Source organism: Typopeltis vanoorti, chromosome 1 (genome assembly GCF_054136105.1).
Source record: "Typopeltis vanoorti isolate ZY-2024b chromosome 1, IOZ_Tvanoo_1.0, whole genome shotgun sequence".
NCBI classification, from domain to species: Eukaryota; Metazoa; Arthropoda; class Arachnida; order Uropygi; family Thelyphonidae; genus Typopeltis; species Typopeltis vanoorti.
Window position 1 is genome coordinate 155,632,274 of NC_143549.1, and position 288,358 is coordinate 155,920,631.

General features: G+C 34.8%; 1 protein-coding gene and 1 long non-coding RNA gene across 3 annotated transcripts; one reads left to right on the forward strand and one right to left on the reverse strand.

Moving 5' to 3' along the window:
* Positions 1 to 38,393: 38,393 nt before the first annotated feature.
* LOC150110567 (max dimerization protein 1-like) lies at positions 38,394 to 182,481 on the reverse strand. Of its 2 annotated transcripts, XM_090399771.1 has the most exons (7): positions 182,197 to 182,481; positions 181,922 to 182,009; positions 145,349 to 145,393; positions 114,872 to 114,901; positions 72,570 to 72,684; positions 69,174 to 69,357; positions 38,394 to 42,354 (listed from the first exon to the last, which is right to left on the reverse strand). In XM_090399771.1, exons 1-7 carry the CDS (start codon positions 182,249 to 182,251, stop codon positions 42,218 to 42,220), a joined length of 654 nt encoding a protein of 217 aa, XP_090255897.1. In that variant the 5' UTR covers positions 182,252 to 182,481; the 3' UTR covers positions 38,394 to 42,217. The 2 variants fall into 2 exon arrangements, with proteins under 2 accessions (XP_090255897.1, XP_090255906.1); XM_090399780.1 differs by lacking the exon at positions 145,349 to 145,393 and having other exon boundaries at positions 182,197 to 182,453.
* Positions 182,482 to 182,621: 140 nt separating this feature from the next.
* LOC150110568 (uncharacterized) lies at positions 182,622 to 240,937 on the forward strand. Its single transcript, XR_016548966.1, has 3 exons — positions 182,622 to 182,657; positions 193,554 to 193,722; positions 240,681 to 240,937. It is a non-coding gene; the product is annotated as an uncharacterized LOC150110568 (long non-coding RNA).
* Positions 240,938 to 288,358: the final 47,421 nt, after the last annotated feature.

Here is a 288,358-nt window from a genome sequence, read left to right on the forward strand (position 1 = left end):
CAGTATCGTCACGTAGTGAGCAACTGGAAGAAAAAGAAACTGACCAATTCCTTTGCGAAAGAAAGACGATGAAAAAAAAAAGGGGAGGGTTAATGTAGAACGTCTTTATAATCTCAAACTTCCGGAATCTTAAGAACAAGTATCCAAGTTCCTCCAAACTATGCAGTGTCATTCGTTGAGTTGTTGTTGTGCAGCTAGAATAACCCCGGAACATGCGTGCTTCGATTGGAAACCACCTGCGTTCTATTCTCGCCATGTTCAAGCGAATGATCTATATTATGGGCTTTTTCAGCTAAGAGTGAGTCAGCTGATCTCATGTAAAGGTGGCAGGGTTTTTCCTTCCTCCTGAAACTTCGATTTTTCCTCTCCCAAACAGGCAAACTGGCCACAATCAATCAACAGACACAAAATACGGTGTAGTGGAGACAGTGGATTGTCTAGTGTTGTGTTATTAGGGAAGAATGGCCTCTCATGATTACTCATAAAGATAATCATGTTTTCTGTTTGGAAATCATGAAGATTTCCAAACAGAAAACTCCTCCAGAGAACACACGCAATTAACATTCACTCGTATTACAGCCTCATTACTTAAGCGTAATCTTAATCAACCACTGTATGTAAGCACAATCTGGATTTTTTAGTGTTCTTAATCAGAATGGTTGCGGTTGTGCAGAATAATGCAAAGAAAAGCTTTTAGCCACACGGAATCTGTTGATTTTGTGTGTGTGTTTCAAGAGCAAACATCCCGCTAATGTCATACGGGACCAGCTAACCACATTTAGCTGAAAAGCTAATAACTATTCTTCGCGAACCTGCAGGATTTGAACTCAATTGTTGTCAGCCAGAGCGCATGCGTTATTCTTGGCATTGCTTTGTGGTTGCTCTTGTTGTTTTGGAATTACTGCAGAATTGCGAGCTTTTTTGCTATCTGTTTTGTGAGATTAAACACTCCAGTTTCGGGGAGGAAACTGGAATTTTAATATTTCAGTTTGTTGGAATCTTAAAATCAGATAAAGTAATTTAAGTGCAAGGAAGATTTTTTATTTATTTATTATTATTTTTTTAAAGCGTCTAAGAGTAGTCCACATCAGGACAAATATGGCATCAACATTTGAAAGTTCCAATCAAAAAAAAAAAAAAAAAAAACTGACCATAAACTTATTATCTGAATTACTCAAAGCAGGAATCCACAAACTTTTTTTTTGGGGGGGGGGATCTGAGTTTATCATCGATTCCACAGCATCATAAAAACATTCTTCAGTTATATAAATGCAGTCACTTTTTTTACTGTGCATCAGAAGTGCCATATTTTAAAAGAAAATTTTATACAAATGAGTTTACGTTTGAAATTTACAGATCGATTTAATTTGGGTCATGTAAATTAATAACCAATATCTACATTAATATATTTTGAAATCAAAACATTAGATCAATAATTAGTTCTGCTCAATATTTTCTAAATTTGCTTTGTACTGAAATTTTCTCCAATATTATTCGGCTCATCTGTATTCCCGTCCTTCACCCAGATCCTGTGTGTGTGTGTGTGTGTGAGAGAGAGAGCCTCAAGGTTACAGCTTATGTTGTGGTGATAGTGGCGATGTATGTTTAATCTAGATTGAATCTTGGATCAGTAATAATAATGGTAATGAATGAAGTAATAACGAGAATGAACATCATGCCAACCAGAACTCAAACTAATCGATCTTATTCTTTATTCGGAGAGATAGAGATGAAGAACGTACGTTTCGTTTGCTTCCAGTACCAATAAATTGACCTTATTTACTTTTAATTTAGTTTATTTGAATATAAAATCATCTTCTAATGAAATCTGATCGCTGAGTGCAACGGAAAGACTTAATAGAAAAAGAGGATAATAAAGATCGGTAAGTATGGATGCTTCCTGATCTGATCTACAGAGTTGACAGTTAGTTTGAGCCATAAGAAATGTTTTGCCATCACTAACAACTCTAAAAACTAGCACGAATGGGGGGAGGGGATAAAACGAGTTGTGGGCATGAATACTAAAAATGGGGAAGTATACCTGGAAATGTCAAGGTTTAAAGAAAGTTAAGAGAGAGAGAGAGGCTTTGGAAGGGTGTGGTTAATATTTTGAAATAAAAAAAAAGAAGAAAAAAAAACTAGATGTTGATTAGTCTCTCTCTCTCTCTGACCTGACAAGGAATGAAGTAGAAAACAGATGTATTTCGATCCTTGCAAAACGAATTCTTAAGGTACAGTTCCTTCAGAAGGATGAAGGATTAGATGGGATAAATGGCAGAGTGGAGATGGCATTTGGTGACGGAGGAAATCAACATGTGGCATTTATTAAGAAAGAATAATTTGCCTTTTATTAGTGTGCATTCGAGAAGTTTCATAAAATGCACTAATAAAAGGCAAATATATGAACATCTGGGCAGCGCTCGTGTCTTTTAAGTAGTGCAAGCTAAAGTAACTCCGATGCCGAGGAGTGTTTCCTTATAAGCTGTCTGGTCAAAATTTTCCAAGTTCCTACATACATTCGGCTTGGAAATAATTGTTGGATCTTTAATATCCACTATTTCTGTGTAATTTAGTTGGAATGAAGACGTGTGGTTCTTCTTTTATTGTTGTTAATTAATGTTAATCAGACTAGTAAAGATACATCGTTTTCAAAAAAAAAAAAAAAAAAACATTGTGACCTTAGTCATTTTAAAGAACTTGTATAGCTGTTGAAAAACCTTTTGGATAATCTGTGATGTCGAAAAACTGTTATTTGTAAAACTTTTGTACATCATACAGCAGCTGCAGAAATATTTCTAGGAACATTTCCGAAGAGCTCACAGTAGTAGGAAGCTGGAATTTTAATCTTGACCATTTTCCTTCCATTGTTAACACTAGAGCAGTGGCTGATGTACCCCATTCGCGAATCTGCAGGTATTGACAATTCCGAAACGTTGAGATAACGCACTGCATTGTCCCGACAATGCACAGTGAATACCGTACTTCTACAGGTTTGAACTCAACTGCTGCTGTGCTTGAACATTGCGTACAGCGTGAGTTGCTTCATTCTCGTGGACTGTTCTGGCCGATGTTAAGAGTGTTGTTATTATGTGCAGCAAGTGAACTAAGCCTTGTCGGATGCATTTTCGGATATCTGCAGCGTTGATCCCATGTTTTTCTGGGTTCACTTTTTGGAATGTAAGAGATATCCTAGTCTTATGAGAGGGAGGAAACTACTAGCACGAAACCTCGAAGTGCTGAGGTGAGGTTAACAGGGTATTCGACCCAAGTTTCGAGGAGTCCAATGAAATCATTTGTGGGATCAACGAACTTATTTCTCAATTTTTGTATAACCCAGTTTTCTTTAATCTTTCTATTAGCTTTGGAATCAAGCTCAAAAACTCCTTACCGGTGACAATACTAGATGCTACTGATATTTCTGGTATTTTGCACACATTTGTTCTACCCATTTTGAAACTCGGGTTTTTCGTCCCTCCCTCCCTCCCTCCCAGAACAGGCAAACCGGTCCTGTAAACACACGCATCTACAGAAATAAGACACACCGGGAGACGTAGGGCTAACCACCTTATAATCGAGTTACGGTTGCGAAGTCCAAGAATACTCGGAAAGGTCATGGGAGAATCACTGATAGGATATATATATATATATATATATATATTGATCCCATACACGAGAAGTGGAAGAACCTATAAGCACATCAGCGCCGTGTAGAGTGCAGATGAGGATTGACAAAGAGGTTTATTGACATTTTTCTTGAAGAGTTGCAGGTTGTAGTTGTTTGCTAATATTTATGGTGAAGGCTGGTCCAGAGGATAGAGGAGGAATGAAAGAGGCAGAAAAGAAGCAGGTTCGGTGTGTTTCCAGTTACGCCAGAAAGGGATGCTGGGTAGCTGTTGCTCTTGTTTTAACAAAAATTGGAGGAATGACGGTAGCAAGTGCAAAGGAGTAATAACCATTGGAGCACCTATAGAACAGAGAGTGCTGAAAATACGCGGAAAAAATGAATGAACTATAAATACTCATACATAATGTGCAATTTAAATGAAATCAAAACGCAAACATAGAATTATTATTTGCAAAATATTAACCATTTGTTAACTCAACAACAAAAGGCTAAAATACACACATTAAATTAAGATTAGTTGAAATAATTAAAAAATAAGTAAATAATATTTTTTTTACCTTTTACTTCGAAAACAGCCTTTGATTTCGAAACATTCCTCTGTCAATGATTGAAATGCACGTTGCTTTGTCCTCCGGCAGCTTTTAATGTCCATCGCTGACGATAATTAAATCGTTCGTGCTCAAAAGGAAATGACATTCAAACGTGGAAAACATTTTCCTAACGGAGAGAGAGAGATTTGATTAAAATGTAAATGACTTGATTACGCTGCAAATGTTTTTGGTTTCTTCCACTTGGAAAGAAACTTTTTTTTTTTTTTTTTTGTTACTGCTTATAACCGTAGTTTCATTTCGCTCGTTATCCGTAATTACCAAATAGCTAAGTTGTACCTATATTTAGAACCCCATAGTCTCCGAGATGAGCTCACTTTACTACTACTACTAGGGACATTAAATTAAATTGATTATCCAGGCAACAGTTAAGCTCGCTGCTCTGCATTGCTTAATTCTAAAAAGCGAAATCATTTGCGATTTCTTTGAAGTCGATTTACTTTGCCTTCCTTAATTGCATCCGGGCAACCTCCAACTATGAATATTCTAATTATGACACAAAAGTGTTTGGAATATTTGGGAACGTCATACATACATACAGTACACAGTAAAATATAATTTCTGCTTACTGTGTGTATGTGTGTGTGTGTGTGTGTGTGTGTGTGTGTGTGTGTGTGTGTGCGTGCGTGTTAGGCCTTACGTTGAATATTGCATCGTTTCGGTTGGCAATATCAACAAAGCTAATTGTTAAGACGAATTTAAATATCACTCCGAAGAGATACTAAATAATTATTTACAGGATTGCTAAGCTGCGCGTGTGTATCGTAAATCCTTTGCGAATTGTAAAAATTCAAATCGTTAGAAGAATTTAGGAAAATAGGAGTTCCCGGATTATGTAACCTCTCAGACCAATGACAGAATTAAATGTATGAGATATTTACGACTATTTATGGATGGACTTGACATAAAAGAATAGATGGTCATTAAGAAAGTGCTACTAAAAACGTTTTTCTTTAATAAGCAACTGCTAATACTGATAATGTTTCCAATTCCAAGACCAAACTCACCCCCCCCTCCCCGAAAGATTTAAAATCGTTTCCATAGAGGATTGCAACAAATGTGCTTTCTTTACCATTTCATATAATGATCAATGTAACAGTAAACCACTTTAGAGCAAAAAAAAAAAAAAACAAGCCTTAATGCTTCCTCAAGTTTGATTCCGCAGGATTAATAATCTTAATATGTAGAACAAATCCTGGATACTTCTAATAATTTCGCCTAATGCTTATTTAAAAAGTATTTTCTTTGAAATTTCTTGCACAAACAAATCAAAAGAAGTCATTTTTATAAAACTTTTCTAAAAGAACAAAGAAATTAACAATTAAAACAAAGGATGTGAATAATCCAAAGATCAAGCTCCCTCCCTCTCTCTCTCACACACACACAAAGGAAATGAAAGAATTTATCTTAATCGGCTTAGCATAATTATAAGCAGTCGTCCTTAAAAATAACCAGACTAAGAATTTAGTAGAATTCAATCAATCGTCTCAAACAATTAAATATGAGGACTTTCAGTTTATATTATTGAAGTTGGGTTGTTGCTATGAAACACACGTGACGGTTAAGAATTCACAGAACCGGGAATTGACATGTACTTTGTTTTGCCGTGTCTAGCAGCAGTTAATGTTTATATTTTTGAATCGAATGAGACTGAGTATTATACATCAAGTAGAGTTTATTCAACTATTGATGCATGTGACAGCTGTCGCTCAGACGAAAGACTTTTAAAATATTTTATTTATTACCGAATAATAAGAAACCGTCTTTTCTCTGAAGAGAGATAAAAAGTTAGACATAGTAATGCAATGTTAGTGAAGCCTCAATCCAAGTAATACTGAAAGGCAATGTGATTAAGATCGTGGACTGAAAATTTTGCCTATGAAATATCAAGTATCAACAATAACAGTCTTGATACACTTCAGTATCAAGACTGTTATTGTTGTTGATGTTTAAATTTACGATACAATCAACTAAGTCTTTATGAGGTCAGTGTTTTTTGTCTTTTAACTGCCTACTCAGTTTGTCTATTTTGCTAGATAAAAAACCCGCGTTACCGAGAAGAAAAAAAATGCCTGTCGCATGTACAACTTTCGTATGAGATAGACTAATTCACCTTTAGTTGCTAAGTCCATCCTGTAACGGTTTTTGTCCCGTCCTAAACCAGATTAGAAACCAAAGTTTTATTATAGGAAGGGCATCATCTATACAATGCTGTATCCATAACTTCACCCTTCCTTATATCGAAAATCGTATGTACTACAAACCAAAAATTACTTGATTTCAACATCGTCATCTAGTTTATCTGCAAGCTTTATCTTCCTCAATCAGTACTTGGGTATGATTCTCATCGATCAAACCAAAGATCTGTTTTTTTTCTTCTCTTTTTTTTCGTTTTTTCCCCCCTGTAATCTTTTATCTATGGAGATTTGCGAGCTGTCAGTGATCACATTGTTAGCTACAAAAAAGTGAGATACTATAGATGTATTTGTGCGTTTTCTCTCGTAGGTAGAGCGATACCTGGCGTTAATAATAGAGCTAATTATTACCCGGAATGATGCTTAGTTAAACGCGAAAGCACAATGTTTGAATAGGTGGTAGCTACCACTACTAATCTCTTCACACATGAGAAGTTGTTTCGAACAGAAAGAATCCTCTTTAATCTTGACAGACTGCAGTCAATTCACCTTCGATATGTGTGTGTGCCATTGTTTTGTCTGCCAATGACCCCAACTATCGGCCACTCGCCCGCCACACACACTGGAAGGAAATGAAGAGGAGAGTATATTATCTGCAACACAAAATTTATCCATGGGTGACGCCCAAACCTCGCAGTTAGCATCGTTTCGCTCTACATATTCTAACCTGCATGGCTACCGATGACTCATGCACATACACACTCTCAGAAAAAAAAAAAAAAAAAGAACAGAGTACCCACGTTTTAACCTTCTCAGTGCTCACAGGGATGATGTCACTCGGAGTAATCTTCCTTGTATCCTCAGATGACAGCTTGTAATGCATCAGTGAGGCCAGCCGACCGCATTGCCATCTGAAATTAGCTTAGCACCCCACTAAACACGTCAAGTGACCCTTTAAAAGCCCTACAAATCGAATAGAAATGCTAAGCATGGCTGGTCGGATCTGTTCCCCCCCCCACCACCCACCCTATACCCCTTCCATGTTGCTTCCTTTGGTATTAGGAAACAGGATTCCGTAACTACAAAAGACGTATGTGTGTGTGTGTTCATATTAAGGGAAATCTTCCGGTTGGTAATGATATTAGAGGATTGATAACTAACAGAATAATAATGGAAATAATGGGAGACACTCAGGATTCCAAGACCAAGTATATTCAGTCTTTACTTCCAGAACAGTAATCCTTAATAGCTACTGATTATCCGTTGTTTCGATATATGCAGATTAACACTTTTTTTTAGATTATAAAGAACTTGTCATTTGGCAATTTCTTTACATATTTAGAAGTACCAGGACGACAATTGAATTACTGCTCTGTGTATGAAATGCTGATGTCCCTCTTCTGCTTGCCCCATAAAGTAACGCCAGTTCTCTCTCGAAATGACATTCTCTGTGCGTGGGGGGGAGAAGATTCATACATTTCCAATTGGAATTCCCTTGGATAAATTTTATCTAACGGATGAAGGCCTATTCAGCTGAGTAGTTGTTGCTAAATATGCAGATCCCTCTACCCAGTGAATGTTGTTCAGAACAATATTTCATCTATTTCAATTAGGTTCTTCTTAATTATCATTAAATCAATTCATACTTATACTAATATGGATCACGAATTTCGTCTATAAAATTATTTCGAATAGACGAAATTCTTTTTTCGACCATTTCTTTGGAAAAATCTATACAATTTTTTCTTTTTATTGTAAGATTTCTAACAAAAGCAATCTGGATATTTTCAAAAGGAATCCTCATCATCACTATTAAGTTGATTTTTCTAATTACAATGATTCCATTTATAATACATTCAAGTAATATGTGGGAGAATAATTTCGTCGTGCGGTGTGAGACTACAGCTCTGTTTATGTGGCTTGAAAAAGTTTCCATGTTTGCTTTTTAGACCAGAGTTTCTGGACTATGTAAAATAAAAATAAAAATAAATCACTAAAATTAGAGTTCTTAGTCCAACCACAGCTAATTTACTAAAATTTTACAATTTTTCATGGGTGGAAGTCGCAAAAAAAATCGTGTAACATGTGAGGTTGCTCTTTTTATGTCTTCCAGTTTATCAGTTCAATTTTAATGTTTAAAGAATATATTTAAAAAAAAATAGCTGCAACTGAAAAAAATATTTCCAGTAGCTCCTTTAACACCCCTCCTCTCAATTAGTACTTCGGTTCAGGAACAAATCACATCATGTTTTCCTGAGAACAAATGATGCATCAAGCTCAGTGACCCGTTGATCAACCATTTAAGCGTATTAACAAAGTCTCTCGAGCTGATCCCAGACTTAAGGGAGTAATTTATGTCACACTTTGTCTTCAGTCTAAGGGCATCTTCTATTTAATATATATATATATATATATATGACCTTTTAGTATTTTTGTTTCAATGTCAACTGTAGTCTAATGTGATTTCGCAGAGGATATCCTTGGGATATCCTCTGTGAAATCACTTTTTTTTTTCATATAAATATGAAAAAATGTCAGCTATATTTAGCATACCTTAAATGCAGCAAATGTAGTTCTGGATAATCCGTCTCATCGCTGTTTTATACTTTTCTGCAACTCCAAACAAGTATGGGGAAGAATGTAAGCTAAAAATACTCTATTCATTACCGAGAGATAAAAACTGAATAAATGCATTTATTTTTTGATTAGCAGTCATAAACCAGTACACTTAAAATATAATGAAAAATGATAAGTAAATCTGAAATAATCAACATTCTGAATTGATACATGACCACTAGGTGGCAGTAACTAACCTATTAAATTCAAGAATTTCCTCATTGGAATCATATCATATATATCTTAAATATTTGTAAATGTGTGTTGAGCGTCTTTATATAGATCACATGTACAAGGCGCAGGTGTTGGCGGCTATCCAGTATCGTCATGCGTGGGTGATTGGACAAAGTTACGAACGTAGAGCTGTTGAATTTCAGAGAAGAAATCGTACAATTATACAACAAAAGCAGTCATACTTAATAGACAAGAAAAGGATGAGGTGGTTGATAATTAAATACAAACGATTTCAAAACAGCATCTATATTTATCGTAAGAATAACATATTAGTACGTTACTGTTTGTTAGTCTTTTTTTTTTTTTTTAACTTTTAAAGAGGTGATACTTAAAGTTGAAATATTTACAAAAAAAATACTCGTGCACTGTAAAATCTTTATTTAAGAAAATACAAAATACAGAAATAGAAAAAGAGAAAAAAAAAAACTAGTTTTCAGAAAAGCAATAAAACTAAACTATGTTCTATTCAGTAGAATCTACTGAATTCGCGTATCGCTTAGGCATCACTCAAGAACCCTGAGAGGGGTGGGGGTTAGCGCACTCCTGCCTAAAAAAACGCTGTGATTCGTGATCTGGTGGAATGTCAGCAAATAGGTAAACATGTTTACTGAAGTTTGTAGCTAAATGACACTATACACGAACCACAATAAGTCGTATTTTATTTTTTACCTCCGCAGTTAATTTTGTTACGGACTTCATTTCTTTCATAAAATAAAGATTGAACTAAAATTAATGGCAAATATCATGAATGTACACTTGCAAAGAATTTGACGTTAAAAAAAATCTCGAAAATTAACCAGGAATTTTTTTTTAAAAAAAAGCGGATAAAAACAACCCAAGAACCTGATAACGCTTGATAATCAGATAAAAGTTGCTTCACAAACTTTTTTAATTCGTAGAACAAAGTAATCATCACTAATTTTAGCACAATGAGATAATGTCTATGACGTTTAATTATCTCTAAGGGCTACTGGGAGATATGGTGTAATTTTGCTATTTTATTATTATTATTATTACTATTTAATTAAATATTATTTAATATTTAAAACCATTTCAATTTAAATTTAATTATTATTATTTAATATTTAAAACCAATACGGTTTTCAGAAAACAAAAAACACCATCACTTTATTAGAAGACATCGCCGACACAATAACAAAGCTCTCGACAAAAACAAGTACGCCGTCCTTATACTGCTGGACCTAACCAAAGCATTTGATACACTTGAACATGACATACCACTCACCAAACTATACTCAACAGGTATAAGAGGAACACTGCATACATGATTCAAGAACTACCTCTCAAACAGAACACAAGTAACAAAAATAGGTACATGTCACAGTGAGGGTATACAAATAAAAGACGGTGTTCCTCAAGGTGCCATATTATCACCCACTCTACATATACATTAACGATGTTCATAACATATCCGTAAGAAGTCAAATATTTCAGTACGCAGATGACACAGCACACAGACATCAACACGGCTCTCTGCAAAGCACAACAAGACCTAAAAGAAATCACAACATACTTCCACCAAAACGAAATTTTAATCAACGGCACCAAAACGCAGATGTTGACAATACACAACCCAAGAATCATACGCCTCGCATCACTATCGATACACTGTCACACATACCGCTGCATTAACAACAAAAATACCTGCCCATGTTCCGAAATCAAACCTGTAACACACGCAAAATACCTCGGTCTCTACATAGATTCCCACCTTAAATGGACAAAACATATAGAATACCTACCTACACACCAAACTCCAGATCATCGCAGCAAAAAAATTGACTAAACGAAAACGAAATTTAAGTTTATTTGAATCGTTTTATTAATTTTGGCAATTCCCCCATCATTTTTATGTGACTTATTTTTATTTATTTATTTTATGTTTTGCCTTTTATAAACTCAAGGAGCTATACAAACACTTTCAAGCAGATGTATATAAACACCCAACTCACTGTGGGACCAGAGCCCACAACCTGTTGGTTAGAGTGGGCTACCACTTACGAAAGGCTGTAAATCCTATATTCTAGTACATTAGGACCGTAGCTGGACTTAAGGATATTTTTACTTATTTATTAAGTTACATAATCCGGATATCGTACTCTTGAGACGAATCATGACATTCTCAAGCCACTTTGCTCATGAAGAAAGAAGGAGGGGAAGATGTGCATCCAGAAATAAAATTTATCACCACCTAAAGATATCCATGCCAATAGCAGAGATCGAACCCCAGCCTGTTGGTAGGAGAGCAGGGTACATTCATCATCGGTGATGCACTATATGATCAAAATGCGAGACAGAGAATTCGAAAGAAGATCATTTGTGAAATGTGGTCCATACTACGAATTTCTCTTCGTCAGTTTGCATTGTCGGAGATATATGAAATTAAAATGTGGCCTTTTATCTTTGCATAATCACAAGAAACGATGTAGAGAACAGAGGATTAGCTGCGGACTAATAAACAGAAGAGCTATAATTTGTAAAACAGGTTGTGTAAATTCTCATCTGCACAGCTCTCTCTTTCTCTTTTCTTCCTGTGAACTTAGTGCAAGAGTTGCTATAGTGGAAACTGCAAAGTAGAGAATCATACAGGGAGAAATGATAAGTATAGAGTTGACCATTTGTCCTCTTTCTTTTCCCATTCTCAAGAAAACCGTAACTCGAATCGAATTGCGCTACAATAATCAGGACGAATCCCAATTGCAATTAATGAGCCATATAAGAGAGAAAGAGAAAAAAAACTGTGCTGAAAGCAAATCTGTTACATTGGAAGCGACTTTAAAATATTTGCAGGCAAGTTCAGTTCCTATTTTGTTTTTATTTTTATATCTGACCCACATACGAAACGTTGCAAGACAATAGAGCTGAGTGTGGATAAAAGAGTAAGAAATTTATTTAAGTTATTATTATTATTTTTGAAATAGATGAAGATTATATTGTTTGGGAAAGACACAAGGAGGGAAGCTGTTCCAAAGACTACAGGAATGAAAGAAGAAGAGGAATAGGAAAAGTTTTGGAGGCGGGTGGCAAATGGATGTTGATCCTCAACTGCTCTTGTTGTCCCGATATTAGAAGAAAGTGGAGGAATGATTCTGGCCAATTCAGCAGAGTATTAACAATGAAAATACTTGTACAAGAGGGAAGGGGTCATCATTTAATTGGATTGCTGTTTTCTGAAAAGAATCAAGCAATGCTAGGGGGATTTGGGGTGCACCAGTTCAAATATGTGAGCAGTATTCCGTTTGAGCAGTTTGGGATTTGAATAATGTTCGCAGTAGTATTTAGTATCAATTTTTGGAATTATTAATTTCACTAATATTCTTTTTTTTTAATCACAAATACATTTGTTTCTTTATGTGTGAATGTCTAGAGAAGATGAGGACGATACTCAAATATCTTTCTCTCTTTTTTTTAAACCATTTTCCCTCTTGTAAATACATCGCATCATCACATGATTCAACAATTCATAGTCTTTCTAACCAAACATTGATTTAAAAAAAAAAAAATCGGTGGTTGAATCATTTAATTTTAAATTGTTCACTGATTGATAAACCGCATTGTTCAAATGCATTAACACTATTGATAAACGTTAAAATAGCTAAGGAACAGCTATTGTAAATAAGATAAACAAAGCTCTTTATACTTCTTAATTTTAAAATTTTCATTATCTTAATATTTGAATTATTGTGCGGGTTAAAATGGTCTCACTAGTTCAGAAATCACACGAAGTATCGAATTCACTGAAGCGACAGTGAAAAAGGAAATATGCAACGTTAAACATCCATCTAAATCGAGTACTGACGCTGGTAAGACGCTAACCCCCTTCTTCGTTTCCTTGCTTCTCCACCTCTTCTTCCTTCCTTGCTCAGTTTATCGTGCTGCGAGATCTGGAGGGCTGGAAAGGTCTGCTTTAAGATAAGTATCCGAGGGCTACAAGCCAGATATGAGCCCACTGACCTGGCCCTAAAAACTACTGCGAGGAAAATGGGCCAGTTGGGATTACTTTCTTCAACCTCGAGATGTTACCTAGGAAACGAGTATAGTGACCTGCACTTCCCTTTACCCCCTTTTCTTTGTTTGCTCGCCCTTTAATTCAGAGAACAAGGGTTCGCGCTCGCGCGCACGCACACACACATACACGACAATAAAACAACCTTTTGTATTAGCAGCTGTGTATTGTTCTTTTCTCCCACAACACAAGTTAATGTTCCTTTTGGTAACACATGAATAGACATCTTGCTGAAGGCGTCTCTTCTTACAGCACGAACTAGCGGAGGAGTACTTTTTTGCTTCTTGAAAACGGGAAGAAAGCAAGATTCATTACTGAGAGGGTCACCAAGCAAATAAACCCAGTGTGCAGTTGGTATAGCCTTAAACCTACGCATTTTACTTAAAAGTACCAAACGGCTAAGTGAATGGCACTTAAAAAAAAACAAAATCGAATACAGTTCTATGGAACACTTCAGGTGCACGTGCGGTTCAACAAGCACTTGGAAGAAAGAGAAGAATCGGGTACTCCCGTTAAAACTATACTGACAACTAAGCTTTCCCGTCTATAAACTATTGGAGGAAATGTCAGTGCCAAACTTACATTTTCTCCAATAGTGATGAAATATAAATAACTTCGAGAAGCAAAAACAACAATAATAACAAAAAAAAAAAAAAAGGACAAAATAATGCAGAGGGATTACAAAATTTGATTGACACATTATCTGATCCAAGAAACACACTTTTTATATTTTAGATGTAAGGATTACTTCTAAATAACTATTAAAGCCATAAACGTATATTCACTAAACACTATTTGCACTTCCTGAGGTGCCTGTTGGACACTTTTAGTGAACCTGTCGATCTTAATGTTCTTTACTCTGTTCAGCAACAAGATTTGTCAACTGACAATTACCTCAATTCTTTCTACATGGGAGTTCAATTTCTGTAAACGTCGATAATTCTATCCCTTTCTTCTAACTTATTTAACGTTCGAATTCAGTTTTAGAAGAAGGAATCCATATATCTTCTGATGGGGGCGTTGCTACGCGTCGTTCTAGTTTTGCAAGCGCGTTTAGACCTAAATACTACTCTTCCTTCATAGAAATGCTGTACTATATGACTGATGTAGATAATACCACTGCCACCATCTACACTTCACACGCGCTCTCAGCTTTTTCAGGGATTCAGAGTGACACTACAGCGAAGTGCAACGTTGATCCTCTTATCTTTGCATAGCAAAAGGGAAAAAAATAAAATCTCACTATGAGGGGAGTCCCTTCTCGTGATTTAAATCGAGTGAAGATTCTAGTTTCCGGGACTGCAGGAATCTTTCCTTAGATTCCAACAGTCCCAGAAACTAGAACAGTTCACTGAGGTCATAATCCATGTGAAACCAGAAGATAACAATAGAATTTAAAAAACTAGTTCTGACCCGGTCACTAAACTACTTGAAGTAAAATAAATATCAAGGGGACAATGTACTAAAAGTGATTGGATATATGTTACTAACGGAGGATATCTTAAGTTATTCATCCAATGAGATTGCATTTTTATAAAATTCCTTTTCGTTAACAAATTTAGTTATTAAACAGGTTTCTAAAGGATATTTTAGGAATTTAACAATCTGCTGAATATTCTTACAGATGGTATTTCAGCTCATGTTTCATTTGCCGATTAAAAGCGACACAAGATAAAAGAATAGATTCTTTTGCTTTCTCATCTGATTTTTTTTAACTACTCCCTCCCTCCTCTTTTCACCAAGTTTTTTTTTTTTTAATGTTTCTCTCACAAGTTAATACTGTTCATTTATTTAAACAAGCTCAACGCCCAATTCTATACGGATAACATAACACAAAATATTTATGGATGTACGCGTGCGAACACACACACACAAACATTTAATATTAAACAAAGAACTACGCCATTAACTGACTGGTTAGTGTATACGCTTTCCAACCACCAGTCTACAAGCTCGAATCCCGCTGCGGACATAGATAAAAGAAGAATTTCTTCGCCCGGTGTGAGCACCCATCTGTTTTTTTTTTTTTTGTTTTTTTTTTTGAAGCCTGAAGTGGCTTGGAAAAAATTTCCGTATTTTAGCTCATATTCGGTATGATTGTACTAAAGGTTTATAAATAAACCATTCGTGGGTGGGAGCCACATCGGGAAAAAAAAAAGGAAAACAAAATGATAATCATAAGTATTAAGAAATTGAAACAATAAAAATATCCTTAGTTATTTTTAATTTCTAATGTTCTGGCTGACACTTTTATTTTTGTTTTATAAATAAACTGCGAAAGCATAGCTAATGTCTGTACTGTTAATTTTCTGTTGTTTTGCTTTGAGTAAAGAATACATAATTGTTTATATCACTCCCACGCATGAGGGACAAATTATGAAGGCTTTCCAACGAAAAATAAATTAACTAGTCTGATACAAAGATGTCAGGGACTTTTACCCATGTATTCATCAACATAGAAGACAGGAATAACCATACTATTGTTAACTAACAATAATTTTAGAGGAAGTCAAATTACTGGTGTTCCTCTAAACCCATGTTAAATAGGTTTTAGGCAACAGGAGATTTGTTGCCTTGTGCAGTGAGGGCCTGCTAACAGTAGGCCAGAAGCGGCTTAGAAAAGTACCATGTTTGGGTTTTAAAGAAAGATCATTTAACCGTTATCTCACTCAGGGTGAGATAAGGGTTATATGAACAAAGAAAGAAGATAGGACAATCATGGATGCAATTAAAAATTCTTCCGACTTCCTTGAACTTCAGTTGGATATCATAACTACAAAATGATAAATTGTTACGTTGCAAACATACATTATTTATTTATGTGAATATAAAAAAGCAACATGGAACTGCTTTACGATTACCAATAACTTCCTTTAAAAGCTTACTCAATATATATATATATATATATATATTTTTTTTTTTTTTTTTTTTTGTATGTGGCCTAGTTTAGATCACGAATATCAAATTCAAATAGGTCACGGAGTGCATTCTGCCTTAAAAATGTCCTGAGTGAAAAAAAAAAAAATTCCCCTGATATGAATGGCATTATCTGTCAATTATAGCATTTGACAAATAAAACCGTATGCTTTGTGGGCAGCACAAAACTGAATGAGGCTTATGAGCAAATTTGAAACCCTTGCTTCTAATCACAGATCAAGTACTACTTTCGGTAGGGCACTATGATCTTTGTAACACGTGTGAGTTAATTCTTCGTACGTTATTTATTCTGCTGTGTATACCATGTTTATCCCATCGTAGAAATCTAAGAAACTTCAGGTGGTGGTGTTTTCTGGAGTGGTTTTAAACAACAACAACAACAACAAAAAAAAAGTATGGAGATGAGAGTTGTGGAAAAAAAACAACAACAACTTAGAATTAGAAGTTAAAAATTGTTTTCATAGAATCTAAAATTTTACTCCTGCTTGTAATTATCAATTATATTAAGAAATTAACATCATTCAAACTCTTATAATTGTTTCTCAAAATGTTTGCCTTCTAACTGTACCAGGTTGTGCTTCTTGGAATAGGTCATTTTGAAACGAGTGATTAAGGCCTTCTATAGCAGCGCTTCCCAAACTGTGGGCCGCGGCCCCCTTGGGGGCTGTGAAATAATGAAAACAAATTTAAAATGTTTTAAGACTAAGTAGATTTTTTTTATCTTAAAAGAAACGTGTTTAATTTTTATTATTTATTATTTCTTTTTTGTCATTTTTTATATTTTAACGGGAAAAAATCACATTGGTGTGGGTTCACAAATTTTGCTTCCTGCTTATTTCGGCGCTTAATGAATATTAGTAAATATATGCTTATTCATATAAGTTTCATTTCAAAGCAGAAATCTAAGAATTGCAGTTTCAAATATTTCACCTGATATCGACTTCTTATGTAGCAGTAATGAAACACATCCATCACATTGAATTGTTATTAAACTTTTTTTTATGTTTTTAATTCTTTCCTTATTACTAATCGTTTTACGTTTCATGTGCTTGTACTGCAAAATAACAATATATCTACCTATATAAAAATCTGAGATAATGTGCCATGTCAAATGTGTATGTAAGATACTAAAAATATAATATTTGCATTTGATTTTTTGCAATATTCGCTGTGTATGTTTTGTACTGAATATAAATAAAATAAATAATATAATAATATATGTCTATATTAAGATTTTTTTTCGAGGGGGCCGTGAAATATTTTAATTTTTCCAAAGGGGCCCTGGCATCCAGAAGTTTGGGAAGCACTGTTCTATAGCATCAGTTTTATGCAGACAGTGGTGTTCCCCAATAGAAACGTGTCTATTAGGGATAATAGTGTTGGGAAACCGCGGAAGGTATTCCTGAACCGTAACTCCCGCGTTGCCATCACAAAAGCCGTAAATGAAGTGGATGTTGACGCACTCCTCGTGTATAAACTCAGTTGGCATGTGTTCGATCAAAGCACTCACTTAACTATGGTCAACCCAATGATAAATAACGAACACTATTTATCAGTTCTGAAAATGTGTGAGAGAATAAGACCACGCTTCGTGCAAAGTCAAGCAACGTTACAAATATGGAGCCAAATGGTAAATGGGCTCCATCCCCCACCCCACATATACAGCTTTATTCTGGGAAACATGAATTCATGTTTGAGAAATTTTTTATAATTTTAGATTCTTTTAAATTTAAATTATACAAATTCATATTTACTTTAGACATAGACTACACCCATTTCAAATTCTCCGCAACGCACACATTATCGGAAAACCCATAGCCTAAATGTGCATGTGATACCACAGCCCACAATCACAGACAGCTTTCCAAAGCAAGAGTGCAAAGTAAGACTTATACAGAGATTTCTCCGAAAAAAAAAAATATATTCTCAGTCATATGATGAAAAACGTTACACATATTCTTAAATATCCAAACCGTAACACTGAGAAAACGATTAAAAAAAGAAGTAATGACAAGTTTTAGTAGCTTTCTGAAGAAGAAGAAGAATGGATTAAGACTCAGATTGAATCATCAACATTCTCCAAAATTTCTCTTAGTGTGACCTAAGGTTTACAAAGAGAAGGACTCGCATAATATGGAATCCTTTGTTAAGTTTTAATGTGAATCTCACCTAAGAAAGGTGGTAAATTTACAGTACATAATTTCGAAATAATCTAGAGATCAAACAAATATAATTTTTTCAAAGACACTTCAGGCTTCTTATAAGCAGAACGGTGGCCTCACACCGTGCAATGTAATTCATCTAACTATTCCAAGCGTGTTCGTTCGTTTAAAAAGGGAAAATTTTTGAATTAGCTATCAGATTTAAGCTACCTCAAAAGGCTAGAAATTGCTTGTTTGCCTTAATTTGAATCCATGATTTACGCATATAATTACGAAAAGTTGAAGATAAACTTTGAGTTTCCAGGTAAGCCAAGATTGTTTCTTTGAAAAGTCAACCCAAAAGAATTTTTAGAGAATTATACGATGAACAAAAATATACTGCACATACAAAGCAGGTTGATCATCATCGAGACCAAGATATCCCGAAAAGGGTATAATAATGTGACTTATTCAAAGCTTCAGAAGACAATAAAACTACTTTTTCAGAATAACTGGAAAACCTGATCTTTAGCACATGCAAACAAAGACTACGATAATCATATAGCGTGGTTATGGTATCTATAAGATATAAATAACAGTTTTTTTTTCCTGAAGAATTTTCAATACTTGCATTGTGTTTAAAATGCAAATACATTATTCTTAAAAAATAGGAATGGAAATGAAACTTAATTTTTGAAATCGAAACCATGAAGTATTTGGTATGAATGATATTAACTATTTCACTATGAGGAAGGTTGATTTTCATTTGTAAATTGTAATATTGGTTTTCCATTTCAACATTCGCTTTGTTTATGTGAACAAATTGATGTTGGAATCGGGCTTGAATATTTTCTCCCAAGCAAAACAAGATGCAAAAAGTTCCATGAGGACACTTTCGCCACACAGGAAGCTGGACACAGTGTACCATGCAGTTAGGTTTTGAGTCAGTTATTTAGTCATAAGACCACTAAGCCTAATAATGAAAAGTAGATGCTAATTAACAACGGTATTGGGGGGGAAGGTCTACGTTAGTTTGAACCTTCTTAGAAGGTTCAATATTTGTTATTTTTTATCGTATAAACTTTTTTTTTGTATTGCTGTCATATCCAGCATTTAATGATCTTGAACAAAACTCTTTACTCATCATCGTGATGGAACAAAGCAGAAAAATGCGATACAAATGCTTTCATCTTCTGATGTAAGAAATATTAAAGTGATATCACAACATAAACTCCATTATGAACACAAAACTATCAAAAAAAAAAACGAGCTACCAAGCAGGAAATAAAATGCAAACATAAGCAAGAAAAAAGAAATAAAGAAAAGCACAGATTTCACTCTTTTTCCGATATTTAGATCTTTGCAATCACTTCTTCGTGAGTCATCACTCGAAACCAAGCCATTATCCTGGACGACGGGTGACATATTTATGCATAGTGAAAATGACAACGATTCAGGCTGTTCTAAAACAGTGAACCGCCAACGAACGTACTTAGCGATATCAGCATCACTCCTCATACAGGCATTTATTATTTCTAGAGGCAATTGACGGATGCATCTATCGCGGATATGTTAGCCATGCGACTCCGACACTTACCACCATTACGTAATTGCGATGCTGAGGAGAGAACCCTAAGCTATAATTAACTGTTGTCGTAGATTCGGACGACAACCGTAATGCACTGTTTCAAGGTTCCTTGCCAGCAATAATAACAACTGACTGTCTTTGGCTGCGAGCAAAATAGGACATGACAGTAAAGAAAATGAAGGGTTTCACAGTTCCATTGCAAATTCCTACCAATTATCCTATCTGTCACTTTGGGCAGTAAATATGCGGAGAATTTTCGAAGAAAATGGCTACTTTCCGCCATTATTCTTTTCTTGCATCTCCTCCTCCTCCTGTCCCATGGAAGAGGAAAATGAGGAAAAAGGAAAAGAATATGCCAAAGTTCAAATAAGTCTGAGTGATCAATACTCTGAGGTTCAAATTAGTGCTAATTTTAGTCCAGATTACGTACTTGCATATAACAAGCCCAACAGATGCTCAACGTGGTATGTTATCAACCTCAAATAAAGTTTTAACGTTAGCAGTACGTTTCCATAAATGACGTCACCTCGTGAGTAGGCCATGAAGTTTTCAATGCAATAAGAACTTTTAGCAATTTTTAATAGAAGGAAGCGAACATGAAGTATCCTATCAAACGTGTCCACCTTTAATAACAATAATAATAAATAATAATTAAGTAAGCTGTTATGATTCTTTCTTTAATAAAACCGACCTCCCTTACATAATTTTTAGACTAAAAATGACATTGAACTTCTTTAATCTGCTGACAACAAAAGAATTACTCGAAACTCCATTCTTTACCTTCATAATTAAGCATTTCAAACATGATTTAAACGTTAACTTGCACAGGTTTCGCTTATAACAAGCCATTTCATCAAGTCATCACCGCCTAGGAGATATAACTTAATGAATATGGACGAAATGCAATGCACTTACTGGAGGCATTACTCAGTTCCCAAACTGACCACTAATTACAAGTGCGGTAACAATTGGTGCATCAGGAATACATTTGGTTTTATATGACAAACTTTATTTTTCTCTTAATAACGCGTCATTCTGAAATTCTGTTTTTCAGATTGTACAAAAATTGAGCGTAAATATTAAACCCTAATATTCTTTCATACTTAGAAATAAAATCCCAAGTTCCTTGGATTTATTACTATACTCAAAGTATGAGTTTTATAGACGACTCGCAATCATTTTTCTTGAGAGCATTTCATTTCGACAGTAGTTTTAATTAGAACGATCATTGAACTGCATTACAATAACTGTTTCTTTTATAGATGAAGAGTGAAAAGAAAAGGGTCTCACCCTTTCTTTCAGATCAGACATCGCTGTTCATTAACAGGAATGAAGAATATTTTTTTTGGAGAAAAGCATTTCCAAAACTATTGATTTCTCGTGATTTGAATCTCGGAATTCATCATCGATGGCTTATCGATGATGAATTCAGAATTCGATACTATTAATTTCCTATGGTATTTATTGGAAATTTTGTGTACCGTTTGCTGAGGCTTCCCGACCGCTAGTGTAGTAAAAGTAAAGGTGTGTACCCACCTGCATTAAGCAATACACACGCACACAACAACAACAACGTTAGCCTATGAGGGCGATTACGTATCTCCAACTGATATCAAATCACACGTTAGCAAACTCCATGTGAAGAAACTAAAACTTGAACCCTGCTCATTGGGCACCAATTATTATTCTACTAGCTAAAATAATATTAGCTCTCTCAGAAATAGTATTTTAGAATGTAACATACTCTGGAACACCGATGAAATTGTTCATAATCATTTAATGAACGGCACAGATTAACAAGTAGCAACTTCATAAACTTACTAGATTTGTGGCATTCCTGCAGTGTGACAAAATGTTGTTGTTTTTTATTTTTTATGCAACTCTCATCCACTTGCGTGGATGAGAGTTGTAAATATATAGTAACTCGTGTGCAGCTAAGGATTTTTTTCGTTCATTTCTTATTGTTTTATTAACTTTGTATTTTTTATTTTTTCACACAATCCAGACTGCTCTAGAGACCAAAAATGGAACTTTTTGAAGTCACTTGAAGCCTCCAATAAAGCATACCAGTGGTCTCACACTAGACGATTAAATTTAATTTCATCGTCTACTAATTTCAACCATATTAATCATGTATTGAAAAATTTCTCCCATATTAGTCCTATAAAACCCCCTAAGCAACTCATGTCTCTATCATATTCCCCTTATCCGACAATCAACTAGCATCTGTAACCCACAAATCTTCAATCTTTACTCATATAGCGCATCCCACAGATTGCTGTCATTTTATTCAATCTCCCCTGGATCCATTCTACCTCTATCACATCTTCAGGAAATCCCGGTAACCAGATTTATGCACAGGTCCAGATTAAAGGCTTATGAAGAGGTACACTAACTTGCTTAACTCTGCATATAAAGATGATCTTCAGTAAACCTATGAGCTGCTTTAGCCACTTCTGCAATAATGAAATTGATGAATCCAAATCCCCGACGTCATCAATTTCCTGGAATACAGTTCCACCAATGCGGTACACAGATAGTTATCTTTTCACTCCAACAGGCATAACTAAACTGCAATCCGCTCTCCTTTGCCCATGCTACAAGCCTATTAAAATCATCTTTGTTGACTATTGCTCTACGCAATTTTGCATCATAGGCAAATAATTGAATATTTCCTTCCAGATCATTAATGTACAAATTACACAGTACTGGCCCCAGTACAGAGCTCCACACCATTAGTCAGGCCTTCTATTAAACACTTAAACTGCTGTTTGGTATCTCTCCATAAGACATGCTCTTATCCACCCTGATTTGACGCAGTTTATGTATCAGAATTTCATGCAGTATCCTGTCATGAGATCTTCCAAAGTCCAGCAGTATTATTGTGTAGCCATTATCTTATATTAGAGAGAGGAAAAAATTCTTTAAAAGGTGATTTATTGACATTGTATTTGCTTTAATGAATTCAATATTTAGCACAAATTATTTTACTTTCTTGCCTGCTCTATTTCTTAATCCATATAGCTAAAGTGGAACATAACTTATTTTTCTCTTAATTGATTAGTATCCAAGAAATAAAAAGTAATAAAACACCTTGGAATTATATAATCATAAAAGTGTAAGGGGAAAAGAAAGAAAAACTTACCCACAGAACAGTAAACGCCTCTTCAGCATGCTTCGACTTGTTTTATGTTACATGGCCTGAGACTGTTGGAAATGGTCACATTGGGATCTTCTTCCTACATGTCTTTAACAAGACTGGGAGCCATTGGAAAGTACTAAAGAGCAACCTTCATCTACAAATATGGAAGTTTCAAGGTTTGAGGACTTGTGACAGTCTTCCATTATCGACCAATACAAGTAAAGCACAAAAGAAACCCGAATATCAAAAATCGTATTATTTTTTGTAATGTCTATTCTTCTCATTTCGAAGATGGAAAATAATAGAGAATGGCCATTTTTTTATCTATAACATTTGTGTTTCTCATAGGAGTTTTTTTAATACACAGATATAGTATGTCCGATTTCGATAGAATCGCGCCGTTTTTGAGATGATGTCCAGTTAGTTTGTGGTTATCTCCAAGAAAGTATTCAATGCATTAAAAATGATGTTCTCAATGTACCTCGATCGCCAAAAGATGGTATTGCTTTTTTTTTTTCCGATTATTTATCGCACGAGCTTGTTGAATTTCTCATTTGGGTCCCAGTATTTGATCTCACTGTCTAGTCACAAAGTTATCTGAAAATATTGTCTTGGTCTCAAGAACTCTGCCTCCCCACCCTATTTTACTCTTTCCTAATATAAGCGTTACGAACATCTACGTGTATTAAAAATCTATAAATTATACCATAAGGAAATTTATGTAATATTAGTTATTCGGGATAACATTTTAAAACAATTCTGTTTACACCGGCGACTCAAATTTGTAGACTTTATATTCATTTTTATTTTGATAATACAATACAATTACAACTGAAATTATTCGGAAAATATCTGCAATATTAGTAGTATACAGGATATTACATACCAATTTATATTAGCCAGATTCAAAGTCTAGGAATCTGGAATATATACTTTGTATTCTAGATGACCGTTTATTAACTCCTTTGATGTTTGCCGGTCACCAATTCAGTCGATTTTTAATAAGCAGGTAAATAGTTTTCTTTCTTTATTTTTTTTCCTGAAAGAAACAGTATGGATTTATAACGTAGTAAATAAATAAATAAAAACTACCGTAGAACACGAGTTAGAAGTAGGAACATGAGAGAGAGAGAGAGAGTGGCAGTTAATTCCATGTCATTTCTACCTATTCTTGCTAGCAACATACTTTCAAGAGATAACGAAAGTGATGTTTTGCTCTAACCAATTCCCCCCCCCCCCCTAAAAAAAAGTTAGGTCTAATTTTTGGGAATTAATTATTTTCAGTTGGGACTTAAAAAGGGCATAGCTGTTTTATTGCATTATGTTCTATGTCTAGAGACATAGAACATTAATCCTCTAATTAATTTTTAAACTATTACAATTTATTATTTCAAATGTATTTCAACTATCTTTTAGGACAGAATCTTTGTTGTTCTCGAGATATTCTACTAATTACATTTTTAAAGCTAATCCACGCTTTTTTTTCTAGATTTTAGTCATTGCTCCTTCAAACTGTTCTCCTGCAATTATTTTCTGATAGCTGTATTTTTACAAGGAGAAATTCAACATTGCCATGAGTCTCTTTATGAGCGTATTGCCAATTTGTAGCAGAACCTTTCAAGATTCTTTACGACAAGTCAGCTAACAACCTCCATTGGCTTCGGTGGTACACTCCCGCTCGTATCACTAGTAGAATAAAATAACCAAAGATATTGCTGCGATGTAATAGTAAATAGTAAACTGCACCCCCCCCCCCTCGCAAAAATATAATAAAATAAAAAGGACAGAAATTCATTCTCATAACTTCTCTACCAACATAAGATCAGACTGCTAAGTCATTTACATAAAGTTCCGAACAGCACGAAACTATTACATGCGATTTAGCAGTCGATATTTTTTTTCCTCTTTTTTTTTTTTCCAGTTTAGTCAAAGTCCGAAAAATATATGCTGAATTTAATCATCTGCATATAGTAAAGAACCAAGTTTTATATAATATCTAAGAATTTGATATGAAGTTTAATGTCACATTCATAATGTGATCCATATAGACGATGAATAACAGTGACTACAGCTTGCCTTTGTCTTCATTTGATTTTACATCAATCCACCGTAGTCATATACATTCTTGAATTCTAATTGCTGACTTAATAGGCTATATTGCTCTGTATAAGGCTCATTTATGCTATATTAGGATAGGGGATGGGATTCAATATACGACCTATTGACTGGAGAATGGATGCGCTGTGAACTTAATTAACCAGACTGGTATTGTAGGTAGTGAAATTCCTTTGTGATTAGCAAACTCAGTGTCATTTTCTTATGTCGATAGAGTATTTCTGTAATTCCCGTTCTAACATCACCTCTCTTTCTTTCTTCCAATAATGGTGATAGTTCAATTTTGATGAGTCTGAGATTATTCACCCGTTTCCTGGACGCGAGTTCCCCAATTGGTGTGAATACCGTCATATTTTAAGCAGAGCTAAGACAATATAAAAATACAACTTTTGTCGGCAAAGACGCAATTTGTCAGCTCATGATCAATAATTCAATATTTGAGTGGGCACTCACTGACAGGGTGTACTACAAGAAGGTAAGGACTGTATATTGGATCAGAAGTATTCGTTAGCTTCTCAACCTTCCTTTCAGGTTATGTGAAAGTTTCTTTCCAGAAACCTGTCTTTCATCTTTCAACGATTTTAATCAAAAATTACTCAAATGAAAAGTGAAACAGAAAGTAATGTCCAGCCTGCAAATCGTAGTATTGTTCCTGTCACTTATATACTCATTCTGTGCAGGATTTTTATTTTATTTTCAATGTCGTTCATAAGTGTAATTAACGTAAATATGCTAGGTACTTTCATAGCACATGATTCTCAACTTTTTCAGTACAAAATAATAACTACAGCAACGAAATAAAACATTGGGTTAATAAATTACGTAGCATGTGGCGACAACTCCCATTCCATAATGCGACAACTATTGGTGTGTTAGATTCTATTCGCTGACTAGAGGAACGTTTTCTAGGCCTTTTCTAACCGGTTCTCGAGTTCGTCGATGTTTGCAAAAAAAAAAAAAAAAAAAAAAACCCTCTGGTTTTGAATTGACAATTCAGAAATATCGTTCGATGAACTCGCACCACTTTAGACATTAATACCACTTAGGATTTAGGAATACGAGTTGGCGATGGTTGTCTGCTGTACTTTCTCCCTGACGTCTTCAGAATCATCAGAAATGCCATCTCAACTGTCGATGACGACTAATGTTGGGAACTACTTACGGTTTCCGATAGTTAGTTAGTTAGGGATCCATAAGTTAGTTAAAGAGAGTTCTGACTACTCCATTTGGTGAATAAAAGGCATTAAAGCATTTATTATTTTTTAAACAATTTTATTCGATTACATACCTACAATATTTTGTGAATAATCTGTATGCAGCAAGGCAAATAGCGCTGCCATTTTTCCAGTTCAATGACAAACCTTTTCAAATTCCACATGCCGTTTGGTTTGGTTTTTTGTACTTATATGACACGGAATCTAAAAAACTGTATCCTGGGTGAGAGAACAGCTATATTTCCATTTCCTAGTTTTTGTCATGCGTCCAAACTGATTTACAGAGTGAACTAGACATTTTTCTTCCGGTAACAATTTGTTTCAGGAAATCGATAGAGAAAAATCGTATATAGAGCTGGTTCTATTACCAGTTTGTGTTTATTAATTCAGCTGCTGTTGCGACTGGTAAAGATGATAACACAATTTCAATTAGAGTATCGAGATCAGATGGCAGTCTACGATCAGCTTTGATGTAGTGCCCTGGAATCAATTTTGAGAAACCATCCTGAATGAGATTGGTCTTTCGGAGTTCTTTTGCCAGTCTTTAAGTATTTCAAATAGTCAAATGCAGTTTTCTTTCAAGCGTTTTTACTTTTAACTTAGTGATTTTGGGCTACCTTTTGTACATGCACAAGTATTTCACAAATAAAATTAGCACGCAAATTATTTTGATACACATAATAAAAATAAAAATACAATAAAGTAAATCCGGTTTTACATTTCTATGCTCAAAGGAAGCACGTAAATCTCTTAATACAACTTCTGGAAACTGATAGTCAGCTGTTCTCTACGCATCATCTTCATCAGTAGAGGCCTCAACTAGAATCTGCAATTTATTTACCTTTATTTACTTTATTCAGAGGCAGTGGTGCTTGTGCACCAACCAGATCCGATAATCTCATGCGATGGTAAGACATGGGATCCCACTCTTTTCGATCTAAGCTATGCTCTGGCTCAAAATTTCGTAACCACACTGTGGCATTATTTTTTTCCCCTCAATTTAAAGATATTGATAACATTTGATAACACTGTTACCTTTTTTTTTTTTTTTAAATCGAGTTCCCTGAGCTTAGAAGTCATCTTCTGGGGAGTCACAACTTTAGCTGCTTCCCCCTTCTTAAACTCCATTGATAAGATTAAAGAAATGGCGAGTTTTTTTGTTTTTTTTTTGTTGCTGTTATTCTAATAAGAATTGCCCATCTATCCATCAAAGTGACACATGGTACCAGCCATCCTCCCCAATATTCTGCATCTTTTTGACCAACTAACCTTCCAGATATACCGTGGATGTTAATTCTCCTCTTGGCAACTCATACCATAGGATGAGCGATGTTCTTTCCTATTGAGCATCATTCTTATAGCTAGTCTGTCCTTTGATACTAGTGGTGCCAACTGAGGTTGTAACTTCTGCGATATCTCCAATATCCCAGCAAAGTTTCGGTTACTTAGTAACTTAAACGTTGGGCCCCACTATTTTTTTATTATAAATGAATAAAAAATAGCAAATTCTTAATTCACCCACGGTACTATAAGCTTACGACCTTTCGTTGGTTATCTCGAACGAAAAAAAAAAATCACACACACACACACACACAGAATAGTGTTGATTCCTATCAAGCTATTAAGGCACATTCAAATCATGACAGGAATCAGATTATACTGTGTAGTATCTGCCTTTAGAAGCTATTCAACTTCATAGTGACCTGAATTATATAGTTGCATATGCTTCAAAAAATAAATAAAATAAAAAAGGCAATATTAGGTTTACAAAGGAATTCATTTCACTTTTGGTACCTATTATAATAAATCCAATTTTATGGTGGTCAAGTGAGCCAGGAATGGAGCTCTCTATTTCACCTTCATATGTGATTACGTAATATGCTACAGGAGTCCTCCTGATCTGGGGATTTGAAAATACGGCAACCTTATTCATACTAGAAAATACATGACAAACATAATTACCGGATAATGTTTCTAAAAATGCTTGGTCAGCCAGCCAACAGATACAATACGCTCATAATCACTTCCCCTATTTGTAACTGCTAGAGCTCGGAGCACTGAAATATCATCTAAAATCCTGTTAAACTGGATGTTTCTTAAATAAAATATCCTTGATATGCGAGAATATATATATATATATATATATATATGATAAAAACATTTTCTGTTTACCAAAGCTGATACGCAAGGCAGAAATCAGAACTCGGTGTTACTTAAATCATTAAGAACCAAATGTAAAAATATCTGTAGTAAAAGTTCTCACACTTAACTGTTCAGTTATGAGAAATGAATAAAAACAATGATCAAGTGACAAATGAGCGGTAAAAAAAATCAAAATATGTCCTTATTCTGTCTACTGATGCATTTAATGTTTTATATATTTATACAATTTTGCATACCAATGGACTTAAGTCCTTGATGAATATTTTGAGAGATAGTTAAAGAAAGTAGTTTTGCAACAGGATCTAGTCACCTCTCTTAAATAAAAATTTAAAAAGAATTTTTAAATTAAAAAAAGGTTTTAAGAGCCGAAACTCAATCTCAGCAGAACAGAAAATAGCACTTATAAAGTCAGCAAGCGTATAAAAGTAATTAAACAAAAGTCATGGGAAGACTGCAAAGAATATCGAAGATAAATATTAAAGTGGCAAAATGTTTTGAAGGTTGCGAAAAGTTTAGAAGTGGAAGAAAGAGTACTGTGGAGTACAGCATATTAATGGAAACCTAATCGACAGAAGAACTAATGAACCATGTTACCATAATTGGCTGAGGCAAAGATGAAAACAGGCGTGATTATGATAAATAATAAATACAATGTTATATTCAGTCAATAGTGATCAGGGAAAGGAAGGAGTAGCTATAACATTAAACATAAAGATACAATTTGATTGGCAAGCAATTTTATTAGATCAAGTTATTAGCGAAGATGCTGATTCTTGTTCGCGATTACAAAAACAGAATAGGAAATGAATCCCAGACATACAAATGGTTTGAGAAAAGAGGCAAAGCTAATAAGCTTATCCGCTCTCTAGCCAAAAGGGTTGCGGGTTCGAATCCCGACGTGCGCATGGATGTTTGCGATTGTCTGTGAAAATACTAGTGGTGATGGGCAGTAGGTGGTGTTGGTGCAGTTGCAGTTCGTTGTAGTTGGTGGATTAAGCGAGTGGTGGAGACGGAGAGTTGTAGAGTAAGTGCCCTCCCTCGATGAGTCTTTGGACTCCCTGGAAGTGTCATGTAATAATAATAATAATGATAAGTAGCTATTAGATTTCTGTTCTAGATACGACTAGAACAGAAATATCATCACTAACACCAATGTCCAACAAAATCGTGCACAAATTGACACAGAGAGAAGAAATAAGAAAAGTGTTATTCACTATTGTTATTAATGATAGGCATATCTTCACACTGGTACAGGATATGAGTATAGAGAATTTCCAAAATGAGTAATTATTATTTAGTTTTTAGTTGGATAAAATTTTTTCAGTATGAACATCATACTGAAAAAAACTAAGTTTTAAAAAAAAATCAAAGTCAATCGGCTTTCAGAGATGAACTGTGCACTCAAATATTCAATTGTCAGAGGAAAAAAAATGAAGGAGTTTGAAAACAAGAACCAAACCTCGGAGTCTTGGTGGCAACATCTAAAGAACATATTGATTCACAAAGAGAGGCATGCAGTGGTCTGCAAGGATAGAAAAATCTGAGTTTCATGGCAGACTCAAGCAATTAAAAGGCAGTTTTGGAGAGAGAAAATAGAAAGAAAGCTTATTGAAAGTTTCTAGAAAGCAGCAAAAATGTGTTTTGAGATAATACAAAGAAAAATGTATGAAAGTTAGCTGTGCGTAAAAGTAAACAAAAATCATGGAAAGATTGCAAAGAATACACAGTAGAAGATAAATATCACAAAGGTAGAAAAACGATTGCAGGAAAAGAAATTAGATTAGAAATGGAGGAAAGAGTACTGAGAAAAGGCTTAGAGACAAAATTTATAAAAATAAAGATACATTGGACCATCATCATCATAATTATCATATTACTTATATGTACCCTCAAGGTGTGTAACTGATAGTACTACATGAAAAGTTTACGTAATTGGGAACTTCCTATTGCTAACTCTCCTCCAAATTAGTCTTCTCTGTCAGGACTCCAATATTGTAAAATATATTTTGGTCTTCTAAGATATTGATATTCATATCTTCACAATCATAACGTCATTATTGCATCACACACCTATTTTGCTCACCTTTTCTTTACCATTCTGTTTAAGTGACCATACTACTTGAGATTAGTTCGGTTCACACATTCCTGAATGCTACCCACATCATGGTTTAATATGGTTCTGCCACTGATATTATCTGCCAACTCTAATTTTTCACAAAACTCACACATTTATGATCTTCAATCTTGGATCAACTTTTTTTTTTTTCTAACCCAGCTGTCAGATCAAAAACTTTACATTATTGTTAACTTCTTATTGTCAATTTCTAACCCAGGTCTTAGATTCATAATCTTCTTAGCTTAAAATTGGTTTGAACACTGCTTGTATACAACTAATTTAGTGTACTGAATAACTTCTCTCTTATTCCATATAAATTTATTCAGCTAAATCTCTTCCATGCCAGTTTTGCTATCAGTAGTCTATTTCCACATATAATTTGTCCTCTTCACTAAAACTTGTGCCTAAAGTTTTGAAATGTTTTAGATGCTGAATAAGTTTCCTTTCCAGAATGCAGTTAAAGTTTTCAACTGCATCCTGTCATTTTTTCAGTCTTTTATTGCTGATTTTCATGTCTAATTTGCAGCAGTAGTATTCAATTTAGTTAAGAATCTTTAAGACTTGTACTAGATTGATTTATTTTTATGTTGCTCCCACCCACAAAAGATTATTTGTAAGCCTACAGTACATTTCATACAGTGGTGGGCTAAGAATTTTAGAAAGTCCAGAAACCAAACATGAAACTTTTTAAGCCACTTCAGACCTCCAATAAGCATAAAATACAGAGTTGAGATTCACATAACTACTTTTGATATCATGTCAAATACCATTTTCCTTCATAATATAATCTATACAGATGATGAATAGCAAGAGAGTTAGTGTGTAAAATTGTCTCACAACATGATTTTTACATCAAAGCATCTCCTCCAATTCTAAATGCTAACTTACAACTCAAATACAGATCACATATTGCTTGACACAATGTCCTATTTACAACATATAATAGTAGCATTTTGAACAGCTTTTCTCAGAGTGCACCGTAACACTTTTTCCAGACCTACAAAACTTAAATACAGATCCAATATAATTCTATGATTTATCAACTGTTTGTCTTAACCACCCCTATTTGGTATGAAATTAGACCAAATGTTCTTTTCCAATGTTCCCTTTTGCAATTTTTCATGGCTCTTCTCAAGTATTCTTGCAGAAATCTTATCTAGAAGACTTGGTAGGAGGAATCCTCTATAATTCTCACATTTGGTTTTATTTCCTTTTTTATGGATGTGTACCAGGCAAGCTCTACTTCAATCATATTGAATTCAACCATATGAATTATGCAGTGCATCACACTGTAAAATTTTTAAAACTTGTAAAACTTTTATACCTCTTGCTGCCTTTTCACATTTCTGGTTTTTGATGGTTTCTCTATCTCAGTATTGGTAAATCCAGAATCTTTCTTCTTGAACATTTTCTACCAATGTTCCATATACTCAAAACATCTAGAATACCTCAGTCTTTGGTTTTTATGTCACGTTTATCATCTTTGATTCATTTTACAGTACTCTTTCCTCCATTTATAAGCTTTTTTCAATAGCCTCAGAACAGTTTGAAATATTTGTAGCATATGTCTTCTATATTCTTAGCAGTCTTTTGATAACTTTTGTTTAGCCATTTTTTATACTGCTTTGCTTTCTTATATTTTTCCTGTATTCTCTCAGAATACATGCTAACATTGCTAGCAATGTTCACTGCTTTTAAAAAAAAAAATTTTTATGGGGTGCTTAAGGGTCAGGGGGTGCTTAAGGGTCAAAGCTGTATAACTGAGAGGAGACCTCCACATAGCCTCTAAAGGAATGCGGAGAACCGACCAGGGCTTCTGACCTAATGTCCAATTCTCACCTTCTCGTGGTGCACCCTGTTGGGTATCTACTTTGATACTGAATGAACGAGGATGGGCTGGCAATTTGGGATTTAGCCGACCAAATTGTATTCTTATTGGTTAAACCAAAATAAAAAATGATGGTACAACATGACAAAATTTCATGCCGGCTGGGGCGTCGCCCGGTTAAACAAGGCCCCCGTTGTTTTCGCCAGGGAACCAGGGCGAACAGCGAAAAGTCAGCTACTGGAACAAATCTGAAAACAAACCCCAACTCAACATCACCAGAGTTAAAGATCGGTACTATCAACGTAAGAAGCCTGAATGGCAAAGAAATGGAGCTAGCTGAGGAATTAGATAAGTACCAGATCGACATAATAGGGGTGACTGAAACAAAAAAGACCAAAACTGGTGAGATCTTTCTGAGCAATAAATACAAAATGTTATATTCAGGCAATAACAATCAAGGAAAAGGAGTAGCCATAGTATTCAACACAAAATACGAGGCTAATCTTCTTGAATGGCAGTCAGTCTCAAGTAGAGTAATGTGGGCAAATATGAGAATTGGGAACTGGACAATGAGACTTATTTGTGCCTATGGTCCCACAGAAGGTTCTACTAAGGTAGAAGTGGAGGAATTTTTTGAGGCTTTAGAAAAAGCAACTGACACAATGAAAAATGAAAAGTTGGTCCTTGTTGGGGATCTAAATAGTAGAGTAGGAAATGATTGTGAGACATACAAAAATATTTTGGGAAAATTTGGAGAAAAGAGCAAAGCTAATAATAATGGCAAATATCTGTTGGATTTCTGCTCAGGACATGGACTGGTTATTACTAACACCATGTTCCAACATAAAAATGTGCACAAATTCACATGGAGAGAAGAGGCTAGGAATAAGAAAAGTCTCATTGACTATGTTATTGTTGATAGTGATGTTTTCTCCCTGGTGCAGGACACCAGAGTGTACAGAGGATTTGAAATTGGAAGTGATCACTATTTAGTCTTGAGCAGAATAAAATTGAATTTCATATTGAAAAGAATAACATGTAAGAAAGTTTTAAAGCGAATAAAAGTTGAGCAGCTCTCAGATGTAAACTGTAGACTAAAATACAGAAATATTATTGAAAAGAAAATGAAAGAGTTTGAGAACAGGAATCAAACCTTGGAGATTCAGTGGCAAACTCTGAAGGAAACATTGATTGATTCTGCCAGAGAGGCATGTGGTGAGGTTGTGTGCAAAGATAAAAAAATCAGAACTCCCTGGTGGACACAGGAAGTTAAAGAGGCAGTGAAGGAAAAGAAGAAAGCATATCAAAAGTTCCTGGCAAATAAGTCAGCTTTTACTCTTACAGAATACAGAGACAAATGTAAGAAAACTAAACAGTGTGTAAAACTAGCTAAACAAAAGTCATGGGAGGACTTTGGCAAGAATATAGAAAATAAATATCAAGAAGGTGGCAAAATATTCTGGAGGTTGTTGAAGAAGCTTAGGAATGGAGGAAAGAGTGCTGTAAAAGGAATTAGAGATGATAAAGGTGAAATGAAAACAGGAGAAAAAGATATCCTTGAAGTATGGAGTAATTACTTTGAAAAACTGCTAAATGAAACAAGCAGTGATTACAGCACAGTGATAAAAAACACTGACCAGGCATGCAGTCAGGAATACATATCCATACTTGAAGTAGAAAAAGCCATCAAAGGCTTGAAATGTGGAAAGGCAGCAGGAGTAGATGATATTCGACCAGAAATGCTGAAGTATGGTGGTATAAGAGTCTTACAGTGGCTGCACTGCATAGTTCAGAAAGCCTGGACAGAGGGACAAATTCCCGATGATTGGAGTAGAGCTCTCATAGTACCCATATATAAAAAGGGAAATAAAACTGAATGTGAGAATTACAGAGGTATTTCCCTACTGAGTGTTCCTGGCAAGATCTATGCAAGTATACTTGAGAAACGGTTGAGAAGAATTGTGGAAGAAAAGCTTGGTGAAGAACAAGCTGGATTCAGGCCAAATAGAGGCTGTCAGGATCAGATCTTCACTTTACGACAAATAGTCGAGAAAGCATGGGAATATAACAAAGATCTGTATTTAAGTTTTGTCGATTTGGAAAAGGCATATGACAAGGTGCCAAGAGAGAAGCTATTCAATACGCTGCAGTTATATGGTGTCAATGGGGCATTATATCAAGCAATACTTAGTCTTTATTTGAGTTGTGAGTCAGCAGTTAGAATTGAAGGAAGTACAGGAAGATGGTTTAATGTTAAATCTGGTGTGAGACAAGGATGTACATTATCCCCTCTGTTATTCATTATCTATATGGATCACATTATGAAGGAATGTGGTATTAAACCTGATATCAAAATTGGAGATGTTAATGTCAGCTCTTTGCTTTATGCGGATGATGTTATACTTCTAAATAAATCCGCTACAAGTCTGCAAGATTCTCTGACTAAATTGAATAGCTGTTGTAATAGATATGGTATGAAGGTCAGCAATAAAAAGACAAAGACAATGAAAATAGGCAGAATCATTGAAAATGTCAACTGTGTTGTGAATGGAGAACCTGTGGAACAAGTAAAACATTTCAGCTACTTAGGCACAATTTTTACTGAAGATGGTAAACTAAATATAGAAGTAGACAACAGAATCAGCAAAGCTGGTATCGTGGGAAGTCAATTGAATAAATTCATATGGAATAAGAAAGAAATTAGTCAGAACACTAAATTAGCTGTATACAAGACTGTGTTCAAACCAATTTTAACTTATGGATCTGAGAGCTGGGTCAGAAGTAAAACACTTGACCAAAGACTAGAGACCGCAGATATGAAAGTCCTGAGAAAGATTAGAGGCGTGAACAGATGGCATCAATGGCAATATCATATTAAAAATGAGGCTATTAGAAAAGAACTTGACATTGTCAGCATCCAGGAATGCGTTAGCAGAGCTAATCTCAGATGGTATGGTCACTTGAATAGAATGGGAGAGGAAAGATTAGCAAAACAAGTGTTCTCTGCCAGGTTGGCAGGAAAACGACCCAGAGGAAGACCAAGATATAGGTGGATTGATACGGTACAAAGTGCCTTAGACGATAGAAATATAAGATCTGATAATGTTGGAGTCTTGACAAGTAACAGACTGATTTGGAGGAAAATTGTAGATAGGAAGTTAGTAATGATGTAATTTTTTCATGTAGTACTGTCATATCCTGTACACCCCTTGAGGGTACATGACAGGAATTTGATGATGATGATGATGATGAATTTTTATGACTGCCTCTAACTTTCTGAGTCCACCATGAAGATTGAATTTTTCTATCCTCTCAGATAATGCCTTTGGTTGAATCGATGCTTTTGTTCAGTCAGCCACAGAATCTCCAAGTTTTGGTTCTTGCTTTCAAACTCTTTCATATTTTTTTGAATAATATTTGTATATTTGATCTATAGTTCACCTCTAAGAGTCACTCAACTGATTCTTTTGAAACTTTCGTCCACATTCTTTTTTTTCCTTCACTGTAATACATATTTATCCTACACAAAACTAAATGGTGATCATTTCATATATTTCTGAAAACTAATGTGAATATATCACTCTTTCAACAATACCGCTAGGTTATTGCTGATACTCTAGATGCCTGGAGTAATTGAAAGATTGTTAAATGAAACCACTCAGTGAGAGAACAGCAACAGAAATATTCATGAGGAAGGTATTCAGGAGTACATATCAATACTTGTGGTAGAAAAGCCATCAGAAATGTGGAAACACAGCTGGAGTAAGATGATATTTCAACAGAACTATAAGAGTTGTACAGCAGCCACACTCATAATTAAGGCCTAATCAAAATGGTGAATCCCAGATTATTGGAGTAGGCTAAATTAGCTAATTTTCCAACTATAAACATGGAAATAACACTGAATGCAAGAATTACAGAGAAATTTCCTTACTGAGAGTTCCAGGTAAGATTTATTAAGCATATTTGAGAAAAGGCTAAGAAAACTGTGGAAAGGAAATCTGGAGAAGAACAAGATGATTATGTCAATACAAACCTCGTTTGTATTGACATAATCAGATTTTGATTTTAAGATGGTTGGGAAATCATGGTATTTTCTGATGAGAAAAAGCATATTCCATGAGAAAAGCTTTTCAAAATGCTACAGTTATATGGAGTAAATGGAATGTTATACAGAGCAGTAAATAGTCTAATAGATTAATAAATAGTCTAATTTAAGTTTCATAAGCAGCTGAATTTGCAGGTACAGGGATGGGCTTGATGTAAGACAAGGATGTAAAACAATCAAGAATACACTATTTCCACTACTAGTCATCATTTATATGGATTACATTATTCAGCTGCCATTACTCAGATCACATTATCACACTGATTCAGTCAAAATGGCATAAAACCTAATATCAAAATTGGATATTTAATCTCAGATCTTTACTTTATGCATATGATTTCATACTTTTAAATAAATCCAAGCCTGCAAGATTTTTTGACTGGATTGGATTACTGCTCTAACAAATTTGGTATGAAAATCAGTAATATAAAGACAAAAATCAATAGCAATATTCAAGTGGAAAATAGGAAGGAATACGAATCACTTGCATTCTCAATGGAAAACCCATAGAAGTAGTCAGACATTTAGGCAAAATTTTTAGTGAAAAAGGCAAATTAAATATGAAATAGACAACAGAATAAGCAAAGCTGTTAATGTGGTGAGCCAATTATATAAAATGCTATGGAATGAGAGAGAGAGAGAGAGAGAGAGAGAGAGAGAAATAAGCTAAAACTGAACAGTGGTATGTATACAGTGTTGAAACCATTGTAACTTAGAGATCTAATAGTTGGCTTAGAAATAAAAACACTTGATCAAAACCTAGGGGCAATATATATGAAAGTTTTGGAGTAACATATGGCAGAAACATATTAAAAATGAAGATAACAGAAAAGAAGTTATCACTGTTAGCATTAAAGAATGTTTGAACTCAGCTGATCTAAGGTTGATACTGGACATTTAAACAGAATGAAAGAGCAGAAATATTAGCAATATTCGTAATATGATGCAAAGATTGTAAGAAAAAAGACCCAGAGGAAAACCAAGTTCTAGGTGATTTGATTAGAAGTGCCCTAGAAGAATGAAATGTAAGATCTGACAAATAGATGTTATGTGGGAGATGAATTAATCACCTAATGTGAAACCATAGTTCTGTTTAATGGAAGTTCAACGTGGCTTGACAAAGTTCCATGTTCAGTCTTTAGAGCAAGGTTTCTGGAATATGTAAAATATAAATAAAAAATACTTAAAAAATTAATAAAAATAGAAAACTCCTTAACCTACCTGCAGTACTAATGTGCTATAGGTTTACAACCTTTCGTGGGTGGAAGAAAGAAAAATTAATTTGTAGGAAAATTGCTGATAGGTAATTAGCTAATAGATGTCAACTTAATCTTGTACATGTCTTGAGGATACACATCAGGAATTTTATGATGATGATTATATTTTTAAGAGATTATTTAATCTCTCCAACATGCCTTTTACATGGAATAATTGTAAAAGGCATGTTAAAGCTAACTTACCTGCTGCACTTGTAAATTGTGCCATCATTTAGCATATCTTTCTTCTATATGATGCAATGCTTTCTCTACTGTAAAGAATTTTTTTTTCTTGCCATACCATGATGATGTCAATCACATGCAGATGAACACAGATGCAATAATTACTTTTTAGTGTCCTTTTTTTTTTTGAGATCAATTCTAGAAGCATTAACTTTTCACTAATAATTTTATTTTTCTAATCTAAATGTCCGAATTTTATAATAAGGGTAGCCACCATTTCAAATTTTATATATATCTTAGTGATGACTGTTTTTATGTTTTTATGTATTTCAAAGGGAAATTATACACTTGACACAATTTATTACAGGAAATAGGTTTTATTTTAGGAAAATGAACAAAAACAATATTCAGTACATGGAATATGTACAGAAGTTGTGAAAGACCTCTACATGAAGGGCCACATGTCATGTCATTTCGAAGTATCAAAAGATACAAATCCAGGAGCCATTTTTTTAACCTTACAATATACACACTCAATGAAATGCAGCCTTTGCATACAACATCAACACGGTTCTTCAGATTAAAGTCACCTGAGTGACTTGGAGATTCCCTTTTTCAATTTATCTGGGAATCTATATTTCATTATCTAGGCTCTATTTAGTTTGCAGAACCTTTTCATAACCAGCAAGTTTCAAAAATACATTATATCCTTTTTTATAATGCCCTTCTCTATATAACTACACACAAAACATTTCTGTTTTATTTAATCTTGTGCCCAAGCATATTTACAAAGGGACAAGGTGCTTGCTGGAGGTGGCAGTGAATGAAATACCATGCCTTTAAGGCAAGAGCCAGTCTCTCCATTAGCAACCAATCATTTCTGAATATCTACCTTAAGAATATTTCAAATATATTTGGCCAACATTAATGAATCTTATACTAATATCACTAAGTGTTTTTTTTTTGTTCTTTGTAATGATTCGGCAAATTATATAATTAAATGAAGAGAAAATAATCCCTCCTTAGTTCCATGTATTAAAGCAAAGAACAAAGATGCTTAATTAGGAGCAGAGCAATGCAGTATTGCAGAAATATATTGTGCTTAAAAGTGAACTTTTTGAAATGGACTCCATGAGACCTTTAACGACTTGAAGTCATACATGAAGTCAAGAACATTCAATAGTTACGAAAGAACTCTTTGCTCTGTCCCAAGATAATAAGCATTAATCAAAAATAGTTTATCTTCAGCTATCATATACACATTATTTCACCAAATTCTTTACCACTATATGATCACTGTTTAGAGAGGAAAAAATGATTAAAAGCTACATTCTAACTTTTAAAAGTTTTTTTTTTAAAAATCTAATGGTACACTTATTTTTTTTTAATAATTACAAGTTATTGCAAACTGGGAAATATCTGCAAATATTTTGGTTAAATTAAAAATATTTCATTTAAAATGTAGTTTATTCACCATCATTCATAGTTGTCAGGATGAATTACGGTATTATCAGTCCTGATATTATTTCAAAGTACCACAATGAACTTTGGCAGTAATGGAAATTATAATTCTAATGACTAATTCTAAACATAAACATCTGGTCCTCAAAAATAGAAGGAAAAGGTTTTGTGCCAAATCATATCAAATATGTGAAGTAATAACAATATACTTTTTCTTTGACTATGCTAAATATTTTTAATTAAATCACCAGTAATAATTTCAATAAAGTTATATTGAAAAAGCTACGTTAAGCTTTTTTTTTATAGTACACAAGATGATTATTCTAAAAATTAAACTAAGGTTTTGCTTTATATATCTTAACACTTCTTTTAATGTGAAAACCAATATGCATTCATACTGGTTTTGCATGCACAAATGTACAGTATTTAATATCAACAAATTATTTTTCTATTTTCTTAGATTTGTACTGGGTGCAAATTACAACTTAAGTATATGAATTTTTTTTTTTTTTAAACTGACACTAAAAACTTCATGTTACACATAAAGTATCCAAAAATAAAGAATTTAACATAACAAAGATAACAACACCAGAACCAGAACAGAAACAAAAGAAAGATACTTCACACAGTTCTTTTACAGATAATTCTCTATATAAAAATTAAATAATCTGAAAACAGAAAAAAGAAATAACATATGAAAGCAATATCAACTACTAACAGGTACTGATTGTCATTTAGATTTGTTTTACAATTTTATAATCATATATCACAAATAAATATTTTGGTTCCTAAACAAAGTTTGTGCAAGTAAAATCATCATTTGAATGAATAAACAAAAAGAAAAAAAAAATCACTGATACTGATTTAAGGTAAACTATTTATAAGGGATGGCAAATCCCCATTATTCAAAAATATTATCAAGATTTTGCTCAAAGTTTTAGTTCACTGAGGCTACCAATGAGTGGGATCTCATTCTAAACTCAATAGCAGCCTATAGGTATTTTGGAAAAAGTGGATATGTTAAGATGCATTAAATATCATATAAAAAAAAAATCAAAATGTTGCATCGGCTTTAAGGTTTTCACATGCAATAGGTTTTCTGACTAGGGATTTTTAGATTTCAGAAAATAACTTTAAGTCAATTTTTTTTTTTTTTTTTTTATGTATCACAAAAATTTAACATTTATGGCACTGAGCAATTCTCAATTTGATAATGGGATGCCTGGTTTTATGGTTCTCTTCTGACTAGAAAGTAGAAGCAATTATTTAAAAATTTCTTTTGAAGAGTGCCACTTTTTTTGGTATAAATATTACTGAAATAATACTAACAGTAAACTGTTTAGACGGAAGCACTATCAATACAAAATTACAGTATACAACTCTTTTGAAAGAAGGGTATGCAAGCTGAGGTAAATTTTAATAGAAGCTAAAACACAGTTATACACATTTTTTTTTTCACTGAAAGCTATGCTGGTAAAATAAATCCACAACTACTATGAAAAACTACTGATACAATTAAATTAATTTTAAGTTAGCTAAAAATAAATGCACAAAACAGCTCAGATTATTATACAACAGAAAATCTCACTTATCTAACTGGAGATCCATTCCAGAATACTTAATGTTACTGGAATTTTCAAAGGGTTACTTAACGGCATCATCTACACAACTACTAACATTAAGTATAAATGATAAACTCAAAAAATATATTTTTTTTTTAATAAATTAGTAATCAAAATATTTCAGACTTTTATATATATTCTGATTTGGCAGAAAACCTTTTTCAGGATTTGTGAACAACAGTAATCAAATGAGAGCAATCACCATACGGCAAAAAAGAGATACTGTACAATTAAAAACACCGGAATTCAACTGTTTTGTAAATGTTCCTAACATAAAACTTTAAGGCATGTTCAATATTAAATATTTTTAATTATATAGCACGTTTCTTTTATACAATATAAAGTGGGTAGTCTTTCTTCAGGTGGGCATTAATGGAGTATTATTTTAAAATATTTAGCCAAAGTGGCCTATAATGACAGAAAAAAGAAATAAAATATACAAGAAGTTCTCTGTAAAATTTTACAACCCAAATAAATATTTTCTCCATCACATATAGTAAAACTGGCTCTTTTGACAAAGAATGGACCACCCATCCAAAGATAAAATTAGCCAGCAAATAATTACTTTTACAAAGTCACAGACTTTAAAATATAAATTATGCATTTCTCTTGGATTTAGTTTTATGTTTACAAGGATACATCTCTGTTTCGCCAATACTACATACATACATACATATGTACACAGCAAAATTGCTGTAAATTTTTGGAATCTACCTGTGACTTTCATCCATTCCACTATAAATATATGTAATATATCATCTTCAACATTTTCCACTGACCTGATAGCTTTTACAATCTTGTAGAGTGGAGGGATATATACTAAAACAGAGCAGTTTTGATAACTGGAATGAGCAAATTCCTTCCTTCAAATTCCTGTAGGTATCAATGAATCACCATAGGAAATGTGCTACCAGTTCACTGTAAAGATCCAATATCCAGGAGGGTGTGTCCACCATCAGTATCTCACATAATGATTTTTTTTCTTCCTTTTTTTTTGGGCCACTATACTTGCACTGGTGACAATTGGCAAAAATCTGCAGTAACTGGCAAGGAGACTGATGACAGTGTCCACTTTTATAACCTCACAGTTAACCAATGTTAGATGGAGCTTTCTTCAGTAAGAGAAAGTCGTTTGGTACTAATAGAAACCCCACCATCACTATTCAAACTTTGTATGCTGCTATGGTCATCGGTATCACTCTGATTGCTATTATAGCCCATAATGTCAACTTCATCTGTTAAAAATATTAAGAAAATTATTAATTGTGTATAATTTAATTTATTCAAATAGCATAATTATTTAATTACTCAAAGTTATGATATTATTAAGAAATATATAACAATGTTTATATACTTTTGTTATTATGTTTAAAAGACTTCAAAAGTATTTTGTTTAGAAAAGTAAAAGTCCAAGTTTCATAAATATAAGGTTTAAAATTTTGAAAAATTAGGAGTAACGTAACATATTAGTCAATATTAGTTATATATAATATATAACTAACGAATATAATAACTTAATGTTAGTTCATTATTGAATTGCCAATGATATTACCTCATTCTAGCTACACAAAAAACTTGATATTTTTGTTTTGTTGACCATAAAGTTATTTTTTAGAAAAAAAAAAGTTCTAAATTATTCAGGCTGACAATTTTTAGAATTAACAGTCTTTCTATAACAAATAACTAGACACAGCTTGCACTATTAAAGGAAGGTCAATACATGTTGTAGCAACTATACACAAAATTATTTTTGTGTATAGTTGCTACAATATGGAACTTCCATATTTGCATAATTTGAAAATTGAAACTTGTATAGCTCTAAAAGAGAAATATTATTCACAGTTTGGTGGGAAATTAAAGTATAAAAAAATAATAATAATCATTCTTCCATTTTCAATGGCATTTAAGAGCGATTCTAAGAAATAGCCAATTTACAATGAAGTGTTATCACAGAAACACTGATGAGCACGTAAGTGCTCTTTATACAGTTTTAGTTACCGCACCTACTGGTAATATGCAAGTAACAAACCAACCCAGGGTCACCTCGTCAGTTTGATGATACTCTGGCAGTTTGGCGCCAGCTTTTGCCGGGCAACGACTGTCCATGAACTCGACCTCGTGATATGTACAATGCGTGCGTGCAGAGCGAGCTCGTATGCATTATTCGTACATTAAAGGGAAGTCGCACTACCTTCCCTTTTCTTCCAATACAATTCCACACTCTGATCATAATTCGGATACTAATATCTTTTAAATACGCCTATTAATATGACGGATAGAATATTCGCATTTACTCTATTAAAAAAGACTACGCGAAAATAAAGTAGCAATTACGAATAATGTCCAGTATTTATTCTCATGATTTTTTTCCCCTTTACGAAGAAAGAAAAAAGGAAAAGGTTTCAAAAAAATGTTAATCATTCAAAATAAAGGGAAAACTATTATCGTTCAAAACGAAAGATATGAACAATTATCTCTTTATCATTGCGGCCCTACTAATGTTTCTCTGCGAAGTCCTACTCTTTCGCTGCTAGGCGAATCCATGTACAGAATATGCACGTTGATTTCAGATGATCGCTAAACGGCCAAACTCTAACGATGTTTATTTAGATGCTTCATGTTCTCCCTAGACAAATCAAAATAAAGAAAAAAAGAAGTATAACTAGTGTGCCAATGCCTGAAATTATCGATTTCAATGGGTCGCCTAAGGCGCTGCGGCAAGTCAGTCAAATTGACACCAGCGAAGCTATTTATTAGAACGTTATTACCTAAGTTCAAAAAATGACGATAATCTATAAAGCATCCTTATACTATGTGAAAAGGTGCAAAATGTGTATATCGGATTCGTTTTGGCCGACAGTACGAAAGTTATTCTTACCAGACAGATTTCATTGAAATCTCGTATTTGGAATCCTCCGAAAAATTTGCGGAGCGCTTTGGTTGCATGGCATATCAAACTACGACACGCTTTGCCTGTTTGTTCCCAGGAAACAAGCAGGCAAAACGTATCAAAATTATATATTGCAGAAACTTTTTTTTATGGCTGGATGAAATTTAATAAAATTTGAAATTCATTTTGTCCACTTTGTGTCACGCAATTTGTGAAACGTGCCTAAAATAGTTATGTACTGAAATTGCATAAAAATAATTTTAATATCAACAGACAAATATTTAATTTTTAGAGAAATCAATTTAGGTTTTCTTTATTTCGTATCTGCAGTTTTAACGTCATACGGCCATGCTGTACAGAATGACTTGATTTCTAACACACAGAGGCGTGGTGGTAAATTTTTAACAACCGGCTGGCTAAACAAAATACTAAACAAATAAAAAAAAAATTCTAGAAACACGAAATCTTTGCGTTTTTATTTTATTATTATTATTATTTATTTATTTTTTTTTTTGAAAAATAACATTCGTGTAAAATAATACTAGCAGAGATAATCCCATCCCTACCAGGCTGCCGCACCGCAACTGGATTTTCCGTGTCACAATATCCAAATGTCATTCGCCATTGTCGATTAAAGTGCATGCAGCTCTATAGCCATTGTCGGTTTAACAACTGGCTCGCAAAAATTTTGAAAATTTAACAATCGGCACGCACGAGGACCAATATTGTACCGGTTTCAGTACACCAATGGTTCTATCGTGTGGTGACATTGTGGGCATGTCCCAGTTCATATCTAAATGAATTAAGAATATTCTATGTTGAACTCCCTATTAGTCATTCAAATTACTCAATTTCGTTTTAGTTCGTTTTCAAATACATTTTGGGTTAAATGTATTATTGCATTTATGTACCCAGCAGAATTAATTTTGAATTTCTCGACAAAACATTTTAATATCAACTGCGACCAGCTTTACTGCATACATAAAATACTTATTTTCTTATGACATATGCTAACAATTGTCATTGTAATGAAAATGATACATAGGAATAGCAGCTATGAGCCTGGAATTTTACTAGAGTTATTTACATATAACTATTGCAAAGACTGCAAAAGCCAGATAACTAGAAAGAGGCCTCCATATAGCTCGTAAGGAGCGCAGGGAACTATTTGGGCTTATGACCAGATGTCTGATTTACCTTCGCGAGGTGCGTCCTGGTAATCTGAGACATAGCTGACCACACCCTATTCTGTATTTCAATACACGAAACCAAAAACATGCACTATGATGGTAATATCATTGAAAATGATGTCGGCGTGGTATCTTCCGGTTCGAGGACCTGGATGAACAGTGAAAATAGCAGAGGCATTACAAAATACTGTGTTGTCATAACAACGTCATCTTTCTAAATAATAACTATAAGGCGATGTATCCGAACAATATGGATCAGGAGACAAGAGTGAGCAACTGTAGCATTTAATCAAACACGAAGATAAATAACTTTTGGGAAGCAGTCTAAGATTACAAGAGTAATGGAAACAATTTTCCAAATGGGAAATTGTTTTTTTTTTTTAATTTTTTTTTTTAGTTAATTTTATCCGAAGAAAAAAAAAAAAAAAAAGTTGGACACCTACAACACATTTAATATACCATGGCCAAGGGTTGGATAATCTTTTGCCTTCAGTGCTCTAATTACCGGATAGTGATCTCACACTGGAAAGGAAATCGCACAATTTTATGACTTTTACAAACATTCATATGACAGTTGGGTTCGAATGGCCGAGGGGATAGCGAAATGCTAAATCTACTCTCCATCAGAACGGCAGTATAAGAAAGATGTTTACGTTCTAATCCAAGTTTTGGATATCTGAAAAGACGGGGGAAATTTTGGGGTCATTTGAAAGCACAACGGATGTAACTCATTTTTGCTGCAGACATACAGCAGAATCTGAAATAAATCCCATATATATATATATTTTTTTTTTTGGGGGGGGGGGATGAAAAATTGTGGTTTGGTTGGAATTACGGCCGAAGCAATTGGCTATGGAGGCGGTGAATTATCTGTACGCGACCGACACTCATTTTCAGCTTAAAGCCGCTAATAAATGTTCTCTGCATCCTCAACGAGATTTGAATTCAGGTATTTTTGACAAATGAAGGCCAAATATCGCGCCTTCTTCGACACTGCACTACACGTGTTAAAAATTTGGATAAAAACGACCAGAGCTAACAGCAGTGGAAAATAGACATTTGGTTATTGTTTTGGAAAGTCATTACTAACACTATAACGCACCAAAGACGTGCACAAGTTAATGTGAAGAGAATACACACATCTTGTCATCTGATTACGTTATTTGATAGTGGCATTTTCAGTGCTGGGGATAAGAGATAATGGAGACTGAAAACAGGAAATCATTAAGAATATCTCTGGGTAGATTAACTAATAGCCAGGAGTAAATGAATACTAAGGCAAAGAAACAAGGACGATAAAGATTATATGAGGAAGGGGAGAAGAAATATATGGATATTCTGGATGTCTAGGGAAAAAAAAAAATAAGAAAAAAAAATTCTGAAAAGCCAGTGCCAAAAAGGGTGGCGAAAATGATTCAGACAGTATGAAATGCCAGCAAACCTGAAATGTGACAGCTAGCTACATATGATAGTCAACTTTGACTTAACACAAAAATGCTTTATCAGAAGATCCAATCCCCGGGTGATTGAAACAGTGCCAGAAAAAAGGGAAACGACAAGATTGCGAGAATAATATGGGAATATTCCTATTGGATGTACGAAGCATGAAAGCTAACCTGAAAAGAAGCAGATTTTTACTTTTAAAACAAACTGAAAAACCATGAGAATATATTAACGACATCTCTTAGTTCTGTATAATCACCTGAAAAGGAACATGATAAAGTGCCAACGGAAAAACTATTCTAAACACTAAAATTATATAGTGCAAATGAAAGACAAGACAAAGTGAAAACCGAAACTGCTGCATTCTCTGAAGTAAATAATTCACGTAACATATTTCACCTTTTTGTTGTTGTTGATCTAAAAATGACAAATTAAATACAGAAATACTAAAATAATAATAATAATAATAATAATAATAATAAAAAGGACAAGTATGATTGCGAGCTAGTTAAATATTTAACTAGCTCGTTAAATATTTAATTAAATCACATTTGTTAATTAAATATAACAAATGAGAAACTAGTCTATGCTGAAATCAATTTTAATATATGGAGTGGACAGTGGGAGTCAGAAAACAAAAGTTGATTAAAGGCCATATACAAACTGAGATATTAGAACATTATTAGTATTCAAGAATGACAAAGTTGAATTAATTTAAGTTATAATCGCTTAAATAGAACGGAGAATAAAATATTAGTAAAACAAGGATAAGAAGCAAAAATGACAGATAAAATATGAAATAAAATATCCCAAGGAAGCTCAATCCGGATAGACTGATGCAAATTGAGAGTTCTGCGAAGACGAATGTAAGAATCAACCATACTGGAGACAAGAAAAGTAAGAGACCCATTTGTCCATACATATTTCGAATAGTAAATACTAATGAATGACACAATACTCCAATACAGTAAACTGTACTCAAATGAATAAAAATTTCGAATAAATAAATCATAAAACAAATATTTCTTCATACAAAATATATAAAATTTTAGTTGGATATTTATAATATAATAATAGTTTTAGTGAATAAAATGCAGACGATGTAATTAATGAAGAAAGGAATTCATTTGCAGCAATAAGTAAGCATATCGTGTACAGATTGGGCTGGAACAATTTTAACAAAAAAGAACGCTTACTGTTTCCCAGCAAATTGATTCACTCGTTTCCAATCCCAATTAAGTCAACTTACTGTACTTCCAAAATTCTGAAAATGTCGATTGACAAGAGTATTTCTTAATTAAGATTAAGGATATGGAGCTCAAAATAGTTAGTTACTATACCTTTACATATATAGGTACGCTTACATGAAGTGATAACGTCGATTTATAAAAAAAATCACCACGACCATGCAAGACAGACTATCAGATGCTCGCAACAGGTCGCTGACCTCCCATACTAAGTGGCACACTTCGCCTTCCAGGCGACGGCCATTCAATACCAAGGGCGACGACTTCGTCTATTCAACAATGACCAAAAACAACAAAGAATGCAAACGCCTTCTATTTCTAATTAACATGGCAGTTTTATAGCAACCAGGGTCAGTCATCCACTCGGTGACAAATAGAACGTACTGTGTATATACAAATGAAAAATTATCTGATTTTTCATCTATAACACAACTATTAATACATCAAAAGTTGTGTAGTCGCTTTTTTCCGTCGCGTTTGTTACAAGCAAACATGATGAAACATTTGCGGAAACTAACCTAAGCAATATATAAAAGTGAAAACGGTACAGCGCTGCTGGGGAAATCAAAGCACAATCCTATCCCACCTCCTCCCCACAAAAACTAAAATGCACTGAGTATATTCATCCGATGGATCGTACATTTTATAAGCGAATTTTTCAAGTCTTCAGATGTACTTTTCAATATTTTATTTTTAAGCGGTGCATTTTTTCAGATACTTTTTTATGCTACAGAAATTAAGACCTCCATATCAATTCAAAACACAGAATGCGTAGTAAAAATATAAAACAAACTATAAATTGAAATTCCACTATTGCATGTATGGTTCTATATATAACTTTTAGATGGTAGATGATTTTCCTCGTACGATGCGAGACCACCACTCTGATTACTGGAGACCACAAGTGGCTCGAACAATGTTCTGAGACAGAGTTCTGGATCAGCCAATTATCCCATCTACGGTACTAATATACCAACAACTTTTCTTGGATGGGATTCACATAAAAAATTGATTTAATAAAGACAGCAAGAAGAAATGTCTTGCATAATTTTTCTTTCCTTCCTATTCTAAAGTGTTGTCTCTATTGAAAACATTCAATTTCTAGAAGTTAGTTTTACATTGTTGGCGCAATGACGCCCGTTCACTTCTGATCACCTGTCAAGATAAGAAGGAAACAAAGTAGCAAACGATTCACTATATAAGTCAGCAATTTTTCTTAAGCATAACAGTTCTGAAAAATGCTTTCATTTCGGCAAATAACTGCTGCTAGAATTAATTTATTCCATTTAAAAATAAATTTACAAACTGAAAACTATACGCAACACACACAAGCAAATTGTTTTTAATTTTTGCAGTACCAAGGTTCTCCACCCTGAAATCAGTCAGAATACACAAAATTCATAATTCAGAGTCGAATAAGCTTCATCCCTTCTGCAGTAATCAGTGGCAAATTAAAAATAATAATAATAAACTCAAGGAAACGAAATGACCAATGCTCGGCTTTTACAGGCTTAGGGAAGGACATATATTAGAACTTAAACACGTGAAAACTTACTGCACATTTCTAGTTCTCCTTCGAAATTACTTTTTCATGGCATATGAACTGATAATAAGAGAGAATGAAACAACCAACTGGGGGAAGAGAGACATCTTCAGTAGAATGTTACTCTTCATCTTATAATTATTGAATATAGCGGACATTTCGAAAGACTGATTTATTTTTATGACAATTGCAACTACGAAAGTTTCAGCGTATTTAGTCTAAACATCAAACTCCAAGACAATTTTTATAGGATTACGAGTGGGTTGGTATGTGACGCAACAGCAAATGGGAGAGTAAAAATAATAAATGAATGAATGCTTAAGAAGACAAAAACATTTATGTGCCTGCTGCACGTAAATGTGCATACTACCACTCTTTCCTAGAAGTACTATTACTTGTTCATAATGTATTTTTAATAATTATTTTAAATTGTTTTTATCTACAATTTTTACAACTCTTCCTTTAATCTCTAAATAGCGTAATCGTATACTTCAGATGAGACCGAGATACGAGCTAGTATGCACATGCCATGTGACTCATTCTTATGCTTCATGTTTTGAATGTAATTATCGTAGAAAGTTTTTTACCTTGGGTATAATATATGTTTAAGACACCAAGTTATTTTAAATATAAACCTGGTTTTTTTTACTCCATTTCCCAAGTAAGCAAACAGACAAGTCAGCCAAGTTTGCGCCTGCAAGTGTTGCAAGTCTAGCTGACCCTGCACGTAGTGCAAGTCCAAAGAAACTCGTGGTAAAGGTAGAATAAGCTCTGATCACTATTCTTAATATTTACCCTTAATGCAAAGCACATCTCCTGGAGGAGATGTATGATGCTATGTATTAAAGGCAAGGGGCCACTACCCAGACCGGTTTCGACCTTTATTGAGGTCTCATCAGTGGGAGCCAGGCTAAGAAATACTAAGTTTTAAGTAATACAGAGCTTATAAATATTTTATCAACACAAGTTACCATAAGGTGCTTAGACCTTATTAAATAAAAATCTCAGGATGAGAGATAGATGTAGAAAAATTTTTACCTTGGGTATAATATATGTTTAAGATACCAAGTTATTTTAAATATAAACCTGGTTTTTTTTACTCTATTTCCCAAGTAATAAAAAAGACAAGCCAGTCAAGTTTGCACCTGCAAGTGTAGCAAGTCCAGCTGACCCTGAATGGCTCCCACTGATGAGACCTGAATAAAGGTCGAAACCGGTCTGGGTAGTGGCCCCTTGCCTTTAATACATAGCATCATACATCTCCTCCAGGAGATGTGCTTTGCATTACGGGTAAATATTAAGAATAGTGATCAGAGCTTATTCTACCTTTACCACGAGTAGCCTTGGACTTGCACTACGTGCAGGGTCAGCTAGACTTGCAACACTTGCAGGCGCAAACTTGACTGACTTGTCTGTTTGCTTACTTGGGAAATGGAGTAAAAAAAAACAGGTTTATATTTAAAATAACTTGATATCTTAAACAATGTAGTTATCGGTCTATCTCCTGACGATACCCACGTAAAGCTGGATGAAATATATTGGAATTTTTGAATAAAATTCTATTTTTTTTTTACATGTGTAAGCCGTTCAAGTTTTTAAATAAGAATAGCATTTTGATAACTCAAGTGATAAAATAATACATTGAGGGTTATATGGAAATAAGTTGAAATTAAACCCCCCGAAAATGTAAAAATTCGGTGGATCCAAAAAATAAAATTGGCTGCCATATTTAATATGATGCCAGGAAAAATTTAATGTATATTTTATCCCCTCCTCCCCTCTATCTAAAGGACAGGATAACCAAATAATTCGTTAAAAGTGATGACTTCTGGAATAAATCTATCATGAAATGTCCGGGTTAAATACGCGAAACTTTGGCTATAAAATTTCCAGAAACACTAAGTTCTATTTTTGCAATGTTAATAAGTACATATAATAGTATCCGTTCTGCGATAATTTGATACAGGGTGTTTCAAAAAGAATGACCCGATTTCAAATAATTATATTTAATAATGAAAATGTGGTACAGTTACAAAATAAATTACCAAGTATGAAGTGAGGCCTAAAATTCCACTCACCACAATTACAAATGCTCAATGTGCCCTCCACCTGCTGCACGGACATCAAGCCGATAGCTGAATTCATCGGGACATTCTTTTTGAAACACCTTGTATTATCAAAGTGAACTTTCTTTGTGTTCAGCAAAGTTTAGCTAGCGACGAAACTGAACAATAAGTTTGCTTCTCATTACTTCCTCCTCAATTTTTAGCGAGGTTACCAAATAATATCGATGACAGGGGAGCAAGGTTGTTTCACCGATGTCTTTTATCATGTTAATTATAAAAATCTATTCTTACATATAAAAGCTTTTTATATAAAACTCATGTATAATGAGTGCATATAAATATCATTTGAATAAATTAATATATAACAAGTGAATTATATCTTGTGAAGTTTTAAATATCTGAGGACGAGAGAGAGAGAAAAAAGATCGTACTAGAATATTTGCTTTCTTATAAGCAATTCTAATGTAAATAGGACACTTGAAAATTAGGCCAAATGGCATTCAATTTATACTAATTAGCACTGTCTTTATAGCAATCCCAATAACAATGGTCATAGAATTTGCTTATGAAATATAAAGAGCCCCGAAAACTATCCGTGGTTGTTAAGAGCTCACGAATGTAATCCATTTTGGTTAGCAGCCGTTATAGAATGAGTCGGAATTACTACATAGCCAAGTCTGGATAACTAATGCTTCTTAATATACGTATTAATCAGATCTAGTTATCACATTTCAGTGATTACAAATTCAAGCAATTTAGTTTATTGTATAATATGAAGTGATTACGCGAACAAATTAACTTTTCTTAGGCATCAACAAGTATGGGAAAAAATTATTTATTACTGTTTTACACTCAAATAAATAAACAACGTATGCCTTGCAACTTAAAAAAAAAAAAAATAAGAAGAAGAAGCTGATGGTACGCTTCCCAGAATCCAATCTTCGGGATGTTATCTAAGTATCGTACTACTTAAACGAACTCTGCTCAAGAACTCACATATTTGCTGTTTTACATTCTTGTACGATCTTGGAAACTTTTAAATGGCAAGCATTGTTCTGCTATTTGGCTATTAACAATAATGGATATTTATTAACCTTCTCTTTTCATGATCTGTGATAATAAGTGAACCCGTTTCACATTTACTTCTTATCTGAAATTTACACACTGATCGAGAGTTCACTTACGAAAAATCCAACTTTTAAAAACGTGATTGGTACTGAAACGAGGGCTTCCGACTGTCTCTGGCGAGAATGAATGAACAGTTTGAAAAAATTGTCTGGTCAGAGAAACTCTCAATCAAAAGCACTAATAAAAGGTTCCTGGGAGAGCATGGACATTCAAAGTGCAATAGGCAATTCTCAAAAGCTTTCAGTCACTTTCAAAATATAAGTTTCAACGAAACAAATTAACTTATTTTCTTGTTAACTCTTTGTTACTTGGCTATAAAGCAATAATGGATATTTATAATCCTTTCAATCTAATTAAATTTGCAAGTCAGTTAACGCTTTCTCAAAATCCACTGAAATTTCATTTATTGCTATTCTGAACTATACATTTTTATTCAAAAATTTTCATAATACTTCGATATTTCATTTATCAGAGTAACAATCGTTTCAGACTTGAGTCTTTTTTTTCCCCCTCCCAGAAAAATATCAGATCGTTACAACTGGCTCACCATTATATAAACTGGGCTTCTCTTTCATTCCATGTATTTACTTCTTACTCAAATAACCGCTTTTACTATTGTTATTATTATTATTTTTTAAATCCCAGATTTTCAATACAGCTTGGAATACTGCATCCTTGTTTAGGTTTCGCTTAAATGAAATTAAGGCAGATGCAACTAAGGCTGTAAAGCCGCTATGCCTGTTAACTGCGTGTTTTCTTCGGCCGTTATTTCATGAGATGAAAAAAAAAAAAAACAGTTTCCAGGAGGAAAAACCAAGCCATCACTAAATGAAACTAGTTAACTCACATTCAAATTAAAAATAAGTGGCTTTTTCAACGAGAAGCAAAAATGTCAAGTCGGTCTTAGGAACGAATTAAGAAGACTTCCATAGTTAAGAAGACTGCAAACCTATTTAATCCTTATATTTAAAAATCTTAATAAAAATTTTAAGAGTGTTGGTTGACTAGAATTATGGCTGAAGCAAAAGAGAAAAAAAAGGATATGAGGTCAGTGTTTTACATTCATGAACTGTGTGTGTGTGTGTGTGTCCTGGTGGTTTGCGGGAAAACTCTGCTACTTTCAGGGATTCGAATCTAGGTCTTTTCAACCAATGAGCATCGTCGATATCGAGTTTAACACAGTTCAACAGAGAAAGAGTAGCTTGATTAATAATCTCTCTCTTCTGGCTTATCCACTTCTTATATGTCATACACCCGCTCATTTTTTGCATACTCTATCTCATGTGCAGATACTTCTAATACTGATCTGTAAAAATTTTCCACTTTCGCCTGTTCAGATGAGTTGACACTTAGCTGTATTTACTTTAATACCAAAACGAAGCTCAGTCACTATCGACATGCTCTTTCGTTGGAATACCGGAGTTCGAATTCGCCTAGATCACGGTCTCTCTCTCTCTCTTTTCGCCCAAACCGAAAGGTAGACGGTCTCATAGGATGGTGGAAAAGTTTTTAAGTGGGAGAAGATTTTTCTGGCAACCCGTCTAGAAGAATGCATACAATTTACAGTTATAAAATACTGGTCTTATAATCTTGAATGCTTCGGCCGAAATCTCAAAATAATAAGAACACGCTTCAATACCTTTAAAAAACACCAACAATAAATCAATATCCTTTTACATTTTTCACCCAAAAGCGAGTCAGACGGTATCGCTGGGAGGAGGTAGGTTTTTTCCTCTTTGAAACGAAACTCAGGGTTTCATACAGCAAAACAAGCAACAGTTGGAAAAACACCTACGATTTACAGACATAATACACTGAACCCACAATCTTAGTTACTGCGGTTGGTAACAACAAACCAACCGGTGCACAAATAAACTCAGCTGAAGAAGCTATTCTCCTTACTATACATGACGTGTGACCAAAATAGTAAGACAAATGTTATAACTGAAGAAATTTTATTAATTTAAATACAAATATAAATCAATCTCCTTTATTTGTCACACTTATCCCAACATTCGAGCTACTTTTTGAAACAGTTCTGGAAGTCATCTTTCTTTAGTTTTTTAGGCGCATTTGTAGTGGCCGCTTCAATTTCTTGTATTGGTGCAAACCACTTTCCGTTCATCATCGATATACGGTCAGATACAATTTTTTTTTTTGACCGACAAGAACTGTCGAATAAGAAGAGATGTATGTCATGGAGCCAGGGCCGAATTTAGACTTGCTGAGGCCCTAAGCTATACAAAACCCAGAGGCCCCCTACTGTTTTAAATTACATCAGCTGGTCTTTTTGTTTTTTTTATTTGAGGCCCCGGCAGATTGCGAGGCCCTAAGCTGTAGTTTTTTTAGCTTATACGTAAATCCGGCACTGCATGGAGCATTGACGCAATGCACAATGAAACTATTCGCCTTCTTAATCCTTATATTTTCACCTTGAGACTTTCCAAAGTGATCATCTCTCTCTCTCTGGACAAGGAATAACTCATACTAAAGAGAGAGAGAGACCACAAATATTTTTTGAATATGCGATTTCAACAAATTTGAAAAGAAATGCATCCTCAGTGCCAACTAATGTAATATTGCTGGAAAGACCTGGTTTTTCAAACACCGTCTAGGACGCAAAAGAACTTTTTGCAAGGCATTTTATCAACCGAAGGTGAGTTAACCGATATAAGAATTTGCCATGGTTTTTCAACTGAAAAACAGAACAGCCAAAAGACAACTGAACATAATACCTTGTAACTTTAGTTGCTTCGGTGCAGTTCCAAACGAAACAGTTTAATTATTGAACAGTTCAAATGACTTGAAATTCTATTGGAAAACGAACTGTCATACTCTGAAACTATTTTTTTTTCTTATTTTAAAGTAAAAACACATTGTGTTTAACAGATTTTTAAGTCAACACGTTTTTGTTTATAACGTGCTTTAATTTTTCTCAATCGAATTGCGTACGTGTATTATTACCGCTTCTGAACAAGGACACAAGAAACTATTCAACAGTTTTTCACTGATGGCTATCAAAATTTATAAGTTTACTATTTTTCACAGCTTCTATATTCGCTTATCTCACTCATATACTTCAGATTATGCATTCCAAATCAGAATGTGAAAGTATATTAGTAGAGATTTTCTTTTAATACACTACCACTGAAGCTATTAGGCCATTACGCAGAGCATTAACAACCATGCAAAACTTCGTGTGGGAATTAGTGTCCAGATAAAACACCAACGTTTGTGATTTTGGAGTAAATTTTACGTTGACCAACAACTACTACGTTAGTGATATTGTGTACATGGATAATTAAAATCTCACGAGTGTTTTTAAAAATCTTAAGCATCATGTATACCAAAATAAAAATTCAAATATTCTGAAATAATTTATCCTATCATAATCAAATGTGTAAATAAGCAATTAAAACATGATTACAGAATCCGAAATTTTTTGGCGCAAAATATTTCGATAAGGTATCTATTTTGAAAGTAAAAAAGGGGCTGGGAAGGAGGAAGCGAATCACTATTATTATACCCTACACGCATGTGAATAAACTGTGTTAAAAATTATTATTATTATTTTATTTATTAATTGTTATTTGTTAAGAATTACTGTTGGCGAAGATTAATTTTGCAAATTCCAAAATTTTTGGCTAAATATATGCTTCCGTGCACATTAAAAAATGTCGAAACCATACATCTCCATTCTGTGTGCAAGTAAAAATAGCCGTCAAAACAATTAATACTTTCAGAATTTCTTTATATCTTATGCTGAACGTAGCGTGGTTGTCAAAATTTACACTGACTGCAGAACACGAAAATCGAAGTGCCGACAAATCTCCACGTGTATCACTGTTTTTCAAGGTCGTGTGGCATGGCCCACAGCCAAGGGTTTATGTTTAGAATTGGTGATGTAGAAAGACAATCTTATAGCCAGAATGCAAAATATACTCAATTGGTATGGAACTGGATCACACGAAGAACTATTTACTCTATTGTTTCTTTCATAACAAGTGAGATTCTTTTAGAATTTCCAATACTTTGGCAGAATTTGGCAGAGCGAAAGACATTATTAATATGCAGAAAGTAAGCAGGTTCAAAACATTAAGTGACGCACGTTTTTTCTCTCCCCCCGCTCCTAATTGAGAAGTTCTGTGGATATTTTGTGTTCACAGAATTTTGGGGACATTTAATTGGTAGCAAATGAATAATTTGCGTATCAAAGGATAACCAAATCTGTTGTATCCAAGTAAACATACTCTTGTTTACTCAGTAGAAAGTTAACATAATTCGTATACTGTACTTTTTGTTTTCAATACTTCCGTCGAGCAACCAAGGCCAACGACAGGTGGAATTATACCAATGAGCAGAATGTATTAGCAGCCGTATTTGTTTTGCGGGTTAAAATATTCGAATTTTCGTGAGGATGATATATTTTAGACATATCTTACAGTACTTACATGAGTTATTCGTATCTTGAGCTTCTGAATATGAGAGGTGAGTATATGGGTAAAAACCCCTACTGTCATTTAGTATTTAGTAGAAGTTAATGAAATTGGGGAGTAACAAATGTGGAAATTCTAAGGTGCAGCAAAGTAGCAACAAAAGAAATACAATTTCAATAAAAAAAATATACATATAAAAAAAAGTACAGTATACAAATTATGTTAACTTTCTACTGAGTAAGCAATAGTATGTTTACTTGGATACAACAGATTTGGTTATCCTTTGATACGCAAATTATTCATTTGCTACCAAATGAATAATTTGGTAGCAAATTATTGGGGGGGGGGGGAGCTGTATAACCACAACTTTCAAATTTTTTTAAAATTCAAATTCTGTGTGAAATATAGGCGTTCCTTATTATTAAAATACGTGGCTCTCGAAAAATTAGTCATTAAGGGAATCTACTTTCTTTTCATAAGATAATGCAATACAGTCATCCCTCGACTTACGTCGGGGTTCTGTTCCATCCAGAAGGACGTAAGTCGGTTCGAAAGAAAGTCGATACATTAAATCAACAGAGTTATAGGGGTTAGGGACTTACAGTAATAAGTATACTGCCATTTTAATTTTTAAACCTTATTATAAAACTGTACTATGCGTTACTGCCACTATAAAACAGGAGAATAATCACCCAAATCTTTCTCCACAATCACATCTTTATTACCTTTCCTGTGTGAAGGACCAGGCTGCGGCTCTTCTGGTGTAACCTTTGTTTTATTGATGAAAATGCCTGATGTGCTTTGCTTATTCCTCTTCTTCTTTTCATCATAAATTTGTTTATAGCAAACGAACGCATCGTGTACTTTCCTTTCTACCAATAAGTAGCGTTCAACATTGGGATCCATGTCTTCAGAAATTTTGAGAGCATCGCTAACTGCAAAGAACATTTCTGCAAGACCATTCACTGTAAATTGTTCAACTACTTCTTGTTTCTCTTTTTCCTCTTCTGAAACCAGTTCGACCAATTCTTCGTTGGTACTCTTCAGGGGCACTTTCTATGAGCTGAACTATGTCGTCATTATTCACTTCGATATTCAGATTGTTTGATAGGCCCACTATTTCTTCACTCAATTTACAAAGTTCTTCATTTTTCAAAACTTCCAAAATCGTGCACAAACCTTTTCAATGTCTTTTTCCACAAGCCACTTACACATGATGCACTTCTCCCACAGCAATATTTTTAATAGCATGATAAATATTGAATGCTTTCCAGAATTGCACGAGAGTCTGGTCGTTTCCTTCAGTGGCAGAAATGGCTTGTGAAAAAGTTTTCCGTAGATAATAAGCCTTAAACACTTCAAGAACTCCCTGATCCATCGGTTGGATCAATGAAGTAGTGTTTGGAGGGAAAAACATGACCTTGAACTTGGTGAAGATCACCGATATAAGGCGGATGACCTGGACCATTATCTAGAATTAATAAAATTTTAAATTCTACATTTTCTTTCCCACAACAACTTTCCATTTTACTCGCATTACAGTTGATTGAGGCATCCACGACTTCATATTGCTCCGATAATGAACTTGAAGAGTATGTTTCCTAATGTTTTTGATGGCTCGTGGATTCTCACTGTGCATATCACAACTGGTTTCTGTTTATATCCAGCCACATTGCCCTCCTAACAGAATCGTAATAAGGTCTTTAAGAGCTTTCAAATCAGGCATAGATTTTAGCTCTTTTTTTTGGGGGGGGGGGTGAATTGTCCGCTCGGGCATTTTTTTTTTTTTTTCTTCCCAAAACAAGGTGGTCTCATTCATATTAAATATTTTCTGTAGCAAATAATTTTCCTCCGTAATAATTTTATCCAATTTCTCCACAAACTCCTTGGCAGCGTTCTCCTCGGAACTTTTGGATTCACCATATATTTTCACATGCAGTGCAAAACGCTGCTTGAATCTCATGAACCAACCGGAAGAAGCGTTGAATTTGTAGTCGTAATCGGGCCCTGCTTTCTCCTTCAACATGTTGAAGAGACCTAGTGCCTTAGCGATTATAGTCATAGTGCTAAGAGGTATGCGCTTTGGGTTCAGGTCCTCTATCCATGATGCAAGTAGCTTTTCCAATCACCGATAGGACCTTGTCGTTGCTTCGTCACTATCGTTAAAGTTGCAACTTAGTTTCAAGATCAGTTGCCCGCCTCTTTTTCTGCGATTCTTTACTAGGTTTCTTAATTGGGCGTGTAGGGGCCATGTTGTACAAAATATCGCGAAATATTTAATGATAAATACACAAATAACCTATTTTTTAAACACAAAATCAACAGAGGAAGTGTTGATGACACGTGCCGACTGCCGAGGGAGGTTGCCGCTGAATGCGCTGTTGCCACTGCATTGTTGCTAAACAGAAATCTTTTTCTTGACGCTCGCTTGCGTCTTGTTCGAAAGTATAGTCGAAAATGTTATTTATTCCCTTAAGGGATCACGGACGTAAGTCGAGGGATGACTGCATTTGTAGCATCATTAGAAAACTTATTCAGGTTTTTTGAGGGGGGGTCTAACGATAGCACTGAAAAAAGAATACAAAGGTGAAGCAGAGAAACATATTCTTTCGGAAATAAAAGAAATTTTTGACAAACCGTTTGACCAAAATATTCTCTATGGAGGACCTCAGGATCATGAATACCACATCCACTACCAAAAATTCTCTAAATATGTTTTTTTTTTTCTCTCAGCAAGAAAATCCTTTCAAAACCTTTCCATTTTCCTCCAATAACATTTGTATATTTTGACTGTGTTTGAAACTTGTTCAGCATGTCTACATTCACCACAATGTCAGGTAGTGAATACATATAGTATTATAATTCAACGGGCACTTCCTTGGAGTCCGAAGACCAATATCCACACAATCTATCATACCTCTCTGTGAACTCATTAACAAAGCACTCACAACAACTGACACTTGAAATCCATTCCATTCATTCACCACTCTCCAAGTGAAAAATCTAGCATTTACACTTATACTAACCACACCTATATTCATGTTGATGAGTAAAGGCGCTAGATGAGTTTCTTGTTCTATAAAAATTTCGACTATACTTCCACATCAATGTATGTCGTAACCATATTCTCTCTTCTGCTATTCACAAGCTTTGCAAATTGCATTTTCTCAATCCATCTTCATATCCTACATTCTAAAGACCAGTTTACCATCTTCTTTAGACCTTTTCTAATATCTGCTTACCACAAAATCTAAATGGCAAAATTTGTACATAATAATCCACACGAAGGCCTTATCAAGGTTTTATATAATGGAATTCCCAACCTCCTAACTTCAAGTCCTTATCCACCACCACTACCAGTTCTCTTTGCTCCTTAAGAATTTCCCTGCCAAGTTTATACTTTGCATCCCATTGTTGACTACCAAATTTCCAAACCTTTCACTTTGCAACAAAGAACTGACAGTTCTACTCGCTTGATCGCTCATACTATTCACAACCTCCTGTAAAGGTCAAGACATCTGCCTGGCTGTTCATTGTTCTTCCCAATTTTGCATCACCATCAAGTTGCATATCCAGTTAAACCCACCCGAATATCATTAATATACAAGTTAAACAACAACAGACACAAAACAGATCCCTGTGGTACACAATTAGTGACTTTTTTTCTCTTGCGATACCCACCCATCCATACACAACTCATTGATACCATCTTAGAACTGATCACCTATCCATCTGACTAATCTAGTATCAAATCCCATTTCTTCCAATCAAGATATCAACTTATTGTGTATCCATCAAAAAATCCCCATTTCCCACAAAAACAGAAGGGACATTGTTTAATTTGGCAGCCTGACATGACATTTGATCATGCTGAACCAACATATTTGTCTGTTTTAAGCACAGAGAATATAATTTAGTCAGTAAATTCAAAAATTTTCAGTCCATCCTGATTTGTTCAGTATTCAGGTGGATACCTAGTAATGAGGTACATAACAGAAAGGTGTGGACACACACATTAAAACCAAAGTCTTGGTGAGTAGTTCTCCACATTCTTTGCAGGTCATGTAGAAGGCCTTTCATTTATCTAGTTTTGACCCTTAAGCTACTCTTAACATGATTAATTTGTCCTTTAATATAGGCAAAGAAGAATCCTTGGTAGACTGTTATTCATAATCAATCCCAAACATAAGAGTTCACAAAATGTATAACATGACAGTGCTGTGTATGGAATCAAGAAGAAAGAAATAATCTGTTAGTTTTTCTTGAAGAGCATGAAGTTGTATTCATTGGGAAAAACCAATTTGAGGATAGTTGTTCCAAAGAAGAAAGGTAGAAGGAGTGAAAGAAGTTGGTGTGATAAGTTTAGAGCTAAACAGCATATGGAGTTGACCAGTACAGTGTGATCATAGGCAGGGAAGATATGATCGCAGTCAGTTTGGTGGTGCAGTGCCCATTGAAATACTTATTTCTATGTTTCTGAATTATTAAAAATTATGAATACTCTGTTTATGTATTATAAGAAAAGGAATAATTCAGAAACATATTTAGAGTGGTGAACCACCCTAAATGTGAGAAAATAATTTGAAGATCAGCTGAATTTGGAATTTAAAGTGATAAGAGTTGTGCAAATAACTCCTAACAGGATAGGCCAGATGTAAAAGTCAATCCAAGAAGTGGAATTGATCTTGACTGACAGGGAGTAAAGTAAGAAAGATGTTACTTTACTCCCTGTTATCAAAAGTAAGAGGGAGTAAAGTAAGTCTTTCTTCTGAGAAATAAGGCATGACTGGAGTTTTTGATAGCATTGAGATTCACTATATTATATTCACCCCACTTGAAAAGAGTAAAGAGATCAACATTTAAGGCAATGAATGGAAAAATCTAGAAGCTTGAAATTTGAGCACTACAAGGTTTTTTTTGAACAACAAAGAGGAATAGAATATACCTGTTATCAACAAAATTGGGTAGGAGTTGAGGTTAGTGAGAGGTCATTAACATATACAAGGAAGAGCATGGACAAAAGCCTTTAAAAACCCCAGTAATGACAAAGAAATCTGATGGATGGAAATCATTAAACATGATAAGCAACAAACAACTAGAGAATAAATTGGTAACCCAATTACAACAGGTCAATAGTTTACTCTTTATTGGAATTGATAAAACCATTTGTTCCATTCCATTATGCCAGATTTGATCAGATAGTTGGGAAACATCAAGATTGCCATGAGTTTCTCCAAACTTTTCCATGGCTTGTGTCCAAAACTGAATAAGTCTGGATAAGAGATCTGCTTGGAGCAAGAGTGGCAGAATTCATATCTATGGTGGGAATCACAAATTGGTAGTCCTCCAGGTACTAAAGAATTTGGATATTAATGACCATCTCCGTTACTTTCAAGAGAAATTAAGGTCAGGAACAATGGAATGATATGTTGATGGTTGACTTTAATCTCCCTTTTTATGGACAGGTTGGGATTGTTTCCATGATGTTAGGCAGATATTAGCATGACGGCATGTGAAGTAATAGGATGAATGTTACTTCTGGAATACAAGATTTTAGTCCAAATGTTGAAAATAATTTTAAACGTATAGTATAAGAGATCATTATAACTCATATATTATAACCAATTAAGGTATTGATTTACAAATTGGTTCATTCAATTAGGTATTAAAATATCAACATGTACATTATTATAACTGGTAAGGGAGCCCTCTCGATGCGGTCCCTGGACTCTCAGTGTCTGTTTTGAGCTAATTACTTTTCTAGTAACCAGTATGGCTACGGCCCTTGGTTACACATATTTGCATTAACTAACTTACATTACTCTAAACCAGTTACTTATCATAACTATGAAACCATTTGAAATAGATTATATTCTACTTGCATATATGAGAAAACGTTTTATTAACCATAATAAAATAATAGCCAAAATAAGTGTTAGTACCAACAGAATATGATAGTAATACTTTAAGTTTATTTTGTAACATTGTACTGTGCATTAAATTATATTGTGAAATATTGTCATAATTATACAATTTGAATAGTATAATATGTATTGAATAGTATAATTATGTATAATTTGTATAGGTGATGTGAATAACAAAAACTGTTAAACTGTTAAATATTACCTGGCCTAGGAGACCTAGCATGTCGATTATTTGGGAATATTTCTAATGTCTCTTTGACAAAAGACTGGAGGAAATAAGCAGTCAGCCATTCATGGTAAAGTAGAAGGATATGATATAAATTTGTTGCCTAAAGAACAGCTGGAGAAGACTAATGCCAAGAGGTCAGCTTTAAGTGATATTACCATGGCACCATCTGGATGTCAAAGATGAGAGTACATGAAATGAGACAGAAGTTACACCCAGCAGTGATAGTGAGCAGTCAGAAGATAACTTCTTTCATTCGAAACTCATAAAACCTGTTTTCAATTTTGTGATGATTTGCTGACAGATGTGAACAAGTGTACAGGCTAAGTACAAAGCTGAGGTTTCTAACTTGGGCCATTCAACAAGTGAATTTTTATCTTGGACTGCATTGCACTAGCACACTTGCTGGAGAGCTAGGGCTTGGACAATAGTTGAGGATTTTGTGTGAAGTGAAGATATTCAATTTCAGCAAGGATAAGTTATTTAGTTGGAGCAGGTGTTTGGATTAAGAAGTGGGAAATTGTAATCAGACAATGTAAAAAAAAAAGACACACCAATCACTAGTTAACAAAGGGTCCAGAGTGTGTTTGAGAGAATGATTAAGATTTTCTGGTATTCTGGTTGGCAGGCAAACAATTTGTGTTAAATCATTACTAAAGAGCAAATAATTTGATTTTCCTTCCAGTTTGATCTTTAGTAATGATCAAAGCTGAGTCATGGATTGCATTATGACCTGCGAAGTCTCTAAAAAAAGCCAATCAATCTTCACAGATAAACATTCAATAATGTCACCAGGGTGATCAGAAAAAGACCACTTAGGGGTGTTTTCTCCTTGCTAAATTTTAATAACATTTCAAATATTGAATTTCTATAAAATTACCAGCCAGCATTTAGAAATAATGTGAACATGGTTGGATGGCCAAAACAAGCTACTGGTACTTACACATTTTGCAAAACACTGCACCTAAGAATAACAGCAGTCAAAAGCAAGTTCTGTTTTGGACCATTCAGCTAATGAAACTGAATTTAGTTTCATTAGCTGAATGTAAAGCTTTTTTTAAAAAAAATTAGCATTTATCCCTTTAAATAATCAATAACAGAGAATCCTTACAACCAGATTTTAGCATCATCTCTCACAGAAGCTTTTGCAATGGACAAAAATGGTCCCCTTGTTTTCCATAATGTGACTGAGGTAAAATGCCTTACTGGTTCTTTATATGCACAATAACAAGCTGGCTAGTTGTGCAGTTCAAAGCACTGAGACAGACAAAATGAAAATTGCTCACACTCATTACACAATATAAATATGTCTTGTTGATTTTATTACTGCACAAAAAAGTATTTAAATTATCTGAATATTACAGTTTTAACTTAAAACATGCTTGAAAATTTGTATAAAAAAAAAGTCTAGAAAGTGTTACTCTGTTGGCTTTAAATGTATTTATTTTTTTACATAAGCAATTTTATGCACTTTTTATTTACATTGAAATAAGCTTATTTAAGCTTGTGAATTGTACCTTTAAAGGTTGTAAACCGTCCATACATTAATAGCGTGAGTGGGCTAAAGATTAGATAATCAGAAAACCCTGTGCTAGACCAAACCTGGAGCTCTTCCAAGCTGCTTCAATTTGCAAGTAAACAGTGCAGTGATCTCAGACTAGGCAATAAAATTCATCCACTAAAGAAATTCTTGAACATTCAAGTCCATTATGGGATTCAAAGCCGCAACTTGTTGGCTGGAGAATAGACACAATATCCACTTGGCAAACTAGGCTGGAAAACTACTCCTTAACATGTAAAAAACTAAATAAATTAGCTTTATACTAAACTCCTAGTTTCTCAAATTGTGTCATCATCATAAAATGTTGCGTTATTTTTTAAATCCAGATTTTAACAAGATCTAGAAAACTAATTACAGATAGCTCATCCCTTTTTTTGTTTGTGCATACTATGCAAACTTACAATCAGGTTTATCACTTAAATGGTTACTCATATATTTTGATCAAAATGATTTTTATGTTTTAACAAATCAGAAATGATCATCTGCAATAGTTTGTCACCTCACATTTTATTATTTTTTTTCATTATAACAACCACCCAAAAAATATGGTATCCTATAGCATATTAATGCTGGGCAGTTCAAAGATTAGATAAGTTGGGAGCCTACCTCGGATACAAAATCCAACAAGGATAGGAAGAAGTGCTACAGAGGGCTATGAAAATCATCTGAAATCTAAAGACTTGCACAACTATCCACACTGCAGTGGAATTCAAATCCTCAGTCTATGGGGCAATCCCTTGCTTGGTCACCAAGACTAGCGATATTATTTTGTGCAATATCATCATACTGGAAGAATATTCCATGATGAATTTAAGGAAATGCATTTTTTATTTTATTTTATTTTTACATTATGCTATACAAACTATGAATTCATGTTTTGTCATTTAACTCAACAAATTAGAACTAATTTAATAATATAGCATATCATCCTCGAATCTAAACAAGTATTTCAAAATTTATTTGTAAAAACAAAAATTATCCACAGAAAGAGAGAAGGAATAGAGAAATAGGTGAAGATTTGATAGTACCAGAACAAACGTAAAATGTATAAATTATATTTCATCTTCTCTTTAACATTTTAGGCACAGTGATCTGTTGCAGCCAGGTAACTTGGCTTCTCATAACCATAATCATTATCATGACTGGACAGTTCATATTATCTACGAGCGTGGTCTGAAAAGTTCTTGGCTAACAATGAAAAAACAAATTTATAATTTCAAAATTATTTTTATTTTTCAACATAATCTCCCTTAAGACTAATACATTTATTCCGGCAATGCTACAGCGCCATTATCGCATCCCTGCAGTGGTTCTCAGTAAGATCTACAAAACACCCCTCTACAGCTGCAATCACCTGTGATTCGAAGAAAAACACTGACCAGTGAGGAAGAGTTTTAATTTTGGGAAGAGATAGAAGTCAGAGGAAGCCAAATCTGGGGTGAATGTTCCAACAATTCATAGTGCAGATCCCTTAATTTTTCCCATTACCAAAATGCCTTTGTGGGCAGGTGCATTGTCCTGATGAAAGATGATTTTTTTCTTTTGCAAACCGGGTCATTTCCACGAATTTTTTCATCTAGTCTGGTTAAAAGATCGGAATAATATTCCCCGGTTATTGTTTTACCCTTTTCAAGATAATTATAAACAAAATGCCTTTAGCATCCCAAAACACTGATGCCATGACCTTTCCTGCTGATGGAACCGACTTTGTCTTGTTTGGTGCTGAACAACCAGCTTCTATCCACTGTTTTGACTGCTATTTGGATTCTGGTGTGTAAGGGTGAATCCAAGTCTCATCTATAGTAATAAATCAAAGCACAAAATCAGTTTTATTCTTGTTATAAAACGCTCCAAGCACTGTTAAGAGATTTTCATGCGAGTGCATTTTTGATCTCCTGTGAGCAAGCGCGACACCCCATCTTGCACAAAGTTTTTTCATTTGCAATTCTTCATGCAAAATATATCCTACACATTCTTTTGAAATGCCTATAGTCTCAGCAGTTTCACACACTTTGACTCCCCGGACATCCAATATAATATCACGCACTTGATCAATGATTTCTGGTGTTGTTACACTTTTTGGACGTCCTTCACATGGATCATCTTCAAGGCTGGTACGGCCACATTTAAACTCAGCAGCCATTTCTTAATTGCTGAAAATGAAGGAGAAGAGTGCTCATAAACTTTTATGAATTTCAAATGAATTTCTTTAGTGTTAAACCTTCTTTCAGAAAGAATTTTATAACCACACGATACTCAATTTTATCCATTTCAAGCGATACAGGCGACACTTTTGCTTCAGACAGCTGTATAAAACAAACTACTTGATAGAATGACTTGCAATTTCACATGAATGCTTATGACAGATGTACCAACTTAGAAAAAAAAATCTTTCCGATAATGTTTCCATCTGTGGTTGAGGCCAAGAACTTTTCAGACCACCCTCGTATATGGTCTGCTAAGCCTATCAGTCACATATGTTCTATAACTCGTTTCTGTCTTGCAAATGAAAAACCAAATTTCCAGAACAAAAAAAAAACAAAAAAACCTCTGTTTGATATTGGTTAGCTTTTATAAAGGCTCCTCATATTACAAATGGAATCGAACTCAGCTGTTTTCAACTAAAGGATATAATCACTATTAATAAAGCTATGTTTTGAAATTTGAGCAATACTACAACAGTGACAACATAAGTATCCGTAATAAAAATGCTAACAAAATAGGATATATAGCATGATCTCATTACTACTTCTACTGCAAATCCATTCTTTTAACTTGTAATTATCAGGCCAATGCTTATCTATGGATATGTTAGTTAATTATTTCAGTCACTCACTAGCCAGGTTATTAGTGACATTTCTACATATTAAATCTGTAATATTCATATAACGAAATCAGGTTAATTGAGAACACGAATGTAAAGTACATAATGGTAAAAAGTAAATAATCAATGATTAGTGAATTTATAATAAAACATCTTGTATGTAAAATGAAGTACTGAGAAAGGAGAAGATTGACCGTAATTCAGAAGTGGCACTTCATTATATCCTATTTTGTTAGCATTTTTATTACAGTATTTATGTTGTCACAAATTTCAAAACAAAAATTGCGTTCTCAATATTTAAAACGATATTTGTTAAGTGGACACTTGGAATCAAACCCTGTTTTTGTAGCAGATACATTATAATTTGTGTGCATGTGTGTATTTAGGTGAAGTTAGTAAAACAAGCCTTGGATGAATAAATCGTTGGAAACCAGCCTTGGACGAATAATTAGTCAAAACATTAGTTGAGAAATGAAACTTGCAGCAATGCATGTGACATATCTGCTGTCTTTCTCCTTTGAAAACCCTCCCAACTCCATTCTGGCCAGATAATTGTTTTAATTTTAAGGGACCTTAATTAATCTAGAAACAATATTCTTAATTTGGTTGATTATCTATTGAGGAAACTAATTACCTGCAACCTTCCTTTCATGCTGAAATTTTTGAAGGACTTTAAGCTAAATTAACATTTTGAAAATTATTAACAGATAACAATATACTCATGCTTATTAAATGAATATGCATTCTATACTAATAAAAAGTATGCAAACTATATAAGAAACAATGATATTCCAAAATAGATTAAAATTAGTTGAAAATGCTTCTGTACATATGTTAACATGATATGCTGAAAACCCTGCCACAGAACACAATTTTTTTTTGTTCGTAATGCCATTTCAGGCTCTCCAAACATGCTGCACACTAGTTGAAGAAAATAGTTTGCCACCAAAAGACTCACAAGTATCCATATCAGTGGAATTTGTGTCCACAGCTTCTGATGACAAAGAAAACACTACTGATTAAATTTCATATTTAGCGCAGTAAAATTCCAGAAAGTTACATGACTAAAATGTAATTGCAACAATGCTAGCCTTATATTGGCAAACATATTCTTCTCTTAAAACAAGGAAAATGATTCATTAAGAAGAATTCTACCTAGTTTTTAAAAGAACCAGGTCAGTGAAAGCCTTATTCAAAAGACACTAATAAATTGTGAACATACAGACTCATGAGCAAAGTGAGGCTTGCTCATGAGACTGGTTGCTTACTTTGCTATAAAATGAACCACAACTTTCATTTAGTACTTTTATGTATTTTGATTTGATTTATTTCTATTTATTATGTTGGATATTTTTTTTCATTTAATAGATTTTTATTTTTCCAACAGAGTAACAAATGCCACCCCACAAAAAAAAAAAAAAATTTTTTAAAAATCAATTTAGATTTTTATTTCTATGAAAATCAGTCACTCTGATAAACAAAAACAGAGAACTCAGTGCATCATGTACATTAACATAAAGTGGCACCTACATCGAAAGACTAAAATCCAATACACACCCAATCCAAAATCTCTTACCTGTTTCGGAGGTGGATGAGGTAAACGATGCAGAAGTTAGCGAACTACATTCACTAACACTCCGTCTTTTATACAGGTGATCAACTCTAACTCCAAGCTGATCCAATTTTCTTCGTAGATACCTCTGTTCCCGTAACAGCTGGTCTTTTTGAAACTGTTGTTTCCTTTCTTTTTCTTCGAGACTCTGAAAGAAAAAAGTAAACAAAAATGGAAATGTTGCTTCAACTACTATTAACTAGTCCCCCCCCCGTTGTTGTTTTTATTTCTTAAAGTAAAATGAAACAAACTGGCAAGCTGGAATATGTTAATTAAGACAGCTGCTACACAAAGTTTATCCAAGGATTCACAAACTTTTTTCTGGAAGAGGATATTAATGTAACAAATGTTGCACTAATATCCTCTTCCACTACACCTCTAAATCAAAAAATTAGAATGATCAAAGAAAATGTGTTTGAATGATTTGCAATTCTAATTTATTGCACAGAAGGTAATTATTACCAGATATGAATTAGCATTATCTAAATCTACATACATTGTAGATTATATAACCATGTCAACACATAAAAATTTAATATAAATTATAAGAAAACTGTTATTTGAAAACATGCACAAAATTAGAATAATTTTTAACATGGTTCAAAATATTAGAATAATGTGAAAATAAATTCTTAATAATAACAGTCAAAGGGAAACAACATGATAATTAGTATTTTTTTGCATCTCCCTTAGCTTTTATGATGATTTGTAAACAGTTGGTTCATATTATTTACTAGTGGGTCACAGTCTTTTTTTTTTTTTTATCAAAACATGCCCATATCAAAACATGCCCTTATTTCTGCAGACTAGAAATAAGTCAATTTTTCAGTTTTTCTTCACAATATTCTTCATTAATCTCCACTCATCTCTTGATGTAGTTATTACCTTTCAACTGCTATTGCAGCAATTATTTTGAAAACTCCAGTTATTAGAATACTGTCTCAATATTCTATTCACGCTTGCTTGAGAACATTTCAATTCCTTAGCAATAAACTGTTGAGTTTGGCCTTCTTTGTGTAGAGACATCATATGAAACTTCTTAGCCTCTGATGTGTCACTCGTTCGACCCATGTTTAGCAAATGATTAATCGAAATCCCACAAACAATTCCTCACATACGAGTAAGTTCTGCAGCTACTGAATTATATGCTATTTCTATGCTCTCTTCAAAACCAATCAGAAAAATTTGGGATATTCTAATATTCCAATGAAGCAGCAGAGTGTTACTTCCCATTTCAATCTGTGTTTGTCATCCAAGGCATAGTCTAATGGGCACCTGACTCTGTGCATAGTCATAATTACAGATGTAGTTTTTATACTCTTCCAAGCAGATGCTGGATGATATTCCAATCTGCATATAGTAGGCCAACTTGCAGAAACAAGGGACTCTTGTTTCTGCAAGTTGGTCTACTATAGGTTCTGGAACGCCAGGAAATGAGAAAAGGAGGCATTGACTCTTAGGAAAATGAATAGGCAGCCAGTTTCAAGTGGACTTGAAGACAGTAAGAGAATGTATGTTTTCAAATAAATTCTGGCTATTTTTATTCCAACATACCATGGACCTAGGGAACAGTGATCACTTTGCCATAAAGTGTATATAGCAGGTCAAGGATTGGTGGATTAGATATTCTGTTAAAAATGTAGCCATTAGATACAAAGATGTGGCATGCATGGTGAAGTATGGCTATGGTAGATGCTCAACTGAAACAAAATTTAATGGCTTTATTAGACTTTTAATAATAGCAATATTTCTGAGGGGAGGGATAGATGAGAAAGTGTGTGAATATATGTCCACATGAACATATTTTCTGTATACTGTAAAAGATAATCATTCAGAAGACATGTTATTAAGGTGTCTAGAGAGCCTAGACTATCAGCAATATGTTGTCCATAGTAAAATAGATCCTAGATATTGACTGTTGAGGTGAAGGCCATGAGGTCAAACTGAGAATGCATCATCAATATATCTTAGCCAGGTAGCCAGAATGGTATTATTAAAACGAGCTAATAAAGCCATTAATCTCCATTTCAGCATGCCATCTTTCACAGCACTGAATATCTGATGTCTACAAATTCAAAAGAATTAACAAAATACTTAACCTTTCCCCCAATCCTCGACTTTCTACACTCCGATTATAGTAATATGATCACTATTCATTCTGCCTTTAGGTATATCAGAAAAAACATCCAGAATTATGAAAAAATACAATCTCTGCGCTTCCTTCATTCAAGCTCAACTTGAACCTGGCTACACTTATCCATTCATCCAAAGAGTAGCCAACTCCTTTTTCTGCTAGTTATTTATTGGTGTGTACAAGGTCCTTCTCTGCAAGCTAGCCTACTATGGGCAGTGAGATCTAGCAGCCATATATCTTGGACACCACACACAGAATCAAATACTCTCAAAAACTGATTTAAATAAATGGATTTGTTAAACTTCCTAAGATATGTGAAAAAATAATTCTAAGGAATTCCGAGTTATAACCTAGACTTCCCACTACCCACAGAGGACTAGCTATGATTCCAGACTTTACTTTGTGTGTTTGTTAGAATTTATATTATAATCATAAAGCTAATTTGGAGAAGTCAGGCCTTCTCCAAAGGTCATTTGGTCTCAGAATGGTTATCTGGCAACTACAGGTTTTCCTTTTAGGACAGTAATTGTTTGCAGTTAAAATTTGAATTTTTTCTACTCCTCTAGCTGTATGCTTGAGGATTACAAATTACTTGGATAAATCCTTTATCCAAGTAATTTGTGCTCTGACAATGCTAGATAGAAAACCAGTGAAATATTAGTGCATGCAATAAGTTAATTATATTTATTTTTATTTTGGTGTTTATACAGTGAAGCACTTATGAATTTTGAAGACAATAGTGGCAAAAACAATAAAGACAGAATAGAAATATGAATATTAGAAACTAATTTATTGCAACTAGAAAGAAGTGAATTTTGAATGGATGAAAAAAGTTGAAGAAATGGTTGCAAACTTCTGCTTGAAGTGGGTTGAGCAAGTTAAAAGAGTGAATTCAGAAAGAATACCAAGAACATGAAATGAGAACTGAGTGAGAGAGAGAGAGAAAGACCAAGACTACAAAAAGAGGTGAACACCCTAGACAAGAGAAGATTTAAAAAAGTAACTTGAGCTGGAATATGTTAATTATAAAAAGAATCTGATCTAGCTGACCTGACAGTTCCTTGAAAAACAATTAATAATGACGAATTCTATTATATTTTCAATTACTTTAATAATTCAATTATAAGTTGTTCCAAGTTAATGTCTGCTGAACTAAACAGAGAAGATCAGACAGTTCAAGTCATAATTTAAAAAAAAAAATTATATATATATAAATTAACTATTACCTTTATGAAACCTTTGGCTTTTGTAAGTAGACCCAATGTTGTATGTCGACTGGACTCAGGACCTAATGGTACCATTTCCTTTAACTTCTCCAGACAGTTCCGTAAATGAGCTCGCCTATATAAAATTAATGATGTGCAGAGTCATAAAATATTAAAAAATGTTTAATACACTTTCAACAATAAAGTAGATGGGAACAGATGCATAAATATTACTCCCACATACAATAATACAGTGCCTTATGATGCTTCACTTTATGACAATTTGCTCATACAATGCATTTTAATTATGACCAGTAATAACTATGCTGCCATGCATCAACTGATGAAGAATATTCATGAACTTTTATTTATGCCATCATTGTTTACTCCACCTCTGAATGTTTTGGTAAATTATAAACAGTTTATGACTATTATTTTATTTTATTAGTGTTAATAATGGCAGACAAAATTCAGATTAGGATGTTGTTGCTCCAGCGAAAAGAAGGTATAAACCTATTACTTTAGATACTAAGATTCAAACTGTTAAATTTAATGATGATGATATATCAAACTCAGATGCTGCAGGCCAAGATCAACTCACAGCACTGGTATTACAGTTATTAAAAACAAAGATAAAGTTTCAATTGAAGTGAAAAATGCTACACTTAAAGATACATAAATTAAAGATGCCAAGAAATTATATTCTTGGATTAATCCTTTATCCAAGTGTAAGGAAGTAAAGTTTGCACTTTAAGTAATTTCAGGACTGGACAACTAGTATATAGAAGCTAATGACCTCACATCACTTACCTTAGTATCCCATGATGCAAAGCACATATCCCTATGGCATGTATTATGCTATGCATTATGGGAAGGGTCATTACCCAGACCGGTTTTGACCTTTATTAAGGTATCATCAGTGGGAGCCAGACCCAGAAGTGATACCAAGGTTGAAGTAATACAGAAGTCATATTTTCATATAAGAGTAGCCAAAAGATGTCACACTTTATTATTAAAATACTCTGGATTAGAGATAGATATTGGAAGTTTTTCCACTTGATTATACTATAAATTAAAGATGCCAAGAAATTATATTCTTGATTTAATCCTTTATTCAAGTGTAACTTTACACTTGGATAGAGTATTAAACATTTCACTTGATCTTACTTTTGTTAATATCAAGGTTCTCAAACAGGAAACAATTTCTATTCTTGCAATAAGCATTACCTTAAGCTTCTCTAATCTTTGACACTCCTTTTGTTTTGGCACCTACAACAGTCTCTTTCCACCTCACATCGCACATCTCCCACTGTAACTTGGATGAAGTGTAAAGGATAAAGTATAAAAGATTCCACACTTCCACAGAGTGGGACTCACTGAGATAAGCTGCTCTACAATATGTGATCCGCTGTCACACTCAGGGCTGTACTTACACTTTCCCCAAGATGGGCAAGGCCTTAAGTGCTTGATGCTCTAGGGCCAATCCCTCATTGTTTGGGACCTTTAAATTGACCTAATTTTAGAGCCTTGTGCACCTGTGATGATATGTATGGCCCTGGTCAAACTACACAATTCAGTCTGCACTTGAATCATCTGCTATCCATTAAATAGTATTTTTGTTCTGTTAATTGTGCATGCTGATATAGCTGTTTTATGGGATCAAAAACCTGAGCTTCTGGGAAGCAAAAAAAAACCTCTCCTTATGATGAGAATTGATCTTGGGAGGTCTTTTACTATCGAAAATGTGTCCTGTAGTACTCCAAATGTACTATGGAGGCATTTTTTACTTTAGTCTTTATTATCTTCTCTCTGTTACTTTACAGACTGTTAGTCTTTATTATATTCTGTGAGTTTTAGCATCATTTCCTGATAGGTATCTGCAAGGGTTCTAGAAAATATTATAAGTATTCAAAGACAATTAAGTTTGCAATATTATTACTATCTTCTTATCAAAAATTTGCTCACAAATGTATTTCTTATTTGCAAAGTATCCAGTACCATCAGCTTTTACAATATGGCTTTTAAAAGCACTAGATGATGTTGTATCAACTCATCTAGTTCTTAGCCTTCTTCTGGATCTCTTTCCAACCATTCGTATGTAATCAACTTTTTTATTCAATTTTCCTCACATTCTGTTAAAGGAGATCAAGTTGCTTTTTTTTTTGCTACTCCAAGCAAAATTTTTACACTCATTTTGTTGATCTTTGCATTTTTTTACCTCAAAATTAAAAAAAAAATAAAAAAATAAAGAAATCAAAATCAAAAATTTTATTTCATGGAATAGAAACTTCTTATTTCCATAGTAGTCATTTTTATTTTAATATAATTACTAAAGCCAAAATCGCATTTACATCCACAGTGAGAGACTGCTTGAAGAAAGAACATTCTAAGCTTAATTCTAGTCATTGCCTAGAGGAACTTTTTCTAAGACTTTCTTTGACTAGTTCCCAAGTTAGTCAATCTCTAGCATAGACAAAGTAGGTCCTCCCCAAACTTGGGTTTTTAACCCCACACCCCAAGAAAAAATCAACCTAAGAACTCACTATTTCAGATATACAGTTTTAGAGATCACAGTTGTTAGCTATTTAAAATCACTGATAGTCTTTGGCCATCTATCCGTGAATGGTTAAGGGCAGAGGTTCTCGCCCCAGCAATTTCCGAAAGTAAGTTAGGACTAAATGGTTTTGACCATGCTGATGGGAAATAAAAGATGTTATTTGTAGATTTTTTTTTATTTTATTAAAAGGTGCTGAGTTATGGATCTAGCAAGGGTACTAAAAACCTAGCCACATCTGTTTGTACAGGCAGCATTAATAAATTTCTACTAAATCAGGAACATAGCTGTTCCTGATGTTGTTTACAATCATCAAAAATCTTATTTCAACAAGATTAAAATGACGAGGAGGGAGAAATCACATCACTAACTATTTCTGATTACATTTGGAATGCCAGAAAATTTCTACACAGTTGGAAAAAAAAAAAAAAAAAAACGGAAGGAGAAGAATGTAAATGGCCAAAGACACTGTACAGGCATCACTTAACCATTCTGGGCAATTTATTCCTGAACTCTTTTGCCTGCATCATCTTAAAAAGCGCACAATATCACATAAAAACCTCTCATAGGTTAAAAAGTGAACCAAGTACCGAGAAGGCAGGAAGTTAGTTACATTTTAGAAGCTTCGCATCTTTTATGTTGCTCCCAACCACAAAAGGCTATTTACAAACCTACAGTACATTTTGTAAATGAATGAACTAGGGATTTTTTTTCTATTTTTTTTATACTATTTATCATACCATCAACAATAAATAAATCAGTAATTATTAAAAAATAATGTCAGCAAATAGTAGCTGATAAGGTGCAGTCAATCTGCCTTCTCAGTACTTGGCGCTTTTTTTTTACTGACTCTATAAATAAAACGTTTCTACTGTATAAATCTAAGCTTCTTTATGCAAGAGGGTATTCTCAGCTATTACAGGATACATTTATATTTTTTCATCTCATATGCTGCTTCCATGGGTTTTCAACAAGGATTAAGATTACAAGTTATAAAAAATGTTCTTACAATGGCTATACATTTATATATATTTATTTTTTTTGTAAAATGTAAAAAAAAAAATTTCAATGTAGGCTTCAAAATTTAATGAAATTTGACCGAAGCTAATAAAATAACCAAGCAATGGCAGATGTAATTATCTACATAACTCATTATGTCAAAGTACATGAATTTATGGATAGAAACCTTTCTGAAACAGTTATATTATGAAATCACCAGATCTTTCACAGAGTTAAAGATCATGTTGCATATCTAGTGAAAACGATACTTCAGAGACAATACAATAAATACTATGTGAATTTCTTTGTCAACTGTAATAGGATGCTAACCAAAATTGATTGGGTAGTTTTTACCCACAGTTAAAATTCAAACAGTTCATTACTGTCATCAATACTTACTTACAGGTCTTGACAGTTCACAACTGGCTAAGTGTCCTTGGTTTTCCAAACATTGAATCAGTACATGTTGGAAGTTTATCACTTGGTTAGACTATAAATTATATATTTAGTTTAATCCTTTATCCAAGTGTAAGCAAACAAAGTTTGCACCTGAAGTAACTTCAGGACTGGGGAAACTCATGGCAAAGGTGGACTGATTTTTGGAAAGAGGGTGTACTATCATGTTTATATTAAAATGAGCTGTATTAACTGTTCAGAGAATGTTTCGTAAACCATGCCCACAAATCTGTTTTATACACTTACAACAAATTGGAACTATATATAATTAGAAGAAACACACGTATAAACCACAGTGAAAATTATTTAATTGTAAATATTTCATCCTAAGTATCTTAGGACATCATCAGTACAGTATTTAAACAAAAATTAGGAATAACATACAGTTAGGGCGCATGATTACAATAGAATCTCATGAAAACGTGCATAACGTGCTAAAGTAGTACAAAAAAAAAAAAAAAAAAAACCGTTAATTATTTAACACAGTTTTGTATGATAATTTCCCATACTTTAGGAATAGTAAGAACATCGTTGCAGTTTAGGTTTGGTCTGTGTAGTAGGGCTTCAGAACTTTCTTTGTATAAACGTTCATGTTTAAATAAAGATCTATGTAAAAGTTCAGCCTTTTCCCAATGGATCCTATGGTTTGGATTTTCAATTCCATGTTGAGAGAGGCCAGATTTCTGCGGTTTAAGAAGACGAACGTGGTCTTGATGTTCCGAGATGCATTTCTGAACAGACCTACCTGTCTGTCCAAAGTAAGATAATTTGCACGAGCATGGAATCTCATAAACACCAGGTAACATCAAGGTAACATGAGAATTTGTCCTTAGGAGAAGGTAATAAGTTGTAAATTTGGTTGATAGGTTTGTATACAAGTAGTGGCAAAATTGTATTTCTTCATAATTTTAGAAAGAAGTTCTGAGATGCCTTTAACGTAAGGTATGGGAATCCTATGCACTTCTTCCTGTCTGGTTTGATGTATGCAGAAGTCACTGATGATTTTTTGAGTTGTTTTGGGATTATATCCATTTAGGATGGCTGTATTTTTGATAACTTCTAATTCCTGGTTTAAAGATTCTTCGGAGGAGCAGAATTTGTGTGCTCTGGAAACTAGTGATTTAATAATGCCAGATTTCTGAGATGGATGATGAGCAGAAGAATTGTGAATGTAGCGACCTGAGAATGTAGGCTTGCGAAAGACAGAAGTGGCGATGGAACCGTCTTCTTTTCTTTTGATGTGTAAATCCAAAAACTGTACTGATGATGTCCTAAGATACTTAGGATGAAATATTTACAATTAAATAATTTTCACTGTGGTTTATACGTGTGTTTCTTCTAATTATGAACGCACCACAGGTTTCGTTATTTAAAAAAAAAAAAAATGGAACTATATATAATTTTCAGGGAGTTTTAAATAAATGCTTATGATCATACTGTCTACCCTCTCCAATGTTCTTTCAAAATTTATGATCATACTGTGTACCCTCTCCAATGTTCTTTCAATGTAATGTTCTTTCGAAAATTATTAGATCTTCCCATTCTGACGCCCGTACAAACTAGTCCAAAAATAGTGATAAATCCGTATCATATCTATGGCAGAGCAGTGTCTTTTCTAGTAACATACCAGAGAACTATGAAGCCACTCCTTGTGACACTTTTATGTCAGCTGGATCATCCATCAAAAATGGTGAGGAAGGTTATAATAGTTTTCAGTGTGCTTAAAGAGGAGAACAAAAGTGCTCCTACTACTCGGGTATTTGGACATATACAAATATCACAGCATTATCTATGTGGTTGTAATAAGATCAATGAATACACAACAAAAATTAGTGTTTATCTTTTTTGTCTGATTCCTTACGATGTGATCTGGAAAGTATTTGCAAAGTAACTGTTTTGGAAATGTGTTTGATTTTTTATATATCTATACATTTCCAAAGTTATAAGAAAACGTATTCTGTTTATTTATAAAACTAGGGAGTTTGCTAGGAACTGCCAATCCTAAATCCCAACCACACAATACATTTTTTCTCCATTTTATCCGAAGTGATGATTTTGATTCGTATATACGAAATTTTCGGCTTGTGTCCAGCGTCCGTTATTTCCATTGAACTAATTTTCTACTACTATTATTTGGTCAAGTTTCATCTATAATTCCTCGTTTTCTTCCAGTGCAGCAACAGTTGCATAATCACAATTCAACTTCAGATTCACCAGATTCACAGAATCTTAAGGTGATCAAAGGCAAAATACTCAAGCCAATCAATCTATCCATACTATTCCGTTAAAAACATGACCATATACATTTAACTGATTACGAAATACAATAACATTTCGTAATCAGTTAATTTTAAATTCAATGCAGTGTAAAAAGTTATGCATATTCATTATGAGTCAGGCTGTTTTAGAGTTACATAATAAGGATTCAAAATTTCAAACTGGGAGTATTCATCCATTTTATCGTTTATAGGAAAGCTTCTGACAGTTAATAAAAGTGATAAGAGCGACAGACATATCTGAACATCTAATTATCTTAATCAGAGAACTGTAAAGCAATCAAGAAACTTCCATCAAAAATCTTTGGTGCAACGAGTGTTCGAGAAAGGAGGGAAGTAGGAGTGTATATTATCTCTCTTATCTTCTTTTTTAATATTTACAGTGAATATGTTTTGAGAATGGCTGATTAAGATAATGCACCAGCAAGAACTGAAACTGGAAGTAGTAAAATCATTTGAGATGTGCAGATGATGTATTACTCACAGCAGAACTTAAAAATTTGGTGCGACTGATTCTGTTATTTATTGACCGAAGAAGGAAAGCAAAAGAAGCATAATTTAAATATTAGTAAACAAAAAGTGATGGCTAGTAGCAATTTTAATGAATTTATAATCAAGCGAGATAAAATAGAGATGAAAGTTATGATTTACCGGGATCCAGAATAAGAAATGATGGCCAATGGAGATGATATTAAATTAAGAATGACAACAGGGAAAAACAAAACAACAACAAAAAATCCTATGCTATGATGATAGTAATGACACAAAAATGAGAAATGTTAAAGTAATGATCTTTGCAGTGATGATACGGATGGAACGCCCGATCATTAAAAAGAAAGGAAGAATGCGAATTGATTAGTAAAATGATTAACAAGGTTTTAAAATCGCATAAAGACAGAATGCTCATTGGTGGCAACGAATGTTAAACAGAAGTTAATGTATTCTGTAAGATATGAGAGTATACAGGGTGTTCGGGATAAATTTGACATATTTATAATTAATTATATTTTTCCGTAAGTTACATGTATTAACACACACTTCTCTTCATTTAAAAGTTTGGACCCTTCTTCATTCATATACAAGATGTCAGAAAGGATGGATAGCTGGAACCCACCTGAATCATGGAAGAGAATAACTTGTATCATGATGATTCGTGCCCGCCATCAAAATAAGGATATTACGACTGCTGCCCAATGCTCCCTGAATACAGTAAAAACAATCAGGCATGAACTAGAGACTTGCAATGGTGACTACGAGGATGTAGCAAGAAGAAAGATCCCTAGCAGACGATCTGATTGCGTTCGTACAGCAGAATTCCTCGCAAATCTGCAGGAACAGGTGTTGAAGAACCCTGACATTGGAATTCGGGCTTTGTTCGTGGAGTTGCTAACTGTAGTCAAGCCCTGGATAACAAGGGTAGCCAATGGTAGGCCGTATGTATGGCAGCAGGATTCGGCCCCTTGCCACACCTCTGGGAAAAGTCAAAAATGGTTATCTGAAAATTTCTACGACTTCACCAGTACAAATGTTTGGCCTCCAAACTCCCCAGACCTTAACCCCATGGATTATTTTGTATGGGGCGCAGTTGAAAAAGACACCAATCGCACTTCCAGTAATACAAAAGCCCAGTTAATGGATAAAATTAAAACAGTTTTTGCGGCCCTTCCCAGGGAGACTGTAGCATCAGCTTGTTCGAGGTTCCGAAGCAGAATTGAAGCTGTGATCGATGCTAATGGTGGTTATTTTGAGTAAATCTTGTTGATAGTATTGTAATTAACTCTGCCTGTAATGTTTTTTTGTCAATTCATTAAATTTAATAGATACAAAGAAGATTTTCTTTTTCCTTACGAAACTGTCAAATTTATCCCGAACACCCTGTATATAACAACTGGAAAAACAACTATGTTAAGGAAGGTAGAGGGCATGCATATAGCAACAGTAGACATATTTTGCTTCAAAAAATTGGGCCGATTGAAACCAAAACTGAAATGGTTCAACAGATTTTAAGTAGATCCTAAATACACTCTCCTTCGATGAGTCTTAGGACTCCCTGGAGGTGTCACATAATAATAATAATAATATCAAAATTTCATTATATTCCATTCAGCCAGTGAGGAATAATTAATGTTAATTCGAATCATTCGGCCAACAAAAATGCACAGATTGAAACTGAATCAAATGGACATCGTCTCGTCTATATATCTTAAATTGCATCCATCCAGAGCAACGTTACCATACTGCACAATTCGATTCCCCTCCCAAATGTGAATCTGCCAATGGTTCGACAGAAACAAAAATTGGAGTCTGTTTCAATCAGAAAGGATATATATATATATATATATATACACACACACACACACACACACACACACACACACACACACACACACACACATGTATATATATATGTGTGTGTGTGTGTGTGTGTGTGTATATGTATATATATATATATACATGTATATATATATATATATATACATACATACATATATTCATACAGTGATACCCTGAAGTTACGTGGTAGGTGGGACCAACAAAAAGCACGTAAGTGGAATTCTTGTAACTTGGGGTATAATTTTGAATGTAATTTATATATACAAACATACAAAATATTAGTTAATTGGGACCAAAGGTTTACAAAAACACCTATATTTTTTAAGAAATATAAATATAATTGTAGCTTTTCGTACATAAAAAAAAAAGAAAGTTATTTCGATGTCGATGGTTTCATAAAATCTAATAGATTCGTCTGACAGCATAATGTCTTTTTCTTGTCAACCAAAATTTCTTCATAGCAAGCCAATGATTTTTTTATTCCTTGCCGTGGCTACAATTCGTTCCTCGTTAGAATCTATGTCCTCCAAAATCTGTAAACCTTTCTTAATTAAGCTGAGACCTGTTAATTTTGCAATTGTCATGTGCTTTTCTGGTAGAACTGGATCTGAGGTTTCAGTCTCTTCAGTAGCGCTTTGCTCATGCATTTCTATGAGCTCGTCGATTGTAAGCTCCTTGTTATGCGAGTCTAACAGCTCGCTGACATCTTCACTGTCGACTTCTAAATCTAATTGCCTGGCAAGGTTGACAACTTCTTCTATTGCCTCAGCAACTTGATCAGTTTCTGGCAACATTTCCATTTTGCATTTAAAAAAAGGATGGACAAAATTTTTTCCAGACACCATTCAAGGTTTTTTGGGAAATTTCACCCCAAGAATCTCCGATAATCCTTATAGCATCTAAAACATAAAACTGTTTCCAAAACTCTTTAACAGACAGTTACTCATTTTGCCTCATAGCTTCATTCAGACGTGCAAACGAATGGCGTGTGTAGTACGCTTTGAATGTTTTGATAATTCCTTGGTCCATCGGTTGAAGTAAGCTGGTTGTATTTGGAGGCAAGAAAACAACTTTTACACATGGATCAAAATCAATTAAAGTTGCAGGAGGGTGACCAGGTGCATTATCAATAATGAGCATAACTTTAAACAGAATTTTTTTAAACTGGCAATAACGTTCAACTTCAGGTATGAAGTGGTGACCAAACCAGTCTTCAAAAATAGAAGCTGTCACCCAAGCTTTAGAATTTGACTTCCAAATCACTGGCAAGCCAGCTTTAGATTTTTTTTTTTTCAGAGCTCTTGGATTTTCAGAGCGATAAATTAAGAGAGGTTTTAACTTGCAATCACCAGCTGCATTTCCACCAAGCATTACTGTCAACCGGTCTTTGGAAGCCTTAAAGCCAGGAAACGTTTCTTCTTCACATGCGATGAAAGTTCTCTTAGGCATCTTTTTCCAGAACAAGCCGGTCTCGTCTACATTAATATTGTTTGACTGATATAGCTACCTTCCTCGATAGCCTTAAGTGTCTCAGGAAAAGCAGATGAAGCCTCTTTATCAGCGCTTGCTGCCTCTCCACTCTCTGCGATGCTGTGCCAGTTACAGTGATTTTTAAATCGGTTGAACCAACCATTACTGGCCACGAAATTTTCTTCTTTGGCCGCTTCTCCAGCTTCTACTTTTAGCCTCTCAAAAATCAGCTTGGCTTGGCTACATATTGTCGTTTGATCAACTGGACAATTTTTTACTCTCACTTGATTATCACACCATAATTTAAACATCGTTTCCATCTCACTAATAATCCCATGACGTTTATGAATCATGCTTGAATTCAATGATTGGGCATTTTTCACAGCAGCGAGAATTCTTTCTTTATCTTTCATGATTGTTCTTACTGTGGATTCCTGTAGATCGAACTTCTTTGATATCTCATACATTTTTTATTCCGCCTTCAAAATCCTTAATAATGTTGAGTTTTGTTTCCAAAGTCAATGTTTTTCTTTTCTTGCTAGCTGTAGAAGAATCGGATTTGCTTCTTTTGGACGACATTATTGTTTTTTGTGATAAAATTTTTTATCAAGAACATAACATTAAACAGTCACAAGGTTTGTAGACTAAAAGTCGTGTATGAATGGAGACCGCGCGAAACACGTCAGTGTTTGTTCACAGCATGTGCGACAATGGCGAATGCGGCCGGCGCAGGAAAGATACGACTAGTGATGAGGCATGAAGCGGGTTGGGAATACGTACAAATAAGAAACCGCGTAACTCCGGATTCGCGTAAGTCAGGGTATGACTGTATGTATGTATATATATATATATTTTTTTTTTAAATAAAGAATCTAAATAACAAACCTAAGTAAAATGAGTTCCATTCTTAGTTCAAAAATAGCTTGTAAACGGAAGGACAAAATTTATTTTGTGAGGTGCAACTTCGCACAATGAACAAAAGCTAATTTTATCTGAAATGCATCTAACAAAACCAGCCACCCTTGACCTACTGTACTTAGAGAGCGCAGCAAAGACATTAGCATGCCAGCTTAAATATTCCGGCTCTATCATTTTTGCCTTGTGTGTCCTACTATGACCTTGAGAATGCCTCGGTAACTACAGTAAAATATTGGCAATAAAGTATTCTTATTTTACTTGCTGCATTAAGTCATTAAACGGTCAAAGTAATATGCATACCCAACAACACAAGTCAAAATACTCGTTTAAATGGAATCTGCTATTTCTGTTTTATAAACCAAGTTATTTTCAATCAGTCTTTTCAGTGATAATGACCTGGTTAGCTGAGTGGATCTACTTACTCTAGAGCTAACAGACTGTGGATTCGAATTCCGCAATGGCGTAGATCTTTGTAAATGTACGTAAGTGGTAGATGAATTTCACTGCTCGGTCTGCTTATTTAAGCCGTGAAGTAACTTGAAAAACGTGTCACGTTTGCAACTATAGAGCACAGTGTCAGAATTACCAACCATTAACCCTATTCACGGTACTAATGTACGATAAGTTTACAGGATGGGATTCAAACCCCCCCCCACACACACCCGGAATAATGGTATCTGAATTTAAATGCACAGATCAACGTAGCAGAACCATACGCTTCGGCTGCATCATTCTTATTCAGCATTCAAAACTTACCAAAAATAGATTTCAAAAATTTACATTAAAAATATGATTAGAACATATTGATTTGATTGATATGATTAGAACAAATGAACGCATTCATTTCTTTTAATCATATCAATCAAATGTTGATATATACTTAGATCATATCAATCATATCAAATCAATCAATCGACCGATCAAAATTTGTTCTACAAATTTCGAAATGAGTAATTTAAACGATGGAAGGATTTTTATCACAGTAACTACAATCAAAGACTGGATATGACTTACGTTTGTTTAAGATATGCTGCAGCTGTTGTTTGGAATTATGGAAGAAGCACCTATGTTAAGAGTCAGTACATGGTCTGTAGATAGCACGTTCTCCTGGATAGTTTGCGTGTTTTGCAGGATGGAAAACACTTTATAAAAGTTATTCACATCCTAGACGAGATTCGAATCCTGGTCTTTCCAAACGAAAGGCATAATCGATACCAACTCACCGATTTCTACGAATTATGATTTAACATTAACATGATATTAAACTATTGCAGTGAGTAATATTAACTTGTGTGTCATTAATGTCATTTGAACTTTCTATTTTCTAAATCTGCTTTCAAGCACTCTCTCTCTTTAAACTCTACACAAGACAGGTCACACCAGTACCATTTGTGAGCAAGATAAAAAGAAGGAAGGAATCTGTTTACATTTCTTGAAAAGATGGGGTTGCAGTCATTAGTTAAAACAGTAGAAGGTTGTTCCAAATAACAGAGGTACATGGAACGAAGACAAATGAGAAGTTGGTTGGACAAGTTTGGAAGTGAACTGAGGTAAGCGGAGGAATAGTAATGGCGAGTTCGGCGGAGCAACACCCATGGAAATATCTTTAAACAAAGACGATGAAGAAACCAAAAGGTAGGAGAAAGTGACTGGATGATCTCTCTTTCTAAAAGAGATCAGGTATTAAGCGGACTGCCTTCTGTATATATATATATAAAGAGAATTTTAAGGAAGTTTTGGGTAAACCACCCCCAAATGCGAAAGAACATTATAAATCTTAAATACTCCCGGACTTTAGAATGTGCGAGTTTAGTGAGGGATGTTTAAAATAAAACTTTATTATTATTATTTTCAACAACAACAAAAAAAGTTTTTGGAAGCTATCGATGTCATTTTTTTGTGTCTGAATATGCTAGATGTGAAAGTCAATCCAAGAAGAGAAAATTTATCTCGGCTGAAATTAGAATACTGTCAATATATATATATATATATATATATATACACACACACATACACACACACTATTTAATATACTACCTAAAGACATTTACAAAAAAAAAAGCTGACCATATTGTACATGTATCCAAATATTACAACTTTAAACAAGGAGCCTTGCTGTATTTCCTTTATTTTCATCCCTATTTCTCGACGTATGTTCGAAGTCCATGATGCTCTATAATTTCAAGTCTGACTTCCTCGAAAGCTAGTGAACTAAACGAAGCTATGAAGCATTCTACAGTCTAGACTTGGTTCCATCGGGCTTCTGGTTATTTTCTAAATTAAAGGTATTAAAATCAAAGTATTCATTTTGAAAGTGAAGAAGTCAAAAGGTTTTTGGCTTCTTCACTTTCAAAATGAAAAGTCAAAGAAGTCAAAACGTTTTTCCATAAGTTCCAAAACTTCTGGAAAAACTTGTTACTCGGTGGAGAAAATGGACTGAAAAGAAAGATTTGCTATCCTTTAATTCCTGTTTGTTTGTTTATGAAGATACTACATCATCTACCATTTACTACATATCTATGAATTGCGTATATTCTTTGGCCAATTTGCCCGTTCTGCAACATGAACCTGCGTCCCCCCCCCATCCCCATACGAGAAAGGCTAACTCACCTTCAAATGAAAACGCCCATGACCAGAGGAAGCGTCGTTTCTTTTCTTCATGACGAAAATCGAACTCATGTCACCCGCTCCACACCCCCAATCAAAGGACGAATTATCTCGGATTTTTTTTACCCCCTAACTTGTGCTACGAGGCACTACAGAGTGGCTGCAATGCAAGCACTAAAATAATTCATTTATTTTCTTGGAGAATATAGGAAAGGAATAAAACCATTCTTCTGAACTTCTATAATACACCGTCCCTCTTTTAACGTTATCACTAACTGACAGTGGTGAATGCTTACGAATCACTTCTTGATTATTTTTCAACAGTCAGATATTTAGCGATCACATTCACCACCGCGTGGTATGAATGGGTATGTTCGAATATACTGGGGAAAAAAAAAGATCTCCCCTTAAATCTTTAGAATTTAAAAATTTTCAATTAATCTTAAATAATCAGTTGTTTATAATATAAACAAATATAATTCTAAATAAATATGTATATATTTACAATAAAAATGGCAAAATTATATAACTTCAAATCCCGAGTAACTATTCAGCAAGCAAAACAATCTCTAAATAGGAAAACAAATACTCGCGCTTTTTTTTTTTTTTTTGCAAGCACGATGCATCCCAATTATATGATAAACATTTAACAGTTCCGATGCATTTTTTCAATGCATATTTGCCAAAGTATGTTATTACAAAAATTCTCTCTCTATGGAAATATATATATATATAAGTAGGCCAAACACGAAGTTCCGCTGGGAAGAGCAATGATAAAAATAACAATTTAGTAACTAAAATCTAGGATACCCATTAAACCATATATATAATAAGAGGTCGTGTAGAAATTCTCAATCTATTTTAAGGTTCTCGTACAAGTGGCTGACAGTCGTATTCAAATATACTTTACTATCAAACCTCAACTCTCTATCTCTAGAAATATTTTAAATCTAGTGTTTTTCCCCGCAAAGTTATCTAAGATAAAAAAACAAACATTAAAAAAATAGAAAAAAAAAAGGTACAAAATACAGGCCACGTCCATTATCAGCGCAAGCGCATTGGAAGCAACACGTGCGGTGAAACGAGCTGTGTCAATAACCCTAAAAAACCACGTGATGTTGACAAACGCATAGAGCAGAGCATGCAATAATCACGCTGCGCGGAAATACGACGGCGACTGTTAGTTTCACGTGTATGCTTTGAAAACACTTTTCTGAAAGCATGAGGATTTCCAAAATCCTAGGAAATGGCTCTTCTTCGTGTGCCTGTTTTTATTAGAATATCACTGCAACAATTCAGTTACAAATCCAAAGTTTTATATATTTAGAAAAACTCAGATTCAGATAAATATAAATGAACAAATGATCATTTTATCGATGGTTAACATCAGCAATTACTTTACAGAAGATTTTTATTTATAATTATTTACATAAGCCTCGCTAAGTTTAGCTTATATATGTTTCTGTATATCGAAACGTTTTTGTTGCTTAAAACAAAGAGCAAATTATTTTTGGGATGCACTCTAAAAACATTAACAAAACTAATATTTTTGTCCATATATTAATCACGAAAAAATACCTCCTGGAGTCAGAGACGCAACATTTTTTTAGGTTTTTAAATCTCAAACCCTCTGTATAACAGACTATTTTCTCTCTATAACAAAGTCCCATTTAATGAGCGCATTATGTTTGAGGACTTTAGAGAGGCCTTTCAGAAACGGTGAATTATGTATGCCAAACTAAGGTACCGATCCCCGCCTACACACACAAATTCGCACAGACTATGCCTCACTTTACAGAAAATGATACTTGCTTGCCAGCTCTCTCTCTGTTCTCTAGAGTATTTTTGGCTTTATTAAAAAAAAAAAACTAGAAGCGCTATAAAATTGCTGTAAAAAACAGAAAATAATACAGACGAAAGAAAAATCAGTGAAGGCGATTTTAATCGTGAAGCCCAGGGATAAGTTTTACTAGACACACATTCTATTACTGAATAACCAAAGCAAGCGGTCATATGGAGCTGGCAGTATGTTATATACCTATTCGATAAAAATGAGGCATTACTATTACAATAGTATCTCTCTCTAGCAGGAGTCGCCGTGAATATTTCTTTGGGATTAATTTAATTTTTTTGGTTAAGAATAACACAATATGCAATTAAGCTTTTGCGTGTATTAATGATTATTTTGCCATTCTTTTCTTAATTTTATTATTTTTATAAGACAATACCAGGATGTTTGCTTACACGTGTCAGCTCTGCACTTTAAAACAGAATGGCATGCTTTGCTGCTGCTTTTCTCTCTCTCTCTCTGTGTGTGTGTGTATGGTACGCGCGCGTGTTATTCTCACTAATCATAGACCTGTTTACATTATTATTTTTCTTTTAATTTCTTTCCCCGTTATTTTAAACTAAGTTACTTTACATTAAGCGTCTTATCCTATATGAACAACGACACTTTACCATATCCAAAACTCTAAATTTTAAAAGTAGTTCAACGTCCACATAAAGTTCTGAAAAATCTGAAAATAAAAAGGCACAACATGAATGTATAATGTTTGTTTATACTAAAATTACCAAGCAAAAAAATTCAGCCAATCTTTCTTTTACCCGTGTTAAGCAGATGCCCTTCAAACCAGTCTAAGAAAATAATGATCTGTTCAGTGGCGGCCGGTGAAAATTTTAAGTGGGAGTGCTGCATATATATATATATATATATATATATATATATATATATATATATACACACACACACACACACACACAAAAAAAAATCCTTTTCCTCCCTAATCAGTAACGAATTTATTAATAAATAAATGTACATATTAAAAATTGATTTATTAAAAATATTTCATCCTCACCACGAACAAGCACCAATAATAAGTTTCGTATCAATAGCAATGAAAAGCCCAAAAGAATATCGGCGTTAGATCGCAGTGTATTTGTTTCGTGTAACGATAATTGAAAAAATATAATTCTTTTCATATTTTCAACAGTGACATTCGTCATAATTCAGCCTTGTATCGTATCCATAATAAATAAATAATTATATGTTTTTTTAACAAAATAAAATAAGATTTACAAAAAATTAGTTCACCATGCACACTCACCAATAATGAACGTTTCATATTTCACAGAAATACGGCGCGTAAGCATACTAAAGATACACTGCCGTTTGAGCAGTGTGGGAATGACGTAACGTACAATGACAAGCGCAAACGAATATCGGCGTTAGATCGCAGTGCATTTGTTTCGTAATCTAAAGCGTTAATAGAACAATTCCAATTATTAACTATTCAATCAATGTTGAAATATACGCTGTAATAACCTTTAAATGTTGTATTGCATTTATATAATGTTGTAAGCATTGCTATTATTTATAAACACAAACAAAATTTAATTTTTTCATTTTTCCCTTGGGGATGCTGCAGTGTCATAGTGCTTATGTACGGGTCGCCACTGGATCTGTTAGTCAATGGTTTGTTTGGCTGTAACGGCAAAGCATCTCATGCTATGTAAGCCAAGTCTATTGTTAAATGTTTATGTGGTCAGTTCGCCTATTTTTGGAAGGAAAAGCACAAGTCGCAAGGTGAAAAGACTCTGTTACCTCACACAGATCGACCAACTAGCTTTCAGTTAAAAAGCTCTCCTAAAGATTCGACGCAATCCAAACGGGAGTCGAAACTGCAGAGCCAAAAGATAAGCAGCTCCACGAACAAATGAATATACAGGAAAAACTTCAGTTAACGCGATTAATTAATCCAATTAATGCGCGATAAGTGAAGTCGCATATCAATTGCTTAACTTTTTATTTAATGTCTAAATATTTGATTGAGTTACTTTTTTTCTTTTTTTTTTTTTCTTTTATAAAAAAAGTAAAGATGTTTGAATCGTGCTCGACTTTTTCATTTTGTCATGCAATCTGCGATAGCTGGCGATCGCTTTATCAAGATTTCGGCGGACTTCGAAGCTTCGTTCCATATCAGGATTAGTATCAAACAAAATTTCCTTAGCATGCTCAATGTGATTGAAAATTAGCTCAAGTTCTTTTTAGCTCAAGTTAGCTTCTTAGTCGTAATATTCTCTTCTTGTTCGCGCTCCTTATCTTCTTCATATGCACGCTGTTCTTCTGGTTGAAGAGCTCATTCTCGCTTAACTGTTCTGAATGGGAATCGAGCGAGTTTCTCACATCTTCATTATCCAGTTCATTAAATCCAAGTTTTTTTTTTTTTTTAATTTCAATTGTGCTGATTTCTTCAATAATGTTAGATCTCGGATTTTGCGCAGGATAAACTAACTAGGTTTGAGTTTAAAGTCGCCTTCTGCATTGTCTCCTAATAAAAGCGTGAGGCGATTTTCAGATACTTTGTATCCTGGTTGAGATGCTTCAGTTTTAGCTAGGAAAGATTTTGTTGGCATACGTTTCCAAAAGAGACGAATTTCGACATTGAATATTTGCTGATCGTCATAATCACCCTCCTGAATTATCCTTAGCAATTCTTTATCACAGAATCTTTATCAGCACTAACAGATTCCCCAGTCATTCTTACGTTATGCAGTCCAACTCGATTTTTAAAACGGTCAAACCATCCTAAACTCGCTGCAAAAGTTTTCACATTCCTCTTGAAATTTTTTTTTTTTCAATGATGTAAAAATATTGAGAGCTTTTGCCTGAATATTCCCTGTACTAAGAGGTATTCTTTTTTGGTTATAATCCTCAATCCAGAGTGATAGAAGACGCTCCATCTCGGTCATTAAATGGCTTCTATTTCGGGTGATCTGCATGCTTAGAGAAGTAATAGCAACTTTTCCTTGTTCTTTGCTCTTATTTAATATAGTCCAAACTGTAGACTCGCTGTATTCCAGGTCTCGCACAATCATTGTATTACTACCACTTTCATGTCTATTAATGACTTTCAGCTTTTCCGCTCGCTGCAGATTTGCGACAAAAAATTTCGAAGAACGTAAAAAAAAATCGCGTTAACTGATTAATCATTCGCTTAATGCGGGAAATAGTATTATTTCACATATCGAATTCGCTCTAAGCGAGGTTTTCCTGTACAGAAAAAACTCAATCCTTCATTATTTCATAAGAACGTGAAAGAAAAATTAAAACCTTGAACATGAAATGAAATTACTGACAGAACACATTAAAAAATTGTGAATCTCTTTTCTGATCGATACCGAAAATGTCTTAAGTCTACACCATGCTACTCAAAATTATGGATGAAAAAATTTTACTTCCAGAAGTAGTAGTATCCTTATTAGCGACCTTGTTAATTATGAAAGATCAAATTTGAAGAAAATTTCACCTCAAGAAATTCATGTTCCTCCTTCCAGAAAATGATGTATTTTGGAATCAGACATCAACTTTCAAGACCAAGGATTTCATTCTACTTTCAGGATTCAAGGGCACATTTAAGAGAAATTTCGTTCAAGTTGTGAGAACCTAAAAAGTGTTGCCTAAATATCCTAAACAGAGAAAAGTCACTTCAAGACACAACAAATGCTTCTACAAGTTATTTGAGGCATTTACTCTGGAGCAAATGTTTCAAGATGAAATTAAAGTAGTTTGAACAGACAAAAATTGAAAACGTGAGAAAAGATTTAATGTCACAGTGATAAATGAAATAACCGTGGTTTAATGAAGTGAATTCGCACAGCTGCTACAATATACTGCATAAATAAACGAAAAAAATTCTCTTCAACCACTACTCGAGATACAGATTTTACGAAGTTTTGCAATATCCTCCTATTTTTCCACGAGGGGAAGAAGAATACTTGATTAGAATTGGCAAATTCTGATCGCGAATTGGCACTTCTAGAGTCGCAAATGTCGATTTGTAAAGATATAATTTTTTTCCCCTAAAAAACACGTAATTTAACATCTTAAGAATATAATTGTTTCTATTGAAACAGTTACTATCTTTGATATTCACCATATAAAAATTACACCTCTCTTTCAAATATTAATAAAAAAGAAAATATTTTATTGCATGTAGAAAATACATTTTATACTAGAAACTATTTGTGGTGAATGTGATAAAAATGGTAGGATACGTAGTTAATTAAATCAATCGCTTAAACCCTTGTTCTTCAACCTGTGATCCACGAACCGGTGCCGGTCCGCCAAAAATTTCTTCGTCTCTCAGAAACAACGGCTCCAGCCAAGTATATCAAATTTTCTAACCTCTAAGCAGCAGCAGATATCGCACTAGCTAAAAATTGTAATTATATAACATTGGATTTAATAAATAAAATACTATCTACATTGGTTTATGTTTCTGTCTTATAATTCTGCCGGTCCGCGAAATATTTCTCCTATTTTCCCCGGTCCTCAGGTGTAAAAAGGTCGAAGAACGCTGCCTTAAACTAATGGAAAATAATCAAATGATTTTTGAGACTTCATCAGCAATAATTGCATCTCTGAGATCAACTACTCTAATCCCAAATATCATGGCAGACTGATTACTTTACCATCAATGTTCGGAGTTGGTCCTAAATATATGCATGACTATCTCAAGATATCCGAAATTATGGCGGACTCCCCCCTCCTTTCCTCTGTAGTAGGAATTATGGTAGATCTACTCCGAAATTATGGTTCAGTGACCTAATAGATACAATACTAAAATACTAAATGCTAAAAATTAAAATAATTTATATCTAGGTGAGACTCATGACAGACTTCCAAATCATGGCGATTGTAGTCGCCATGATTTGCAAGCAACGATATTAAAGTAAAACTTAAATCCATAAACGTTATATCACCGAAGGTCAAATAGCAGAAAAGGTATATAGGCTTGCAGAAACATTTCGATCAACAGTACGGTCAAATTCATATATCTCGAGCTTCCAAGATACAAAATTGGTTGATGTCATGAAGAAGAATATGATATATGGCGTGGAGCGTCAGACCCGTATTCTTGCATGAAATTAAAAAAAAAATTAGAGTGGATACAATCCATTACTATTAAGCATTCCAGCATACAGATGAATGCCGTGTTGAATCAATTCCGAAATACTGCTGGATTTACAAAACTATGGTTCGGTCAAATCTATCAAGTACGTCTGCAAATATGGGAACAAACATTTTTTTTTTTTGGATTACAAACTGAGTAACAAAGAGCTGATGAAATTACAGGCAAATATTTCAACAGCAAAGAATCCATTTAAAATTTAAATTAAAAGCGAATTTAAACATTTTAGATATAAGGACATATTCTACTTTAGTTCATTCGGGCATGCATGGAAAATAGTTTTTCTACTGAGCAAAACGGCAGAACAAAATCACCAAGAACTACGTTTGCTGCGTTGATTTTCATTTGCCAAGAAGGAAAGACATTTTGCTTTATGTTCCCAAATATTATACTTGGAGCAAATAAACGAAAATATTTAATAGCAAAAAAAAAAAAAAAGTGATATAACTGTTCAAAAAATCGAGAGATGTGAAATCAATTAATGCTCTGTGTCCTGCATATACACTGTATGAAACTGTTTTGCACAACTGTAAATATTATTTCATAAGTATTTTGCTTCATACTTACTATGCAAATCTGACGATTTAAAATCAGTTTATAACGAAATCTGTGCATGGCCTCTGACAGAAAATGTCAGATGATAACTGTAGGAATGAAATTATGAAAGTTGAGGAAACAGAAGTTTTACACTGGGCAGCAAAAATTAGAGTTGCCTATAACAGAAAGTTATGCAAACTTGAACAATAATTACATAAGAAATGTTTTTCTTGAAGCATCTGGGTGTAGGAAAAATATCAATTTATTGTTAAGTAAGAAAATTTTACTTGCAGGAAGTAGTAGTGCTCGTGTTACTCTAAAACTGCTACTTGACTCGTATTGATATAGAAGTATTAGCGAAAAGAACAAGAAAAGCAAAACTTTCAGTGCAAAGTAATTCTACGGAATGGTACACAGAGATTTATAAAATACAGGGTGGCCATAAAATAACTTTCCCTCTTTTTAGGCATCTGTAGCTAAAACCAACAAACGGAATGAGACCAAAGTTTATATTGAGACTTTTGAAGACATGGGGAGATGAATTCCACGATAAAAAGATTTAGTACCAAAAGTCGTCGATAGGGTAAATTTTGGCGATGGCGGAGCCGAAAACAAGTGGATAATTACATTAAAGACAAAATGGAATAATAACATTTCGACGGTGTAAGCGATAGCCGCGTCACTCATTCCAGCTGGATATGTGCCGCGTTACAATGATAATAATAATAATTAAACTAAAACAACTTGCGAGAGACACAAAAATTAATGTAGTGATTGAACTCACAGGAAATAATGTTTTATTCATCAGAATCAGAGTCCCCTGGACCACATTACACGATTTTCAATGTGCTGTCCTTTCTTGTGTACAACAAATTGCATCCGGTCTGCGACATGCTCTACAGCTGAGCGTAAGGAATCGGATTGAATGTTCATAATAGCCCGTTTTATGTTCTCTTTCAAGACATGCAAGTTGGGAACGCCACCAACATACACAACGGATTTCAAATGCCCCCACAGCCAAAAGTTACATGGAGTGATGTCTGGAATCGAGGCGGCCATGCCGTCGGAAAAAACCGACTGATAACCCACTCATTACTGAAATGCTGGCGTAAAAGGCGCTGCACTGAACGTTCAATGTGTGGCTGTGCTCCATCCTGCATAAAAATTATGGAGTCCAAACATTGTCTTTGCTGCAATGCAGGAATGACAAAATTTTCCAGCATTCGTCGATAAATCTCAAATACGCTCAAAAAAGATGGTCCTATTATGAAATCGGCTGTGAAGCAACACCACACGGTTACTTTTGGAGAATGCAGTGGTACTTGCTGGATCAATTGGTGATGTTCAGATGCCCAAATTCTGCAGTTGTGAGTGTTGATCGACCCATTCAGATAAAAATGAGCCTCATCACCCCACAATATTCTCCAAGGCCAGTCATTGTCGACCTCCATTCGGGCAAGAAACGTTAGCGCGAAGGTGCTTATCATAATCTGCGGTAGTTAGTGCTTGCACACGACTGAACTTATACGGACAGAAGTGAAACATTTTCCGTAAGATTTTCCAGACTGTACCTAAGCCATATCAAGTTTGCGAGCTATGGCACGATCGCTTGGACCAGTATTGGTCCTTGTGTCGTCGAACACCGCAGTAGCAATGTCTATTACTGTCTCTTCTTGCACTACTTTCCGTCCTCTGCTAGGTCTAACTCCTAGTGATCCAGTTTCTTCAAACTTCTTAATCATAGCTCTCAGTGCTACAGCTGACATAGGATCTGTACGCTATGAAGCCTTCTAAATTCCCGAAGGGCCGCTACGACAATATACCGTTTAAGGTAAAACAACTTATAAAATACAGGGTGCTTAATATACAAGTAAAGCACGCTGAGGCAAGGTAGGACGCATAATGAGCACAATTCGTCAATCAGTCATTCGAATAACTGCCTGAACGTTCCCAATCCCTTTTTAAGTGGAATTTGTGGAGCTGCTGTTACGTACGCACAGTAAAATTTGCATAATCCTTTTTACCTGCATTTACTGCAAATATTTGACTGCTTTCGCTCCGCCAGCTCCAAAATTTCCCCTATCGGCGACTTTTGGTACTTAATTTTTTTTGCGGAATTCATCTCCCCATGCCTTCGAAAGTCTCAATATAAAATGTGGTCTCATTCTGTGTATTAGTTTTAGCTACAGATACTTCCAAAGAGTGAAAGTTAATTTATGGCTACCCTGTACATTCTCTGAAAGAACTCGATCGAACTTGCAGAGGCATTCGCATCCATAACAGTTGGAGTAATTAGTTATTTTAGCGGGTGAAATGTCGAGATAAGTTTTCATCAGACACTGTGAGTTATTTCTGGAGGCACAGTGGCAAAGCTACTGTGTCTAATTAGGGCTTCTCTTATTAGGATAGATACAACACAAGTGATTGGCGGCATGAAGACCATACTCTGACAATAAACAGAAATGCTCTATATTGACCTATTTTATTAGGAAATGAAAGGAGTTTCCGAAATGCTGCAATCCTGCGGGGAAAAAAAAAAAAAAAAAAAAAGATCGATTCCTTTACCGTTAGTTGGTATGTAAGCAAACGTTTTCATCCAAATTAATTTATTGTAATTCTCCTGAAGAAGTTTACTACACAGTATGCGAAACACATTAATCAAGATTTTTCAGCTAATACATAAATTTTTGCTGTTAATGGTGGTGGTGGTGTGTGTGTGTGTGTGTGTGTGTAGGGGGGGAATGATCTTCATACAAAAATCACTTGAATTAAAGCTATTTTGATATCATTTCCACTCTGGGACAAGACGAAGACATTAAACTTCAGCTAATATACGAGTTTATTTACAAAGCAATGTTAATGGCTACTATTTCAATCCAGCTGTTCATTATAGCAGAAGCAAAACTGGTGGCATTTACTCTTGCAAATGATTTTTGCAATGCTACCAGAAACAACAACATTGAAACTGTCAGCATGGGTGTTTCCAAAGATACTTCAACACTAAAGAAGGATACGTGAGTGTGCAATGCTAACTCCAAAAAATGAGTGTGCCAACAAAATAAATATTAAACCACAAGAGATGTTTCAGAAGAACCAGTAATTACAAGTCAACTGAAATTATTGTTGACTTAAATGAAGTTGTGATATATACAATTTGAGTTGCCTAGTAACCAATGCTCTCATGTTGCTATTCCAGTAAACACCAAGAAAAGCCTTTGTGATGTTCTTCTTCCTGAAAATCCTTGGATTTTCTGAATGATTGGATTTTCTTAAAATCAAGCTTGATTTTAAGGTCTCCAGAGGCATTCCCACAACAGAGCAGAATGAATTAAATTAATGAATTAAAAAAAAAAGGGGTAATAAAAATGCCATACATATTATTGACCTATCCGTTCATGACATTTCTAAAGGATTGCATCACCCGAAATTAACTACTGGCCACATAATATCATCCGATGAAAATATCCCCTCAAACAAGAAACACATGAGACGACCTGGGAAGTTAAAATCAAGGGACACGGAAACGACATCTCATTAGCCATAGCGAAGTGGCCAATTTAAAGAACTACAAAGGTTCACGTTAGTAATATACATACAAGAGTTGCACATTTTCGGATTTTGAAGAAATGCAGTTGCATATAAGCCAAACATTAACTATGACAATCAACAGCGCAGATCGTATTGTTGTCAAGACATCAAACACTGGTCCATAGTGTGTGCGAGATTGCAATATGAAACAACGAGTCGCACTATACCCTATTTGCATCGAATGTGAGTACAGCGGATGCCTAACGTCCGAGTACATTATTATAATAGTAAAGTTTGGTGGAAGAAATTATATATCAGTGGCGTAACGTGCTCATTTAGGTTGGGTGTGCTGTCGTATAGCTTATGCAATTATATATTTCCTGATGATACAAAAATTCAAGTCAATTTGGCTGTATGATTATATTTTTATTGATGTATGAAAATTTTAAGAGCGCATTAGCGCTCATCTTGATTACATTACATCACACCAAAGATGGTAAACTCCGAAATATTTTAGGCTGTCATGTTTCGGTTTAGGTGTACCGAGTAAGGAATGGAATTTGGATAGAAGAGTGAAAGTAAGGATTTTAAATTTGAGAATTTTAGCTAAGTTTGGTGAAATGGAGCTGATATACGATAGAGATAACGCCTTTTACACCAATACTATCTTCAGTATGGTGAGTAGATGAATTAAATAGACGCTTACTAACATTTTGTTTAGGATAATCGCTTTTCTGAAAAGTTGTAAGAAGAAACTGTAGTTCATTGGTGATCTTTTCTTCACTGAGGAAAGAGGGAGCACGTTTACGTAATGTAGAAATGATACCAAACTTTTGGGGTGGACAATGATGAGATTGCGCATGAAAGTATCTATTGGTGTATGTTGAATTGGATTTAAACGGTATTGAATCGAACACAGATTGATAAGAAAATAACTATTTATTAACTTAAAAGCTAATATTTCGCTGGTATTATAGTCCAGCATCTTCAGAGCACACAAACAAAGTTTGTTACAAATGCGAGACAACCACAATTCGGTGTAACAGTGGGGTAAAGTAATTGCAGCGTGCAACACAAGACTAAAGTAATAATACGGCGCCATCTAAGTTAAACAGTAATCCAAAGTTTCGAAGAAAGAAAAAAAAAAGTAGTCCACGTAGTAGTCCTTAAAAGTTGTGAAAAATAGCAGTCCAAAGTTTTCAAAAAAAAAAAAAAAATCAAATAAAAATAAATAAAATTAAAATTAATAAATTTTAATTTGGTCTTAGGATGACAATCTCCCAAATCTTTGGTAGACTTATACAGCCATACTTGTTAAGGTTTGGAGTATGTTTTAAGACTTCTGTGCAGTACTTTTTTTTTTTTTTTCAATTGATCCTGTGTGCCAGGATATCCAAAGCATGGTCTGCCAGACCCGACTTGCCACAGCGAAAGTGCCGGATATATTTTTTGTGTTCACTGAGGCAAGTGTCCACAGTTCTTCCTGTCTGTCCGTAGTAGGCTCGGTGACAAGAACAGGGTACTTCATAGACTCCTGGGTGTGATAAAGGAGTGAATCTGTCCTTAGGTGGACTATATTTTTTTTTCAAAACTTTGGATTACTGTTTAACTTAGATGGCGCTGTATTAGGACTTTAGCCTTGTGTTGCACGCTGCAATTACTTATACTAACCCCACTGTTACACCGAATTGTGGTGGTCTCGCATTTGTAATAAACTTTGTTTGTGTGCTCTGAAGATGCTGGATATGATACCAGCGAAATATTAACTTTTAAGTTAATAAATAGTTATTTTCTTATCAATCTATGTTTGATTCAATACCGTTTAAATCCAATTCAACATGTGTGACGAATATATAAGCCTATCCACGCGTACTCGTATGTGTTTTTTCTGTAAATAGATTTTCAGTTTTTCTGACAAGAGGGAACTGGAGAGAATCATTAATTTCCAATTCCGTGGTAAATTATATTTTGTTGCGATGGTTCAAGAAATCCTTTAAGGAATATGATCCATGGCTCCAAATTAGTAATACATCATCAATATTCCTTTTCCTCCTTTATCCAAACTCAGTTCCTTACTCGGTACCTAAACTGAAACATGACAGCCTTAAGTATCCTGCAGTTTACCATTTTTGGTGTAACTGTAGTGTGCCCTATTTTGGTAAGACGGAGAAATCCATTGAGCTTCGTATGGAATAGCAAGTAAGTGACCAAGTATAACTGAACTAGCGCGCTAACTAATCACGATCTTAATTCCGCTGACCTCGATGAAGATTCTATTACTCATCCAGTGATTTGGAACAAATCAGAAAACATTTGTAAATGCTATGATGAGCTTGAGAGAAGAATTCCTACAAGAGTGAAATCAACAGAAATTGTTCCTCAATTCGGTCTACTATCCAACTTTCGCGTACAGGAGATCATACCCATGGGAAGGTGCCCAATAATACTATGCATCCAAACCACCTTAAAATGTCATTAATGTATAGCTGTTGTTCTCTTGTAATAATGTATATTTTTTTTGTATTTGTCTTTTTTGTGCCATGCATCCGATGAAATCTTCTAAGACGAAACTAGTCATGTGTTCAAATAATTTGTTTTTTTTTTCTAATTTGGCATCTCTCGGCTTCTAGTCATTACACCCCCCCCACCACCACCACACAGTTGATATGGTGAGTAAACAGGATGCACTATTTCATGCTGCATATGTTACTGCGGCGTGATTCAAAAAGCATTATCGGAATTGTGTATAGAACCCAGATTTAAAAAAAAAAAAAAAAAACGGGATGATATTTTCATCATTTGGCATGAAATCATGGAAAACCAACAGGTGTTTTTAGAGAGAATAAACTCACTGCACAACAAAAATTAAATTTACTCTAGAAGTTGAAAAAAAAAAAAAAAACAGACAACTCCCCTTCCTAGACATATTACTGGTGAAAAGGCAGGAGAATAATTTTAAACTTTCCATATACAGAAAACCTACAGATACTGAACGTTATTTACATAGATCACAAAAACATAGCGGCATTCATGTGTTACGGAACAGAGCCAAAAAGTTTATTTCAGACAAAGAAGAGGTACAAACAGAACTTTCTCAAATTGTTATAACACGATCGCAGAATGGTTTTCCTACAAACATCATCAACAAATTCCTTTATAAAGACAATCTCCAACAACAAGGAACAGTCGCCCAGTACGCTTCAACAGTAGTCATCCCTTATGTTGATTCAGTCTCTTCAAGATTAGCGAGAATGTTAAAATCTCACAACATCAGAGTGGTGTTTAAGCCAACTACTACCATCAGACAGTATTAAGATCTCCTAAAGACAGTGTACCATTTTTCAAATATCCAGGTGTTTATAGAATTCCATGTACGCGCGGTCTTTCATATATTGGGCAAACTTTAAGAAGTCTGGAAATAAAACAGAAGGAGCATGTTGGGGATGTCAATCACAACAGGACAGTCTCCTCAGGCTTAGCACATCACTTTTCTACTTCCCACCATGATTGATTGGGGAAATAGTTCTATGTCGTATTTAGATGATGATTACGGTTACAGAATTTTCAAGGAAGCGGCAGTGGTATTAAGAACGGGTAACAACCTCAACAGAAATAAGAGTGCCATACTGAAAGATATATGGAAAAAATTAATCAACTCACTCAGTTTAACGGAACTACAATACGCGAAAAATCATGTTATGCATATGCATACAACACGTATCCATGATACTGACTGAAGCTTCTCAACACATGTTCAAACTTGACTGCCTAACAGTTAGCAACGTTTCTGTATTCTCTCATATTTTTTTGTATGTACCGTTCAAGCCTTGACAAAGCTAGACAGTCGCTAGTGAAACTAGTAGGCGGGATTATACTAATATATGTATTAATTAAAGAACCTATGGTCTTGGTCTCATAACCACAAAAAGTCTCGTTTTTTTAAGCATTTTATGAACAAATATGTATAATTTAATTGAAACTTTAGATGGTATGTTTTTTTTATATATATATAGAGAAATATATATATATATATATAATTTTGAATATGGAAAATGCGTGGGTGTGTTATTATAGTTTGTTGCTGGCGGGGTGGGGAACATGGTTTTTAATTTCGAAAATAGAATGGCGCCAGATAAGGTAAAGTCTTGTGAATATGGCAGGCGTTCTGGGACTGTGATTATTATTATTTATCTTTTATACCATATTTATTTATTGAAATATTATTCTTTTGCTGTTCAGGATTTTTAGGAATCATATTTGCATAAGTTTTCTTTCTTCATTTGCAAATTTCAATTTCTGATATTTAATTTTAACTTTTAAGAGCAACTCGTGTAAGTATCTTACGTCATCATCGCAATGTGAACAGAAAAATCGCGTGTTATCATTACCATTTCTGTCTAGTTTTGTAAAATACCAGGCATTTCATCCAACATCGCAGACTTATTAGGATCAATTATTAGGATGTTCAACTTAAGCAAGGTTGAACATCCTAATAATTTCTGGACCTTTCTTTTTTTTGAGTTTCACTAAAAACCTGATACTGATTCTCCATTCCAGATCTGTCACTCATTTTTATGACAGTGCCTGAAGAAAACTAGTGCTTCCCCACACGCTATCAAAACATTTTTACTACTGAACATAATTTGCAGCACGCACCCACTCGACCATGTGTTGTCACGTGATCTGCAATAAAACAGATTTATTTGATTCTCGGACCTCGTAAATCGGCACGGAATATCAAGCCGAATTCTTATAAACCGCCATAACGGAAACGTAAAATGAAGAACCTGATTGGTTATAAGATTTAGCTTTCTATTACTGCAGTTCTTCTAGTTTGCTTCCGAAGGAAGATAATACAGTTGGTTTGTGTACAGGCACCCTTAAAATGTCTGACGTATGAAAAAACACGTCATTCTCATATTGGTTCGTCCTCTCCCTTATATCCACGCTTTTTTCGTGTATGCAAATACATGTATTAAGAAAAAAAGTGGAAAGATATTTGCGGCCTTTGTATGCTACAGGTTTCTATCCAATAACGCATTTTCAGTAATTCAAAGAAACAGTTCAAAATATGAGTAAAACTTTCCTTTCTGCTTATTCATTAATAACCATCTGAATTTCTATTAAATTTTAAATGACAGACCGTAATGGACGAACCGAGTAAAAACGCTTTCTGCCGCAAAGTATCAGAAAATTGAAAACAAAATTCATTTTACAGTTACTCCGATAATACAGTAAATGTGATTTTTTTTTTTTTCCTTTCGCAGATTGCTATGAAGCTGAATAACAATTTCTTTACTGCCTTCGAACTTGACACCCTATCAGACGTATAAATGAATTTATTAGAGACTGCGTAAAATGAAGAAAATAAAGAAATTGCGGTATTTGCAAGCAAGCGCACACACGCTTTAAAACTATTAAATCCGTAAGAGATCGGCTAACTGTTTTCTTTTAAAATACAGTTTCTAATTTCATTATGCGCCTAAATTCCAGATTAATATCGATATCCAGAAATACCTACTTCGTGGTTTACTTTTTTGTTTGGAATGAAATTAAAAATTATAAGAGTTCGTGATACATGTTCTTTCATAAATCAGTACCCCCCCCCCTTCCCTCAAAACAGTAAATAACTAAATAAAATAACTAATCAAAATCTCCGGAGAGTTGAAGGAGGATAACTTAGCTTATTCACATAATGATGGATCCAAGACGGAGATGGCAAATTATCCTGTGTCTCAGGATTGGTGGCTTAAAGTTTTAAAAACGTTAAGGACAGAATTCAGTGCACAGGTTAGAAAGATCTTGGTAAAATGATTTCATTACCCTTATACGTCAATATTCTTTTCCCCACAATTCCAGCTTATTCAAATCATTCTGCATTTTTGATTATCAACAAATATCTGTATGTTTCATATCAAATTCTTCCCGGTGTCATTAATGTAAATACTGAATAACCATGGACCATACACTACTTTTTGATCTCAGTCAGCCATCCTCTTATCCAAACTAATAATTTAAAATCCAATCTCATATTTCGACTTATGGAAGTCATGCTGTATCCTATCAAAAGCTTGAGCGAAGTCCAAAAGTATCACGGTGTATCCATTTCCCTCGTCTAACTCAACTGTAACATTATCATAAAATGTGAGCAAGTTGCTCAAAAATTGCCCACAGAAATGGTATAGATTAATTGTCTAACAACCCATTTCTGTAGGCGATATCTTACCAACTTTTCAAAATCTTCACTACCCCCTCTCCCCCGGAAGATACTGATAGGTCAACAGTTACACCTCTATCTTTGCACTACCATAGTGCAATGAGATTACAATACATTCTTTCCACTCCTCCCTGTACTGAGATTTAAATGATATAGATATGTGAAAGGCACAGCCAGCTCACAGCTGAGCAATCTTTTAGCAATCGCGCTGATATCCCATCAGTCTCTATTGACGAATTTCTTATTGAGTTAATGAAACGGCTCTAGTACCTACTACTCATAGAACTGAATTTCTTAATCCAGTGTAGAGGTAGCATTCACCAGGTTAATACCTTTTAGTAAAATGGGCACTCATTAGTTGAATAGCCTCTTCAGCATCTGCCAACCGCATACTTTATACATTCAAAAGTATTATTCTTCCCCATTCATTTATTTTACTTCAATATAAGAAAGAATTCTTTTGGGCTGTTTTTGCCTGCAGAGTCAGTTTCTTTTCATACTCCTACTTAGCTTTCCGTACAATAAGTTGCAACTCTTCTGGCCTTCGCCTTATAATTTTCAAAATTGACACTAACAGACGGTATTCCTTCCACGCCATCTTCTTCAGAATCTCTTAATAAAACGGAGCGTCCATTTCACTCCCGTCTGAACAAATAATTCTATTTCACTCTCATATGTTCGAAGAATAAAGAAATGCTTATTCTTTGAATTTGGCTAAGTACACATTCTGATATCGCATCATCGAAGTATTATTTAATACTTCCCATGCACTGTCAATATCCCTCTCATCTAGCAACCAATACTATGCGATCGAAGCTAGCATTCTCATTAGCTGCTTTGTACTTGTTCGGCATATAACTTTTTCTACAAGGAATATCCATGCACTTAGCCAGGTCAGTACACAGCACGACCACTGTCTCCAACAGGACGCAGAATAGTCATCTTTTATTGACACCTCCTCCGACATTATAATCAAGTGTATTAATCTTTGAATTCGAGTTTCTTCTGTTACATGATGTTTAAGGAAGTTGTCTTGCAACAGCTCAATAAATTCGGCTTCATTCTCCTCATGATATTTCACTGCTACCCACTCAATGTTCACATGATTCAAGTCCCCCATAATGACACACGTTTTTCACCAATCATCTTTATCTGGTAATGCATTTCTTCCACTAACAGCCGATCTACTGTCTGTCGCAACACCACACTATCTATTTGATCTCGTTAAACTCTACCTCACACATTATGGCTTCAAACCTCAATGCTACATGAACAACTTTTACCAGTATTGCAGTTATAGGTCTTAACTCGAAGTGGATTCTAGTCATTCAATATTATTAGCAGCATACCTGCACCTCCTCTCCTATTCAGTCTATCCTCCCTAAAAATACTGTACCCTTTACAACTTAGTGACTACTTAAATAAAGTAGTTGTAGGAACTTTCCGGCAACATCTGTAAATGAAATGATAGAGGATTCAATGTACAGGATTCCAATTTATTCCATTTTTCTTAGTGAAGTTTGTATCAATATAGATCAGTGCATTTAATTGTATAATGTATGCCACTATGTGTAACATGGTGGCTGTTACAACTTGCAATGTCACATGATACATAGGCAGTAATTACACTTTTCACAAGGCATGAGGCGCTAGTCTCAGGGACTCCTCCTCATTGTTTGAGGCCCTTAAATTGGCCCTAAATTTTAGGGCCCCCAGCTAGAGCCTCGTGCACCTGAGAGAAGCACTTTCATGTTCTTGTTTATTTTTTTCACTTGACATTAAATTTTCACTACAGACCCTTTCGGTGATAGTTAAAACTATCATTGAAAGTAAACTGACATCCAATTTTGACAAAGAGAAACTGGTCCAATATAGATAAGCATCCATGGGAAAAAAAAAAGGTCAACATAAATTAACATTTCATCATTTATTATTAAATTATCACACAGTCTGGTTTTCTGCAGTCCAACTATCTAAAACTGTAAGGTCATTTCCCTTTTCTAGTACCAGTGACAATGCCATAAAAAAGTGTCAAATTATCTCCTGTATGCAATGACTTAATAAAGATCATTTTACCTACCAGATGGCCTTGGCCACCAAGGCACTCTTTGATCTTTTTCTAATTGCATATGTCAGCAATTCTCTAGGTAACCCCAACCATAATTTTGTGCAAGTTTCTCTTCCCTATTGAAAGCCCTTTCCTCAGCCTCATATCCTTTGCACCACAGTAGTAACAAATGGAAAAACTTCAGCATTTTGCATTATTTTCCATGGTCAGACTACTGTTTCCACTTCCCTTATCTAAACATTCTCAGAGAGAGAGAATGTTAGTGAAATAATTTTTGCTAGAATGAAGGTCATCTCTTATTACATTCAAGACTTTGTTATCCAACAAGCGCACAAGGTGCACTTGTGTGGTGATAAGTTGGCGTTTCGCTGGAAGGTTTGTGTAAAAAAGCCTCCTGTTTCAGATCAGTTTTTTTGGAATATTTAATTGTAAATAAGTGTGTGTTTATGAGTAAGAGTTGCTGTAAATGTGAAGTAGCAAAAGTAGAGTATGAGCAGCAGCTAGCTAATGAAGCCAAAAAGAATTCCTAGGGGGTTCTATCAATATGTAGCCAGCAAAAAAAAAAAAGAAGAAAAGAAAAAGGATTATGGAAGCATGACTTTGATTGGAGAAAATGGTATAAGAACAACTGCTGCAGATGATATAGTTGAGATGTTTAATGAACAGTTCATAAAGGTCTTTAATTCTTATGAATGTGACATCATGGGAGAGATTGAGGGCAGTTGATGGTGGGGAGGAGAGACTGACTGTAAGTGAGCAAGAGGAATATGTGGAATTGAGTAAACTTGATGTTAATAAGGCTGTTGGGACTTTATAATATATCATCATGCATTTTGAAGGAATGAGCCAGTCATTTATGTCAATGCTAACTCTGTCTTGACAAATATATCAAGGCAGAGTTGACATCTGCCTTGATATATTTGTTTAATATGAATCTTATACTGGGTCAAATTCCAAAGAAGTGGAAGGAGGCAAGATTGTGCCACTTCATAAAGGAGGTGACAGAATTCAAGCATCAAACTATAGGCCTATCTGTGTGACAGTTGTTATGGTACAGTGTTGGAGAGGCTGGTTAAAACCAGGATCCAGAATTAGGTTGACAACAATTGTATTATTTTTGATGGATAGCATGGATTTGAGAAAGGGAGGTCACATTTTAGTAATCTACTTACTTATTACAATAAGCTGACGGCTTCATTGGACAAAGCAGATGGATGCAGAGTATACTTAAATTTTGTAAAAGCTTTTGATAGATTACAGCATAAGATCATAGTCAAACTAGAACGGATGGGGTTGGATATTAGGCTAGTGCATTGGATTAGAGATTAGCTGATAGGCATCAGCAAGTTGTGCAAGGGGAGCAATATATCTAATAAGAGAAAAGTCACTAGTGGTGTATGCCTCAGGGGTCTGTTTTAGGGCCATTACTGTTTAATTGGTATGTGAATGATATTGGGGAAGATTTGAATGGGGATATTCCATTGTTTGCAAATGATGCACAGTTGGGATGAACTATAAGGAGTAGAGCAGATGTTGTGGCCTTACAAGAAGATTTGAATAGTTTGAGTGAATGGGCACAGGAATAGGGATGACAGTTCCATGTTGTAAAATGTAAGGGTTTAAAATTTGGGAAATAAAGATGGGATGTAGAATTTACACTTGGTGGGAATATATTGCTGAAGGTGGAGGAAATAGATCTTGGGGTGATGGCAGATATGTTTCTAAATTTAGAGGACACATTGTCAAAATTGTGAGGAGAAAACAACGAATTCTGAGAATGATGCGGAGGATGCTGACTTGTAGAAGGAAGGAAGGACATTTTTGTTCCATTGTATAAGGCTCTAATTAGGCCACACATGGACTATTGTGCATAGATTTGGTCACCTGGTTTTCAAAAAGATGAAGAGATGTTGGAAAGTGTCCAGAGGCAACTGACTAAGGTAGTTTCTGATCTCTGGAATGTTGAATATGAGGAAAGGTTGAGAACATGAAATTTACAGAATCTAGGGGATAGGAGGAAGAGAGATGATATGCTAGAGACAAATGAGTTGGTAAGGTGTTATTATAGATCGATGTTAAGAGGTTTTTCATAAAATGGTGTGAGATCAGGAGAGAACAAGAGGTCGTCCCTCAAAGCTGTATAAGGAGGGTCCGAACAAGAGTGCGAGAAGCAGGTTTTTCGCATGCGGAATTATGAATGATTGGAATGCATTGCCTGAAAATGTGGTGTCTACAGAAAAGGATCTCATCTAGGAGGTCCCTTTGTTATAATATAAAACTATTTAAAAGACGCAGACTCTGACCAAGATCCTGTATATTCACTTTTTATTAGTGAATTAATTTGGTTTCACCGGCCTGACAACTGTTTTGAATTGTTAGTTCTCATTAGAGACTAGCCAAAAACCTTCTCTTCAATACCATGGCAGTCCCATCTTTTGGGTCCACCATGATTAATATATCCAAACTGTACTTTGAAAGAGCAAATTGTAGACCACTTACCTCCTGAAAAAAAAGCTTCATTCTGATCTCTTTCTAAGAGATCAGAAACTGTCCTGCTGATTTTGTATGTAGATGCACCTACTATCAGTTAGAGCAAACTCAGACTCTTAGTATCAGAGTTCTTCTCAAAAACAGATACTTAGGAAATCACCCACCACTTCCAAAAATAATGCACTGCATGCTTCCTTTAATGTTTTGCTAGAAAGGCATCAGAATTCTGAATGACAGATTCTTATAAAGTGTTTAGCTGATAACATCCCACACTATACTCAAAATATATGCTCCCAAGTTAACACCCATTATATATCATCTTCTACCCTTTCATTATATAGCTAGCATATTCTCCAATGAATAAAAGCAAGCTTATATTTAGTCAATTACAAAAAAAAAAATAGTGAAATAAGATTTTGCACTTAACTATTAACCCATTTCCCTCATTAATTTTTCTCTAAAATAATAGAGACACTGAAATTTGTGCAGTCACTACATATTTCCAAGATATCTGAAAGTGCTGAACAGACACCTGTGGCCTACCTTCTGAAATTTGATGGTCCATTTTCTCTCAGATCATATATTATTATTATTATTATTATTATTATTATTATTATTAAACAAGACCTCATGGAGTCAAAGACTCATCTAGGAGGTCCTTTTATCTCACACACATCTCATCATACCGGGTCTTAAACACATTCAAACTCCTTGCAGACACCACACTCTCAGGCAAGGCATTCCAATCATTCACAACTCTGCACGAAAAAAATCTGCCTCTCACTACCCTACTCACACCCTCTTTATACAGTTTCCAGGCATGACCTCTGGTTTTCCCCTGATCTCCCACTATTCTCTGTAGAACTTCTCCAACATTGATCCTATAACAACCCCTTACCAACTTGTAGGTCTCTATCATATCTCCCCTCTTCCTTCTCTCCACTAGACTCTGCAAATTGCATCTTTTCAATCTTTCCTCATACTCGACATTCCAGAGGTCAGAAACTACCTTAGTCAGTCGCCTTTGGACCCTTTCCAACATCTCTTCATCCTTCTGAAAACCAGGTGACCAAATCTGGGCACAATAGTCCATGTGTGGCCTAATCAAAGCCTTATACAATGGAACAAGAATCTCCCTACTTCTACACGTCAGTGTCCTCCTCATCATTCCCAGAAGTCTTTGTGTTGTCTTCACAATTTTGGCGATGTGTCCCCTAAATTTTAGATCCTTATCCACTATCACTCCCAGATCTCTTATTTCCATAATATAGATGGCTTTCTCTCCTCAGCTTTTCCTATAATGCAGAAGTGCCCTGGGATTTCCCTCAGCTACCCTCTTATACAGGGTGTTCGGGATAAATTTGACAGTTTCGTAAGGAAAAAGAAAATCTTCTTTGTATCTATTAAATTTAATGAATTGACAAAAAAACATTACAGGCAGAGTTAATTACAATACTATCAACAAGATTTACTCAAAATAACCACCATTAGCATCGATCACAGCTTCAATTCTGCTTCGGAACCTCGAACAAGCTGATGCTACAGTCTCCCTGGGAAGGGCCGCAAAAACTGTTTTAATTTTATCCATTAACTGGGCTTTTGTATTACTGGAAGTGCGATTGGTGTCTTTTTCAACTGCGCCCCATACAAAATAATCCATGGGGTTAAGGTCTGGGGAGTTTGGAGGCCAAACATTTGGACTGGTGAAGTCGTAGAAATTTTCAGACAACCATTTTTGACTTTTCCCAGAGGTGTGGCAAGGGGCCGAATCCTGCTGCCATACATACGGCCTACCATTGGCTACCCTTGTTATCCAGGGCTTGACTACAGTTAGCAACTCCACGAACAAAGCCCGAATTCCAATGCCAGGGTTCTTCAACACCTGTTCCTGCAGATTTGCGAGGAATTCTGCTGTACGAACGCAATCAGATCGTCTGCTAGGGATCTTTCTTCTTGCTACATCCTCGTAGTCACCATTGCAAGTCTCTAGTTCATGCCTGATTGTTTTTACTGTATTCAGGGAGCATTGGGCAGCAGTCGTAATATCCTTATTTTGATGGCGGGCACGAATCATCATGATACAAGTTATTCTCTTCCATGATTCAGGTGGGTTCCAGCTATCCATCCTTTCTGACATCTTGTATATGAATGAAGAAGGGTCCAAACTTTTAAATGAAGAGAAGTGTGTGTTAATACATGTAACTTACGGAAAAATATAATTAATTATAAATATGTCAAATTTATCCCGAACACCCTGTATATAAACAATCTTCTTTCACTGATAATCTTACCTATAGAAGTATTAACAATGAGAACAGTCCCCAATTCTCCTTCACTAATGCTTGCTTTCACAGACCCCATTTAAGGTGTTTATGGAAGCCTTGAATGTTTGTCTGACCTTCAATGGATTTAAGACTATCTAGTCAATTTTAATTTTACTAGAATGTAGTCCTGTCTACTAGCTTGCCAAAAAAGATTTCAGTGCACCCTCATATTTGATATCAGCACTCTAGACAAAATCTGATTTTTCTTCACTTATCTTTAGTGTTCTGATCATTTTGTGGCACAAACATATTATATCAACAATCCCCCCACCAAAAAAAAAAAACTTTGCGTCATTTTTCTGCTCAAGATGTTAGCTACATCTCATGTATATAGCTACTAGTGAACTGATCGTTTTGTGGCACAAACATATTATATCAACAGTCTGAAAAAAAAAAAAAACCTTTGTGTCATTTTTATGCTCAAGATGTTAGCTACATCTCATGTATATAGCTACTAGTGAACCTAAATATCATTCTAATTTCTTAAGGTGGTGCACCAGAAACCTAATAATCTCTGACTAGAAAAGATTCAGATATTTGATGATCCCTCTCTTATGGACTTGCTCCAACCACTATTTCACAAACAATTTATTCTTGCCTTGTAACTACTTGATACACACTTTCATGAATACTTTGACCAGACCAATATCCACCATCACCTCACCTTCCACTAAGTTGATAAGATGTCGAGTGACAGCTAATCAAAATTATTCACAGATCAACTATAAAAATTCTACATAACCATCTCCTCCTCTTTGATTTAATCTACCTCATTCTCTAGAACAACCCATTTTGCCTAGTGGTCCCCCAAAGGACTGAAACTTCCAGCTATTCTGAAAGGAAAAACAGGTTCCATAACCTTCACACAGCAATAATGTAACATGAATGAATGCAGGTGATGTAAAAAATCATATTTCAAAACAAATTTCCAGTTAATCAAAGGTTATATATATATATATATATATATAAAAATGTACAGAAAACCTACGCATACCAATAGATATCTGCATAATCTTTCTCATCATTTTCCACCACAAAAACTTGGAATTATATCTACCTTAGGACACAGAGCACGTTCTCTCTTAAATGATCAAGATGAACTACAAAAAGAAATGAATCACCTCACTCTTATTTTTAAACAAACTGGATACTCTGAAAAAACAATTAAGAAACTTCTTCTGAACCCTCCTAAGCAGTGCACAACAGAGACTATTAATTTTAAAGGTAGCATCTCTATTCCATACATTAGCACAGTCTCTAAGAAAATAGCTAAAGTCCTTAAAAAATATAATATCAGGACCTTCTTCACCACACTTCCAAAAATCCGCTCTCTAATCAGCCATCCAAAACCTACTCATCACAACCTTAAGTACCCTGGAGTATATAAATTGTGGTGTGATTGCAATATCCCATACTTTGGTCAAACTAACAAATCTATTGAACAACGCATAGAAGAGCATAAGAGAGACATCTCATACAAAAGATCTCATGCAACTGCGTTATCCAGTCATGTTCTGTTTTCAAATAATCCTAATGATGACCAACAAAGCCACTCTGTATGCTGGAATAGATCAGAAAATATTTTTCGCTGTGAAGATGAGTTTGAAAGAAAAATCGTAGAATCAAGGGAAATCCTACTGAACCCGGTCCACTTAAATAATAATTTAAGTTATAACATCCCAGATAGCCATGCTGCAGTTATTCAATATTGGCGTTCACGTGAACTTGCACGCACAATTGCAACAAACAATGGCACGCCAGTTGGAACAACTTGAAAAATACAACGTTTTTATGTATCGATTATGTGAAGCAATTTGTACCTGTAATTTCCAGTTTGTTTAAATAATTCAATGTTTATTAGTATTCCTTTCCTTTATAAATACCTGAAGAAGGCTGCTATATGCCGAAACTAGTAGTATTTATCATTAAAATCTTTATATGTTATCTCGGTCTTGGAGTCATTAAATCTATTTTTTGAAATGTATAACAACCGAGTAAAAACTAATCGCCACATATATATATATATATATATATATATATATATATATATAAAGAATAAGAACAACATCTTTGAAACATGTTTTTATGAAGAATAATCAAATTAACCATCTAACGGTTTAATGATAAAAAAATTTTTGGAAAACATGTAAATAGAATGCATCAAGAAAGTTATACATATTTATCTGTTGATAATACATGTTACTAGCTTAATGCATATCATGGTGAAAAAGGTAAATGCAAATACTTGGGAAAGTTCCAATGAACTTTCCAAGTCTGAATAACAATGACTGGATGTCCATCACAAAGTTTTGGTGAACAGATCTGAACTAGTGTACTAAGTAGCATGTTTTTTTCTCTCTCTCTCTCTCTCATGTCATCTTTATTTAACTGTTTTGTGTGTAGAAACAGCTTCCAAAACAGTCATACCAAGGCAATTTGAATGATTTCAATTATCTGATGCTGAGTTGATCACAAGAGCAAAATCTTAGAAGGTACTTATAACGATAATTTCCACTGTTAATTATTCAACTTTCACTGATGCAAATGACAATTTTATATCATATCCAGCAGTTTATAAAAGTTTATAGCATAATGCTATAAAAAAATAAACTTTTCACTTTTTACGAGTTTCTTGTTAACATGCTTTCTTCAAGATGAACAACTTCTTCAGTTTTGTAAATTGGTACTCATTCTCTGATTTTTCTTGTAAAATGAAGAAAGAAAAACTCTTTTCAAACTACTTAAATAACTTGTAGAAAAATTTTTTATCTCGGTTTGTTTCATTCCTTTACCCAAGTGTGAGAAAACAAAGTTCTCATGTGAAGTATCTTGTAACTAGGTTACTTGCATATTAAGGCAGATAACTCACATCAAATTGTCCTAAAATCCCAGAATGCACTTCTTTATAGACATGTATATCATTATGCATTATGGAAAGTCATCTAAACATCTACTACCATATACAAGCAAGCCAGTCATTAAGATACTTCACATACAAACTTTGCTTGCTCATGATAAAGTAAATGATTAAAACCAGAATTTGTCTATTATAATTTACTTTGTAATCAAGCAAAAACCTTTCTACAACTATCTCTAAGCTATTTTAAAAATATGGTGATATACCATTTTGCTAGTTATATATGGAAAATTTGACTTCTGTATTGATTTGGAAAGAGACAATAGCAAGATCTCAATAAAGGTTAAAACCATTCCAAAAGGAAGTGTACTATGCATGGAATACTAGGCCAATTTGATATGAAGTCATCTGCCTCCATACAAGCAGTATAGTCATACAAACTTTCTTAAGAATCATAACAAGAATTTGTCTACTATTAGGTTTTTATTTCATTTTATTTCTTATGATACTAAATCCCATCTTTAGGTTCAACTGGCTAACTAGTCAGTTAAACTTTCTCATATACTTATTCAGTACAATCCTATTTCCATATATATATATATTCTGTTTATCACTTCATGTAGTCATTGGCTGTTTGTGGATGAGAGATAAGTTTCTAGGAGGAAAAACTTTATCATTTATACAGCTAAAAATCAGCTCTTATAAATGTTCACTTTGGATAATATTCAAACTTAAATCTTTGCAATCCAAGAATTTATTGCCTGTTCCATAAAATACAATCGAACAAATTCGTTCTTTACTATTTGTGAATGCATCATTAATTATTAGCACATTCTCCATGGAGTCAGCAGATTTATCATCAACTCATTGTCAAATGAATGAACTGACAACATATTTATCATACTTAATCTTAAAATCTTTAAAACTTCCTGCATTAACAACATATTTCCAGTAATGTGTTTCCATTCACCCACAATTCTCTGTGTAAAAAAATCTACTCCTTACAATCCTCTTCACACATTCTTACACAACTTCTAAGGAATGGCCTCTGATTCTTCTCCTATCAAAATAAATGATGCAAATTCAAATATCTTAGTTCAAATGTCAAAACTACTGCAAGTAACTGCAAATCATTCTCCAGTGAGAGATCCCTAACCCACTTATTGTAAGCCTAAAGTGACTTGAAAAAGTTCTACATTTGGTTTCTAGACCAGGGTTTTTGTTGTAGAGTACAACAAAAATTAATAACAGCAAATAATTCCTGCCCACCCATGGCATTAGCATACTCTAGGTTTACAAAATTTTTTGTGGATGGAGTTACATGGGGAAAAAAATAATAATAATAAAAATTAATATATAACGTTGACACAATTTCAATGTCAGCAGAAACAGTTGATAGCTGTAAAGCATGTTTCTGCCTAGTTCAAAGCTATTACTATTCTTAATCCAGATCCAAATGAGTAACTATGAAATTTTTTGCAATAATTCATATTCAGTATAAAGTGACAATTCTTATTATCAGCAGCATATTTACTAAAGAATCATACTAAAAGAAAGTAACAGATGTTTGAGAAACTTAAAGTTTCATTTACTTGCTATAAATAGTGGCACTCTTTGTTACTATTATAACTATTGCGCTGATAAACTAAGTAAAAATACTTTCTCTTATGTAAAAACAGTTTTCCCAAAAAAATATACAGGAAATGCTGCTTACCTATTCTTCTCCAGTTCATTGTGTGTTGTTCTAAGGAAAAGAGGAAAAAAAAAGTTAAATATTGAAATAATAGTTTAATAAAGATAATTGCAATATAAAATCAGTGGAAATACTGTAACATGGTCCACAGAATACCCACAAATATATGCTATTATTAGCATATAGTCATCCTATATGCTAATAATAGCATATATTATTAAATAAAATTTAATTGCATTAAATCTATTTATGTGCTACACTACACCCTCAATATTATACTGAACTTCAACACATGCCTATGTGTGCGTGCACGCACACACTATAAAAATAACCACAGCAATGCAAAAGAAATTTTTGTGATTGCTTATAGGAAGAATTTGAATATATTTTTAACCAACTGCCACTATGAACATATATCTATTATGAAATCTTAATTTGATAACAAATTAAGTTTAATGATTAGTTATCAAAGCAAGAGGAGAGGAGATGGGTAGTACCCATTTTAATTACCCACTAGAAGAGGTGCATGACAATCCTTATGGAATGTCATGCTGGCTCAGTTGTTGCCCAGACAAAACAAGGACCATGCCATCTGTTGCAAACACAAGGAGAGATGAAAAATGTGCCACTGGTGACAGTGAATTTTCAAAGAATATAGAAATATTTAAACATGAATTTCAGCTGGGAAACAGATTTATGATTAGAATGTGAAATGTTAGAACCTTAAATGAAAGTGGCCAGTTCAAGATACTGCAACAAGAACTAGCACACTATGAATGGTCCATCACTAATATATGTGAGACAACATGGCCAGAATCTGAAGAATTAACAGCACAGGAAGGAAATCTCTTTCTTTTCTCAGGTACTCCAAAAGGAGGGCAACAAGGGGTTGGTTTCTTGATCCAAAAAGAATATTAAGCACTGTGTCCTAGACTTTTAACCTGTGAATAGACTTGAGTAGTAAGATTAAAGGATAAGCCGTTAAATATATCTATTATATGAGTATATGCACCAACAATCTTGTATGATGATCAGGCAGTGGATCCCTTATCACCAAATCAATAACCTAATCCATGAAATACTCAAGAAAAAGAATTTCTATTAGTACATGGGGACTGGAATGCAAAAAACTGGAACAGACATAGGAATTTTCTCCACATTTTTTTTTTTTTTTGGGGGGGGGGGCTAGGATAAAAAAAATGACAGGAGTATGAAATTGATAGAATTTGCTTCAGAAAATGATCTCACCATAACTAACACTATTTTCCAACATAAAAGGTCATGAAAATAGACCTGAATCTCCCCAGATGAAGAACTTGGAACCTAATTAATTATATACTTATAAAAACTACATAAAAAACCTGTATGAACTCAGCAAGAACTAGATCCTTCTCAGGTGCAGACATTGGAAGTCACCACAGTTAAGTCATAGCGATATTTTTGTTGAAATTTTGTGTAAGGTTCTGAAATTTGGTGGGCAAAAACAGGATGCAAAGTATACACTTAGATAAGAGACCTTGGAGCGGTGGTGGACAAAGATCTGAAGTTCAGAGGTCCCACTGCAGAAGTTGTGAGGACAATGTATCAGATTATGGTAATGATGTGGAGGAGCTTAACTTGTAGAAATAAAGAGGCTCTAGTTCCATTGTAATAAGCCCTTGATCAGGCCTTGTATAGGTTATTGTGCATAAATTTTGTCCTCTGCTTTTCATGGAAAGGGTACAGAGAAGACTGACTAAAGTCATAACTGGTTTATGCAATGGGAGATGAGGCCAGATTGAGGGAATGCAGTTTGCAAAGCCTTGTGAATAGGTGGAAGAGAGGGAATATGATTGAGACATTTAAGATGGTAAAAGGTTGTTACCAGGTTAATGTGGAAGAATTTTTTTGTAGAATGGGGAAAGGGTATAGAACAAGGAGGCAGGTTCTTTGCATGGAGAGTGCTTGATCAATGGAATACCTGACAGTGTGGTGAATGCAGATACATTGAATGAGTTTAAAGCATGGTTTGATGAGATTTGTGTGTAACAGTGTTTGCCTTGTATGATGAGTCTTTAGACTCCATGGAGGTCTGGTATTAATAATAATAATTTGGAATGATCACTGCAAGGAAAATAAGAAGACCAAAGTTTACAAAACTTGAATCCAATGCCACTAAAGAACTGTTTAAAGCAAATATTGCTTCTTTCCCCCAAATCCCTCACTGACAGTCTTGATCCTGATGTTTCTTGCCAACGGTTTTCATGGGCAATCACTGAAGCAGCTGAAAACATTTTAGGAAGAGAATGCAGCATCAATAAACCTTGTTTTACCCAAGAAATATCTGTGATCGATGGAGGAGATTACAACCAATTCAGAACATTATAAATAACAATGAAAGGTATAATTATCTGAATAGGTGATTAAAAAGGAGATAAATTTACAAAAAAGTGGTTTCTTCCAGAAAGCCTTTTAATCATAAGAGCTGGATAACGGGGAATGAGAATGGAATAAATATATTTATTCCATTCTCATCCTCCTGAAAAGACTGGTTGAAAAGACCACAGATTCGAATCCCATCTATGATGTGAGGAACCTATATCAGGTCTTTTCAGTCAAATGGTGAGTTATCCTGTCTCATACTGAGGTAGAGGGCTTTTTTCCCATAAACTTGGACTTTTTGTCTCTCAGAACAGGCAAACTGGCTCCATGAACACAGATCTACAGACATAAAATTGGTAGTGTCTCTGCTACTAATGGTCACAAAAAGTTAAGCAAGTTGGAAGGGAACCAATCGTTTGATGCTGTTGGAACACTCTCCCTCAATGAGTCTTTAGACTCCCTGGAAGTGTCACATAATAATAATAATAAAATGCTTGCCCCTAGGGGGGGATGCAGCAGAGGAATGGCAAGTTGGCTGCATCAAACTGGCTAAGTCCCTAATTAGGAGATTCAACCCATAATGTTTGTTAATAATGCTAATAACATTAATAATGTTTGTCTTTGGGCTTGGTTGCTTCCTGGAGAGTAAAGAGGTTCTGCTGCGTGGTGGGTTTTTGTCTCTCACTGAGTAGAACTGCTGCTGAGTTTCCTGTCCTGGAGTGATGAGTTGGTAGTGAACCTTTAGGTTCATTCATTAAGATTTAGGGTGATCTTGTAAATTGCTCAGAGTTTTTGGAGAGGTACCCCACACTTTAACAGTACCTCAGTAAAGATCAAAACCAGTCTGGGTAGTGACCCTTCCCATAATGTCTGAAAGTATTATACATGTCTGAAAGGATGTGTGCTATAACCTATGGGATACTAAGGCAATTGATATGAAGTCATTAGTCTATACAAGTAGCCTAGCTGTGAAGATACTTCACACACAAAATTTGTTTGTTTACACTTGGACAAAGGATTAAACAAGAATATAATTTCTTAGCTCTTGACAAGTTTAATTTGATCAGAGAGGAATCAGTTGATGTGTTTCTTTTTAGAATTGTATTTGTTGCAGAAAATAGTTGAGGAAGTTGGTTTAGTGAGCTTGGAGTTGAAACAGTATATGGATGATGACCAGCAGCTGCCTATGTTTGTAGATGAACAGAGGTAAGTGGAGGAATAATGGTTGTCATTTCATTGGAGTAGAATCCATACAAATACCTGCAAAAAACATATCATGCAGAAAGAGTTCTATGGGAAAGCAGTTGGAGGGAATTAGTGTGAGAAAAATGAGAGGTTATCTATTAAGTGAATAGCTCCTCTCTTCTGCATATAATTTAACATTAAAATAAATAACTTTTATTATTAAAAGACCAGAAGATAAATGATAAAATATACAAAGAGCCAACAAGTTGGCTCTTTGTATATTTTATCATTTATCTTCTGGTCTTTTAATAATAAAAGTTATTTATTTTAATACATCAGACCAAATATGTACAATTTAAGTTTATAATTTAACATTCTAAGGGAGGTTTTTGATGCACCACCCAGATGTAAGAACAATATTTTAAGCTAGAAAATATTTCTATTTAAGGTTGAATAGATTGTGATTTATAAAGAGTCACAAGTTGAACAGGGAAGAAAGTGAGGTTTAAAACAAAAAGTTTTTTTTTTTTTTTTTTTTTTCTTAAGGCTGAAGAGGCTATGGATGAAGTATTTATACTAGTATAGGCTAGATGTGAAAGTCAACAAAAGGAGAGGAGTGATCTTGGCTGGTAAGCAGAATGTTATGGAAACTGAGGCAATCTTTCTTCTCAGGAATAAGGCAGGCTTGTTTTGATAGCATTATTCACCAATTAAGCACTATTACACTAAATTATCTTCACTCACTTGGGAATGGCTAGGAGATCAGTGTTTAAGGCATTGGCCATAGAATATCTTGATGCCTGAGTCATCTGATCATTACAAGGTTATGTAACCGATGAAGAGGAATGGAATGTACCATCATTTCATAGCTTTGTTGATATGCTGTGAACAGGATTACAAGTTAGTAAGAGATTATTTATATGCAGGAAGAGGAAGAATATAGGTAAAAGCACAGAAAAGATACTTCTGCACTAATAGAAAAGTCAGACTAGAGGAAACCATCTTACAATTTCCCTCTTATCCTTTACTAGCTTCCTCTCTGGTGGTTCAATGCAGCCTGGTAAGAAAGCTGTAATGCTAGGCTCAACTAAATGCCTTTCAAATATCAAGAGTGACCATATGATGTTCACAAAATCTTTTCATAGCCTGTTTCTTCCAAAGGCATGTAAGGTTAATAAGAATATTGATCTTACCTACTAAATTAAATGATGGTTCGCTCTCTGGATCACATAGAAACTGGCTGCTGATGACCTTCTCCACCACTTTTGAGAACACTGAAATTAGGACAATGGGACAATAGCCTGATGGCTGGCTTATCTCCCTTTTTAGGAAGAGACTGGATAAGAGCTTCCTTCCAAAAATGCCAGATGAGTATGAGAATTTGTAGGGTGATATAGGATAAGTGTCAGTTCTGGAGAACAAGCTTCTAGTACAACTGCAAGGATAACATCTGGGCTACGGGACTTTAGTATCAAGGCTATTTGAGTATTTTTTTGTGATATCCTTATGATGAAAGATTGCAGAGATACACTGTGAATGGTTTGTGGAATAGTGGGAGGAGATTCACCTCGAATGTTCATAATAAGAGTTGAAGGAGAAGACTGATGCCAAGAGCACTGCCTTATTTTTTTTTTTTTTTTTTTAACAGTTACCACTGTTCTACCAGAATGAGAGAAAGAGACAGACACAGGACAGAAGTTTTCACGAACAGCCTTAGAAAGGGCCCAGAATGCTCAACTATTTGAGTAGGATACAAAATTTCCAACTAATATATACATATGACCACCAAATTTGCTCTCAAATCATTTATTAGGACTTATCATCTTCATGGAGTCCTAAAATTCAACTGTGGAAGGCTCTCAGTCACCATTATTCACACACTATCTATCATATATCTCTCATTACTCATTCACTGAAATATACAACTACCACTGTTAACCTATTAACCAACCTAACAGATAAGCTTAGGTGTTGATGGTTATTCATGACTTATTTTTTCACGGTATTAACAACACCACACAATTTTATCAAAGAGATGTTTTATTAACTTATATTTTGATGATTTTCAACTCAGTATCATCAGAGCACAACACACTTGTACACGCAACAGTGAGTGAGTGAAACAATATAATTGCAAAGGACAAAAGGTCTAAAGTCCTATTTTTGGCACCCTCTAATGGAAAAAAAAAAAAAAAACAGCTATGCAGGAGTTTCTTTTAGGATAAGTCTGCCAAATTTTTGGCAAATTAATGCAACCATATTTGTTAAGGTTGGGAGAATTCTTCAAAGCCATTGCTGACTCAAAAAATAATCTTTCAGATCTATAATGACTTCTAAATAGCACATTCATTTTCCTCCATCTAATCCTGTGTGAAGGAGTGTCCAAAGCATGGAGTATCTTTCATGTTCTTCCTGTTTGCCCATAATAGGCCAAGTCACAGTCACAAGGAACTTCATACACTCCTGGGTGTGATAAAGGGTGAAGTTTATCCTTAGGCAAGCAGATCAGAGTTGCCAGCTTGACATGAAGTTTGAAAGTGGTGCGAAGGCCATATTTCATCAATACTTTGGCTATCTTTTCTGATGTACCTCTGATATAGGTAATAGAAATGGTTATGTTGTATTCTTGTGTATTAGGAGAGTGCAGAGTAATGGGCCTATGTAGTATTTTATATATTTTGTAGGGATTATAGTCGTTGGCTAAGAACGTATGGCGCAGATATTGGAGCTCTGACCACAGACCCCTTCTTAGGGTGGTTAATCAAAATTAACCACCATAATCTTAACAATAATGGTGGCATAAAAATCCCAAGAATTTGGACAGCACACATTCAGCCCACTTAGTTTCCAGCAAACCCTAACTTTAGGACTAAGCAATTTTTAAGCTTTTATTGTCCGCTATCCATACCAGTTGGTTGTAATTTATATGTATACTTATATAAGTATTTTTTATTTATTATTTATTCATTTTTTTCTTTTTTGTAAATATATTGTTAAATTTGTGATCCTTGTAAACTTCATAAGAGAATTTACTTGATCACCATTTAACAAGTAGAAACCTTAATAAGACAATCATGCTTGCATCAAGGTATAAATGAAATGAATATATTGAAAAGAATAATTGTTAACTAGTATAAGAACATTGATTGTATAACATTAGAAAAATAAGATAATTAATTTACATTATTTAGTTATAAAAGTTTTGCATGTAAAAGGCTTGCTTGTTATACACTTGAAACAAGAGATTGTAAGTTATGCTAATTCTTAGAAAAATTGGGTGAGCTGATAGAGTTTGATAAAGCTCACTCATAGGATTAACTAGAATCAAAGTAAAGCCCAGGGTCACGGTTCCCGATTTAGACATTGCTGCAGATGAGTCGCGTGCACCCCCACCAAAGGTAGAAGTTTCAGCAGGGAGACGCCACCCTAACAGGTTACGATAAACGTATCCTAATGTCGGGGGGGGGGGGGTTTAGTTGCACGAGGTGCTGGTAGGGTCATAATATAAAAGGGTTAGGAATCCCCCACAAGGTCTTTTGCCAGTTTTCATTTGGAGATTACCTTATAAGTTTCCTGAGTCAGGATCCCCCCCCCCCATAAAGTGAGCTAGGACTTTAGCTCACTTAATAGTATAGAGAAAGAGGAAACTAGTTTATCAGTGTTACTGAATGAGCGATAGTGTATATTGATACTAGTATATGTAATTTACCCTTAACTGAGAAATGTCAAAAGAACTGAATGTGGCGTTTGTTGTAGCAACAGAATTGCTAAGCCCACATAACTCTTGTAAATCAATGTGTGTAATCCAATTGTGTCTAATTGAATTATTGAATTATTATCTTATTAATATTGTATCATCTTAGTATTGAATTGTAGTTTTTAGAATTTAATGTACTGTATTGTGTTTATGAGTTTAATAAACTTTTGCTTATCAAATATTCAGTTGTCTGTAATTGCCGTTCAATGCACCGCTTGTAATAATGTACGAAACTAGGCATGGGGGGGAGGGAGAAAAAGTTAAGTTACGAGAGATTATTTCACTTCTAGACTTATTTAGGAATTGCTTCTCATTTTAAATTTCTTTATCAACTAAATGTCCTAAATGGCGCAGCTTAAAAAAATAAATGTTTTAGGATACTAAGAGGGGCAAGAGCTTAGATTTCTAGTATGGAAGTGATGATACGTGGAGAAAAGGGATAAAATATATAAAGGAAAGTAAAGTATAAGGAAAATATATATTTAAACAAGAATGGGACACAACAATATTGCTCTCCAGCTTAATTTAATTTTATAACCTACTAGATAACAATAATAATAATAGGACTCTTGATGTAGTGAGGTTTTCCCCCACCAGAGGTCAGGCTAATAGTTGTAATGGTTGGTCAGTAACTTTAGCATGCCATGTAGATTGTAGTGCAGCTTGTTTCCTTATATATATATGTGTGTGTGTGTGTGTGTGTGTGTATTCCAGATGATGACCTTAATGTGAAGGTCGAAACGTCGAGTGTTTATTTTGATTTATATTAAAATTTTACTCTAACACGGTAGTAGAATTAGTAGCAATTTGAACTTAAATTTATGATTTTTAACATATAGTTTCAGAGAGTGTGTGTGTGTTCACTTGTTCTATGTTTATCTTTCTATTTGCATAAACACAACCCATACGAAATGTATGTCCTCCATCACATGCTTTAGATCAGGGTTTCCCAAATTGTGTTCTGCGAAAGTGAATAAGTGTTCAGTGATGTCAGCATATACCAAGCTGTGTATTTTAAAACATGGAAGTAATTCGGGATAGAAAATAACACTGTTTATGACTGGTCATAAAAATTGCCTGCAAGCCGATTACAACAATGGGTGCCATATCCTCTGTTCTCAAAACTGAACGAAATAACATCTGTGTTGCAAATGTCAGTGACCAAGCTGCATAATTTTAAACATGGAAATATTTATGAATTATCATTAATTTTCACACATCGAAATCTTTTAACATTCAGAAAAGGAATACTGCTATTTATGACCGGTCATAAAAATTGCCTGCAAGCCAATTACAACAATGGGATGAAAAACCTGAGTTTCCAGGAAAAAAAACCCTGCTACCTCCATATGAGATCAGCTAACTCGCCTTTAATTGAAAAAGTCCATCCTTACTTCTAGATGTCAGTGTTCTCCACATCATTGTCATAATACAATATGCTGGCCTCTCAATTTTAGTGAAACATCCCCGAGATTTCAGGTCCCTATTCACCAACATCCCCAAAATATCTTTCGAGCATACCACTAGTGACTTTCTTCTTCTGGTATATTGCTCTCCCCCCCCCCCTCAAATATACAGCTTGCTAGTACCTATTAGAGAGCCAAGCTCCAATTCACTGCACTAATCTACTATTCAACCCTATCTGCTCAAATTTACTTACCAGCTTGTCATAGGGCGATTTATCAAAGGCTTTAGCAAAACCTAAATATATCACTATATATGCATTCTCCTCCTTGTCCAATGCACTACGAGGTGTGGCTATTAAATGAAGAGACAAGGTGCACTGTGAATCGTGTACTAGTAGCAGTGGGATGCACTTGCACCGTGAATGACCTTGAAGGTTTTAGAAGCAGTTGAGATAAGCATTGTTTGCTGCCACTCGTAGTTAGTCTGTAGGCAGTTATAAAAGAAACACGTGTGCAGTCGCTTTGCCAGAATAATGTCAAACGTTAAACTCGAGCAGCGCATTAATCTCAAATTCCTTTGAAATTGAAGAAATCGTTAACCAAGTGTTCAAAACTGTTTAAGGAGGTGTACGGTGATAATGTAATGTCATGTGTGCAAATGTTTGAATGGCACAAACACTTTGTGTTTGTAGTTGGGCAGTAGATAACATTGGTGTAGATGCAGTTCATTGTAGTTGGTGGAGATAGAGTTGTAGAGAGGGTGTCCTCCCTCGATGAGGCTTTGGGCTCCCTGGAGGTGTCATGTAATAATAATAATTAACAGCAATCACTTTCTGAAACTTAGAGATAGGCATACAGTCTGTTCAATTAAGATTAGGATGGCAGCATAGGACTCCACATGATTCAAAAAATAGATATCAAATTTGAATGTACTGTAGTGTAGCATCTTAGTATGGTTCCAGTGTAGAGTCGATGGCATGAGAAGCAAGGCCTGAACCTTTAGACTGCAAAAATCTTATATAATCTCTAAGTTCTTCGATTCATTTTCTTTATTTTGAATACTTCTGGCATTTGTAAACACACACACATGCTAGCTTATTTCTGGTACTATAACAAATCGCAACAATTTATATAAACAAATAATTTTAATATTCCTGAATTAAAATCAATTAAAATTTTATTTTAATATTAAATATTTACAATTTTTTGTTTTATATCATAATTATTATAAAACGACACTAGAATGAACTTTACTGATGCAGATAATCATCATTATTTCATGATTAAGTTTGCATTATGACTAGCTTCCTAATTAAGTTTTCCAAACCAGTCTATTATTTTTCAGGTTTCCAATACAGTTGTATCTACCATCTAATACACTTTTAACTTCATTAATCCACCTAGATTATGGTCATCCATGGGTGTTTTTTTTCTTTTCTTGCCATCCTTGCACCAAACACAAATTTCACTAGCCTTTTCCTTTCCATTCTCTTTTAGTGACCACAACATCTCAGACTAGCTCTGCTCCTACATTACTGAATACTAAAGAAGTCAAAATTCTCTTCTAATATCTTCAATTTTTAATATGATTCTGTCATTGATGCAATTCATCCACTCCTATTTTTTGTTTGAATTTTTCTCAAAACTGGTTTGAAGATTGTTGCATTTTGATTAATTTCTTTTATTCCAAGTAAATTTATTGAACTGGCTTCCTACCATACCCAAGTGTATATTATTTATTGTCAAATTTAATTTGCATCTTCACTAAAAACTGTACCTAAATAGCTGAAGATAATCCTTTTATAGGTTCTCCATTATGAGCCTCCATTAGTCAGTATAGACGAAGCCCTTTGGTCAGAAAGACCCGAGTTCAATTCCTGTTACTGATGTGAGGAACTTTTATCTGGTCTTTTTCGACTAAAGGTGAATTAACTGGTCTCATAAAAAGATGGAGCCCCCCCTCCCCCCAGTAACTCGGATTTTTCATCCCTCAAAACAGGTAAACTGGTCCTGTGAACACACATGGCTAGTCATAAAATATACTATGGCAAGCAAGGCAACGGGGAAGCCACTTTGCTCATAATCACCTTCCTAGTATGGTAACATATGGCTGAGGGAATAGGATAGGATAGATAGGTTCTCCACTGAGAATGCAAACGATGTTTTCTGTGTTCCATATTTTCATAGTTTGGTATGAAAATCCACAAAAACTCGTTTAAGAAGTTATTTCGTTTTATTAAAGGTCTCGATGAATGTATTTAGGAATATAGTATCTGCATAAAGCAAAGAACTGAGTTGAATGATTCCACTTTTGATATCAGATTTAATGTCACTTTCTTTCATAATGTAATCAATTGATGATATAGATAACGAGGATTAACAATGGAAAGAGAGCATAAATCTTTGTCTTAACACCTAATTTTACATCAACTATCTCCTCTTGTACCTCCCCAATTCTAACAACACTTATTTTACAACTTAAGTATAGGCTGTATGCTGCTCTGTGTAATGTTCCATTTATATAAATACCATATAAAAGTAATGTTCCATTTATATAAATACCATATAAATGGAGGGTTCTGAGCATCTTTTCTCTTCATTGCTAAAAAATCTTTAAATTAGATTTCACAAAATAATGATCATCACTCTTCCTTTTACGATATTCAGGTATGGTTCCACGTTAATATATCTTCCACAATAAATTCTAATTAGTAAATTTTAAATTGTTAGATTTAACCTTACAGATTGCTGACATTGGGGCAGCTCCATTCAAAGTACATGTTGCCATTCAAATATTCAAATGGCAAAGATTTTTTCTAGATCAGTTTACTTTTTGCTGTATTAAATCTGTGTAAACTTGTATTAAACTGACCAACTGAGTAATATTCATAATTAGGATTAATGATGTATAAGTTAATTTAATCCTTTAGAGATTATGTATATATGTGGCTTTCATAGATGAATGCTAACATTTGAGTGGCTGGTTTATCAGCTGGCAGATACTAAAGTAGGTGCGTACAGTTCGACTGGCCAATGGCATGGTGACTTTAAGGTGACAAGAGATATGCAAGAATCATGGAAATGTAATTCTGCTGGTGCGTTTGCACATAACGATATCTAGAGTGTGATATTATGGTAGATATATCTCATTTTCTTTTGCTATGTTCTTCTCTTCTATAGCACATATGTAGTTACACCCAAGTCAAGTCACATTTTTTATGATGCAATCATTCTGAATTATCCTCATTTTCTTTGCAAGCCATTATATAAAGAATTTATCCATCGTATCCAATTAATCCATTTCAGTATGTTCTTCTTAATTTGGCACAATGCAAAACTGATGACAACCACATGCTCAAAGGAATGCAGCTGTGCATAAGTATGCTTTCCAGAAAAGCAGGTTTGAAAGCAATGTGAATAAACAAAAATTTATACGGTGTGACAATTAAATTCTCTAAAGGGCCTCATACTATTGTGTGAGGACAAGTAGGCAGAACCATGTCATGATACACATTTGGACATGACTGTGCTATTGCCATGATTTGTATCAAAACAATTAAGCCAGTAATTATATATTTGGTTTAATCCTTTATCCAAGTGTAAGCAAACGAGGTTTGTGCCTGAAGTATTTTCAGGACTGGAGCAACTCGTGGCAAAGGTGGTATAACTTCTCATCACTTTCCTTAGTATTCCATAATGCAAAGCACATCTCCTTGCAGATATGTATAATGCCATGCATTAAGGGAAGGGTCACTACCCAGACCAGTTTCGACCTTTACTGAGATCTCATCAGTGGGAGCCAGACCCAGAGGTGGTGATACTAAGTTCTTAAAAGAACCGGGAGATGGACTGAGTTCTTGACTCTTTATCCCGTCATCTGAATGAAGAAAATCTGTGTGGATGGGGTGTTATTGAGCTAAAAGCTCTAGTCATGGCTGGGTAACGGCAATAGCCGAGCCTCAGTTAAAACTTCATTGGCTACAGCATTGCCATTCGTTAGCCTTGAAGTCCTAAAAAGGACTCTTTTCTCCTCTCTCGTGATGCTAAGGTGGAAGTAATGGAGAAGTCATATTTTCATATATCAGTTGCCAAAAGGTGTCATACCTTATTATTAAAATTCTCTAGATTAGATATAAGTTGATGGAAGTTTTTTCACTTGGCCAATTCTTTGCATTATGGAATACTACGGAAAGTGATGAGAAGTTCTACCACCTTTGCCACGAGTTGCCCAGGTCCTGAAAATACTTCAGGCACAAACTTTGTTTACTTACACTTGGATAAAGGATTAAACAAAATATATAATTGGTAGCACAGCCAAGTGAAAAAACTTCCATCAATTAAGCCAGTAGTTGACAAGCTGCAGTCAAGTTTGCATGTACGTGTTTGTTGCTTTTGGTGGAAAAACAGCATATTAACATCAAGTTTTAGGCAAAGTGCAAGTGAAGTTCAAGGCATGTTACAAGTGGTTTATGGTGGTGAGGCTATGAAAAGGACCAGTGTATTTGAGTAGCATAAGAAGTTTAACATCCAAATGGCCACACAGATAAAATACATCAAAAATTTAAGCTTCATATCCATGTTATTATCATTATTACAGGCAACTCCAAGGAGTCCTTAGACTCATCTAGGGAGGCCCCTAAGCATCATGTCAAAAACTATTCAACATTTGCGCAGTATTATCTATCATACTTTGCTTTGAACTCATTCACAGTCGTGGCACCCACAACAAACTCTGGCAACCTATTCCACTCATTCACTACTCTCCAAGCAAAAAAAATCCTAGTTCTAACACCCTTGCTAACTACACTCTTACTCAATTTCCATGAATGGCCCCTAGTTCTCCCACCAACACACCAGTTATGAAAACTTCCTCTGAATTAATCTTGTAAAAACCGCTCAATAATTTATATGGCTCAATCATATCACCTCTTTTCTTACAAGAACAAATTTTCAACTTGTTCTTGTAAGGTTCATTCCATAGACCTGCAAAGGGCTACCATCTTGGTCACTTTCCTCTGGATCCTCTCCTCATCACCAAGAAACCCTGGCACCCAGATCTGCACACAGTAGTCAAGATGGGGTCTTATCAGGCTCAATAAAGAGGAACAATAACCTACTTGTTAAAGTATTCTTCAGTAACCAAGTGATCTGATGAACTGCTTTGGCCACTTTTGCTATGTGTTCCCTAAACTTTAACTCCCTATCTACTAACACTCCCAAGTCTCTGGCTTTTTCAATTTCCTGGCAAGTGCATAACTTTACACTTTGCCACATTAAACTGACATCCATTTTCCTTTGCCCAGTCTGTTGATCTATCCAAATCATCCTGCAAAATTTTGACATCATCTGTATTAACTATTGCTCTACCCAACTTTGCACCATTGGCAAATAACTGAACAGTTCCGCTCATATCCTTTCCTATATCATTAATGAACAAATTAAATAGCAGTGGTCCAATAATTGAGCCCTATGGCAGACCACTAGTCACAGGCCTTCTTTTGGACTCTACTCCTGAATAAACTACTGATATCTCTCCATCAATCTCACCAACCCTATATCCATTCCCATTTGCTACAGTTTACTAATTAGTATCCAATTCAGCTGTCACCGTATTATAAAATAGAGAAAGTTGTTGAGGTATGACCTATCCTTCACAAAAACCATGCTGTCCCCCATTCCTGTATTTTGCTTTAGACCAACTTCTATGATACTTTAAGATATGCTGATCGGTTAGTAATTTGCTACATCAGTCTTGGAGCCTCCTTTATGCAATGGAACTATTTTCCCCTCTTTCCACCCATCAGGACTAAAGCTGATACTTAGATTAAACAATATGGTCAAAAAGCATTGATAATTCCCTCACTGCTTCACGTAAAACTCGAGCTGGTATACCATCCAATCTCACAGCTGCATTCACATTAAGATTCTGTAATATGCTATGCACCTCCATTTTGTTTACCTCACATCCTGTATAAGCCTTTGCAATATCACCATCTGGATGATATACTCTTGCGAAGTGTTCACTTAGTAATTCTATTATTTTGATTGATTCAGTTACCTCCCTACCATTCGAGATGCGCTAGCATCAAAACGTCATCATAGTAATTTCAATGGACACTGCATCCATGTAATTGCAATGAAACATATGCAATGAAAGACCATCTTCAGCAAGACTGAGAAAAGTATGAGAGTCACTACTGTAATAAAAAAAATTCTGAGCAGGTCATTATGTGCAGGGGAGAGAGAGAGAGAAAGAAGGCAGGTGATAAAACAGATCCCCGAAGGTTCCAAAAGTTGTTCCTTTCCTGCTTTTAAGAATTCTGCATGTATTTGATCAATGCCAGGTGCTTTCCTAGTTTTGCGTTTTTCTATGTTGTGTGCTATTATTTCTTTGGTAAAGATATTTGTTTCCTCTTCCATTTCAGTGGCTGGAATCGTAATATTCTGGGAGCTGTTTTTATTATATAAATCTTTGAAGTATTCTTCCCATCTGGCCATTCTCTTTGTTTTACTTTCAATTAGTTGTCCCCTCTTTGTTTTTGATCATTATAATTTCTGTTGTCCGTGTCTTACTAATTTGGTCTATTTGTTTATATAATCCATGAAGGTTATTTTCTTTAGATAGCTTTTCTACCATTTTGCATTTTTCTTCTAACCAGTTATTCTCGTCTATTTTAACTAGTTCTCTAATTTCTCTGGTTAATCTATTATATTCATTTCTGTTATAATTTTGTTTTAGTTTCATGCTTTTCCTTTCATCGCTTAACCTTTTTTTTTACTTCATTCGAGATCCAATCCTTTTTACTTTCTCTTTTTGTGTAACATATTGTTTTTTCTGCCGAATTTAATATTATTTCCTTTAATTTGCACCAATGTTCTTCGATGTTTATATTCTGTTTTGGTAGTTTAGTTCCTTCAGGTTTTTATCTAGTTCTAGTTGATATTTTCTTAGAATATTGTTGTCTTGTAGTTTTTTTTATATTCAGTCTCCTTTTGACTCTAAAAGTGCTTCCAGATTTTAACTTTATTCTTAGGTTTGCTAATACTAGCTTATGGTCTGATCCACAATCTGCAGTTTAATATACTTGATTTCCATCTTTGGTTTACAATAATATAATCTATTACATTCTTGGTTTCTCTGTCTGGTGCTATCCATGTCTATTTTCTTTGGGGTTTTGGATGTTTAAAGAGAGTGTTGGTTATTGTTAGTCTATTATTTGAGCAGAAGTTTAGCAGTCTTTCGCCACGTTCATTGCTTTCCCCATACCAGAACTTTCTGATTACTCTTGGCCAGGTATCCCAGTCTTTGCCTACTTTTGCGTTTAAGACCCCCCCCCATTACAATTAGGAGATCGCGACTTTATGTCTGCTGTACTGCTTTTTTGCAAATCTATATAGAACTCTTCAATGTCTTCTTCCGATGATATCGAAGTTGGTGAGTATACTTGAATAATAGTTAGTGATCCGATTGATGTTTTAAATCTTGCTTTAATTTTCCTAAGTGAGATAGGATTGTAGGACAATAGAGAGTCTGAGCCTTTGGTTTTAATATAAGTGCTACTCCTTCTTGGTGTTTGTTGTCCTCCCAGCCTGAAGTTAAGATTTTGTACTGTCCACGGTAGAATTCTCCTTTTCTAGTCCATCTGGTTTCGCAGAGTCCAATCACTTCCAATCGGTAGTTGTCTAATTCATGCAGTAGTATTTCCAATGCACCTTCCTGGTGAAGAGTTCTTACATTCCATATTCCTTTGCTTGTTATGTTTTTCCTGTCTATTAGGTGATGTCTTGTTACAATAGCATATTTTTCACCTTCACTATCTTGGTTCCCTAATAGTGGGCACGACCCTTGTTTGACCGGCGACGGTCGAGCCAGCATGTATCTTTAGGTTGGTTAGAGTTCATTCGGTTTCAATGGTTAAGTTTTCGTCGTGTCAACCACCACTCTTTGACCTAAATTCAGCTGCTTTTTTTAGTAGATAGTGGAAACTACAGTTTGAGAGGAAAGAGTCACCTCCTCGCCCTCGAGTTGCTCTAATAGCACTGGGGGGGAGTAAGAAGTAAGAGAGAGTAGAGGAAAAGAAGAGTAGAAGACCAGTCTCCAGATATGATATACCAAGTGTATATTGTATGAAGTAAGATCAGGTCTAGCTTGGGTATCTCGGGTTTACCATGCCTGTACTCACCAATGTGAGCCCCTGAGAGTAAGATGAGATGGCAGGAGTCATATAGTCATAATTAGCAAGTTGTGTGTTAGTGTCTGGCTTTACTGATCTGGAAGTTATCATTATCTCAATACAACAAATTACGAAGTTATTATTTTCCTGACTTCCATGCAGTCATAAAATTCATTGTAGAAAGTCAACAGTAGACAACATAAAGTCTATTGTGCCACTCAAACTCATCCCCCATTTGCTCTTTAACCATCATCTCAGGCAATGTGTTCCATGCTCTTATCATACAAAAAAAAGTTTAAAATTTATCTTCTTCTTACCATTTCCAGGGATGGCCCCTTGTCCTTGTTCCCTCCCTCTTGTTCTACTATATAAAAATCTCATCAGTGTCAACATGATAATACCTTTTAAGAGCTTAAATGTCTCAGCATCTTTAGTTTATAACACTGTTGACACAATCTTATTCAATGTCATAAAAAAACCTTTACTACTAAAAAATTAGCATATCATAGAAATGCCATTCTGCTGGTGCATTTGCACACAACAATATCTAGAGTGTGATATTATGGTAGATATATCTCATTTTCTTTTGCTATGTTCTTCTCTTATGTAGTTACACCCAAGTCAAGTCACATTTTTTACGATGCAATCATTCTGAATTATCCTTATTTTCTTTGCAAGCCATTATATGAAGAATTTATCCATCGTATCCAGAGTACATAACGGCTCTCTCTCATATATATATGTGTGTGTGTGTGTGTGTGTGTGTGAGTGAGTGTGATTATCAGCTATGTTGACTCTGGGTTGTCCTGTGTCTCTGTGTTGTTTTGAGGATGGCATTATAGTTGTTTATTGATAGTTTTTGAAGAGGGGCCATTATTTGCGAAGGTTCTTTTGAGATGTTGTGGTTCATTTTTTAGCTCCTCCTCATCTGACAATACAGACCTGACATGATGAGCCAGAGTGGAGATGATACCTAACTTCCATGCTGGATAGTGGTGTGAGGACGCATGCAGGTATCCATCCGTGTGCGTCAATTTTCTGAAGATCGAGAATTTTAAGGAATCAGACATCTTAGTAAGTTTGATGTCTAAAAACAGCAGCGATCCATTTTTTTCAATTTCGATGGTAAACTATACCGCCATCCTCAAAACAACACAGACACACAGGACAACCCAAGGGTTATATCTCTTTACCGTACATCAGCTCGCTCTCCCAGAAACTAAGAAGAATTTTGAAAAAAATGTAATATAAAAATATTCTTTTCCACTCTTCCTAAACTCAGATCAATTCTAGCCAACCAAAACAGGGTCACAACCATCTTCAGTTTCCAGGTGTATATAAAATCATATATGACTGTGGGAAGCCATATTATGGCCAAAATGAGAAACCCATCCTCCTGCGTCTCAAAGAACATCAGAGACATCGCTTATAGTAGAACCAGAGCAAGCGTCCTCTCAAGCCATGTCTTGTTCTCAGTGAACACAAATAATGAAGACTGCCAACACGAAATAGACTGGAATACAACATCAATATTATTATTGATGTTGTATTCATCAATAATAATATTGATGTTATTATCATAGATAATAACATCAATCATAGACCAAAGAAATTATCATAGACTCTGCTCACATAAACAGTAACCTTAGTTATAGTTAGGCAGACTCGCACAGCTCTGCTATCAGATACTGGCACGCTCGTGGTCACATGCTTACATATGCCTAACAATAGAACTTTAGCCCAGACTGTAGCTTCAGTTCAAACTTAATTCCGGTTCATAGTCTGTTATTGTAGTGGAACAATGTTTCTTTACGGTGTTTTTTATGTTTGCTTTTAATGTTTTCATGCCTGAAGAAGTCGGCATTCCGACGAAACATGTTATATGTTAAATTAAATTAACTTGTTTTTTCTAATTCTTGGAATTCAATCAGTAAATAATATGAACACATATATAACAACACACAGTGGGTGATCGGTTAACGAACAGTTCAGACTGTGAAACAATGAACACTTTTGTGAAAGATTTTTATGTTTGGACAACAAACACCTCACAGAAGCAATGCTGTGTGTAAGAACTGTATTTTACTGCCATCTATGAACGAGACTTTGACAGATGTATGCATAACCTTTTTGAGTGCTAGTTGATTTCTGTTCTCTGAATTTTTGTAAGTGCTTTTCTGAACTTTTTATTATAAAAAAAAAAAAACCCTGATAATATTATGGGGCCTGAAAAGAGTGGAATGTCAAGAACTGTGCTCACCATAGAAATCAAGCAAGAGATAATAGCCAAGGTAGAGAGTGGGCAGAAGATGTCTGATGTTGCTAGGCAGTATGGCTTGAACAAGTCTAAAGTAGGCACAATCTTAGCTAAGAAAGATATAATCAAGAAGATTCAAGCAGCTAAAGGAGTAACGAAAATCACATCTGAGAAACAAAGATGTGCTATCCATGAAAAAATGGAGAGATTGCTTTTAGTTTGGATAAAAGAAAGGGAAATGAAAAGAGATGTAACTAGTATGACTATCATTCAAGAGAAGGCTAGAGAAATTTTTGAAGAACTGAAGAAACAAACTCCACATTTGTCACATGAGAATATAGAATTCAAGGCTACCACTGGATGGTTTGCAAAGTTTAGAAGGAGATCTGGCATTAAACGTGGTAATGCATGGTGAGTCTGCTAGTGCAGATAAAGAAGAAGCTGAGAAGTTCTGTCTCAAATTTCAAGAATTCATTAAAAAAGAAGGATACTGTCCACAACAAATTTTCAATTGTGATGGAACTGGTTTATTTTGGAAGCACATGCCGAACCGTACCTACATCACGAAAGATGAGAAAAATATTCCTGGGCATAAACCCATGAAAGACCGATCGACGTTACTTTTGGGAGTAACGCTCGTGGTGATATTAAGCTCAAACCGCTTCTTGTCTATCACTCTGAGAACCCTAGAGCATTCAACGAAAATTCCATAATTAAAGAAAGATTGCCAGTGATGTGGAGATTGAATGAAAGGGCATGGGTCATGCAGGTTCTTTTCAAAGAATGACTGTTTAAAGTTTGTGCCCCAATCATCAAGGATTACCTTCAGACCAATGAATTGCCATTGAAAGCACTGTTGCTATTGGACAATGCACCAGGACACCCAAAAGACCTTGAAGATAATTTGCTGGAAGACTTTTCCCTGGCTGACAGTTCAGTTTCTGCCTCCAAATACCACTTCGTTGATTCAGCCAATCGAGTAGGAAGTTATTGCGGGTTTCAAGAAATTGTACACTCGTGTGCTGTTTTGAAGCATGCCAGTTCTCCTCAAGGATGACATTAAAAATGTTTTGGAAAGAAAAATTTTATATTCTTGAAGCTATCCGGCTCATTCAAGGTCAGAAGTCACTCAATGAAGTTGAATTCTGCTTGGTGAAAGCTGTGTCCATCCTACATTCAGGGAGACAGAGATGATGTCCCTAAAATTATGGATGAAATTGTGACAACTGCTAGAGATCTGGAATTGGAGGCGAATGAAGTTGACACTGAAGAGCTCATAATGGAACATGAAAATGATCTGACAACAGAACTCTTGAATGAAGAACACCAAGAAACTCAGCAAGATGTGTTTTCTTCTGAAAAAGAGGAAGATGAAAGAGGACCAAAGCCGACATCTGCTATTAAAGATCTTTTGAAGAGGTGGGAGGATGTTAGAACAACGGTCTTAGAATGGTACCCAAACCAGGTTGAGGTCAATAGGCTTGGGGATCTCTACAACTACAATGCTATTAATCACTTCCGAAAAATCATGAAGAAGAGAGAAAAGCAACTGACATTGGACAGATTCTTTAATGCCCCACAAACGGAGGAAAAAAATGACTGATGAAAATGTAAGACTGTGTATGTATGTATTATTGTTATTATAAATAAACATAGTAAAAAATTATATAATTTTTTGTTTAATTTTTTTTTGGGTCTCCAGAATGAATTAATCAAATTCTCATAAAAATCTATGGTAAATCGATGATCGGTTAACGAACATCGTCTTTGAATGGATTATGTTTGTTAACCGATCATCCTCTGTATATATATATATATATATACACACTGAAATGATGAGATAGCAACTGGAAGTAAAGAAAATGAGTTTCTTGAGTTTTTGATGGGTAACTACCTCAGACAGTATGTAACAGAGGGCACTCAAGGATTGAGGGTCTTGGATCTGGTTATCTCATCAGAGGATGTAATTATAAATGAGGTGTCAAATCACCCACCAATTGGTGAGAGTGACCTTGAGGTCATTACCTGAGTGGTTGCCAGCAGTGTGAAGACCTCTGCGAGAAAAGAGTATATGTGGAACTACAATGGGGAGTGTGATTATGAAGAGCTAAGGAGACAGCTTGGGGGGGGGGGTGTAGCATGGAATGAGGAGTTAGCTGGAAAAGAGAATGCAGTTTGGGGCATTTTCAAAATCTATCTAGTAGATGCAAAGTCTAAATGTATTCCAAGAGTGAGAAGGTTAAATAAGGTAGGTGTGAAATGGATGAATAAAGAGATTATTGCATGCAATACAGAGAAAAAAGGGCATTATGGAGGTACCATGAGCCAAAAAGAATCCTAAGGAGTTTTTTCGATATGTAGCCAGTAAAAGAAAGAATGATTATGGAAGGATGACATTGATTGGAGAAATGGTATAAACGCAGATGTTGCAGAAGGTGTGGTGGAGATACTTAATGAGCAGTTCATAAAGGTCTTTCAATCTTGTGAAAGTGACTTCATGGAGAGATTGAGAGCAGCTGATGGTGGGGAGGAGAGACTGACTGTAAGTGTGCAAAAGGTGTATGGGGAGTTGAACAAACTAGATGTTAATAAGGCTGTGGGACTTGATACTATATCACCATATTCTGAAGGAATGTGCCAGGGAGTTGATGCCGGCCTTGACATATTTTTTTAATACAAGTCTTGCACTGAATCAAGTTCCTAAGGAGTGGAAGGAGGCAAGTTTGTGCCACTTCATAAAGGAGGTGATAGAACTCAAGCATCAAACTATAGGCCTATCTATGTGTCAGGTGTTGTGGTTAAGTTGTTGGAGAAGCTTGTGAGAACTAGGATCCAAAATTGGGTTGACAACGATGGTATTATCTTTGATGGACAGCATGGATTTTCTAAAGAGAGGTCATGTTTTAGTAACTTACTTGACTGCTTCCTTGGACAGAGGAGAAGGATACACAGTAATATACTTAGATTTTGCAAAGGCTTTTGATAGATTACTGCATGATAAGTTAATAGTCAAACTAGTGTGGATGATTGTGGATATTAGATTAATGCAGTGGATTGGAGACTGGCTGTCTGATAGGTATCAACAAGTTGTGTATGTGAAGCGATATCCAGGAAAAGGAAAGTCACTAGTGTAGTACCTCGGGGGTCTGTTTTAGGGCCATTATTGTTTAACTTGTATATTAATGATATTGGTGAAGATCTGGATGGAGATATTCAGTGGTTTGCAGATGATGCAAAGTTGGGACGAACCATGAAGAGTAGAGAAGATGTTGTGGCTTTACAAGAAGACTTGAATAAATTGAGTGATTGGGCACGGGAACGGGGATATGAGTTCAATGTTGCAAAATGTAAGGTTTTAAAAATTTGGAAAACAAAGATGGGATGCAGAATTTATGTTTGGTGAGGATATATTGTCAGAGGTGGAGGAAATAAGAGATCTGGGTATGATAGTGGATAAGGATCTGAAATTTAGGGGACACATAGCCAAAATTGTGAAGACAACACAAGGCTTCTGGGAATGATACAGAGGACACTGACATGTAGAAGTAGGGAGATTCTTGTAACATTGTATAAGGCTTTGATTAGGCCACACATGGACTATTGTGCCCAGATTTGGTCACCTGGTTTTCAGAAGGATGAAGAGATGTTGGAAAGGGTCCAGAGACGACTGACTAAGGTAGTTTCTAAACTGTGGAATGTCAAGTATGAGGAAAGATTGAGAAAATGCAATTTGCAGAATCTGGTGGACAGGAGGAAGAGGGGAGATATGATAGAGACCTACAAGTTAGTAAGGGATTGTTATAGGATCAATGCTGGAGAGGTTCTACAGAAAATGTGGGAAATCAGTGGAGAACCAGAGGTCATCCCTGGAAACTGTATAAAGAGGGTGTGAGTAGTGGAGTGAGAAGCAGGTTTTTTTCATGCAGAGTTGTGAATAATTGGAATGCCTTGCCTGAGAATGTGGTGTCTGCAGAGAATTTGAGTGTGTTTAAAGCACAGTATGATGAGCTGTATGATAAAAGGACCTCCCAGATGGTCTTTGACTCCATGGGGTCTTGGGTAATAATAATAACGGATGTTCCAACTATGGGTATGGTGAATTAAGGGAGATATTGGACTACCATTCAGCAATTCAGAAGTCCTTAACAAAATAAGTGAAGCAGCTAAATAATGTATAAGATATAAACCAGTGACTATAATTCATTATAGTGGATAGTTTTGATAGAGTGAATTTCTTTTAGAACTGCTTTGCTCCTGTGGAAGTCTTGTTGGGAGTTTTTCAGTAGTTTATAGTGAGAATTAACAGTATCAGCTAACTACCATTCCCTTCTGTTAACTAGCAAAGTTGTCTCTTATAAGACTTTCTTTGCAACTAGTTTCAGACATTTGTGGTTAACTCACTACCAGGCAGAATGCATATATACATCCAGCAAAACCAGGATATGATGTGTACTATCTGTTAAAAGAACATGGATAAGAAGTGCAAGACAGCTGTCATATCTATTACAAGGTATGATAATCCTTCATACTGAGGAGAACACTTAACCAGATTAATTTGTGTTCATTGCTACTTCTCAGTTACCTATAGTAAGAAATGCAGTTCTTTGCTGTATGCTGGATAATTGAAATCTTAGTTATATTAGAGAGACTAAACACCTACAAATTTTCTTTTCTACTTCTTTTATTATATAATTATAGTTTTTAATGCCAGGACAAAACAAGAGATCCTTTCATGGTTTCTTCATTTAAATATTGTATCACCCTCGAAAAGAAATGCTAATTTTTTGTCAAAAACCAAAATCAATTTTTTTGTGCTGTGTCGAATTGCTTAGTTGACAATATATATATATTTCATTTGTTCTTAGAGAACTTGATTCAAGATAGTTATTTTGGCAAACAATTATTTCATAACCCCACCTGCTTTTATCACAGAGATTATTTTGAAATTTGCCTATTATAAGACTGTTTTGTAAATAAGAATACAGTTTGCTGATAGGTGAAACTTTGTTCTTTTAAATTTTCATAGCAGTGTGTGTTACAGATAAAAAATTTTCAAAAAGCACTGATAATATTTTTTTATTACAAAATAATAATTTAAAAAATGTTGTCATGGAATATTCAAAGAAAAAAAATAAGAAGATTCTATATAAAAAGAAGTGCTGAAAAATTATTTTAGCTGTTCAGCTTCCTTTCTTCCTTTTTAAAAAAACAAAAAACAAATAAATAATAATAATTATTATCATTCAGGCCTCCATGGAGTCAAAAGACTGATTGTGGGAGGTCCCTCCTAGGAAACACAAAGTCATACCACTCCTTAAACTCACTGACCATTCTTGCTCTCACCACTCTATCAAGCAATCCATTCCATGGTTCAACCACCCTCCATGCAAAGAAACCACTCCTCACCCTCTTGCTCAGAGTTTCCTTTCGTAACTTCCAGGGTCCTTATTCACTATCACTCCCAGATCTCTTATTTCCTCCAATATATGTTCCACCAAATGTAGTCTTCTTGACATTTGGTGATGTAAGCCCACAATATTTGCTCATAATAATCCTTCCTAATATTAGTAATTGTAATATTAGTAATAGATTAATAATAATAATCCATAATAATCCTTCATGCTTCATATCTAACTTTCATGACATAAAGATAAGACTGTTTAAGTATGGATAATAACAGCTAATCTATTTGTATAAATTAAGCTGTTTGCTTTTCCATAAACAACTGAATACTCTGACTCTGAAAGAAAATAAGGTAGTGGCTGGAATAATCAAACTGCAAAGAAATAACATCGATGGATGGAGATATATATATATATATATATATATATATATATATATATGGTAATTTAATTTAATTTCTTGACAGGGAAAATTAAGTTATTTTTTTCAGATACTGAAATGTAAAATATACACAGTGAAAAGTATGAAATATGAAAATAGAAAAATGTAGATATTTATAATTCAGTTATTGTGAGCAGTATGAATGGTGGGGTGGAAAGGGGTGATAGGAATACTTCAAAAATAGACATAAAATTTAAATCAATTATGTATAGGACATCTCTCAGATAATTTCACCATATATTTAACAATGGTTAAGAAACAAAATTATTAGTGAAATAAGCACACTAAAAAACAACAACAATAATCTGTTGTTTTGTTTATCAATTGCAAGTTCATTTGAAATACCACCTGAATATAACTTTGTGATATTTTAAAAATTAACCTCAAAATAAGAATCTAATGCAATTTAACATAATTTCTTGTTCATAAAAGCAGAAGAGTTGTTCACAAACAACAACAGCATATCTATATCTGTAAGCATAATGACATCACATGCATATTTCCATATACTGGAATAGTGCAATTTCTTGGAATTAGAATATAACTTCTTGGCATTTTTAATTTAATTTATAACCTACTGAAAAAAAATCTTTCTACTAATTTGTAATTCAATTCGAGGAGCAAAGAGAGGTGGTGAAGGCAATTGGGAATCTTCAAAATGAGCATAACTTCTGAACCAGTCTGTATAGGATATCTTTCATTTATTTTCCCCACATCTACAGTGGTTAAGATCTGGATATTATATGAATGAGCACCCTACAAATGACCTGTTGCAATTTTAAGCTAAAGCAAAGAATTCCTATTGAAATATCATCGGACATAATTTTTTTTTATATTAAAAAAAAAGTCTCAATTGAAAAACAAGTGACACTTTTAACTTCATTTACTGTTCATAAACACAGAAAAACTTGATTCTAAAACTGCAGCATGATGATCCATATAATAGTATTTTGCAAGGAGAGAAAACAAAAGTTCATATTTATTTCAATAAATGTTAACATAATAATTTTCAATGCAAGCATTTGAAAATTGCAGGAAAATAATTTCTGCTATATTATCAGGGAAATAAAAGAACAAATTATCTTGTTCCATTGCACTGATCTGAAGAATAAAAGATGGCAAATTTACTACTACTAAATAAATTCATTGCAAAGGCTGATCTGTGGTCATTTCAGGATTGATCATTTTTACCTGTGAAATTCATTTTTATCTTTGGAAACAGACACAGTAAATAAATTATGCAGCAAAAAGTTTAAATATTGAAGGACAATGAAGGAAATTCCAAGTAAAACATATACTTTAAGTCAAGTGACACAAAGGTCACTCTCCTATATATAATCACTATTAAGGGATTAATGGCAGAGGAGGGTAATTACATGATAAAAGGTACAATGATGTTTTGATCCATGAAAAATCCTAAGGCGGACTCATTCCATTTTGGCTGGTTGGGAGGTTAAACCTTAACTTATTCTTATTTCTGTAAACAGGTGCAGTTCTTTAGCTTTTTTCATATTTTATTATTTTTATTCTTTGAGGTTGCTAAATGGAATTTGCTTTATTAAACTTTAGTCTACCTAATTTTCTGTCTGCTTTATATCAATGGATTATTACTTTATTACTATGCTCAAGAACAATTGATAAAAATTTCTGAATATGTCATAGGCTGCAACAGTACCAACAATAAAGGTGTTCAAAGTCAGCAAATGGCACACCTGTACTAAAAACCTAACCTTATTAATCGAGAAGCCAACAGAGGATTACAAGAAATGCACAGGACAGCAATCAGCACTGCAAAGAAGCACGCACGCAAGCACACACACACACACACACACACAAAGTTAGTCCTTTCTAGGACATGGTATAAAAATACAAACTGAGTCTCACTCCTGTAAGCAAAAACAAATGGCTAAAAGTTCTACATGCATGGGATATCTACACTAGACACCTAAATGAGAAAGATCACCTTCTTTTACCATTAAGCCTAGATGCTTTTAGTGTTGTTGCTTTCCATACCATCCTACCACCACCATTTTCTCCTCTTTCCCTTCAGTAACTAGTAATCTACTTTCTGTGCTTATCTGTTACCTTGCATTATTTCCATATGATTTTTCCATTCTTCTTTTGGTAAAATTCCTCTTTAGAAAGCTTTGATATGACTACATATGGTCACATGGGTTTCTTGGGGATGAGGAACTGGTAGAGAGAATCCAGAGGCAAGAGACCAAAACAATGAGTAGTCTGAGGAATGCTTCCTATGAGGATAGATTAGGATTTGTACAAGTTGGTTGATAGGCAAAAAAAAAAAAGATATGTTAGAAATAGTGACATTACTTAAAATATTTTATAGTACTGATGCACAGGAAATGTTTCAGCACTTGGCTAGAGTGGGCAGAACAAGAGGTCATCCCTGGAAGTTGGGTAAGAGTCTGGTTAGCAAGGGTGTGAGAACTATTTTTTTTTTTGCTTGGAGAGAAGTGAATGAATGGAATGGGGGTGCCTGAATCAGTTGCAAGTGCTTTGCCTGTTAATGGTTTCAAGAAGAAGTTTCAAGATATTGTGCTGATAGTTTAGGTCTCCCACGATGAGTGTTAGGACTCCATGGAGATGCCCATGCAATAACAATAATAAAATACAGCCAGTAAATGATCCGATAATTTACTGACTGTATTTTACAATTTTCTCTGATCTGTGAATTACAGCTTTCCAAGTCAATGGCTATTGTAACAAATTAAACTGTGGCACTTTTTATTATTTGAATATTTACTTTTAATTCTCTAGGTATTTTCATGAGTGCTATCCTTTAAACATACAAGCTGCTGGTCAAAATCTATTCACTGTCCGGTTTGAACACCTATTGAATCAATTTCTCATCCTCCTCCTTCTTTCCATCTACTTCCATTATTCAGAATGGTCTCCTACACACCATTTTCCCCAACAATTATGATTTCCAGCTGTTAAATTTCATAGCAGGTTGCTTCGTTCTTTCTTCTTAATTGCTTGCCCTAATATGGTACTGACATGATATAAGTCTTGTCTCTCGTACTGGGAATGGGAGTGATATATATATATAAAAATATAGTTCATCATGGGCAACAACACTATAGGCTGGTATGATTAGAAGGTAGTATTTTCATGGAAAATGTTGGGTTATAATCAGGGCTGGATTTATGCTGCTATGGCCCTAAGCTATAACTTTTAAGAGATACTCTCAACTGAGTAAATTTTAGGTTATATATATATCTAAAGGCAGAATCATTTTGTAACATAAGGCCCTAAGTTGTAGCTTATCTAGCTTACGCATAAATCCAGGCCTGATCCTAAATATTAGTCGAGCAACTCTAAATACCACAGCTACTTGGACACTGATATATAAGAGGTGAATCCCTTCATTCTCAATTTATTTAGTAATGGGTTAGTTTCACAAGTTAATATGCCATGTCACAAGGCACAGATTATTCCAGACAGTTCAACAAGCATGAAGGTTCACTTAATCCTAGAATACTACAAAGGACAAAAGAGCATCTTTTCACTGTTTTTTTTTAATGGTAATTCCACCATGAAATATTGGTAATCTGGTCTACAATTTGCAGCATAATATCAAGTTATTACTTGATATTATGACCGGACTACTAAAGCTACATGCTGCATTACAACCTTAGTGCAGTGGGTTTGTCCTCCCATTTCATTGTAATTTTGTCTGAATTAAACCTCATTAAGTAATCAAGAAAGAACTACTGACCTTTCTTTCTCTTGCATATATTATTATTATGTGACACCTCCAAGGATTCCAAAGACTCATCGAGGGAGGGCACCTACTCTACAATTCTCTGCATGCTATATATGCTAGTATTCCATTGAACACTGTTTGCCTTTATATTTTAGAATATCTTTGGTAACCCTTATCTACCCAGATTTTCTCTTCTGTTCCTTCAATTATTAGATATCATACTCTTTTCACTTGGCCTGTACATACTGGTAGAAATCGCTACTTTTAATAATTCCATAGCATATTCCTTCCATGACTGTCATTTATAGATGTTATGAAGGTAAATATAGATGTTAGAAAGTTAATATCCATATATAAATACAGATGTTAATTTCATAACATCTATATTTACTACATGATTTAATCCCTCCCCATCCCATTTGAAAAACAGCCTAAAAAATCTTCGTGCTCCACAAATATAACTATGTATTTAATCAAGCACATTAAAACATCTGCATTTTACTGAACCAAGCTAGAAAAATGATACTTTTTTTCTTTAAATTAATGAATTTATGTAGGCATGAAATTGCATAAGCATTACATGGCACACTGAAAAATAACACTACTGTTATTCACAATAGTGTTATTTTTTATATCAGTATTCACATACTGATATAAAACTATTTAGGAAACACAATTTGCTTGTTTTTATATAGTGAAACTTAGCATTCATCAGTAGTACTAACAATAAACAAAGAGTAAGTTAACTTTGGTGAGCATCCTATAACTTCTTACTTCTACTGAGAGCATTTTTATATGCTTTCTACATTTTCAGTATTACTGGACGTTCATATTTTTAAACTGAGAACAAAAATTTATTTTTAAAAATACTAATTTTTAGCTAGTAATTACTTACTAGCTAAAGAAAGAAAAGAAACTTGCACATGCAAAATACCAATAAATAAAGAGCTACTCAGGATAAGGTCATTAGTTTGTTAGTACTTCTTTAAAAAAAAAAGTGCTCTAAAATAAAATTTTTTACCCAATTGAAAAAGAAGCTCACTGTACAAACAAAATGACAGCCTATTTAAAAAAAAAAAAAAGTGGAATTCTTGATGTTCAATGAGAGAGAGAGAAAGCACATCAACAATTGGCAACATTTCTTGAAATAATTAATGTTTCTTTAAAAGAAATTAGAAATGTCTTGGTGTGAAACAATGGGTGCAGACTAAATGCTAATCAATGAGAAAATATAATTCAAATTGTGTAATACATAAACTTTAATGCAAACAATGATTCCTTAAAAAATGGATTTGTTATATTAGTCATCGTATATTAACAAAATTTTCTCTGTACATACACCATGTGCATAAACTGTAAGTAGTGTACATGGATGTTAGTTTTACCATAAGAAAATTAACAAAGGAGTAAATTCCAGATATCCATACTGCAAAAAAAGTTATAAATATCGATAGAAAGAACACAGAAGATTAACCTTTGCTTATGGGAGACACTGTTTGGAACCAAGGAAAACAATTTAAAATACCATACAAACAGAGAAGACATGAGTGTACATCCTGAATTTTAATGTAAACTTTTCACACATTCTCACTTTTTAAAATGCAGAGGGCTAATAGCAAACCAATGCATTTTTCTTATCAAACAAATCAACTATAATTCTCTACTGGAATATCAATAAAGCTTAAATACAAAGACAGTGGATTTAAAGAGGGTTTCTAAGAGAATTACTATAAACTTTTAAAAATTCTATGCTAAATTATATTTTTTTTTTTTTACTTATCTATTACATCAAATTCACAGGCATGGCTCTTGCTTTTACATGTGGCAGTTTACTAGATGAAAGAAAAAAAAATACCATAAAGGTGAGCTGTATTTCTGTGCCTGGAAACATCTCTGAATATTTCACAAAAAAAAGACAATATAAGAAAATATGTATGACAAACAAGAAATAAACTTCAGCTATACTAAAAATGGCATTATCTCAAAGAGGGGGGGGGGAAATAATATTCTGCATTACTTTTCTTAACTGCATTTTAAAAGCCAATAGCCTAGTTTTTCTTATCAGGGCACCTGATTATATACCATGTTATCAAGTTCAGAACATTCCAAGCCTAAGAAATTATTCTAGAAATTAAAAAAAATAATAATAATAGATTAAACTGAACTGCCTCTAATGAAAGAAACTGAATGTGCATTATAATGCAAAGAATAAACTAGAAATGTTCACCGAAAAATATATGGAAAACATTTTTATATCCTAATATGATTATAAATACTTATCCATTAATACTGAATTTAACATTAAAACCAAATCTACTTATGCTGGCTTAGTGACAGAAACTTATTCCTGAAGGATTATTTTAAGAGGATTTAACACTATACCTTGTTATATCATTATTATACAAACATCTCCATGATTCCCTAAGATCCAAAACAAGGGATTCATATTATTATGCACACACACAGTGCCTAAACTCATTCACTGACAAACACAATAACAACCATTTCTGGTAGCAGTCCATCCATCCATCTGCTACTCTACAAACAAAAAAGCTAGTTATATTCTTGCTCAACTTCCAGGAGTGACTTCTTGTTCTGAGTACTAATCTAAGTATTCCAAAAATTTCTTTTGCATCTATCCAATAAAACTCCCCGAACCTATGTCCATCACATTTTCTCTTTCCTGCCTATCAAACCAAATTTGTAATCAACAAACTTCAATATATATATATATATATTCTCATCAAGAGCATTCCACAGCACTGTCACTATTTCCTCTCTACCATTTCTGTATCAAAGAAACTGAGGCATCCATTTACAGCAGAGGCCAGATGTGACTGTGTACTCCACTGCACTCTATCGAGGTGCCCGTATAATAATCTTCTTCTTTTTATGTATTAAACCTAGTGGCCTGTTACAGAGCTGTTCTTAGCCCTTCCAAATCGTACCCATCCCAAGGATAAGGTGGTTAGCCCTATGCCTCCTGATGTGCCCTATGTCTGTAGATATGCGTGTGTTCAAGGGGGCCAGTTTCGCTGTTCTGGGTATGAAAAAATCTCCTACCTCTGTATGAGACTGGCTAACTCAACCTTTCATCGAAAGTGACCAGATAAAGGTTCCTCACGTCACTGACAGGAATCGAACCCAGATCTTTCCGACCAAAGGGCTTCGTCTATACTGAGCTATGTAGGCTTGTAATAATAATAATAGAAGCAATGACTTCCTTATCCCTCAACTGTTCAGTGTATTTTTCAACACTGTGACCCTCTGTGCTAGTGTTCCCACTTTTGCAATTTCATGCATTTCAACTTCTTGTTCACTATCTCTTCCAAATCTCTAGTCCCATCAATTTCTTGCTTTGTGCAGTCCAATAATAAAAAATATAATATTTATCACTCAAAGTACATACATAATAATAATTATTATTATTTAGGCCTCCAAGGAGTCAAAAGACTCTTCGCAGGAGGTCCTTCCTAGGAAACACAGTCTATCAAGACTCGTTGCGGGAGGTCCCTCCTAGGAAACACAAAGTCTATCATACCACTCCTTAAACTGATTGACCGTTCTTGCTCTCACCACTCTAGCAGGCAATGCATTCCACATTTCAACCACCCTCCATGCAAAGAAACTACTCCTCATAACTTCCTTTCATAACTTCCAGGGATGGCAGCCTTGTCATCCAAGTGAAAGAACTTCCCAGTGTCAATCCTGTAACTGCCTCTCAACAGTTTAAAAATCTCGATCATATCACCTCTCCTTCTTCTATCCATCAAATTCTGCAGTCCACATTCCCACAGCCGATCCTCATAACTAACATTGTACAGTCCTGAAATCATCTTTGTTATCTGCTTCTGCACCCTTTCCACAGTTAATTTATCCCCTTCAAATCCTGAGGACCAAATATGAGAACAATAGTCTAAGTGTGGTCTGATGAGGGTCTTATATAACAGAATGATAACTCTTAATTCTGCATGTCAGCATCCTTCTCACTATTGCAGCAATCCTCTGTGTTACCTCACCACCTTCTCAACAATATGTGCCCTGAATTTCAGTTTTCTATCAATCATCAACTCCAGGTCTCTTGTCTCCCCCTACTTTCTCCAGTATATCTCCTCCAATAGAGTATGCAGCGTCCCAAACCTCAAGACCTTACATTTTGCTGCATTAAACCAACACTGCCATTCATTTGCCCATTTGTCTAGCTTATTCAAATCCTCTTGCAGGGCTACCACATCTGCACAATTACTAACAACCCTTCTCAGCTTCATATCATCTGCAAACAACTGAATATCCCCCTGCAATCCACTAACAATGTCACTGATATAAAGGTTAAACACAGTCCCAGTACTGAGCCCTGTGGAACCCCAAGAAAATGGCAGTATATGCCTTTCCCTCATCCACTGCTCTTGTAACTTTATTATAAAAGGCTAGCATATTACTAAAACAAGAGCAACCCTTCACAAATCCATGTTGACCCTCACAGATAACATTGCCCTCATCTACCCAATGCCGTATACAGTCCCTAACTAATTTCTCCAAGATCTTAACAACTGCTGATGACACACAAACTGGCCTATATTCTTACAATGTCACAGTAAACTGGTAATCATTGTCGATGACACTATTCAAATCATCCTACAGGAACTTCTCAAGTGTATTTACTATTCCCTCCTCCAGTTTATGATCATCAGCAAGAATGCTCCTACTCAACTCATCCTTAACATCATTAATGTACAAATTAAACAGCAGAGTTCCAAGTGTAGACAGAGCCTTATAACAGAACATATATCACATACCTTCTTGATTCTGTATACACTACTCTTTCCAGTATTGACTATCGTTTCATCCATCAGTAGCTATGTATTCATCCCTATTTTCTCCAATTTATGGAAGACTTCCTGATGGTATCAAATGGCTTTGTGATGTCCAGTAGCTTAATGGTATAGTAGCTAATCTGTCTATCCAAAACACTGCAGTCATCCTCCTGAAGAATAATATTATACTTATAGGTATAATACTGTTCCTCTCACATTCTTGCCATAACCAACATTCTGACACAAAGTACCATTCCTAAGAAACTAACTGGCCTATAATTTGCAACTTCTGACTTAAGAGCCTTCTTTTGTGTAGTATGGCTATATTCTGACTTCTTTCTGTTAAAGGCAAGATTTAAACAACCTCGTTTAGAGGACCTGCCAATTCTCTTGCACTTTTGTAATCCATTGGTCAATAATCTATCTAAACCTAGTGCAGTGTTGGAATGCAGATTGTCATATTCTGAGTAACTCCATCTAATTATTCTTATCTCACATTGGCACATTAGTCATTGCATTATCTTTATCCAGATGGTATATGCTCACAAAGTGATACTCATTCAACTACTTCTGATGCCGACATCATCATATCATCTGAATTCATTAAACTCAGCTTTTCATAATTATTCTTCTATTTTCTGTATGGCAAGAGAATGCTTTAGCTGAGCCAGTGAAAGGAAATCCCTATTTCCTCTTATAATCAGATTCGTATTCCATTACCATGCTGGTCACTTGCCTTGCATCTGCTTTGTACTGTTCATGAGCCTGCTCAGCACATATTTCCTTCACAACATTCTTTTTTTTACCCCCCAGATCTTCCTATCTGATTTATCCTCCTGGTACTGCATATAAAATCTCATATACTACTCTCACCAAACATTCATTAACTGTTTCACCATATCTCATATATTACTCTCCCCAAACATTCATTAACTGTTTTAGCAATATATATTGCTAATCCTTCCCCAGAAGATTCTTATGCCATACATCTCCAAGCCACATCCTAAGTTTATTATATAAACCTGCTCTGCAGTTTTATATAAACCCCCTTAACAGATAACTTCACAGGCTTAGCTACCTCTCATATTAAACATGCATAACCACATTTCCCAAAGGTGTATATTTTGATTTTTTGGACATATCCTCTGATGCTGAACCAGAATTTTAAATCCTGGGTCTCCTCTATCATATGCTGCTTCAGATGATCTCCCACATACTTGCATAAATACCATTTCCTTCCTGGCATATTCCTTACATTCTATTCCTTTAACTATATATTCCTCCATCAATTAATTCTCATAAATGCTTATAATGATTGGCTAAGTCAGGTTAACCACTACCCTCCACTATTCCTGATGCTCTTGGCATATATTACACTTAAATTTCTGTTCCTCCTTGGCCCATGAGAAACTACAATCTGCATTCTTTGCTCATTCTCATAATCACCTCACCAGCCTACACATGCAATGTGCAGAGGTGCGTGCGTGCATGCATTCACACACACACACACACACACGTTTCCACCATAACAACTCTGTTTCTCATGCCCAACATTTTCTCACTGACCATCCTTTCTTCAGACACCTACCTTCAAATCCTTATAACTTATGACTCATTTGTTCCATTCTTGTCATATTTTCAATCATTAATACCCATCAGAACAAAACTCTTTCACAATCCTTCTTTACATTCTAATAGCATCATCTGCATCTTTAATCTTCATATGAAAAACACGATTTGATTACATTCATACTCTTATCAAGCACATTTTTGATCACAGAATCATCATACAATACTATCTCCTTTCTCTTCTCCTCATACTCTAATCTTCATCCTGCTTCTTTATATGTATTGCAGGTTCTAAACATTCAATTGAATGAAAGGGTCAGTTTGTGTGTGTGTATGTGTGTTTATAATTAAATAATTATTTAATTATAAAATTATTTATAATTTTGGCTTTCAGAAAGTTTACTAATTTCATGTGTTGTCATTTAGCATCATGTCAATAATTAATCCAAGCTTGCTGTTCCTCTGTTGTATTTCTTAGGTGATATCATAAATTCATCGTGTTTGTTAGCACACTGATACAACATGGCAGTGAAAGACAAATCATTACATAGGTCTCTGCGGAAGACAAAGTAAATGGCATGTTGCCATGAATGTAGTATGTATGTATGGGAAGATGTCATGGATATTTATGTAAAGAGGCTGAATAAGAGAAAAGAACGAATGTAGGTATGTACGAAATGAGATATTCTGATGGACCATGAGGCTTGCTTAAATATGAGTAGGGAATATGGCACGGCAGATGCGATGTTCCGATAGTGTGTGGAAGTGATAGCCAGGTAAAAAGTTCAACTGACAAAGTGGACGATAATGGCATTAAAAAACAGAGTGAAATTAACAATAAATTTGGCAGTAATGATATTGAAAAACAGAGTGCAGTTAATGATAAAGTTCGAGCGGGATTGACGGCAAACAAGTGTGTGTGTGTTGCGTGACTGGCAATAAAATAGCGAGTGAATGATAGCGAAAAAGGGATGCAAGATTTGAAGGCTGAGTTGGTGAAGATGAGGCAAGAGATGTGGAATGAAATGAAGATATGTATGAAAGAGTGAAGAACATAAAAACAAATGATTGGTAGAAAAAAGACCTGGGAGTGGCATATGGCAATTCAATTATTAGGGGTGTGGTAAACAAGAAGCTGCATAAGGTTTGTTTTTAGAGAGGTAAAATGAATAGAGTAACTGAGGAGTTGGATATGAGGAGTAAGCAAGCAAAGGAGTTGGTAGTGGTAGTAGAGACAAATGACTTGACTGAGAACAAGGAGATTGTTGAGAAGAATAAAAGATAATAGTGTGATTAGAAAGGTGATCAACATGTTTCCCAGGTATGACAGTGATGAGATGAGGTAGAGAACAATAATTATAAATGACATGTTAGCAGAAATGTGTGAAGAAAGAGGAGTGCAGTTTGTTAATATGTGGAATGAGATTGAAGGAAGAATTGATATGAGTGATGGACCGCATTTCAATGGTTTTTGTGTGAGTCATTTGGAGAAACTGCTTCTAGAAGGGAGAGTAATGAGTGCAGAGAATGAATCTGAGCAAGTAACAAGCAGTGTGAAAGAGTAGGAGAGTAAGGAAGGAGAGATTGAAGTGGTGCTTAGGAATGAAGAAGTGGGTACCATGTGTGTAGAGAATGAGAATAAATACAAATGTACAAGACAAACAGGGAAATGAGGGAGACTCAGAGCAGAAAAGGGAGTATAGCATGAGAAAGGTTGTTGCTCAAGAGGATGTGAATGCATGTGTTGACAGAAAGGGAAAGGGATGACCTGGGAAGCAGGGAAAACAGTTGGATTTTGAGAAAGTTCTGGGATGAGCAAGGAGGAAAGAGAAATGGCTCAAGGAAAATATGGAGAAGTCACATCTAATAAGTGCTATCAGTGAAACTTGTTATATATCCAGAAATGAGGTGTTATGTTTGTATATGAATGCTATAAGTAACAGAAACATGGGAAATGAAATGAGTGCACTGATTGCATTCATTCACCCAAAAATTATTAAAATAAGTGAGACATGGTTGGATGAGAATGACATCCTGACAAGAATAGAAATGGAACAGTATGATGTATTTCATGAAGATATAAAGGGTAAAAAGGGAAGTGGAGTGCTACTGATGATAGAAAAAGAGATATCCACAAAAGGTATAGATGCAAAGGGGAAATAGTGGTAGAGGTTTTGAGGCAGTATGGTGTGAGATAGAGGTGAATAGAATGAAATACTTCATTGGATGTTGCTATAGACCTGGTAACGTGGAGGGTAGTGACCAAGAAACATATAAGCAAATTAGCCAAGCAAATGGGAAAAGGGTGATCATTATGGGCGATTTTAATTATGACAATATAGATTGAGATGACGAGATAACAATCGAAAGTAAAGAAAATAAGTTTGAGTTTTTGAGGGACAACTACCTCAGGCAGTATGTAACAGAGGACACACGAGGATTGAGAGTCTTGGATTTGATCATCTTATCAGAGGATGTCATTATAAATGAGGTGTCAAATCTCCTTCCAGTTGGTGAGAGTAATAACCATGAAGTGATTACCTGGGTGGTTGCCAAATATGTGAGGACTCCTGATCTTCTCATAATCACCAACTACAAGGTTGGTGATTATGAGAAGATCAGGAGACAGCTTGAAGCTGTAGCATGGAATGAGAAGTTTGAGTGGAAAGGAGATCACTGCTGCTTGGGTGATATTCAAAAACTATCTAGTAGAAGCAATGTCTAAATGTTTTCAAACGGCTAAAATGAATAAATGAAGAGATTGAGCATGTTATCTAATGCAGCCAAAAAAATTCCTAGGGAAATGTCAAATTAAACTAGCAAGTTACTACAATTTTATGAATAAGAAAGTATTATAAACTTACCAAGCTACTGCTGTAATTAATAGCATGACTGTTCAAGCCTTCTCCTTGTGTGTTAAACATGCAAATTAAAATTGTTCAAGGATATCAGCAGTCATGTTGTTTCAACAATCTTGTAGCCAATTAGTCTGGATACATGTATAATATTGGTTTTAAGCCTCTAATTACTTGTTAATCTAATCATCACATTTTACATTTTTCTTAGGTCATAATTAAGCAGTAAACTGACCATATTGATGAAATATATCAAATAATATGTTTCATATCCATGTTACTGAAATATTATCCAAATGTCACCTTAAGTTCCTTTACACATATGTATTGATATATTTATCCAAAGGATAGCCCAGAATTAGATGGATGGACAAAATAAAAGAGGACCTGAAATCACAACAAGCGACACCAAACTGGACAGAATTGTTCGGACTCTCCCGGGACAGACAGAAGTGGAAAGAATTCATTCGGCCTCATCATCATCCGCATAGATGATGGAAGAGAGGAGAAGAAGAAGAATTTATTGATGTATAAATGTGTCATGGTCAGTATGGTGGCGGTTAATATAAAAAGTCTCAACAGAAAAGAAAACACCCTAATAAATTTATAACCATTTCTTGTGCTGAACCATGTGAGTAATAACTTCTAAATTCATTAAGACTGTCAACTCTGATGAGGTCATCAAAGTGAAATGTTAAGTGTAATAAATAATAATAATTCATTTATTACAGGCTCTTAAAGCTAATGACCTACCTAGATTGTTTTTGCAAGTATAATTTTAGGATGAAGTGGTTAGTGTTTATGCCTAAATACATATTCTTGTGTGTAAAGTGTGCATGTTCTCCTGCTAGTTTGCAGAATGAAAAACCCATCTACCTCTGTATCAGACTTGTTAATTCACCTTGACTGAAAAACTCTGATAAAAGTTCTTCACATCCTAGAGGGACTTAGATCCCATCCCAGGTTTCTCTGGCCAAAGGGCTGTGTTGAAACACAGCGCTATGGATACCCTTGTTAAGTGTAACATAATATTATGTTAGTTCTCAATCTGTGTAGATACAAAAATGACTTCTATTCCACACTTATCCACAATCAAAGAAAGAAAGAAAGAGAGAGAGAGAGAGAGCACCATCATAATGAAGAATTTCAACTATGGAATATACCATACCATAGCGATAGAGAATTTTGAATTTCATAAATGCTGGAAGATTATGACAACAAATGAGACATACATTTTGTCCTGCATTAACATAAGTTGCCATAAAGTCTTGAGCTGAAAAGTAATTATGAGGATTATAATACGCTGCACGAGTGGCCAGCAGGATGTAGCAATTTCTACTTTTATGTGCAAGATTGAATAAAAACAATGTGTGCTCATTCTCTTTTTTTAATGTTCCTGTTCTGCGAAATACGAGTTCGAAATGGAGGAAGAATATGAATCACGTTGGATATGAGACCTGATGTTCACATGAAATATCTGATTTGGAAAAATATGGATGGTAGGTACTTCCTCACTTCCCACAAGTCCTAACATGAGCTCTCTAGACTTCAGTCTATCCAAGTTAAAAGAACCAGTCAATTAGAAATGTCACACTATGATTGACAAGGTTTCTGCTGAAGTGACCAACTTATCAAAGGTTTGTTGACATAATTATAAGATATATTCAAATGCTGAGCAGCAGTGATAAGGCAGAAATGAAGATCATATTGAGGCATGTAAATGCATTCTGTTAAACATATGTTTAGTTTAAGAATCTGAATACAGTGTGCAGAACTTGTGAAATGATCCTTGTAGACATCATAGATCCTCGTGAAAGGTGAGACCCTCACCTTTCACGAGGATCTATGGGGGTCTGAAGGGAAAAGGGGGGTCAGGTTTTCAGAAAAACACATTCCTCTCTTCCATCTCTCACTAACCAACACATGCCACTGTCATGTCATAGGTCATGGGACCTCTTGTGTGGGGGCTGATTTATACATAAATATATATATATCTCATTTCTATAAAACTTTTATAGGATTGATGCAAAATAATGTATGTTCCTATATCTATAATACATATAATAGGAAATAAGATAACAGGGAATAGTTCTACCAACTTCTCCTTAAATCTAACCTCATAGGTTAGGTTACTCTATCCACTTTTGCATCATTAGCAAACAGCTGAATATTTCTCTTCAAATCATTCCTCTATAATTAAATGTACAAATTAAATAGTAGCAGTTCAAGTACAGAGCACTGTGGCACACTGCTAGTCACCTGCCTTCTGGATTCTATTCCTCCATATACTATTTTCTATTACCTGTTCATCATTCACTGTCATATTTGCATCTCCAGTTCAAACCATCCCTTAGCTTCAATTTGTGTAGCATCATGTCAAATGCCTTGCAAAGTCTATAAGTATTAGTGTATAGCCAATCCTTTTATCCAACTCAACTTATAAAAAGCAAATTACTAAGGCATGGCCTAGGGCTTCACAAAGCCCTACTGCCCACCACCAGGATATCAGACTCCTATCTATCCCATTCCTGAATTTTACCTTCAACCAACTTCTCCATTACCTGAGGAGTAGTATTACCACTCCTCAGATTATTAATCAGTCTATAAAAAATTGGTGGAGTTTATGTAAATCAAGAATAGAATACAATCTATAATTAAATACCAAGAATTCTCTTGAAAATAATGGAGATCATCAACAGACAACTTCTTCACTACTTGGAATCCCAACAGTTAATAAATACCAGTATAAATTCAGTCACTTTATGATCCACATCAGATCTAGCTGATGTTACCTACCTTTGGATACAAGCCACAAAGAAATCTGGAGATACTTGTGTGGTCACTCTTGATATTTCCAGGGCATTTGATCATATTTGAATAGACCTATTTACTAAACTAATATCGTAGGTTCACTCTCTTCCATCCTTTGCAGTTGGAATGTTGGTGCTTTAGCTGTTTAATATCTGTTATAGCAGATTGTTTCCTCTGTTCAGATTTCCCTACCAAGCAGAGTACACCCTACAGTTGCCTAGTATCTCTTACAGTGCACATAAATGAGCTTCTCTTACTAACCTCAAATTCAGTCTACAGTTTAGCTGATAACAATATATTCTATTCCTCTTTCTCACTTGAGAAACTTTATAATCATCAGTCATTCCAAGCTTCAGGATAATCCATAACCAATGTCTTAAACAGTGATCTTGATCTCCCTTGTTACCAGAGAAGGCAAAAACAATCTTGTCCTCATGCTACTGTAATGCCAAAAGTCCTTGCAACAAAAATTTCACATCAGTGCCTTTTATCTTTGGCAAGACCGATCTTCAGGCAACAATTTTTTCATCTTGGGCTAACTTACACATCTAGCCATTCCTGGTATTAACACATCATATGTGTTAATACCCCCCACACACACACACCAAGCCAAAAAATAAAACCATTTCTCACCTGTACAACTTAACACTATATGAATCTGTCCAGCATGAAAATACAGTTCTCACATTTGGGATGGTGCACCAAAAAACCTCCCTAAGAAAGCTGGATGGTAACTAAAAGAAGAAGACAATTCTGTTGATTAATGATCCACTCCAATTAAGGATTGTTCTCTCAATCATCAGAACTGTTTCTTGTCACTTATATCACCAGTAATCAATAAAGTTTTACAGGTTTAAAAGAAAGGTCAATATTCCAAATAACAGAGGCAGAGAGAATAAAAGATTAGAAACCATTTCTCACCTGTACAACTGTTAACACTATATGAATCTATCCAGCTTTAAAATACAGTTCTCACATTTGGGATGGTGTACCAATCTTTCTTACTGTTTTTCTCAAGGCCTATGACCCCAAATAGTTCAAAAGAGACAAATCCATAATTTCCTCCTCAACCACTTACCATACATAAAGCAATGATATATGATATACAGGTTTTATAACTTTGTGTGTGTGATATGATGATCAGATTCACCATTTACTGACATATGTCATCAAGAAGTGTATATACTATGATACATAATTTAGTTTATGTACTAGCTTCCCATCAACAATTTTCACACTGAGTTATTATTTGTCAGGTCTCCAATGTGGACAGATCTAATATTTTGTCTTTATAAGGGACTACTTAATTTCTCCAATCCATCTATTGGCTTTCATATAGGACAAACACCTGTTTTGCTGACTTTACCCCTCCCATCTGTTTGAGATAACTGTACCACTTCAGATTACCTCTGCTGACACAACTGTAATGTCCAGGTCCTTTTTATAATAAGATTCTGACACTGGGAGCCTGTGTAGCTCAGTGGATGTGGCGTTTGCACACCACCGCACTTGGCCGCACGAAGGAAGACTTCATTTCGAGTCTAGTCGGCGACTAGAGGAAATTTTTCTAAGCCTTTTTTCGACCGGTTCCCGAGTTAGTCGATCTCTAGCACAGGCAAGCAGGTTTTTCCTCCCGGAAACTCGGGTTTTTCGTCCTGTAAACTCAAGAAAATCGACCGTAGAACCCACATTATTTCAGACATTAAATATATTGTGTTAGGGTTAGGGACCACGAGATGGCGGCACATTTGAGCCGTCTCTCTTCACTGCGTACCGCTTAATTAGTGATAGCTTTGGGCCATCTGTCTCTGATTGGGTACCAGTGGAGATTGAACTGCCCACTCAGTCTCCAAAAGTTAGATAGGGCTAAATGGCCTCGCCTACTCCCGTATACGGGAATAAAAAGGCGTTAGCTGATTTTTTTTTTTTTTTTTTTCCGATTCTGACACTGATGCCATCATTCACTCCCTTAAGAAGTTTCCAAATCCGTACCATTATTAAGGTCTTGTGATGCACCGTGCATTCTACATGTTGTTTAAAATTTCACTAAGTGAAAGTGCCTCCTGGAGGCCATAGACTCATAGCAGGGGAATCCACTTAAAAAAAATAATAATCATTCAACAATTATCAATATCTGCACAATATCTATCATATTTTGCCTTGAGATCATTCACTGATAAAGCACACATAGCTGACTAGCAATCTAATCCACTCATTCACTACTCTCCAAGTAAAAAATCTAGTCCTTTACTAACCACTCAATATTTCCATGGATGACCTTTAGTTTTTCTCACATTATTCACATACCAAAATATTTCATCTACATCAATCCTATAACTCCCCCCTCCCAAGCAACTTATATGTCTCTATCATACCTCCCCCATTTGCCAATCAAAGAGCTTCTGTAACCCACCAATCATCAATATCTCTTCATATGGAACATACCACAGTCCTGCCACAACCTTAGTTATTCCCCTCTGAATCTGCTCCATCTCATCCACATCTCCAAGAAACCCAGGTAACCAGATCTGTGCAATAATCCAGATGCATTCTTATTTCTGCATGTCAATGCGTTCTTCATTAACCAAGTAATCCTATGAACTGTTTTAGCCACGTCTGCAATATGCCCTCTGAATTTCAACTTCCTATCCACCAAAATCCCCAGCTTCAAGTTTGTGGAGTACAGCTCATCAATATTGCACACAGATGGTAATCTTTTCACTCCAAAGTGCATAACTTTACACTTTGCCACATTAAACTGGCATTCATTCTTCTTCTTTGCCCATACTGCCAGTCTATTTAAATCATCCTGTAGGATATCAATATCATCATCCTTATTGACTACTGCTCTACCTAATTTTGCATCATCTGCAAAACAACTTATCATTTTCTATATCATTAATAAATAAATTAAATAGTAGTGGCCCAAGTATAGAGCCCTGTGGCATGCCACTAGTCTCTAGCCATCTACAGGACTGTGCACCTATATAGACTACTATCTAATATTTCTCCATCAACCAATCTCTTATCCACATCACCAGCTTCATGTGCATAGCCATATGATGCAATTTATGAATCAGGATTCCATGTGGTATCCTATCAAATACCTCTGCAAAGTCCAACAGTATGACCATGCAGCCAATCTTTATCCAACTCAACTGTCACCCTATTTTAGAAAGTATGTTATTGAAGTACCCTTCACAAAGTCATGCTGCCTCCTATATACAATACACATTCCTGAATTTTGTCAAACCAATTTCTCCAATACTTTGACCACCACTCCTGAAATGCTAATTGGTCTATAATAAGACATCGGTCTTGAAACTATCTTAATGCAATAGAACTGTTTTTACCTCCTTTCCTTGCTTTGAGACTCTACCTGAGCTGAGACTCAGATTAAGCAATGCAGCCAAAGTGACTACCAATTCCCTAGTGCATTCTCGTAATACACAAGCTGATATACTGTCCAAACCCATAGCTGTATTGACATCCAGATTCTGTAACGTCCTATGTATCTCGACTTCCTCTATCCTTAATCCCTGTCATATCTATCACTGTAATATCATCACCTTGATGATACACTCCTGCAAAACGATTACTCAGTAATTCATCTGCTTCTGTCATTTCGCTACCATCTGCATTCTTTAAACCATTCTACTCTGGTCATTCTTTCTTTTGGTTGCCACATATTAAAAGAACTCTGTCAGATTACTATTGGCTTCATATGGCCAATCTCCTCTCATACTCCAATTTTGCCTTTTTTTGCCATACAGTCACATTTCTGGCCTGTGCTTTATACTGCTCATGGGCTTGCCAGTCAATTATACAAGTCTCTTCTGCATGCCTTTCTTTCTCCAAAATCTGCTTAATGAGCTTTCTTAATTCTTGGTATACAGTTAGCTATTTGATCCTTCAAACATTCCTTTACCAACTTTCCCATGCACTACTAACATCTTTTCCCTTCTGTCACTTTCCCATAGGTGCTCTGTTTCTGCATTGTGCCTTTATGAAATTTTCTAAGTTTCTCATAGTTCCTAGCTTGGTAATTCCACATAAAACCTATCTTTACTGAAAATTCCACATGCTGTGGGTCACTAGCACTACAGCAAACTGATAGGGACAACAAAAATAGTTTGTTATAGTGAATAGTTTGCTATAGAGAATTTCCTTTCTGAGCAGCAATGTTCACAAAAGTAAGTATAGAAAAGGCACAATGCAGAAACAGAGCACCTATGGGAAAGTGACAGAAGGGAGTCTTTGAGGGTGCATCCAAAACTCTTAGGAATGTTTTGGGTGCACCACCCCAAATGTAGAAACAATATTTCAAGGCCGGCCAGATCTAAGACTTCATTCACTTTTAACACCTCACCACTACTTACTCCTCTAAGAATAAAGCCTGCTGTACAAGGATGAAACACTAATAAAGTGATAATTAACCAGCTCAACTATAGAAAGTTTTTTTACTTGGTTATAATTTAAATTAATGCCAAGAAATTATGTTCTGGTTTAAATCTTTATCCAAGTATAAGCAAACAAAGTTTGCACATGAAATATCTTCATGATTGGGCTACTTGTATACAGAGGATAATAAGACTTCACATTAACTGTAGTATCCCATAAAGTATCCCCCCCCCCTCTCAAACATGTATAATGCTATGCATTATACATGCACTTCTTTCTTTATAAATCTTCAGGTCACTCTCACCAAATGGAGGCAAGTATGACATCTCAGTTAATCATATCCTCTAATGCTATGACCAAATCCAAAATTCTAGCTAGATCTTCACATTCCCTCAACCACATGCTACCTAAGACAGCTGTCCCTCAAGAAATCCAAAAATTCAGTTTCTTCCCCCACCTTAGTAATACTGCATGCTATCTCCTCTGTCCAATTTGTATTGCTATAGTTGAAGTCCCTCATAACAATCACTTGCTTAGCTTTCCAAAGCTAATTTGTGTAAGTCTCATTCCCTGGTCTATAGCAGCATCCCACTAAATATTTTGTCTTATAAACATCTATCTCATACCATATACTCTCAAAGCCATCAAATTTCAAGTAGTGGAAATAGTGTTATTTCCACTACTTGGTTTGTCCATCCTGAGAGGACATGATTCACCTATCGTGAATAACACTCCACCAATATGTACCTTCCCTATAGTGATGAAAAATGCTATATCCTTCAATTTCTATTCCTGTTAGAACATTCTCTTTGGTTAACCAAGTTTCACTGATACCAACAATTTCTGCCAAGAGTGAGTCAATCAATGCCACAAACTCGTTTCCTTTATTCTTAACACGTTCGATGTCAACTACGAGTATACTCGTAGTTCGTATGTGAGCTTCACAAGCCAACTACGAGTATACTCTTATGTCGATTTACCGACCTCCTATGCCAAACACGAGTTATCCCTTTGTATAATTACCTTAATTTAAACCCTTGGATTCTGAATAAAGCAGAGAGCATGTCTGGGGGCTTGGTAGAAGAGAAATAATTTCAACTAAAATATAGTATATTGTGTATATGCCTCAGATGCCAACAACGAGTATACTTGTAGTTCGTATATGAGCTTCACAAGCCAACTACGAGTATTCTTGTATGTCGATTACCAACCTCGTATGCCAAGCACGAGTTAATCCGTAGTATAACATCGTAATTTGTAAATCAATTTTAAACTCGGCTTTCCTCAATATTTTGTAAAGCATATAAATTGGTTTGTTCTACTAAAATTGTGAGAAAATCTTCAGAAAAGAAAAGTTCAACTAACTTCAACTTTTGATACTGAAATTTCCAGTGTCAATTTTAAAACCTGCAGTTTCAACAAAGTCAAATTGTGGGGGCTCTTCTTCTGAATTTTCCCAATAAGTTGATGTTGATGTATTTGGCTGGTTGCTAACTTCATCTTCAAAAGTTTCTTCATCATCGGAGTCACCGCTAGAGTCGTCTGTAGGATCATCTTCGGAATCGGAACCAAATATTTCATGAAATTCATCATCGCTCATATTAGCATAAGCTTCTACTTCTATATCAGTAAGTTTTCTTTTATTGGTCATGGCGAAATTGAAGGTTCTTAGAGACTAGAAACTAAAACTGAACTAGATGCAATAAACACTGGCGTCAGCACATGTAATATATAAATGGAAGTGATACGAGATTACTCGTAGTTGGCGTATGAAACAAAATTCGATCTGATAAGCCTGCTATGAGATTACTCGTAGTGACCTTGAAGATGGGAGTGATACGAGATTACTCGTAGTTGGCATATGAAACAAAATTCTGTCTGATAAGCCAGCTACGAGATTACTCGTAGTGACCTTGAAGACGCGAAAAGCGCTTGGCGTGCGGGAACAAACTATGACTGAGTAGCGTGGCAGCGAACGTGTTAACGTTCTTAGCAACTGTATACAAAAAAGCCAGTGTACTGTCAGTATTCATATAGCTATTATTACTCTACCAGGATCTGCAATATAATGTGTACACTCTTTCATTTCTCAAGCCACTATCTCCCAATAAGAGGCCTAGGTCTGCATTCCAAATTTGCAATTCTAGTTTCCCTACCTTAATGCATTAACTAGATCAGAAAACAACAGTCTCTCCAAGTGTCTGTTTCCTTTATGTTCAAATGTAATCCATCACTTGCATACAGCTCTCATTATCATGCCAAAAAACACACTCACTATCATCCCTCTGACACATTTCTTCTGCACTATCGCCAACATCAATTTCAAATCTCTTGCTACATGATTTGCACTACCTCTCAGGTCATTCATACCAACCATTACTATTATCACCTTGCTTCACTGCCATTGTCACACTCTTGTTCCACCCAGAAAGTACTCCTCTGATACTCTACTGTGCACATCCCAAATCCCCATACATGATACTCTGAACAGATTTATTCATTCTTCTCTCACTGGCATCTTTGATTCCTTCTGCTCCAATCTCTATCTCCTTTCTCTCCCACTTTCCCTGCTTCCTCTCCTCTCTACTACTTGATTTCACTCTCTTGACATTCTCCAATTTCCTCTTTTTCCCTGTCTTACCAATTCACTCACCTTCTCTCCCTTGCTCTCTCACACTCTTGTTCTCCTCACACTAGTCAATCTCTTCATTAGGATCTAATCTCCTTTCTCAGCAGTTATATTTCTCAACACATCCTGCTTTCAACTAACATTCACACTTAATCATGGCCAATTCAGAGTGGTTTACACTTAATAATGGACTGCGACAAGGAAGCATTGTACTCCATCGTCATTCACTGTGGTGATAAATAGTGTTCTAGATATGATTAATGACAACAAAGGAGAAACAGGTGTGTTTGCAGATGCAGTGATTTGGGCACATTCAGAAGAAGAGCCACACAAGGAACTGGAATAGTGTGATGTGACACAGAACTATAGGTTACATATCAATAGCAAGAAAGAGTGAGAGAATAGTTTTAAATCATAAAGAAAACATTAATGGCGTTAGGCTTGATGAGCAAGTCTTGAAGAGTAGTGAAAACTTCAAATAGGTGGGAATACGTTTTCTAGTGATAGAAGTCTAGATCAGGAGACAATGAGGAAGATTTCACATAGCCAATTTTTGTTTTTAACAGTGTAAGCAGTCTATTTTGGAGCAGTGAGAGGAATGATTTGTAACTAGAAGTGTTGAAGAAATGCTTGTGAACTCTCACTTTAAATGCTTTGAACATATAATGAGAGTGAAGAGAACAAGAGGATGACCACGGAAAAGGTGGAGAGACCAGATAAGAGAAGATTTAGAAAATAGCAACCTGAACTGGAGTGTTCATGGAGAATGAATATTGGGAGGATAAAAAAAAATGTAGAGCTTTCATCTGCTTGACCTGATAGGTTCTTTTGGAGCAGCTGTTGATAAAAAGAAGGTTTAACATATAAAAGTTTGATTCTGGTCCCTAGATCATAGTTTAGATGCTTGTCAAACATACACAGCTTATGAGATAATTAAACAAGCCAACTAAAAGGAAAAATTATTATTACTTTTATTATTATTCAAACCTCCATGAAGTCAAGAGACTCATTGTGAGAGGTCCTTCCTAGGAAACACAAAGTCTATCAGACCACTCCTTGACCATTCTTGCTCTCACCACTCTATCAGACAATGTATTCCACGGTTCAATCACCCTCCATGCAAAGAAACTACTCTTCATAACTTCCTTTCATAACTTCCAGGGATGGCACCCTTGTCATCCAAGTGCAAGAACTCCCTAGTGTCAACCCTGTAACTGTCTCTCAACCATATCACCTCTCCTTCTTTTGTCCATCAAATTCTGCAGTCCACATTCCCTCATAACTAACATTGTACAGTCCTGAAACCATCTTTGTCATCCGCTTCTGTACTCTTTCCACAGTTAACTTATCCCCTTCAAATCCTGGGGACCAAATATTATTATAGACAACTCCAAGGAGTCCTTAGACTCATCAAGGGAGGCCCTGAACAACAATTCCATCACAATTATTCAACATTCACACAGTATCTATCATTCTTTGGCTTGAACTCATTCACTGTCATAGCACCCACAACAGACTCAGGCAGCTTATTTCACTCATTCACCACTCTTGCTCAGCTTCCATGGATGTCCCGTAGTCCTCCCATAACCAGTCCTGTTCTCAAAAATATCCTCTGAATTAATCCTATAGAAACCCTTCAGCAATTTGAATGTCTCAATCATACTCCCCTTTTCCGCCTATCAACCAATTTCTGCAACCCACAAATCTTCAACCTGTTTTCATAAAGTTCATTCCATAGACCTGCTATCATCTTGGTCACTCGCCTCTGGATCCTCTCAACCTCCTCCCCATCAAGAAGAAACCTAGGTGACCAGATCTGGGCACAGTGATCAAGATGGGGTCTTATCAAGGCTCGATACAGAGGAACAATAACTTGCTTATCTCTGCTCGTCAAAGTATTCTTCAGCATCCAAGTGATTTGATGAGCTGATTTAGCTACTTTTGCGATGTGCCCCATAAACTTCAACTCCCTATCCACCAACACTCCCAAGTCCCTGGCCTCATCAATCTTCGGGAGTACAGTTCCACAAACGTGATATACTGCTGCTAATCTTTTCACCCCAAAATGCATAACCTTACATTTTGCCACATTAAATTGGCATCCATTCTCCTTAGCCCAGACCTCCAATCTATCCAAATCATCCTGCAAAATTTTGACATCTTCTGCATTCACTATTGCCCTACCCAACTTAGCATCATCAGCGAACAAATGAACTGTTCCTCTCAGATCCTTCCCTATATCGTTAATGAACAAATTAAACAGCAGTGGTCCAAGAACAGAACCTTGCGGCACACCACTAGTCACAGGCCGTCTTTTGGACTCTACTCCTGAGTAAACTACTCCCTGGTATCTCTCCATCAACCACCCTCCTATCCATCTCACCAACTCTATATCCATTCCCATATATTGCAGTTTATGGATTAGACTTCCATGTGGTATCCTGTCAAAGGCCTTAGCCAGGTCCAGCAGTATCACTGTAAACTCATTACCCTTATCCAATTCAGCAATCACTGTGTTATAAAACCTGAGCAAGTTACTGAGGCATGATCTACCCTTCACAAAACCACACTGTCCCCATACAGTATCTCATTTTCATCAATCCATTCCTGTATTTTTCCCTTGACTACTTTCTCCAAGACCTTGACAACGACTCCTGATATGCTAATCAGTCGGTAATTTGCAACAGTAGTCTTCTATCCTCCTTTATGCAGTGGAACTATTTTCCCCTCTTTCCACCCCTTCGGGACTAAACCAGACCCGAGACTCAGATTAAACAATGAGGTCAAAGGCACTGACAATTCTTTAGCCAGCTTCACATAAGACCCGTGCTGATATACCATCCAATCCCACAGATTTTTCACATTAAGGTTCTGTAATAGACTATTCAGCTCCACTTCATTCACCACAATTCCTATATAAACTAATGGTTCCTTCATTCCTTCAATATCACCACCTGGATGATATACTTTTGCAAAGTGCTCACTCAGTAATTCCACTATATCGACTGATTCAGTGACCTCCCTATCATCGGCATTCCTTAAAATCATTCTGTCGTGCAGTTTTTCTTTTACTAGCAGCATATTGAAAGAACTGTTTGGGATTCTCTTTAGCTTGCATGGCTAATTTTTTTCATAATCCGTTTTTGCTTTTCTCACCACGCTCATTACCCTTCTGGCCTGCACTTTATACCGTTCATGTGCCTGCAGATCACCTTTCTCCTTAAATTCCTTCCACAGTTGTTTTTTTTTTTTTTTGTAACTCAAGTTTAATGGTTATTCATTCATTTAACTCCTATTTGATTTACTATTCAGACTTTAGGTACACAGTCAGCCATAACCTCCTGCAAATGCTCCTTGACCACTTCCCATGCCCTATCAACATCCAGCCCTTGCAGTTTTACATGCCATGGCACTGAACCAAGCAATTTCCTAAGCTTGTCATACTTGCCAGCATGGTAATTCCACACATACCGTCTTAATCGAAAATTTCACACATTTAGCCAACTCCCAGGTCAAGACCCTATGATCACTCTCACCAATAGGTGGCAACATGGTCATATTCGTTACAGTCAAATTCTCAGATGCTATTACTAGGTCAAGCACTCTCGAACCCTAGTATTTTCCATTACATGCTGTCTCAGATAGTTATCCCTCAGTAACTGAATAAAATCCGGTTCCTTCCTCACGTGTCCTCTCCTCTTTCCAATCAATGTCACCATAGTTGAAATCCCCCATAATAATTACCCTCCTTCCACTCATTTCATCAATTTGCTATGCATACTATCTCCACTATCTATTCCATCAGTTGGTCTATAGCAGCACCCAACTGTACGTTTTAGTCCGTTAGTCTCTATCTCACACCAAATGGCCTTGAATGAGCTCTTTTCACTATCCTGCAATACAATTTCTATTCTCCTTGGTTGCAGTTCATCAGCTATCATCAATAACACTCCTCTCCCCATTTTATTATCTCTGTCCCTCTTGAGCACACTATACCCTACAAATTCTATCCCACTAACTATATCATCTTCTGTCAGCCATGTTTCACTAATGCCAATAACCTGTGGCCAGGAAGAGCCAACCAAGGCCAAAAATTCTTCCTTCTTGTTCCTAATACTCCTGGCATTGGTATACATGAAATGCAGAGGTCCATTTGTCCCACCCCAATCTTGGTGCGTTACACTAACTATCCCATTCTGATTTCTTGTCCTTCGTACTGGCTTGGGCACATTATAAACATTCTTACACTCAACTGCCTCACAGTTGAGTGTAAGAATGTGAGTATGCACATGTCTGCATATCCACTTCCTCCCCTCCTTAATAGTTCTGGTTTCCCTGATTTTGCACATCCACTCTCACTTCACTCAGCAACACTTCTTCCAGTCTTCGCACACCAAATCCATTCAACTTGTACAAATCCTTTCGCCCATCAAACTCGCTCCACACATCCACAAACTCCGCACCACACTGTCGGCATAACCTGCGCATAAAGTCATTTGCGATTATGGCCCTCCTAAACTCTTCTCTGTCATACCGCGGCAACAGACTCACTATCATAATGCTATCACTTTTTTCTTTCGCTACCTCTAATAATTCCTTCATGTCCTCTCTCATATCAAATTTATCTCCTTTCAAATCATTCGTTCCTGCTATGACTATCATTTCTTTCATCCTCTGCTTTTGCGCTCTAATACTCTCACTTACATCGTTAATTTTTGCACCTGGTAAGTACGATTTAGTCAAACTCTCATCTATAAATATTATGGCCCTCCTAAACTCTTCTCTGTCATACCGCGGCAACAGACTCACTATCATAATGCTATCACTTTTTTCTTTCGCTACCTCTAATAATTCCTTCATGTCCCCAGATTGTGCCCAGATTTGGTCACCGGGTTTTCAGAAGGATGAAGAGATGTTGGAAAGGGTCCAAAGGTGACCGACTAAGGTAGTTTCTGACCTCTGGAATGTAGAGTATGAGGAAAGATTGAGAAGATGTAATTTGCAGAGTCTGGTGGAGAGGAGAAAGAGGGGAGATATGATAGAGACCTACAAGTTGGTAAGGGGTTGTTATAAGATCAATGGTGGAGAAGTTCTACAGAGAATAGTGGGAGATCAGGGGAGAACCAGAGGTCATCCCTAGAAACTGTATAAAGAGGGTGTGAGTAGGGGAGTGAGAAGCAGGTTTTTTTCGTGCAGAGTTGTGAATGATTGGAATGCCTTGCCTGAGAGTGTGGTGTCTGCAAGGAGTTTGAGTGTGTTTAAGGCCCGGTATGATGAGATGTGTGTGTGTGTGTGATAAAAGGACCTCCCAGATGAGTCTTTGACTCCATGAGGTCTTGGGGTAATAATAATAATAATAATAAATATGAGAATATGAGAACAATAGTCTAAGTGTGGTCTGATCAGGGTCTTATACAACAGAATGATAACTCTTATCTCTGCAGGTCAGCGTCCTTCTCACTATTGCAGCAATCCTCTGGGTAACCTTCACCACCTTGGCAATATGCTCCCTGAATTTCAGTTTTCTATCAATCTTCACCCCCAGATCTCTTGTTTCCCCTATTTCCTCCAGTACAGCTCCACCAATCGTGTATGCAGCCTCCCATTGATGTATCCCAAACTTCAAAACTTTACATTTTGCTGCATTAACCCAACACCGCCATTCATTTGCCCATCTGTCTAGTTTATTCAAATCCTCTTGCAAGGCTGCCATATCTGCACTATTACTAATAACCCTTCCCAGCTTCACATCATCTGCAAACAACTGAATATCCCCCTGCAATTCACTAACAAAGTCACTGATATAAAGGTTAAACAATACAGGTCCCAGTACTGAGCCCTGTGGAACCCCACTTGTAACCTTCTGCCTCCTTGATATTGCCCCACCATACACAACTCTCTGATACCTATCAGACAGCCAATGCTGAATCCAGCTGGCATCTAAAACTATGTGCTGCAACTTAAATATCCACATATCATGTGGCACCCTGTCAAATGCCTTTGCAAAATCAAAAAAGCTGTATATCCCTTTCCCTCATCAAATGCTCGTCACTTTATATTATAAATTATTTATTAAAAATTACTAAAGCAAGAACGCCGCTTAATAAATCCATGTTGATTCTCACAGGTGACATTACCCTCATTTGCCCGACGCAGTATATGGTCCTTCACTAATTTCTCCAAGACCTGTAACTACTGATAACACACAAACTAGCCTATAATTAGACACTTCCAGTCTGCTACTGTCCTTATGCAATGGCACTATCTTACCTTCCTTTCAATTCCTTGGGTACCTTTCCTGTAGCCAGACTTTTATTAAAAAGCCAGGTCAACAGAGCTGTTAATTCTTTAGCACATTCTCTCAAAACCCATGGTGAAATACCATCCAGTCCCACAGCTTTACTGACATTGAGTATTCAGTATTTAGAAAACACTTTCTTCTTGCACCTCTAAACCTCGAACCTGCCCTATCCCTCTAGTATTAAAACCTACTTCTCCAGAATGAAATACTCCAATAAAGTGTTCATTGAACAACTCCACTATGTCCTCTGCATCATTCATTCTATTCCCTTTTTATCCCACAATGTGATTCTTCAGCAATCATTTCTCCTCCTACTGGCCACATAGCTAAAAAATTCCCTATGATTTTCTTTGGATCTTAGTGCCAATCTCTTCTCTATTCCAGTTGTTCCTTCCTCACCATACTAGTCACTCTCTTGGCCTGAGTCTTATATTCTTCATGCATCTTCTCTTTATCCCTCTCCTTATATCTCTTCCATAATCTCTTTTTCACCTGCAGTTCCTGTTTGATATTGTTTGTCATCTACTTTACACCAAACTGTGTCCTCTTCTTCACTTGTGGAATACAGCTTACTATTGCTGCTAACAAATATTCCTTCACAATTTCCCGCGCACTAATGATATCCTGGCCTTCCAATTCTGCCCTCCCTGGAACTGTCCCAAGTTGATATCTAAGACTATTATAATCACTCACCTTATAATTCCACATACATTCTGTTTTCTTTGATACTCCTGCATGTCTATTCATCTTCCAAATCAAAACCACATGGTCACTCTCTCTCTCTCCCTCCAACTAGGGGGGGGGGAGATTCCCCCTTAGTTATTATCAGCTCTTCTGATGCTATGACCAAATCCAAAACTCTTGAACCTCTTGCTCCCTCTATTACATGTTGCCTAAGACATTTGTCCCTAAAGAATTCTAGAAATTCCATTCCCTTATTACTGCATGCATTTTCCTCTCCCTAGCTTATATTGCTGTAATTCAAATCTCCCATAACAATCATTCTTGCACTTGCCAAACTCAACTGCCTAAACATCTCCTTCTCCCCACCCTCTGTGCTCCTTGGCTCGTAGCAACACCTTACTAAATATCCTGTCTTGCCCACCTCTACCTGACACCATATGCTTTCAAAACCATTAGCATCACTAATGGTTTTGAAAAAAGCATCCACTCTTAGAGGACATAAGTCACACTTAACATAAGCAGTACTCCACCACAGTGTTTTCCCTTCCTATCCTGCCAAAAAATGCTGCATCCTGCTACTTCTATTCCTGTTATTATATCATCTACCATCAACCACATCTCAGATGTCACAATAATCTTTGGTCAGGCTGAAGCTATCAGCACCACCAATTAATCTCCTTTATTCTGGATACTCCTGGCATTAGTATAAAGCCAGGTATAAATTATAAAAATTGATTTCATAAGTGTTTATTAATATTACTCAAAATTCAACACACTAACGGCTCTATTCTAACAAATTTTTCACATTAAGCACATTCTGATGACTAGAAAGGGAGGGTTTCACCCCTTGGTGCCTACGGCAACCCTCCCCCGAGTTTCGGACTGGTAGACTGGTTCTCCTTGAATTCTGATTACTCGAATTTTGAAAAATCGAAAGGGGGAGGTTCCCTCCCCCATGGCGCCTACAATGCCCAACCCCCTAGTTCCAGACTGGTAGGCCGGTTCTCCTTCAAAATTCTGATGACTCGAATTTTGAAAACTCAAAAGGAGAGGTTCCTGCCCCTTTTGAGTTTGGGAAAATTTGGGAAGCATGCATCCTAAGAACATCAGCCCAACAGCCAAGACAACCCAATTTAGCCCCCTAGGGGGGGGGCACTTTTAGAACGCTAGGACTTACGCCAGTAGCCTTCTTCAGTCTCATTTGCTCGTTGTTAGTGTTAATGCCTGCATGCACTTATCATAGTTTTATGTTCCCAGAAGATGGCAATATAACATTACCAAAATATTGGAAGGTATTGTAAATTTAGTTTAATCCTTTATCCAAGTGTGAGCAAACAAAGTTTGCGCCTGAAAGTATCTTCAGGACTGGGGTAAGGTGGTACAACACCAGGGCACTCCTTGCAAAGGTGGAGCAAGCTACCAACACTCCTATCTCAGTATCTCCCATAATGCAAAACACATCTCCTTGCGGATATGTCTAATGTTATGCATCAAGGGAAGGGCCACAACCCAGACTAGTTTCGACCTTTATTGAGGTCTCATCAGTGGGAGCCAGGCCCAAATGGAGATACCAGGCAGAAGCATTAGCAGGTCATCTCTACCTATAGGAGTTGCCAAATGGTATGCCACCCTTTTTTAATAAATTATGGATTTAGAGAAAGATGTTGAAAGTTTATTTTTCACTTGGTTAGAGTATAATAAATTTAGTTTAATCCTTTATCCAAATGTGAGCAAACAAAGTTTGCGCCTGAAAGTATCTTCAGGCCCCAGTCCTGAAGATACTTTCAGGCGCAAACTTTGTTTGCTCACACTTGGAAGGTATTGATTAAAGTTTTTTAATTAATATTTTAGTATACATTGTCATTTCCTAAAAAATTTAGATTTAGAAGAAAGATTAATGCATCAAATCCAGAAAAGAGCAAAAATGTGACTAGAAGGAGTGAATGAAAATGAATTTGGTAATACACATATTGCAAAACTGTCAATTATCAACGAATAATCAAATAATCTCTTAATTACTTGAATTTATAAAACAAACACTTAGTTAATTGATTCCTGAATGAGTTAGTACATCATTGTGGAACATCTTGTGGAACAGCAGGATGTGACCATAATTAGTTAACCATATCATTAGTTATAAAATCTATTTCCAAAAATGATCGGATAATTGAGAAATTACTGCATGTGATGTAACTAATTCTGAACCAGTCAATCTTCTTCTTCTACGCGTTATTCCCGCTTCCTGTGCAGGGTCCACGTGTTATTTAGATGCGGCTTCTTGTTAGTATTACTCCCAACCGACCCGTCGCCTGGTCTGCCGCTGGGGGGGGGGGGGATATTTTTGACTGTAGAGGCGTATGTTCACGGGGCACGTTTGCCTGCTTGCGGGATGAAAAACGCCAGATAAACTGACGGAAAAAACCCTACTAACCGCGCCCAAGACCGGCTAACTTGGCTATGCCTGAGGACTTTAACGTGAGGAATTTGAGGAAGATCCTCAAATTCCTCACGTCTAGAATGGGAATCGAACCTGGGACACTCCTTCCCCAGGCATATGGTTGCGAAGCGCAAAGCCACTAGGCTAACCGCACGGTTTCTGAACCAGTCACTAATTAAAATAAACACACTGATAATCAAAACTATACTGTATTTGATATATTAATCTTTCTTCTAGAAATTGTAGTTCTATTTAAAAAACATACAGAAAAATACTTGTCCCATAACACACACAGCATTATTAGTCAAATAACGAGTGAAAAAAATGAAATTGTAACAGTAAAAAAAAAAAAAACTATTTAAAAAAAAGTGTATCTTCCAAATATTTTCAACAAATTTACCATTGAAAAATAACTGAGCAAACCAAAAGCCCAAACACTGCTTCAGTACAATGCATTGAAAGGAAAAGCCATTCACCATTCCGCACTTAAAAAAAAAAAACTTAAATGTACGCTTAATGATACTTCATGCACAAATAAATTTCATTTTATAAATCAATTACAAGCTCAAATTTTTGCAACTTCACCTCTAAACTCAAGAACTGTTATTGAGAAAATCTGCACAACACTACTCAACATTCATTATACTGATTTAATGGCATCAACTCAACACACCATAAGAAAAAAAAAAAAAAATCAAGTGTATAATTTACTAAGGAAGTGTTTCTCTGGAACTGAACCAAAAACATCAGTGTAGAAAAACACTTGTCCCACACAGCATTAGTCAAATAACAAGTGAAAACAATGAAATTGTAACAGAAAAGAGAGCACTAAAAATGGAACAACCTCTCCAATTTTAGGTTGATATTAACTCCAAAATACATTAATTATACATTTAGCTGATACTATTGTTTTCTTCCATTTAATCTGGGAAAAAACTTCCAACATTTGACTAGTTGTTTTGAATTGTGACGATAGCAGGATATGTATGCATGTATGTATTTCTCATGTTCTTTCAGGAAAGATGTTAACAGTTTTTTATGTCAGTCCAAAGCAGGCTAAGCTATACAGGCATATGGCACTAAATACACTTCTCACTTTGTCTAAGGATGGAATCTGTTCTTGTGAAAGCAAGTTTTGACATGTAGTTTAAAAGTGACATGAACTTAAGTAGCATTTTGGCTGCTTCTTTGGAAAATTAAAAAATTACAATTTATTTTATTCTCATAGCATTGTTAATTAATACAATTAATACTGTTAAAAGAATATAAAGACTAAAAGTCAAAGTCTAAGCCTAGCTACATAATAATCTTAGCAAATTTATCACAAGTAAAGAACATTAATAAGAAGCCAAGAAATAAAAGAGCAAATTTATTTTTTAGTAAGTTTTCTCTATTTCTTGTTGAAAGTTTCAATTAAGAAGCTACAATATCGATTTATGTTTGGATGGGGGGGGGGGGAGTTTTCCCATGTTTTTGGGTCTGTTTTCAGAGTTTTGGCATTTCATGCTAATTTCTAATTTTCCTTCAAAATTTGTTAATCATGTTATTCAGTTTAGTTAAAGAATCCTGGAGACTTGCAATGGATCTGTTTAGGAGCACAGCATCATCATCATCAGTATAAAGCAAAGAGCTAGGTTTGATATATCCAATTCTGGTATCAGTTTCAATACCCATTTTATTATTATTATTATTTGACACCTCCAGGGAGTCCAAAGACTCATCGAGGGAGGGCACTGCTCTACAACTCTATCTCCACCAACTGATCACAACTACACCAACGCCATCTACTGCCAACCACCACCACTAGTATTTCTACAGACAATCCCAAACATCCGTGCCCACGGTGGGATTCGAACCCACAGCCTTTTCGCTGGAGAGTGGATACTCGGCCAGCTAGGCTGGCAATTTTTTATCATAACATGATCAATATAGATGATGAATGCAAGTGGAGATAGGGTGAACTCTTGCATTACATCTGATTTTACATAAAAACATCTTCCATACATCTCTCAATTCTAATTACTGACTTACAATTTAAGTATAGACTATGTACTGTTCTTTACAATGCTCCATTCACCACATATAATTGCACAATTTGAAAGATGTTTCTCTTAGCACATTGCTGTACGCTTTTTCCAGATCCTGATTATATTCTCAGTATTTCTCAACTATTTGTTGCAAAGCAAAAATGTAATCTTGATGACACCTATTTGGCCTGAACCTAGGTTTTTTGTTCTCCAAGTTTCTCTTATGTTGTTTAATTTCTACATCAATTGATATAAAAAATGATTTAAGGAGAAATGTTCAGTTGTTCTGCTAATAATGCAAAAATTCTGCAGATGGCAGACTGGCAGCATGGTCAAAGGTAAATGGTTGACACTTGAATGTTGCCAATGTAAAGTCATGCACATTTGAATCACAAGCTGCATACTATACTGATGGAAGTACTAAACTGCAGGAAATTGATGAGGCCAAGGATTTAGGGGTCATTGTAGACTGTGAGTTGAAATTTAGACAATATATTGCAAATGTGGCCACACATCAGACCACATACTTGATAAGATGTCATTATTTTGCATCTGGACTACTGTACAGATATGGTCAGCTGAATTCCATGTGAATAAAGTGGTAGAGAGGATCCAGTGGCAGGTCAATGCAGTGCCTCCATGAGAACAGACTGAAAGTCTCTGGGCTTCAAAAACTAGCTGACAAAGTCATGACAGCAGCATACAAAATATTAAAGGGATTTTACAGGATTGAAGCTGAAGACATTTTAGTATATGACAGAAACAAGTGGTCACCCTTGAAAAGTGTATAGAAGACCGATTAGTAAGAGTGCTAGGACTAGATATTTGCTTGTAGGAAGATAAATGGAGTAGCATAGGCATCATCAGTGAATGAGTTCAAGGAGTTATGATGGATATTCTGTGAACAGTTTTTAGAGTAGATCTCCGATGGTCACTGATTTCATGGAGATGCCCAAAAATAATAAATTCATACATCGTTTTATTTTATAGATGGAATTATGAGACTGCTACCCAATCATACAAAATTCAACCTTCTGACCTTTATGTAATGCAGTGACTATAAAACTGTATACCTCCATACCTGAGCATTTCTGGTTGAATATCAGAATTGAGGTAGATGAACAGGAGGTGCTCAGCATATTGAAAAACATCAACCTGAATACAGCAGTGGGATTGAATGGCATCAGCCTCTGTGCTATGTAAATGTGCAAGAAAATTGGCAATGGCTCCAAGACAGTAGGTAGCAAATTACAGGCCCATTAATATCTTAGGAATGGTAGTTAAAATATTGGAAAAGTTGGTTAGAGGTATAAAATCCAGCAGTGGATGGATGGGAATACAATATTGTATGATGGGCAGCATGGCTTTATATGAAAGGTCCTGCTTTAGTAATTTACTAACGTTTTATAATAGAGTGACAGCAGAATTAGATAAGGGAAATTGTTACATCATGATACTGCAAGACTTTGCAAAGGCATTTGACAGAATACTGGATGGGAAAACTATTACAGAAGTTGGAGTAAGCAGGAAGAATGGATGTGATTCTTGCAGCATGGATTGGGAGGACCAAAGAGACAGACACCAGAGAGTAATATATGGTGAAGTGGAATCTAGGAGAATGAGGGTGACTAGTGGAGTACCTCAGGGTACTGTACTAGCTAATACTCTTTAATTTATATCAATTGATATAGAAAGCTTTAAAGTGGGGGGGGATATTTAGTTGCTTGCTGATGATACCATGCTGCAAAGGGCAATAATTGATAAAAGTGATGTAGATATCCTGCAGGATGATTTAAATAAACTGGCATTATGGGAAAACGATAATGACTGTCAATTTAATGTTGCAAAATGTAAGATTACGCATCTCAGATTGAAATGGTTACATATCTAGTACCATCATGGTATTACAATGATGGTACTAGATTGCAGGAGATTAATGAGACTAGAGACTTCGGGTAATGGTAGACAGTGAGTTGACGTTTGGGGAGGGGGGGCATACTGTGAAAGTTGGCAAAATAGCTCAAAGGATGTTGAAAAACACACCAACAAGTAAAGACAGGGAAGTTATCATCACTCTTTATAAAGCTATGATCCACTTATATCTTAGCTACTAAGCACAGAGTCGATCACCTGGGTTTTTTGGATATCATGAGGTAGTGGAGAAGGTTCAGAGTCAAGTGACAAAGCTTGTGACAGGTCTACTGAACGCTCCCTATAAGGATAGGTTTAAAATGTGTGGGTTATAAAGTTTAGTTGACAGGTAGAAAAGAGGAGACACGATAGAAACTTATAGGTTATTAAAGGGGTTCTATAAGATCAACACAAAGGAAATTTTTCAATACATGACAAATAGAGAAAACTTGAGGTCAACCTTGGAAATTGTATAAGTGTTCAGACTAGATTTTTTGCTTAGACAGTGGCAAGTGGAATGGATTGCCAAAATCAGTTGTGAGTGCCCTGACAGTGAATGAGATAAGGAGAGATGATAGGTATTATGTGTATAAAGGCTAGCATGGGCTTCCTGCAATGAGTCTTCTAACTCATTGAGATACCCAGTGTAATAATAATATCATCTTCTACTCCAGATGTTTTCTTTCCACCTTTCAGGTTTCTGATGGCCTTTTCTACTTCTAGTATTGATATGTAGAAGGAAAATGTCAATAGATTTCTTCTTTTTCAATCTGCACGTCAATTCCCATACATGGCACTGATCTGCTATCCTTCTACATCTTATGTGTGGAATAATTATATATATACATATATATATATATATATTATTATCTACAACTACTACTTTGTGACTTCTTTCATTTAGTTATCTTTCCAAGTAATTACACCAGACATCCAGATTATCTTCATCTTCAATTTTTCTATCACATTTGTTCTCTTTTACAGTACTCTTTGCTCTATATCAAAGTTTCTTCAACAGGCTCCCAAATTTTTGCCAATTTCATGACATTTCTTTCATATTCTTACCAGAGTCTTCTCATGACTTTTGTTAAGCTAACTGTATATGTAGCTTAGTTCTCTTACCTTTTTTCCCCTATACTTTTCCAGGACATCTGCTGAATTACTTGCTAGAATCTTTTGATATGCTTTATTGTTTTCCAGGAGTGCTGCTTATTAATTTATCTTCATATTATCATATTATCTTCAATTTTTCTATCACATTTGTTCTCTTTTACAGTACTCTTTGCTCCATATCAAAGTTTCTTCAACAGGCTCCCAAATTTTTGCCAATTTCATGACATTTCTTTCATATTCTTACCAGAGTGTTCTCATGACTTTTGTTAAGCTAACTGTATATATAGCTTAGTTCTCTTACCTTTTTTTTCCTATACTTTTCCAGGACATCTGCTGAATTACTTGCTAGAATCTTTTGATATGCTTTATTGTTTTCCAGGAGTGCTGCTTATTAATTTTTTGCATCCACTAGGGAGTTCTGATTTTTTTTTTTAAATCCTTGCATAGAATTATAGAACATGCCTCTCTAGCTGAATCAATGCTTTCTTCTGAGTACTACTGAGAGTCCAAGGTTTGTTTCTTGTTTTCCAACTCTTTTTCTCGAATAATATTTCTAGAGTTAAGTCTACAGTTCACCTCTAAATATTCCCATGGACAGGAGTCTAATTCTTTTTTGAAACTTTTGTACATGCTTCTTTTTGATATATTTATTTTTATCCTGATAATTTAAAATTCCCTACACATGCTTGTATCCTGAACCAGCATGAAGATATCACTAACAATGATAATACAGTAAAGGAGACTTTTTTTTTTTTTTTTTTTGAATCATATCCTCCTTCATGCAAATTTCTACACAACTTTAGTTGAATCATGCCATGAGTGATGACTAGTCAGTGTCCTGAATAATCCTAATATCATTTGTTGTCTGCTGCATCTCTCCACAGTTACTTCATACTTTCAAACCCCGGTGACCAGCAGGCACTTGCATTATTATTAGATTTGCCCTTTTCTTCAAATTTGCCTAAGACATCTTTATGGGCTGGCAATTCATTTTCTACCTTGCTATTAGATCTCTTACAAAGACCAGCTTTTCCCATTTTCTTTATCTCAGATGCCTTCTCTATGACTCAAAAATTACTCCCCTTTTTACCACATTTTGGAATTTGTGCACATAACTAAACTTGAAACTGCCTGCAGATCAAGTTTATCTTTGTGTTTGATGTTAAATGCTATCATTACTCCTTCCATTCTCCAACATTGCTGCCTGAATATAACATCCTATATTTATTATTTATATGATCTCACTTGTTTTAGTCTTCATCTCAGTAACACCAATTGCATCCACATGGCATTTCTCCAGTATATTTTTATACTGGAGAAATGCCATGTGGTTCAACTAGTTCAACTTCTTTTCCATTGATGCTGCTTATGCTGATGCTTTCTATCTTAAATTCTTCTGATCTGTTTGTTCCAGTAATTGACTTTTCGCTGTTTGCCCTGTTTCCCTGAAGATAATAGCAGGGACCAGTGCAGCTAAAATAAAATTGCATCATGTTTGAGCAACCCTTAAATACTTCTCAACAGAGTCCTAATATCATTTGTTATCTGCTGCATCTCTCCACAGTTACTTCATGCCTTCAAACCCAGTGATCTGAAAACGCCATAATCCAGATGTTTGATCAAGGCTTATGAAATTCCTACCCTCTTATTCTTTGCTGGTGAAAATATGCCTCAGTATGGCAGCAATCCTCACAACTTTTTTTTTTCACTACTTCTGTAATCTGTTGATGCCAAATATCAAAGCCTCACATTTAATTGTGTTACAATGACATATGTACCCATAATTTTCCCACCTTTCCAACTTATTCAACTCTTCTTGAAAAACCACTAACATCAGCACTATTGCTAATAATCCTCATAAGCATTAACATCTGCAAACAACTGAATATATTCCAGTAATCAGATAACATCACTCACATTGAAAAGTTACAATGCCAGCACCATACCCTGGAGAGTTTTTACTTGTAATCTTTGTTCATCCCAGTACTGCCCCCCACCCATGTAAATAACTCTGACATCTAGCAGCAATCCAACTTGAAATCCAATCCACTAATGTGATATACTAATATGGGTATATCACTAATGTGATATACATATATACTGAAACTTAAAGATCAACTTATCATGAAGCAACCAGCAAAATAACAGTAAATGACTTTCCCTCACCTGCTGCACTTCTTACTTTATTAAGCAACCAGATTATTGGAAAATGAACATTTCACATAATAATCCATGCTCACTTTCAAATAACATTATCCTCATCCATCCAATTCTGTATGGACATTGTTCTATTTTTCCACAATCTTAACACCAATCTTTCCGCCACAGGAAAAATAAAAACAGTCAACAGATTGATACTTACATTCCACCATCATATTATGTGATGGCATTATCTTCCCCTCCTTGGTCCTGAGGAGATCATCTCATTCCAAATTGTTCATTTAACTTCAGACAAATAGACACAGTCAGTTCATGACTGCAGTTCCTTAAAATGTACAAATGAATCTATCTAGCTCCACTGCCTTACTGATATCAAGCTTTTGTTATTTGAAATATATCCTTTCATTCACTTTTAATCCTTCAGTTTACCCTATCCCTCTAGGAATAAAACCTGCTTTACCAGGATGAAACACCCCAAATGAAGTGATCATTAAACAATTTTACTGCATTGGTCACCCAACTATCATCTCCATTCATCAAGGTTATTCATCCACAATCATTTCTCTTCCTACTTCCCATATAGTGAAAGAACACCTTAGTATTCTTCTGATATTTCTCATTTTTTTATCCTTACTATATTAGTCACCTTCCTTATATGAGTGCTAATCCTTGTGGAACTATTCTCCACTTCTCTTTATATGCTTTTCCATAATCTTTACTTCATCTGTAATTCCTGTTTGATTTCATTAATTTCATTTTACTCCACCTTGCATTGTCTTTTTCACTTAAGGTATGCAATCTGCCGCTGCTGACTACAAATATTTCTTAACTAGCTCTCGTGCACTGCTTCTCTTCCTTGAAAATTCTTCCATCCACTGTACTGTCTTTCCAAGTCTATTATAATTCCACATAAATACTTTCCTCCTTAATATATCTGCATACCCATTCATCCTCCAAGTCAGGACTGCATGGTCACTCACCAGCTGGCGGCAAGTTTAGCATCTCAATCATGATTGGATCATCTGTTGTTATGACCAAATCCAAAACTCTTCATCCTCATGTTTGCTCCACCACATGCTGTCTGAGACATTTATCCCTCACAAATTCCAAAAATTCGATTAAAGAGCTATTAAGATGACAGCCACAAATTTGCCTAATGCTACTTCATCACTTATATATATATTTCTTTTTTTTAGGGGGGGGGGGAATTTTGTACTGATAGAAATTAAATGCTATATATATTTTTAATATCAATCCCACATATCAGAGATTACGTAATCTATAACACAATAGCTATTTATGGGCAAGTGAGAACAGAAGACAGAATCTGTTAATGTGTTGTGTTATAACATATGTGTTTAATTAATATTTTATTAATGTTATAGTTATTAAATATACCTGGTTTTAACGAAAAACATAAAATGTCTGACATGAATTCAAACAATGGTTATCCAAAGCAGTAAAAATCGTGTTCATTAAAACTCAATTAAAAGATCACAAACTATCTTAAAAATAACTGCATGATATTAATAAAACAGAGTTTTAGATCACTCTCATGTAAACTTTCTAGATTGATCCAAAATAATTTCACTGGGTTCCAACCAAACTCACAAGAAGAATGTAATTAGCTTCCTCAAACTTGAATTGCTCCAAATATACCCTGACTAAAATTATCAATACTGAAATTTCAAACTGTTCTAAGTATCCCTCTGTGTAACTAGTGTTTTATTATTATTTTTTTTTAAGGTACAGTTTCCAAATGGGAAACTGTACCTTGGGATTTAATCCTAAGGTACAGTTTTTAGGATTTAATCTATATGCAGACTATTTAGCACATTCTTAACGTAGTGATTTATGTGTTTTTTTTCCCATAAAAATTCTGATCAGATAACTACCAATATGAATATGCGTTTTAAATAATTTCAGTTCATATCGTTCATTGCATTAATGTAAAAAACCACAAGAAATGTGCCAATGCATTAGTAAATTACCACAATTTTGAACTGTAAGAAATATTAAAATCGTGATCTAATGGAATATAAGTTTGGGAACCTTATGTACAGAGGAGATATAATGCAATAATATTATTATATATGTGAAGATTTCGCTACAAGTTCACAGAGTAATATATTAAAAGCATTCAATGTTTATTGGAAATTAAATACTATGTAGTTTAAGAACGCCACTAAAATAATAAGTGAAGATAACAACGGAGTAAAAGTTTAACAAAATAATAAACAATACCTATGAATATTATAGTGGACGGCATTTAGCCGAGAATATTACTCTCTCAATTTACTGAAAATTCATTCTATATGATGTTAAATCCTTTCGAAGTATTTACAAGAAAATTTCTCATTCTGAATGTACCAGTTTATTTTATCCTTTATACACCTGCCTTGAGTATTCTTTTACTGTGACGAATGCAATACAAAAATGAAAATAATGGTGACATTTACTGCAAAGAAGCCATAGATTTTATCATGTGTGTATGCGTCTGTAGAACATAAACAACGCCAATCAAGTATTCTACTCCATATTTTTCAAAATTGTTTTGTATACACACAACTCAAGGAGAATATATAAAATAAACAAACAACAACAAACAAACAAACAAAAAAACTAATAACATGAAATTTAACGCTTACCTGTTTCCCTGAGACTTCTTAGATTTTGGTCTCCTGCGGTTGAGATCGTTTGGAATTGGCATAGTTGATGCATATCCGTGTTCTGCTTCTGCAAAAAACAGTAAACCAAAAACCATATCATGTCACATTTCTTACCACAGCCAATCTATGTCAAAATCAGCTGATCTGAAGCGCTCGCCTAGGCATCCATGTTGGGAGACCTTGGGCGAGAAATAGTGTTTATAATCACACACATTTGAACAAATTTATAAAAGCAATAGCAGCGAATTAATTACCTCGTTCCCTTCTCTCTAGATATTCAGCTGCTTGTAGAAGGGCAGCGATACTCATATTAATTACACAGGTGGTTGTCAAATACCAAATTCCTCTGAAAATATGGCGAACTATCCTTCACAAGACAAACGGTGTAGCTGCTGCGTTACCAACGCTTGTTTTGTTCGATGTCACGCACTTTTCCTCCGTACCAGAGTTGACGAATACAAGCACAGAACTCGAAATTACATAACCTGACACTACGACTTCTCTGATTGGTTAGAAGGCCTCTCTTCGGCTTTCCGAACAATACTTCGAGTTTGCTCGTGTCTTCCGATGAAATGAAGCCAATGGTAGGCAGTGTTTATCGACGCCATAAGCCATGCTGGCTATCCACGTGCTACCCATGCCCTTGATGTATCTAAGGTTATCCTATGAACTTATTGGACAGAGCTCTTCCTGCTTCCTGTTTAAGTGGTAGAAGGTAATCTGTAGGTATACATTAGCTTTAATATGTGTAAAATATATCACAATGCAAGGTTATGATTATTTATTTGAAATTTAAGAATTATGAAAAGCTAAAACATACTGTAAAATATCAGTTACTATGCATTTGTTGTTGTCAGTATAGGTGTGTAAATGGTTACAGTATTGAATTTAAAATATTTTGAGCTTATGAAGGCTTAATGATTTTTATGAGCATTTGGAAGATCCAAACTCAAGATTATATATATATTTTTTTTTTCCTTATATATATATATATATATATATATATATATATATAAGGAAAAATATATATATAAAATAAAAATAATATATATATATATTATTTTTTTATTTTTTTCCCCTACCAAGCTAACGCATAGAATCGGTATTTTAGTTTTAAAAATGGCGATGACTAGTTCGAAAACAGCTTTCTGGTTGAAACCTAAAATGCATTATAATGAAAAGCACATTTGCAGATCTTTCTTGGTAATTTCGTATTTTGCTTTAGTACTGCATAACTGAAAATAGCTTATGCTGAAAGTGGGTCTCCTAATCCTGTAATATACTAACGCATAAGCGAAACTTCGTTCGCTATGCGTTAGTATATTGGCGGAACGTAACGGAAGTTTCGCTACGCGTTCATGAAAAAAAGCAACCTCAGTTGCTTTTAGTCTTGCTGCCTTACGAACTTGTATCTGATTTTTTTTTTTTTTTGAAATATTTGCCTACAATAATAGATTTTAAGTTTAGTATTTTAATTTGGCAAGCTTTTTTCCTGTTAGTTTTCTTCCTGGAGCAAATTTTATCCAGGATTTTCAACTTTATTATTGTTGTTGTTTATCGGGATCTCCATGGAGTCCAAAGACTCATCGCGTTAGGTTCCACAAATATTATTCACAATATACCTATCATACCGCCCATAATGCGTCCAAAGTCTCACCGCGGGAGGCTCAAACTAACTATGTAGGGTCTCCCGCGATAGTCTTCTGACTCCATGGAGACACCGTTATAATAATAATAATAATCTACCTAAGGCAACCAACAACCATCCTCGTCGCAAAAATCTCAGCCTCAGTCCATACTAACTGTACTTTTGCTCAATTTCCAATGATGACCTCTTATTCTTCCACCCTTGCCACGTCATATATTGAAAAATTTCCCCACCCGCCTTCTATAAGGCCTTTTTTTGTGCGTTACAGAAATTGACAGATAGAAGAAAACTATGGGTTATGGAAGCTCACAACTCTTGGCTTCCTTCTGTATGCCAATTTTTGTAACCCACAAACCAACTATCTTCATATGGAACATTCATAGTCCTGAAACTATCTTGGTCACCTGCCTCTGGATCTTTTAAACTAGCACCACATTCCCTGAGAAACCAAGGCGGCCTAATCTGAACACCGTACTCCAGATGTGAATATATCAGAACCATATAGAGAGAAATAATGAATTCTTTGTCCCTACTGGTCAGCATATTTTTAAGCATTCAAGTGATCCTCTGCGCGCCGTTTTGCGATATGGCCTCCGACCTTCAGTTCTGGTTATAATGGTTGATAACCAATTATCTAAAGATCCCTTGTCTCATCCAGTAGTGACATTTCGTCAATAGAATATATGTATAGAAACTTTTTCAATCCAAAGTGCATGGTCTCACATTTTGCCACATTGAATGAAAAAACATTATCTTTTGCCCACAATGCTAACTTATAGCAATCATCTTTCATGATCACTACATCGCTTTCATTTACTATTGCACTTCCCAACTTAGCATCATCAGCAAACAACTAGATATCACTCGTCCGATTATCTCCGTTATCATTAATAAACAAATTAAACAACAGTGAACCCAAAACAGTGCCCTGTGGCACACCACTGGTTAACTGTCTAATTTTTGAATCTACTCCACTGCATACTGGGTCTCGGTGCCTGTCTGACAACCATCCACTTCTCCATCTCACCAATCCAATGTCGATTCCTTCGCTTCCTCTTACTTCCTATGCACTATCCTTGTTAAATGCTTTTGCAGAGTCTAATAGTATCAGCGTACTGTATAGGCATTGACTTTATCCAACTCAGCATTGTTGTCTCCAACTCTGTTATATTATAGAAATCTTGAAATCCAGAAATCATATGTATATAAATTTCATTTTCTGCATATGGACTATTCAAATTTTGTACAAGGTTCTTTGCTATATTGTATCTGATAAAAGCCTATACCAAAGTAGTGCACGTATATTATACAAGACTATCTTTGTAATCGATTATTTTCAGTTGTTTATATCTCATACTCTGTGATGGAAAGACATACAAAAGGATAAATATTAGCCACTTAGAAAACTTGCCTTTCCACTGAATGTACTTTGTTCATGCAGTAGCTGTCTGAACACGTTTCAAACTATCTTGTGACTTTCCACTCGATTAAGGCCTGCTGAACAGACGTGTCTGTTTTGGAATTATGGCCGAGTAAAGAAGATTGTTCGACCATAACTGCAAATAGCCATGTTTTGAAAGTTAGCAGGAAGAGCCAGCTAACTCACTTTCGGTTGAAAATCCCTTATAAGGTTCTTCATGTCCTAGACGAAATTCCAAAGTAGATTCGAATCCTTTGGTCGAGAAAACTTATGCGTAGTTTCCAGCCAAAGGGAATCGTCGATACCGACAGAACCACGGAGTCCCCTCTTCAAAACAGGAACTAATCTATTCTTCTTCAACCGTTTTCTGTCCCCTGCTGTACGAAGGCCTGCCTCAAGTCCTCAATTCATTCCTATCTGGAGCCTTTCTATACCACTAAGTTCCAGCCATCTCTTTAATCATCCTCCCATCGTCTCATTGGTTTTTCTGTAGCGCTCTTTCCATCTCTGGTATACTATTCAGATATCAACTTTGTCCAATTTTGAGTGAGTTACTTCTTGCAATATGACCTGTCCATTGCCATTCGGATCTTTTAATCGATGATGTGACTGTCGACCTAGTGTGAGTTCTGACTCAAGTATTGCGCTTTCTATCTAGAATGGTAATATCTTTCTCATGGGTTTATTTCCAGTGAGTACGGGAGTGGCGAACTAGAGCTACCTGATTCAAGTACCTCTAGCCTAAGCCTTACTTCAAATAATATACATCTGGTATATTCTTCAGAGTAGTGGAAATCTGCCTTAACTAAGAAGGCCTCCATACCTCAAAGCATTGCCAGCAAGGAAGAATTAGATCAGAATCTCCTTTAAATGACGGATAATAAATATAAAGGAGGCCGCAGAGCCCCAAGGCCACATTGGACATATAAAATGCACGAATGTCTCTCTCTCTCTCTCTCTCTCTCTCTCTCTCTCTCTCTCAACTTCCTCTATTAAAGATATCGAATTATCACCTAGAAAGATGGGAGATAGCTGTTTAGTTTTGTATCTACCTAGACCAGATTAGATGCTCTGAGAACTTAACTTTGCTTGTCTCCAGATGTCTTATATTTATAAGGTCTTCTGAATAAAGAGCAGTTCTTTGTTTGTTAATGCGAATCCTACCCAAAATGTGGTCAGCTGTCTCGCACATGAATGCTGTAAGTGAAAAAGGGATTAAATAATCCAGAAACCATGCGAAAAGACAGCTCTGATCAGTGTTTTCAGGAGCTCTCGAAGAAAGATTTTGTTAATTGCACCCTTGATATAGGGATGATTGTATTTATTTCCAATGAATCATGCTTTACACATCCATACTACAAGGTTCGAATATCTATGAGTTGTGCACAGTAGTTGGTACATTTCTAAAGAGTTTCAGTTTCGAAATCATTGTGATAGTTGCTATAACCGAAAGTCACTTCTCACTTCATAGAAAAATGAAACACTTAGCTAATCGAAGCTTTTAAGATCTGCCTGCTAAACTAGTATTTTGTGGTTAACATTGGGTTTCTGGAAAGTAAAACTCTGCTACCGTATGAGAACGACTAACGCAGATCAAAAATTCCAGAAAGTTCATTGCTTTCTTCACAGGATTCGAATCTTAAGTCCTTCCAAGCAAAAGGTACATGCCCTTCCTACCAGTGATAAATTTTAAGTTTTTGACGCTCCTTGGCAAACTGAAAGAACTAGAGGTTATTCATGGAAGTTAAATAAAGCTTACAGTGGAGTGAGAAACCGAGTTTTCTCGTAGTGAGTAGAATATGTTGCTAAGGAGTGTGATGAGCAACATGACTCAATAAGTTCAAGGAAATGTAAACTTGTACAACAGGCATTGTATTAGCGAAATAGGTAATTCATAAAAAATGTTGTTGTTATAGGTATTAAGTGTAAATTGTTGATTATAATGTAAATAAGATATGTTATATTTTCGAGAAGATTTCTCACGATGAATCCTGAACTCCATGGTGATGACAGCGTAATAATAATAATATTTCTGGCCTGCTTTTTATCATTTATAAATGTAAAAATCATGTTATGTAGAATATAATGTGCAATAAAATTTATTATTTTATCGCTTGTTTTAACTTTATAATACATTAAAAATAGCGATAAAAATCGACAATATATGAGGCACTATTTCCGACACAAATGGTATATTGTTTCTTGATGTATTTATTATTTATACACGGTTTATTATTAATATTACTTATACGTTTTAATGTCCGATTTTAGTCAGAAGTGATTATTACGAAGTAGATTTCGTTTCCCTATTACATATAATTAATTATCTTTATTCTATACAATTCATGTGTAAAATATCTATTTTCATTGTAAAATATTTTTTATAATAATAATAATAATATCTATATAATTCATTGTATGCTGTTATTACATTATGATGGGAGGTCACTACCCAGACCGGTTTCAGCCTTTATTGAGGCTTCATCAGTGAGTAGCTTATCGCCGAAATGAAGCCTATTGGCGCTTTATATTTAAGTAACTTGATGGGTGCACCTTTTTTGACAACTCGTATAGCAGAGTATATAAGTTCTTTTCGCTATACCCTTTGGTATTAATTTGGTCTAGCTACTCACTGATGAAGCCTCAATAAAGGTCTGAAACCGGTGGGGGGGCTATTATGAGTTCGCTCTCTTAAGGTTTTTGCTTAAGGGAGTAATTTGAGTCTCCGGGAAAAGTGTTTTCCGGCACGGCCCGGTGAGGGGCTTTGTCGGTGAATGCTTTTCTTCGGAATATGAGCGGTGGTGGTGGTGGGTGAAAGGCCATCACTGAGTGGAGCCAACGCTGAGATGGACGGTCTTTCGCCCACAATTGAGTGGCCTAGGGATCGTCCGAATTTTTAGAGACGGCTTTACTTATTCATAAGGCTGAAACGGTCTGGGTAGTGACCTCCCACCATAATGTAATAACAGCATACATTTCCTAGGAAATGTGTTTTACATTATGGGAAATACCAAGAATAGCGATCAGAACTTGACCACCTTTGCTGCGAGTTGCCCGAGTTTGTACTACGTACTTGGACTACTTGCATTAGCTCACGCTAGTAGTCGCCGATACTTTTATAGTTCATTATACTATATTCGGCATGAAACTCTCTGATTCCAATCTTTGAGTTTCTTATTCGGTTTTAAAACAATGTGGGATTTAATATCCCCTTAATTTAAACAATGTTTATATCGCCGAAATGAAGCCTATTGGCCCTTTATATTTACGGTTTTATCTTAAAGTTGGTCTGGTTGGTCGCAAATCTGGTTATCCAATATCCAATAGTTTATTTTTATTTTTATTTTTTTTTTCGCGAAAGAATATCTCAAGCTTGTATTCAAAGATGGGACGTAAGTGTACAATGTTCACCTCTTAATAGAGTTCAAATTCTATCACATTATATTGAAGAAAAATTTGTTCTTAAGAGATTACCAGATTACCTACAACTTACTCCACTCACAGTACTAATATACTATAGGTTCACATCTTTTCATTAGTGGGATTCATATTATAAAACGTACATGAATATTTTTATATACGCATTTTAGGATTTAGATCGAAAACTCAGTAAACATCGATTATGATGCACACAGTTTGTAAACATCAATATATTAAATAATGATTATTATTAGAACAGACGTGCAGCATCGGAAAGATCAAGTAGTGGAGATTATTAGAAAAAATATTAAAAATCGGTTTTTATTATTTTATTTTTTCAGTTGGAGATGGAGGAAATAATATATTCCAAATGGAAAACTTAATAGTTCAATTAAAACGATATTCAAGATACAGTATGCTGATAGAAATAAAAGTCTGAGTTGGTCGTTCAATTTTTCTTTAAATAAAAATAAAATGAACGTTTATTAACTGGTACGATTTATCGCTGTTGAGTAGCTAGAATTTTAATATTATTTCACAAATTACATGGAATGGAAATGAAAGTTCTAAGGGCAGAGTTGAAAAAAAAAAAAAAACAAGAGAGGACAGAAGGAGAAATTTGGACATTAGGAATGATTTTGGACCAGAAAGTGTTGAAGTGGCTTGGACATACAATGAGAATATTCAAATAAATTCTAACACCAAGAAGAACGTATGGAATAAATTTTGAAGAGTAGAAGTCAGATAAGAGACCAATTTTGAAGAGACCAGATAAGAGATTTAGAAAAAAATAACTTGTACTGGACCAGCGTTCAAGAAGGAAGAATTTGAGAAAATAGAAAAAAATGGAGATAATTTATTTATCTGACCTTTATCTAACTGTTCCAACAGTTTCTGTTGGAACAGTTAGATAAAGTTAGATAGATAACAGTTAGATAAAGAAGCAAATTTCCCTGACGTATCCTTACGGTAACTGGAAAGAAAAATCTGTAAAGCTACTTCATCGTCCTCCAGAATCTATTCACGAGTTACTTGTAACAATTCTATGTAGATGTGGCTGATTAACACTTAAAAAAAGAGTTCAGTGCGTGTTAGTGACTGACACTTAATTTCTTTGTCGTTTCTGACCCATTGAAATCATTGGTATATTTCGGGAATAAATCTGTGGCTGCATTTTGCAATTCGGCTTAATCTATATTAGTAAGTTCATAACCAAATAACATATCGAAATCTGTAGAAATATCCTATAGTTTCTAGTAAATTATTATTTATTTAAAATCTTAAAGGATACATATCTTAAACAACTTAACTATTTTTTATTATTTTTCTCACAGTTAGATTTCAGAAGATGAAAACTGTGGTATATTTAATTGATATACATTGTTTGGAAAGAAGTTAACGGACACCCACATGGGCAAGATGCATATTGCCATGTTACAAGTCACGTGTTTGTAGCCGGTATAAATTGTAGGAATATTGTTCTCCCAAATCAGCACAGCTGTGTCCGTGTGAAATCTCTGCGAGAAGGGAACTGAAGGAGTTTCACAACAAACGTTGTGATAGGATACCATGTTTCAGGCCTATCTCTTCGGCAAATTGTTGAAAAAGTAGAGGCCATCCCACGTGAACAATTAGCGATACCATACTGAGATGGAAGCGCAGGGAGTCAACTGCAAGTGCTATTCGCAGTGGACGACCCATCACGTTCACCAAATGTGACCGTAGGGTGCTAACAAGGTTAAAACCGCCATTCGTCGGCCGACATGTTGAATGCGCAGTTCCTGGCATCAACTAGAACACGAATCTGCACAGAAACATTCAGACAGTACAGGACCTCATTATATGCCTACAGGAAGAATGGTCCAAAATTTCCATTGATCGCTATCCTACACTTGTGGAAAGTATGCCCCTTAGGATTGCTGCACTCACTGCAGCGAAAGGAGGTCCTACATCTTGTTAAGGTGGACGCCATCGCTGTTTGTTCCTCACGTTATAGTGTCCATTGACTTCTTTCCAAGTAGTGTATCTGCCTGTGGATTGTGCGAAGATGTGAATCTTAGTGGCGCCTAAGGACAATGTTCTAGAGAATCAAAAGTAACTAACTTTTTGATTCAATAGATAACGTAACCAACTACGCACATTGACTCTTTTCAAACCTTTGCTAACCTCTTGTGAAGTCCCATTTTTCATCGAATAAACAGGCAGAATGGTTAACAAAACCAGACAAGCTGTGAACCGGTAACTGCTTTGGTATATATATATATATATATATATATACCCAAATATTGTTTGGCTGAAATATTTTAATTAATACTAAACACATCTAGTTTGAATTGTTTCGCATTTAGTATTGAAATATGGTATTAAATGCAATTATTATTAATTCAATTTAATTTAGCATTATCTATATGCGCAGTATTTACAGCCACATGCCTGGTCTCTGTAAAAAATTATATTAACATCGCTGTGATGTATGTGTAAAAATACAATCGGAGATAAGATGGGCCCTCAAAAAAAAAAAAAAAAAAAAACCAGATGTGTAAAAAAATAGACGAAAAAAATCGAGTTTTCTGTCTTATTAAAAATAATTTGTTTCATTAATGTAAAATTTTAGTAAAATAATATAAAATAAGAATATACAAAAAGGTTTTTCCACTGTTTAAAACAATGATAAGTATTAAATATTCTTTACTATCTTTGTTTGTTTTAATTAAATTGTAAAATATATACAAGTAACATATATTTTGATTGTTTATCTTGGTTTCTCTTACCCCCCCCCCCCACGGCAGTGTCTCTAAATTATATGCCTCCTTTGAATATACTATGAAACTCTTTTCCCTACACTAGGATTTCTGGCTTACCTAGTTCTTGGACAATATAATACTGTATGACAGGTTTACAATCTTTCTTGGGGTGAAATGATAAAAAAAAAAAAAAAAAAAGTACTAAGAAGCTCGCTCATCTTCCATTGTTCGCTAATTATTTCCACGCACGCTGTGTTCCTACACGCCATTAAGGTCTTGAACATGGACGGATTCATTATCTATGTGAATTACATTATATCAAAATGAAACAGCTGTTTTTCTGTTAAAAATGTTCCCAAATATGCGTATGCTTTCGACGGAGAGCGACGGAGCTTGTTCCACCTTTGCTGCGAGTTGCCCTGGTGTTGTACTACCCAAGTGATTACTTACACTTGGGCTCGCCGATAGTTTTTTCGGCATGAAACTCTAGGATTTCGATCCGAGTTTCGCACCCGGCTGTAGAATAATACGGGATTTACCATCTCCCTTAAACTTAACTTATGTCACCGGTAAAATAGCCTTTTGGCTTGTTATATGAGCAAGTTGCTGAAACATTACCTACCCTTCGTAAACCTTTACTGTTCATTGCAAAGTATAGACCATCTGTCAACTTTTCGAGCTCTTACCAAATTTTCCAAAATTCTCACCATCACTCCAGAGATATTGTTGGCTCAGTAATTAGACAAATCAGTCTTCGCACGACCCATGTGCAATGGGATTACCATGCATCCTTTTTACTCTTGTGGAATCCTCCCTATTCTGAGTCTCGAATTATAGTGTATAATATTGGTCAAAGGAACAGCCAGTTCAGCTGAACACTCTTTTAGTATCTGTGCTGATCTCCCATCTGCCATCTATTTCCGAATTCTTATTGATTTGTGCAATATCTCTAGTACTCCTTCCTCATACAACTGAATTTCTTCATCCATTGAAAAGATAGCACTGAGCTAAATGCTGCATAGTACACGTTGATGGCTTTTAGCAAATGAACACTCATTAGCTCAGCAATTCTTTTGCATCATCTGCATTCATTTTCACACATATCATGACGTGATACTTGCAGTATCACGTCAGAATTCTTTTATGTTGCCTTTAGCATTTAAAGCCAGTTTCTTTCTATACTCTTATTAGCTTTCTGTACAATAATTGTAATTTTTCCTACTCCTTATTTTCATAACTGACATTATCCTTATGTATACGGTATTCCCCTAAAAATTCTGTTCCCGTTACTTACGATACCAGTTAGTATATCAACCTTTGATCGCCAGGTCTCACTAATATCTCTAAGGTCCCAGTGTATTCACCAAGACAACAAACTCCACCCCTTTGTTTCTGACACTCTGGGCATTCGTGTCCAGGCATAATAAGTTGCCTGCATTCTGTAAAATTGTATATTCACTTCTGTAGTCTGTGCGACCCAGTTGGACAACTTGCAGATCTCTCTTCTTATGTAATACCTTAATTATGCAGACATCCTTGCACAGGCTTAATACGTCCGAACCGAATAAACACACAATCGTTCTTTCTTCATAGTCATTTCCATGATAATGCACATTCCTATCATTAAAAACAGTTACATAACATTGTCGCTCTGTGCACGCGCGCGCGCGCGCGCACTCTCTCTCTCTCTCTCTCTCTCTGCTATTGCTTACCAATTAATAATTCCTCTAGACTCCTGATACCAAATGTATTCAAATATACATTGTTACTCATATAAATCCATTCTTCTCTTACTCCACTTATCCAAAAACTCGCATCCATTACGAATCGAATCGTTTGTCATCATAGCCCTTCTTCTTAATTAATGTCTATCATGTCTAGGTAATATACTAACGATTTTCACTTTCTCACTCTTCACTCTCGCTTCTTCCAACAATCCATTCATATCCTCTCTCATACGAACTTATCGCTAGTTAAATTTATCGTACCTACTAGAATTATCAACTCTTTTACTTTTTTTCTATTTTTCAATTTGCGTTTGTTATATATATTTAATTTATAATTCGTTCGTTAGTGTCATATTTTATGATAAATTCGCCATACCAAATCGTTATTCAATATCTTACTTGATTCCATGCTTTGTGGTTTCCCATTTGCTGTCTAACGTTCTTGTTCCTTCCTATGTTCCTTTAAACGAATTGATAAACAACAAAGCACTGAATTAAGTAAGATATTGCATAACAATATACTGAGAAAGGATCATTTCTTAAGCTCTTCTATCCTCTCTTGGTTAGCATTAAGTGTTTTAGGAGGTTTTTTGGTATACTGTCCCGAATATGAGAACAGCAATCTAAGATTTGGTGTATTTATATATGTTAGGAATTGTACAGGTGAGAAAGCGTATCTCCTGAATGAAAACGACACTGAACTTTCTTGGTGGCTGAGAAGGCTGTCGATGTCATCTGTGTGTGTATCAGGAATTGTAGAAGTGCAAGTTAGCGTAAGAAGTGAAATACGGTCTTGTCTAGCGATCTGGATATTATCGAAGGTAAGTGGAATTTTGTGCGATCTTTCTTTACACAAATAAGAAAATAAAGCAGGACTGCGTGTTGGTTTGTATTAAAGTTCACAATGCTGTCCTCGCCACTTTGAAAAACGACAATGAGATTATACTGTACCTTAATGCACTAGTTATTCAAGATCGTTGAGCTTGGAATAATTAGACACTACGAAGTTTGTCATATGAAGAACAAGAATGGAGTGTACTATCTACAGAGCTGTGTATAGATTCTGTGGCCAGCAAGACAAGGTAATTTATCCACAGGAGAAAGAGAATGGATTAAAAGCAGTGTTCTGATGCACTATTGACATATTGAATGTTCAAAGAATTAGGTTTATCTTATATTTGGTAATTTGAGAGCAGAGGTGAAGCATAGAATTGCAAACTCGAAACCAGGAGCTCTTACGAGGGATGGCTGAGTTGCTGCCTGATTTTTAACTTTGGAGCTTTCAGCATCAAATTTGTATTGATAATTTTTCGTCTGAAACTTCAAAATTACAACGCAGACAGTATGTACTGTAGTTTTGATCTCAAGTCACTTGTAATATATATACAGGGTGTTCGGGATAAATTTGACATATTTATAATTAATTATATTTTTCCGTAAGTTACATGTATTAACACACACTTCTCTTCATTTAAAAGTTTGGACCCTTCTTCATTCATATACAAGATGTCAGAAAGGATGGATAGCTGGAACCCACCTGAATCATGGAAGAGAATAACTTGTATCATGATGATTCGTGCCCGCCATCAACATAAGGATATTACGACTGCTGCCCAATGCTCCCTGAATACAGTAAAAACAATCAGGCATGAACTAGAGACTTGCAATGGTGACTACGAGGATGTAGCAAGAAGAAAGATCCCTAGCAGACGATCTGATTGCGTTCGTACAGCAGAATTCCTCGCAAATCTGCAGGAACAGGTGTTGAAGAACCCTGGCATTGGAATTCGGGCTTTGTTCGTGGAGTTGCTAACTGTAGTCAAGCCCTGGATAACAAGGGTAGCCAATGGTAGGCCGTATGTATGGCAGCAGGATTCGGCCCCTTGCCACACCTCTGGGAAAAGTCAAAAATGGTTGTCTGAAAATTTCTACGACTTCACCAGTCCAAATGTTTGGCCTCCAAACTCCCCAGACCTTAACCCCATGGATTATTTTGTATGGGGCGCAGTTGAAAAAGACACCAATCGCACTTCCAGTAATACAAAAGCCCAGTTAATGGATAAAATTAAAACAGTTTTTGCGGCCCTTCCCAGGGAGACTGTAGCATCAGCTTGTTCGAGGTTCCGAAGCAGAATTGAAGCTGTGATCGATGCTAATGGTGGTTATTTTGAGTAAATCTTGTTGATAGTATTGTAATTAACTCTGCCTGTAATGTTTTTTTGTCAATTCATTAAATTTAATAGATACAAAGAAGATTTTCTTTTTCCTTACGAAACTGTCAAATTTATCCCGAACACCCTATATATATATATATATATATATATATATATATATATATATATATATATATATATATATATATATATATATATATATATATATATATATATATATATATATATATATATATATATACATATATATACATATATATATATATACGTTTTTTTTTTTCTCCTTCTTTTGTGCACTTTTGAAAAGCCAAAGCAGTTGTGAGGGTTTGGAATTACCAAGCTAATTACGAAGCAATTTGGAATTACGAATAAACTAAGGTTAAAGGTAGACACCGTAGTTCAATCGGGTCTTTGGTTCGAATCCCGTCTTTGACGCGAAGAACCTTCATAAAGAGTTTCATAACCGTAAAACAGGCAAACTAGCCATATGCATTTTACGAATATAGTACACTTGTCTCATAGCCTTTGTTACGTCGGCTGTAAATCAAAATAACCCAATGTGCTAAGCCAATGAGCCCAAGTATTATGTCGGTTTATTATGTACTGGGTGGTCCATAAGTCACGAAGGAAAAGATTAAATATTTAATAACTTGTTTTTAATTTATTCATTATTTTAATTAATTTATTTTAATTTTTGTTTGTTATTCTTGTTGTTTCTTATAATGAAATACAGAATCGGAAGATTTTTTGTATTAATTATAAATTATTCACATTTTAAACCCCTTCGTGACTTATGGGCCATCCTGTATATTTTTATGGTCTGTTTGCCTGTTTTTCGCAAAGATATATCTGAGTTTCCAGTAAAAAAAACCCTTCTGTCTCCATATAAAACCGTGTAACTCCTTCGCGTCCTACATTCTATTTCAGGTTTTTAAAACGCATACTAACTAAGCCTTATTAGGTTCTTTGAAACCAAGGCTTCAATAGTGATCAAAGATGTTGAGTTGTTTGAGTGGTGAAAAGCTTCATTCTAGTTAGAATTATTTCTGCTATTTGATCGCATCAGTTTGGTTTAGGAGATCAGAAACAGCAATCCTGTGGAGCAAAGAAGTTGTAGAAGCCAACATGAAAAAAAAAAAAGAGGCGATTTGGAAATAATTTGATACTATCGTAATGCCAAAAGACACGAGACAACTATTGACTGGGTAACGGAACTCCGTAACGAAGACCACGCAGAAAGCTGTCAGGCCATTGAAACCTTATCAAAATGGACTAACAGAAAGCGAATATATAGATTCTTGGGCAGCATTTATGTTATCTACGTAGTCCGCGCTAAGGCAACTCGTGAATGCTGGTGAGTGCATTCCCGTAAGTTCTCTGGTCAACTTATTTTTACGAAACTTTCATAGTTTCTACATTCGGCTTTGAAATAATTCTGGATCTAATATCCACTTTACTTACATAATTTTGCATCGCCGAACTAAAGCCTTTTGGCTCTTTATTTTAGTAAATTTTTTGCGCCTATTAACTGAAAAATATTTTTATTGCTTTTAATTTGTTATTCTTAATTAAATTTTTGTTTTAATTTTTGCTGGAAATTTCTTGTGATTTTTGGTGTATTTTGTACATTTTTTACCTATCAAAAAACTATTTCTTTATTTTGCCTTTGACGATTATTGCGGAAGAAGAGTTAGGTATAGAGTAGGAGAATACAGGGTGGCGAATAACTCGAATGAGTTATTTTAGTAAGGTGTTGCTATAGACCTGGTATTGTGGAGAAGGAAAAATGAAGAAGGAAAGGTAGTGAGAAGGAAATTTTTAGGCAAATTGATCTGGTTAATAACGAAAGGGTGATCGTTATGGACGATTTCAATTATAGTAATATAGATTGCAATAAAGAGACAGCATCAGGAACTAAAGATAATGAATTTCTTGTTTTTGAGGGACACCTACCTTAAGCAGAACCTAACAGAGACCACACGTGGATCGAGGGTCTTGAATTTGATTATCTCCTCAAAAGATGTTGTAAATGAAGTGTCACATCTTCCTCCAGAGTGAAAGTGACTATGAAGCGATAACTTGGGTGGTGACAACATAACAGAACTTTTGTGAAAAAGGGAACTATAAGGCGGGTGATTATGATACTCAGAAGGGGGGCTTGCAGCAATATCATGGAGTGAGGAATGAATTGGATGGGAAGGAAATCAATGCTGTTTGGTCTCTACTCAGGAAGTATCTGACAGAGGTAATGACTGAGTGTATTCCAAAGGTTAAGCGACTAAATAGGTAGGCGTACGATGGATGACTGAAGAGTTGAAGGAAGCAATCTGGAAGAAAAAGGCATTATGGAGGCGCTCAGGATGAGTGGCGATAATCAGTTACATGAGGAGTACAAAGAGCAAGGAAGGAAGGTAACTCGCTGGGTGATGGTAATAAAAGTGCAGTATGAGCAGCAGTTAACAAATGAGACTAAAAGAAAACCTAGGGAGTTTTTTTTTCTTTTCAAGGTAGAAGTGTTTAATGAGCAGTTAATTAAAGTATTCTAATGCAGAATTGAGAGTAGTGGGAATGGGGAGGAAACAATCATGCGCGTGAGCAGGAAGTGTATGAGAGATTGAGTAAACAAAGCCCCGGGACTTCATGATTTATCACCTTGTGTCCCAAGGAAAAATGTTTAAGGGAGTTAACATCAGCTTTAACTTATATTCTAACACTCGATAAAAAAGCCCAAGTTCCAAAAGAGTGGAAAAATGGCGAAATTGTTCCGTTTCATAAAGGGGAAGATAAGACTAAGGCGAAGCCTTAGTCTTATCATTCCCTTTCTTATAGGCCAATCAGCTTGTCTAGAGTTGTGGTTAAGGCGTTGGAGAAGTTAGGGAGGACAAGGATTCAGAACTGGGTTGACAGCAGCAGCAAAATTTTCTTTAATGGGTTTGCTAAAAAAAGATCGTGTTTTAGCAATCTGCATACTTATTATAACAAGGTGACGAATATACTGGACGAGGGGGATGTGTATATAGTAGTATATATATTTAGATTTCGCAAAGACTTTCGATAGATTGTCACATGACAAAATAGTAGTTAAATTGGAATAGATGAGGTCGGATAGTAGCTTAATGCGTTGTATTGGAGACTAGTTGACTGTTAGTATCAGCAGGTTGTGTATGGGAGAAGTGATACCCCCAGAAGAAGAAGAAGAAGGTCACTAGCGATGTTCCCCAGTAGTCTGTTTTGGGGACATTATTGTTTAAGTTGTATGTAAATGACATTGAAAGGAGGCTTACATTGTGATATACAGTTGTTTGCAGATGATGCAAAGTTGGGGAGAGTTACGAGAAGTAGAGCAGATGTAGTTTGCTAGAGGACCTAAATCGATTGTCCGAATGGGTAAGTGTGCGGGGATGTCAGTTTACTATATGAACGTGTAAGGTTTTAAAAGATAGGAAGCAGAGTATAGGATTGGTGGGGATATTTTAGAGGAGATTAAAGAAATGAAAGGTGTTGGGATGATGTTGGATAAGGACTTGAAATTGCATGGACATTTTGCCAAAATTGTGAAGACAACACAGCGGATTATGGGAATGATGCGGAGAACGCTGACGTATAAAAGTAAGGATGTTATGATTCTATTGTACAAGGCTTTGATTAGACTTCATATGGATTAATGTGCACATATGGTCGCCTGGTTTTCAAAAGGATGATGAGTTGTGGCAACGAGTTCAGAGACGATTGACTAATTCGGTATTGGATCTTTGGAATTTGAGAATGCAAATTATAGAGCCTAGTGGATAGAAGGAAGAGAGGAGACATGATAGAGACGTATAAGTTAGTAAGGGATAATTAGCAGATTATCATGGAAGAGTTTTTTTTTTCATATAATATCTGGAGATGGGGAGAGCGAGAGGCCGTGCCTGGAAGCAGTGTAAGGTGGATGTGGAGTAGATTTTTTGCATGGAGAGTGATTGCCTGAGAGTGTGGTGAATGCAAAGACAGTGGATGCATTTAAGTCAAGGTATGATGAGCTGTGAATGTGAGAATGGGACCTTCCGTGGTGAATCTCTTTATTCTACGGAGGTCTTTTGATAATAATAATAAGTTGCCATACAAATGGTGTCAAATTTCGCATTCATGTGTAGTTCGCCAATGGTTCGCCCTGTATATATCACACCACTCAGTCCCCCCACCCCCACCCCCACACACATGTGCAAGCATAAGTGGCAGCACACTAGTTCTTCAGGAAACCACTCAATTCCTACCATTATGTTCAGTTTTGGATACTATCTTTTGGCCAACTTGCAGATCCGCTTTGTAAATGTATCCTCTCATGGGAAAATTCTGGTTTTCTGCATTATGTGTTTTGCATGCTTTAAAAGTTGTTAGGTACACTTCATGTAAGAATGGAGAAAGAGAAAGAAATTGAGATCTTACCTTCTAGAACAGACATAATCAGAACGAATTTAGCCCGCAAATATGCAAAATAGCTTTCATCGTCCGGTGTTTGAGGCGATGGATATCATCACTTTGCGTAGTGTCAAAAATTCTCTAGGCTCGTGTTTATTTCATAGAATAAGTAGGCCGAACTCTTTTTAACTTTTGGAAATTGGTAGGCAACTGGTCTCCATCCAGTTGGTAACCGACGATTTGGTAATATGACTGACATCTGTCGCCATCTTTTGTTCCTAATTCTAACTGGGTATTATTGCTGAAATAGTGTGATTTCCACTGTCGAAAAAATGACCGCTATAGACTTGATTCTAAGTGAGATATATGTGAGGATCTTCTTTTCTCTATCCCTTGTTCTTCAGAGAGTTACTAAGTTTGACACAAATCTTTTCCTCCCAGAATCTGCTTTTTGTTTCCCAACACAGTTGGGGATCAAAAATCTGCCTTTCTCAGTTTACATTTCGCTATGAGTTTATGTTCAAAAATTATTTGTAGGATATGAATGCTGCTGAAATATTTGGATACGTGATCGAATTCACTTTTTTGTATCCTAACTGTAATAAACAAATTTAGCACTGTAGTCAAGAATGACTTATCCACGGTCATTTTCCTGGCTACACCCTCCACTGTGAAATTATGATATAGAGAATATGAAATCTCTGCGAAAATTATCCAGATGGAATGTGTGTATATATATCGATATCTAATGACAATCTTATTACGATATGTGTAGAACATATTGGTGCAGATTTAGCAGTTAATCCATGTACGAGTGTTAGTTGTTAAGTGTCAGTCTGCTGTATTGAATCAATAAAACTAAACATATTTTGTTTCTTGCGATTTTTACGATGTCGAAAAATTACAAAGAAATTATAGCATTTTCTTCCATCCAGTACTGAAACTAGACTCATGACTTTATTCCTTTTGAATATCTTCTACCACTGTTCTGTTGCTACTTATCTAATTTGATAAGTTTTTCATGATAATTACTCCATCATCTAGAATATCCTCATGTTCAGTTTTTGTCACCTTTATCATCTCTGATTTCTTGTCGCTTCCCTCCATTTCTAAGCTTCCTTCCCACAGTAGCTTTCGGAATATTTTCCTAACTTTATAATACCATGTATATATCTTATATAAGTTCTCGGCCTAACAATGAAAAAACGAATTTATAATTTCAAATTAATTTATTCCAGATTTAGTCTACATTTATTCCAGCGCCATTATCCGTCCCTGAAGTGGTTCTCAGTAAGATCTACAAAACAGCCCTCTACAGCTGCAATCACCTCTTGATTCGAAGAAAAACGCTGACCAGCGAGGAAGAGTTTTAGTTTTGGGAAGAGATAGAAGTCAGAGGGAGCCAAATCTGGGGAATAGGGTGGATGTTCCAACAATTCATAGTGATAGATCCCTACCCACAAAGGTGTTTTGGCAATTTTCCCATTGCCAAAACACCTTTGTGGGTAGGTGCATTGTCCTGATGAAAGATTATTTTTTTCTTCTGCAAACTGGATCTTTTCTGACGAATTTTTTCGTCTAGTATGGTTAAAAGATCGGAATAATATTTCCCGGTTTTTGTTTTACTTTTTTCAAGATAATTAATAAACAATTACACAATTTAAAAATAAAATGTCTTTAGCATCCCAAAACACCGATGCCATGACCTTTCCTGCTGATGAAACCGACTTTGTCATCTTTGGCGCTAAACAACCAGCTTCTGTCCACTATTTTGACTGCTGTTTGGATTCTGGTGTGTAATGGTGAATCCAAGTCTCATCCATAGTAATAAATCGACGCTCAAAATCAGTTTTATTCTTGTTAAAACTCTCCAAGCACTGTTCAGAGATTTACATGCGAGTGTGTTTTTGAGCTGCTATGAGCAAGTGTGGCACCCATCTTGGCAAAGCATATTCATTCATATTTATGCAAAATATATCCTACATGTTCTTTTGAAATGCCTATAGTCTCAGCGATTTCGTGCATTTTGACTCTCCGGTTATCCAATACCATATCATGCACTTGATCAATGATTTCTGGTGTTGTTACACTTTTTGGAAGTCCTTCAAGTGGATAATCAAGGCTGATACGGCCATGTTTAAACTCGGCAGCCCATTTCTTAATTGTTGAAAACAAAAGAGAAGAGTGCCCATAAACTTATATGAACTTCAAATGAGTCTATCTCTGTAGACTTAGCATCATGGAATTTACCACAAGACTACAAGCAGTTAGTCGATTTTATTGATTATTATTATTATTTATTTTCTTTGTTCAAGTTACAATCTTACCTAGATTTCTGTTATGTAAGACTGGAACTTGAACTGTAGCTTTAATTTGGGAGATTAGAGAGCACGAAACAAAGTGTATTATTATTGTTTTTTCTAGTGAATTAATTTCAAGCTCAATACTGTACTTGAAGAGCGTTCCAATAAAGTTTTAAAATGAGTTCATCACGTTGTATTATTACATTAGATTGGTGATAATCAATTTTAATTTGTGGTTACCTCTAAATAGAATCTTAGCAGTGTATATCTATTGCTAACATTGTCATGGACTTGAGAAAAATGGCGCTGTTAATACCACTTAAATAAACAAAAATGCAATTAATTTTCGTAAAGAGGAACAGTCATCGTATGATATCAAAAATTGCATTGCGTAAGATATCACCTAAAATTTCATTGCCATGAATTAAAACATGTCAGTTGGTGTGAAGATGAAACCTGGAATTGGAATGCTGAAGATTAATCTGTCGCTACAAAATATGATCATTATTACTACAAAATCGTTTGGATATATCAAATAGATATATCCAATAGATGGAAACGTTACTGGAATGTTAATGCAGCAAGTACAGCTACTAGTAGGTATTAGTTACATACACAAATGAAAAATCCTGTGGTCTCTGAGAAAAATCATTTGACCAAAACGTTCCTGTTCATGTTTAAAATAGAGGAATATTTCTTTATTGTCCATTAATATTAAAATTATCGAAATATCACTTCATTAGGAAATTATCAAAACAAACCACAAAGTACGCTACCGAGGTGACAGTCGCTGCGGCTTTCTTAGACATGAGAATAACCAATTTATCTCTTGTAGTAAAACTTGCTAATGAACACGTTACCTGGTTTATCCTTATTTTCTGATTACTAAACTAGAGAAAATGTCTCTATAATCCAAGCTGGTTTTTGCTTATGGTTATCTTGATTTTACTTATGAATAGGCAACATGTTTTCTTTTTCCTTTTCTTTTGTTTTTTTTTTCCTTCCAAAAATGCTTCAAATAATCCTGTTTGAATGGGGAAAGCGAAGATGCTTTTATACTGTATTATGAGCAGTGTATGATAACATACAAGTCTAATCATTTGATTTTCGATTTTACAAATGAATATCTCTAAAGATGTTATGTTTTGCTTCTTGTTTTTTTTTTCCTTACAATTTGTAGCGTGTAACTTTTAATGTGGTTTTCCCTATCTTCCAATCATCAAATAACAATTAACCGAATAAACAATTAATCGAACGATGCACCGCAAAAACCGTTTATCGAAAAAATAATTCACCGATAATTTTTATGAATTCATTTCTTAGTTCACTGAAACACTTTTATTCAGGGTCATTGTTTTAATGTTTTCGTATAAATAATCTAAAACTACCTTATATTCATATAACATGCTTAAACAGTCATCGAGGACATTAATAATTCTTTCGTTCTATTTTAGCATATTTTTGCGCTAGTACTACTTCATAGTGATATCGGCGATTCATCCTTCGATACCTCGCGATGCTTTCACTTAGAGTAAATAGTTGCCAAAGAAGAGTATGCGAGAAGTCTTCCTGCAAAAATTAGTGTTTAACATGTTCATTGCCAAACACGCGATATCGCGCGGTGCGAGTTCTCACCAAACGACCGATCACGCGTTATCGCGTGGACGTCGCTAACTAAATAAAAAAAATTTTGCCACCACACGAAATTCCAATTTTCAGCTTGGCAATGAAAGTGTTAATCCACTTGACGGGAAAATATTCTTTGCTTATTACGAATTCTTTTAAATTTTTCTTTTCGAAAATCTCAGTGTCATAACTATTCATAAAAGCTGTCAGTCTTAATCATTTAGGTATTATTTTCATGAAGCATGTCTCAAGCATATAAAGAGAATTGGAATATTTTTAGTACAATCAGATTTTAGGTAATCTCATTTACTTCAGATTATTTTCTGAAGGGGGATGAATCTTTCAGTTTTTAACGCCTATTTACATTCATAATTTGAACACACACACACACACACACATATATATATATATATGTATATGTATATATATATATATATATACACACACACACACACAAAACAAAAGCCCCTAAATTCTTCATTCTGACCATCACTTTATTTTCCTTCCTCCCAATACGAGCACAAAGAATGAAGGATGTGGTATCCAGGAAACTGTCAATATTTTAGGTTGTTTGCGGAGTACTATAGATAAGGTGTGTCCAAGAGTGGAAAGATACTGGACAGAACAGAACAGAAGTTGTCGGGCCAATAGTTGGTGCCTCCTCTTCATCGGTATTCGTGGTCAACGTAGGTTGTTCCGTTTTGTGTAAGCCCATAGACGTAAAACTGTGGAACAGCTGAAAAGAAATTTAACCAGAGGGGAGAATGTATTTTATCATCCTCTGAATGGGCCTCCGAAGAAGGTACCCTGTCAAGGTACTCATGCTTATTTCTATAATCATGGATATACTTTTCGATCAAAAAAAAAAGTTGCTTTTGTGGATGAATCTAGTTTCCATCTATGCCGTGTGGACGGTAAGTGGAGGATTAGGCGAAAACCTGGGAAGAGAAGTCATCCCGGTCCATTATTGGTACACCCCTTCATGGTGACTGTCTTCACAGGTGTGCTTTAGCAGGATAATGTACTGTGCCACTTTGCCAATATCGTTCGAGAGTGGTGCGCCGAACACGATACGACTTTCATTTGTTACCATGGCTAGAGAATTTGTCGGACTTGAATCCCATAGAATCTCTGGGATTAGGTAAATCGAGAGTTCCGGTGCTGGACTCATCCGCCTGGAACACTTGAAGAGATCTGTGTGAAACGCTACAGGATGTGAAGCATACATCCTCGAGCGTTCAAAAGTATTGTAGAGTCCATGCCACATGCGGCGTTGCGGCAGTTCTGATAATAAGAGGTAGCCTATGAACTATTAGGATGGTAGTGGTCATAATATTTTGATTAGACAATCTATAAGTAAAACTGTCTAATATCCCTTAATCAGTAATTAAGAGATATTGGAGGATAAAAAATCATGGCAGTAATTTTTTTGTTTTTCTGTTAATCAGTGTTTTTATTTATTTCTTTATTTTATTTTTGGCACTTTTCTGCTGTTATGCTTAAGAATGGATATCAAAAATCCTACATTTTCAGCAAAGCTGTTTTACGTTCGACCTACTTCAAATACTTTCCGTCTGCTTTCATAACGACACGTCATCCTCCATTCCAAAATAAGTTTCATTTCGCTTAATTTTTTTTAGACTTAAGGGTTTGTCATGGCCATTTAACTTGGATTGATCCTGTCTGTGTAATCTACTGTGTCTCTCAACGCGTGTGTTCTACGTCTTGTGCGATGAATAACTCAAGTTCCCAAGAGGATGGAAAAAAATCAATGACAACTTCAGTATGAGAACAGTTAATTCATTTCATTTGTAATTCGTTCCTAGACTTGGTTCAGATCCAGGTATTTTAAGAGAGTGAACTTTGTTGACTCAGTTATTGCGACTCTAAAAAAAATGTTTTTTAAATACCTACGCCAAATTTCTGTTTAGAAGACAATAGCAGAAAGCTCTCACTTTACCACCAACTGATTGCAGTCTTAAATGACAATTAATATATAATGTTTTTACAGCTTTGTAAATTTATTAGGGTTTACCTGCATTAGGAACAGCCATTCTCTACATCATTTGTTTCATTTTTATGATGTCCAAAGTGGCAAACCACATTTCATCTCCAAACAGATTGTCATCAGAGAGACTCCTCCAGTTGTGAAAACTAAATGAGTTGATTATTTTCAGCTCATTTAGTTTAGACTTAGGTCTCACCTGATGGTATCCAAAAGATCGTGATCGATTATGATCTAATTAATAGTAAATGGATAAGTTCTGTTCGGAACACTAATGCATATCAGGTGCAGAGATAGGATCTGACCGCTATCTTCTTAAGAGCACATTGCAACTGAAGTTTCAAAAATGTAGCGCAAGGCTTACCACCTTCTCTTTTAACACTGAAGCATTGAGCAGTGCTGGTACCCGTAGAATTTACCAAAACGAGTTGCTCAGATGTTATGAAAGAGCTAACCTATAAAATTGTGATGCAGAAAATGTGTGGGGTTGCTTTAAGAAGGCTGTGCATGAGATTTGTCAATCTTTTTAGGGGTTAGAGAGAAGAAAAAGCAGAATTATTTGAGCAGCGAAGCAGTGCAGTTAATTTACTGAAATAATAGAATGTAGGAAGTGGCTAGAGCAGCATCCAAATAATGAGAATAGACTAAGGTATAGGGAAGTCAATAAACAAGTGAAAACAGAGTTGAAAAAAAAACCTCCCGGTTAACAAAATGGTGGAGAATGCAGCTAGAGAGAGAATCGAGTGAAGTAATTAAAAGATAAAGATGAGAATGCAGTTAGAGGGGAAGATTCCATCGTCGCAAGGTGGGCAGAGCATTTTGATAATATTTTAACGAACATTCAGTCTTGTGATCCAGTTATCCTTAGTGAACAGACTAGTTCTACTTCCAAGTAGAACTAGTATAATGGAACTGATATCAATTTGATATCAGTTCCATTATACTGAGGTTAGATTGGCTATTAGTAAATGAAAACTTAATAAATCACCAGAATGAGACAAGATTGCTACAGAAATGCTAAAAGGAGGCAGGAAGAGTTTGGTGACTTAGTTGATTGAGATTGTGAACATTTTCTGTCAAATTGGTAAAAATTCCAGAGACTTCACTAGAAGTAGTGCCCATTTTTAAGAATGGAGATTGCATTATATGTGAAAATTATAAAAGAATCAGCTTACTGTCTCTTCCAAGCATGTTCTTCTGCATTATTATAATCAACAAAATTAAGAACTTGGTTCACAAACAGCTTAGAGATGAGAAAGATGGATTCAAAAAGCGAAGAAGCTGGTTAGACCAAATATTTTCACTGAGACAGATCTTTGAGGAAGGTTCAGAATTTTAGGAACCCGTGATCACGAGTTTTGTTGATTTCGAAAGGCTTTTGATCAGTTGATAAGCAAAATTTTAGGAAGATTGTAGGAACTTATGGAATACCTGACAAACTTATTATGCCTTATGACTACTTTATATGATAACAGTGAGGCTTGTGTTAAAGTTTGTGAAAACTTCAGCACAGATGATTTTAACCATTACAACTAGATTAAGACAGGAGTGTGTGCTGTCACCTTTTTATCTAGTCTTATAATTGATTTTGTGATGAACAAAAGTCCAATAGGAAAGAATTGGGATTAAAGTGGTCTTAGAATATATAAACTAGATGATTCTGCTTATTTGGCCTTATTCATAAATAATGTGGGAGAAATGAATTCCTTTGTTGCTGCAACTGGTGATGTTAGAAGTCAACTAGGTGCGATTATCAATATTGAGAAAACAAAAATTGTGAAAACAGGTGATAAAGATTACTCCTCTGTCTTTCTTAAAAGTATGTGCTACAGAGCAAGTTTCTCACTTCAATTAATTTTGGTAACTGATATTGGTGAGGTAAGGAATGAAGAAGATTAGAGATAGTTTCAAGAGTGTTCAAAAAGTATGGAAAGTTTGGAAAAAGCAGAATGTCAGTAAAAACAAAACTTAAAATCTACAGCAGTTTGATTCTCACTGTTTTGTGTTATGAAGCTGTCAGAGTGGTAATCCGGGAGCTGATGATTTTGATCAACAGTGTTTAAGTTGTATTTTGAGAGTAGGATAATTTGACTTCGTAAATAATGAGAAGATACATCAAGAGATACATGGAATGGTTAGCCACCTCTTAGCATATTATCTGTAAGGAAATGCCGCGATGGTTTGGTCATGTTGTTCGGACATTCGGTTGGTCAATAAGATTATGTTGGTTGAGCCAGAAGTTGTTAGGAAAACAGGTAGGCACCGAATGAAATGGATTGACAACATTATCAAACAAGACGTGTCTATGTATGTATACGGGTCAACATTAACTCATATAGAACCATATTATTTCATAGTTACATTTACCTCATTCAGTGATATGCCAATTCATTATTCTCTAGCCAATTTCAGCATTATTTTCTGTTATTCTTCCTTAATTTTCTAATTACATTTTATGACACTCCCACCTACGAAATCTGTACTGTATTAGTACCGTGTGTAGTGTAAATTTTTTTGTATAATTATTTGTTATTTATTATTTTTACATAATTGGATGCTTTTACTCTAGAGACCAAACATGAAAGAGATGAAGTCGCTTGAAAACTTGCCTGAAGACATTTCAAATAAGCATTCCGGTAGCGGGATTCGAACCCGTTACCTGATTGTTTGGATGGCGAAGATATTATACAATTGGCCAATCAGGCTGACGATTTAATGATAAGGGACTGCAGTCCCCTATTATTAAATTCGTATTTACCCAAACTGTATACAGGGTATTTCTATAGTACTGCATCAGATATTCCACTTATATCTAAAATAAATAGATAAATCCCCCTACGTCTTTTTATTCAAATAGAGTAGATGATATTCATCCTAACCTTTTGGAAATCGGTTGGCAGCCTGTCTTAACCCTCGCTTCATCATCCACATTTCTCCTTCTGAGATATTGAAAACAAGATTGTTTAGTTTTCGTTTATTAATATTTAGCAATGTAAATAAAACCTTTTGGTTAAAATAAAAATTTAAACTTTAAATAAAAAAATTTTTTTAAATTATCTCGGAATGAAACAACCCCAGTTTTAATGAATTTTGATCTAGATTTTGAAAAGCTTTTAAAGTGTTTAATGTTTTATTTGAGCTTAAAAGGAAAACGATTTGTAAATTATATTCAGCATTATTGAGCATCTGGATTTTTAAAAAATTCCTATGGCATTCTCCACAAGGTTTTTCTCACTAAATTCATATTTGAGCCTTGTAGAGAATGGCTGGATCGCTTTTCGCTATTCTAATCGTATTAATCATTGTATTGCCTGTAATGAATATTTTCACCTTATAAAAGCTCTTTGACACGAAAAATCTATATTCGAATAGGAGTGTTCTAATTGTGAGTTTGATATTGAAGTTTGTTTGTATTATGGCTGTAGCAACTAGAACTCTGATGCTAGTAAGTCTGTTAAATGTCTATATTCTTCTAGACAGTTTACTAATTTTTCATTCCTAATGTTTTCATTTCATTTGTATGTTAAAGATGATTTTCATGCATAACCCTCCATACAACTGCTTGGTTGAGAGACACCTTTTACCATTGCAGTCCTCAATGTGGTAGTGTGTGGATTACATGCCACTGAAAGCTGTATGATTTCTTCAATTTCTGTTGCCCTCATGGATCCTATGGAATGGCTAAATTGGGTTCTTCCTTCTTCAGTTCATGATTCAGAAACTGTGCTACGCTTATAAAAAGGCAGTGATGAATAGAAGTGAATCTTCGAGTATGGAATTCAACAAGCAGGGAAAGCTTTTTTTATGAAGCCGATGATGTTCTTCATGTGTATTTGCATTGGCATTTCCATAACAAAAGTACACATTAGCCGTCTCGTAAACGTGAACTCATCCTCCATTGCAATTCATGGAAGTATGGTTTAGAATCATTCAAACAAATAGCATCTACTACTTGCTGAAGCTCACATCTATTCAACTGAATGCAACTCCACGCACGTCTTCCACACAGTTCTAGTTGTTTACGATAACGTGATCCATTGAGTTGTCTCTGTTTGCTTTGCATGTTGTCAGCGCTCTTGTTGCAACTACAAAGGATTGTATTTCGGAAACGCGAGGCTTCTGGACACATTTATCGAGATTTTTTATCGTTCGTTTAGAGGTGTAAACCACGCTCTAAAAGTTAATGACAAAGGTGTAGAATCACGTCCTATATTACAACTGAAAACGTGCATTGCAACTATTCGAAATCATTATGTATTCAGTTACGGTGTTTATGGTATGAAAGAGGCCTCATCGATTGCTTTTACCAATAACACATGTTGTAATTATTTTCAAACAAGTATATAACAATTATTTCTCATTCACATTGTTCTATTCTAAAAAAAATATCATCAATAATGGATCGATCCGTTCATGTTCGAGGTAACTATTGTATCCACTGTCATGGTGGTGCACGAACATACAGCGAGAGCTGGCAGATCTCAGATAACACAATATATATATATATATATATATATAATAAGAAGACGATAAATTAATTCAAAGTATAAATTATCCTTTTAAACATATAAATTAAAATATCACACAATACTTAATAAACATTTAAGAATTTTACCTATATGAAATTGAATATTTGGATGTTGAATCCTTCAGAGAGAGAAAGCGTGCGTGTGGGTACAGAAACTCCTATACTTTTGTATCGATATTCAGGTATAACGATGCCTAATTATAAGGATAACTTTCATTTGTTCGTATAATTCCAGGAGCATTGTGCTGTACTCTACTATACGTGGTTTACTTCATATTCAAATTCCTTAAATATCATAGTCAAAAAGTTCGTTAAATGGGACTTTCCCTGACAAAATAAGTTATATATGTTCTTGTATAACCTTATTAACTCAATGTTCCTGAGGCTTATTTTAATATCAGATTTAAATATTTTTCGTTCATTTCAAGTTAGACTGACAAGCTTATAGTGATCCATCTTTTTGTGTAAATTTTAACCTTGCTACCTTATTGCGCGAGATAAAATTTTCAATTCTCTACTGAAGTTGAATATCATTATATCTAACAAACTCCTCATGATTATGGCTAATAGATGACTACCCTGCTTTATAAAACAAGACTGGATGTAAAGTTCATGGTTTTCATTTTTTTTTTATTATTTTTTTAAAGGCTGTTAAAACATGTTTTACTTCGGTACTCCTACACAATATATTACTAGTTTACCTACATCAAAAATATCTTCTAACCGAACACATATTTTTATTGCTTGTGCAATCTCTAGGTTACTTCCGGTATGAACAATTTCAAAAGAAAGAATCTCGTTTTATTCTAGTCAATGACTGCAGGAATTTTTTCCTAGAATTTTTATTTATTTATTTTTTTAAATTTCTGCCGTGCAACAATTCCCCCCTTCCATCTTCAGCAAGAAACTCGGGGTTTTAACTGTACTATTCAACAAAAGCATTTATATATGCACACACAAGAATATAAATAAATACAAATTAGGATTCGGAACATCGTACTTCGTGTAGTTCTTGACAGAAATCTACTGAACTGTTGTGACGGTGATGAAGAAAACAGGAGGAGGAGGATATTTTATCTTGTGTGAATATGTCGACACAAAATATTGATTTCATTTGTTAGCCAACTAACTTGATTTGTCAGTAATACTCCATGTTATATCATCTAAAGAATCGTTGTGATTTATACCTTCTCTGTCTGCTGTTAAGCATACGTGGAATTCCTTCTTCATTTCCTTGGCATCACTAACCAAACGTTTCTTAGACCAAGCTTTACCGCATCATATTATTAGTCTTAGATTTTACAAATTAAGTGAATATTGAGTCCAACATCATTTCAAAGCCGAATAGAGAAACTACAAGAGTTTCGTGCCGAATATAGAAACTATAAAAGTTTCGGCGGATCCAAGAGTAAACAAACGTTTCATGACAGGGCAATTCGTATTAAAAGGTGGAGTAAGCTGTGATCACTATCCTTAGTATTTTCCATAATGTAAAACACATCTCCTAGTGGTCATGTATGATGTTATACATTATGGGGGGGGGGGTTTGCACTACCCAGACCGGTTTCGACATTTGTTGAGGTCTCGTCGGTGGAAGCTAGACTCAGATGTAAATGTAAATTCTCAGGTAAAAACTGGTCTGGGTAGTGACCCTCCCCATGTGTAACATCATACATCTCCGCTAGGAGATGTGTTTTACATTATGGGAAATACTAAGGATAGTGATCAGATCTTACTCCACCTTTACTACGAGTTGTCCCTGTCATGAAAGGTTTGCTTACGCTTGGATTTGCCGAAACTTTTATAGTTTCTATATTCGGCACGATACTCTTGTAGTTTCTCTATTCGGCTTTGAAATAATGTTGGATTCAATATCCACTTAATTTGAATAATTTTGCATCGCCGAAGTGAAGCCTTTTGGCTCTCTTTTTTCAGTAAGTCTTGGATTATTTTTAGACGTGTCGTTACAAATCTCCATGTGTGCCTTTACATTAGTAACATCACCCATCTCGTTGACCTTTTCTCTATCTTTCCTGTCATTATCATCATCATTGGTACTTACAGGCTTTTACAACCCACGATCAAGTGTCCTGGACTTTCCTAACCTTAATTTTGTTAGGATAAAGTGGTTAGGATTATGCCTATTGAAAATTATGGCTGTAAACTGAATTTCTGGGAGCAGAAAATAAAAAAAAAACCACCTCCTCCATATTAGACCGGATAACTCATCTTCTTCTCAACAGTCCTTATGTTTTTCACCTCCTTGAATCCATATCCTTCCATCCAAAATGTGATGTGTATACCAACTAAGCTACGAAGTGCTTTGTTTTTTCCTTCTAAAGCACATACTTGTCGTATTCAAAATTACCTGAATGTCAGGATTAACGTCAATCCTTTCGTTATATTGGAATTCTTACTTCTGTTGAAGTTGCAGTATGTGATATTAGGAAGTTATGACATTGCAGCTGCGTATTGTGACCTTTTGTGATTTTCGTTCTCTCTCTCTCTCTCCAGCAGATAAATCCTGTTATCTTCGAAAAATTATAGTCCCGAAACTGCTTGGTATCCTTTGAATAAACTATGTTGCAACAACTGCTTGTTTCACAAACGTCTATGTATTTGATCCACTTTTGGCGGAGATTACAGGTGTTGATGTACTAGGTAGATATTCTACTAAATCAGGATAAATGGACCAAATTTCTCCAACCTTATTTGGTGATATTTCTCCCGTTCTTCACCAAAATGGACTTTTTTCTGTATGTAAGTAAGATTTGTTGGTCTCGTCTTTAGCCGACATTTTAACTCTTCTCAACTGTCTTTTGGTGAGAGATGAATTTCATCACCCGATGTGAGACCAACACTCCCTTTATAGGAGGCCTGAAGTGGCTTGAAAATGTTCCAATGTTTGGTTTCTAGAGCATTATTTCCAAACTATGTAAAAATGAATAAAAAATTACAAAAAAAAAAAATAAAATATAAAATCAATAAAAATGAAAAAAAATCCTTAGCCCACCCACTGTACAAATGTACTCAGGATTACTAATAACGTTTCGTGGATGAGAACCACATAAAAACTCCTATAACCTTTGCACTCTTCAAACTCTTTTGCCACAACACTTGTATAATGGCTCGATGCTTGATAGTTTCCATATATCATCTTCAACACAGCAAATACAAAATTGTCCAGATTATCAATATAACATCCGTTGTTTATTTGACTGTCTGTACGAGAAGGAGTACTCGTGCAAACCTGAATCATCTTCACTGATGTCATACATCACTAGTACCATATTACTCAGACAGAATAACACACAACGGTAAATGATATACTGTACTATGGTAATGGATTTTTTCCTGTATGTAAATAGGATTTATTGGTCCTAAGCCTTTAACTCTTCTCAACTGTCTTTAGGTGGGAGATGAATTTCATCACCCGGTGTGAGATCACCACCAAATTTCTCCTGACAGGTGCTACACCAAAACACGTCCATCTAGGTCAATTGCAATGGTCACTTGGGTTTTTGAGGATGATATTTGACTTGTATTCCATAGAAGGCGAGAACTTAGTTTCGAGTAATGATCTGACAGTCATGTCTACTGCTGTGAGCAGCCTGAACTCCTGGTTGAAAGAATCAACTGATACAACCCTTTTTCAGCTCTCGGAATCCTTTTTTTTTTCTTTATTTTATTTTCTTTATTTTTTATTTTTATTTTATTTTTTACTTTATCTAACCTACTGGCTATATGTTAGGTATCTTTTGACCATCCCATTATCATTATTTTAACCTTGAAATCCCTGTTTGTGTACTGCAAACGCATAAAAATAGCGATATTAACTAATATGGCAAACTGCTAGCCTTTCTGGAAATCATTTAACTACAAATCACGTCCCATTTTCAGTATACTGTACACAATGGACAGTTAATGAGAGTGCTTTCCTTGCCTTGTTATGCTGCTGCTTGAATTTATAATCAAGAAAATCGTTTTAGAAATATAAGCATACATTCATTATAAATAAAACTGTAATTAATAATACCGCGTGTGCGTGCGTGCGTGCGTGCGTGCTTGCGTGTGTGTGTGTGTGTGTGTGTGTGTGTGTGTGTGTGTGTGTGTGTGTGTGTGTGTGTGTGTGTGTGTGTGTGTGTGTGTGTGTGTGTGTGTGTGTGTGTGTGTGTGTGTGATCTCTACAAATTGTTAAAAATTGGAACATTCGCGGAAAAGTGGAATGTTCAGCAACTTACAAAGAACTACAGAAAATTTTATAGATGGATTAATACAGGCAGACCGACCGAAGAACACACACACAATTCACAAACAAAAATATGGAGTAGAGTTCCCCCCCCCCCCAGCAATGAGTGTTTGAACTCCTTGGATGTGTAATCTAATACACTACTAGTCTAATAATAAGTATTATTAGATAAGCCCAGGAAAGCAAATGAGCAAGTCATGATGTCTCCTGGGCACCAGATGGGCTTGCTTCAGCAAACTCTAGACCTGGGAGGCGGAAGAGATTTTCGAAAAGATAAAAAAAAGCAAGTTCCCAAAGATCTCAAAATTATATATATATAAAAAAGGTTACATATTTTTGTTCAACTGAAAATATAACTCAGTTTCAACTAATTAATTTAGTCACCATAACTTAAAACCTCCTGTAGCTTTAAATTTCTTAATGTCATCGTAATTATTTTTGCACCTATTGTTGTAGTGGCCACTTTGACATCTTGGCTGGATCAAACTTAAGAATTACACACTCCTGATCTTCTGCTGCGTTAACGATAACACTTCGCTAGTATGTCTTCGACAGTGAACGGGAGACTGAGCCTCGTGCGCTGATGTCCGACAACCACTCTCTCGCACAGCTTAGTAAAAACATTGGTACAGACGATATATCTAGAAGTCTTAATTCTTAATATAACTATTAATGATATCTATAATAGCATGAAGAAAGCAACAACGGAAATGAGGATGTAATTTTGCATGTATAATTAACAGGAAATTCTTCGTGTATGTTAAATGTTATACCCTTCCTCCCATCCTCTTTGAGAGAACATCAAAAAGAGAAGAGAAAAAAAGTCAACCCTTAAGCTCTACTGTAAGATTTCTTCCTACCTTTTAATAATATTCATGTTTTGTCTCTACCTCCCCTTCTCCAAATTCTGAAAATCATTCTGACTTTTCAATGTGTTATCCTTGAAGTCTGATTTTTTTTCTTTTTTCCTTTTTTTTTTTTTATCAGTCCAATTACCGAAACAGTGAAATCATCTTCTTTGGTGACTTAAGTGTATACAAATTCAACTGGATTCCTTTTGGAATCTAGATGTGGACATTAAAGCTGAAAGAAACAGTGGTATTACTGGAAGCAATGATCTAATGCAAATTGTCCACTTAAAGACACAAGAAACTCTTTACACTCTTGCAGCACTTTTGATCGCCTCTTCATAATCAGTTCTTCCATTCACCAAAGATGCTGCCTTTCCTCTTGGTAACTCAGACCATATGCAAGTTTTCTCTCTTCTGGAATTATTTTTCTTTAGTATTATAATTGTGGCATTATAACAAGTATGATGACATGAGGGATTTTATTGTTCCTATGGTCACCCACTTGCTCGGATAGAGTTGCAGAAATTAACTTCACTGGAATGGTCTTCGTTCCCTACTCCATTCAATATTTCTGCCGGATTTTTTAGTATTGGTTTCCTATAAGTGTACCTTAGCAGTCTAAGGAATTAAAAAAATATGCATGTCTCAAATGGTTACAGATAAAAACTCCAGCTTCATCATCAGCCTTCATCCTATGAGGAACCATGCAGCAATGACAATCAGCAAATCCAAATCTGACTTCTAAACACTAAATACGAAACATTTGCCTTTTGTACAAATGACAGATTTGCCTTATGAATTTAATTTCTGTCTATCCGTGCCTCTCTCTCTCTCTCTCTCTCTCTCTCTCTCTCTCTCTCTCTCTCTCTCAACAGAATCCTTATGTCATTCTTATCTTCCGACTCTTGCACTGAAGCATGTAGCACATGCTTCTGTGGTGCCTCATTAGAAACTGACTCTTGTCATATTATCTTATAGGGCAAGTGTTAATCCTGTCAACATTCTTTTTGTTTGTCAGGCACATAACAAATCATATGGAAAATAATATTAATATATTTACCTCATTTCGAATAATAGAGGGATAAAAATGTGCCATGGCTATCACCTTATTGTCGATGCATCATTCCTCTGTAAAATCATTGATCTCCTAGCCTACATCACTCTTTTCTGGCAGGTGCCGGGGAAAGCAGTGAAGTAGCCTGTCCTGTTGCTCTTGACATTTCCAAGAAGACGTTTGGCCGGATCTTGGCATAGTAGATTGCTCCGTAAATTTTCACCCTATAGTTCGTTTTCCACCTTTTGTAATATGGATTCCAGGTCTCTCTCTTAATTTCTTCTTTCTTTCTTTTATATATAAATTACTTTATAGTTTCGCAAATGAGTCCAATTCGTTCCCCTTCTTCATTTGGCAAACATTTTAGTGCCCACACATCTTATGCTTTAAATCTATAATGGCTGCCAAAAGAATGATCTTTATGCCGTTTTTCAAAGGAGTGAGGGCAATTTAATCACCTTCAATGATGCCAAAACACAGTCCTGTCTTGCTTCTCATGAAAGAAAATTTCAGTTCACTTCTCTTACTTTTGTAAATATCCAAATTATCATGCAATTGTATATTTCTCTTCTTGGACTGACATCTTTAACCTATTTAAACACAGACACTTCACTTGCTTTGCTTCTTCAGCCTCCAAAATCTTGATGTTCTTTTCCTCTCAACACATTACTTTTCATTTTTCAGCTACTAATTCTGTACAGCTCCCAGATTCGGCCATCCTCAGAATGCAATTCCCTTGCGGTGGTGCACCACAAACATCCCTAAAATTGTTTGGTGACCTCCAGAAGAGAGCAGGATGACTAATTGATGATTTCTCTTTTACAGAATCACTCAAACTACTGTCTTACAGATCAATTACTCCTGCTTTATGTTTCTTCCATAGGTACCATGGGTACTGCTTCCCTGAAGTCGCATCAATCATTCTTTTCCTTGTGCTAAAAACAATAATTTATGGATATGCTTTTCAGAACAGCGCGCTACTGACTTATGACAATGAACTCTGTCTCCCATAGTTCAACCACAGTAGCTGAAATTCGTGAAAGCGATGTCACGCGTGATAGGTGTTAATTTTACATATAAAATGACATAAAATATAAAAAGTGACATTATGAACATTTCTTTGTTATTATTGTTTATTCTTACAAATTATTGTTAACGAGAATAAGTAGAAACGAACGCTTCTATCACTTCTTAATTAAACTTTAAACGTTGGCAAGAAATTCAAAAACAAATCACTGACAGTCGTTTACAATTAGATCGAAGAAAATTTCTCTTCCGCATCTGGAACCTTGAACACTTCTCCTCAAATTTTTATTTGTTTATTTAGAAGTCGCTGTTGCATAAAAAAAAAAAAAACTAATCACTATTAAGATTTTCAAGGAACCCCTTCTCAACACCTGCAAGTGGAGTATAGAATCTACTACCTGGTTTGTTTTTATTTTTTTTTCTTTCCTTCCAACTTGCTTAACTAGTTTGTCTTGTATTGCATCCATTTCAAAGCTAAATGAGTCGTATTGTTATTAACTAGCTATGATAATGAGAGTGTATTTCGTAGATTTAAAGTAAAAGGCTATCCCACTGCTCGACTGGCTTTAATCATAATCAGTGCTCTCAGTATTCCCTTTTAATTGTTGGCATAGTGGTTATGACAGAGAAGATCATGTCAAAGAGGTAAAATGCAATCTGGTATCGGCAGGGCAAATGTCACCATGATATCATCAAATCTCCTTTCAGTTTAGACTCTAGACATATCTGCCAAAAGTAAATTAGCACGTTTTGGCCTAATATAAAATTTTCAAACATTCTTTTTGTTATTCTAATTTAGTATTATTAGTTGCATTTCATTGCATGTTGATGAAAAACTGAGAGGCTACAGGAATCCTTCTCTCCTGATTTACACTCACGCGTAGACCCACACTTCACCGTACATGTGTTTGAAACCAAATCTAATAGAATAGGTTGGTCACTCCTTGTTCCCGAAGTGTCCTAGGTCTGTATTGTTGCGTATATTCTTCCAACCGGTTTGCCTGTTTTGAGGGACCAAAAATCCGCGTTATTGTCTCATACCTCCATATGATAATGGTGTTTTCCAGTTACAGACAGGATTCGAACCCGAGATTCCAACCATAGGTCTTGTCTAAATCAACTGAGCTACGGAGGTTCCGTCTTAATAATATGGCTAAATTATTATTTCCTCGAACTGCGTTAATTTTCTCTCTCTCTCTCTCTCTCTCTCTCTCTCTCTCTCTCTCTCTCTCTCTCTCTCTCTCTCTCTATAATCGCGGCGAAAGACTTTGAAGGTTGATGTATTCTATCGGAGTGAAACAGTCATCGTTCCTGTGAAATTGCTTACGTGTTGCGACAAGATGTTACGAATGGCAGAACTAATTGTTAGTGAGCAAATATATTCTTGACTAATCCTTTCCATTTTTAGGTTCATTTCACAAAATGCGTAAGCACTTTTTAGATTTGTTTTTGTCTGTCCATCAGTAAATTATTCGTCCTAGAAGGCTGGAGTAATTAAAGTCAAAGCAGGGTAATTAACTCATTACTCCACTTTGAGTGGATGAATTCTATTGAAGTTTTGTATTTTGGATCTTTAGTTTGTCTAATAAAGTTCTGAAATGCTAAACTCCATCAAGTTATTTAAATTTCGGGTTCAATCAGATTTGATAAAACGAACAAAACACACAATATTGTGTTATAAACAGTGGCAGATAAACTCTAGAACATAAACTGAGACAAAAGAAATGTATAAAGAATTAAAAATAGGCTCACCTAGTTGGAGAGCATGCTGAAAGATGGAATGAGACTTGACCAGGCCACTGGGCCTAAATCCATGAAAGGATGATGATGAGTTTTATAGTAGCATTTATGTATAATAATAATAAGTACATTCATTATCACACAAATTGAACTTAGGCTTGTTTTGGCTTTCATATCCATTTAAGCTAATTTTAAATCCATCCATTATGACGACATTTCTAAGTCATAAGAACTATCGAAGGAATCAAAAACGATGAATCGAAGGAATAAAAAACGATGTTAACAGGCCTCATTGTAAAAATTCGATTTTCATAAAGCGCGTGGAAAAAATTTTGAAAACAATTCGAAATAACACAAAATAATGACTGATTACGCTGTAAATAAAAAAATTGAAGGAAAATCATAGTTTTTACTGACTTCAGCGTCCTCTACATAGCATTTACATTAGATTAGAACATGAGAAAGATAATTATGTTCGAAGACTATGAGAATATTTTCTGCTTTGTGGAAATACGAAATTTCTTGAAACTTATTAAAACGTTCATTATCGCAGTCTTTAATATAAAATTTTGTTTTGTTTGGAAGCGTTTTCTCAAAGTTTGGATTTAAATTTAATCCGATTTATACTAAGATTGATAACTGGACGATTACAATCAATCACATATGCGATCACTTTTTTTGTTGTTGTTTTGAAAAAATTCCAGATATTAAACTTCAGTAAAAGCGGTCCTGTCAGTGTGGAATAACCCAACACTCGTCCAAATATTATTATTATCATTATTTTCATTTCTGTATTACACTTAATACCGTACTTTTATTTAGATGAATAAGTTGACTGCCAGTTGGATTTACACTTGATTTGCAAGTGCAAAGTCTTGTAATTGTAGTACGTTTTCACGTATGCTGTGGGAAATTCATTATTAACTGGGAACATTTCTTTATCATACAGCAGTCAGTACCGAGTTAATGTAGTGCATGATTTTATTTTTAACCAGTGCCTCGGTGCTCGTAGCATGCTAATATCACAATCTCTCTCTCTCTCTCTCTCTCTCTCAATTAAAAATAGATGAAATGCATCGTGGATTCTATTGTTTCCAGATTCTGTTGAGCTCAGTTATTCTTATGTCATATATTATCTTATTCTTATTATTATTATGCTTTATATATATTTTTTAAATATCAAAGTGAGTCAAGTATTGGTTCTCTGACTTAATTGTGGAGGATAATTTACAATGTACAATTAAAATAATAATATCAGTCAAGTTGCCGCTCCTACGTAACCAGTGTCCTGCTTGATACGAACTTTCTAGGAAATTTCTAGCTCAAAACTCGTTTTTTTTTTTTTTTTTTGGTTCAAGAATGGAGACACCATCCACTTGGCCAGCTGGACACGGAAGATTCTATCCGAACTATGGAAGCATTACGTCACATCCGCATTAGTCAGCCTGTCAAGCAAACGAAACTATTTTATTATATAAAGAGATTAAACACAAAATCCCACACTCGTGATATCAATCACACAATTTACTAATGGTCATTATCGTAAAATCAATTTCCAGTTAAAGTACTATTATTCCAGAAAGCAAACATGTAAATAAATATATAAATCATCATCGTAAATTTCATTTGGCACAGAGAACAATATTTAAATTTCGAAATATGTAATAGTAGATCATCTACTTTTAAGGCCATTCTGATTGCAAACTGATTTAACTTTATTATGTCAGCGTTATGATTATTGTCTTGGGAAATCATATTGCTGACGCTTATATATGCATCCGATTACATTGGACAAAATATCGATAAAGTTTATTACTGACTTCAGCGCAGGGTTCAGTTTTGGAGATATGGCACTAAGTTCTGCGATGCAATATCAGCCAGTAGAGCATTGATAAGATAACCAGTTTTGACCGATTAATTTAAGGAAAATGATGGGATTATGAATGCCACTTCAGTTAAACTGGCATCCATAAGCCCACCATTTTTCTTTAAGCCTGTAAAATTACAAGCTTAAAGGAAAACCTGTAAAATTACCTGAGCAAAAAAAGCCACCATTCCTGTATCTCGTATATAATTTGAAAGTCATTAATCCATATTTTCTTTCTCTCCTTTCATTCCCTGTATCTTTATCTCCCTTCATCCTTCCTCTTCCTTCTTCTTTTGCCCCAAAACACGATGCCAAATACTATAATACCTATAATACGTATGTATTACAACCTCTTGCATGTTGGATGATTCTAAAATATCCTTATTTTTATCAATGTTAAACTTCTTTTACTTGGAATGATAATCGCAGAAACAAAAGCTATTATTGTATTACAGCATGTAAAAACGATAAAATGAGATTAAACCTACGAACAGAATAAGGCTGCCAATAGCGTCCAACGTTTTTGTCAAAAGTGCCTTTTATCACTTTAAAAGCTCTCCTTCCGGTAACTACCACTGTCTTTCCGTATTCTTTGATGCACGTCATTCAAGGTCAAGTCGACTCCGATAATTGTGCTACATGCAGTGACAACTGCTTTTATGCAATCATTAATGAATGCACTAAGTTCGTGTTTTATCTGAGAATTTATTATGTCATTACTTTTTAATGCCCCCATTGAAATAGATATTTGGATATGAATGGAGACTGCTGATTTTAGATGCCACAATTTACATCTTACAATGTTTCAATAAGTGATATGGTTCGGAATTCATATTTTAAGGTTTATACCCCCAACAGGAAATCCAAGGTTAGGATCACATTGAATACTTCGTATACTATTAAATGTACTATTCTTATTATAAAATTGATTCTGAAAATTGAGTATGTACGTGTTTAGAAAGGGAAATCGCTCTTGCAGTGCAAAGAGTTTTTATCATTTTAATCCGTATGTAGATGGAAACACAGATTAATAATTTTTTTTTCGTTGCGTCACCTGATTTTTTTTTTATCCCGATATAAGTGATCGTTGAACTTGCGTTATTCCAGTATAGCTGGTGACCTGAAAATTGCGAAGAAAGAATTTAATTTAATTGTTAAGTGATGCTTCTGTAGAGAAGTTGGAGGAACAAAGCATACCCTTATTAGAAACAACTGGTTTACATCCCTTCTAGGAAGAGAGGAATATTTATAAAGAACTGTTCAACAAAAGGCGAGTTATCCTTTATTTGAAAAGTCTCATATGCAGGAGACAGGGTTATCCTTTGCAGAATCCAGAGATTTTTCAGTCGCGAAACAGAAAACACCGACCAGGGAATACGCGCGATTGACAGATAGCTGCTTTAGAAGGATTAACCATTGTATTCTAGCATAAATTAGAATTATTATAAGCCAAGTTACTTGGCTATAACAGTTTAATAGGTTTGATGCGTTAATAACAGATGGAAATGAATTATACTATGGAAATGACTTCTATTGGGATTTATTGATCAAGTATTTTTTTAGAACAGCTATGTTATGCCAATTAGTTTCGCCAATTGAGGCTGTTGGCATCTTCAGGTTACATAACTGATATAAGGCACTTAAAACTAAAATCTGTTACAGACTATAAATCAACCGATTCCAATTATATTTGACAAAACAGAACGCTTACAATACATGCATAGCGCGTTTATGATTTCACGTTCCTAAATAACAACAAGTGAAATCATACACGCGCTATGCATGTATTGTACGCGTTCTGTTTTGTCAAATATAATTGGAATCGGTTGCTTTAAGTGCATTATATCAGCTATGTACCCTGAAGATGCCAACAGCCTCAGTTGGTGAAACTAGTTGTTATAACATAGTTATAACAACTAGTTGTTCATAAAAAAATACTTGATCTATAAATCCAAATAGAAGTCATTTTCATCGTTTTCGTGGTCAAGAAAATAACGTTTTAACATGAATGAATTACACTATTGAGGAAACTAATACAAATAGAATTCACGAAGTGTTTAGATTACGGTAGAGGGATTACTTTATTCGGAATTATCTTTGCGACAGCCAAATATATGATGTATCAATGTATTATTCCCTATCATTCATGTGTACTCTCATGCTGGTCTGTACTGAAGGAAAAACTCAGGCTAACGGATGAAAAAAAATTGACCCCATTTGTCTTAGACTAAGTGAACACCTTGCCTGAAATAGGCTTAGAAAATAAGCTGAATAAGCTTTAGAAGTGATTTGTTTATATCAAGACAGTGGATTAGAAGTTAATCCATGAAGATAAAGCTGATCTTATTCGCTGATCTAGGTATTATCATAAATAAACATAGGTAAAGTTTTATTTTCTAAGTGAAAGAACAAAATATGATTTCTTCATTACTATGGGTAATATCGAATCACATTCGGTAACTTGTACTGAAGCAGTGTGTTAGAAACAGCTATTGAATCATAAGGGCTAAAATTCGACCTGTTGTCAAAGGTATATTCAACAGGAATATTATCCGACAAATAGGAAGCGTTAAATGCAATTAACAAAAAAAAAAGTGCGAAAAATTTCTATTTCACCTCCTTTTTCTTTGCTGTAGACATCTCTAAGTAGCACCATTTTACCTATTTCCACCAAATTTGAAATACACTTGTTTCTTACGTTTGTAGGTCCCATGACAAATTCAACCTTCCTCTACGGATACCTGAGCAGTTCGCATCGTTCAACCGATTACGATCAAATTTCGAATATGAGTCTTTCTGATATTGCTTATGATCTGAAAAATTTCAGCCCAGTTGCTAAAGTAAAAACATTGGAAAGGGGAGGACGCGTTCTTTACAGACGTCCCTACAACTCACTTTGTTCAACCGTTTTCGACCAAATTTATAATATATGGTTTCTTCTTACGTTAGAGTCCCTTGACAGTTTTCGCACAGTTGGACAAATGGAAGACAGGAAATAAAATGCTGATCTCAGCTGTGTTTCAGCTTATTTTATTTTATTTTATTTTATGTTTTGTATTTTATACAGTTTTACCTGGTCCCGGAACCTTGCTGTAAAGTCCACGGTTCCTTACATGTGAGATGTTTTTTGAAGATATTTTATTTATCCGAAATAACATGTAATTTCCTTGGCTACTACTTAAAGTAGCTTAAACTAGGTAGCTTAGACCGATGACATATCTTTTTTGAAAGATATAAGATAACGATTGCTGTTTAAACTTGTGGCAAGTTTTCTACCTTTGTTATTTTAAAAAGGTTTTAATTTATTTATTTGTTGATTATTTAACAATTTCCAATCCTCAAAATTGGATATATATATATATATATATACATAGACAGAAAAGGAACAGATGGAAATTTCTATCCAGGCCAGTTGTGCCATATTTTTATCTAGTGGCATTTGTTGAAAAACCAGAAAATAATAATATGATCAAATAAAATATAGGAGAACTGAAAATAAAATAGGGAACAAAGATTCCATGAGAACGATTTCAGGGATGCGATCGGCGCAATTGACAAAATAATTAAGTTATTAGGATCGGGAGATTTTAAAACAATAAAAATAGGAATAGAAATTATAAGAAGTTAACTCGTTTGAACTTATTATTATTATTATAATTCTAAACCATACGAGTATTTAAACAATCATAGATATAATATTCGATCACAGTGATCCAAATAACAGCTGATTGTAACATCTCCAATACACTTATCGCGTACTGATCGAAAAAAAAAATCTGTGGTGTTTTTTGGAAATTATCCTAGGTTGTTTTGCTTTTGCTATCAACACGTAAATACAACAGAAAAATGAAACCAACTGAAGTCACGAACATCGACACCAACAAGTGAATGAACTTGGAAGTTTAGGTTAATGTAAATTTGGTAAAGTCAAGTTTTATGTAATTCATATTGCATATTATAAAATTTAGCATGATTTGTATATTTAATAACTATAAGACCGGTGAAAGTGGCTTCATAGCGCAGCCAGTAACGATGAGATGCCCTTTAAAGTTCGAATATTTCTGGATTCGAAATATTCGAACTTCTAGATTCTGGAAAAGACCTGGATTCGAATACCATCTAACACTTGAAGAACGTTTATTGGAGTTTTTCAATTGAAGATCAGTTAGCCAGTCACCGAGGTGGAAGGTTTTTTTTTATCCGCCATGAATACATTTTACGGATAGAATTAACCGGCTTGTCAAACATTAATCAGGTTTCAAAGAAGCCAAATTACTTGGCGACGACTGGCCATTCAGTTTAATGCACAAATGAAAATGGGATAATGCATAACCCTAAACACCTTATGCAATTAAAATTATGAAATTATGGTCTGCAAATCCAAAGATGCTTTGCCAGTCGTGAGCCTTACGGCCTGCGAACAGTGAGCAAACCAATTAAGTATTTATATCAATAGATTTTCCAATAGAAGGTCTAAAATAATTTTCTATGTTAGACGTTTTCTGACATATAGGATGCTAAAGTGAACTAATATTCCAGCTGATCTCAAGAGGTAGTAGGATTTTTCCTCCCGAAAACTCCGAATTTTTTTCATATACAATAAAACTAAACGTCGGCGTGTAAAGAATTCATTTAGTTAGTAAGTTATTTATTTTCATTCTGATTCCAAGTAAATTTAGTTCTTTTGCAATTTTTTTGAATCTTGGGGATGAATCAGGTTTTATGTGATGGTCTTCCTCTTTCTTTTCATTAGATTATCTTCGCAAATAACTACGTAAAAATATTTTATTTATCAAACATCAACAAATTTCGGCATTTTAGTCCTAATGGTTTACAAAGCTAATCAATTAAGATGAATGCATAAATATTAACACATTGCGCATTTCGAATAAGAACAATCTGCGAAATTAATCCGTTATCCTTTTGCATTATTTAAAAATACATTTTAATGTATATGATATTGAGATGAATAAAAACTATTTTAAGTGCAATGTTTCTCACATTCCGTACAAGGGTTGCACGAAACATTGTAACATCTTAATTTTATTGTCTGAAATTTTAAATATTAGCAATCAGGATATAAACAGTAAAAAAATTATAAACTAAGCTTGATTTGTACTCATTTTTTTCTAAGCCTACATCAAAAGTAATTAATATCGTTACTACTTCTAGTTTATGTCAATTTACACAGTTGTATTAGTATACGTTGAGGGAGTTATAGTTTCGGATTCTCTCTTCTACACTGATTTTTTTTTTTGGTAGTAAACAATTTTGAAAACGTTGCAACAAAGCTGTAGCTTTGTTGCAGTGTTTCCGGTACTATTACTATAATGCTAGATCTCTGGAAAAGGCTAATAAGCCCCACCCCCTGGAAATTCTGATTTCTTAATAGCACACCTCATAAAAGTCAGGCGTAGAACTCACACTATTTCAGACAAAAATACCAGCACTAGAGTTTAGATCTGTAGATGGCAGCCCGATGCCTTCAAAATCATCAATAGCCATGAGCTCAGGTAACGGTTAGGAGTGCAGACGACTGCTTATCGGTTTGAAAGAGTTAGTTCGGGATAAAAGAGCTCCATCTACTCTCTGTTGTGAAATGAAAAGGCATTAGGAAATTTTTATAATACTGAATTTACAACAAATTATATTTTTAATATTATTTACTGACTATCGTTTAACAGCTATAGAAGTCAGCAGGCAGTTCTAACACTGAAAGGATAGGTCTTCGAACGCTGATGCTCGCGAACTATTATCATCTAATGACACAACTAATTTGATTAATTATTTGATTTGCTTATCTACGTGGTTACTCAAGTTATTTTCAGTAAACAAAATTTCAGACAAACGAAAGAGACTAAATTTAAAAAAAAAATTATGTTATTACTTATGAAATTAATTTCAAGTGGAGAAACTTAGGCTCGAATTCCGTCACCATGTAATTTTGTTTAGGTATGAGCAGAAGCTGAGCTACTTCAGTGGAATTTCTTTTTTCTCCGGCATTTTAAGTCACTTGTAACTGACCAAAGTAGTTGATCAAATGGTTGGTTGGTTCTTTGCCAACTAACTGCAGGATAATGGATTGTTTTCTTATCCACCTCAGATTATTTGCTAGAAGATTTCATAAGCTTCCTAAAATGCGACTACATGGTTCGCTATATATACTAGCAGACCTATTTAAAACTGAATGTGAAGCTTAGTCTCTCATCATGATGCTTAGCATGATTGAAGAGTATGTTATAACTATTGTGAGTTTCCAGATATTGTTGAGCTAGAAGACATGTTTATTTTCATGGAGATTGCTATGAAAAAATGCACAATTTCTTTTACAACGAAGTGAGGTAATATGGAAAATTCAAAACGCTGATTGAACCGATTGATATTCGAGATACATTATAAAGCTAGAGTGGTCTGAACTACAAGAGTGGTCTGAGCTAGAGTGGTTTGAATAACAACGAAATTCTCTGCCTACACGTTCATGGGTTTTTAGTAACTTTGAGTATATCCATCTACCAGGAAATCATCGGTAGTGGTGACATCCTCTGCTTGGAAATGCTTGAGTTTGAATTCCATCCAAGATGCGAGAAATCTTTGTAAGGGATTTTAAACTGAAAGTGAATTAGTCGGTTTCATATGGAGTTGGATTTCTTTTTTCTTTCTCTCTTTGGAAAACTCTCTCTGCAAAATAACATACGTTCTAAATAGACAGCAGACTATGGACTATGGCATTACCAAAAGTAGGTTTATATAAAAAACGAAAGCCAAGTTATACCTCCTTAAATAAGATGTTTAAAGTAAGATGTGGATCAGGAAAAAAAGTTAGTAATATTTAACATACTTTTGTTAAATTAAACATTATTACCATGTCAAATATATGCATAACTAAGTGATCCATGTTTATCATTTACTTAAGTGGAACACCACTTGATTGCCATCTGCGATAAAACAGTATTCATATGAGTAAGAAAGGAATATAGAAATAATAAATCCTAATTGTAATGGAGACTTGCACCTGTCCGAAATGCAGGAAAGTTTTGCAAAATGAACAACGAATGGTATATGGTGCAATAAAACGCAATATTTGTATGTCCCCACCTTTCAAATTACGGTTGTTGTTCTACTTTCTGTTTTCTATTCTCCATAATTTGATTTAACACAGGTGAAACATTTATATTATCTGATACACTGTATATTTTTTTTTAAATCGATTAGTATTTTGGTACTGTGTTATTTTATAAAAAGTTCTGTCCATAATGATTTGCATTCAAGAAAAATAATAATAAATGATTATATAACATTACTTCATAATATTAGTACATGGTATGCGTTAAGCCTAACTAAGAGACTTCGTTCCGAGTACAACTTGCAGAGTCATTCAGTCTTCCTTTGAAAATGCAACCAAAGTTATTAACGCTTCAGACGTCATATAAAGCAGCTGCAAGAGAACTTTCATGACATGGTTTCATTTCTATATCAAGCATCAGGAAGCAGCTTGTGAGAAGGTATGAAAACTAAATTACTTTTTATGATGTTTTATGGACACCGGACATTAATTTTGATTCATTCCTCTTGTTTTGTGTTATATGGTTTTGGGCACGATTTAAAGTATTTGGCCTTTAGAACTTCATAGACATACCATAGGTGTTAGCGTGGCAGTTCGTGCTAATAGTGCCATTACGAATGACTGCTTGATTAATCCTCGGCGTTCTCCAAAGATATCATTTGTTAAAATTATTTATGTACTATTGCAAACGACCGTCTTCGACCATATCAAAGATTTTTTTAATACTATAGAATACTACAAAAGGTGAAGTGCATTCTTCACACAAACGAGAATTAGCCTTAAATGCTGACACTCATGAACCATGTCATCTAAATAGCGGCAGCTTGTAATTAATTACTTAATTGAGCTGGGCGCATAATTATTTAATTAAAGTGAAATTAGCAAACTTCCAGTAGCAACAAATCTAATTTACTAGCGGAATACGAGAACACTTTAAGTGCATGTAATAGTCTCATGAAACATTTCTGGGTTTCATAATGCTAGATTGTCTGAAGACAGACTGATGTTGGCTGGACTATATTGGTCACCTGTGAGCTGTCCAGTATCAGTCCAGCTAATAACGGTCTAGGCTCCTCCTCTCCCCCCCCCCCTCAACCGTTCAAGAATTAGCCGATCTTTGGCACAGGAAAATCTCATACGATGGTAGCAAGGTTTTCTTCCTTGAAACTCGGGGTTTTCATCCCGCATTGTAAGAGGGAATACACCCAATTTGCATACAAAAAATACTATTGGTGATGGTGGTGGTGGTGGTAGATGGCGTTGTATGTTGATGGTGGTGGTGTCGTTGTGAGTAGCAGGAAGGATTAAGTAGTTGAGACGGTCAGTTGTAGTGAGTAGAGTGACCTCCCATGGACTCCTTGGAGATCGTCACGTAATAATAATAATAATAATAGGTTTTCCTCCCTCTGAAAAAAAAAATTCCACATTCTGCTTGTTTCTTCTACTTCCACAAACCAAAGATTTTAACCTTAGAACTAAGAAAAATGGACTGTAGAGCTGACTCTATTTCAGACAGTAATATACCAGGTAGGTTTAGGAATGCGAAATGACGGCAGTTATCTGCCCTACTCCCACTCACTGCAAAATCGTCACTCATTTGTTAGTTACAAACTCAATTGTCGGTGACGAAGGATGGCAACCAGCTCTCTACCGATTTCGAAACATCTGAGATAAAAGAATTCCATCTACTCCTGAGAATAAAAAGACATTACATTATTTGTTTTATTTATAAGTAATTGAGTAACAACAATTTTCGGAAGACAGAAGAAATAGTAGAAATACTCACTGATTACTATTATGAGGTCATATCAGTCTTAGTCAATCACCAAAAAAAACTTTAAAATTAGGAAAATAGAACTAGTTGAAATTGTGAACATTCATGTGTCGTATAAACAAATAGTGTTTATAAACAAATCAGATTAATTTTTTGTTACATAAATTTATTTAAAATATTACAATAGATGTAAGTCTTAAAAAACAAATAATAATTATTAACTAAATTTTCATGTTAATTTTCTTCATCATCTGTTGAAAATAGTTCTTCAGATTCATTGTTTAAATGAACGTCATATGGATCCCAGTTCGAATCCGGTGAATTGATTTCGTTTTCATCGTCATCAGTGTCCCACAACAGATCATCTTTCGTACCATCCATAAGATTAGAGATACCACACTTTTTAAATGGTTTTATTACAGTCTCTACTTTTACTTTATTCTATGCTTAGATCACAAAATTGCACAATATATCAAGTGATGCAGCGCGCATAGATCCACCGTTTGTAAATGATTTTTCACCAGTCAACATCCAATTATTCCACTCTTCTCGCATGTGATCTTTAAATGGTTTGTTCAAGCAGACGTCTAGTGGTTGCAATATAGAAGTTAAACCACCTGGTATAACAGCAATTTTTGTGTTATTTTTATTTCTAGAAGACTTTTAGTATTCTCAGTTAAATGGCTACAAAATATATCCCGTATTAATAAAATGCGTTTCTTTATTATACCACCTGGTCACGTGTTCCACACATTATTTATCCATAATTTCCCACCATTTTCGTCCATCCATCCTTTTTCGTGAAAATGAACAAAAACACCTGAAGGAAATTTTATCTTAGTTTTAGTTTTACGTTTGAAGATGATCATTGGTTTTAACTTTGTTCCATCAGCCAAACATGACAACACAACCGTAAACCTTGGTTCTTCATGACCTGTACTTCGAACTAGCACACTCTTACTACCTTTAGACTCCACTGTTTTATATTGCTTATCATATCAAGGCTAATAGGAATTTCATCCATATTTCCAATATTTGACAATAGAAATTTATGTTCTTGTCTCAACTGAATAATAAATTTATGGAAACTGGTAAGTTTGTGGTCAAGATCTGCTGGTAGTTTTTGAGCAATTTTCGTTTTTTGTCGTATTGCCAGATTTTGTCTGTTCATAAAACGATTACACCATCCTGAAGTAGCTTGAAATTCTATACTTTCACCCGGATTCAATCTTGACCGTTTTAGTGCATATGGTCTAATCATATTTCTTTTAACAAGATAACCATTCTGCCTTTGTTCGAATACCCATTCTGCAACGTGATTTTCAGTTGCGGCCATCGGGTGATCCCCGTTCTCATCGCACATTTTTTCTTTGGCAATTTTTTAAAAATACCTTCTTTCTTCCTTCGTTATCTTACCATCTTCTCGGTTATGTCAAACTTTCTTGCAGCAGCAGCAGCACAGTTATTAGTTTGCTTTGCCATTTCAATCACCCTTATTTTAAATCGAGCTTCATACTTTCTTCATTTTGTCGCTGATTCCATGATTTTAAATGATGACAATTTTAATAATCCTAAAATTAAAAAAAATGCAAAATTAATAATTAATTAAAATTGGGGCTAATCACTTTTAATTAGAGTAATTCGCGTAAATACTAAATCTATGCTATGAAAAAAATAACGGATATGCATGGATATAAAAATAATGGATATAACAACAATACCTAAAGTTGCATTAATACAAGAAAGAAGAAATTGGGGGATCGTCTTATAATGCCAGATAATGCTGAAGTAATAAATATTAAGTAATATGTATGAAGTAATAATATGAATATAGATCAGTCCTGTACTGCAGAGTATATTCGAAGCATAATACATGCATATTAAATATCAAACAGCCACGAATTCCAGAGTGTTTAAAATTTAAAGGTTTTAAGAATAAAAACGAAACATTTTATTGTTTGAAAAAAACTGATTTTCTTCTGAGTATAGTCGAAAAACTTTGGACTATCCTTGAATATGTCACGTGGATTGAAATAAGAGTTTTAGTTAAACAAAGATCGATTAACCACGACTCTACTGTATTTGCGCACGTAGTTTAAAATTAGTTCAATAGTCCTGTGAACAAATCTTTAGCCTTTGTCCTTCTCCTTATCTATTGCCATTTCACCCGAAGTCCTATATCAGAAGATAGTCTATACAAGTTGTAGTCTAAAATAAGCGTGGGATTTGAATTATTTATATATGGACGCAGCGTTGTGTATTGTTAACTGAATGATAAATAACTTCCTTACTTAACAATGAGCTGTACTTGTAATCAGCAGTCTATTTATTCACGTTGCTATACACTTCAAGCAAATCATAGAATCCAAAACATGGAATCTACAAACGTTTATCCTTTGAGACCAGGGACATTTTCGGAATATGCATGTGCATTGTTAGCGATTCCTTCACTGAGATTTTCAATCAAATTTTTAGTTGTTTTAATAGCTTTAACGTCTGATATATTTTTAGGTGTTTAATTATTTTTATTTATTAATATCTAAGCATTTGAAATCAGCTGGTTTTGAATGTTATTGATTATAACCATATTGGTTATGAAGGATTTTTTAAATGACAATAGGAAGTTTATTATTGCATGTATTTTGCTGGTCGACATTTCTGAAGAACTGCCTGAAATCACAATATTTCAAACCGTAGAACTTTTATTTTATTTTATTTTTTAACTCCCGGCAACAGCTGGTGCTGCTGTTTCCGGTTTTGCCGTCCCGCTGCAGTCCTTTGTTGGCAACATGCGCGGATATGTAACGGTGCTTTTCTCTCTTTCCATTTTATTGAGGGGAATCCGAGAAGTGACCCAGATGTCACTCCTTGCATTCCCTCATCATGTAAATATCTTCCGTTTGTCTATTTTTTAAAAAAGTTTTTATATTTAAATTCTTTTAAATAAGAAAAACAGACTACGTGTGTACATGCTAAAAGATAGCCGAGATATCGGGAAATTGATTATTCCTACAAATTTTTATTTACTTATTTGTTTAAGCCTTTTAAAATTAGTTATTGTTTTATTCAATCATATAATATCAGTTTAATGTTCGATATTGTTTTTTTTTTTTTTTGTTTACAAAAAGACGTTCTACTAAAGCGTTCTAGTGTTGATTGGACGACTGAGCAAAGAATAGATAGAATAAATGTCAACAGAGGAACGGAGGGAGGGAATCAATGTAGAAACTGGATTTCACCGAGCAAATAACGCCAATAACGTCATGAGGTATACCGTCCAATGGAGACTCTATTCATGAACTTCCTATGACAAAATATTTTAGAACCCATTTCTCCCCCAATACATGAGGGAGCTTTATAAGCAGCTAACAATGAAAATCGCTTCTGTCTTGTTTTTTGTGCATATGTAAGCATCACCATTGTCTTCTTCTCCCGTAGTCCTAAATGGACCGTTGGGTCATTCATGGCTGGTAGGTGATATTCTTTGTTAGCCTCCTCTAATCATCTCGGTCTCTTGTTCTTGATATCATTTGCAAAAGGGGGGAATTTGTCCATTTTTTGATGTTATCAGTCCATTTTAATCGAGATCGGCCGCTAACCTTCGGTCCTGGAACGATTCTTTCTAATGCTTGCTTTGGAATGCCATTAGCCCTCTCCACATGTCCGAACCATTTCATCTGTCTTCTTCTGATGACTGTCAGAATATTCTCCCGTCTATTGAATCAATCAGTTTTCGGACATTTTCATTGGTTTCGTGAGCGGTATAGGGAATTCTCATATTTACTGCCCATTAGACATTCATGGCGAAGGATTTAACACACCATTGTCTACATATCTCAAATGTTTCACGTCAATGTAAGTCTAAGCTGTTGATGACCTTTGGCAAGGCAGTTAGGGTTTTTCCTCCCATAAACATAAGTTTTTTTTTTTTTTTTAAATCAGAAAAGCAAGAGAATCGATCGTATAACTCACTCTGTTTCCGACGATTATGTATATCACTTTATAGACCACGAAATCGCGACAGTTGTCTGCAGTAGTCTCCTCCCCAGATGACTATGAAATCATGGATAGCCTAAGGCCAGCTATCGGTGATGGCTAATGGTGGAGATAGGCTGCCCACGGTCTTGGTTACTGGGGTCTAAACACCTCGCCTACTCCCTTTGGAGAATAAATGGCGTTAGAGAATTTATTTTATTTTTTTTTATAGATGAAACTAAATAACAGGGAGACTTCCCTTCACATATCCTGTAAGAAATTAATGAGAACTGAATTTCTAATTTGGCGTCGAACTTTCACTTTTAAGATATCTGGGTAATCGGTAAGAATCCCCACCCCCCTTGTTAGTGAAATGTACTAGAATCGGTTGGTAGTGCCTGACTTATTAAGCAAACTTTTAATTTCATATTAGCTGATATCTAAACTTAGTACTCTTGGTGACACAACATCACTGACAACACTGTTTCCCAGTTAAACGAGGTTTCCACTGTTGTAGAAAGGAGACGAACTAATACTGAAATTTTACTGCTTGAACAATTTACCCTCAATGCACAAATGCAAATAGGCACATCACTGTTTGGCGGGTATTATTTAGGCGGGTGAAGGTAAAACAGTCTGAATAAGTGATCGAAGTCGGCTAAACGATGTAACCTATATGTATTTAGCATGTGTAGTATTTTGTTTTCTGTTCCCCTTCCAAAACAGTCTCCTCTCTGTTTTTGATTCGACTGTGATGAAATTCTCAGAGAATCCTGTGGAATGTAAGAAAAAACTACTCCAAATTTGGTACGGTAGGACTTATAGAGGTACTTACAGAGGAAGAATTTCCCTGAATTGCTTCCTTTTATGTTGATTGTGTTGAAATTCTTAGAACTTTAAGCAACATAATGAACGTCTAGATTCCAAATCTCGATTCGAAATTTGAATGACGGTGAGATCTTCAGTCGTTTCTTCGGAAGAAAAAAAGAGGATGACGAAAAAAAGAAGAAGAAGAATAAACCTGACAGTTTTTTGTTTCTATTTGCAAGATGCCACTGTTTCATTCATTGGATTTAACACTTCAAATTTTGCAAACCTGATTTACGTTAAATACTTTTGTCAAATAAAGTGACTTATCGTTGATATTAAACCTGGAACTGGAGTTACAACTTGTTGAATTCAAAACCTAATGAATCTTATAATAATTGTGGTCAGTGATTTTTTAAAAGTAATTTGCTTAAGAATCACGATGTGAACTCGATAGATATTATTACAGAATAGTGAATGAGTTCGAACGCTCAAACCAAATGACTGGAACTCAAAATTTGAATTAAAAATTAAGAGATTTGGTCAATATGTAAACGGAATGAAGTTGTCTACGATTTAAAAAAAAAAAAAAAAAAAAAAAAAAAAAAAAAAAAAAAAAAACATTTTCGCAAGTTAACCAGTATGTGTCCTTGATGGATATGGAGAAAGACGTCTGAAAGCTCAGTTACGTTTAAAGACTGATAAACAAACTTATGGAAAGATTTAGAAAGAATCCAGAAAACAACTTCATCATAAAAGTGGCAAAATAAACTTTTCTAAGAGCTTCTGAAGACTGCATTAGGGTTCGCGTATCGTTTAAACTACAATCTGAGATTTGAGGCTAAAATAAAAATGTAATAAAAGATTGAATATCACTGATCTAGCGGTGTGACTAGTTTGGATGAATACATTAGAGAAGTACTTTACATTTAGATAGCTCATTTAGATAGTTTTGATCCTTTAAATAAAAAAAAAGTGAAAGGGTAACTGAACAGGTTTGAAATAAAAACCTGAAGGAAAAGATCTAGAAGGACAGGCAAAGATATAGATGTATTCATGAAGTATGTTAGAATATGGAAAATTAAGATCCTGTCAAATTAGAGAATGTAAGACGTAATAGACTAGTGTGAAATATAACTATACAGAAAGTTTTGATTAAAAACTTGTATTGGAAAATTGTAGTATCTTCAACATTTTTGGCTGTATATTACTGAAATGAATGATAGAATTATGTTGTAAAAATAGATTTTTACATTCGTTACATCCACAAGAGGTAAATGAGCCTTTGAGGTTGTAAAGAATTGCCTCATTAATTACCATATATGGTATGTTTCTTGTCGACATCTTAAACTACTTTCTGCAACCTTTTACTTGTTAATCGACTGATTGGTGGTGATTGGGTCCTACATAATTCCTACTGTTTTAGACTATGTAGTTTGATACATGCTGTATAAGTGAATGGATCGAACTTCATAGTCGCTGTAGTACAGAGAGACGACAACTCCCTTTGGTTGAAAATATTATTTTTTCAATATACAGCGCGAGTTCAGAAGTAATAGGGGTCAGAAAATCCACGTTTAAGAAGAAATATTTAAACAAAGAAATATTTGAACCTCCATGGTTCAAACCACTGTTGGGATTCTGAAATCAAAATTAGTTATTAATTGCATCAAACAAGCATTGCTTGTAAATGTTGTTCCAGCAATTGTCCTGATACTTCTGGGTCATGTGGGTTAATGAAACCTATCTGAGCTTATATCTTAAATAATTATCTGAACTTTATTTCATCTGCGAATTTACCTACTACCGCAAATACCCTCACCAAACTAACATTCAATTTCTATTTTTCTATAATAATGTTGTTTGAATATGCCTTTCGTTTTGTGTCATCACTCTTCTCTTTTATAAAGAGAAGTTTTTGTATATTTCTATCCGAAATTTTGGAATTTATGTAAAATAGTCTCTCATAGTTATTTTGGTTTCAGTAAGTTGCGAATTAAACCCGTTTCTCCACGGTAGTTCCGTAAGTTTATACTCACACCAACTAGTTTATTAATGCAAGAGTCTGCACTTTGAATTTATGTGTTCTTATAGCCTTGCATATTTGCTATCAGATAACTTTCTGGTGATAACGAGATTTCTTTGTACTAAATTTCATAAAGTAGAGTTAAAAACAAAACAACAAAAATGGGAAGAATGGTGGTATCAGCATTCATTTATAAACAGCTTGAAAATAAAAGCTTTTAGATTTATTATCATTATTAGTGTCACGATTCTCGAAAATCTCATATGTAGAAGTTTAGCATATGAAATCTAGAATATCAAAAGCTATATTGTTGCTGACACCAATGTAGACTTTACACGAAGATACGCCATCTATCGGAGATACTTTAGATAGCCTAAACAATAACTTTGTATCTTGCTTAATATACTTCACTTGTGATGGCGAGATTGCTAGGTCATCGTTCTTTAACATTACAAAAAAAAAAAAAAAAAGTATACTATTAGTGTCATTTTTAAAATTGAAGGTTAGATTTTTTATGTAAGAATGATTACAAATAACAGGCGTAAACAATATATTCACAGATAAAAAAAGACCACTGAAATAAAATAATTATAATTTATAAGGACATACAGTCATATTCTACACAAAAATCTCAAAATCACTCAATACTGGGTCTACATCAACGATTAGTTCAAATAAAAATCCATATAATTAACAGAACAAGTATTCTATAAAGTTAATTTAATCTTATGTTATTATTGTTTTAATAAAAACAGTAACATTATATCGCATCAATTTTCTATTATTTTATTAGTTATTAATCATTTTAACACAATTATATCTATAACACTACTCTTCTGTCAGGTATGTAAGGAAGCCGGTAATAATTATTACTAGCACACGTTCCAAATTAATGACTTCACCAGAAATAGTTGAGTTAGTTTAATTTTACATAGAGATATGTGATATCGCTGAGTTTTCTGACAGTAAAAATTAGCCATAAAAGTAATTTTCATTATTACTTCTGTTCCAGTCGATATAACTTTCACTTTTTTTTTTTTTTTTGGTTCAGTATTCGATTTGCTCGGATTATGGACATTAAATGAGAAAAATAAAAATTAAATTTAATAGAAAAATAAATCGAAATTATGGATAAATTATACGATCAATTAATATGTAAGAAAGTACAATATAAACTTGTTTGTTGCATTCGTTTCAAGTGTAAAAAGAAGTGATGAGCTAATCGCAGTCACAACTTGAAATATAATTGCAAATGACTACCGACAGGTAAGCGTAAGACACGCATTTATGCGGCTAAAATAAAAGCATCGTGTCAGGTAACCCTTCATTATAGGGTCCTCTTTCACTTTTTCGTGGCATGATTCACACGACTTGGATGACTTACACAATGGCGTTTCTTTCCTATAAATTTTAAATTTGTTTTTTTTTTTTAAATTTTTTTTTTTCAACCACTTCATACATTTTTATGGAATATAGTGTGTAGTGATCTTTACTAAAATATAATGCCGCATATCAGATAGTTTTATGTACCTCTTTTATATTATGGAGTGTACTGCCTATTTAAAGCAAGCAATTATCCATGGTTGGTTGTCTTTCTTTACGAAAACGAAATAAATGTTGGGAAAAAACAAACAATTCCTAAGAAAAAATTACCGATTGTAGGATAGATAAAGAATGTAAGGTAGTGTTGTATGAGAAAATAGTTGAACGATATATGATCTAAAGATGCTATATAAATCTGGGGGTGGCCAGCTAAGCGCTATTCGATATAACTCCGGGTAAAGTGTTTGCTATAGAAATATTTGTTTTCAAGGAAAGATAATGCATGCACTGGAAACGTAAGTGCATGAGAAGCCTAATCTGACTGACAAAATTCAAGGAAATTATACACACACTATGAGGCCAGTCTCGCGTCTACTGATTGCATGTGTTTTTGTGGTAGTTTGCGATTTTATTTTATCGGCTGAAATACCAACGATGTCATCTTTCACTCGGAACAGTTCATATCAAGATTTTTCGCTGCTTAGACGGTATTCGAACCTATGTCTTTCTAATCAAATATCGCCAACTCAGACCTTCTTGTGTTGCATGTGAGTGTTTTAAATTTTATTCTGATTGGATCTTATTTGTCTGAGGCACATTGAATAATAATTCGTTTTTCTTTCATTGAGAAAAGGCTAGCAAGCTGAAAAAAAAATCTCTTACCATAGTGCAGTATATATTTTTAAAATCTTAATTCAAAGAAAATCAAAATTAAAATTAAAATTTGTCGTTTTTAACATATTAGTCCAAAGAAAGATTTCTTTTTAATTAAAATTAAAAGAAAAGTTGTTGAAGTAAAGCTAAAAATAAAACAAAAAATGAATTAGAAACCAGAGCAACACTTGGTAATCCGCGATAATATAACAGACAAGGCCTTTTCAAGTTCTGTGCCACCTATGGAGTACAGTTCCTTTTTCATCACGCATTTGATTCATCTTTAAGTTATATCATAAAGAGCAAAACATTACGTAAGTAATATTTACCATCTGAATTTACACAATAAGTGTACCATGCATAAATGACACGAGTCTCTGCAGCTGGCACCGAACAGTCTGCACTTGGCGTATATCGTTACAGGTTTTATCACCTTGGTCGACTTCATGCTCTATTAACTTTCTTCCACATTCCATCTTTCGGTTACAGTTCCATCAGTGATTTCTTTGTGATTTCACTGTGATTTCTTTTCATACAAAAAAAAAAAAAAAAGTTACGACGGTGGATTTGTTGAACGGTTTCACGTTCGTTTCCATTATCTGATAGTGCTTCACTGTATTTATTTAAAAAAACAGTACTGTGAATGATGGGCAGTTGATAAATTCCCTTTGTGATAAGAATTACTGGAATCATTTATCACCAATAACTTATCGGAACAGTTTTATTGCATAAATGAACATTTGTTCAGCCGAAAGTGAATAAACATAACTGTAATAAAATGGCATACCATTGTGTTTATCTACTTTGACATTCAAAAATATTATTCTAATTTAAAAAAAACGCAAGAATACATCAGGGAAATGATTTATTATTATTCTTTACTCTTCTTTTACTTCATCAAATAGATTCGTTGCACTTGAAAAACGTAATATTCCACCAGCCGCCTCTTTCTCTGAACTCATATTCACAACCTAATATTCCAATACATAATAACGCCATAGAGTTCTTTCCTCGGTAAAGGTGAAATTTTATTTATTCGTATTGGGTTCCTCATGAGAGTGGTTGGGTCCTCCTAATGAGGGATTAAGTATCTATTTTATGACTGTAATTCCGTGTGTGTGTGTGTTCACGGGCTAGTCTGCCTGTTTTGAGGGACGAAAAAACCTGAGTTTTCGAGTGAAAAAATTCTGTCTACTTCCGTATGAGACTGCCTAACTCACATTCAGTTGAAAAGACCAAATAAAGATTTCTTTCGAGGGGAATCGAACCCAGGTCTTTGTGATTAAAGGGCTTCGCCTATACCGACTGAGCTACTGAAGCTCTAATGGTGAAATGAAGAAGTGATATTTGAAATATTATCCATAGGTTGATAAAAAATAGAGTAAACAGTGATATAACTTTATAGATAAGAATGCTATTTTTGTTTTATCTTATGCTATTCTTCTTCTGTTTGTTCTGTAAATGAAACATATTTCTCCAATACGATTTTATGTGAATGATGGGCAAAACGCTCCCTTCATAATTTTTGCATCATTAAGTTAATGAAGGCTAATAAATAATAAAAATAATTTTGTCCAAACAAAAAAATGCATCCTTAAATGAAACCAAGGTGGTTGTTAGATTTAATTGAATTGTGTATTTTTAACTGAACATTTAAAATAGTAAAATCAAAGAAATAGCAAAAAATAACTGAGAATAAGTGCATTTGGGAAAATTATTAAGTTAATTAATTAATTTTAATGTGTCCAATATACTAACATTATTATATATTAAATTAAAAACTAAACAAATAATAAATTTAAAAATAATTGCTAATTATTTAAAATTTAGGAAATCGCACAGTTCTCTGTTTTCGTTTAACGAGCTATATACAAAGATAGACAGAACACGAATAGTGTGAATGAGCTATTTTACCGAAATTCTGTAAATGTGAGACAAAGAGATCAAACAGAATATTCTATTAATATTTGTTCCGATTTTCTTTGGTCGTATGATGTTTGTATTGTGCTTGTTTCGTTAGTTTCTGTTGATTTTGTTACTTGGTAATAAAAATGATAAAATTTCAGGCATTCTTTTCTCTTTTTTAAAAATGTTTTTATCTTTATTGTTTTTAGGGTGATACTAATACTGTGAATGTGAAGAAAGTCGAAGAGAGACAAAGACACATATTCAGAGAGACAGAGAGAGAAAGAAATTTTTACCATTGAACTTGAATGCCTGCAGATGCAACTCTTTACATTGTTGCTGTTGTACTTGGAATTATGGCAGAAGCAACTAAGACTATGAGACCATTATATTGTTTTATGATTATTAATTGCGCGTGTTCTTCTGACCGGTTTGCCTGTTTTGCGGAATAAAAAACAAAACCAGTTTCCTGAAGAGATAACTTTTTTACCTCCGTATTGCTCTTTAGGAAATTCATAAAAAGGGAGGAAGGAATAGCAGTAAATGTAGGTAACTGTTTGAGTACAACCCTTCAAACCTTTATGTACAAATCGACACAGGAAGAACTCCTTGATGCGGAAAAAAAAAATCAAAGTTCACGGGTGATAAGCCTAGTTGTGCTGGTGTATTAGTATTGTTACTATTGAAACGTATTTATCGTATAATCTCTCAAAATGACAGAGCCATCTTTGCATATTCCTGCAGTTATATATAATTATATTCTTTATTTTTGTTTTTCCTCTTACATTACTGTCCTTTGCTGCTGGACAGAAAAGGGCAATAATGTATTTTATTTGATAACATGAAAGCCCTCGTGGCCGGTTAACTTCAAATTGAAACAGTAAATAGTTTACTAACATTCTAAAGCGTAAACATGGTTGATTCTACTCTTTACGCGTCTTAAAATGAATTAGAAAAGAACATTAAACCGTAATAAGGAACTACTTCGATGTAGTCACTTAAAAAAAGGAAAGAAACCCTCTTCGAGGTGAGCCTTCAGGCTGGTTGGTAACTTATAAGTTATTTTATACTCAAAGGATTTTGTCGGAGTCCAAAATAACGCCTTAAGTAAAGTGCCTGAAGAAATAATTATTCGGCACCGAAGAAGTACACGCGCGTCGATTTTTGCAATGTCTTCGGAGAAAGAGCTGCAGGACGGTTTTGAATTGACCTTCAGCGATACTGAAGGCTATGAGAAGGCAACAGACGCGGAAGACCCAGGTAATGCAGCTGTCGTTAGAGTTATAGTCCTGTAATCAGCTTGTGATATCAATGACCTTGCTACAATCTCCAGACAGCACACAGCGTTATTTATCACACAGTCTACACCATAAAGAAATGTGCTTACAGCTTAGGTTTCGAGCGACAGAAGTGGTTCTGATTGTGCATTTCCTTCTCGAGTAAATATCTTTTATTGATATTCAAGACATTGACATTGTTTTGCATTTGAAGACTGACAGATGTCAATAACGGTTTTCAAAATACCCTCGGAATCGATGTGACCCATCAAGTCGTGATTCACTAAACGGAAATTTCGGGGACATTCTCTCTCTCTCTCTCTCTCTCTCTCTCTCTCTCTCTCTCTCTCTCTCTCTCTCTCTCTCTCTCTCTCTCTCTCTCTCTCTCTCTCTCTCTCTCTCTCCATCCTCAGACTTTTTTAATTTCTGTGATTGTGAATATGCGATTAAATCACAGAACTAAAATTATGGTACATTTGCTTGGAATGCAACAATAACAATGATTTCATTTTAACCGATGAATTACCGTTCATCACAGAACTAAAATTGAACTGTAGCTCTTATTGTTATTGAAATAAATGAATAAATAAATCGTCCAACGCGAGACGCAGCTCCTTCAGTCCTAACGAACTTTTGAAAATTGGCGAGCAGTCGGTCTTTACCTTTAATAGTCACCGATAGCTGCGCTTATGACTACCGATGATTTTGAAAGATAATGGGTGGCAGTACGGATAACTGCTACCATCGCGGGATTCTAAACTTTCACATTGTTGCCTGTAATAATGACTTTTACTGTAGATCTTTCTAAATTTAGAGATTAAAGCCTGATTTTTCCAGAAGAAAAAGATAAATAAGTTCCATTAGTTGTATGCAACTAGTGGAATCAATCAATCAAACCTCTTAATGATCTTTCTTTATGATGTAAATATTAGACAATCAGGAAACCACATGAAACCATTGCCGTATGGTTTCATGTGGTTTCCTACACGAAACCACATGAAAGGCTACACAGGCTTTGGAATAAATGACGAAGACAAATATTTTTATTTTTCTAATGGAAAACTTCGTCTAACCCCCGTTGTTTTTATTTGGTCCGTTGATAATTTAACAAACCCAATAATAATATTGACATTAAATACTTCATTTTAATGTAAAATTTTCGGATACTTGTTAATAACGTTATTCAAATAAGCATATAAAGATTTTGGTCGTTGTTAATCCATTTGAGCAAACATTTTACATTTATCGAAGTGACATGTAATAGTCCATATTATGAACACCAATTTCATTGACGAATTTTTGTTTCATTTGACAAGAAATAGGAGATTATTAAGAATAACTTGCTACTGACATGTCACGTGCTAAGTGATTAGATTGTAATTTTACACATCGCTCATTGATTTAAAATGAATAACTGTTAGTGGGGATTATTTCTTCCACTTTCTATTATTATTATTATTATTATTATTATTATTATTTGAAAAAGACTTTTCCCCGTAAAGTTCTATAGTGAAATCCGACCTCCTGGAAGCAAACAAGAGCCAAATGGTAATAGTTGCAATATACAAAACGACAGCTGAATAAATAGGCAAAGTTAACATAAAACGAGGTTATGACACGTGATTCATTGTTGCTCTGACAATTTGTGTGTCATTGCATTTGCGCTGCTAAAGTGAAGGCTTTACTTATTTATTTACCGTGATGAAAAGCGTAAGAACCATCATTCCGATTAAGGCCTTTTACAGTGTTTTTTTCACTAAAATAGCTAAATTAAAGAGATCATCATATTTTTTTAATCGAAGTACAAAAAAAATTCAAATACAAAAATAAATGAATCAATACAGCATAAACAACACAAACACTATAGACATGGAATGTTTATTTTTAATGTTGTAAAAATTTAGGAGCGTGAATATGCTATTTCTCAATTATGATCATGAATGTACAGTTCGCTATTCCCTGGACGCCTTATTTAATGGCATAATTTTGTTATAATGATGTCATAGCGCAATTAAGTTTTATCTTAGAATTTCTGAAGAAAAGATATTTTAATTTACAATTAGCTTTCGGCATTATAGGATATAATGCCGTGGCCGTGATGATCATGAGAGATGCACGCTCGCGGTACATTTTAAGTTCCTGTTGGTTTGAACTTCATAGTACATTGAGCATTACAAGAGACAGAAATATAAAGTAGGATTTCCAATCCTTGCACACTTAGGAATTCCAATAGTGGTTTGTGTAATAAGGAGAAGAAACAATACTTTGTGTCCCCACAACGCATTGAGAAGATTATTTGTTAGGGTAATCTGGTTAGTCAAGTGGACAGCATCCTTTTTTGCGCACCATGAGTTTGAATTCATCTTTGGATTAGATTAGATCGAAAATGATTTTTAACGTTGGATGTGATACCACCCTGCTTATTGGTGGATTTAATTGGTTTGAAAAAATCTGCTCTAAAGATCAAAATAAATTTTGATCTTTAGAGCAGGATTCCTTAATTATGGTTAGATAATAAAAATTATCTAACCAAAAAAAAAAAAGGCAATACTTTTAAAAGTAGTATTTTTCCCCAGATAAAGTGAACTTATATTTAGTTCTATGCGTAGTTTTGGTTCACTTTCGATATCTCCGTTTGCAATCTTCTAAACCCAAATTACTTTTCCTAAGTAAAACTGAACTGCAAGTTTTTCCACATCCGTCATTCATTTAGTGGCTTTTTTTTTTAATTGCTTACTCTTTCCCTTTTTCTCTCCCCCCCCATTTTTGTTCTCGTATATGTTGCAGGATTCCTATTCATATGTTCCGCTGTTTTGGATCTTCATAGGCTTATAAACGTCTGATCATAATGACATTTTTTTTTTTTTAAATTTTAACAAGGACACAGACCTTAATCTTGGGCTTTGTTATTCAAGCAGCACTTAAAATCTCCGTCTTGCTACCAATAGACTATCGCTTCTAATCTCAATAGCACAGGATTTCAATAGTAAATAAGGGATGATATTCACTTTGTAGTACTATACCAGACAGTGACCTATCAGTAAAGCGAAGTGTCCTAAAAGAACGTTTTCTTTATAGGAGGATCTAAGTTTATGTCATCCTTTACCCATCCACTATAATAATAACTAGAAGGTCCCAAAAGTTTTGTCGAGGATTTCCATAAAATATCTAGTTTCATTAACCCAACAATTTTGCTTGATTCAGGTTAATGTTGCTAATTGGTTGCCTTATTCAATTTCATCGTCCAATCTGGATGTTATTTCAAGCACTTTTGAAATCGCTAATCCTGTAACATAAATTATCTATTGGTTTTGGATTATCTAGTATTAATAATCATTCTCTCAATATACTTCATGTTTTCCCAACCAATAATCAGTTTCTGTAGATTTTTTTTTCTTTTCTGAAGAAGCTGCTGTACTATATTATTTCAATAACGCAAAAAGAAAGATCTAATGATTTTTCTTTTTGAGTGAATTCTCTCATTAAACATGCATTTTTGGAATTTGAAAAGTTCAAAGAATTTTTTATGAAAAACATTCAAATTGTGTTGTAAAATTAAATTTTTCATTCTATGATACACCGAATGTTATCCTTTGTCCAAATAATTTATTCCGAAAATCTTAATTTTCGGAATAAATGAATAAACAAAGATATAAAAAAGAAATAAAATAAAAATATACCATAGCTGTTCAGTTAAACATGAAGTATATGACATCTAGCTTATATCAAAATTTCCGTTATTTATTTATTTTTTTGAAATTCTGAAGTAGTTATAGACAAGTTATCAAAGATCTAAATCTAATCCTACAGGATTCTGTCCTACAATAGTAGGAGAGAATTTAAAATCTAACAGGAGATCAGGAACTTAATTTGCTCTTATTATTTCATTTCAGCAAATTATTTCCATGCGCAATACAACATATCCCACCTTTTTCATAATCTTCTATTCTCGGTAATTATTCTGTATCTTGGAAAGTTATCAATGATGGATATGGCCAGTCTGTTTAGCAGTTTAGTTAAGAGTATTTCACTCTTCAGCCAACAGAATGCCGGTTCCAATTCCGCCAAGAGTATGGATGGCTGTGGTTGTCTTAAGGTGGGAGTTCAATTTCAATTTCAAAATCAATTTCACCGCCCCTCTTTTTGAAGGCCTGAAGTTCCATCTTCAGTCTCTAGAACAGAGTTTCCGGACTATGTAAAAACAAACATATATAGAGTAATATAAATCCTTAGCCTACCTAGTAGTAATATATTATAGTTTTACAAACTTTTATAGGTGGGAGTCATATAGACGTTCTTGAAAATATAACAGTGACATGACCACACAAACATGTCGGCTTCCTAACTACCACGAGACTGACGATATTCTTTTCAAGGTCTTCACTGAGGTGACTTAAGATTTCTCTATTCTTTCCCTAATACTACCGCGAGATACATATCTTCGCGGTTTGGTATCTACAGTACCTCTCTGATCTAAAGGCGTAATGAAATCATTTGACAATTGAATTCTACGCTACCTTCAAATCATCCATCTTGAGATCACCATTAGAGATTATTCCATTGCATTTGTTCTACAGAAAAGTCTTTTGATACTTTGAAAAGCGTGTTACATCAGATATGAGTTATGTCTTCTCAGAGCTGCAGTCTTATAACACTCGATTTTTTTTTTTTTCTTATCTGCCTGTCGAATTGTCTGTAGTACTGCCTAGTATGATGGGATGGTTCCTCGTTTATGAATTTCTTTTATTAACTGCAAAATTCCTGCACAGTTTTTATAAATATGATTTAAGGGTAGAGTTTTCAGACAATTAATCTGGACCGACTTCCAGATTATATTTATTTTCTAACTTGAAGCTTGCAAAGAAATGAGAAGTAACATGTCGCCAAATCTGTCGAAGTTTGACATCAAACCTGTGTTGTTAATGACGTGCGTAGTACACATGTCAAGCTTGAATATTTTTACTATAGAAAAAAAAAATGCAGTACCATCATAGCAGATGGAATCTTGGATGTTAGCAGGCTAGTGCTAATCATTTCTCAAAGCTCATATGAAATGTGAGCTATGTTGTAATTATTAAAATATTCAGCGCAGTATTACTGCGCTGAAGGAAATTGATTTTCATATTTGAATTAACAAGCAGTGTACTAACCCTTGGCCTTGAATGATAACAGTGAACCTTTACGAAACACTTGAAACTTTTCATCATTAAGCGTGTATGTATTTTAACATCATTCGTTCGTCACTGCAGTTGCCATCGCAACAGTTGAATTATAAACGAATTTAACTTCGTACCTTTCCTTTCCCGACATAGAATTCTATAAGAATGTTTTATCTGTCTGCTTGATCTGATCGAAATGTTTGATCAGATCAAGGGATTCAAACAAATTGCTTGATCGTCTCATGTTACTCAACTGATCTAAACGCAGAAGAGTTTTAATCTTTCTCTTCTGGGGGGGGGGGTATTTTTCCCCAATACGGTACGCGCTGTTATGATGATTACGACACAAAGCTAGCAAGACACACGATCCAGTACGTCAAAGATATCATATATGTATTTGCGATTTCAGAACTGCCGATGTACAGTTAGCGTCTCTGGTCGTGGACTATAGAAGATATGCTTTTCATGATCAAAGTTAGTTCTGTTCTGACAGCTGCAACTGTTTGTGTTTATTATTTACTCACCTGTTGCGCTTTATATAACGGGTTCAACACACTTTAGTTTCTGTTATTTGAAGGACTGCGAATTAAACAGTCTTTGAAATGATTTCCTTGCCCTTTCATGTAGAATTTTGTTTCGTTTATTTAATAATAAAAAAAAAAAGATAAAAGGTAAGACAATACGCATCTACAGCTATCGAACGAATTCCTGACAACGAATAATAATACCTACTGAAGAAATAATATATCGAGTTCAATTTAAATAACGAAATACGAAGCTACTGAAACCGGAGATTGTTGTTTCATGCATTTTTGATGGAAAAATATTTTTTTAAAAAAGGGAAACAACATAGATTCTTATTTCCTAATGTGCGTCATTTTTGTCAACGTCAACATTGTAAGTGTCCTGATAGATTGATGCAGGACAAAACTTATTTTTAATTTTCATTTTTGATGTCATTTTTAAGTTTGCCAGTTTGTGTGTGTGTGTGTGTGTGTGTGTGTGTGTGTGTGTGTGTGTGTGTGTGTGTGTGTGTGTGTGTGTGTGTGTGTGTGTGTGTGTGTGTGTGTGTGTGTGTGTGTGTGTGTGTGTGTGTGTGTGTGTGTGTGTGTGTGTGTGTGTGTGTGTGTGTGTGTGTGTGTGTGTGTGTGTGTGTGTGTGTGTGTGTGTGTGTGTGTGTGTGTGTGTTATGAAATATAAACGTTTACTGTGCCATTTGAAAGCATCGATTAAAAAGCTGCCGATTCTCAAAAATTTATTTATTATTATTTTTTTTATTTATATTAAGTACATTTCACTTCAGGTGCTAAAATGGTTTACTATCCCTCTCCTCCGACATTCCTCCAAAAAGGGTAACCTCATTCAGAAAAGGTTTAACACAGGAACATGTGATTACCTCAGGTGGATGATCGTTGCTGGAGAAACCTAAAGTTAAGAAGGAAAAAGAAAATTAATATCTTCTCTCTGCTAAAAAAAATATTTGTTTAGAAAACTGAGTCTTCTGCAATGTCGAGGAAATGTTCAGGAAGCGACAAAATAATTCACATTAATGACATGAAGTGCGATTATTTCTCAAAAGAAGCTGGTCTTAGTAATGCACTACTTAAAAGGTGTCCTCTCCAAAGATTCGGTATTTTTTTTTTGTATTTTATTTTACATTTCCATATTTGAGCACTTCTAGTCGAATATCATGTATTTCAGATATTCAGAGGCCTTCCACATTTCAGGTTTTCGATAGTCCCCCCCCCCAATGATTTTTATCTTTATTAGTTATTATTTTATGAAGATTAAGCTGATCTAACAGCACTCTTTCAAATTCGTTTTTTTTTTTTTTTCTTTTCAGAAACTAGATGGATGCAACAAGATTCGTTCTTGCCTCTGAAAAAAAAAAGTTCTGTTTGGTGTCTATAGCAATGTTTCCGGACTATGTAAATCAATAAAAAAACACAAAAAAATTATAAAATTAATTTTAAAAAATATAAAAAATCCTTAGCCTACTGATGATACTAATGTGCTATAGAATTACAACCTTTCGTGACTAGGAGTCACATACAGAGTAATTATTTATTAATTATTTATTTTTATTTGATTTTTTAAATTTAATTTGCGAATAAATTAAAATATATTGGTCTTTCTGTGTAATCGGTTCATTTCGTATATTTGTTGGTTGAGCCAGGTGGGTGTGACGGCATACTTGTATGTTCTCATGGATACACTACTTCTGCTTGCATCTACTATGTGAAATGTAGCAGAAGGGTACGTGTTAAGGCCTCCGCTAGAATATGTTACGTCCTTATGAACGAAATTGGGGCCGTCCATCACTCAGTAGTAAGAAGCACTCCACCATGGCCCTAAGCTATACAAAACCCAGAGGCCCCCTACTGTTTTAAATTACATCAGCTGGTCTCAGAAAAATTTAAAATATACACCCCTTTTTAATATATGAAAATATATTGTCTTTTAATTTTTATTAAAAAAATAATAAAGTATGCGTTTACAAAATCACAGAAATAATTATATAATTAAAGGGTTTTATAAACGACAAATAAGGCTCAAAAAAAAAAAAAAAGAAGAAGAAGAAGACAAAACATTTCAATCACTTTTACAATGCGCCAAAATTATTTTAATGTTATATTTTGTATATTTAAAATTATTTAGAAATTATCGTGATATGTCTGACTTCATTTGAGTGATTTTTCTACGAATATTTTTTTATAAATTTATATATATTTTTGTTTTTTTTATTTGAGGCCCCGGCAGATTGCGAGACCCTAGGCTGTAGCTTTTTTTAGCTTATACGTAAATCCGGCACTGGCCACGGGAGTAATCCCGATGTATTAAAGATAAAAAAGAAACATTTAAACTTTTTTCATACTTTAAAGCGTAATTTTATTTATTTATTTATTATTATTTTTTTTTTGCGGGCGGATATGTTTTAATGAAGTGAAGGATATCATTAATATTTATACAAGAAATTGTTATTAATCATCTTGAGAAATACACAATTCATCTTTGAACATACAGAAGCCACCCAATGTGTGGATGGTTGTGTATATTCAAACTCATTTATCTTCTCCCTCGCCTTTATTCTTAAGTATTCTTTTTTTTTTTTAATTATTCTTTTAAAATTTATGATTATTTTATCCACTTTTGTATGTATAAACACGTGACAATTATGAATTTAATTTCCTTCGGTTTAGGGCTGTGAATAATAATATTTCATGATAAAGTTATCATAAAATAGCTGGGGAACTGACGTGCACTCTAGTGCAGTGTTTGCCGGATTGTGGGGGTATCCTTCCATATAGATGCGAGGTAATTTCCAAGTAGCAAATTTAATCACTCTATTTGCATTACCTGTGTGTTTTTCTACGTCTCGCTGACATTCATTTATGAATAAACAAATACTTTATTCAAAATTTCTGTTTGCAGCAATATAAACATTGTTCCCACATCTTAATTCCCTAACTATAATTGCATATAAAACAAAATATTTTGCCCTTAATTCGGGCAACATAATATTTATGCGAAACCGGATTTCCTGCTTGGGAAGATGAAATAGCATTCAGTTGAAAAGAAATCGTCGTCAATGACACGACGGTGCGAGAAACTTTGTGCTGAGAAAGACGCTCGTATTTGGTTTTAGTTTGAATAAGAAAATATTTTTAAGTGATATTGGAAACGACATAAAAAAAGTGTGATGGCTTCGAAGCTGCGGTTACTAAGAATGATGCAGATTAGTGGGACAGGAAACGTTGCAAACAAACAAGGGACACAGCAAATCAAAAAAGGAAATTAACAATGAGATTATGAAGAGAAAAACGGAATGCTTAGAGCGTGAGTTTTTTTTTTTTTTTTGGCGGGCAAGTATGTCTGGATATGTGATAAGAGAAGGAGGATTGACCAATATAATCATCATGGGAAGAATGCAAAGAAGAAGAGGCCGACGAAGACATCTCTATATAAAGGACACTGAACAGTGATAGTCAACCTCTGGATCTGGATCGGAGATGGTACTTGAATGAATCATACGAATTTCAAATCAAACTCAAGTCAAATTATAAAATATATAACTGACTAAACTTACGAGTACACAGTAAGCACTGTTTTCCAAAGCTGAGGATCTAAGGGTCTTTAAATTGTCTAAAGCAAATAATTTCTTTAAATTACTTTTTCGTTTTACAATTACCATATTATTTAAATTATGTATTGTATTGATTTCTATGTGCAATATTATTAACTTATCTCTAGAAAATTCAATTCCGAAATGTAATTAATTTATTAAATTTAATAAACTCATTAAATTCATTAAAAGTTTATCTACTTTTGCCTCAAGTAATTAGGGTTTTCTCCTCCCAGAAACTTGACTTTTTAATCTGGAACAACTCAAAATTTGACAGTACAATTCATATTTCAGACATTAATAAGAATTATTGTTAGGACACAAAACAGAAGCAGTTGTCTACCGCACTCTCATCAACCGCAAATCTATAAATCTTCGATAGAGGTGAACTCAACTACCACTGATGGCGACGGGCTACTACGAGTAGGTGCTGGTTACTTACCGATTTCCATACGCTGAAGCTAAATGAAATCCGCATCGTTTACGGAATAAAAAGGCGTTAGAGAATCTCAGTCTCCAAAAAGTTAGATAGGGTTAAAGGTCTCACCTACTCCCTATAAGGGAATAAAAGACGTTAGCTGTTTTTTTCTTAACATAATGGAAATAAATTTATTATTATTATTATTATTATTATTATTATTATTAATTATATTATTAATGTATCTCCAAGGCGTCTTTACCACGGTTCCATGAAAATTCATCGACAAAACAGTTAATCGAAAGACAATTCATCGAACGGCAATTCGTCGAAAAAACAATTCACTGAAAATTTTAACTAAAATTTCCTTAAATTGATCCAGCCCAAAGCGGAATTGCTAATATAATTTCGAAACTTTTTTCGAAAATGTTATGATAAAAGTGATCCATTTAGAACAAAAACTGAACTGTGCAGATCGCTTCTTGTACCAACAACTTCTACTAATTCCGCTAAGTCAGAGAGTAATTGTAATACATAATTTGGACACGTTATTTCTTTGTTGCCCCGAATACAGCTGAATTGAAAAAAACTGGACGGTTCGACATTTTCTTATAAAAGTTACAAATAGCGAATCTGATTCAGATTCGCTATTTGGAACTTTTATTCATCCCATAATAATTCTATTTGAATTATTATGGGATGAATTCTATTTGATTTATTAATTCTATTAATTCTATTTGAATTATTATGGGAAGAATAAAATTCATCCCATAATAATTGCTGTATTGAAGTCGCATATTACTACTAGTAACAATAATTATAATGGAGTATGCGTAGGCTGGCCTTTTCCTCCCGGAAACAGGCAAATCAGTCCCATGAACAGACATGAAACAGTTGTAGGACAAGAAAGACAATAAGGAATCATATTGGTCTATAATTATTCCCTATTAAAGTAGCATTGCTTTCTCACTCTGCACGGTTCAGTATTTGTTCTAAATGGATCACTTTTATTATAACATTTTCGAAAAGCTAAAATTTTCGGTGAATTGTTTTTTCTATGAATTGCATTTTCGATGAATTGTCGTTCGACGAATTGTTCATTCGATTAATTACCTTTTTCGATTAATTGCCTTTTCTATGTGCTCTCCGGATACCCAGACATGCTGGGAGGCATGGGGATAACCACCTTATCCTCGAGTTACGGTTGCGAAGTATAGTTGGAAGGTCGTGGCGCTTAAGTACCTGTTAGGACCACTAATGAAGAAGAAGAATGAATGAAATTAATAATTACTGTGTGCTATTTCAAAACATTTTTTCTTCGCTTTCAACTGCTGTAAAGTGTAATGTCTTCCTCTTATTCCTAAATCTCAAATTTTGGGTATACAACCCAAAATTTGTCTTGTGACTCAAAAGGCGCTTGTCATCTCAACAAATTGTCCAGATGTGTAACTTAGTATTTAAAGAAAATATTTTGTTAAAAAAAATTGCAGACAGTTATTCCAGTTTAATTTTTCCGAATAATTTTGCGATATTTCAGATAGGGTTCACAAATTTTAGGAATTGGCTCACTTAAGTTAACCCATAATACCGCAGTTCCAACGAATGATCATTACCACAACGCCAAATCTTCCTTTCCATGGTTACACTACAATTTCCGTTCTTCTAATCTAAACTCCTTCCTTAATCGAGTTACAGAATTATTATTGCTATTAAGAACTTCGTTCCTAACTCATTTCCGAATCCTACCAACGCATGATTTAACAAGTATGTCAAGAAAGTCCAAGAAAAAAAATAATAATAAGCCTATCACAAACGGCTGAGACAAGAATTGCAGATTCATTCTTAGTTTACACTGAAGCGCACTCAGCAAATGCAAAACACATCGACAAATCCAAATCTTACTTCAGCTGAAAGTGACGAATAGAGAAAATTCGGTCTTTTTTCAAATGGTAATCACCTTTTGGTACACCATGGATACTCCATTGGGTGCTTTTACTAATGTAGCTGTCCTCTATTCTATTCAAGATATTCAAGATGTTGCCTCCATAATAATACTAAAGGTGAAAGCTCGCCACCGTAACATTCTTATCTTTCAGCTCTTGCTCAGATGACCAAGGCAGATCGCATTCTATCCTACCATAATCTTAAATATCCTAGAGACTGAACAGTATTTTTGCCGCAGTCGCTTAAATCGTGCTACAAAAATACCACCTCTCTCTTATCGTCTTTACATTTCTTAATAGACCCAACTTCATCACCTTCATCACTTGGCGACCTACACGTTAGTCAATGATCACCAGATCCACAGCTGATCTTGCCGCAGCATCCTGAATTTGAGTAGGTCTTTTCAGGAAGCTGATCCAGTGTTTTCTCTCTTGTGACTCACTGTCTGTCATAATGGAATGGCTTCCTTTATTCCGATTTTTCCACGAATGGAGGAGTTTCAGGGTTCTGTTCTGTCACCTATCATTTTTCTCTGTGCATAAATTAGTTTTGTTCATGATCGTACACTGCGTTCTTCAGTGGCGTAGGAATGTTGTCAGGCTCATGGAAAATCTTGAAGCTGGTGATGTTTGAGCAGAGCAAAGTTCGTTATGTGCCTTTTTTCTCGTGCAAAACAAAGAAAAAAACCCTCAAATTACGTATCTGCCTGAACATTCTATTCTAAAGACTGGATTTCTCCTTCTTAGGCAGTGATTTATCTCGATCTTTGTCTTGCACAAAGGTGTTGACATTCTTTTCCAACCATAACGCCATTATTTCCATATTCGGCTACTACCTTTGTACAAATCCCTAACTTTAGCGCTGTTCTCATTCTTAAAAATTCTTAGAACGCTATTCTCCAAAAAAACTCCCTAAAACGTCTCTCCAGAAAAGGACAGCTCTGATAATCCAACATCCCTCTCTTTCAGAAAATATACAACATAGTGTCGTACACTATGTTGTATATTTTCTACAGGCACTTTCATCGGCGTTCCAATGAACTGGCAACTATGATTCCTCCATTGTCCACTTATCCTTTTGTAGACACCAGAATAGCTTCTGCCCAATATCCTTTTACAGACCTACCCTGAATCCAACTTATTAGGAAAGCAATTAATTCTTTTTTTTATGCCGTCTGTCTTTGTTCAATGGAACGGCCATCCTTACCATTCATCCCCCAGCGACTGCATCCTTCAACTATTTAAGAAGAATATCAGTAGGTGTCTTCCTCCTTAACCCATACTCACCACACACGTCAGTAACGTGTTATAGGTTCTAAAACTGTGTGTGTGTGTGTGTGTGTGTGTGTGTGTGTGTGTGTGTGTGTGTGTGTGTGTGTGTGTGTGTGTGTGTGTGTGTGTGTGTGTGTGTGTGTGTGTGTGTGTGTGTGTGTGTGTGTGTGCGCGCGCGCGTGCTATTCTGAAACTTTGTTGTCCTGAATAATTCTAATATATACGTACACATAATTCCTCTAATTATAAATGTATTACATCATTTGAATTCAGACATAAATTACTTTAATTACATTAATCAGACATTTAAAAACAATTACTTGGCAGTTCATAATTTATATGGCTTTTTCAATAAACATCACAGTGACTTGTCCTTTACAACGAGCTGTTAGTAATAAACCTTGGTCAAATGGAGCGTACTTAGAATGTTGGCACAGCTAAAGTCATTTATAAAACTGTTTAAATGTTTTACACGATCGTTCTCTTGTCTCACTAGCTATTGCCACAGGGTCAGACCTCTCTCGATTCTTACTGCTGACCTGAATTATCTCTCTGCTGGCTAAGGCATAAGTTCGTACTAATTTGGCATCGTGCTGATCAATGTCAGGATGAATTAGGAAGATGTAGGTCAGTGTTAGTTGAGCTAGTAACACTAATTAATAACCTAGTTTTTATAGCTATTCTTGTTTATTGTTGTTTTGGAATTTTGACAGATACGAAGAAAGCGTTCGTAACTTCATAAAATTGTATAATATTTCATATGAATGAAGACCATGCAAGAAAACCAAGTTGAGGAATTCTCTAGATAGCAAATTTTTACTTTATCTTTTGATTTTAGTTTCACTACGTTGCAGTTAAATAAAAAAAAAAAAAAAGTAGCTGAAAACTAAAAACTGTGTTCAAGAGATTTCGATCACTATATGCATAATAATTTTTATGCTATGAATATATTCATAATATTGAATGAGATTTATGGATTTCGTAATTTGCGATATAAATTATAAACATATTAGAAGCTAATACTTTCCAAAATTTTTTCTCTCTCTCTCTCTCTCTCTCTCTCTCTCTTTCTGGACTAAAATAAATAAGTTTTGTCCATTGTTTGGTATCAGTAACTACTGCGATCCATCATCGAAGACTTTCTGCCAGTTTCAAATAAAAATGGTTGGTGTATATTGTGCTACTTCTCTGAAGCATTAGTAGGCTCCACTGACAGAGTTGCTGTCTTGTACATGTTGTAATTATGCGTTGTAGTTCATCCAGTAGCTCAAACAGGGCTCTGTCTATCCACTGCAATATTTCAAGGGTTAGTATTCTTGCTGTTTATAGTATCGGCTTGTGACTGGAATGTAGAACTGCAGTTTCCGCAATATCAGTGTATCAATTTCCAGACATCATCCTCGACCAGGTAACAGTTTTTTATTCTTTATTTCGCGCATACTTATATGAAAAATCTCCTTACAGTCGGGCACAAACACTTTCATCAGGCTAGAAGAATGTTTCTTGTCACATATCCTCATTTACCGATTACTGTTTGTTTGCCGCACAGTCGAGTTTCTTTAGGTCATGGTCCATGTCAATCACAAGTTTATATTCGTTGTTGACTACAATAAATACATATTACGTAGTAGTTGGATTTATTTTTCTACAGTTGGAAGAGGCCTCCCATGACTTTTACTGTAGTAAATATCTCAAATATGTTCAGATTGAAAGTTTCAACTTAAGTTGCTTGGATTATTCCTAAAGAAATATGACATAAGAGGCATTTGTAGTTGACTGATTCATTAATTAAATTATGCCAAAATAACGACGTCTATGAGGCGGGTGCTTATAAATTTCATGTATTCCTATGACGGTTTTCATATTATGTTGGATGAAAGACCTAAAATTAAGTCTGCCCCCCCATCATATTAAGAACTAACATTCAGTTGAAAAGTCATTATATACATATTCCTGTCATCTTAATATAGATATTCAATAAAAGAACGTCATTGCTGCTAACAAATACGTAAAAAAATATATATATATATATATTTTTAGTATTTTGCATTCATTTTTTACATCTGTTCATCACTCTTTGTGAGAATATAAATACAGTTGCTGGAAATATGGTAATGTCATTCCGAAACCAACTAACTCAGGTGAAACGTTCTTCGCTTTCAATAAGAATCGAATCAGTATTTCCTCAGCAAAGATGCATGTATGTCCTCAAAAATACAACTACACAAAGGAAAACTATTTAGAAGAATCAATGAATAGGAAATAATGAGACCTAGAAAAAAAAATTAATACGGCATGTCTATCGTCTGTGGCACTCGCCGTAATCGTTCGTCTATTTCTTTCTATCTCTGATTGCAGCACTTATTCGAATTGCTTGCTAAAAGGGAAACATTCTCGAATATTCAAACATACAAGCTTGGCTCTTATCGCTATACATCCAACTGGTGTTCAAATCGATGACAAATGAACACACACTACTGACACTTACCAGCAACAAATCGATCGGTGAAAGTTGCTGAGGTAGGCAGTGACGTCATATCTTGATTAAATGCACACAGAAGAAAACCATTTCACGATATGACACAGGAAGCTGATAACCTAATAGGAAGATGTGCTGCTTTCAGGATAAAGAGGTACAGATCACGACATCAAACTATTAACGTTCCATTTGGAACCACGTGCCAACAAGGTCAAGTTCACGGTTCTTTGAAACTGTATCCCTGTATGTGTAGTAGACTGTTTGTCCAGCCTTCTTAGTAACATTCGGTTGGTATTAATGGTGCTGCCATTAGAAATGTCTGAATATTTCCAAACATTATTAATCCTCAAGCTTCTGTTTAAACTGCTAACAATGCAATCATACGTCAATATACTTGTTTTTTGTGCAATACTTCCTAATCAGGATTAGATAATAAAATATTAGTGGTATTCATGTGAACTGTTTCTTTCATTTATAAAAGCACGTATGTTCTTGAAGTTAATTCCGGGAGGATGATGACAAATCTATAGTTATGAGGAGATAAGGGTTTGTTTTTTTCATATCGTTATCAGCAGCTATTACTCAACATCCTGATAAACGAATTCGATAACCACACAGGCATGCAGTATTTTCGACCCTTTCAGTTTTGGTTTGATTTTGCCTTTGACGATTGCTACACCTACCATACGTTTTTGTTTTTTATTTTTTTCTAAATGTGTTGTTGAAGTTTTTTCTGCTATACGTGATTTCTAAAAAAAAAAAAAAAGATAAATAAATAATGAAAGGAATCTGCTGTTATATGAGCGGTAGCAATCTTTAGGTTGAAAAATATTTTATTTCTGTTGTTCACGAAAGAGAGAGAGACATAGAGAGAGAGAGAGAGAGAGAGAGAGAGAGAGAGAGAGAGAGAGAGAGAGAGAGAGAGTGTGTGTGTGTGTGTGTGTGTGTGTCCACTCTCTTTATACCCAGAAGGCCGTTTTTTCCCTTTTTTTTTTTTTTTTCGTATACAAAATGAGAAAGGCAGTAGAAAGCACTATAGGAAGTAATATTCTTTTATGATGCAATAAAAATACTTTGATAATTTCGCGTTATATTAGAAAAATGAGATGTGATAGTCTAAATATTACGACTCATAAATAACTTTTCACTTCATAATTTTTCAAAATTGGACTTGACTACTAGTGAATACATTTGTGTAATGCAAATACTCGCGATCAGAAGAGAATGAGACAAATGCTGAATATGTCATATATTCGCATTCCACAAAAATCAAGTCTTGGTTTTTTAATAAAGAAACAATCCAAAATGTATAGTTGTTTCCTTGTAGTCTGCACGCCATGGCTTTTATGTTTCTAGAACTTCAAATTTTCTTTAATTTAAAATTTTTCAAACTCTAAACACTAATCTATGGCAAACGTGAGTCAAAGTTAAGAATATTAGTAACTGAACTCATTTTGAAATAAAAGTTATTTTTAATTAAACAGTCTTCATTAAGTATTTTGTATTTAATGTCGACTTGGCTGATTGAGTGGATAGTGTATCCGATTTCCAACCACACAGACAGCGGTTTATGCACATTGATGTTTGGGAACGTCTTTAAGTGGGAGATGAATTTCATTAGCAGATATGAGACCTTCACTCTGCTTGATGGAGGTATGAAGTGGCTTGAAAAAATTCTGTTTACCTAGAGTAGGGTAAAAGGTAAAATAATAAATTAAAAAATAATACAAGTAATAATAATAATTTAATAAATATAAAGAACATATTAAAAAAACTTAACCCATCGACTGTGCTATTATACTGTGAGTTTACAACTTTTCAAGGGGTGAAAGTCATTTAAATTAAAACGTATGCAAATAATAGTTTTTGTAATCAATTCTATGTTCGCGCGATTAGCCTAGTGGCTTTGCACTTCGAAACCATATGCCTGGGGGAGGAGTGTCCTAGGTTCGATTCCCGTCAACGACGTGAGGAGCGCAAGGATCTGCCATAGCCAAGTTAGCCGGTCTTGGGCGTGGACAGCAGGGTTTTTTCCGTCAATCTGGTGTTTTTCATCCCGCAAGCAGGCAAACCGGTCCGAGAATACTGACCCAGTCATAGGTCTGATTCTTCAGCCTATGCCGGTTCCGGAGCCCGGATAAAATTTGGGGGAGACTAGATGGTACCGTGAACTCTCGTATAAAGGGGGAACGCTGTTTCATCACACGGAATTTATTTTCTTTATTTATCAATTCTATATTATTTCAAAATTTATTTTAAAATAAAAATTGGGCTGTTCCACATCACCCTTTTACTGAATCCATTTTGTTCGAGTAGTTAATCCTCTATAGTTCTGTTTAACTTCTCTTTTAATATCACTGTATAGACTCGCAACTTGCATTTAATAAATAATTCTTCCGCGGATCAAAAGGAGAGCACTTTCTAAAATTTTAGAAAATTTAAGTCCTTTTGGATTTCCAAATACTTGAATATGTCCTTCGTTCTTGCCTTCCTGAAAATTTTAAAAACTGCAGTTTGTTAATAAGAGAGTATATTAGCTGTTTTTGTATGAGCAGTCTAGTACGTAGACACATAGCAAATGAGGTATTTCCTTTGTTCAGCATAGTTTACCATTATGTCAGCCATAGCGTAAATGATGGATCGTATACACGTAATCTGAATTGGTGAGGACGATTTGCTCTTAATTAATAAATATAAATAACATATTTAAAATAAAAAAAAATCTTAACCCATCGACTGTGCTATTATACTATGAGTTTGCAACTTTTCAAGGGTGAAAGTCATTAAAAAATTAAAACGCATACAAATAATAGTTTTTGTAATAATTTCTTGTAATCAATTCTATGTTATTTTTAAAATTCGCTTCTCTGTATGTCTGTTTCGCAAGATAAAAAATTCACATTTCCTGGAGGGAAAAAGCAATCTCCTGTTTAGAGTAGATAACGAAACCTGGCCTTATAAATGTTCTTCATATCCTACATGGAATTCCAGTTCAGTCTTTCCAACTGAACCGCAAGTGTCGAGTCTTCCAGAAGTGGGAGGAAGTTGTAATAATTAGGTTGGTATTCAGTATGGCAACTATACATTGAACGGTGTAATGTATATAAGAAAAGAAGCAGTGACCTATTGGATGTGATTATCTGTGGGCGCTTATGTGTTATTGTTATGGATTCTGTGGTATATAACCATACACCAAGGATGGTGATACCAAAGAAACGAAATACAACAATTATTGAGTTTGGTTACTTTATAGTTAGATGGCGAATGGATGGTGATTAGTTGCTGAACGTCTTCGAAAAAAAATAATAAAATAAAAAAGTAAGCTTATGGTACATTGTACCATGGTTGAGCTAGGGGTTAAGTAATCCGGTTGATGTGCTCTGGAAACAAAACATGGCCCACTTCAGGACTCCATTAAGTAGGGTAGTGGTCTCACACTGGTTGAGATGATGTTTTTTTTTAGATGATTTCGGATTTTTTCTAAACCTAAAGACATTCATAAACATCCATGTCCACCGGGAGAGGGATGTTTATGATTTTTTATTTATTTTTTATATTATTTATTTATTTTGTAAATGACATAAAATTACAAACCAGATAATTTATAAATTATTTTTTAAAACACACTTCTTCTTTTTTTAATTCTTTTTTTTTTTCGTAAAGTTTCGCTTTTATCCAATTTTTTGTAAAACTTTTTTTAAAAAAATTCGGTGTCGTGATAAATATTGGTAGGTAATGCCAAATAAAGAGTATGCAGGGTCTTGGCGCAGATAGTTCTCTCATGGACAGTGCGTTTAATTTCATGTGTTCAGTTTCCTAGTTTTGGGTCCTCAAGAGCAGGGGCCCTAGCACAACTGCATCACCTCGCGAAGTTAATATGGCATGGCGAAAACAACTTTATATGCTGCGTTTACGAGTACGCAATGTAGAGAACTGCTTACGACTTCGAATATGTTTTCTTCAAAATAATATATAATTTAAAACTTTTCTTTACTTCAAGTTTTCCTCTGACTTTGTAGCATCCAGAATTTAATAAGCGCTTGTACAACTCCAGATTAAAGTCCAAAATCTTTTTAACTACTATAGATTATAGCATTATAATATAATGATGTCTAAATACAGTAACTACGAAGGACACAACAAGAAAAACAAAGCTCAGTTCGATTTCAGTTAGCAAGTAAATCTAATTCTATTGAGGAAATTAAACGTCAGCTCTTATAAATGATCGTTTGTAATAGTCTGTCTGCCTGTTTTCTGTTTACAAAATCGCCATTATAAAAGCAATGTTGTAACTTCGTTTAAAAGCAACGTTTCATATGAACAATCTGCAGTTTACTACGAACAGTCCGCGTGTTAACTAACAAGTGGTTTGGCGTGGGTGTAAATATCAAGTATCACACTACGCACTTTTTTTTTATCTGAGTTCGACAGTTGTTTTGATATTATAGTTGCGGAAACTGAAACATTTCGGGGGGGAAGGGAAGCTCACGATGAGTCATTTCTAAACGATGTATCTGTTAATCACCTGACATGTTCGGACGTACTTTTAGTACGTATTTCTGATTTTATGGTAATAGTCGGGAGTGTTGCGCTATTATGTAACTGAGATGATGCTATTGTGAATTATTCTGATTTTGAGTTAGCGGATATTTGAGTATTTCCAATTATTGTAAACAACTGAAACTGAACTAAAAAAAAGATTGCTACCATATTTGCTAATACCATTACAGGATGTCGAAACAGAACCTAATGGAAACAGGAAGTGAAAAAAATTAATCATAAGTTCATTTCAATCAATAAATAAATTTTTTTAAAAAATTCTCAGAATCTCACGGTTATTCTCTTAACTTATTTTAATTTTGTATGCTCTCGTGGAAGGTAAGATTAAATATAATAATAAGAAATTTATAAGAGAGAGAGAGAGAGAGAGAGATCATTTAGTGAACTCCCTCTGCCTCTATTATTTGAAGCCACTGTTTTGAGGAAGACAATGATGGTGAATTGCTTGAAAATTACATTAAAACAGCTTCATAGTGGGGAGGGTGATCATCTGCAAAACATCCTGTTCTCAATATTTCTAGGCTAGCTGTTATTTGTGCCATGAGGCTATATATAGGGATAGTGACAGGGTGTTGATATAAAACATTCGCATGTTAGGCTTAAGAAGGCTGTGTTTCTGTGATGGTTGAGGGCTTGGTTGCGTTACCACAAAAGGGTATGTTGCGGGAAATGAATTTCGAAGAATTGAATAAAAAACGAAAATTTTCAGAATTGAATCTTCGGTTCATCTCAAAAAAATTATCTGCTACAAAAAACAAAAAAAACTTTCCTTTTATTGAATAGAGTACGACACTTCATATAGACGAAAAAGGAAGAATGGTAGCGTGATAAAAATGCATTTGAAAATGGAACAAACGAACAAGGACGCATGATAGGAAAGTTATTATACTAAGCCTTAAAAATGTGGTCGCAATTGTTTATATGATTAACCTTGTAAGTGACAGAAATACTTGAAAGTAGTCATTAGTACTGTTGACACATTGCGAAGTTAAGCCTAAATTATGACACTATTTTTGACAATCTATTGACAATATTTTTGACCATTACGACATATTCACAGAAGGCTGAAAAGGTTTTTGTGCTTGCTTCCGTATTCTCCCTCCAATTTACTTCAAAAATGAGCATTTATTATCAAGCACGTAGCATTTTTCTATAGCTTGCACCATGGTTATAAAATGCTATAAATAAATATATGCTGCCGTAGTTAAAGGTGTATTTATACAGCAGTTACTCGTTGAAAAGACAATAATCATTTTATCGTGATTAAGTATGGTGTTTGGTTTAATTTATATACTAAATAATCGTTGAAGTCCCTGAATGATTGATTCCAATACTTGTTTTATCTACTTTATCTGCATGAATTAATACTTATCGAAGTACCATGTATATAAACGCTATTACAGCGGAAATAAATGCTACAAACTACTTTTTTTAAGAGATGTAACGTATAAATAAAGAAAATTTTAGTTTTTTGATAATAAAGAAACTTGTTTTACAGAAGGCTTTAACCTCTGTTTCACCTTAAGCCTTCAGACATATTTATGTTTGCAAAAATCTCTGAACTTAGCACAACCAACAAAACATATCATGTCACACCTTTCATATTTTCTTGTCCCTGTTTGGTTGGTTGGCTCACAAAACAAACAAATAGGCAAATTGTGATTGTCGTCGGACTAGAAATCTTTTACTACTACTTAGAATTGTTGTAATGGATCATTAAGTTTCCTATTTCATTCTTTTTTTGCCCTGAGCTGTTTTCCTTTCTATTTATTTAATTTAATTTTTGTGTTTATCGTTCTAATCATAGAAACACATATCCTTCTTTCCCTCATTATTTCACCAGTATTGAGGACGTCGAATTCATGTTAAATATCATAGTTAAATATTTTACAATTCAGTCAGTGTTTATACACGACAAAGTGGATATAAACGACAAATATTTTTGTCGCTTATATCCACTTCCTAATACATTATGTTCTATAAGTAAATGCAACGCAATTGTGTATCGTTGATAATACTCTTGTAAGTGTATATTCTTGGCAGTAGTGATATAAAATCTTTTCAGTCCATGGCGCTTGTGCTGACTTCTAGCAAATATCTGTGGTTAGATAATGCAAGAGGAAAGATCGTTATAGTTTCGTTTCTAATCTACGATTAGAGGAACTTTCTTCTAGGTTTTGTTTTTCTAAAAAGTCCCAGTTTCTGAGTTAGTATATTTCTAGTACAGCTGAGATTAAGTTTTTCCTCTTCTGAAACCCGGAGTTTAACTCAGAAAAATTGACTGGAAAACTTATTTCTGGCAACAACACAGCACGGCATTAGGGTTTAGGATTACAAGATATCGACAGTTGTTTGCATACGCTTTTTCCAATGCTTACAAAACAATCTCTAGGTTGGAGCTCAGCTATTAATGATAGCTAGGAGTTGAGCTTATCTGCCTACTGATTTCCAAAAGTGAGTTAAGGCACATAGAGCTCTGCTTATCTCCCTTTGAGAAATAAAAAGACATTAGATAATTTATTTATCTGAAATTTGAAATCAAAATATAGATATACAGTCGTATATAGTAGTGTACAGAAATACCGCTTTTTATGTACAATCACCGTTTGTATAATTAGTGTAGTCAACTACATGGAACAGGGGTCAGCAGCCTTTGCATCATAATGATTGGCTATTACGTTACGTAGTAAGAGATAAAACGAGAAAGAAAGAATTAGAGAGAGAGAGAGAGAGAGAGAGAGAGAAATAAGTACTTCTCTTTGCATATTTCTTATATACGATGTTCTGATTCATTGTGTATGAACATACACACATTACTGCTTTACAATTTCATTTTCTGCTTATACTAATTAACATATCAACACCTTCGAAACAAATATAAATATAGAAAAATGTTGATACTGAAATTATGAATATATTAAATCTATTAATACTCAGCAATAAATTAAAGAAGATGGTCAACACCCTCATGAGCAGTATAAAGCACATGCAAGAAGGGTCATCATTACGGTAAAAAAAAAAAAAAAAATGAAATCAAAGTACGGGAGAAATTTTTTTGCACTAGCCAAAGATTGTTCCCACAGTTCTTTCACTACATGGCAACTAAAAGGAATAATGACTATGGTAGAATAGGGAGGTGACTGAACCAGAGCAAATAATTGCATTATTGAGTGATGCAATTATTCACATCTATTCACAGCCTTCGTCACATCTATCACTAACTGCAATATTTCCAACTGGATGATACACCTTCGAAAGGTGTATCATCCAGTTGGAAATATTGTAGTTAGTGATAGATGTGACGAAGGCTGATGAACAGACATAGGTAAATGAAGTAGAGGTATGTAGAATATTATAGAATTTTGATGTGATTACAGCTATGGGACCAGTTGGTATATCAGCTCGACTGTTACGAGATGATGCTATGGAATTGGCAGTGCCTTTGACCACATTATTGAATTTGAGTCTCAGTTCTAGGATTTCAGAGGAATGGGAAGAAGAGAAACTAGTTCTATTGCACAAATGATGCTCGATGACATAGTATTGGAGAAGTTGGTTAAAGGCAAAATTCAGGAATGGGTGGATAGGAAGGAGCAAAGTTTTGTAATTTATTCACTTTAGCACTGTCAAAGCAGAAATGATACCCCAGGTCCTGTCAGGCACCCGATGATGTTATACATGATTTTGACAAATAATTGTCGAAGCTGTTTAGTGGGAAAAATATGAAAATCTATTAAAAGTAATAATACTCAATGCATCAGAGACTTTATGATTGATCAGACTAAGACAAAGACCTCAGACTGACTGCATAGAATGGATTTCATGGACGTATGTATCAGCATGTTGTTCAGTTGTCATCTCCAACAGAGATCATTTGCTTTTGGTTATATACCGACATTTCATAAATTACTGTGTTAATTTTCACTTGGTTCGTGCTAATTCTAACTACTTGCTGGTCGGCTCTAAGTGACATTTTAAGATTTTAAATGTGTGCATTTTTGCGACATGTTAGCCTATTTTGCAAGATGACAGTATCCCGAATTTTTATGAAAAAGAAATCCTGTCATCCTGACAAAAAGAAGCTAACTTAGCTTGCTTGAAATAATTGAGAGGAATTTTGTATAATTCCTCTCGTTCCAGAAATTGTTTCTGTCCAGATCTTTATACCAGCATGGTAAAAACAATGTAAGCATACTATAAACATAAATTTATGTTACCAATCATTACGTCACATATTTTTTTTTTTTACAATCAAGACAAGCTCTATAAACTCAAAGAGCTATCATGCTCGTTTAAAGCAGATTATTACAAACATCCATGCCGAACGTAGGATTTTCTAAATTTTTCCAATTTTTTTCTAATTTCTGAAATGAGAAAAAAAACGGAATGTGAAAAAATCAGAATAAGCAGAAAATTCGAAAAATCAGAATGAGGAAAAAAAAAAAGAAACTAGACATGAAGGCAAATAAGTTAGAACCGAGTAGAAAATACCACAGACCAGTAAAAAAAATGACAGCTTCGGTAATTCAGAGAAAGAAATTTTTGAAATCATTAGTTCATACTACTTCTGTTAAACACTGACTCTTAAAAATCTGTATACATCCTTAATATAATGTTATCAGCCAAACATGATCTCTGCTACCGAGACGGAAGAATTTTTCTTCTCGGAAATTCGGGATTTTTTATCTCTCAGGCCATACAAACATGCCAATAGAACACACGTTTATCACACACGATACATTAGCTTCCCAGCCTTGTTACTTTGGCCATAACCCCAAAATAGTTCAAATACTCCTTATCTTTAAAAGAACGTTAGGATAGTGCGAGGATTGTAAGGTTTCCTTTTTTAAATATTATTGTTATCTTAACACACACACACACATCGTGTTCTACTCCACTGGACTTGCAAACACTGGAATGGGCTCCAACTTATACTCTTCCAATGTCTGTGTTCCTGTTGAACTGCAGGTATCCTAACTGCTGTTTGTTTACGTCATTTCCTTTGCGTTTCAATACTTTTAATGGACGCGTTTTGCCATTCGGATGTTGAATGCCAACAGAAGCTTCCAGTCTCGAATAACTTCCGCACTGCTGCATTTTATATTCGCTGGGGTTACCGCTGTCACTTATTGTCTTGTTCCTTGCGGGGAAGTGATGTTAGCCAAACAAAGTCTTTACAGGCTTCCTCCGCTGTTCATTAAGGTGAAGATTCAATACCAAATGTTCGTTCCCTGTTCGAGGTCAACAGCCTCTTGATGCTGAACGTACACCATGTTCGTTATAAAATAACTCAACTTTTCTTTTGTGTGATAGCTACGTTATCTGTGTAATGCTTTCTGGCTAGATCACGGTTCTCGGTGGGCGGCAAAAGATTAACGATTGCTTTTTCTCTCGTACTATCGTCTCTCGTCTATAAATCTGTCGACTGTCCACATGTTAGACGTGGCTGTCGGCATAATTCTTTATCATCGAGTCCCCGGATGATTTGATCCATGAGCAGTTATGTAATGTTGATTAGTCTTACGATCCTTGAAGTTTTTCAAACGAAATTTTTTTTATGACTTTAATTCTGATTTATTTATTGAAACTAATTTTAAGTTCCGCGAATTCATTAACGAGCATTTATGAATAGCATGAATAATGCATAATGACTGTTTGGTGTACTTTTTTTTATGACCGGTAACATAGGAAAGGGAAGAGATTAAAGGCAACCGTCCAGAGCGCCAAATCGAATAAAGTGTCAAAATCTCCCTTACTCGTATGTTAGCTCCTTTTGCAATATATTTGGGGGGGGGGGGAGAGGAACTACATACTTTTTTTCGTTTTTACCTGCCACTCTTCTACCTTTTCTCTTCCTTTAAATGAGTAAGGAGTCTAAGGACTTCATTAGAGTACTTTAAAGACGTAATGTTTCTAAAGGAAATTCACATTTAATTAATCCAAGTTGATTCGTTCCTTCTTTAATCCTTTTTTTAATACGGAACTGTTTCAAGCCACTTCTGGTGTTCAGTAACCATGGGGATTCACACCTGTCAATGAAAAGTGTTCACAAACATTCTGCTAGAAGTGGAATTCGATCCCAGTGACGATTGGAGAGCAAAAGAGTTATTTATTGTGCCAACCAGGTTCGCCTATCATTTATTGCATTAAGCTATGATTTAATTTAATATATTTAAATGCAAACCAAGTTTACGCGATCATCTGTGACACTTAGCTCTATAGATTAAGTTTTATTCAATAGCTATAGAAATTGACTTTATTGGAAAACATTCTTCGATATAATTTTTCTTTACAGATTGCATTCCTAGAGTACCGAAGTCTGGAGTAGACTGCCCTTCTGCGATGAGTCCTTGGAGGTGTCACATAATAATAATAATAATGTTCATCAGAGACGGACTAGTGCGCCTTAGCTAACCTCAACGCTTCACCTTCATAATAAAGTAAATCTTCTCATAATAATCTTCTCATGTCTTCGGTTGGTACTTTGCCTAATTTGGGTTATGGTGGGAGTAACTCTTCAGCTCTTTTGTCTTGTCTATGAAAAGTAGCTCATTTAATGAGAAACAGAATCGTTGATTTGCCTCTTGCTTAGTAATTTTCTAAATGGATATTAGCACACTCCAACCGTTTAAGTGTTATTCAGGTAAAATATCTACAATCATACTCACTTAGCATATGTGTGTTGCCTATTTACATTCATTGAAATTTCCTAGTTGGCAATGCCAGCCTGGTGGTCGAGTGGTTAGCGTATCCCTCACCAGCCAAAACGCTGCGGGTTCGAATCCAGCCTTAGGTATGGATGTTTGTGATGTCTCGTATACACTCTCCCAAGATGGACTGGATTACCATGTGAGAAGTAGATCCATCCATCCGCAGCGAGTTGACTGTCCTCGACAATGAGAGCTTAGAGGCTTACCTCACACACCTCAATAGCGTGAAAGTGTGCTGTAGGTTTTTTTTTTTTTTTTTCAGTTTCTTTTCTCTGGCTATTAACTGAAAAGGATATTGTACGCTTGTTTGTAACCAATAAGATCAACCAATAAGCATGCGCAATTCTGAAATCTATTAATTCTAATCCACTGATTTCACGTATCTTATTTGACAAACCTTGCGATACACAAACCCAAACTTCGCAATCTAATACCGATCGGGACTTTTTCCCCTCTAGTATCGATCGGACACTAATATTTGCTTACTTCAAGGCCGTCTTAATCAAACAGAAAGTGATTCTTTCACCTATGTTTATCCTTTACAACACCCGCATGTCCAGATAAGATCAGACTTATTCCGTTAGAGCAGTGTTTCTCAACGTTTTTTGGATCATGCCCACCTCAACGTTTCAAAGATTTTGATACCCCCCCCCAGCATAATAGTCAGCCAAGTTCTAAAAAAGTATAATATAAACAGTGACGCGCCGTGGATAGGAGGCGCCCTTGTGTAAAACGTTTTCAGCGCCCCCATAAAATAAGTTTCCATGAAAAATGTTTGCGAAAAATTTTACTTTATTAAAAGTACAAAACAGTTTATACGCATGCATAAAAATAATTTATTTAATTTTATGCATGCGTATTTATTTAACAATAGTAGAACATTGTAATCGCTAAAATTCATTAATAAAGAATTTTAATAATAAAAATTTACATATTTATCCGTCTTGCTTTAGCCGCCACAAATTTTTTAATAATATCTTTAATGTCTAATGAATCCATAATATTATTTTCAATTGATATAATTGATAAATCCGTTACACGCTCTCCAGACATTGTTGACCGCAAATAATTTTTTATTAGTTTCAGTTTGGAAAAAACTTCTTTCCCCTGATGCTACGGATATTGGTAATGTTAAATTAATACGTCACAATCGCAGTATTCGGAAACGTGTCGGTTAATTTATTTTCGTATATATAATTTAAAACATCCTGAGGAGCCGACTCTTTTTTAATAAAACATTGCAAAGTTTTTAATTCCTCAAATAAAGTCATACCATCAATATCGCGATTGTCGGAATCTTGATTGTCGCTCAGTTTTAAGTGCAAATCTTTACAATGTTTCATTAAATCTTCATCGCTCCAATCTTTTAATTTAACTAATGTCTCTTATAACTTTAAAGTCCTCGCTATGTTGTTTTAAGAGTATGAATCTTTCCGTGATTGAAGTTATTGTCGTGTCTAAAATTGCGAGGAAAAAATTTATTTTAAAATTTTGTTTAGGATCATGCGTTGTCTCATCTGATGCTTCGTAACCAAACATTTTTGTTTTTGTTATTTTGCGAATGTCTTAAAAAATAGGATCAATATTATGATCGTTTGCTACTTCTTTTGCGGGTCTAATAATATTTTCAAATTATTGGTCTGTTCGGCGAATATTTAATTCTTGTATAACATAATCAAGATTTTTTGTAATTTTTTCCTATATCAAATGTCGGATTTTGCATTATTTTGCTTGCAACATTTACGAGACTTAAGATTTCTTACCAAACATGAACAGAGCAAATAAATTTAAACGAATAAATCTTTGAAATTGAGTTGTCTGCCTGAACTCTAGAATCGATATCTTTAGTTTCATCTTCCGTAATATCAAAAAGAGTCTGGTAAATTTCCTTGATATTATTTTTAAGTGGCTTTATTGCTCCTACTCTACTTTCCCACCTAGTAGCAGAAAGTGGTTTTAAATTTAAAACACGAATATAGCCCAACGCTTCAAAGATATTGAAAAATAAATATATAATTCCTGTATTACCCCAAAAAAAATTACAGTTTCACAGGATATCTTAGCTGCATCATTACCTACCAAATGTAATGAATGAGCACCACACGGAATTAAAAAAAAGCCCTTGAAAAAAAGCCCTAAAATTTGCAGAACAATGTCACTGTTTTAGTCACAGTCACTAATCCACAAAGGGCAAAGCACAGTGTAAGAATGAATTCACGGTCTGTCTTAAACGAATAATTTACACTGAAATATAATAAACAATCGAGAATATTTATACAATTTTCGCTGAGTCGATGCTTACTTTGCGAAATAAAATCTGTAGTAATATTGATAACGTTTTACTTCAAACAAATTATAATAAAACTGGTGATGTATTAAATTAAAAATATTGTTAGATTATTAAGAATTCATAATAATTTGACTGATTTTAAATTTAATTTTTATTGCATTAACTATAATTTGTAATTGTGTAATTTATATAGTACGATATCATTCAAGAATAAGAAAATTTATATATATATATTTTATTATTTCCCGTGGTGAAATGGCGCCCCTCATCTTCAAGCGCCCTTGTGCGGGGCACAATCTGCACAACCGCACGGCGCGGCACTGAATATAAATATGTATAAATATGTACATGAACGTTTTCAAATTACCCTCCAAAATATTCAAATTTTTCCCCTGTGGAGCGTACGCCCCACGTTGAAAAACACTGCGTTAGAGCAATTTTATTGTCTGCTTTTTGACGTTGAGCTAATTTCAAATATTTAATTATGGAATAAATTTGGTTACCTGTTTCAATCATAATACATAAGTATAATAATATTTCGGCATAATACACTGTGAGTATTATGCTGAAAGAATTTCTGAACCCAGTTCCAATTTCCAAGTGTCTACTGACCATAGTCAAGAAGTGTGGAGGAGGGGGGGGGGTAGGAATTAATGGAATAAGTCTCAGTGTAATCTCCAGAACACTTCATGTGAAAACTTTTAGATTGGTTTCCAGATTAATAAGAGACTTATACATTGAGATGGTCACATTTTGCGCTACATTGTAATACCGTTCATTAGTTTTAATGGAACATGTGTACTAGACATATTAAGAGCCTCCGTAGCTCAGTTGTATACACGAAGCTCTTCTGGGTTCGATTCCCGTCCATGACTTGAGAAACCGTTATTAGTCATAAATACTCAACTCCCCATGAGAGGGCTCAACTCGTCCATAGGGACGGGGGAACAAAGGGAGGACACTCCATACGAATAAATAAATAAAACTAGATGTATTTATAGAAGCTTTCACGACTTGCACATACAAAAAATGTAGAATTTTATTGAAAAACTGTGCTATATTTCACCTAAAGTAACTGGAATATCATCAGAGAGAGACTGGTAACTACATTCATAACATGAATCATAAAAATGAGTCATGAAGCATGTGCCTATTAGCTCGTGTCTCGGTCGCATCTGGGGTGATGGGATTACACCATTAGAGTTCAAAGGAGCAAGTGTGAAATTTGCGTTAAAAAAAAAAATTAACAACTAATAGTAATCAGTCTCCAAAACTTAGAGATTAGCACAGTCAGAGCGGTAAATATTCGGACGATTTCGTAGTTTTTCACATGTTTCAAGGAAAAGATCAATGACCAGAGGTTTCTCTTAATAATAATAATAATAATATTTGAAACTGTTGGAATGAAGAAATGTAAAAAATTCTATATATTTTACACGCGTAAGCCGTGAAAGTTTTTATAAATTTGCAATACGATTGTGTTTGCCTTGACTAACGTTATGGTATAGTCTCAGACCCAATCTCAGCATTTCCTCTCAAACATATCCAAAGGTTTTGTAGAAATTAAAACTATTATGCGAAAATCATATCTATTTATCTCCATGAGTTAAATTGGACACGACCTTTTAGTTGCTGAAATCCCAATCTATACTATAATTTGTCAATCATTAGATGCCATAATTGAAGGGGTGGGGTGCAATCCTCGTTGAAAATATGTACTTACACTCTAATGTAATTAGTGCATAGCGAAATAAATCATGATTGAAGCGATCACGTATAAGAAAGCAATGTTCTGAGTTGTATCAGTGGTGTGTCGAAACATCAGGATCTCGCAACCAGTACAGCGGCCCAACTCCATATGTAGGCATAGGATTTGAGGAAATAGATTATGCTTGTGTTATGAATTAGATCATTAAAAAAAATTATTTATGTTTAGAAATATCAATCCGCTATATTTATAAACATATTTATACGTTATGCATGATTAATATTTATTTATAATTGCATAATAGAAAAAAAAAAAAAAGAACTTTAATCCCAAAATAATCTTATTTCAAATTTTATTCGTTCGCTGCCTCTACCTCAGATTAGTTTTAGAAAATTTAAAAACAAATATTGAAACTTAACTGACATTAGCTTCCTTATATACTGTATAAGGAAGCTAATGCATTACTTATATACTATTATTTTTATTATGATTTTATTATTTATTATTAATATTAATATTTTTGTTATTAATATTTATTATTTTTTGTCGTTAAATTCAAATATATGAAATAACCAAAATATAGTAACAGATAATTTAATAGAACGCCATTTACGCAATAACTGTTTTGTTATTTATTTATTTTTGTATGGACGAATTGAAACATATACAAATAAGAACGAGTTATTGTTGCCTTCAATGTAGCTCTTCTTCCATTGTTCTCGAATCACTGGAAGGCCTATTTAGACTGGCGTGCAGCTGATGTATTATACTCTGTTATTTATTCGAAATATCTTGAAAGAATATCTCTTTCCGTGTGCTTTTCATTCTGAGGAAGAATATGAAGTAGCAGAATAGACAGTGAATTGGTGCGTACGGCGGTGAGGATGGTGAATTTTTGTGCAGAAATTAGATACGGGAAGAACATTGGTGAGGCCTTTTCCAATGTGATGCACCTTAAAGGCAAGGAGGAGTAAAAATGTTTTGGGAAATAAACTTCGTAGATCGTCATCGAAATTTAAAAATCGTCACCGATTTGAAAATCACATCGAACCCTCTGATTTTTAAATCGGTAGTGCGACTTAGATGTTTTTGATCGACTTAATGTTGTTTCTGTAGCTTTTTATTTTTAAATTCACGTTCTTGTAATAAGTTTTAGTTCCTTCGGGTGGTGTCAAGAGATAATGGAAGAAAAAAATTCTGTCGATATTTTTCATCAGCACTTTTATAATGAATGAACAAAACGCATTCTCAAAAATGTATTAAAATTTAATCCATTTTAAAAGAAAATTTTGAAATCCAACTTATAAAACCTTAATAGAAAAAACAAACAAAAATTTGCTAGCAAATGAGAGACTTAGCAATCGTTACTTGAAGTGCAAGAACTTGGGAAAGCTTTCTGTATGCTCGAGTTCAATTCCACAAAATCTATGACAATTCAAAGAGATTTTCCGAGAAAGTTCCACAAGAATCCTTCAAGTATGAATTCGTTTCGAAAATGGAAAAATAGGCGATTTTCAGAGACCAGTCGTATCTCGCAAAATTAAAAATTAGACCGATCAAGTTGGTCTGCACCATTCCAATTTCGGTAGTCCTTTCAGAGCAGTATTCAGAATTCATCGCTTCGTATTAGCTATGAACTGTATCTACTGAATTCAATCTGTGGGAGATATGGGGGAATTGGCAGGCTGCCTTAGCGGATAAAACTTATCGATACAAATCTGCTTTAGCTTCGAGGAAATTTCATTTCAATGGGAGTGAACAAACATAATCTTCTGGTAGTTCGAGCATGAGGCAGTGGAACTCCTCACGAAATGGCTGAACACAGCAGTGACAGCCCAGGGGGGGGGGGACGTGTTTCGCTAATTCCTCAAACACTATAAGAGTGAGTGGATGTTGTTTATAAAAATGATGGCGTACTGCTGCATATCCATAATGACGTCACAACATTCCTAAACCAACAGATGTCAGATCTCCAGATCCATTGAATGAAATCGTTGGTAGTGAACTCCGCTACTGTACCAAAACCGAAAATTTCCTTCCAGTGATGTAAGTTTCATTTCTCTGCTGTTTAGTTTTTCTTTTTCTTTCATTCTTGTTTTATTAATAAATTTTCAAAACCACCAACATCATTTGTGTTCATCCTATATCTAATCACAACAAAGCTCTCAGTGGTTCAAAATATAGTAATTTAATATTCATAAATATTTCTATAAGCACTCCATGAAATGATGATAATGATAATAAGCCCAATAAATAATAACGATGAAGAGATGAAAAAATAAATCTGTCAGGCTGGTCAAAAGAATGCCATCTCTGCTTTCTGACTTGCGGGTTCTGGGTTTGAAATCGCCCCGGTTACCTGTATGAAAGCTTATGTAAATCTTCTGGGATAGATAGTCCCACCTACTTGAACAAGGATGTCCATTATTTCAGCTGCGAAGGTTGTGAATCATGCGATTCTTATTTATCCTAAATCAGCGCCATTTGTTGGAATAATTTCCACATGATTACGTTTTTCGTAAACAGTTGATAATAAATTTTTCATTTATTTGTTTTTTATTTTTATGTTTTACATATTTCTTTCACTTCAGTATGTTATAAAAATATGAGGTAGTCTGCAAAACAATTTCCATGCTGAAAGAAGCCCTTGACATGAAAACATTTGAATGCATTCTTAATATAAAACGCCTGTTACATTAATTAGCAGGCTCATTGAAGAATCCGAAATGAACTCATTCTAAAATGCCTAATGGGTATAAGTACTATAAATCATCACTGACTTTCTGACGCTAATAGATTAGATTTACATAGAATAAGGATAAAAGTCCTGGTTACAGGAAACATATATGCTCTTCGTCTAATCAAACCAGGTTATATCGGCTACTCATTATCACTTTTTAACATTCCAACCTTCAGTTGAAACAGGCCTTCTAAGATAAACCACCAACATAACCCATTTTACTTATTGCACATCCTGCGATAAGTAAAAATGGGTTGCTGGTTTATTCACACGTGCAGTAGGTCGTCGTTATTTGACCTTTAGTTAACTGATACTCTATTTTAACCCCGTGAACATTTCGAGAACAATATACAGTATTTTTTTCGTTAGTAGCTCGATGTGAATGAGTTTTTTTCAAAAAAAAAAAAAAAAAAAAACAATAGCGTAATTTTCATTTTCATTTAAAACTTTTTTTTTTCCCCATTTACAGCGATCTTCGTATGGAACAATACATGTTCCATATCCATGTACAATATATGCACATTCTACTTTTAATTCAGTTTGTGGTGTAGTATTAGGCTGCAAACCTATCTGCATCGTTCTTGCTTCCGTTTTCTATTGATTACACTATATTTATATCATTCAATCTCCTCCTTCTCCTACATCGGTCCGTTTAGGAAAGTTAACTGCAAAGTAACTAATTATAACATATTAATAGCATTTATTTTTATATTAATACAACATAGATATAGTTACTTTCTGGATGAAAATACTGACTTACTTTTTGGGCTATACAAATTAAACATCTATTATTAAAATAAAGAGCCACAAAAAGGCTTCATTCTGTCGAAAGTTATTTACCTAAAGAATATTGCTCCTATTTAAATTTCACGGCTAGATTAAAATTTGCCCGGGAACTTATGAGAGCATAACCTTCGGCATGGGAACTGCTTTAGTTTGCACTGCTACTCAGTCCACGAGCTCATATGTTCGCTTTTATTAGTGCGTTTAGATTTCACTTGGTCTGACAGCTGTTTCAAACTGTTTGGTTCTCATGAAAGACTAGGCAAAAACCTAAGAGGAGAAAAACCTTTGGTCTAAGCGTAGCAGTCATCTCTTGTCAAAAACTTATATTTTTCATAAGCGAACTCTCACTAAGTGCGATCACAAATGGATATAATATCCTTTACGTATATAAATGAGGTACTCTGCAAGACAATTTCCATGCTGAAAGAAGCCCTTGACATGAAAACATTTGAGTGCATATATATATATATATATATATATATATATATATATATATATATATATATATATATGTTAAAAATACCAAGCAATTTTAATTCATTTATTATACTCATCTATTATAATTCATTTAGTATAATCATTTATTATACCCAAGGTAAAATACTTTCTACATATATATATTATATAATTTAATCGCCTATTTTAAATTTAATTAAAGTTAATCCATTTATCTTAAGTTGATTAATTTTAATATTTAATTTATTTTTATTTAATTTATTAATTAATTTAATCATTTGTTTCTTTTAACTATTTAACTCCTTTATTTTAACTATCTAATTTATTAAAATCTAATTCATTCATTTCAATTTAAATAATTTATTTATATTTATTACTTCGTTATAATTGATTTACTCATTTATTTGAACTAATTTCTAATTCATTTATTTTAGTTCATTTTATTGTTTCTTATTTAATCTAATTGATTATTATTTTTAGGGGAGTTAATTTAATCCATAGAGGGCCAAGTATACATTTTGGAATTTCATTATACAACTGGAAACCATCAAATTCTTGACTGATTTGATAACGAAATAATGATAAACGGTTATTTCTGAAATGTATAATTCCAAGTAGTATTTTAAAAAATATTTTAAGATAATATTTTCAAAATAACTGAATATATATTCAATATTTATAAATATATAATAGCCTATACAGATTATTTAAATACGTTTCGAAAAGGTTAACGAAAAACATTAGGAATATTATATGTACATTTCAAGGATTACTTCACGTGGTTGGTTACGTAGGAGTTTAATAAAGAGCACAGCAGCGCCACTAACTTGAACTCATTCTGTCAGATTTCACAGATTGCCTTCGTGTTTATTTATTATAACTTAGATGAGGGTGCAGCCACAGTTTTGTTATCGTGTCCTAACTGATAACGTTCTCTTGGCGATACACTAGATTGAAAAACACTTTAAACAAACACGTCAAACCTCAAAAGTGTTTTTCAGTTTACTGCATCTCGTTTGAAAGTTATCAGTTAGGTCATGATAACGAAACTTGGACGCTACGTCCCATCAAAGATTTTATAATAAATAAACACGATGAAACGCAGGAGAATAAACGCTGTCATTCACAGGACACCACATCTAGTAATAAATATAGATTAAAGAACATATAAATTGTATTTTTTTTCTCTGTTTTATTCTTCTGTTTTTTTTTTTTTTTTTTTTTTTTCAGAGAATTAACCTTACAGTAGGGCCTCTAAGATGAGTGGGTCGAAAGGACAAAAGGCCTAAATTTTTCTTATTTTAATACATGAAAAATGTGAATCATGTCCAGAAATGTCTCGCTGCCCATGTATTTAATTAAGTGATCGACGCCTGTCACATTTCTCATCTTCAGTTTCTCTATGACTGAATGAAGAAAAGTAATTTTGACGCATAGTTCATGTGAACAAATTAACTACCGTAACACTTTCCGTTGACATCGCGTCTGGTGAAAATTACATTTCCCATGCAGCACTTTCACATCCTTTTGTTCTAATAAAATGCTGGCAATTTGAACTAGTTCAAATGTGCTCAAGTAATTGAATCATTTTTGTTGCATCAACTCTTCGGGTGGATGTAATTCATTCAGTTTTCAACTTATCTTTTGAGCTCGTTGTAGTTTTTCAATACGGTTGTGTGCCTTTTCTTTCATGGCATACCAACACTACATTCTTTTCTTTCATCCTCTTTACATAATATAATACGTTTATTACATTTGGATTTTTTAGATTTTCATTCACTTATTTACAGAAAAGTTTTGTTTTATTACACTACGTTAAACACATTATCAGAGTGATGATCTGAAGGTTATTTTACATAAGATCCTCATTTCTACTGTTTCATGTTTTCTTTTTGTTTATTTTTTACTGTTTTGGATTTCTTTTGGTTTTTTCTCCCCTAATCGCGGACTAGAATCGAATTTCTAATCAAACCTCATTTTCGGATTTTCTAGCATTATGGTGCACTATAAACGTTTCTATGTTGGCGCTTGAACTGAAATACAATTAAAAAAAAGTTTGAGTTTCCAATGCCTCTTTAGCCATAAACTAAACAGGAATATTTCTAATAATATATAATGCTGGACTGTGAGGAGAATGAAATTCAGTTCTACTCACAAAGTAGAGGAACCTTTTTTTTAAGCCAGTTCCAAAATTAGTCGTTCTTTGGCGCAGGCAAATAGGATCCACCGCACCATACCCCCTAGCGACATGGACTCTCCCTTAGAATGATGATGATCAACTGTTGTCTGAGATGCTGTGCACACATTTACTATCCTGCATTTCGAGGGATAGAAAAACAAAGCACGTGACCAAGATATCGAAATTATGAAATGAGTTTTCATCTCGATCTCAAAAAACTCAGTCATACAACTCGCACTATTTTAATCAATAGTACATATATCAGGTTTAGACAGCAATTGTCTCTCGCCTGATGCCTTCAAATCATCGGTAGCCATAAACTCAGCTACGTTAATGGACTGAGGATGGAGACTGGTTGTCGATCTCCCAAATTTATCTTACGTGTAGAATAATAAGACGTTGGAGAATTTATTTTAAAGTTTTCAAAGCGGCATTAATTTAGTCTGATCATCTATTTCCACATAGTCTTAATTTAACTTCTTTCTTTTTTAATGTCTTATTTTATTAACTTATGACCGGGTGGATATTGTCTCCGGTGTAACCTTCAAATTATGGGTTCTAATCCCACCATCCATGGGTTTGCAAATAACTGTCTTTAGGTAACAGATGATTTTCATTGTTTGGTGCGAGACAACTAGCATCACGGTACTTATTGGAGAACTGAATTAGCTTGAAAAGGTTCCTCGCAGTTTTTCAACTGTTATGCGCAGTGTTTCCATGAAATTTTCCATGATGCTTTGCTAGTTTTATTAGTCTGACCAAATTATAATCAATCCGTTTATTACTGATGTTGGTTTCTGTTTTTAAATATTTAAATTCCATTACTTGTTCTTTCATATTTCTTTCCGCTTCTAATGGATTCTTAAGGCATTCTGAAAATGTTATTTATTGAAGCAAGTAATTACAATATGGTATTCTGTCAAGTTAATTTATTGTACAAATTAAGGTTAGAATGTGTGGGAATGGTGATAAGCAGCGTTCTGCCTAGGATTGTGTCTGACCGATTTCGTCTACAGGAGAGAGATTTCAGAGAAGAAAGGGCAATTAGCGAAGAGCACATGGTTCTGTTCTTATGATGTATTGCTATTCAACGTGTACGTTAGTAAAAACTGACAGGTTTGAAAATGGATATTCAGTTCGCTGTTGAAGTTTGGGTCTAGCGTTTTATGTCTTCAGGAAGATTTAAGTTATTATTATTATTGTATGTAACCCCCACGAAAGATTGTAAATGGATAGAACGTGAATACTGTGGGCGGACTAAGGATTTTCTTCTATTTATATTTATTTTATTGTTATTATTATTTGAATTTTTTATTCTTACATACACTGCTTGAAAAGACGTCAACGGACATCATAGTGTGAGGAACAAACAGCCATGGCGCTCACCTTAATAAGATGTACTCATAGGACCTCCTTTCGCTGGATGACTGCAGCAATCCTACGGAATATACTTTCCACAAACATACGATAGCGATCAATGGGGATTTTGGACTATTCTTCGTGTAGGCATTTAACATGGTCCTGGACTATTGTTGGGTGGACATCCTTTGACCTCACTCAACGCTCCTCATTCTATGGATGTTCAGTAAGGTTGAAATCAGGATTCTATGGAGGTCAGTCAAGTGTCGTGACGTTCATGTCCACAAACTACGCAGTTACAGCAGCAATCTTATGACACGGTGCATTGACTTGCTGAAAGAGACAATGGCCAGTTACGTTAAAATGCCACAGAGCAGGAAGCACTGCATTGTCCAGAATATTTAGGAGTTCAATGCTTGTGGCACAACAAATCATGTGGCTATATTAGGATCGCAATATTGCATATTGCGATCCTACCATGGAAACCCATGTTGTGAGTCACGGTTCTGAATGTTTTTGTGCAGATTCACAAAAGTCGATGCTCTTAACTCCACATTCAGCGTGTCGCCCGAGGTCAAACCAGGAAAAATAGGACCATATCTTCACACCTCCACCTCCCAATTTCATAGTTGGGGTTACGCACTCTGGTAAGAGCCATTAACCGACACAGCTTTCCCCACTGATGACGACGCTGCATGTTGGTTCGGGTAATGTGGACCTTGCATATTGTGGTCCTATCATAGAACCCCGCGTTGTGAGCCTCGGTTCTGAATGTTTTTGTGCGAATTCGTGTTCTAATCAATGTCCTGATTAGAACATTGATATATTATCCTTCGTAGCACCCTATGGTCACGTTCAGTGAGCGTGGTGGGTCGTGCACTACGGGTAGTACTTGCAGTTAACTTCCTGCGCTTTCATCTTAGTATGGTATCACTGATTATTGACTTGGGATGGCCCAATTTGCCAACAGACGGGTCTGCAACATGACATCCTATCACAACGCCTCTTTCAAACTCTGTCAGTCCCCTTCTCACGACCGTTGCACCCGTACACAGTTGCACCGACTTGGGAGCGTCATATTCTTCCAATTTATACCGGCCACAAACACGTGACTCGTTACATGGCACAATACACCTTGCCCATGTGAGTGTCCGTTGACTTCTTTCCAAGCAGTCTAGTTCGGAAACCCTGTTCTACGGACCAAACATGAAACTTTTTCCAGGCCTTCAATAATCACGATCGTGGTCTAACTAAATGACGAAGAACTGTTATATCGAGCATTTTGAAAATTGATGCTATGATTAATGCTGTATGTCATGAAGGTTTAAAGTTTTCATGGAAAGATTTCCTGAAGGAGGTGGAAGAAGAAGAAATCTAGGTTGTTTAGCAGACAAAGAGTTACTATTCAGAAGATTTCAGAAGTAATGAAGAGAGTGAAAGTAAAGATAAGAAATTATTTATTTATTTACATGGCTATGATGAAATGTTATCTGGATTACTGTGCACAGATTTAGTGTTCTACATTTCGGGAAATAGGATGAAGCAGCACATAACCAAGATATTAAAATTATGAAAACAGGTTGACGAAACTTGGCGAAATTTGCTGGATTAGAAGGATAATGATGGGGATTTATTAGAGACATAATCTGATAAAACTTAGTAAAATGGAATATTTTTCATAACACGAACATGAAAACAATGGAAATATTCTTTTCCAACTTCTTGAAAATTGAGAAAGAACATAGTCATCGAAAGAATGACGATTATATTTGTTCTTTTAGAGTAGTGTTTCTCAACGTTTTTTGGATCATGCCCCACCTCAACGTCTCAAAGATTTCGATGCCTCCCCTCGTCTAGCATAATAGTCAGCCAAGTTCTGAAAAAGTATAATATAAATATGTACATTTTATAATTGTCCCCCAAAATATTCAAATCCCCCCCCGTGGGGCGTACGCCCCACGTTGAGAAACACTGTTTTAGAGGATTGCGAATGAAAGTAATGTAATGCCTGAGTAGGAGGTGAATACATCTATGCTCGATGAATTTAAAGAAAGGTAAAGTAAATACGGGGTGAATCTTGCGAGATGAATCTTCATACTACGGAGGATTGATAATAACAATGATAATTTAATGTGGTTATTTTTAATTTATAAGTCATCGAGCATATACTGAACTATAATGAACGCCAACTATAGTTTTCAAAAGGTGGTGCTACCGTGCAGTAACACCGCCTTCATAAAGAGGCCGTTGGTAAAAGTCGGGAAGATTGGGTAATGACAAGCATATGACTTCTAGTCTAGTTCACCGGATAAATTTTTTTTCCGGTGAACTATTTAAGTGCAGCAGATCATTTCCTCGTGTTCTGAACCACATATTCAGAACATGAATTGCCACACACAGTATTTTGTTTTTCCCGGAAATAGCTATCAATAATCATCACTCACAAATGTATCTGTCTGTTCTACGAAATTACTGTGTAGATTTCGTAGAACGCTTGTTGACTAATACAGAAAAACACGTGTTTCAATAAATCATGTCATAATCTACTACCCTAACTACTACACAGAACTCTCCAACACACTAAGTATTAATAGACTCGCGCAAATTTCTCCATATTCTGGAGGTTCCACATAATAGAAGTACAATGTGGAAGATGTTTCAATGTCGCTTCAGAGATAAAGTCATTATTTGCTATATCAAACAAACGAGTGCTCGAAGCATTTTGAAGTCCTATAATGTCATGTTCCACAACTATACTGATATGTTATTTGGTTCAGTGTAGCTGTTTTGCTCCATTTTCTCCACTCTGCTGTGACATTCATCATCAGTTAATGTTTTATGCATATGAACATTTACTGACTCGTTGCCTCCCTTTTACCAAAGGAAACTATTCTTTGTAAATTCTTGAACATCGCGAATACCCAACAGAATTACAATTTGCGTTATGGAACTTGCGATTCTGAGGACAACCATTACACCACTTTCAAAAAATATTTTTTTTACCAACTATTCATTAGAAATTCCCATGAAACTAGTGGAGAGAATGGAGAGCTAATTTGCTGTCTCTTACGTCTTTCCTCCTTTACACCTATTAAAGAGAAATAAATAATTAAAAAAAAAGATAAGAGATTTTCTGCCTTTTTTTGCGGTCGAAAAATCTTTGAAAAATTCAGTAGTAACTTGAGAAATACCGTCAACGTTAATGAGAATCTGGGGAGCAGCATAACTCGCACAAAACTAAAAATTACTTACTTATCTTCAGTCTGAGAGATAAGTAATAATGAACAAAATAGCTTTGTACAGATATATTAGTGTATGTAATATTACATTTTGGAGTCATTTATTTAGATCTTGTAAGCTTAAAGGGATAATAAAGAATAACATATATCCTTCAAGAATAAATCTTCTGTAATGTGTGACAATTCGTTCTAACTTCCTGTAAGGAAATAACTCCAGAATGGTATGCAGGAAATTCCCTTTCTCTCCCTCAAAAAGACGTGAAGGATTAGACAGCGCTGAAAAATATGCGGACAAATATGGTTATCGTAGTACATTTATAACTGCTTTACTAATAGGTGGTTTCTGATCTTCAAAACGATAACATTCACAAATTCAAAATGCAGTAAAAAAATTAATAAACTTAGTTGTAATGGTAAAGCGTTTTTGAGAACTTCTCGTTCACGTGTAGGAAATTTTATATTTGAATCGTACTTCAATTTTATTATTATTATACCTGGAAGTTTTCATCACTCAATGTATGGCTTCTCTGCTAATATATTTCTGTCTCGAAATTTTTGAAAAAGAGAGATTCCTAATTTATTATCACCTTTAGTACTAACCATCCTTATGTTTCCAACTTTACGTGGATGGTATTATCATGGGAAAAAAATTAACATTCTTTATTTTAAGTAATATTATATGTTTAATACTAGGACAGTTGTCCTATTTCATGGTAGTTATTTAGATTTTTAATGTCTTTTCCATATAATGAAATCAACAATATTTTTTTTAATAGAACCAATAAGGTCACTCGTTTGGTTTTAACTAGGGTTACCATATTCTAAAATGCCAAAATGCTGACACCCCATCGCCTGACCAACTCGTTAAGACACAAACATCTAACACAAAAATAAATACATATGTTTGAAATCTTCACCTTTGTAAGCTTTTCATTAATTAAACGTGATGAGTACGCTTATTAGAATACACAAAAATATGAGATTTTAAGTGTCATCATAAGTCTTATGAAACAAGAGTAGACCTACATGAAAAAGAATTAGACTTATCACACTACATGCATTACTTTGCAGCCCATGCATATTTTTCACTAGACCTAATTTTCTTTAGCAGTTCTTTGTTTCGACACAAATAGTCGAACATATTTTTACGTGTAAAATGCCTGTAATTAAATTTAACTATAGCAGGCCCTTTCACAGATTCTATGGTGAGTCTATTTCTTTCCTTGGTCCACTGAGCTTGTATTAATGAAAAGAACCTTTCAACACTGGCAGATATTTTCATTATCAAAATGCGGACATGTCCGCATAAATGCTGACGTATGGTAACCCTAGTTTTAATAATTTGAGATGGTTATTTTTAATAGCAATTGCTCTTAAAATATAATTACATATCGTTCTATAATGGACGTCTTATGACGATCTAATAATAGAATATAGCCAGCTACTTATTTGTGTTCTATTCTACAGAATATACGGACTTTAAAGCTGCAACTATATGAGGCTGGTTTCTTTTTATTCCATTTTTCTTCTTGCCTGCTTGCTAATTTTTTTATAGTCCCCCTTTGGCTACTGCTCAGTAACCAACAGTAAAGAACATCCAGTTAGCTTTGCTTAATCACTACGGAGATCAAAGTGGAATTTTGTCACACAGCCGAAAGTATATAGATTATTTTTTCGGACGTCTGGTTTTCCAAAAAGTCATTTCGATATTCAAAATGTGGCCATTACTAGTAACACGATGTTGAAAGGGGGGGGGGGGGATTACCTCGGGTACCATATGAAGGCGTTGATGCACTCTTTCACATGCTACCTATTAACGCACAGTTTTATTGATCGAGTTCTCGCACATAAACGAGGTGCCTGTTTGAACGTCCATCGTTGCCTTCTTCACAAACATTAGTTTAGCATCGATTTTCTCCCAGGTTTTGCACGTATTTGAAATGTTATGAGTCGCTGTGGGATCATCCACATTAATTCAACGCTTACAGTTAAAATAACAACAGATACACAGGAAAAAAAAAAAAAAAAAAACTATGTCTTTAAAAAAGGTATGGTTATATAACCAGAATTACACTTTCGTTTGGTTTTCATGGTCATTATAAAATAAATTCATATGTCACACACTTATTTTACTGTTGACCGCGATGCTGATAATATGGTAACGAACAGTTCATTAGTGAACGCCATCTGGTGTCATGTTCTAGTTATCTCGCTTTTATTCTGTACTAAAACGACAGTAAAGAACATCCATCCCCCCCCCCTTTCTGATAATATTTTAAGGGATGTAATAAACTGTTGGAATGCTCACCCCAGTAATAACATTTTTAATGAGAAAATTGAGTCCTCCGTGCGGTTGGTGTAATCGCTAAGCAGTTTCCTACATTTTACTTTTCCCTCCAGTGTTCGACAACGTGAGACTTGCATGATAGCGTGCTACACGTGTTTGTTACTATTTCTCTCTAGCGTACGAGGCTTTTTTACTCTGTCCTGACCTACATTTTTGACAGAAGAATTGCATAAGTGAAGTGATTAACTGAAATAAGAACCAGACGCTAGATTAACTAGTTTTGAATCACTGGAGTGATAATTCGTAAAAAAGTTTTAAAAAAAGTTTATGATTTTTTATTTCTTTTCGAGGCCACTGTTGCATTATTCCCATGTGGATCAAGTAGATTCAAGTACAAAATGTCTTTCCAAATATGCAGCTTTACTACGTATTATAGGAACATAATGCAACGATACCAATGGTCTACTAAAACAAATTTTATTTCGTTTTAAGTAAGCAAATCCAATACAGAACAGCATCAATTGCAATGAATAATAGATCCGATTCATTATCGGCATTATAATTCAAATTATCCAATTTTTGTACATGAAATTTTACCGCCATACTCACCTACCAGTGTCTTCTTTTATAGTGTTTGTATTACCCGAATTATGTTTCTTCCATGTACGCGCAACTTCTTATAATTCTTCACAGGAACAAGAACTTCACTCTTCTTTAATTCAGCTTTAATTATCTTCACTAGTTGCTCAGATGCAAGCTGTGCTTTGTAGAGTCCACAGTCTCAGAGCGTATCAGCAGTGTAGAAGACCTGCCAAAGCAGTTTTTGTTTTATTTTTAAGGTTTCTCTGAGTGTGTCTTCTTTCCTTGGCCTGCTTGGAGCTGTTCACTCGGTGGCATACGGGTGTCAGGAAACTAGCACGCTTCATTCACGGGCTGATTGAAGCGTGCTAGTGTTGTAGCTACTGTCATGTTACTACTTTGTCTCTCTCTCTCTCTGGAAAGTGAAGAAGAATTATACGAAACGGAGATCGCCATTTGTGATCTAATGAACTGTTCATTGTATTAAATAAATGAGAAGTTGAAGAGGTCATCGATGACTCTTCCACAGGTTCACGCGTGATTTCTAACAACTGATTCAAAATAATATGCTTTGGACCATAGACGCTAACACATTATTTAAGTATAATTTCTTCTTTTACATCAACAATAGATTGGACTCTTTTTACTCCATTTTTATGAACTTATTATTGTGCGAGTTTGTGAGGAGACAGGGGAGAGAATCCTTATTATATGAATCCAAATAACTCAGTATGAACAGAAAAGACCGTCGTAAAATTCTCGTTATGGAAATTTCGGGGCTATTTTGGAAGGCATAACTGTTTAGTCCTACATTTGCAGTGTCCTATTTATAAATTTCTGCACATTGTAGAAGCTACCATGATTACTGCCTGTTTTCTTAGAGCATATTATTTCTTAAAAAATTTATTTATTTATATTTAAAGCATACTTTTCCGATTTAGAGTATAAAGAAAATCTTCTTATTATTATTAGACACTTCCAGGGAGTCCAAGAACTCATCGAGGGAGGGCACCTGCTCTACAACTCTGTCTCCACCACTCATTCCACCAACTGACAGCAACTATCTACCGCCAACCACCACCACTAGTATTTTCCACAGACAATCACACACATCCATGCCCACAGCGGGATTCGAACCCGCAGCCTTTTGGCTGGAGAGCGGATACACTGACCACTCGGGCCAGCAAACTATACAAACTAAAATATTACCTACACAAATTCTATAGTAAATTCATATTTCCTTTCGTATTTTTTTTTTATTAAAAACTTAAAATAAAACTAAAACAAGCTATTTAAATCACGTTTACGAAAAAAATAATAGATTTCACTTGTACATCCCATTTCGGTGATATTTTGATAACCTCAATTTTAACATAAAAAGGGAAACGTTTTAATAATTTTCTCCTGTTAAACTTTTACGGCTTTCATACAGGCTGCATATCAGTGGATGATCGTAGTTTTCTCTCCATGCAGGGCTAACCGAAAGGAGGGTGCCACAGATGCGAGACATCTGTATCCTCGAACTTTGGGCCTTTCACTGATTTATTGAACTATTACAAGAATCCTTAAATCATCTACTGATATAAAGTTATCTACTTTTCATACTTTTTTTTGGGGGGGGGGGGTATAACAACGACTCTAAAAAGATATTTGATGCTATCCATAAGCTGGAGATCCGGTTAATTAATGAAACTTCTCTCACAGATTCACACACCAGTTACTTTCTCATAGACGTTCTATTCCAGCTTGATGCCCCCTTTTATAGGTATTTTCATAGGCGCTGTTCCGCTGAAACAGCTGCTACGATTCTTCCACTTTCCCCTCAAGCTGTAAGCCACGCGAGCAGCTGCTGATCAATGTCCATTTACTCTCCAGCTCCAAAAGTACCCGAACAAATTCGTCTTCATTATTTCATTGGTACAGTCTTCTTCACACAGTTTTCCCTGAGGACTGAAACCTCCACTTGTTCCCAAAACATGCCAATAGATTCCTTTTTTCTTCTTGATCATTTGTCAATATATATTTCATGTTTCATAAATAAAAAGCAGATAAGGTTATCATACTGACGTAGCGTAATGCTAAAAATGCACTTGTCTGTCTATAACGATGTATTTCATAAACCAATTATAAATGTATGAATTTTCTTATTATATGATGTTAAATAACATTAATAACACATTAGTTATTAATGTTATTTATAACATTAATAACTGCCCCCCCCAATGACGTATAGGCAATGTCGTTGGGGGGGGGGGAAGTCGTCTATTCCCACCTCCTAAACTATTAAACAGATTCCTAATTCTTGGGAAACTGTTATGTGTTA

Bases quoted from the DNA above. Each gene is read 5' to 3' on its own strand.
- LOC150110567 (XM_090399771.1), bottom strand. From the start codon at position 182,251: ATGAGTATCGCTGCCCTTCTACAAGCAGCTGAATATCTAGAGAGAAGG. The intron at 182,010-182,196 runs GTAATTAATTCG...TGTTTTTTGCAG, and splicing joins TCTAGAGAGAAGGGAACGAG to AAGCAGAACACGGATATGCA. The intron at 42,355-69,173 runs GTAAGAGATTTT...TATTTTTAACAG, and splicing joins CTCATCCACCTCCGAAACAG to ATGAAGTTGACATTATGGGC.